This window comes from Odocoileus virginianus, chromosome 2, assembly GCF_023699985.2.
Source record: "Odocoileus virginianus isolate 20LAN1187 ecotype Illinois chromosome 2, Ovbor_1.2, whole genome shotgun sequence".
NCBI classification, from domain to species: Eukaryota; Metazoa; Chordata; class Mammalia; order Artiodactyla; family Cervidae; genus Odocoileus; species Odocoileus virginianus.
In genome coordinates this window covers 59,473,771-59,693,557 of record NC_069675.1, presented here as the reverse complement: position 1 = coordinate 59,693,557, position 219,787 = coordinate 59,473,771, and the positions used below count along the sequence as shown (strand labels likewise).

General features: G+C 43.8%; 1 protein-coding gene and 2 long non-coding RNA genes across 3 annotated transcripts; 2 read left to right on the top strand and 1 right to left on the bottom strand.

Moving 5' to 3' along the window:
- Positions 1–15,666: 15,666 nt before the first annotated feature.
- LOC139039427 (uncharacterized) lies at positions 15,667–34,077 on the top strand. The gene is made up of 3 exons (XR_011492693.1): positions 15,667–15,981; positions 26,987–27,187; positions 31,713–34,077. It is a non-coding gene; the product is annotated as an uncharacterized lncRNA (long non-coding RNA).
- A 7,517-nt stretch (positions 34,078–41,594) lies between these two features.
- Positions 41,595–50,072, bottom strand: LGALSL (galectin like). Its single transcript, XM_020916223.2, has 5 exons — positions 49,533–50,072; positions 48,712–48,783; positions 48,478–48,566; positions 47,082–47,259; positions 41,595–44,723 (listed from the first exon to the last, which is right to left on the bottom strand). Exons 1-5 carry the CDS (start codon positions 49,566–49,568, stop codon positions 44,580–44,582), a joined length of 519 nt encoding a protein of 172 aa, XP_020771882.1. The 5' UTR covers positions 49,569–50,072; the 3' UTR covers positions 41,595–44,579.
- Positions 49,254–209,445, top strand: LOC139039424 (uncharacterized). The gene is made up of 3 exons (XR_011492690.1): positions 49,254–49,422; positions 187,867–188,126; positions 208,668–209,445. It is a non-coding gene; the product is annotated as an uncharacterized lncRNA (long non-coding RNA).
- Positions 209,446–219,787: the final 10,342 nt, after the last annotated feature.

Genomic DNA, 219,787 nt, shown 5'->3' with positions numbered 1-219,787 from the left:
CCATTCCAGCATCTGTGTCCAAGGAGTAAGTATAAGAACACGCATTATAGCTCCGTTTGTAACAGTGGAATAGTGGAAGCAATCTGTCCTTCTGCAGGGGGATGGTAAACCAACTGTGGTTATTCACACTTAATGTGAATGAACTGGATCTACATGTATAAATTTCAAAAACAAGGTTGATTGGAAGAGAAAGCAAGTAGCTAAAGGACTTGTGTAATTTGAAATTATCTGTGTATATTTAAACATAGAATAGTATGCATGCTCTTTTACCATATTAAAACGTGCATGGGAAATACAACATACAAACTACAGGATAATGGAAAAAGAGCTCGGAAAGGGAGATATAAGGCAGGAGTTTGGGCTGATCTCTGGGAAGGAAAATGAGGGGAAGTTTGGGAGGGAGGCCTTCATTTTTCTTGCCATATTTTATTGTTAAAAAAGAGAAATGTCAGCGGCAATTAAGGCAAAATATTAACATCTGCATAATCTCAAAATGGGTAGGAGCCTGTAATGAGGAATCAGTCCTCCCATAATCAAAGACCTTCATGTCACACATTCTAAAAGTTAAAATTGAGTTCCTTAATGTGCTACTGAGTCTTATTCTTCAAACAAACGCTGGAACTCCTTTCATTTTCAAATGTATGTTTTCAATTTTTCCTTTCAAATAAATGTTTGAAGCTTGTTAGATGAGAGTCCTGGATGACATGCTGTCTACCAACGCGGAGCAGAGCTTTGGGCGGAGGAGTATCTCTCCTCCTACTTCCATCCTTCAGGTTGGGCATTTGCTAGAGATGGATAGTCTGCATTTTCCCAGCAGGTGCTTTGGACCCGTGTTCCATGTGTCACAGGCCTTTCCTCTCTTGTGGTTCAGAAAACAGTCCCTAGAGTAGCATGGGGACACATTGAATCTCAGGTTGTACTTGGGTGTAAAAGAGACCCTACAAAATCAAGGAACTGGGGAACTAAGGAACGGGGGTAGGTGGTTCCCAGCCCTTAGCTAGGAGTCCTCTCTTCCTTCCTTTTGGCAATGCAGTTCTAATAAATAGCAAAGGTGGGGTTTTTTTTATTGTTTAATTTTTACTTTTTGACCGTACCAAGTGGAATGCAGGATCTTAGTTCCCCAACCAAGGCTGGAACTCTTGTCTCCTGCATTGGCAGCACAAAGTCTTAACCACTGGACCACAAGGGAAGTCCTGCAAAGGCTTTTTTTTTTTTTTTAAACGGGTCTGTTAGGACTTCCCTGGTGGTCCAGTGACTAAGACTCTCTGTTTCCAATGCAGGAAGGCTGGGTTCAATCCCTGACCAGGGGACTAAGATCCCACATGCTGTACAGCATGATTGAAAAAACAAAATAGCATCTCAATACATCAAAAATTTTTTCTGTCTTCTGCTTTCTTATTGCTGACAAATTTCCTCTCCTTCCTTCTCTACCCAAGTAATCTTAAAAAAAATTGGGTCTGTCAATTTTTTTTACCCCTACAATGTATTTATAATTTTTGTACCTTTATGTTGCATAATTTTAAAAAATTATAAAAATGCAAAAAAAAATCCACAAATATTTTTTGTCAGATAATACAGTATATCTCCTCAGTGATAGCTAATGTTAGCATCTTGCTAATATATACATATCTGTGTGTGGGGGATATGTAGTTATAGGTTTTTTTGACCTATATAAACACACATAAACATTAAAAAGATAAAGGTAAGATAATATGAATCAGTGAAGAGATGGAACAAAAGCAACAACACCACCCAGTTGTGGAGGTGAAGTAAAGTGATGATGGAAGTAAAGTCCAATGCTGTAAAGAGCAATATTGCATAGGAACCTGGAATATTAGATCCATGAATCAAGGCAAATTGGAAGTGGTCAAACAGGAGATGGCAAGTGTGAACATCAACATTTTAGAAATCAGCGAACTAAAATGGACTGGAATGGGTGAATTTAATTCAGATGGCCATAATATCTACTACTGTGGGCAAGAATCCCTTAGAAGAAATGCAGTAGCCATTGTAGTCAACAAGAGAGTCTGAAATGCAGTGCTTGGATGCAACCTCAAAAACGACAGAATGGTCTCTGTTCGTTTCCAAGGCAAACCAGTCACTATCACAGTAATCCAAGTCTATGCCCCAACCAGTAATGCTGAAGAAGCTGAAGTTGAATGGTTCTGTGAAGATCTACAAGACCATCTAGAACTAACACCCAAAAAGATGTCCTTTTCATTATAGGGGACCACCTGGAGTAACAGGAAAATTTGGCCTTGGAGTACAGAATGAAGCAGGGCAAAGGCTAACTGAGTTTTGCCAAGAGAACACACTGGTCATAGCAAACACCTCTTCCAACAACACAAGAGAAAACTACACAGGGACGTTATCAGAGAGTCAACACCAAAATCAGATTGATTATATTCTTTTTTTTTTTTTTTTTTTTTTACTCCAAAGGGTTTATTGAGACAAGTTTCACGTACAAGTCAGGGCAGAGGGGATGGGGCTTATAAACAGGAACCTGGGAGGGGGGCCTGGGGGCACAGGCTGGAACCCAAAACAGAGTGAAATAAATAGAGGAAGAGAGTGAAGGGTCAGGAGTGGAAACGGACAGACTATCACACAGTGATAACAACATGGGGGAAGGGGGCTTCTCGGCCTTTTGGCTAAGATCAAGTGATTATATTCTTTACAGCCAAAGATAGAGAAGCTCTACACAGTGAGCAAAAACAAGACTGGGAGCTGACTGTGGCTCAGATCATGAACTCCTTATTGCCAAATTCAGACTTAAATTGAAGAAAGTAGGGAAAACTACTAAACCATTCAGGTATGACCTAAATCAAATCCCTTATGATTATACAGTGGAAGTGAGAAATAGATTTAAGGAACTAGATTTGATAGACAGAGTGCCTGATGAACTATGGACAGAGGTTCATGACATTGTACAGGAGACAGGGAGCAAGACCATCCCTAAGAAAAAGAAATGCAAAAAAGCAAAATGGTTGTCTGAGGAGGTCTTACAAATAGCTGTGAAAAGAAGAGAAGCAAAAGGCAAAGGAGAAAAGGAAAGATATACCCATTTGAATGCAGAGTTCCAAAGAATAGCAAGGAGAGATAAGAAAGCCTCCCTCAGTGATTGGTGCAAAAAATAGAGGAAAACAATAGAATGGGAAAGACTAGAAATCTCTTCAAGAAAATTAGAGATACCAAGGGAACATTTCTTTTTTTTTTTTTTTTTAACGGCACAGCACTTTTTATTTTCTTTAATCGGAAAAATATGTCCCATGTTTCTGGGAGGGAGACCAGGTATCTGCAGGGCCTGCTCTGGGTGTCAGGGTCTTCATGACCAAGCAGGGAGGAAGGCTTGGGCCTGGAAACTGGGGTGGGGCAGGATGTGAGGGGTGGGGTGTGTGTCTGTGGCCTCCAGGAACCAGGTCACTGCTAGAAGTGGCCATCACAGCCACGTGAGACGAGCGCACACAGCACTGAGCCCTGGTGGCCAATGCTGCTCTCCCACCTGTGCCAGGACTCCAGGGGCAAAGGGTGGATGACCCTTGAGTGCAGACTTGGGTCCCAAGGGAACATTTCATGAAAAGATGGGCTCAAAAAAGGACAGAAATGGTATGGACCTAACAGAAACAGAAGATATTAAGAAGAGGTGGCAAGAATACACAGAAGAACTATACAGAAAATATCTTCACAATCCAGATAATCACGATGCTATGATCACTCACCTAGAGCCAGACATCCTGGAGCATGAAGTCTAGTGGGCCTTAGGAAGCATCACTATGAACAAAGCTAGTGGAGGTGATGGAATCCCAGATGAGCTATTTCAGATCCTAAAAATGATGCTGTGAAAGTGCTGCACTCAATATGCCAGCAAATATGAAAAACTCAGCAGTAGCCACAGGACTAGAAAAGGTCAGTTTTCATTCCAGTCCCAAAGAAGGGCAATGCCAAAGAATGTTCAAACTACTGCACAAGTGCACTCATCTCACATGCTAGCAAAGCAATGCTCAAAATTCTCCAAGCCAGGCTTCAACAGTACGTGAACCATGACCTTCCATATGTTCAAACTGGATTTAGAAAAGGCAGAGGAACCAGAAATCAAATTGCCAACATCCATTGGATCATCAAAAAAGCAAGAGAGTTCCAGAAAAATTTCTATTTCTGCTTTATTGACTGTGCCAAAATCTTTGACTACGTGGATCACAACGAAATGTGGAAAATTCTGAAAGAGATGGGAACACCAGACCACCTGACCTGCCTCCTGAGAAATCTGTATACAGGTCAGTAAGCAAGAGTTAGAACTGGACATGGAACAACAGACTGGTTCCAAATAGGAAAAGGAGTATATCAAGGCTGTATATTGTTACCCTGCTTATTTAACTAATATTCAGAGTACATCATGAGAAATGCTGGGCTGGAAGAAGCACAAGCTGGAATCAAGATTGCCGGGAGAAATATTAATAACCTCAGATATGCAGATGACACCACCCTTATGGCAGAAAACGAAGAACTAAAGAGCCCCTCTTAATGAAAGTGAAAGGGAAGAGTGAAAAAGTTGGCTTAAAACTTAACATTTAGAAAACTAAGATCATGGCATCTGGTCCCATCACATCATGGCAAATAGATGGGGAAGCAATGGAAACAGTGAGAGGCTTTATTTTTGGGGGCTCCAAAATCACTGCAGATGGTGACTGCAGCCATGAAATTAAAAGATGCTCCTTGGAAGAAAAGTTATGACCAACCTAGACAGCATATTAAAAAGCAGAGACGTTACTTTGCCAACAAAGGTCCGTCTAGTCAAAGCTATGGTTTTTCCAGTAGTCATGTATGGATGTGAGAATTGGACTATAAAGAAAGCTGAGTGCCGAGAAAAGATGCTTTTGAACTGTGGTGTTGGAGAAGACTCTTGAGAGTCCCCTGGACTGCAAGGAGATCCAACCAGTCCATCCTAAAGGAAATCAGTCTTGAATACTCATTGGAAGGACTGATGCTGAAGCTGAAACTCCAATACCTGACCACCTGATATTACGAACTGACTCATTTGAAAAGACCCTGATGCTGGGAAAGATTGAAGGCAGGAGGAGAAGGGGACGATAGAGGATGAGATGACTGGATGGCATCACTGACTCAATGGACATGAGTTTGAGTGAACTCTGGGAGTTGGTGATAGACAGGGAGGCCTGGCATGCTGCAGTCCATGGAGTCACAAAGAGTCAGACATGACTGAGCAACTGAACTGAACTGAAAATAATATTATAAATACTTACTTTATGATTTTTTTTTCTCTGTGGAATCATGTTAGGTACCTATTTCCATTATCATTGTGGTATCCACTCAGTTGTGTCCAATTCTTTGCAACCCTTTGGACTATCGCCCCTCAGGTTCCTCTGTCCATGTGATTTTGGGGCAAAAATATTGGAGTGGGTTGCCATTTCCTCCTCCAGGGGATCTTCCCTACCCAGGGATCGAACCCACATCTCCTGTATTGCAGGCAGATTCTTAACCCGCTGAGCAATCAGGGAAGCCTACCTATTTCCATGCAAGTATACAAAAACCTATCCTAGCCTCTTTACCAGCTGTGGTATATTTCATTGAGTGGATATACTCAATTAATTTAACCAGTCCCCTGTTGAGGTATATTTATGTTTCAATTTTTAAAATATTAAAATAGCACTGAACCATTTCTACCTATGCACATTTGAAGACTTATCCTACCATTTCTCAGAATTAAAACTGTAAGATCAAAGGGTGAACACATTTTGGGATGATCTACTTTCTTAAAATTAGGTGAAATATAATTGTATGAGCGTCAAACTCTGAGTGTCACACTATCACACAGTTGCTGTTTGAGTGTCAAAACTATAAATTCAGTTGCTGTAGAGTGTCAAACACACTGTGGATCTCAGTAGGACTATAAGAAGTTCTTAAATTGTCATCATATGTATTAATATGATTGAAGGCACAAGCATACTACAGGATGTCACTCAGAAAAAGGTTGGCCAGCAATAGACACATGGGAAGTAGAGGAGAAACAAATGCAGCATTACTTTGTCCAGGACAGAGAAGCCTTGACTTTTGACCATGTGCTGATTCAATTGGGTTTATCCTGCAGTAGAGCATACAGCGATGAAGTGTCACAGTTTGATAACACTTTTGCAAACTTTTCCCACACACTAAATGAGCTTCTGAAGATAATTTGGTTTCTCAGAAAGGTTTGGCCCCAGACAGAGTATCTATGTACCAGTATCTGGTCCACCTGGTATTTATTCTTCTTATTATAAAGTAATTAACTGATACTCTAGTCAGTCTTTTGTAAGTGTGGTCAGCAGGCTTCAAGTTATTGGCACCTGACCATTCTTGCATATCCATGGAAAAAAGTAAGAATGTAAACCACCTCCCCTTTGAAAAAAAGGACATGAAACTAAAGTATCTACCAGATCTGCCACAATTATTTTATGTAGTGATAACATTTTAGAAGCATTGTCTTTAAAATCAGAAATAAAATGCCTGCTGCCACTGCTTTATTCTGCATTGTATTGGAGGTCTTAGACAACATGGTAAGATCATCATATGCAAGTAAAAAACATATAAATATTATTATATTGTATATAAGGGAAGAAAAAACAACATAGAAAATCTAAAATACTTTATAGACAAATTGTTGGAGCTAAAGTTTGCTGGATATAAGATTAATTTGAAAGAATCAACTGCAAAGCTATACATAAGAAACAGTGAGAAAAGTGTAACTTAAATATGTATGTCATTCATAATACTAACAACAAAAGAGAAAATTTAACAAAAGATGGGCAAGATTCTATAGAGGAAGATCATAAAAAAATGTACTAAAACCACCTAAGTAAAGAGGTACACTGTGTTCACAGAAAGGAAGCTGCAATATGGTAGACAGGTCAAGTTTTCATGAATAAATTTACAAATTTCATCAATTTCCAACACAAATTCAAACATGCCTTTTTGCATAAAATTTAATAAGTTGATTTAAACATTTGGAAGAGCAAAGGGCCAAGAAAAGTAAAAATTTGAAGAACACGATGGGGGTGATTACCTTATCAAGCCATAACGTAAAGTTATAGTTTTGAAAAAAGTTTGTGTTAGCTTAGCGATATACAGGTAAACCAATGGAATAGATTAGAGAGCCCAGAAATAGATCTACTCAAATGCAGCTTGATACATGACAGAACTGTCACTACAGACAGGAGATGAAAAAGGCATAATGGGATAAAAAGGGCTGGCAAAATACTTCATTTGAATTTTCTTTGTTAATTTATTTGTGGCCTTGCCATGCGGCATGCAGGATCTTAGTTCCCTGACCAGGGATCGAATCTGGACCGCCTGCATTGGAATTCAGAGTCTTAACCTGAATTTTCCATTTGGATGTAAAATTAGAACCATGCTTCAAAACAAATGAAAAATAAATTCTAGATAGACTAAAAGCCTGAAAATGAAAAATAAAATTTAAAAATTTTCAGGAAAATATACAAGAATACTTTATGACCTCATGATAAGGAAATAGTTCTTAAAATAACTTAAAATAACATTCCTTCCAATAAATATTCAGGACTGATTTCCTTTAGGATTGACTGGTTGGATCTCCTCGCAGTCCAAGGGATTCTCACGCCAGCAACTCTGCCTCAGAAGTACATCTCAGAGAAAACATTGCAAGCCAGCATAATAAGGTGAGAGTATGAATGTTTATGGCAACATTGGTTGTAATAGCAAAAATGTGAAAACCACTTGTCACCATTGAAAAGAATGTATGAATACATTATGATGTGGTTATACAGTATAGAACATCTAAAATGAATGAATGAAAAAATTAAAAAATAAAATGAATGAATGACATGGAGTTACATGTATAAACAGTCCAAGTTTCTTTTTTTAACTGAGGTATTTAGTTGATGTACAATGTTATATGTTTTAGGTGAACAACATAGTGTTTCACAATTTTTAAAGGTTAGTTATGACAAACCTACACAGTATATTAAAAAAGCAGAGACAAAAAAATCAAAAGCTTTTTTTTTTTTTTTTGCAGAGACTTTGCCAACAAAGGTCCATATACTCCTCCTTTCTCACTGTTCTCCAGGTTTTTCTTCAAGACCATACAGTGTAATGTCTGGTGTTTGAAGCAGCAAACGCCAATCCTGCTTAAAAATGAATAAATAAAAGTTCTTCTGCTAGTTTATAAACTTAAAACTCGGTGAGGAGTTTTGTTTTTCCACAGTGTGCAGAAAGATGTTCTGAACTGAGTAAGTGGCAATCACACCACGGGCCTAGATGACATGCAGAGTAACTGTCAGAACATCCGCTATGTAGTTCCTCTCCCTGTGGCAAGGCGTCTCTCCAGTCCTTCCTTTTCTCCTGCCCGGGGTGACTCATCTGGTGCCAATGTTATCTCAAAATGCATGTTGTGGGTGAGCGGCCTGGTGCCATTCTGAGTTTTGAGACATCTCCTTTCTATAACTAACAGCCTGCTAGTAGCTATTTAACATCCAGCTAAAGACTAGCAGAGGGGCACTCTTTCTGCCCCCTTCTGATGTCTATGTCAGAAGCTTTCTCTATCTCTTTTATACTTTAGTAAAACTTTATTACACAAAAGTTCTAAGTGATCAAGCCTCATCTCTGGCCCCGGATTGAATTCTTCTCCTCTGGAGACCAAAAATCCTAGCATCTTTTGTGGTTCAGCAACAACCTTTCACCATCAAGGTGAGTCTCAGGCTCTTGCCATGCAGACTACCTGCTGTTCCCCAAGCTTACTCCTGGGGTCTCAAGGCATCTATATATTCTTTGGTTTTATTCATTTTACAAAGATGGAATCATCTGACTTCTGACATAGTTTCAGACAAATTACTTTTTGAAAAATCTCAGCAATATATTATGGACATTTTCTCCTATCAATTTACACAGTGTGTTTCCCTTTTTATGGTTGCATAGCACTCCACAATATGCTGGCTATAATTTTTTAACCAATTCCCAAGATGATTGGCATAAAGTTGTCTCTATTGTATTTCACTGTGACAAATACTTCCGTGGTTTCTTTATGGATTTGTCTAACAAGTGGGGCAGAAAGTGGAAGGAAAGGGGTATAAGTAATTTGAAACATGTCAAAGAGCTGCCAGCCTAGTTTGAGATGTGATGGTAGCTTCAGCTAATCAGAAAGCGCCTCCAGAGTGTAACTGGATGTCCTGGAAAGGGGCTGAGAAGGAAGGAGGGATGAAGAGGGCAGCAGAGGGGGTGGGACAGTGCCTGGACCCATGGGAAAGCCTTGTGCTTCCACCTTCTCACTCCTTTATAGACAACCTGTCATTGCTATCAATTTCCAACGTGGTGTTAGGTCCAATGTTAATTCATCTTTTCCCAACCTAATGCATTACCCACTGGCTCTTCTATGCCTTATTTTGGAAAGGCAGGCTGAGACCAATCTGTGGAGGGTCTTTACTTCTGCACCAAGGGGTCTACAGCAATAGGGATGTGTGGGACCTATAGTTCTTCAGTTTCAGCTCAGAAGTTAACTTTGCAAGTACTCAAGTGTTCTTAAGAGATAAACAGCACAATTAAAAAACAGCCAACCTTGGGAAAGAACACAATATATCACCTGTCTGGTTATGCTTCAACTCAATTACTAACCTTCATCTCCCAAGGGGTAGCCCCACTCTATTCATTTAACTCCATATTCTTTGCACTCTCTTTTTTGTTGTTGTTGGCTGTGCTGGGTCTTCGTTGTGGCCTAGGGGCTTCGCTAGTTGCTGAGTGTGGGCTCTAGGGCATTTGGGCTCAGTAGTTGAGGTGCTTGGGTTTAGTTGCCCCGGGCATGTGGGATCTTTGTTCCCCGACCAGGGATTGAATCTGCATCCCCTGCATTGGAAGGCGGATTCTTACCCACTGGGCCACCAGGGATGTCCTTTGTACTCTTTAACTGCCCATAACTATGTACCCATAGCAGCCCCCATCCTCATAGCCCTGCTGGTTCCCATTTTTTTCTTTTTACCATTGGTGGATTCATAATAATTATAACAGATATGATTTGTTTATACTAAACTACAGGTCTCACTGCAATCTAACAGCTCCCAAATAACAAAATGCTGCAAATTCTAAATTTTGTAGAGTATTATTGTGCTCAGTCACTTCAGTCATGTCTGACTCTCTGCGACCCCATGGACTACGGCCCGCCAGGCTCCTCCATCCATGGGATCCTCCAGGCAAGAACACTGGAGCGGGTTGCCATTTCCTTCTCCAGCTATAAAGTATGAAGTGAGTGAAGTGAAGTCGCTGAGTCGTGTTCAACTCCTTGCAACCCCACGGACTGTAGCCCATCAGGCTCCTCCGTCCATGGGATTCCCCAGGCAAGAGCACTGGAGTGGGTTGCCATTTCCTTCTCCATGTAGAGTATTATTAGAGCCTCTTTATTTAATTAATTCAATTTTCTGTGCAGGAATGACCACACAGGAAGACTTTCATTCCCTTTCCTTTTATTGCTGCTCACCTTTTGGTCAAACCATGGCTCTGCTTCCCAAACCTCCTCCAACCTTTATTCTGTTTTGGGTTCCCCTTTGGGCAAACTGCCAAACTGGGCTTCTGGGTGACTTGGGACTTCCCAGGCTGTGTTACTCAGGACCATGTAAAAATAGCTCTCTTTTCTGCTTCACACTGCCATTTGCTGAAAGCCTGAGCCCATGGAGAAGCCATTTAGGGTTGAGAAGACGGTGCCATAATCATTCGGGTACCTTGCTTCTGGCATCAGTCCCTTACATTTTTCCCCCTGCCAACCTTTTGCTACCGCTCTCTGGAGAACTGTCTCCTTTCCTGACAGGGCTTTCAGCCTTCATTTCCCCAGGAAATGATTTTCTCAGTCTCTCCACAAAAGCCCAGGAGGAAAGGCCTTTCATTCATAATTGGCCACAGTGTGGTGTGGGAGTAAATGTTCTCCAGAGTTGACATAAATGCATCTTCCAACAAAATCCAGCTGCTGCTGTCACTGGAACTGGTAGAAAGCTTACTTTGTTTGGAATGATCAATGATGGGATTACCAAAAAGTCGGTGTGTCAAGCAGTGACTTAGAGTATCTTACTGGATGAGGAAATGAAGATCCATTTATTTTATTCATAGTGTCTATGAATGGGTGTGTGTGTGTTTGTGTGTGTGTGTGTGTGTGTGTGAGATTTCATTCCTTTGTAAAGGAGCTAGTTTCTGAAATTGAAAGGGCTGGGCTCCAAGGAGATAATTAGGATTTTAACAGCTTACTGTGAGTGGAACATTTCATTTCTCTAAGTATTGAGACGTGCATGCTAATAGCTATCCCAGCCATTAGCTAGTCTGCCAAAGATTTGTATCAGACTTAGACATTCAGATGGATGTTCCAACAAGCAGTACAATCAGCAGAGACCTGTAAAGACTTTTTTTCTGGAGGAAATCAATCTGTATCCAATGCATTATCCAGGCATGTTTGATTTTCAGATTCATATGTCATTTTGTTGAAGGAGTAGCCTTTTTATTCCTCTTGACTTTCTATTAAATTCTTCAAGACAGCTGTTCCAAATCCTTTTCTCGAAGAACTTCTGACCTTCCCCTTCCCCACAGATGGTCTCCATACCTAGTTTACTGAGGGGGTCAAAGCTTTAGCTCTCCTCCCTTCTGTCTCAACTTGATCTGAATTGTCATCCATCCTTTGCTTTTTTTTCCTTCAGTTTTTCTACTTAATTCCAGAGAAGCCTATTTTTGTTTCCCAAACTAATCTTTCCTGGAGTTCTTGATTTTATCAATAATTCCCCAACTCCTCCTCTGTTGACAGTTCTCTCTCTTTCTGGCATCTTCAAGGTCCTGTTCTCCTCCAGCTACTTGAAAACAGTCCGTAATGCCTTGACTGCAAAAACCTAGAGCATGACTATGCTTGTCTATCAGAATTCAGGCTCTAGTCAGTTTACGTGGAACTACAATTTCCCATATGGCACCAGTGGTAAAGAATCCACCTGCCAATGCAGGAGACACAAGAGACTCAGATTTGATCCCTGAGTTGGGAAGATCCCCCGGAGCAGGGAACAGCAACCCACTCCAGTATTCTTGCCAGGAGAATTCTATGGACAGAGGAGCCTGGTGTGCTACAGTCCATGGGGCTGCCACAAGTCAGACACAACTGAACACACAGCAGACATTGTCAGAACCAGAACAGCAGGTCCTGTCCATCCTGGTGGGCTTGGGTGCAGCACTGCTTAGGCAGAGGAATGACTGTATGGCTTTTGTTTGGGGGATTTGAACAGACACCCCAGAACCCATAGGGAGTTTTCCTCTTACTTGATGGACTTAGGCATATTGCTAAAGCTCACGCCAAGTGAGCTTTTTCTAATCTATAGAACCCAATTACTCTAAATGCATGACTTTATCCAGGAGTGAATGATAACTTGGCTGTTCTCTCTTTCTTCAGAAACTTAGCAGTTTCCGTAACACCGTGCTCTTCCTCCCTCTCACCTTTGTCTTCCACTGGCTCATTTGTTGCACCTGCTATAAAAGTCAAAGCACTTGAGGTTTCCAAAATTGAAAAGGCAGAGCCACAAGATGGAAATAACCTGGATCCTGGAGTCATTTCACAGAGGGCAGATGCTTGGAAGAATCACCCCACTCCTCCTGGATTTTGTGTGAACAGGAAATGAATCTTCTGATGTATTAAGCCACTGAGCTGCTGGGCTTTACCTAAGACCATAACCTGGCCTATGTAGCTACGAGAGCTTAAACGCCCGCAGGGACTTGACCAACTGAAATGAATGAAGAGGTGGAGAGCCAAGAGAGGTACTGGGGTGGGGAGGGGATTGCGCTGAGTTGGAGATGCTTGTTCCATTACAGGGGAAGAGCTGCTATTTAGATCTGGCTCATTCTCTTATGGGATAATTTGGGGCCAACATTGCCAGATCCTAACTGGATTTTTTTTTTCCAAGAAAAACTGGGAATCTAGATGTTGATGTGAAATCTTCCAATTTTTTAAATGTTGGCAGCTCATATAGATTAGAAAACCAAAAAACATTTTTGCTATTCCCTAAACATCATAGGTATGTTTCTGCCTCAAAGTTTTTGCACTTCTTCCTGGAATGTTCTTCCTCTAGATATCTGTAAGGCTTGTTTCTTCTTCTCCTCATGTCTTTGCTCAAATGTCATCTTCTCAGCCTTTCCCAACCACCCTCTTTAAACCACAACACCCTCTTCCTCCTGCCTTATATTTTCTCTCCCTTTCCTGTTTTTCTCTTCTCCATATTATTTATTGCCTTCTAAATAAATAATTGGAGAAGGGAATAGCAACCCACTCCAGTATTCTTGCCTGGAGAATCCCATGGATGGAGGAGTCTGGTGGGCCCCAATCCATGGGGTTGCAAAGAGTCGGACACAATTGAGCGACTAACACACACAAATAAATAATAATTTAAAAACCTAGTGATTGATATGCCCATTTCCTACCATTATAATCAAAGTATATGAAAGCAAGGATTTTTTTTTGTCTTGTTTTGTTCACTTTTGTGTGCCAAGTGCCTAGAATAGTATGTGGCACTTAGAGAGCTCAACAGTTATTTGTTAAGTAAATGAACTTTAAAAAACATCCTAACATGTGGGTCAGACAATGCACAGCTGGAGATCGGATTTAGTGCCTGGGTCATGAGTTTACAACTTCTGTTTTAGACCCTTACTGAGAAGTCCTTGGAGGAAAGTGCCATTTAGAGTTGCAAGCAATTTCCTGCCTCCCACAAAGTAGATGTTTGATTTATTTTGTTCTGGGAAATAGACCACAAGGAATTTTTAAGAAAAGTTTTATAAATTCCAGGGAGTCCCACGCCTGCCTGCCTGCCTGCCTGTCTCTTCACAGAAGACTGTGACAGAAGTCTATTTCTCATACTATCTCTGCTGTAAATTCTAGAATTGTTCACATCCAAATTTCTGTCTCAGTCCTGCTGTGGGACCAGTTGTGGTCCCCATAGTTACACCAGCCAATACATTTCCTTTTGTATATTGAATTGGCTTGAGCTGGGTTTCTGTCACTGTGAATGAAAAAGCCCTGACAAGTTTAATACGATTTGGGGCAAGCTGTTTCATGTTTCTGAGTCTCGGCCTCCTCTCTTATAAAAAGGGAAGGGGTCAGATTAGATAAGCAGCAAAGCCCCTTCTAGGATTTTAACATTTCAGAATTCCAGTACATGTAAGGCCACCAATCTATGGAGCCCAAACATTTTTGACTGTGGGCAAACTTGGTTCCCTGGAGCCACATGCCACTCTTGGCCTGATCACCACCTCCCCTCCAACATGACAGTGTCTATTGCTTCCACCTCTTTTTGGGGGTTGGTTGTTCTGATCACGTGTTCTGAACATGTGCTCCTGTTGGAAGAGCTGCCTGTATTTCCTTTCTGATATCTCCAGATATGTCCTCCAATATGATCTTTGTGGACACATTTTCTTTCTTCCTCACCCCAACTACTATTTGCTTTTTCCTCTCTTGTTCCATGTCTCACTAAAAAGTCATGATCACTTGTTCCACAGTATTTAGACATTCTTAGATGCCAGGACCCTAGTGTGTGAATCTTCCTCTTGCTTCAGCTCCTGCCCCATCCCTCCCCTAAACACAGCCCACTTCCAGAAGAATAGAAAATCCTCAATGAGATTAAAACTTTCATTTAGGCCTGGGAAAGAGCTTATCTTCTGAAAACACCAACTTTCCACTTAGCAAGTGCTCTTAAAGTTAAGAAATATAAGTATTAGCTTAACATTTTCTTGGAATGCGGAGACAGGATGTCCAGAAAACAAAGCAGAATTAGCTTTGAGTGTGAGTATGAGTGTGTGTGTAATGCAAGTGTGTTGGTAATGAACATGCCTTTTATACCCTGAGCTCCCTTTTCTACACCACTGCAAGATCCTCTCCTCCGCCTCTTTTAATTGCAGTCCCAAAGTCCAGCCAGGCTACAAATACCTGCTGAAGTCCCTCTGAATGGAACAGCCTTGTAAAAGCCCACCTCCCAAGACGGCTGGAGGGAGTAGAGCTCCCATCAAAATGTGAAAAAGGATTGTCCTCCTGTTACTAGATGATTTCCCTCAGTGCTTCCTCAGTAGTTAAAGCTGCAGCATTCAGTTAAAGCTTCTTGCGAAGATGACTCCTCCAAATCTGGGGAGAAGGACAGCTTTTCCTTTGTTTAAAGTCTCCTCCACTGCCCACCCTGCCCAGTGGGTACTGGGTGGAAAAGTGTATGTGGTGATGTTCTGAAACAAAGGAGCGCTGGACCTGTCACCAAGGCCATGCAAGTGGGGAGTGTCGGGGGATCCTCTGTGGCTGTGTGCAGAGCTTAGAAAGGGGCCGATTGCTTCTCCAGTCTTTGAGAGAAAGCTGCGTGTTCAAGGTATAATCTCCCCTTGGGGACCAAACCCCTCTGATTTTGTTAACAAATATACTCAGATGCCATTTTTTAAAAATTCTTTTTACACATAGCTCTTTATTAGATGCTATTCTCTTCTCTCCTCCACCCGCATCCCACCCACCCCCAGCTCCCCGGCTCCCCGGCCCTTCTAGAAAATCAGCCTGCATCTGAACACTGGGAGGAGAGGGAGGCAGTGCATCCCCTTCATCCCAGCCTGCCAGAAAGACCCAGGCGCTCATCTGCAAAGACAGCTGCGGCTGAACGGGATGTGTTTCCATCCTCCAGTGTTTCCTGTCTTTCTAGTGACTTCCTATTTCTCTGTGGTTGACAAATCGTTTTAAGATGCTGGAGACTGAGGAAAAACAAAACCAAATCCTGCTGTGATCCTTTCACAGCTGGGCCCTTTCTGTTCCATCTCTGAGTGGCAGGCAAGACTTAGTGTGATCAAAAAGGAGAAGTCGGAAAGAGCATCGCTCTGAAGAGAGGAAGGCAAGGCCAGGGGCTCTGTCTCAAAGCCCAGAGCTCTGAGCCGCCCTGGCACAAGCGTGGGAAAGCCAGACCCGCAGAGAGGAATGGGCAGAGCCCCCAAACCCAGGTAGGTCTGAGGAACCCCGGGAGGGTTACTTTTCCTGGCCTTCCTTTTCCTCTCGTGTAACTTGCGAGGTTTGGAGGAGAATTCCCTCACATCCTTGCACCTCACTTTTCTCGTTTGTAAACAGAAGGGCTCTGCAATAGGCACTTCTGAGATCCTTTGGTTCTGAGGTTGACGTGAGGCAGGAGGGGCCGCGTCTCATGTAGCGGGGCTGTCTAGTAGGGCCCCCAGAGCCGGCTACACTGCTCTTTCCAGACCAGTGGTTCTTAAACTTGAGGTGCATTAGGATCCCCTGGAGGGTTTGCAGAAGCGGGCTGCTGGCCCCACCCCGAGTTGCCTTTCAGCAGGACTGGGGTGGGGCCTGAGAATTTACACTTCTAACAAGTTCCCAGGTGCGCCCCTGCCGCTAGTCTGGGGATCGAGAGTTGAGCATCACGTGGAGCAACGCCCAGGGCGTGGGGGAGCCGCTGAGAAGAAGGTCACATGGGTGAGCAAGGGCCGCCTGGGCAGCAGCCCTCAGGATGCGTGCCTCTCCCTCCCACCTGCAGGGGGCAGCCTGGTTCTGCCTCAGCCTAGAGGAAGCACCGCGTTAAGTTATCTCATGATAAAAGAAATACTCCGGCTTCCTGAAAAATCCTAGGTAGATGTAAACCTACCTCTCGGGTCTGAGGAACACCTGTAGACTGAGTGTTCTCAGCCTGGATGGCTGGGGTTTTACTACTGAAAGAGACCAACTCTGCTAATGCTGGACTCCCGGGTAGGAAGCGTGTTCTTTCTCCTGAAGGCTCCCACTGCTGGCGAAGTGCGGGCTTAGCCTCAGGGCCCCGGAAATGTTCCACGGACGAGCAAATTAAGACCCTGAATATTTGTGCAAGAGCTGATGAAAGAGAAGGGCAGAGGGTGATGGAATGAGTTTTACAAATGGTCGATCTACCGGGGCACTGACCATTGTTTCAGAAAGCAAGAGTATCTTCTGGTGCTAGGTGATTCTCCCCTGTGAAACTGCACAGGCCTTCCCAAACGCTAACGTGTTCAGATGGGCAGAGGGCTGCAGGAGCAAAACTAGCCAGCAGGGGTCGCCTCCACATTTGCTCCTTGGGTGGGGGGCAGTCAGCCTTGTGCAAGGCTTGTTCTTAAAAATTTTAAAGCCCATTATACTGAGAAGCCTAACACTTTTATTTAAAACAAAGTGAGAATAAATAAGCAACACAAGACAAAAAAATCAAAGAAAACCTCCAAGCTGCCTTCTATGTGTGCAGCAGAGACAGCCTACAAAGTCCGAATTGCTCCAATAGAGAACAGCTCTCCCACCCAGGAGCCTGCTCGGCTCCCAGACTTGCCCAGTATGGAAAAGAAAGGCTTTATGGGGACGTGTGAGGAGCAGCAGAGGCTCTCAGATGAGGAGAAGGTGCTTTGGGAGTCAAGACAGAAGACTAGGCTTCTTGGAAAGAATTCCTCTTTCCCCTCCAGGCTTCCCTGGTAGCTCAGACAGTAAAGAATCCACCTTCTATCCCTGGGTCAGAAAGATCCACTGGCACAGGCAATGGTTACCTGCCCCAGTATTCTTGCCTGGGAAATCCCTTGGACAGAGGAGCCTGGCAAGCTACTGTCCACGGGGATGAAAAAATCAGAACTGACTGAGCGACTAAGTATACTTCATCCCTTAGGTTAGGAGGTCAAATTTGGGCAGAGATTCAAGGCAGAGCCTGAGGACGATCTTAACAGTCTGATTATCTACTCTGGTGTACTCAGTTTTCCCTACCTGTGGATTTCTGTCCAAACTCAAGATATTTAGGTGTGAAAGTGGTACACACCAGGCTCACTATCAGTAAAGATAGAGGCCTTTTGGGGGTCTCTAAGGGTGGTCCTAGGCTTGTACTGCCCCATTCCCACACTCTCACAGTTCCTTTAGTGGCCATAGTGGTCATGCCATGGGGCACAATCAGCATGTAAGACCAGCTGTGGATGTGAGACAGAGCAACCCAACGTGGTGCAGCTGTAGGTCAACCCACAATTGACCACTGGAACAACACATGACCCTCCTTAGCAACATTATCTGTCCCCTTCACTGGTAATGGGACACATCATTACATGGCACTTTTCACTAGGCAGTTCCTCATGCTTTTCATCTCCCCTTCTCCAAAATTCTCCTCCTCTGTATTGTCAGTCTTCTTTGGTAGTGTCATCATTCATAAAATCACCTAAACAAAAAACTTTCTAGTTAGTTTTTGCTATTTCTCCACCATCCACATTCTGGCCAAGCCAAGAAATTCTGATTATCCTCTCTCCTCCATAGCCACTAGTTAGGACTCATCTGGATGGCTACTGGCCTCTATTCTCATCCTCAGCACTGATTCTAGATGCTAGATGCTCTAAAAGTCTTATTTGATCACAGAGTTCCCCTGCTTAAAAACCATGCGTAGCTCCCCAAGCCTATAGAATATGTGGCTGCATTCCTTTCCAGAACCAGGAACCAGACAGGGTATAGATAAATGGTGAGTGAATGAAGAGAAACTAACAGATGGGGAAGAGGAATTTGTAAGAGAGTTTTATTGAATTCCTGTCATGAGGGAGACCACCCACTGTAATCCTGTAAGCCCTACTATGCCCTGGAGTTGAATTCCAGTGAGTACAAGGGAGTAAACATTATATTTAAAGTTTTTTCCATTATTCATGCCACAGGAGCCAGGCATGCTTCCCATTTCCTTTTCCACACTACTTATAGATTCCAAAAACACTTTGCACTGCTTCTCTGACATCCACACAAATGAGAAATGAAGTGCTGTATAGACCATCCCCCAGAGCATCTTTCTGTCGTCAGTTGGATGGGTGCACAGTTCTAACCTTCTAGTCCTGCCTGGCCTCTAGCTGGAAAAAATAATGTGGTCTTAGAAGGAGAGAAATATTTCCTCTTTTAACACAGGCCCTTATCATATACCCCCCTTAGAAAATGACCACTTTTTCTGAATACACCCACACAAACACATTGGCTTCTTATAAAAACTGCTGTTATTGTGTTTTTGTCCTTAATATCTGCATTTTGAGGGTGATCGGCTCTTGCTGCTGCACTTGACAGGAGCTGACAAGTAACCACATGTGGGTGTCACGGATGCGGTGACTGGACTGTCCCAGGGATGAGGCCATGAGAAGCTGGTTTGGTGTTTGTACACCCAGGCAACCGTCATGTTTACTTACTGTCTCTGGTCAGCTTCCAAACCAGCAGCACCGCACCCATTAACACTGGGCTCCACGCTGGTTACTGATGGGTTGAACTGCCAGTTGTGAGGAATTATTACTTTTCACTTGAGCAATTGATGGTTTCATTGGAGGAGAAGCTTTACAAACACACATCAGAGTTTCGCTTGACAAAAATCCTGAATACCCAACCAGGTCATGAAACCCAGAGATATGTCCTCCTCCCAGGCAGATCATCTGCTCTTCTGCTTTAGAGGCTGATGTGTGTTGTGCTTATCCACCTGTTTGGATTTGTCGGGATCCAAATTGTGTGTTTGGCATGGATCTAGACCTTAGGAACCCACCGATAAATAAGGTGTGGTTGGCCAAGAGTGATAACTAGGGGAATAGGTAAATGTAATGCAAATTTGTAGGACTAGAAAAGCAGGCAGGAATGAAGTGCTGTGGGGGGCACAGAGGAGGTGGACGGACAAGAGTGGGTGGTGTGTGGAATGGTTGATACTTGAGCTGGGTGTAAAAGGCAAGGAGGAGCCTTTGACAGTTGGGGATACTCACCACTATACTAACGAGGATGGCAAGGAGGAGCCTTTGAAGAACAGCGCATGCTAGTTACTGTGTTTGGTGCTTTACCTGCATGGACTCATATGTGGCACTCACAACAGCCCAGTGAGAAGGGAACTGTTATTATCCCCAGTTTACAGATGAGGACCCTTTAGAAGGAAATGGCAACCCACTCCAGTATTCATGCCCAGAAAACCCCATGGACTGAGGAGCCTGGGGGGCTACAGTCCATGGGGTTGCAAAGAGTTGGACATGACTGAGCGACTTCAGCTCTGCAGAGGTTGAGCTTATGGAGGGTAAGTCACCTGTCTAAGGTCACATACCTAGTAAGTCAAGAACTTGGGATGTGAGATATTGCCAGGTATGTAGTACTCACTCAGTAAACATTATATACTATTATTTTATTATTATCATCATTAAGCACAGGGCTACTGCCTCTATAAAGTCCACCTCCCTGAGACTGTGTTATCATGGCTCCAGCAGTCTATGAAATAAGATGTCTGATTCTTACTCTGGGTCACTAGAAGCATGAATCCTTTTTGGTGGCATTCTTAATGTTCTGAGTTGAAACCTGGAGCCTTGGTAAATTCTGGGGAAGGCAGACTTGGTCTTTGGCTCCCACAGGTCACAGGAGAGCCTCTGTGCCCCTTGTGTGTGCCTCTCCTTTCAGGCTGCTCTTCTATTCTTTCCCCACTTCTGAAAAATCTGTTTCTTGATAAAGGATCAGACCATTCAAGTCAAAATCTTAGAACTTGAAACACGGAATCATTTGGTTTAGCTCCTTGACTTTACAGATGCAAAAACCAAGGCCAACTTAACCAAGATTCTTTTTGTTTCAAGAGATGTAACCCAACTTAAATTATCTCAGGTGAAATGGGGAGATATATTCATTTTCAAGGGAAACTAGCTTCAGGGGTTAAAAACAAATGCCATTGGTTTGTTAGTGCTCTCTTTTTAATCTTAGATCTTTTGTCTTTACTTCAGAATGTGATGTCTTAAATTGTTCTTTGTAGAGTTGGAATTCTTTTTTATGATTAGTAGAGGATATGGCCATGGGAAACCCCAGGCTACATTTCATATTAGTGATTTCAGATGAAACAGAGAACTTCTGTCTCCTTGTTTTAGTACATATAAATCCCAGGGAAAGACTCTGATTGGCCCAGTTTGGGTCACGTGGCTACTTCTTGAACCAATCACTGTGGCTAACTGGATGTGCTATGATCAAAGATGACCTGGGTCTCATGTTATCCCATTGAGGGGTCCAGGAGAGATGGCAGGTATTCTGGAGGGTTGCTCTCACCAGAAGGGCAGTGAGGTTATCAGCCTTCTAAGACCTCAGTGATCATCATGTCTGATGATAATGACCTTTACATAATTCCTTCCCTTTAAGTGTGAGTTTGATCTAGTGATTCACTTCTAATGTATAGAATACAGTGAAGGTGATGGAATAGTCCTTCTAACATTATTGTACCAAAGTCTATGATCCCCCTTTTCCCTTGCTTACTCTGATGAAGCCAACTCCCATATTATAAGCTACCCTATGGAAAGGCTCATGTGGCAAGAAGTTGAGGATCAGCTCTGGCCAATAGACAGCAAGGAACTGAGACTCTCAATCCAATAGCCCACAAGGAGCTGAGTCCTGTCATTAACCACTCACTGAGTGACCTTAGGAGTGGATGCCTCCCCGTATGAGCCTTGAGTGAGGGCAGACCTGACTGACTCCTTGACTATAGCCTGTGAGAGACCCTGAGCTGGATGATCCAGCTAAGCTGTACTTACATTCCTGACCCATAGGAACTGTGATGTCAGCAGTGCACATGACTTTAAGCTGCTAAATTTTGGAGTAACTTGTTATACAACAAAAGAAAGTTAATACAAGAAGGAAGGACATTGCACAGACAGAAAAAACACACAGTTATCTGCTGCAGAACCTACTAGTACCCAAAATACCACTATTGTTCTGATTTCCAAATGTCCTGAGCTTTCCTCATCAGACTTCCTGCCAATTCTGTCTTCCTTGCTGCCTTTAATATCCCTGTCTTCTTCATAACTTTTATTTCTTTCCATTCTCCTTGCTTTTAGGAAAACCAGCAGGAAAGCAAAAGAACAAAGAAGAGACATATGTTGAGAAACTAGCAATAATGAGAGCCTACTATGTGTCAAGCACTTTGCAGCCCACTTTCCATGATTAGTCTCATCGAATCATTTCCCCAAACCCTAGGAGGCTAGTTTTATTAGATCTGTTCCACAGGTAAGAAAATTGAAGCATGGAGGGTTGACAAAACTTTCTCAAGATCACTTATCAGGGAAGTGGCAGTGATGGGACACAAACAAAGCATGTTGGTCCCGCTGCAGCATGCTGCCTGCTGGCATGCAGGTAATTGTTTTCATCCAATAATAGGCCCTTTGTTCATGCTGATGGGGGCATGGGGCTGACTCCAGCATCAGGCCTTCATTCAGAGAAGGCTGACCAGTTTGATTGTACAGTTTTGACAGAATTACTCTGCTCTTTTCTTTCTGTGCCAACAGATAAATTTCTAACCGGAACTACTGCCAGCTAAACAGATCCCTTGGGGAGGGAATCCCTTCATCACTCTCCAAGTCAAATTGCTTCTGTGTTAAACCAAAGCTGAACCTGCCAGGGAAGATGCAGTGCCACCTGCTCTCATGGGTACCTGCAATGGCCCACCTCAGTGGAGGCCAGCCAGGAATTTTGGGGCCCAGAGAGGATGTCCTAAGCTTCCTCACTATGAAGAGGAGCCCTTAGTCTCAGCTTCTGCCACACCTAATGGGACGTGTGATGGAGTGGAGTGTTCTATTTGCAGATATAACTCTGATTCCTTCACCTGGATAGCACTGTAAAGTCTTATCAGCTGAACAAGAGAAGCCAAGAACAGAGACTAGAGACAGAGACAAACAATTTTCCTGAAATGCTGTTTTGGGCCATGTGAGTCATAGCTGAACCACCAAGGGAAGCATTTTTAGAACATCACAGAGGGGATAGTCATAGGCCCAAGCCTTTAAAGGACTGCATTTTTTAGAAGGTCAACTGCTTTTTCCCTGGAGGGGGTCCTTCTAATAAGGGAGTGTAGAAATGGATAATTAATAATTGTGATACTCTGAAAGTGACCTGAAAAAGGAAAAAGCTTACACAGAACCAGCCTCTTATCCAAGATATGTCTCTTCCCCCCCGCTTCGCTCTGATCTAGGGAAGAAGTGATGATTAGCTCAAGTTTCCAGACTCCAGTTCTCACAGTCCTTACCAACCTAAAGTTGCATTTCATTATCAATCTGATTTATAGAGCTGAGAATCACATTTTATCAGGACACCACTACATGAGCAGAAATGTATCACAAATTCCTTTTCCTCCATTTGTATTTTCAATATTATGTATTAATTACCAAAATCTTTTCATCAGGACAAACATATGGTGTATTTGTGCATGTGCCAATATCAAGCACATACCTGGTGTGTACCCGTAGCTTAATTAGAACAAAATTGGGGGAAGGGGTTAGATGTATTGGGTCCTAAGGCAGAATTGCCTCCATATTTCTGAACAAGTCACTCATTCCTGGTTTCTCTCCTTTCTCTAAGGAGTTCTCCCAGACTCCTCTTCCGTCCCCACTGCCCTATTTTTTTCTATCCCTGCTTTGTGGGCTATTCATCACCTCCAATGAGATTCTCCAAGGCCCTCTGTCTGCTGAGACTGTGACCTGCTGAGGCCACATCTTCTCAGTACTGTAGCTGACCCCAGAACGTATGAGATACCTTTTGCTCAGTTCCTGCAACTGAGGGTATTCTTGTCAGGCTCACTCTCTGAGTTGCTAGTAATGAGAACACTGGTTGAGTGCTTAGTATATGCTGGGCTCATGCTAAGCTCTTTATGTGCTTTGTTTTCATTAATCCCCGCAAGAAGCTTGTCCCTCTTGTCATGCTCCTTTACAAATGCGGACAGTGTGGAGCAGAGAGGTTAAATAACATGCACAGGGTTGTCCATTTTGTAGTGGTGCTGGAAGTTGAATGCAGTCAAAGGGCTCTAAAACCTGTATTCTGCACCATGATGCTAGTGACTGATTCTAGATCTTAGCCCATTTCCTGCAGAGTCCTTTGGGTCCTAGTTGTTTGGGTCAGGTACAGCCGCATCATGAGAAAAGACAGGTATTCAATAAATTCTGTTGAAGAATCTTGTGTTGAACATCCACTGAGTGTGAAGCACTGTTAATTTGCAAACCTGGGATGTGAGATTTGGTATGGAGATGAAGCACACTGGTTTTTCATGTAATGATTGGGAAGGAAATCCTTTTGCTGGCAAGAATAGTAGATCTGACCTGAGACAACATTGTGAAGTCCCTGTGTGTCCCACTATCTGGCCCTTCTTGAACCTTTTCTGTTCTTTCTTTGACTTAGCTGGCTCCTCCTTCTCCTCCACTCTGTATCTTCTCTCTGTGCTCTGCACCCAGCGCTGCACTCAGAAATAGGTCACACGCACCCCAGTGCATCTTTGATGTAAGACTTATCTTCGGATTATCCAGGAGTGCCTACTTCGACATTTATTTAGTTACCTGGCTCCAGACATGCCATGACAGGTCATGGTATCTCCAACCTCACCGAGCTTATATTTTGGTAGGTGTAGGCTCACATGAGTTCTTGTAATAGGATAAAATGAAATGAGAACGCTAAAGGGAACTATATAAAGTGAGGCTGGACCCCAAGCTGATTAATACAAGGCATTGTTCTTTTCTGTGGTGATGAAAATATTATAAAACTTGATTGGAACACTGGTTGCATGGGTATGTGCAAGCTCAGTTGCTTCAGCTGTGTCTTACTCCCTGCGACGCTATGGACTGTAGCCTGCCAGGCTCCTCTATCCTTGGGATTCTCCAGGCAAAAATACTGGAGTGGGTTGCCATGCGCTTCTCCAGGGGATCTTCCGGACTCAGGGATCAAAACCATGTCTCTTATGTCCCATGCATTGGCAGGTGGATTCTTTACCACTAGTGCCACCTGGGAAGACCTTGGATGCATAGGGGTTATCTATTCTCAAAGTTCATCAGATTGTGCACTGAAAACCTATACATTTCTTTGTGTGTAAATATTACCTAATTAAAACCTGTTTTTGTTGTTATTGTTGTTGAAGAAATGAGAAAAGAAGTATCAGTAAGCAGACATAGAGTCATTCTCAAATGCCATTTGGTCAGTCATCTGTCATTCATTCACCAAATATTTCTTGAGAAGCTAATATGTATTAGGACTGTTCTAGAATCCATCAAGGAGATCCAACCAGTCCATCCTAAAGGAGATCAGTCCTGGGTGTTCATTGGAAGGACTGATGCTGAAGCTGAAACTCCAATACTTTGGCCACCTCATGCGAAGAGTTGACTTACTGGAAAAGACCCTGATGCTGGGAGGGATTGGGGGCAGGAGGAGAAGGGGACGACAGAAGATGAGATGGCTAGATGGCATCACCGACTCGATGGACATGAGTTTGAGTAAACTCCAGGAGTTGGTGATGGACGGGGAGGCCTGGCGTGCTGTGATTCATGGGGTCACAAAGAGTCGGACATGACTGAGCGACTGAACTGAACTGAACTGAGAATCCATCAATGAAGAGACAAAACTACCTGTCTTCATGGAGCTTACATTCTAGCAAGATCCTTTAGCGGGCAGAGGAGAGAGAGGTTCCCCCTGGTTTCAGCTGGAGCCCCTGGAATTTCTGTTTTCAAATGCCCCAATGATCAATGAAAAAGGGGGATTCATGAACAAGACTCACAAAGCAGAAAACAAAAATTCCTCGCAAGCTTCATAGCCTAGAATTTCTTTTTCAGGTGGGGCCCAGAGGAAGAGACTGCAAATCTTCCAGCCCCAACCCGAGTCTCCCTGTGACTTGGGGGAGGGGAACAACAACCACATCACCGCCCCACCAGACACTCCACAGGCAGAAAAGACAGTGCTTCTGCCAGAGGGTCTGGGCTCCTTCTGGCACATCTGCGAACAGGGCGTGTGCTCTGGCCAAAGCCCCAAACCAGAAGGTGGAAACTCTGAGCACTGGGAGAGGCAAGACGTGTCAGTGCTCTTAGAAACCAAACCTGTGTCCTTAGAAACACCACAGAAGGGCTTGGCAGAGTGACTGGGAGTTGATGGTATTGCAGTGAATCACAGAAACTCCAGGCAAGAAAAGGCCATTTGAGAGGGGAGGCAGGCTGTTTTGAAGTCTCAAAATCTTCATCAAATAAAGGATCCAAAAGGTCTCGATCATACAGCAAAGTATAATAACATCATACATAATGAGGGAAAATGAAGCAATGTCTAGTTATTGTTAATTTAAAATGACCTAAGTGACATATAATATTTTAATTTATAAAGATAGCACAACTTATGCAGTAAATCATATTTTGCAGTTAGGCATTTTTTCAGTAGCAACAATAAGAATTTTACAGGAGTAGAGTTAGGGTTGCAGTTTGTGAGGCTTATCATAACATTGCTCAACTCTCTTTCCAGTTTTTGCTCTTCCTATAATCTGTTTTTTGTTGTTGTTGTTCTTGAGTTGGCCACACTTACATTATCGGCTTTCTCTTCCATTAATTGAAAACATATAAAAGCTTCCAGATGATATGGGAACTTTATTTAGAGGTTGAATAACTGCAAAGAATTCAATTCAGAAAGAGTTTCCTTAAGCCTAAAAATAGGGTAAACTTCAGCAATGTGATGAAAATGACCAAAATGCCCCAATGACCCCAGAAAAAGTGAGCACCCGAGTTCTTCCCAACACAATGGAACCCTTCACCACGTGTGGTCTCATTCACTGGTTTGCCCAGGGCAGCAAACTGACCCACAAGATAAAGAAAAGACACAGTTCAGAGAGATCAACATACTTTTGGAATTTGGAATGCTTATGTATTTTTTGTAGAAGTTGTTAAATTTTTCTGTAAAGGTCCAGAGATTAAATGTTTCAGCCTTTGTGGTCTTTGTGGTCTTCATCAAAATTATTCAACACTGCCATTATCACAGGAATACAGCCAAAGACAAGAAATGAACAAATGGGCATGACTGTGTTCCAATAAAACTTTATTTATAAAAGCAGGCTGTAGGTGGGATCTAACCCACAGGCCGGTTGTTTGCCAGTCCCTGTATTACTGGCTGCATGACAGCAGGCCAGAGACAACTACAAACAGGAGTCAGGGAAGAAGGGCTAAATGATGGAGTCAGGGACTGCGATGCTCACAGCATTTCCTTTTCCTTGTGGACTTGTAGGTGGCCTACATTTTCCCAACCTCTCTCATAGTTAAGCGTGGCCATGTGACTGAACTCTGAATAATGGAATATGAGCAGAAATAAAGTCTTCCATCTTCAGGCCTGGCTCCTTAAAAACGTCCCAGGAGATCTCTGCATTCTCACTTGTCTGCTGGCTGGGTACAGAGGATCCATGGAGAACTCCGTGGCCCTGGAAGGAAGGTATGCCAAGTGGCAAAAGCTGAGAAGTAGAAGAAACCTAGGTTCCCAGATAACGGGTTTAAGCAGAGCTTCCTTGCCAACACCCTTGGGCTTGGACAGGAGGTGGGTGTTATCTTTTTATTTTGCAAATTGCTGAAGTTGGGAGTTTGTTGGTAGAGCAGTCAGGGTTACTGATTATAATATAGAATCCAAGGGTCATGTTGCCTTCAGTCACAGACACCTTCCCCGCTGCCTTCCCTTACCCAAAACCCAGAAATTGGATGCAACATGTACTTTTAAACTTGTGGCAAGGATAGGGTTGAAATCAGCAGAGTTTTTTTTTAGTTTGGGGCTAAAAAAACAGTCAGAGCCTGTGATCCTGCCCTAACTGCAAATTTAAGTCTGTTTTTTTTTAAAGGAGTTTTCAGATGTTTTGTGTAAAATGAGTCTATTTGATTTTCATACCAGCTTTGTGAGCAAGGGTATTAGTTAGAACCCTTTAGTTTTGAGAAGCTGAGACCATTTAAGCTAACTGTGAGCAAAACTGGGGAACTTATGATAAAAGATGAGGGCATTTCCTCAGACCTGAAGATAGAAGGAAAGCTCAGTCTCAGGCCAGGCCAGGGTTTGGCAACTTTCTGGAAAACAGTCAAGACCATCTCTCAGCTCTGCCTTTCCCACGAGCTGCTCTGTTCTTCTATAGCCCAACTTCTCTCAAAGATGGCCAAGCCCAGAGACTGAGGCTTTTCATTTCTTCCTTTCAAAAAATCAATTCAGACTGAGCCTGAACCTCTTGGTACTTATTCTAAAATCCCAGGAGGGACTCAGGATCGACATGTACACACTGCTATATTTAAAATAGATAACCTACAAGGACCTACTGTATAGCACAGGGAACTGGGCTCAATATTCTGTAACAATCTAATTAGGAGAAGAATTTAAAAAAGAATAGATCCATGTATATGTATAACTGAATCCCTTTGTGGTACATCTGAAGCTACCACGTTACTAATCAACTCTATTCCAAATAAAATAAAATGTTTGAGAAAATAAAATGTTTTTAAAAATAAAATATAATCCCAGGACAGGAAGTCTGATTAGACCTATGTGAGGGTGGTGTCCACTCCTGGTTCAACCTGCTGTGGCCACAGGTTGGGCCATCCTGGGGCACCTCCCCATGCAGGTAGACAGGACAGATATGTTTTCCTTCTTTTAATCCAATTAGACCTACAGGCAGGGCAAACATTCCCACAAGAAAAGTGTGGCACCGACATTACTGACTTTGTGAGAGCCATCTAGATGCCTCAGCAAGGCTGGTGTCACAGCCATCCTTGCTGTTTATCCCATTGCCCCATCTCTCACCACAGGTATCCAGCTTCCCACACAAATTAGTCTTCAGATACTTACCAAAAATGCAGCCTTCTCCAAAGGCAGCTCTGGATTTCCCTACTGCACTTCCAAAGCTTATGCTTGCTTTGCCATGACAAGCAGGAGTAAGATTTGGGAGAAATAGGAGGGCCATGGATTTCCGCAAAGCAGGTTGGTTTGTAAAGTGAAAGTGAAAGTCAAAATCACTTAGTCATGTCTGACTCTTTGTGACCCCATGGACTGTATAGTCCATGAAATTCTCCAGGCCAGAATACTGGAGTGGGTAGCCGTTCCCTTCTCCAGAGGATCTTCCCAACCTAGGATCGAACCCAGCTCTCTCGCATTGCAGGCAGATTCTTTACCAGCTGAGCCACTAAGGGAAACCCAAGAATACTGGAATGGGTAGCCTATCCCTTCTTTAGCAGATCTTCCTGGAATTGAACCAGGGTCTCCTGCATTGCAGGCAGATTCTTTACTAGCTGAGCTACCAGGGAATCATTTGGAGAGCTTCTGGTATAAATCACCCCTAGACTCTAGGCTGAAAATTACCTAAGCAGTATGATTACTACTATTGTTGTTGTTCAGTCACTAAGTCATGTCCAACTCTGCGATTACATTCATCACAGCATGCCAGGCTTCCCTGTCCTTCACTATCTCCCGGAATTTGCTCAAACTCATCCATTGAGTCAGTGATGCCATCCAACCATCTCATCCTCTGTCGTCCCCTTCTCTTCTTGCCCTCAATCTTTCCCAGCATCAGGGTCTTTTCCAATGAGTCGGCTCTTCACATCAGGTGGCCAAAGTATTGCAGCTTCAAGCTTCAGCACCAATCCTGCCAGTGAATATTTAGGGTTGGTTTCCTTTAGGACTGACTGGTTTGATCTCCTTGCTGTCCAAGTGACTCTCAAGAGTCTTCTACAGTACTAAATAATACAATTAATTAAAAAAAATTGTACAGGTAGCAATAGATCAGGAAGTTCTGGTGTACAGAAATCTTCTCTCAGTACTGGACTAGCATAGCTCTTGATACCTCGTAGTTACTCAATACATGTTTGTTGAAAGACTAAATGAATGTGTGTTTCCTGCAGAAAAATCAGAATGTATTGAACAGCAAAAGGAAGACAATAAAATTTACACATAATCCTATATTACCCCTTGAAATGTGTCCCTCATGCATTTTTACAAAAATAAGATTTTATTGTACCTACTGTCTTGTTTGTTTCCTTCCTTCCTCTCCCTCTCACTACTGTTTTTTCTTCCTTTCTTTCACTTTACAGTATTTTAGTAGTAACAGTCTAGGTAGGATTCATCTTATGATCACACTTATTTATTGAAGCTATTCTCCATTTAGGTTGTTTCCAGCTTTTCCCCTGTTCTAAATAGGCTGTAATGAATTCCCTGGCATCTCAGTCTTTAGGCATATCTTAGACTGTTTCCTTGGGTAAGTTCCTAGAAGTGGAATTCCCAACTGCACTTTCGATGGGAATTTCGAATGGCAGATGCACTTGTGATGCTTTTTGCTGAATGACTTGCCAACAAAGCTCTTCCAAGCATACTTCTCCCAGCACTGTTTGAGAGCGTCTGTTTCCAAAGGCCTGAATTTTAAAAAGTGTTCTCTTCTGCTTTATAAAATGCCTTTAGGAAGCCTGTCTCTTTTTCCTGTCCAGGTCAGACTCCTGACAGGAAAGGCTGGCCTGGGCATCTTGGTACTTCAGGAGGCTGTGTGCTGGGAGGTCCGTGGGAAGCCTGTTAGGAGGGCTTTAATCTGGAACAGCCTCTTGGCCCATCAGCTGCCCTTTGCACTTCAGAAAAGGAACAGAAAATAGGAAGTCTCAGCGTTCACACCCTCTGAAGCGTGCAAACTGTTGTTTGACAAGCAGAGAGATTTCTTTTTACAGTGTTTTCAGCAGAAATCGAACCCTTTGGAGGCCAGAGGCCACAGGATATGATGATTACAGGAACATGACATTGACCAAGTGAGTGTAGCCCAAGTCCAAGGACCACACAAGGCTGTCACTTGGCTCCTTCCCACCTGGGAATAGAGGTGAGCCCAAGTCTTGATTGGGCCAAGCCCTAGATGGCCAGGCTCATCACCAATGACCTGAGAGCCACATTATATTATTGGTCGTTATTGGAAGTGTGCTTAGACGTTCAGTCATGTCCAACTCTTTGTGACCCCTTGGACTATAGCCCACCAGGCTCCTCTGTCTATAGGGATTCTCTAGGCAAGAATACCGGAGTGGGTTGCCATGCCCTCCTCTAGGGGATCTTCCTAATCTAGGGATCGAACCCAGGTCTCCTGCATTGCAGGCGAATTCTTTACTGTCTGAGCCACCAGGGGAGCCCATTATTGGAAGGAGATTTATTAAAAGCTCATCATTTGGGGCATGTAGTGGTGAAGAGAAGTGCAGAAAGAGCGTGTGCCTGCTCTCTGTTCTCCTTATCCCGAGTGATGCTCCAGATGTTGCAGGCTTGACTCTGCAGTGCAGCCTTAGTTCAGCCTCCTGCCCACCAAGGGGTCAAACACACACTGTCCCTCCCCAACGTGGACTGCTCAGTGTCCCGCTTCAGGGTATGGAGTGGCTCCAATAGTTAGGGGAACTTGAGGCCCAGCATCCCCATCCTTCTCACTGTCCCCACCCATTCCTCTCAGGGTCTATATCCTCATCTGCCAGACTAACATGGAGGGTTCTTAGGGGCCCTTGCCCTTCCTCATTTTATAGGGATGAACAGCCCTCCACAAGGGGGAGAGTCCCATGGGCAAGCTCATCCCTGAGAGCCGGTGACTGATAGGAATGTGCGTGGCAGGCACACCTGGCAGAGTTGGCCTTTGGCACTTGTCTTTGGATAATTATGTCATTCTTAGGTACCATTGGGCTTTCCTGTTGGCTCAGATGGTAAAGAATCTGCCTGCAATGCAAGAGACACGGATTTGATCCCTGGGTCAGGAAGATCCCCTGGAGAAGGGAATGGCTACTGACTCCAGTATTCTTGCCTGGAGAAGCCCATGGATGGAGGAGCCTGGTGGGCTACAGTCCATGGGGTCGCAAAGAGTCGGACATGACTAACACTTTCACTGTCACTTTAGGTACCAAGGTGGCCGTGGTTTTAGTCGCTAAGTCGTGTCTGATTCTTGCGACCCCATGATGATCAGTTTACCCCTGTTCTCTTTCAACAGACTCTCTGCTGGAAGCATCTCCGTGGACCTGAGCTGAAGGCCATGCTTCCGGCAGACTACTGTATCTGCATGCAGCGTCCCAAATTCACTTGAGAGGGCTTCATCTCAGTCCTTCTCTTTTTGGGCCTCCAACTACATTGAATAGGCCCTCCTCTGTTTCCGCATCTTTTTTCCCTTACCCTTGAAGCAAAATTCAATTTCTTGGAGAGTTGCCTTCATTACTCACTAAGCTGGGATAATCCCTGGAAAACACGGGAAGTACGCGGAGTACCCGGCTCCCTGCCTTTCAGTGCCACTCAAGCAGCCTCGGAAACTCCCATCTCACCTCCACTTCTAACGCTGCCTCCTCCTGCTCCTGGCTTTTCTCCTGCCATACGTCCTAGCCTAGGAGGCAGGTCTATGGCAAACTGTGATTTTAAGCATTTGACTTCATCTCCCTGGAACTTAGTTCTAAAAAATGACAATATCAGATCACTGAATGATCTATGCCTCCTGTCAGTTCCCCCTCTCACCTTTGACCTAACCTTCCAGGTCCCACTCCTACAGGATCAATATGCTGTCTTCCAGACATTTTCTTTGAATTCTTCCCAAGTGTCTTCTAGAGGCGGTGCCGCACCTCCAGAGTATAACTCTCCTGCGGCGAACAGCACACCCTGGATTGGGGGTGAGTGGTGCTCTGGAGCCTGATTTTGTGGTGGCCACCACTCACTGCAAGCAAGCAGCCACCCAGAACTTGCTTGTCTCAGTGATTTTCTCCTGGCCCAGACACTCTGCTTATACAAATTCATGCAGAAGCAGGAATTTTCCCTCTGTTAAGTCATGGGTGAGATGAAGTGGACTTTGAGCCTATTGCACTGTGAACACAAACTAACTTTAAATTTCATTGTGGTGTCTCACATACAGAGGTGTTCATCAAAACCTGTGTAGGGTACTCCATCTGACCCTGCTGACCTAAAAAGTGTCTGATGTTTTTCTTTGCTTAACCAGGGAGTTACTTTTTTGGAAAAGAGAAAGTCTTGCCCTTTTCTCCGCTAGCGCCCTGAGTGGGCTGTCACAGGTTCTAGATTGGATTCAAGAAAGAAGTGTGTGCTCTTTGGGTGAAAGATGAAAGCCTTTCAGAACTGAAGGCAGTTAGAAAGCAGGCAGATGCAAACGCAGTCTCATAATCTCACCTCTGCAAATGGCTGAAAATCTACCCACAAAGGAGGGTGTGACAACCTGGCTGAGTAATCAAAGCAGGAGTCTGCTCAGTAAGGAAAATCTTAAACAAACTAACAAACACCCCCACCTCCAAACCCCTTAACAAACAAAAACCAAAATAAACCTGGAAAACCCAAACAACAACAGTAACTACAAGATTGGATGACTGCTAAGGCTCTTAGGACGCCCCAGAATCACCGCTGAGCAAGCTCATTAAGTCCTAAGTGGTCGTTTTCCATCTGCCTGTAGCTGTTGGAGGCACTCCGGTGGCTCATTGGGATAAGGATGCTCTGTCATTGCTGTTTCACCAGCCGCTAATCAATCCCTGTGACCCAGCGCCGGGAGGAGGGTCAGGCACAGGAACCTCCCCTGAAGACTCAGCCGAGAAGTTAACCAGAGTCCCAGCTCCCCCTCAAGGATGGCCTGGGGGAGCTGAGATGGAACACCGCTGTCTCGGGCCACTCGTCACCCTTCCTGAACTGGTGATCACTGAGTCTCCTCTGAGAGCCCTGCCCAGGATCCCGACAAGCAGTGAGGAGCAAAGTCACACTGTGGACAGCACTTAAGCACTCTGGATTTGTTTTTCTCATTGGCAATGTGAGAACCTCGCCAACTCTACCACTCAGGAGGTGCCAGAACTGCTAAGCTGAGGTCCAGAATATAAAGGATCAGGTGAGGGAGTCGTTACCCTAACAGCCACCACTTATCAAGCTCTTACTACACACCAGGCGCTATGCTCGGTGCCTTATGGACCTCCTTTTGCTTAAGCCTTACATTTGTCTTGCAAAGAAGAGTCGTGCAAGCCGCTATTACAGAAGAGAAAAGTGAGGAATGATTAAAAAAAAGAGTTCAGACTTGTCAAGACTTACACAAAGAGATCATGGAGCTGGTAAGCAGCAGGATTTGAATGCCAATCTCTTTCCTAATGCTTTTTCCCTTTGCACGGTACCTCTGAGTGGAGAGAAGCTGGTCCGCTAAAAAAACTGTTGCCAAATACAAAGAAGGCACACTTTATGGAGGACCAGTCGAACCTTCAGATGACTGCAGCACTGGAAGATAGTGTAACTGTCACATCATGAGAGACCCTGAGTTAGAATTACCCAGCAAAGCTGTTCCTAGATTCCTGTGTGAGATAATAAATGATCATTGTTGCTGTAAGCTTGTACATTTTGGGATAATTTGTTGCCCAGCAATAGATAATCAATACTGCATTTGTTGACAATTCATTCATCTGACAGACATCCATTTATTATTTATTGTGACACGCCCCATGCCACATGCTTAGGGTGTGGTAGTGAACATGGTCAGTATAGTACTTGCCCTGACGGAAATAATCATTTAGCAGGAGAGATAAACATTAAGCAAGCAGACAAACAGGTCAAAGAACATTGAGAGAGAGGAGGCACTTTCTTTAAAATTAAGTTGTTGGGAAAGTTGAAGAGGAGATATTAAACCTGAGGAAGCTAGAACCAGAAAGTTCTGGCATTTTCCTCTTAATGGCCTCATTTTTGGCTGCCTTGAGTTCTTCTGGAAATGACACAGGGTATTAAAGAAACTAGAAATCAAAATGATGGAGAATTCTTATTTTTCATAGGGAATGAATCTCCCCTATGAAGAAAGTGACCTTTTGCTAAAATGCCCCCTGGGAAAGCTGGTACAGGTCAAATAGCTCTGCATTAGGAAAGGAATTAGGGAGATTTAAGAAGCAACCAAGGAGAGGATTGGAGAAGGCTAGAAGCTAAAGAGGGACTTGGGGAGAAAAAAAATCTAGTGAGGATTTTTATCCTTTTGTTTCCCATGTAAAGAGTGGTAAAATGCTCTTTCTCCCACTGGCCATTCTTGGCCAGTATAATCTCTTGTCTTTGAGGATGTGACAAGAAGGACAGAGGAGAACATGCCTGCTTTCAAGAATGTCTTCAGGTGAACCCCAGACTGTTCACGTGAGACCAGCCACTTAGAGTAACATTGAATAAATATATAAACGCAGTGGTGTTAACCATAAAAAAAAAAATGCTTCAGCTCATCATGGCAATTCCCAGTGCTGTGGGGGCTGCGCTCTTGATGCTCATCAGAGGCATCGGTGCCCTGCTGACAACTGTACAGAGGTTGCTGAAGGCAGGGCCCAGGCAGGTGCTGCAGTAGCTGTCAGCCCTGGCGGCACCTGGCACCATGCTTGGCACTCAGGAGCAGCTCAGAAATGTTGGCTGCATGCTTCCTGCACCGCCACTTCCTTGTCCTTCAATGCTCGGGGGAGTGGGGCTTACAGGGAGCAGGGTGTGGGTTGCAACCCTTTGTTCCTAGATTCAGGAATGGCTCCATTGCGCTGGGCCTGGGACAGTGTGAGTGACAACACAGATTTGACCACATAGTTGCCACTTTCGTCTGAAGTTTGCCTGTCTTCCTGAAACAAACACCCTTGTGAACTCTTTTTTTGTTTCCGTTGGGGTAAGTTCTTTCCCGTAGGCATCTTGGTCTCTTCTATGAAAAGGCCTCCACTTCTCCACTAGCCTTCAAAATGTGCCTAGACTTTCCTGAATTTGAGAGTGAACATGGTTTAGGTTCAAATAGGAACTTCTACTACCTGTCATATGCAAATGAGTATTGAGACCAAACATAAGCCCATCAGGGTCTGATGTTCTAGACCTGCAATGTCCAATATGGTAGCCATGAGCTACCTTTAAATAGTTACTAACTTTAAAAGTTACTAGCTTTAAATAGTTAGGTTAATGAGGGACTTCCTTGGTGGTCCAGTGATTAAGAATCTGCCTTGCAATGCAGGGGATGTGGGTTCAATCCCTGGTCTGGGGAACTAAGATCCCCCATGCCGTGGAGCAACTAAGCCCATGTGTCACACATACATACACAAGGACACATACAAAAAGTTAAGTTAATGAAAATTCAACAAAATCTAAAATTTAGTTCCTCAGTGGCATTAGCCACATGTGAAGGGTTTAATAGACCCTGTGGCTAGTGGCAACCATATTGGACTGTGTAAATTATATTAGTAGATTGAGCTTCCCCAATACCACAGTTTTATTGAACAGCCTTGTGTATAGAGCCAGAACTCAAAAAATGGATTCTGCTATCAAAGAGCTGGCCATTATGTATACACAAGAAAACTATTCATTCAAGATAAACAGAAGTCTGTGTCACACATGGGTTAGGCGCAAAAGTCAGCATATAAGGCAAAAATAGCTTCATGTCAAATTTTCCCTTGAAAAGTCCCTTAGGAAGGGGTCACTTGGGAGATGAGCTCTCAGTGAATTCAAGACCACAATTTTTCATCCAGTGATAGAGCAGATCTTTGTTTCTTTGGCTGAGCACCAGAAAGATGTGATTTGCAGTTAGGAGCAAGCACGAGGAAGATCAAAGATCTCTCTGCACATTGGTGTGACACTGCAGGGAGCCAGAGAGCTCAACTGTGAGAGACGCAGGAGACAGAAGCACCTGAATCACATGTGCATCCTCGGGCCCTCTGCTCCTTCGACGGGAGGGCAGGTGGAATTGCCCAAAGTGGTTAAGGCTTCTTTTTCTCTATATGGTGTTTTTTGTTTTGTGTTGTGTTTTGGTACCAAATGTGTGGAGATGAATTTGAATACATGAAATGCATTTACAATACAATTTCCCCACACACATTCCATGAAGATGTCATTTTCTTTTTTTTTTTTTTTTGGTACTGTTGTGGGGCATGTGGGATCTTAGTTCCCCGACCAGGGATGAAACCCATGCCCTCTGCAATGGGAGTGTGAAGTTTGAACCCCTGGGCCACCAGGGAAGTCCAGGCCATCCTTTCTTTGCCGGGGGCGTCATTAGAGAAAGGGTCTGCTCGCCACCAGAGACTCATGTGTTTTGTAATTAAAGAATACCAGGTTTCTCCTTGAACTCCTCCTTTGGGAGGCCAGAATCTCAACTACAACACTGAGTCCCGGAAAACACAACACTAGCCCCTCAGATCGAACCTGAAGTTGGTCTATGTACCGGGGTGTTTGGGTGAAGCACAGAGAGCAAGGGGCATTCAGGCCATTGGAAGCCCAGCTAAGGCCCCTGAGACCCAGACGCCCTCCTGGGTCACCCCAGTGAACAGGTTGTGTTCCTGGGAACTCCGGTCACATGCACTTCTCTGCCCATTCAGTCTGGCTCTGTATATTGACAATCATCCTTATGCTTTATTTCATAGGTACCTGACCTGTCTTTCAGTAAGATCATAAATTCTTCAAGGGCAGATGGCATAGGTCTTTTATCTTTTTATAACCCACACTGTCTAACACAGTGTCTTCATATAAAAGTGCTCTGTTTCTACGCAGCTCCATCAGTTATGAGTGATTCTCTCAGGATGTGAACTAATTCTACACACGTGCTATAAGAGCACCAACTATATGAAAAGGCCAGGATTTGCCCTTTCAATTCAGCAAGCTGAATTTTTAAAATCATTTACTTAATTTTGAAGTTGAGGATTGCAAGGGGATTCCCAAGTCAGGAATTTACATTTGTAAAAGCAAAGATAATGTTAGTTGCCCTAAAAACCTCAAACTATAAGGTAATCCCAATATTTGATGTTAATCAAAGCCTTACCAAAAAAACAGCATCTATTTCTAACTTCCTAAAAGAGACATGTGTGCGTACATGTGTGCGTTTTTTTTTAAAATGAGGGATAAATGAATGGTTAATTAGAATCTTAGAATAACAGACCACAGGATGCTAGGAAGACTCTCATTTTAAAAAATTTTCTTTTAAGTCATATCTCATTATGTTGTATATTTCTTCCTTGTTCATCTTTCACAGCATTAAAAATAATTTTATGCTGAACTAAAGGTGATTTTTATTGCATTAGGAGAAAACCCATGCTTTCTAATGTTGGGACAGCTGTAATAATTCAAAGTAAAACAAAATCCCTGAGTACATTTTACAAACATTATTCTACACATTGCCTAATACACTGCTAATTTTGGCTAGATTTTAAATAAAACAGGCTTCAATGAAATGATATGAAAGGTATGTTCCAATGGATTAGATACAGTTTCAAGGATTAACACTTTTAGTACTGCTTCTTACAAAATCATGCAGGATTATTACAGAAATTACAAAAATTATTACAGAAATTATTTTAACTCTGGCCTTATCAGCTGTAAGAAATGCTTACACCACTGTCACTGCTGGCTCTCAAAACACACTGTCACAAGTGTCATTATTTCCATTTCCCATGGGAGGCAAATTAAGACTGGAGATTTAAAGTGCCCGTCTGAACACACACAATATACACAATATATCCCTGAGGTCCAGATTGTTCTTCCTGCTCACCCTCATCACAGCCTCACTGCTTCTCTTCCCGTTCCCAGACTAACTGTTCAGGTAAGCTTTGATCATTTGCACCTGTCTTTTCAGAACTAATGACAGAATACTGACAGAGAGGGAGGTGCTGGAGTTAATGGCAAATGTTTCTTATTGTTCTTACTCATGAAAGCTTGGAAGATCCATCATCCCCAAGGTCTGTAGCTGGCTTGCACTGCCAGAGCCTATTATTTAGAACTCTCTGTGTTGTCCTCTCAAACAACAAAGCCTGCTTCCCGTCTGTGTTTGCTCACCTCATCACCATCTTTCCCTGGGAGATGGAAGGGTGTATCAAAGCAAGAGAAAGCGTCAGTGGCTATTTCTTCCCCTTCTCTCTCTAAGTTGAGTATTGTTTCGGCACCTTGTATATACCTATGTAAATTCATGATGAAATATATGCTTTCCAAAGCAGTTCTTTGCCTTTTGCAAGAAACTTAAAAAATCATTGTGAAATTAACACAGTGATCAGGAAACAAGTTAGGCATGCATTACTGGGTACAAACTCAGCTGCTCTTTGTGAAAGGGAGACTTGAAATTTATTTCCAAAATGCTGTGAACAGCTCAGCTGGGGCATTACCACTTGCCCTCTACCCTCTTTACAAGTTACAAGATACCTTGTATATTTACATTATAGAAAAATTGGGCCCCACCCTGGCAATTCTGCAAATGAATAATTAATTGAAATGTTTACCAAGAAATGAGGTAAGCTTCCCCTAGAACCTTAATCTTTCTCAGAGCACCTGCTACTTAAAACAGGTGTCAGGGTCCTTTGGTGGTTCAGATGTTAAAGAGTCCGCCTGCAATGCAGGAGACCCAGGTTTTATCCCTGGGTCTGGAAGATTCCCTGCAGAAGGGAATGGCTAACCACTCCACTATTCTTGCCTGGAAAATTCCATGGACAGAGGAGCCTGGAGGGCTCATGGAGTCACAAAGAGTTGGACACGACTGAGGGACTAACACACCCAGAGGGCTCTAGTGAGGTCCTAAAGCCACCCCAATAAGGAGGTTTCTTACACAACTCTGTTGAAAGACACTTCCTTTTCCTACAGTGTTTATAGTGAGGGAGGGGTGGGAGTGAGGAAGGTTAAACCGGGGGCGAGGGGCATGGTGGGGGGTGGTGGGGAAAGACATAGTTGTAAAGTTACAATGAAAGTTGCGCGGTAGTTTTTTTGGCAAAGAAGGATGCCCCAGTGTTCCAGTTTTCACAGAAAGATACCCACAGATCAGAATCCCACAGCCTGGCACAACTCAACAGCTTGATTCAGTGAATGTTTATGGAATTCCCAAAGGCAGAGCTGCTTAGTTTGGGACCTGAGACCACTGACACCATCAAGGATGTTTTTTAAAAATACAAACCCCTGAGACCTACTCCAGACCCATTGAAACATAATTTCCCAGGGTGAGAATGGACTTTTACCCTCTAAGGAGGCTTCTTGGGTGATTCCTCAGCATATGGAAGTTTAAAAGCACCAGGGTCTGTTTTATTCATTGATGTGTTCAAGTATCTAGAACAGCAATTCAAATACCTGCTGAATGAATAAAGGTTCTTAAGTGTCTGTGGCACTCAAAGACTCCAGTTATAAATATCTTCTAGACTGTCTAATTCAAAATGCTGTCATAGAACAAGGATACTGTTGTATCCCACGGGGGCAGAGGAAGCTCTCCTATCTTTGCCCAGCAGCCTCAGCAAATTATTTCCACTTTGACAGGGCTTTCCCTGCCTATGTATGTGCATGCCAAGTCGCTTCAGTCGTGTCCGACTTTTTGTGACCTCATGGACTGTAGCCTACCAGGCTCCTCTGTCCATGGAATTTTCCTGGGAAGAATACTGGAGTGGGTTGCCATGTCCTTCTCCAAGGGATCTTCCTAACCTAGGGATCAAACTCAAAGTCTCTTTATATCTCCTGCATAGGCAGGCCGGTTCTTTACCACTAGCGACAACTGGGAAGCCCTTCCCTGCCTATACTTCACTGAAAAGACTGTGACAAAGACCAGCCTCACGGCTTTGCTTCCTTAAAAAATAAAAATAAAAATAAAATAATAATAAAGGAAGGAATTAGTAAAACCAACTAAGGAATAAGTGAAGTCACTGTTGTGTCCGACTCTTTGCAACCCCATGCACTGTAGTCTACTAGGCTCCTCTGTCCGTGGGATTTTCCAGGCAAGAATACTGGAGTGGGTTGCCATTTCCTTCTCCAGGAGATCTTCCCGACCCAGGGACTGAACCCAGGTCTCCCGCATTATAGGCAGATGCTTTACCGTCTGAGCCACAGAAAGTGAAGTCACTCAGTTGAAGGAATAAGTAGGTACCCTAAATCCAGCATATTGAGTAAATTTTCTTTCCTAAACCACCCATAACTAAAGCTAGGCAAACTTCTATAAGCCAGTTTTATTTGTAGTCATAATATTTGAGATCAAGTTTCCTTCTTAATCATTTAAACCACAGGAAAGACTGTATACACAATCTTGCTTTTGTATATACACTGTGCTAATAAGATTATATTAATAATTTATTAAGAACCCACTACATCCTTAACAGGTGAATTAATCAAGAACCTGATTCATCCACACAAAGGAATACTACTCAGCAATAAAAAGGAAAAACTTAATACACACAATATGAACCTCAAATGCATTATGCCAGAAACCAATCCCAAAGGATTATATGATTCTCTTTATATGACATTCAAGAAAAGGTAAAACTATAGGCATGTGGAATGGGTCAGTTGTTGCCTGATTAGGCCTGGGAGTGGAGGTCACATTTAACCATAAAGTGACAGCACAAGGGGGGTTTGGGGGGTGATGGGACAATTTTGTATCCTGTTTGAGGTGATTGTTATGTGAATCCATTCATGTACTAAAATTCACAAAACTGCACATCAAGAAAAAAATGTGAATTTACCATATGCAAATTGTATTTTAAAATAATCCATTGCACACACAACTCATTAGGTCTCTGAGGCGCCCCCCTCAGACACTTTCCTTCCCTTGATCAGTTTATTAATGAGGAACACAGAAACAAGTGGTCTTGGAGTGAGTGTGTGCAAGTGAGGGAGGGTTGCGCTACCAGATGGTCCATGCTAAGTACCTCACGTGCCTATGCGCTTAGTCCTGTCTGACTCTTCGCAACCCCATGGACTGTAGCCTGCCAAGCTCCACTGCCCATGTGATTTTTCAAGAATATTGGAGTAGGTTGCCAATTCCTTTTCCAGGGGATCTTCCCGACCCAGGGATTGAATCTGAGTCTCCTGTGTCTCCTGCATTGGCAGGAGGATTCTTTACCACTGAGCCACCCGGGAAGCCCAAGTACATCACATCTGGTACCAAACTTAGCATCTTATAAATGGGAAACCATTTTGTAGAAAATTCCTTTATTATAGTGCAAATACTTTCAGCAGTGACATCATAACGCTAAAACACATTTAGCAACATTTTACACCACGCAGTAAATAAGAAAGTGTTTCTTTGAAAATATGTCATCATAGGAACATTATTTCTACATTAATAATGTAGCTGGAAAATGCCAAGGGTGTTTCTCTCAAGGCAAAAGGGCTCCCTCCCTCTTTTTAGATATTTTCTTTTTAATACAAATGAAAGGAGTTGCCATTTTAATAAATCATCAACAATGCTAAGAATGATCTCTTTGGAGGTTTTGAACTAAGACTGGCATGATTTGAAATGGGGTTTCAAAATTTAAAAAAAATTAAGACAATTCTGGGATAGCCCAGAAAGTAGAAGTCACTTCTATTAACTTTTTAGAAGATACATACATTCACTCCAATTGTGATGCAGAAATGAACAGATTGTCTAAAGCCTGCCTATTATTCCCCCAGAGCCTGATTGTTATTTATGTTCCTTGGTTTTGGTCATATTGCAGAATTAGGGCTCTGGTCAGAAATAACACCTTACACACCCAAATGCTTTCCTGTGAAGCTTAAAATTGCACTTTTCATCCTGAATTCCCACCTTAGACCTCACATGCTGATGAGAGGATGTGAACAGTTTCCAGCTAATAATTAATACAGCTGGACTAGCCTCCCGTGAACTTAATTATACCTGAATCAAACCATCACATCATTCAGATAAATTTCAGTAAGTTTAACCAAGAGGTTCTCACTGACCTCACAGAACAATGAAGGGTTAACAGTGTATCTTTGCACTAAGCTGCCTAAGGGCTTGGCTGCTAACCAGTTAGCTGATAGGTAGAGAGAACACTGTTAGTTCCAACAGTTACACCCCCAACTCCTCTAGTTTCTGCTGAATTATGCAGTGGGTGGGAATGGATGCCCACTCAAAGAAAACCTCCCGTGTGTGGGGGGTCTTCTACCATAAGGAGAATCAAAACCCCTACCAATATATTTCAGGGTGCCCTCTAGGTCTCTCTACAAACACCTGACAAAATCTAATGGTTGCACAAGGTTAGTCACGGGCTCCAAAATACCCGGAGCCAGAGCACAGCCCTCCTGGATGAATATGGCTGGTTAAGTCAGCTGGGACATAAAGCTTTTCAATGTTCAGCCAGTCTTGTTGGATAAAGCATCTTCTTACATAACACAATGGAACTGTGCTAAACAGTTTCAAAGCTGAGGAGGATCCAAATATATCACCTATAAAAAAAATTCACGATTTTAGTTTGCTTTTTCTTAAACTTTGGTACTGAAACACTGTCTACATTCTTGACACGTGAAAATGACGTGGCCACTTCAGTGCCTCTGCATGTTGTGTAAAAAAACTCAAAAGCAAAGCAGGACAAGGACGTGTCATAACAAGACGCAGTATGCTGTACAAATAAAACCTAAATTATATATAAATACACCCCCACCCCAGCACCCCCTTACCCCCACAACTAGCTGACCAGAGCAATGCCAAGGGTCCTTCTCTCCAAGGTCAATGCAGTTTATGAAATCCAGCACCCAGGACTCCAACCATCCCTGGCCTTGTAGTGATGTGTGCATCACTGCAGGCTTTTTCTGGAGACTTCCTGCTGTCTAATCAGTTCCACAAGTACAGGGAAACTCCCAGAGCTTCACTGGAGCATTCACACTATTGGCTGGACTCAAAGACCTCGAGTCCTGGGAGTTAACTTTTCAGATAAACTAACTGGATCATTTCCTAGGTTGGATCTTGTCTTATCGTACTATCTCAGCAGAGCCCACACAGTAGGAAGCATCTTCTACTCTGAAGCTCCAAAGGCATTGCTTAGGGATTGGTGAGGGCCACATAATAAAAGTGATACAATGAGCTAACAGCTTAAGTTGATATAAATTATTTCCAAGTAAGTTATTTGGGGCCATTTGCTTCTGCTTTCCATTGCATTCCCAAATCATTTTCACACTATACCTTTAAAAATGTACATAATAGTCCATTTTTAAAACTATCAATGCAATCACCTCTTAATGTGTTTTCAATTAGCTTAACAACTTGATGAGCTAATATGTAGATCCAGTGAAAAGTAGTTAATTAGTCTTAAGGAAGCCAATACTGTGCCAATTTCACAGTATGGAGAAGAAGCAATGTAAGTAGAATTTTACATAATCATCAATAACTTGAAAAGCAGTCTTGCTGAACTGTTGCAAAGTTTTCCCAAAAGCACTTACAGCAATTTATATCAAGAGATCCTAAGTTTAGGGGTAGGAGGATAAGACTCAACTCTTTAAGGTAGAAACTCACCGTTCTCATGACTGTAATAGGTAATTTCCCCACTCAGACCTAAGATAATTAATTGTACATTCAAAAGTTCATAACAAGCTGTTCTGGAGACATTAATCATCTCTAACACATACACTGAGTAGAAATAAATAACTACAAGAAAGCTTAAAAAATCTGAGTTAACATTATGCTGTGCAAAAAGAAAAAAAAAACCTTGAACAACCTACATTCTATGTTAAATACCCTGACTAAAATGTTGGTTGTGCTACACAATTCCACTTCAGTGCAGAAAGGAGTTGATTTCTGTGTACCGTCTTTGTTGTTGTTGTTTTAAGTCTTTAGCACTTTTGTTCTAAATATCACCTTGCTTTGAAAAGATGAATAACTTACTACTGAATCACAAATCGTCACAAATCCATCTCAGTTTAGTCTGAATAAAATCCAGCATAAATGTATTACTTTGTTCTGGGAATAATGGCTCGGTGTCTTAGTTCCGATAGCTTCCTAAGGGCAAACCACCGCTGAAGTGGTTTATGAAGTCATTTTGGGTTTAAACTGCACAGAAAGAAGAGACAGTGAAGTCTGCCTTTTTGTTTTCAAGTCTTTAGACCTTGCTAGTACACTTCTTCCAGATCAACAGTCAGGCAGTTGTGGCACCTGAAGCTCTTTGAAACAGACATGGTTTAAACATCAGCCAAGCTTAGTGATCTGGAGGTCTCCGTTGATCTTTATGGTGTCGATTGCAGATAACGTTTGAATGCGGTGGTAAAAATCAAAAAGTTGGTGTCCATCCACAAAAACTCTAAAACGTGGGTGCTCACAAAGGATTTCCACCTGGAAGAAATAAAATAAATCCCTCAGTTCACAATTTCAATGAACAATGCTAGGAAAAATGAACAAATACCTCATTTTAGAGAAAGGCAACATCTTCAATAGTTCTCAAACTCTATAGAGTGCACTGGAATCAGACAGAAGGCTTTAGAACAGACTCTTGGGCTCCGCCCCCCCAAATTTTCCATTTAGTAGGTCAAGGGTAAGGTCTAAGAATGTGCTTTTCCACCAAGTTCCAAGATGATGCTGGTGTTGCTGGAATGAGGGGACACACTTTGGGAGGCATTGCTCTACACTATTCAATGTCCTTGAAGGATTTAAAATTGCTTTACTATTTCTCCCTTCTCATTGCATGCCAGAAAGAGATATAAAGTGGTACAGATTTATCTATATGGCACTTAATGCCTCCATCCTCATCCCCTGAACAATTCTATCCCAACTTCAGAGAAGCCCCTCACAAGGCAGAGCAGGTACCCATTAGGAGCATGTAATAACAGTCTGGACACTCAAACAAGATAAACACTAAGCAGAGAAGGATACACAGTAATTACCATTGGACCAAGGATGTGTAATTAACAAGGCTTTGTTAAGCCAAACAAAAATACTGATTCCATATGGTAAAAGCTTTTTCTTCCTCTTTTTTCTCACTTAAGGAATTCACCATAGAGTTTAATCACTGGGTTTGCACTATGTATTTATTAAAAGCATTTGCATTCATCATATAAGGAGAGACTCCATATGTGATATTAGTCACATTTAATGCATATTATTACTAAAATTATGTCACCAAGAAGGGCTGATTCCATCTCAGTTTTGTTGTGGGGGAGCATTATTCCACTGGGCAGAAGCTTTGGTTACTCACTCATGAGCTCTGCATTAAGAGTCACCATTAAGAAACTGTCACAGTTCAGGGGAGCCTCAGGGTCATTATCATTCTAGAGAAGGGTAGGGGTGCCTTCCCCAGGCTATGCTAGAAAGGCAATTAGTCTCTATTCTATCACTGATGTGAATGTCATAGATTCTTCTTTCTCCCCAAGACTGCAAGATGGGAAGAAAAATTATGACTTATTCATAAGGTCCTTGTACATTTCTAGATGAGGAGCAACAGGCTAAGGGTAGTTCTGGCTTGTTAGGTATACATGAAACAGGGAGTTTTTAACCAAGTTGTCATTATTATGATGTATGTTAACAAAGTGTAGGGTTTCCCTGGTAGCTTAGCAGTACAGAACTCATCTGCCCATGCAGGAGATGCAAGAGACATGGATTCGATCCCTGGGTGGGGAAGATCCCCTGGAGGAAGGCATGGCAATCCACTCCAGTATTCTTGTCTGGAAAATCCATGGACAGAGGAGCCTGGCGGGCTACGGTCTGTAGGGTTGCAAAGAATCGGACACAAATGAAGCGACTGCACAACAAAGTATAATGCAGACAGTTCATCACCAGGTCTGACATGTCAGTAAATTCTTTTCTAACACATTACTGACTTGCATCTTTTACTTGACATTGTCCTTCATAGAGGAAGGTGCGGCTTGTGCAATATGATGGGAATCAAAGTTTGGGCTGTGCTCATTGCCTGACAGATAGTGGGGAGCAAATCTATACTCATTCCGGCCCAAGGGAAGGAATCTATCAGCCACACAGCCTATGACAATGAAGTAGACTGAGGCTACTTAACCCAGCATTAGTCACTCAGTCATGTCTGACTCTTTATGACCCCATGGACTGTAGCCTGCCAGGCTCCTCTGTCCATGGAATTCTCCAGGCGAGAATACTGGAGTGGGTTGCCATGCCCTCCTCCAGAGGATCTTCCCCACCTAGGGAACCTGGGTCTTCTGCCTTGCAGGCAGAGTCTTTACTCTGGCAGAGCCACCAGGGAAGCCCAGGGGAGCAACGGCATGGCTAGTGCTCATCAGCAAAGGGAACAAGAGAAAATAAAATAATAATCACTCTATTCTTTAAAAAGGTATAACTGATATGGCCTGGTACTACTTAATGGTTGAGAAAAAATAAAGAAATTCTAGGTATTTATTAGTATTTATTAAATAGCTATCTTAGGACAATTATCTATTAAATGCCTAGTACTATATTGAATACTACACAGAGAAGCATTTATTAACAATCTAGAGATGTAAATATGGGTTTATTTACATGTATTGGCTAAACAGAACCAAGAGCTACTATTGACTGTTAATTCATATCGGCAAACAGAGCTCTTTTGATCGTTTTTCTTTTTTTCACCATCAGGTGACAAATTTCCTGGACATGAAAAAATTCTGGCTGCTTAAAGCACTCTTGGCACATCTTAGATGAGAATATCACCATCCTGCCAATGGCTGGAGCTGAAGCACTCGAGGTACTCACCCTGAATGGCTGGTCTGGGATGAATGGGAAGTAAGGGATCGCTGACTGTTCTTCACCCCTTTCCCCAGATATACAAGAATTTCTGAGTAGCTGCCGGTCTGTGAACACTGCTTTGAGTTCAATCGCCACGTCGGCGGGAGGATCTTCTGAATCACCACAGGTCAAGCTGATTGCAAAACTGAAAAGAAAATCATCTCATTTATTCACGGTTGAGCAAAATAACATTTAACAAAGACCCAGGCTCCCATTTCCTTCTTCCTCTCTGGATTTGTCAGTTTTTAATGGGCCACCACTCTCCACGGGGCAGGGGTGGGGGTGTGATAGACTATGGAGAAGAAGGATTACAATCTAGTTTATTTTGTTACCCACAGGAGGTGGCCCTGGAGAAAACCTTGACAGAGATGAAAATAACTAACTGTAGACATTTCAGATATCCCAAACTACCCACACATCTGTGTTTTAATCCATTTCCGAGGACTCAAAAACAGCCAGGGGAAATGGACTAAGGGAAACAATATCTTGTAGTTTGGTTCTCATTTATATTGATAGTTCTTACTCCAAGCACTATGTTTGAAAAACATTAAAAAAAAAAAAAGTCCTCTGGCCTCCCTAAGGGTCAAAGAGAAAATGATTGGGTCTATATTTATAATCTCTGATATAAATAGCTGTCTACAGAAATGACCACTGAGATTCATACACATTCTTTTCATGGGAACATAGTATTTTCTTGGCACTTGCAACCAGTAACACTGGCCACAGGGGTTGGAAGAGCAGCAGAAAGCTACAACAAGAGTGAGCAGCACCTCGTAACTGCTGGATAGGTGTAAGTGTTGTAGAGGAAAAAAAGAGGAAAAAGTTGTTTTGTTTTTTCTCTTGCCCTTTTCTGAGCTCTTTTTTTCACTTAACTGTTCCTGATCTGTAGTAGGTAATCAAGACTAACCTGATATGCTGATCACATTCTGTCTGGGGCTCACCTTTACAGCACTCTCTTTGCAGACGACCCCTCACAGTTCTTTTCCTGTCTTTTCGAATTACAGAAAGGAGGCCACAGTACAATTCATGCAAGACAATAGACCCAACTACTGGGCTACCTGATGGCCAGTCTTTGACTGTTTTTGAAATGATCCAAAAGGAAGAATAGAAGACCTTCACACCTTTGTTCCTCATCACCGACCCCCTCATCTATATAATCACCCCCCCCCACCCCTGATTCCTCATGGAAGGGGTGCACAGTTCTTGAGGCTCTAGCCTGCTGTGTCTCCCCTCCTCTGGCTGAGGATTAAAGCCACCCTTTTATTTCCTCCAAACTCTGTCTCCCTATTTTTCATTTGGCTTGGGTGGGCAGAGAAAGCTAAGATTTTTGACAGCATCATAGGAGACAAGGAATCTGCCTTACCTTTCTGGGTTGAGGTCTACAATGCCCATCACTAACACCTTCTTGCCTGGTCTCATGCCACCTTTAATATGCCCACAAAACGGCACAATCTATAGAGAATGAGAGCAGAAACAAAGTTCACAGTCTGTTAGGGAGGAGCCAAGCCCTCAGTTCCTTAGGACTTGACCCATTTGAAAATGCAATTAGAAACAAGAGGGTACAGGCAGACACCGAAGAGGGAACAAAATCATTTACCAATCGTGGGAAGTACACGTCGGCTTGAACTGGAGAGCCCAAGGAGTTGTTTAAATGCCCATCATCTAGTTTCTAAAAATAGAAGCACACAGATTGGCTTTCCAAAGGCTTTCGGAGGTGGGTGTTAGCGGGAGCGGGGAAAAACCTATACAAATTTGGAGGAATCCAGCAGCCCTCCCCACAACATAGGCTCAGTCCACCGAATACCCGCAGAAAACCCCGGAGCCAAACCCGTCCTTTCCATCAGGTAGCTAGGCGTCTGATGCTCCCCAGACCTTTCAGATCTAGATCAAAATGAAGGTCGAGGCCCACTGGGGAACCAGAGCCCCGCTCCGGAGGAGGGCAGGCTCCTCTCCAATTGCAAACGCCCCTAGAACCTGTCGCCCAGGCCTGTCCTCCAGGACGTGGCTGGAGTGCAGCAGCCGCGCTCAACTTCTCCCGCTAGCCCCTGGCTAGGACCCATTTCCAAGGGGGAATCCCCGGGATGTCGTGGGGGGGAGGGGGAGCGGAGGACACGGGGCGCGCGCGCCGGACACACTCACACCCGCGCACACACACCTGGCTGGTGGCTGCACGGCGCGGAGTGGGCTGTAGCTCACCCCCACCCGCAGGCCGCCCCCAACACCGCCACTCAGCCAGTGGTCCTGCCGCGGGGCACCCCTCCAGCCCTCCCCTTACTCCGGTCAGGCACAGCCGGCTCCCTCCAACCAGGTACTGGGGCGCCTTCTCCCGCCGGGGGCGCGGGGCTGGGCCTCCGCCAGGCGGGAGCCAGCGGCAGGGCCGTGCGGGCCGCGGGAAGGGGGCGCCTCGCCCGCACTCACCACCACTGCATCGCTGTCGGCCACCGACCCCGCCATCTTCTCGCGCAGCGCGGCGGGGTGCGCGGCTGGCGGCCGGGCGGCGGGGGACGTGGGACGCGGCGCGCGGGCGGGGATCCCGGGGCGGTCCTGCGCCGGGCGGGGGCGCGGGTCCGAGGCTGGCTGGGGCGCGCACACACGCGCGGGGACGCGCGCGCGCACGCCCGGGGGCCCGGCGCCGACCTGGCCGGCGGGGCCCGGGGGAGGGGGAGGCGGGGGAGGCGGGGGAGGCGGCGCGGGCCCCGAGGTCGGAGGTGGCCGCCGCGGCCGGGACGGAGCTGCAGAGTCTAAGCTGATTTCTTCCTCGGGGTGCCGCTGCCGCTGCCGCCGCCCGAGGAAAAAGGTGGCGAGGGCCGCGCCGTGTCGGCCTAGGGCGGCATTTAAAGGCCGCCGGGGCCCGGCTTGGGAACCGGGAACAGGGCGGAGACCCGGCTGGGCTGCCACGGCTTGCTCAGCTTGCCCTGCCCCTCGGCCATTGGACGGCGGCTGGAGGCTGGGGCGGGAGGGACTGGCCTGCCAGTGTCGGGGCGTGCGAGGGGGCGGGCGCCTGGTCGGTCCTCTTCTGCGGCAGGGTGGGTGGGGCCGGGGGTGAGGAAGTGAGGCCGGGGCCTGCCAGGTGACAGGTGCTTGTGACATCCCCGCCCCTCCCCTCCGGTCACCCCCTTCCTTCTCTGGCTGCGCCTGGGGGCAGGTGGGACAGTGGAGGCCGAGATCCAGGGAAGATTGGAGGTGGAGGTGGATTCCAGAGCTCGAGATTTCTTTCAAAGAATTTCAACGAAGTGCTAGAAGAGATTCGTTTCGAGCCTTCCAGGGTACAAAGATAATGAAAGGCCTCTGGGCTTGCATAAGTAAATATTTTGACCTAAAAGCTAGAGGCAGAGAGGACTCGGAGTAGGGACTTTTATATAACAGGAGACTGAATATAGACTAGACCTCCCGGCCCTGCGAAAAGATGGGGTCCCCAGAGACTGTTTTCAAGCCAGGGGTCTGGTTAAGTCTCATCAAATTGAACTGGACACTGCCTGCCCTCAGAAAGCCTTCATTGGGCTGTTTTGTTTGTTTGTTTTTTACAAGTCACCTGCTCAATCTAGGGGAGTGGGTTTCTCACTGAACATCTCCTGATACCCCTTGAGGAGTGATTCCCAGGGAGTGCACCAGTCTTCAGTCCAAGTCACAAATTCCTTTATGGTGTTTCCACATTAGGAAGATTATGTAACTTCTCAGATAAAGCTGTATCAACATACCCTGTATTCGGTGACATCTTGGCTTAAACATTCCATTGTGTGAATCACCCTGGTGTTTTATACTTAATAATCAGAGAACAAGTGTGACTTCAGAGGGGCCCTGAGAGACTCTTGTCCTGCCATGGTTGCTGACTGTGTAGCCTGGAACATCACTGAGGCTTTTGTGTCTTAGCTTTCCCTTTATGGACCAGAGCTAATCATGGTAATCTCAGTTGAGTAGGGAGAATTACCTGCACACGACTGTAAACCGCAGTCATACCCTTTGTGTTCTGAACTCGAGACTGAAGTGCAACACAGTTGTGACTCACACTTTTGCTCTTATTTACCAGTCTTAGCTCAAAATCACACCTTATTGATGATTTTAAAATGTTAGACAGTCGTAGGAAACAATTAATGTTTTTAAAGCGCACTTCAATACATTTCAACTTCTGAGAGTTTGGTAAACGGAAGACTCACTGACGTTTTTTTTTGTCATTAGCTAAGCTAAGAGGGACACAGTACATTGTGGTAGTTAAAGAGCCTGTGCCCTAGGTTCAAATCCTGGCTCTATGATTAACTAGCTGGGTGATCTTGGACAAGTTACTAAACTTCTCTGTGCCCCAATTTCTTCATCTGTGAATCCAAGATGACAGCAGTGATGATGATAGCATTCATCTTGTGTTATTGGGAAGATTAGGTAATTGGTTCCCATACCTTCATTAGATTAGTACCTGGCATATAGTAAACACTTTACAAATCCACAAACATCCTGAAGGCCTGCAGTGTATCAGGCACTGGGGAATTTGTCGGGATTCTTTTTGTAGTTCTATTTTATTATTATTTTAAAATCATTTTAAGAATGGAAATATAATTGATTATATTACATTGTGTTAGTTTCAAGTGTATGGCAAAGTGGTTCAGCTATCTATTCTTTTTCAGATTCTTTTCTCTTTTAGGTTATTACACATTATTGAATATAGTTCCCTGTGCTATAAGTAGGGCCTTGATGTTTATCTATTTTATATATAGTACTGTGTATCTGTTAAGTCAAACTACTAGTTTATCCTTCTCTACCCCTTCCTCCTTTGGTACCCATAAGTTCATTTTCTATGTCTGTTTCTGTTTTGTAAATACAAATGTTCGTTTGTATCTTTTGTTAGATTCCACATATAAGTGATAAGTGATATCACATGATATTTGTCTCTGTCTGACTTACTTCACTTACTATGATAATCTCTAGGTCCATCCATTTTGCTCCAAATGGCATTATTTCATTCTTTTTGTGGCCGAGTAATATTCCATTGTGGGCTTCCCAGGTGGTTCAGTGGTAAAGAATTCACCTGCCATTGTAGGAGATGCAGGAGACACAAGTTCAATCCCTGGGTCGGGACAATCCCCTGGAGGAGGAAAGCAACCCCCTCCAATATTCTTACCTGGGCAGTTCCATGGGACAGAGGAGCCTGGCGGGCTACCGTTCATGGGGTCAAAAAGAGTCAGACATGACTGAGTGACTGAGCAATATTCCATTGTATATACATAATGCATCTTCTTTATTCATTCATTTGTCAATGGATATTTAGGTTGCTTCCGTGTCTTGGCCATTGTAAATAGTGCGGCTATGAACATTGGGGTACACGTATCTTTTTGGAATATAGTTTTCCGTCTTTTCCAGGTACTTGTCCAGGAGTGGGATTGCTGGATCATATGGTAACTCTACTTTTAGCTTTTTAAGGAACCTCAGTGAGGACTTTTTTGTTGACCTAAGTAGAGTATAAGCAGGACTTAGGAGGCTTCTGCACCAATCCCAGCAAGGTATCGTGGTGGCTCAGACATGGTAGAAGTGCTGAAGATATGACAGGCTGTGGGCCCTTGATAAGTCCTAGCCATTGTTATTACATAGTTCGGAGAGTTCAAATTGACTTCTGAACCTCAATTACCTCACTGCAAAATTAAGAGGTTGGGCTCATTCACCATTCCTCCTTAACGCTTAAAAAGTTCTCCTGGTTCCTGAAAAGCTGTGTAAATACCATCTAAATGTAAATGGTTTGAGAGTAGGTGTTTTGAATGAAAATAATCTTAGGTTGAGTCTTTCAGTAAGTAGTTTGTAGGGTGAAGAATAACGCTTTGATTTACATTGTAAGTGAAGTTGAAGATACTTGGATTGTTTGAGATGAGGTCTTACATTTCTTATGTTTTAGGAATGTGAAGAACAGGAAGATACTGAGCCTGCCCAGAACATTTTATTCTGGAAAATTGCTTTTATTCCAAAAATGCTTTGTTCCTTCTCAATCTTTCTATAGAATAGTTTTGAACATGGAGAGCAGGCAGAAAGCCTAAATGAATTTTTTTGTTGTTATAATTAAAGCTGAGCAGAGTCAAACTATCCCTTACAGGGAAATTCATTAGCCAATAAATGAAAGATAGAGCTTGAGTTTTTAAAGAGTTGTACAGAGAAAGACAGGCAAACTTTGCTCTGGGCTTTGATTATGGGCATTTGTGTCTATAAAACATTAACCAAGACTATGACCCTTTTATGAAATGCAAGAGTGAACTGCATTACTGCTGGAAACTACTAAAAAGGCTAAGGTAGGTGGGGGAGGCAGTCAAACATGATTAGCATCAAAAAAGAAGTATGCACAGCTCTTTGAAGACAGACTTTGCTAAATGATCTTCCCAGATGGAAATAGTAGAAGGGAAGTGTCTTTCTTTCCTTCCTGTTTAATATGTTTTTTTTTTCTTTTTTTCAAATGCAGGCATGTAGAATTTCTAATACTGGGGGGAAAATATAGCATTGACTTCAGTTCAGCAACCGTATTATGAGCAAGGCTAGGTGCTGTGATAGTGTGCACCAAGAAGAGCTATTTGAAAATCCATGGATGCTGTCCTGCAGGAGCTCACAGGTCATTCTGGGAACCTATGTAGAATGCAGGAGATGAGATAATAAAGGCCTCAGATCTACAGCCCGAGCAAGTTGGGAGAGGCACTCCATTGAGAGGATTACTGCAGCTTTCTGGAGGGGCTGGCATATCTCTGACCACAGGTACAGCAGCCCCTTCCACTGTCCCCCCAAAGTGAGTCTGCAGAGACTGCGCTACAGCTGTATTCATGGTTCAGATTCTAAACCAGCTGAACCCCAGTTCTCAGAGGCTGATTTTGTCTCCTGCTGTGGTCCAGATAGATGCATGCCTTCCTATCTGTGTGTATGTATATACATCAGCAGCAGCAGGGTTCTCATCCTCAACCCTATTGACATTTTAGGCTGAGAAATTCTTTCCAGTGGGGGGTAGATGTCAGTAGTGCTACCCGCACCACCACCAAATGGTGACAACCAGAAATTCCTCCAGTGTTGACAAAGGTAAGATATCCCTGAGTGGGATGGGGCAAACTTGCCTCCAGTTGAGAACCAGTTATCTAAAAGATGCTTTCAGTTCAGTTCAGTTCAGTCCCTCAGTCATGTCCGACTCTTTGCGACCCCATGAACCGCAGCATGCCAGGCCTCCCTGTCCATCACCAACTCCTGGAGTCCACCCAAACCCATGTCCATTGAGTCGGTGATGCCATCCAGCCATCTCATCCTCTGTCGTCCCCTTCTCCTCCTGCCCTCAATCTTTCCCAGCATCAGGGTCTTTTCAAATGAGTCAGCTCTTTGCAGCGGGTGGCCAAAGTATTGTAGTTTCAGCTTCAACATGATTCCTTCCAATGAACATCCAGGACTGATCTCCTTTAGGATGGACTGGTTGGATATCCTTGGAGTCCAAGGGACTCTCAAGAGTCTTTTCCAACACCACAGTTCAAAAGCATCAGTTCTTCGGCGCTCAGCTTTCTTTATAGTCCAACTCTCACATTCATACATGACCACTGGAAAAACCATAGCTTTGACTAGATGGACCTTTGTTGGCAAAGTAATGTCTCTGCTTTTTAATATGCTATCTAGGTTGGTCATAACTTTCCTTTCAAGGAGTAAGCATCTTTTAATTTCATGGCTGCAATCACCATCTGCAGTGATTTAGGAGCCCAAAAATATAAAGTCAGCCACTGTTTCCACTGTTTCCCCGTCTGTTTGCCATGAAGTGATAGGACTGGATGCCATGATCTTAGTTTTCTGAATGTTGAGCTTTAAGCCAACTTTTTCACTCTCCTCTTTCACTTTCTGGAGAAGGCAATGGCAAAGTCCATGAGGTCACTAAGAGTCGGACACGACTGAGCGACTTCACTTTCACTTTTCACTTTCATGCATTGGAGAAGGAAATGGCAACCCACTCCAGTGTTCTTGCCTGGAGAATCCCAGGGACGGGAGAGCCTGGTCGACTATGGGGTCACACAGAGTCGGACACGACTAAAGCGACTTAGCAGCAGCAGCAGCTTTCACTTTCATCAAGAGGCTCTTTAATTCTTCTTCACTTTCTGCCACAAGGGTGGTGTCATCTGCATATCTGAGGTTATTGATACTTCTCCCAGCAATCCTGATTCCAGCTTGTGCTTCCTCCAGGCCAGCATTTCTCATGATGTACTCTGCATAGAAGTTAAATAAGCAGGGTGACAATATACAGCCTTGACGTACTCCTTTTCCTATCTGGAAACACTCTGTTATTCCATGTCCAGTTCTAACTGTTGCTTCCTGACCTGCATACAGGTTTCTCAAGAGGCAGGTCAGGTGGCCTGGTATTCCCATCTCTTTCAGAATTTTCCACAGTTTGTGGTGATCCACACAGTCAAAGGCTTTGGTATAGTCAATAAAGCAGAAATAGATGTTTTTCCTTTAAGATTCCTTTTACTCATATATGTGTGTGCAGTAAGTCACTTCAGTCGTGTCTGACTGAAGTGGGTTGCCATTTCCTTCTCCAGTATCTGTGTGTGTGGGGGGGGGTGTGTGTGTGTGTGTGTGTGTGGGCTTCCCCGGTGGTTCAGTGGTAAAGAATCTGCCTGCAATGCGGGAAACCTGGGTTTGATCCCTGGGTTGAGAAGATCCCCTGGAGAAGGACATGGCAACCCTCTCCAGTGTTCTTGCCTGGAGAATCCCATGGACAGAGAAGCCTGGCGGGCTACAGTCCACAGGGTCTCACAGTTGGACACAACTGAGACGACTAAGCAGTACATATATATATAATCTATCCAATCTGATCTAGAGTAGGAACTTGTACATCAGAAACATTTGCCTTTTTATTTGACAAGTCATTGCTTCCTGATATTGTGGGAGTACTTTAAATGATTCCACAAAGAACCTCTACAATGAACAGGACCTGTGAGGACCCCTATGAATGTAGCTGCCAGCTCAAAATGTCTGTAATATTGAGAAATTTGTGTGACTTTTGCATTCTGTTCCACAATATCACCATGTTTATTTTTTATATAAACATGATGTGCTCCCCACACCCATAAATACAGCAAAATTGAAGCATCTAAATGTTTACCCATTCTTCTTGTGGCCAGATTCCCTGCCTGTCCCAGACCCCAAAGGGTGGTTGCAGCCCATTTTGAGGAATAAGATAATGCACCGTTTTATAGGCTGGTCAGGCTTTCAACGCTCCATAATTGTTTTAGTCAGGCCAGTTTCTGCTCAGGATAAATAATCACTTAGGCAGAAAATATACAAACTCAGCATTCTTTTGTTTACCTAGTTAGGTAGGAGGGCAAACATTTATCAGCTCTTTTTCTGTATTTCAATACATGATTAAAGTTCTTAATTATTCTAGGAACTCTGGTCATGGTTATCAAATAATTATTTTGGACACACACACAAATTTGTGTTGTACCAGTGTAATTAGGGGACAGCCATAAAATTTGGCAATCAGTGCCAGTTTCCAACATTTCATTATTTTCAGTTTATTTATGAGGAAACTGGAACCAGACTCCTGCTTGCATTTTAGTTATTTAGCGCAGGAAGGATTGATTTCAGAAAAGCTTCAGGCTGAAAAGGGTAATAATGAGCCCATTTCCCAGGAGGAATTCAGGGCTTCAAAGCTGTGCACTGCTTCCTACTCCAGGGATGACACTGTGGGCCCTTTATCATGTCTGAGACACCTTGGGAGTACACAGCTCCCAAATGGGCTCACTCCTGTGAAAGGTAACAGGAGTCTTTGCTGATTGATGGGGAAGCAAAAAGCATTCTGCTGTGAAACAGAAAAGGACGCTACGTCCAGCCTGTGGATCTGGCACCATGAATGAAAGGTATTTTAAAACACAGGCTTTGTGTGAATATTGAGAGCCAAGACTGTGTTTGTGTGCCCCCCTCTCCAGCCTTCCCTCTAAGTAATTCCAAGAGTCAGATCTGTGTGCAGCCAGCCTTGTACCAATAAGGAATGTGACCGGACTATGTGATGGAGCCCCAGGCCTCATTTCATTCGTCTCCTTATGCATGAGGTTTCTGTTTTCATCTGTTGGTTTATAGTCCTCCTTTTTATTGCCTCTGTGATTTTATTTTCTAGTCATCAAGTGGCATAAAGAGTTTCTTGCTCTGGTAGTTTCATGGAAACTTGCTTGGCTTGGCTGCGTGGAAGCAGATGAAGGTTCAGATTTAGCAGTCCGCTGGAAATCCTGACTAATGGGCACAGGAAAACTCTGGAGACAGGCTGCCAGGTGGTCATTTGATTTTTAGAGGAAACATGTTTGGGTGACAAAGATTTCTAGACTTCTTTTGGTGAACTGCGCAGAGGAGGAATTAACACAGGCAGCTTCTCAACACCAGCCAGGAGGGACCTGAGAATTTAAACTTGGCATCCAAATTTGACTAACCAAAGAGATTCAGAGGAAACAGACTTCGTTTATTTGTTCAATAATCCTTTATTGAGCTGGGCTCTGTTTTAGTTGTAATTAGGATCACTTTTTACTTCCTTAAAAAAGCCCCAAACGACCATACACATACTCATACTGAAAATATTTGCCCTCCTTTTCCATATGAGTCTCTTTAGGGCATCTCTCTTTCCTCATACTGTAGACCCCTCCCTGCATACCGCCTATTCCATCTGACAGTATCCAGAATGGATCTAAGAGCTCCCTTGCCAACATGGCAGCATAGCCCAGAAAATAAAAATAAAGTGTTTTGAATTCAGAGGCTGGTTTCATTCCACTTCCAATCAGATAACACATTTTCTATCTAAATTTAGTTTAGCTGGTAACATGTTGATTTTTAGGCCTGAAATTGTTCAAATGATTAATTTATCCCATAGAGAAAGATTAATCGAAGAGTTGAAGAAAGTGTTTTAAATTGCAGGAGTTCAAATTGGTAATCTACAATATTTAAACTCATCACATTTCATTCATTCACAACCTTGGCCATGGCTGGCTCAGTGTTGCTCTTGAACATAAGAATTAATTGGAACTTGTAAATTTAGGGGTCTTCCCAGGTGATTCAGGAGTAAAGAATCTGCCTGCTAATGCTTGGAGATGCAGGAGACACGTGTTCAATCCCTGTGTTGGGAAGATCCACTGGAGAAGGAAATGGCAACCCACTCCACTATTCTCGCCTGAAAAATCCCATAGAAAGGAGCCTGGCGGGCTGCAGTCCATGGGGTTGCAAAGAGTAGGACACAACTGAGCGATTGAGCACATCACACATCACATAAATTCAGGAGACTTTGGAGTTAGGTGTGAATTTTCACGGTTGCTTGGTATGTGGGGTGTGTGTGTAACAAATGGGGCTTCCCTGGTGGCTTAGATGTAAAGAATCTGCCTGCAATGCAGGAGACCTGGGTTTGATCCTTAGGTCAGGAAGATCCCTGGAGAAAGGAATGGGAACTCACTCCAGTATCTTGCCTGGAGAATTCCATGGACAGAAGATCCTGGAAGGTTATAGTCCATGGGGTCTCAAAGAGTCGGACACAACTGAGTGACTAACACTTACTTACTTACTTGGTATGTGAGGTGTGTGTGTGTGTAAGGCCAGGTGGAGTGGGGAAGGAGGGAGAATTTCAGCCTTTCTTAAAAGCCAGTCCTCATTTTAATACCAGGAATAGATAGAAGTAACTTCAGGAGAGGAAGCAAACTAGCTGACTGGTTGTTTTTGAGTACACTGATTTTTTTAAGTAAAAACCCCATCAACAGACGAGAACCTCATACTTCTTTTTTTTCAGATGACTGAGGCAGAGGTACACATATTACATTTCTATCCTTTGATATTTTCTCTGCTAACAGATGTCCTCCTTGATACTGGTTTGGAATCTTCCTTCACAAAACTCTATTCCTGGCCAGTGATGCCCACTTTGCACATCAGTCTCTTGGGCACTTTCCCCAGCAATCCCAGCTCCGCCCCGCCAGACTCTTGCACGTCATTGCTGTTCCCAGGCTCCACCCCTCTCTTCCCATTGGATCTGGGCTCTCCTCCTGGGCAGGCCCCTCCTCCACAGCCTGTCTTCATTGAGTAGACTCTCACCCAGCCTGCAAGAGAAAATCAACACGTTGCATTTGCAAAATGCCCTTCTCTGGAAGGCAGTTTTTGTCTTTCAGAAGGTTTCTCTTTTAGTCACTGTTGACAGACTGATGCTGTAGCCAGGACCGGGCAGAAGAAATGTCATCCCATTTCATAAAGTGATACAGCTGACAGTTATTCTAGAGAAGCTATAACTAAGGGTTGCTTTAGATGATTTATATAAACTATCCAATGTCAGGTGATATTCTATAGTTAGAAATAACAAGGAATGAGCTCAGTGAGAAGAGAGGATGGGTAGACTTTCTGAGTATGGGCAGGATGCGTGTTTCCTCAGGTCTAGTGTTGGTTTTAATCTACAGTGTGGTTTTATTCTCAGTGCCCTGATAGCAGCTCATAAAACAGTCACAGTTCACCCCAGAGCCCTTAGAAATTACTGCACCGTGCTAAAATAGAGCATCATCCAAGAATCTGAGAGTAGCCACATCTTTTGTAAACTGTAATTCAGGTCTGTCTTCAGCGCTGAGTTCACGTTATCAGTATGGTCTTTTAAAAAACATAAATCATGTACCATTAACTCTCCTTAAAATCACGTGGTGAGTTCTCATGGTATTTAGGATGAAACCCTAATTCCTTTCCATGGCTTTTAAGGCCCTGTGGGAGCTGGCCCTCTCTCTCCACCTTTACCTGGAGGCTGTGTTCCACCCCCTGCTCACTGCTTTTCAGCCCAAACTGGCCTTCCTGAAGTTTTCCCAACAGTTGAGCACACTCATTCCTTAGGGTCTTTTCACTTGCTCTTGGGGGAGAGTGCTTCCCCAGGCACTCCTTTGGGTTTCCTATTTTTAAATTCTTCACTCAAATGTCACTTTCCATGAGAGACAGTTCCTAATATAGGCTCCAGCCAGGGCTCTTGCACTGCATCCACGTTGTCCCTTCATCTTTAATTGTCTTGTTTATTACCTGGTGTGGCTTTTCCACATCAGAGGATATGAGCCTTGAGAGCAGATTCTTGTCTTTCTTCTTCCTGAAGTGAAGGGAAACTGGGAGCAAAGATTTATTGACTGAATGTATGAGTAAATGAATGAATTACTGAATAACGCACAGCTGCGGATCTGCAGATGAAATAAAATCTCAGAACCGGACTTTGCTGGTGGTGCAGTGGATAATAATCCGCCTGCCAATGCAGAGGACATCACTTCAATCCCTGACCTGGGAAGACTCCACATGCCTCGGGCAGCTAAAGCCCATGTGCCACCACTACTGGGGCCTGCATACTCTAGGACTCATGAGCCCCTCTGCCACAACACACTGAAGCCTGTCCACCTACAGCCTGTTCTCCTCCAGAGAAGCCACTGCAATGAGTAGCCCCCACTCACCACAACTAGAAAAAGCAACAAATGTCCAGTGCAACCAAAACTAAATAAATAATTTTTAAAAAAAAAACCTCGCACTTGTCGGGACCCTTCCAGGGTCCCAAGGCCAGAGTCTACTCGTTTCCCTCTGTTGCACAGCCTGAGAACAATCCTCTTTGGACTGACATATAAGGACATGCCCTGAGAGATCCTTCCCATCCCTGAGAAGTCTTGATTCTAGACGCCATGGGTTACACATAAACTCAACCTAAACATGACGCAACCTAAAAATTAGGTTGTTGAGCCTAAATAAAAATTGTCAGAAAGTACACTTGTAAGCAATGAAAAGTTGGATTGGTGAGATCAAGGGCAGAAAAGATAATAGTGAAAAAAAATCCCAAAGCACAAGCACAACAATGTCAGCTTTATTAGCAGTATTATTGTTTCCTCATCCTGATGAGATAGGCTCTCAGGCTCTTTAAAGTAACCTGATATTGAACATTGATTATAACATCTTCTCTAAGAAGAATGAGCAATGAAGGTGCTGCTTTTCCCTATTACTTAATTAGTGCTTACAGAATGTTCCCAGGTGGTGCTAATGGTAAAGAACCTGCCTGCCAATGCAGGTGATGTAAGAGATGTGGGTTCAGTCCCTAGGTGGGGAAGATCCCCTGGAGGAGGACATGGCAACCCACTCCAGTATTCTTGCCTGGAGAATCCCATGGACAGAGGAGCTTGGGGGGCCTCAGTTCAGCTGAAGCTGAAACTCCAATACCTTGACTGCCTGATGTTACAAACTGCCTCATTGGAAAAGACCCTGATTCTGGGAAATACTGAAGGCAGGATGAGAAGGGGGTGACAGAGGATGAAATGCTTAAATAGCATCACTGACTCAATGGATGTAAATTTGAGTCAACTCTGAGAGATAGTGGAAGACAGAGGAGCCTGGAGTGCTAGAGTTCATTGGATCGAGAAGAGTCAGACATGACTTAGCGACTGAACGACAACGACAACAGATAATCTTTTAAAGATATTTAGAAATCATTTCCCACATTACATAATTAGATTTCTTAATTCTACAAACTGGCTTAGGGTAAGAAAGGAATCCAAGGCTGACTGTTTTATTTTGGATGATGTAGAATACACGTTTCTCCTTATTCTCTTTTTGTCTGTAAGAGCTCAAGCAATAGAAGTCATTATCTTTAAGACTTTTCACTCCAGTGGGATTAACCTTGTTTCATGTTCTTTTTCTGAAGTTTGGGGAAATCCCCTCTTTAAAAACAGTAGAGAAATTCTGTTTTAACCCCTCACTATCTTTATTTGTATATTAAAACACATCGCCAATGGCTGTAACAATGTCTTGATAAGTAAGGGCTCTTTGCAAAAATAGTCAGTGGGGATATGATTCACAACAGGTCATGTAAACTTCCCAGCAGACCAAATGTGTCCTCTGAGGGATTAAAGGATCTATGTGGGATTTGAATAAAGGTCAGTCTTGCTGCTGAACTGATTACGTTATTATTGATCCTTAATGTTCACAGGTTCTTTCCCATGTCACATATTCTAGCACATTCCCTTATGGGTATTTCAGCACAATTTGTCCATTTTTATAACACATAAAGCCATCTTAGAAACTTACTTTTCAGCCCACAGAATAACACTGCTCTAAATAATTCACAAAGCAAAGCACATACATAGATGTTAAATAATTTACAACCACAGGAGAACTCATGATGCCCAGTACGGATCTTACTTAGAGTAGACACTCAAACTCATCTATTATACTAAACCAAATTGCGAGGATGTGTGTCTGGAGCCTAGTATATTTCGAATGCCATTATCTTAAAAACGAGCATGTTTTCAGAGGAAAATAGCTGTCTCCTGGAGTACATGATTTGTATTTGGGCCAGGGGACAAGTAACTTATTTCTGAACTCCAGGATTTTATTGAAGAATATTTTTCCCAAACACGACAGGCTTTATGAAGACAGAAGCAGGAATAAGCATGGAAGATCACTGTTGAGCGGTAAGGATTGGGGTGACAGAAGGAAGAGATATTTTGGAGTTCTTCATGTTCTCTATTGAGCCGTTGACAATTCTGACTTGCCTTTCTGTGGCATTGTGCATGGGACCCACTGAAAATAAGCTTTGTTTTAGCGAGGACTGAAAAGGTGGGTTGCTTTAGGACACTGAGGTGCCTGTATTCAATCTTTGGACACTGCATTTGGAATCCATCTTTTCTAGGACGTTTATCCCTTCCAAGAGCTGAATTCAGTATCAAAAAGTGATCTGTTTCATAGAATGCTCCACTCACCATATAAATCAGGATACATTCTTGTGAAAAATCAAGGCATTTGACTACTTAGAAGTGAAATCGCTTGATTATAGGGTACACATCTAATAGTTTTATAGAGGCAGCTGGACCAACTAAACACATTATCTTCACTCATATGTGATATATCATCACTCTCTTGAACCAACCCTAAGACAAAGCTATTTTCTTCTGAAAGACAAGGACAAACATGCAGCATCCAAGTCACCAAAATTCAATCTCTACAAGATATTTGGTCACAGATAGCTCTAAAATAAATTCTATGGGGATCTGATATCGACCGTTGGCTCTGTGCCTCCCCTCTGTGATGCAAGCCACACACACACTTTTCAGCCTGCTGTGGTTCTAGAATTAACTGTACACCTCTTTCATAAGATGACATTCAAGCCACAAAAAGCAAGGTCAGTGAAGGCTGGAAGGGAAAGTGAGCGTGGTTCATAAAACCAAGAGGCACTTACGATTTAACAAGATTAACAAGTGCTGTGGAAAAGAGCTACCCGGCCTGAGTCACTGAGGGAGAAGGATGCCAGCTCAATTCTCTTGGCTTTGCTGTCACACGACACGAGTGCAAAGCTCCTGAAAGCCTTGCATGAAACTGCAATAAAGCAATCTGGAAAATGATTGTATTTTTAATGATTATTTCTTTTGGATCATTACAGAAGGAATGAGTTGTTCCTATTCACTGGCCCTGTTACTTGTTGTTAGTATTTCTTTTGTCTACTTTGTTGGGAAGGTTATGTCTGCAGCTTGCCCAAATTCTTAAATTCAAGGCATTTAATATATCATCAGCTCACACTGGACTCTTTTAAGCATTTTCTATTAAAAAAAAAACTATAGTGGTTTCAGTATCAGCAAGATAAGGCAGACAGTTCTTCCTCTCTGCATGCTGTGTGAAAATGCATGAATTAGTGGAATTCACTGAAAAATTTGTCACTCAAATATCTATCAGTCTTTTGGTCCCTGGGCAAAAGGAGTTCTTCCAGAGCAGCTTTGATAGCAATTTCAATTTTCAGAGCACACTATGCTTTTTTGTCTCATTTGCTGAAAGTTCATTTTAAATGCTTAGTGACTAGAAGATCTAAGGAATGCTCAGTCATCCTTATGTAGGTAATTTGCTAAATGTTATGTAGAGAGTGGACTTCCCTGGTGGGTCAGAGGTAAAGAATCTGCCTGCCAATGCAGGGGACAACAATTCCATCCCTGGGTCAGGAAGATTCCCTGGAGAAGGAAATAGAAACTCTCTCCAGTATTTTTGCCTGGGAAATCTCATGGACAGAGGAACCTGACAGGCTAAGTTCATGGGGTCACAAAGAGTTAGCCACATCTTTAGCGACTAAATAACAACATGTACAGAGAGAAGGAATTCTTGAAGGTATGCTGGGTGCATGTGCACATTGCAATACAGGAAGGTAATCAGAGTCAGACACTTATTTAGATGCTTTTTGGGGGTTACATCCATATAGAAATTACAAGGACTCTGCCAGGGCAGTTAGCTTGGTACTTCCTTTATGTCAGATACTTTCCGATGATTCCCCAGTATCCAGCTCCCCCCACCCCCAATGTTATCCTTTCCTTACAGAAAGAACCTATTCAAGGTGAGTAGCTACTTGCCAGCTAGAAAGCTCTGTTCCCCAGACTTCCTTGCTGTCAAGGTAGTCATGTAATGTCAGCATGATTTTAATAGAAGTTTAATTGAAGGGGCTTTCTGAAAAGCCACTGTTTTACCCATAACCAGCCCGTGCCGTTAGTTCTTTGTTCTTCCTCCTTCTTTCTTACTGGAACATGGACATAATGAGGGCAGAAGCTGCACGCTAACCATGGGGGAGCAGAAAGTTAGGCAGAACCTGGTCCTTGATGGTATCAAGGACCCTTAGGTGTCTAACCTGGAGTGCTATCCGCACAATTCTTAGGCAAGGGAAATAATCTACTTGCTTTAGGCACTGTAATTTGGTTTTTGTTTCATGCAATGGAAGCACTGATACACATTACCTAATTTCTGCATCATGGGTGCTTATCTTGGGACTTGGTTCTAAACAAGAGTAGGTCAACTATCCCAAAAAGTCACTGTACTTAGGGTTTGAGGATGATCAGTTTCAGATACCCTGAGGATTTGATTAACCACAGGAAAGAAAGACAACTCTGAAATTCCTCTTTTAATCCTTGTGGTGCTTTCAGTGGTCACTGTGACCCAAAAGTCAAGGAGTTTATTTGTCTGATGTACACAACTTTGCAGAGATTGAATGAAAGAAGATAACTTCATAGAGTCTGTTTGACTAACTCCTGGTCATATTTATGTCATTATTTCCCAATAAGCCAATAAGTTTCTCTGTGCATGCTTGCGTGCTAAGTCACTTCAGTTGTGTCTGACTCTTTGTGACCCCATGGACTGTAGCCCACCAGGCTTCTCAGTCCATGGGATTCTGCAGGCAAGAATACTGGAGTGGGTTGCCATTTCCTTCTCCAAATTTTTTCCAGTAAACAAATATATAAAGAACAAAAGTCAGTTTCATAGCCTGCGGTACCAAACAATCAAGACTTCCTTAGTGTGTATACATGCATCATGGATATCATTCTTTGATATAGGAGGGAAATCTGGGCTTTTATTTTTTCCTATTAAAAGTCTAGTTAAAATGCATAACTATACATTTTAGTTTGGTAAATAGAAATGGGCCTGTGGATTTAGAGGACAAGAATGCCGAGTGGTAGACTCCTATTTGACTATCATGATAAAACACTTTCTAGCTCAAGAGAGAAAGAAAAAGATGTATTGACACTGAGACATTTAAAATGGATAACCAACAGAGACCTACTTAATAGCACAGGGAATTCTGCTCGATATTATGTAACAACCTAAATCAGAAAATAACTTGAAAAAATAATAGATACATATATATTTGTAACTGAATAACTTTGCTGTACACCGGAAACTAACACAACATTGTTAATCAACTATACTCCAATACAAAATAAGATAACATGGAAAAAAGAGAAAGGTGAGAGAAAAGTGACCAGTTCAGTCTGGGAGGGGTATTTGGAAGCTGTGCATGATAAAGCTGGAAAGGCAGACTGGGATTTGTCCATGGACTGACTGGCCAGATACAGAAATTTGGAATTCATCCCATACTTTGCCAAAGACTTTCTTAGAACCCTAGGGTAATGAGATATTTCAGAAAAGAAAGATCCTACGGTCAGAAAGTGTTCCCAGGTGGAGCTAGTGGTAAAGAACCCATCTGCCAACGCAGGAGAATTAAGAGACGCGGATTTGATCCCTGGGTTGGGAAGATACCCTGGAGAAGGGCCTTGCAACCCACTCCAGTATTCTTGCCTGGAGAATCCCATGGATAGAGGAGCCTGGCAGGCTATAGTCCATAGGGTTGCACAGAATCGGACACGACTAAAGCGACTTAGCACATTGTCATATAAATTTGGGAACCATACATCCATCCCTCCATCTTGAAATTATACATTCATGATGTATAATTGATGACAAAAGGCTGAGAAGTTCTGTTTTAAAGGAACTGGTTAAACTTAATCCAGGATTCCCCTCACCATTCTCCCGCCATAATACCTGACAACAGGAAGGTGCTGGAGGGACAGTGGGGAGCCACTGGAATTCTTTGAAAAGAATGATGTAAACAGATGCTTTAGAAACATTTCTGAAAGCAATGTACAACCTGTATCATCAATATTTTGGAAAGAGTGTGCCTCAGTGAAGACTAGGGGCAAAGAATCAGTAAGTCAGGCTCTTTTCAACCTGGCTACCTGTCAGAATCCCTTGGAGATTTTTTAAAAGGTGCCAACTCTATATTGCACTTCTAAAGGTTCTGATTTAGTAGGTGTGCCTTTGGGCTTGGGAATGTGTGTGTGTGTGTGTGTGTTTGTGTGTACTTCTGATGCAGAAACTGGTGGTGAGAATTTATGAGCCCAAACTGATTGTGAAGACTATTGACAGTCCAGTTGAGAGCTTATGAGACCAGTACTTGGAAAGAGGCAGTGGGAGCAGAAAAGGTGGGGAAGGATGTAATAAACAAAGTGAGTCAAGAACTTACATGCCTTGACAAGTGAAGGAATGTCAGGATGGTATAGAACCAAAGGGAATTCAGAGAGGTTTTATGCCTGGGTCTCTGGGGGGAGAATGATGGTATCATAACAGGGGATGAAGGTTGTTGTTCAGTAGCTAAGTTGTGTCCAGCTGTTTGTGACCCCATTCTCTGTCCTTCACTATCTCCCTGAGTTTGCTCAAACTCATGTCCATTGAGTCGGTGATGCCATTCAACCATTTTATCCTCTGTCGTCCCCTTCTCTTGCCTTCGATCTTTCCCAGCATCAGTCTCTTTGAAGTTTAGGGGGCAAGAAAGTACTTCAAGGAAGAAGAGCTCTGGTTTTGGACATGATTAGGTCGAGATGCCAACCTATGTGAAGGCCTGCCAGACAGTTGGAAATGCAGGTTTCAAAGGCAGGAGGACAGAGGGGTCTGGATCTACAGAGAGAACCAGTTACAACCCTGGGGATAGCTCAGTGATCTAAAAGATGATGTCTAAAGAGGGGAAAGCCAAGAGTAGAACTGTGAAAATTCCTTCATTCCAGGCTCATACTCTTGGGATTCAGCAAGGATGGTCAGAGGAGCAGAACAGCCAACAGCTATGTTATGAAAGTGGAGGAGGTAAGCCTCTAGAAGAGTGCACTGGGTCAGGGGTCAGATCTTGGAGCAGATAGTGCTACTGCAAGCTTTCTGCCTGACTCTCTGCTCCACTTCTTGATTACATGGTGTTCTTGAGCAAGTTTACTTAACCTCTCAGAGCCTCAATTTCCTCATGGGTGAAATGAGGATTACACTACCTCCATGCTATAGGTAAGGGCCAAATGCAATACCATGTAGTATGAAATATAATGGTGTACAATAGAGCATATTATATTACTATAATACATACTATATTGTATATATATTATTATCTTAGTGAGGTATCCTTTGACCCTTTAAAAATCAGCTATATTACAAAACTGGTAAAAGAAAAAATACTCAACCATAATTCTGTTGTCTTAAAAATAAATTCTTTTGATTTTAATGATTCCATTTTAGTCCTTGATCACATCCATTTATTATTTTACATAATTATAGCATTACTATAGTTTCGAGGTGTGCTTTTGAACTTAGCATATATGCTAAGAATTTTATCTCATTGTTAATTTTCTTTTTAAAAAATTTATTACTATTTATTTATTTGGCTGTGCCACATCTTTTTTTTTTTTCCATTTATTTTTATTAGTTGGAGGCTAATTACTTTACAATATTGTAGTGGTTTTTGTCATACATTGACATGAATTAGCCATGGATTACATGTATTCCCCATCCCGGTCCCCCCTCCCACCTCCCTCTCCACCCGATCCCTTTGGCTCTTCTCAGTGCACCAGGTCCGAGCACTTGTCTCGTGCATCCAACCTGGGCTGGTGATCTGTTTCACCCTAGATAATATACATGTTTTGATGCTGTTCTCTTGAAACATCCCACCCTCGCCTTCTCCCACAGAGTCCAAAAGTCTGTTCTGTACATCTGTGTCTCTTTTTCTGTTTTGCATATAAGGTTATCGTTACCATCTTTCTAAATTCCATATATATGTGTTAGTATACTGTAATGGTCTTTATCTTTCTGGCTTACTTCACTCTGTATAATGGGCTCCAATTTCATCCATCTCATTAGAACTGATTCAAATGAATTCTTTTTAATGGCTGAGTAATATTCCATGGTGTATATGTACCACAGCTTCCCCATCCATTCGTCTGCTGATGGGCATCTAGGTTGCTTCCATGTCCTGGCTATTATAAACAGTGCTGCGATGAACATTGGGGTGCACGTGTCTCTTTCAGATCTGGTTTCCTCGGTGTGTATGCCCAGAAGTGGGATTGCTGGGTCATATGGCAGTTCTATTTCTAGTTTTTTAAGAAATCTCCACACTGTTTTCCATAGCGGCTGTACTAGTTTGCATTCCCACCAACAGTGTAAGAAGGTTCCCTTTTCTCCACACCCTCTCCAGCATTTATTGCTTGTAGACTTTTGGATAGCAGCCATTCTGACTGGCGTGTAATGGTACCTCATTGTGGTTTTGATTTGCATTTCTCTGATAATGAGTGATGTTGAGCATCTTTTCATGTGTTTGTTAGCCATCTGTATGTCTTCCTTGGAAGAAATGTCTGTTTAGTTCTTTGGCCCATTTTTTGATTGGGTCGTTTATTTTTCTGGAGTTGAGCTGGAGGAGTTGCTTGTATATTTTTGAGATTAATTCTTTGTCTGTTGCTTTATTTGCTATTATTTTCTCCCAATCTGAGGGCTGTCTTTTCACCTTGCTTATAGTTTCCTTTGTTGTGCAAAAGCTTTTAAGTTTCATTAGGTCCCATTTGTTTATTTTTGCTTTTGTTTCTAATATTCTGGGATGTGGGTCATAGAGGATCCTGCTGTGATTTATGTCGGAGAGTGTTTTGCCTATGTTCTCTTCTAGGAGTTTTATAGTTTCTGGTCTTACGTTTAGATCTTTAATCCATTTTGAGTTTATTTTTGTGTATGGTGTTAGAAAGTGTTCTAGTTTCATTCTTTTACAGGTGGTTGACCAGTTTTCCCAGCACCACTTGTTAAAGAGGTTGAATTTTTTCCATTGTATATCCTTGCCTCCTTTGTCGAAGATAAGGTGACCATAGGTTCGTGGATTTATCTCTGGGCTTTCTATTCTGTTCCATTGATCTATATTTCTGTCTTTGTGCCAGTACCATACTGTCTTGATGACTGTGGCTTTGTAGTATAGTCTGAAGTCAGGCAGGTTGATTCCTCCAGTTCCATGTGCCACATCTTAATTGCGGCATGCAGGATCTTTGATCTTTACTTGCTGCATGTGGGATCTTTAGTTGCAAAATGTAGGATCTAGTTTCCCTGGGAGTGAAGTGAAAGTTATTCAGTTGTGTTGATCTTTGCACCCCCATGGACCATACAGTCCACGGAATTCTCCAGGCCAGAATACTGGAGTGGGTAGCCGTTCCATTCTCCGGGGAATCTTCCGAACCCAGGGATCAAACCCAGGTCTCCTGTATTGCAGGCAGATTCTTTGCCGTAGTTCCCCAACCAGGGGTCAAACCCAAGCCCCCTGTATTGGGTGCATGGAGTCTTAGCCACTGGATCTTCAGGGAGGTTCCATTAATTTTCTTAATTATCATTTTCTTTACTCAACAGTTTACCAATCAGTAGACATCTAAATCATTTCCAATCTTGTTTTCTGCTTTATTTTAAATACTTATCTAATTAATGCAAACGTTAATATAGCCCCTTTAATTTTTATAAAGTATCTCCTCTTAGATGAACTTTCAGCATCAGAACTATTGTGTCAAAGGGGATGAACAGTGAATGATTTTCAAAATAGATTGCTCAGTGGCTTTATCAGGATTGTATCAATAACATCGCTTCCAGGGGTAATACCTGTTAACCAAGTTTGAGTGTACCTGTCATTGTATTCTTACCAGAACTAGTAATCTCACTGTTTTTTTACATTTTTGCCAGCATAATGGGAACTGACTGGCAGAAAACAAAGTTCATTGTTGTTTAATTTGTGTTTTGATAAACAGTTGGGCCTAAATAGTGAATATTTTCCCACATGCTTGTTTTACTAATTGTATCTCGTCTTGTAGAGAAGTCTTGATGACACTTGTATAAAGGTAAACTTGCTGATCACACATTTGTTCACTTTTTAAAATGAAAGGCTTATGGAGGTCATCCTTGGAATGATGTGATGAAAGAAAACAAAGAATTGGTTAGGATATTCTGTTAATCAAGGTCTTAGTCTTCAGCATGGTGAAGAGTGCTTAATGAAGGGGATATTTATAGAAGTGTGATGTGTTAAGGAAAGCTAACAGGGGCTGGTATAGTACTATAGAGCTAGCAACAATAATACCATTTCTGGGGCAGGGGGCAGATCATGGAACTCAGAGAGACAACTATAAGAAATGGCTGCCTGACATTTGTAGAGCTGTGACCTTCGAAAGGGAGACACAATCAATCCATGGTGACCCAGCAGAAGGTGAACAGGAAATAAATATCCTGACCTTGATGATTTCTACTTACCCTCTGATTTTCTGGGGTGTTTCTCACTGACCCAGCACAACTGCCAGGGGGTAGTTAGTGCAGTCCTAAAGGTTAGTCTCCTAAAGCCCTCAGCAGGATGAAAAAGAGAGCTGAGTGGATCTGGAAGGACAAATGGAAAATATTCAGCACAGATATCCTGGCAGTAAGATATTTTAGAGTGGTTGGTAATATGAACCTTCACAAATAGATCAAGATGATAGATCTGAGGTCCTATTTAATTCAATTTTTGAATGTTATTAAAAACTTAATAGTTAATTAAATAACTTAATAGTTACTAAAAACTATTTAATTTACATAATTAAGCCTTCAAATAGAAACAAAACAGAATGTTAATGCCATTACTTGATTTTTTAAAGGAATCTGGATAGGCGAATTTACTCCTTACTTGAAGGAAGTTTTATTAAGCCTGATTTTCAGAAACAAGTATGAAAGAAGCATTCCAGGGACTTTCCTGGTGGGCCAGAAGAAATAAAACAATTCCTGTTTGCAGATAACATGATTGACTATGTAGAATGTCCCAAGAAATCCACACAAGAAACCCCTCCCAGAAGCAATAAGTTCAGCAAGATCAAAGAGTACAAGAGGCACAGGATGCAAGATGCAAAATATATGCCAAATAATGTGCAAAAATAGATTATATTTCTATATAAAATATAGAACCATAGTCACTGAAATTAAAGATGCAAGATCATTTATAATTGCTCAAAAGAGAGAACTGCTTAAGTGTAAGCCTAATATGATGCATTTAGGACTTTACAGTGAAAACTACATAGCACTGATAAAAGATAGCAATATCTAAATTAATGGAAACATACCACCTTTCATGGACAAGAAGACTCAACAAAGATAAAAATTCTCCCCAAAATGATGTACAGGCTTGACAGAATCCCTATCAAATCTCAGAAAGAGCTTTTAAAGATATAGTAGGAGCATTCTAAATTTTACACCAGAAGATAAAGGAACTAGAATGGCTAAAATAATTTTTTAAAATAATTAAGTAGGAGAACTCAGTTTACCTTAGTTCAAGATTTATTATACGGCTGCAGTAATCAAGACTAAGTGATAATGGTGAAGGGACACACACAAAGGTCCATGGAACAGAACAGAGAACCCAAAAATAAGTTCACATAAACAGGTCCAACTTATTTTGGACAACAGTGCAAAAGCAGTTCAGTGATGGAAAGACAGGCTTTTCAATAAATGGTGCTGTAGCAATTGGACATCTATAGGCCCCCCCCCCAAAAAAATGAACCTTGACTTAAATTGCACATCTTATACAAAATTAACTTAGAATGATCATGGATTTAAAAGTAAAATGTAAACTATATAGAAAGAAGCATAGCAGAAAGGCTATCAACGATGGAAAAGTTGACCTCTCGGGGCCAGGACCTTGCTGAGCTCTCTCCGCAGATGGGCAGACTCCTTCAACAACAGCCTGGGGCACCTGTAAGCCCCTCCACAACAGAGTGTCCTTGGCCCCAGGAGGGGTGAGGATGACGTGGAAGGGAAGACGCAGCAGAGGAACTCAGGTGGGGCTGGACCAGGTAAGCCCTCCTGGTTGCAGCGCAGAAGATCCTCTTGGTGGGCAGAACTGCGTCTCAGCAGAAAATGATTAACCTCACTGTGAAGTCCCCTGAGCTCCTGGGAAACAAGACTGAGAGGAAATAGGTGTTTGTCTCTCATGGGGCCCAGGATTCAAAAGTTGACTTGGTATGTCTAAGCAGACTCAGGGAGGCCGGGAGGCACTGGTAATGAAATGGCCCGTGACCAGCAGGGCTCCTAAGTGGCCCCATCCACAGAGAGACCTGTGGTTTTACCTTCCTAAGGCATCCCTGGATGCGGTTAAGAGACCGCTAAGGATCCAGTGTGATGGTAAAGAATCTGCCTGCAATGCATGAGACCTGGGTTTGATCTCTGGGTCGGGAGAAGGGAATGGCTACCCACTCCAGTATTCTTGCCTAGAGAATCCCCATGGACAGAGGAGCCTGTGGGCTGCAGTCCACAGGGCTGCAAAGAGTCAGACACGAATAAGCGACTAACAACTAACTAACTAGCAAGGATCCAGTGAGAGGTTGGTGCCCTGGGTATGTGGTTCAGGGTCTCAGATGCTGTCTCATGGGCCCCAAAGTGAAGGGTGACCTCTGAGTGTGAGGAAAGGAGGACTTCTGGGTAACAAGAGACATATCCTTGTGGCCACCATTCTGTCGCTTTGCTCTGGGCCTCTGATACCACAGCAACTTTATCCTTGGAGTTTTCAGATTTGGATTTGGTGTTCAGATTGAAAAATGAATGACAAGATTGCATGTGTTGGGAGCTAGAGGAAGTCCATGGTTTTCTGCATGGGTAATGAAAGGAAGCAACACATTCCTTCCTTTCTTTTTTTTTTTTAAACTTAAGTCAAAACAACAGCCGCACAGATGAGTGTGTGTGACTGCTGCTGAAGCTGTCTCAGTTAGCGTGGCTCTTTCTAAAACTCCAGGAGAGACACAGTGAGGACTTCCCTAGCACTGAGACGGGAGGGAAAAGCTCCAGCCTGGAGATGGGAATGCAGGCTTCCACTTCTGGCTAAACCCCAGCTTCTCTGCCTACAAAATAGGTTGAAATTAAATGTTCCAATTCTAGGATTTGTCATTTCACTCAGGTTCTTACAAGTGTTTAAGTCAAACCCTACCTATCACAATGATTTTCTTCCTGCAGGTTAAATGGCAGTGTGTGTGTGTGTGTGTGTGTGTGTGTGTGTGTGTGTGTGTGTGTGTGTGTAATGTGTATTTGGTATAGGTGTAGTGTATATGTACATCGTGTATGTGTGTTGAGTGTATGTGGCACATGTGTGCAATATGTATATGTTGTGTGTGTAGTGTGTGTTTGGCATGTCATGCACTATTTATTCCTGCTATCCAGAGCGACCACCCACATGGCCCCATCAGTGCTGGATTTCCGGATCCTTCAGAAACCCTGTCTCCCACACCCAGACAAATAAGCAAGAACACATGTGAAAAGCCTTATTCCAGTGCCTCTTGAGATGCAGCCAAACAGCTGGAATTATATGCTTTGTAGAGAACCAGGGACGTGGCATGGCAGTAAAAAAAAAGTTCAGTTTGTATTTGGAAATCAAATTCCTTTTCCTAAACCTGAGAGGGCAAGGGAGGGCTGGGCTGCCCTCTCTAAGGGGTGTGTGTGTGTGTGTGTGTGTGTGTGTGTGTGTGTGTAGGGGGCATCTGTCATTAAAATCTCTGTCTTTTCTCGTGTTCCCCCATTTACACGTGCATTTGCATTTCAAGCTCCAATTTAAACGTCAGCCTCTTCTTCCCTTTGCATCTCTTTCTCCGGTTCTATTGTTCTTCATTCATCTGTCTAGCCCCAGCCTCCAGCACCGCCCCCCACCCCCTGCTTCCTGTTTTTCCTGGGAACAGCGTGTCAAGCTCCCTGTGACAGCAGCTCAGTGTTCATAATCTGCTGTGTGGAGGGGGCCCCACATTCAATCAGGAACGATTAGAATGCCGTATGATTGCTAGGATGCTGGATGTCAGAATCTTTAGCATTTATACCTTCCTCGCTACGGAGAGTTTCCTCTTGATTCTGGGGTTGTTCAGAGCTGCCAGGGCCCAGCTTGCCATTCCACATCTGTTCCAGTCCTATATTGCTCCTTAACAAGTCACCCCAAACTCAGTGGCTTCTAACAACGATCATCAGTGTTGCTCATTGATCTGTGATTTCAGCATGGCACTTGCTGGGGTGGCTCAAAGGTGAGGGGTGACGCCACGGCTGGGGGCTGGAGTCTTCCGAAACTCGTTCACTCGCAAGTCTGCTGTTTATTGCTGGCTGTTGGCTGGGACCTTAACTGGGACGGTCGGCTGGAACACCTTCATGTGGCTTTTCTGAAAAACCTGCGTTCTCACAGCCTGGTGGCTGGGTTCCAAGAGAGAGTGTATCAAGAGACAAGGTGGAAGAGGGTATTATTTTTATGACTTAGTCTCGAAAGTAATTTAACATCACTCTGTTATACTCTGCTGGCTGTGCGTGCTAAGTCGCTTCAGTCATGTCCGACTCTTTGTGACCCCATGGACTGTAGCCCACCAGGCTCTTCTGTCCAAGGAATTCTCCAGGCAAGAATACTGGAGTAGGTTGCCATTTCTTTCTCTAGGGGAATCTTCCCCAACTAGGGATCAAACTCACATCTCTTTACATCTCCTGCACTGGCAGGCAGGTTCTTTACCACTAGCACCATCTGGGAAGCCCATTCTATTATTAACAAAACTTAAATCAAACACTTTAAAGTATGCAAACATGTATGAAAACAGTCATAGAGTGAGAGGGAAAAAAGATTTGAACTAATTGTCATAGTGAACAAATAATACTGAACCTTTAAGAAACTAGAAATCCTTGGAAAATCTAGTGTTTACTGACAATATGCAATGCTTTAATGTTGTATCTCATTCTCCCTGAAGAAGGAACTGGAAAGGAGAATGAACTTGGAGTTAGGATCCTTCTAGGCTCTCTCACTACAAATCAGTTTTAGGAATCTAGATAACATTTTTTTTTAGCATTTCTTTAATTTTCTCATTTGCTAAATATTGAACTTATTTCATAGAGAGGTTGTAGCGCATAGCAGTGAAAAAAAATGTAAAACTGCTTATTTAATAATGACAGACTGTAAAGCATTTTGTGTATAGAAAATACCTGTTTAATGGTATTAACCATGGTAATATTTGGTAATATAATAATACCAATATTATAATTGTTGAGGCAGTCACAAAATTCTGTCCAGATTCAAGAGAGGGGTGTAGCATAGAACACACTACAGAATGGGTGGAGGGTTCAATGTCGCATGGTAAAAACAGCCTGTGTGGTGTGTATGTGTACATGTAATGCTCTATTTACTCTATTGTAGTAATGTAGTGTATACGTATTAAGTATAGTGAACACACACAATGTTGTGGCAGCTGTGTTTAGAAGAAAGTTCAATCTACTACCTCTCTTTTCACATTCACCATCCCTTTCTTTGCCTCTTATATTCTAGTGGTTTACACATATAGACAGAGATGGAATTTATAGTAAGGTTTGTGTAATGTATGGGTGTTAAACTTACACCTTTGCTTGAACCACATGGTAGGAAGAATGGCCTCAAAATGACACCAAGATTTCCACCTCCTGGTCTACATGTCCTGTATAATCCCCTCCCCTTGAGTTGGGGGGACGTGTGCCTATGATGGGGATTTCCTGGGATGATTAAGTTACATGAGATGCCAAAGGTAGAGGGATTTTGCAGATGTAATTAAGGTCCCTAATCAATTACTTTGAGTTAATAAAAGGGAGATTACACTGGTGGCCTGACATAATCAGATGAGTCCTTTAAAGCAACAGTCCACGACCTTTTTGGCACTAGGGACTGGTTTCTTGGAAAACGATTTTTCCATGGACACAGGGTGAGGTAGGGATGGCTTTGGAATGATTCAAGTGCATTACGTTTATTGTTCACTTTATTTTTATTATTATTAAATCAGTTCCACCTCAGCTCATCAGGTTAGATCCTGGAAGTGGGGACCCCCTGTCAGATTTTCCCTAAATTAGGGATTCTCCTCCTGGCTTTGAAAAGTAAACTGCCTCGTTGTGAGAAGGCCATGAGGCTACACTATAAAGGTGGCCTCTAAGAGCTGAAAGCAATGCCAAGCAACAGCCAGTAAGAAAAAGGAACCTCAGTCCTACAAGAAAATTCTGCCAACAACTGAGTGAAATCGGAAGAACTCCAGGTAAGAACACAGTCCAGCTAATATCTCCAGACTCTGAGCAGAGAACTTAGCTACTCCATGTCTCGGACCAACAGAAGCTATGAAATGACAAATGTGTGTTGTTTTAAGTCATCCAATTTGTGCTATGTGTTATGCAGCATAGAAAACTCACACAAGTCAAAACTATGAGATCCACTGGCAAGAAAACATTATTGAGTGGGTAACTGGAGAAACACTAGGCAGATCTAGTAGCAAGACTGTGCACACCTTCTAAAACTCAGCTCAGATGTCACCTCCTTTAAGATCTTCATGGAGTCTCTTCAGCTAGAAGTAATCTCTTGCATCTGAAATCCTATAGCTTGTTTGTCCCTCTTTTGTGGCACTTCTCACATTCTATTTGTGTTCACCAGGGCACATGTTTTAACTCCTCAACTGGACTGTAAGGTCCTCCTGATGGAAACTGTGTCCTGTTTTTTTGGGCACCAAGGTACTTAGCATAGTTCTTTGTGTATCAACAAATGTTCTTGATAATTTACCAGGTAAGTTTCTCAATGACTGAACTTCAACTTTTTTTTTTGTTGCGACAGTTCAAGAATACATTTTGAAATATGGAAATTCAAGAGATGGTAGTCCCTGTTGTTTTAAGGCTGCTTAAAATATAAAAACTCACCTAGTATTCTGGCCCTCATTTGCAGTCAGTGAGAATGTTCCTGTCATTTGAGATTCTGAAATTAAGCCTCTGAATGTTCATCTAATAGACTCTGGTTTTCAGACTCTGAAACTCTCTGCCAAGATAGAATCACAGATCTATGTGAGTAATCTTTATTTTTAATCCTGAAAACAGAGGAAAGGACTTCCTAAATCACTGAGATGAAGTACTATTTAGCTATGACCCTTAGAATCAGGACCACCATATTCATGAAGGTAGGGATGACATTTATTCATAGAACACTAACTAATAATACAAGTCTATTTAGAGAAACAGATAGACCTTGGATTTAGCTTTGGGACACTAATGCAGAGGAAGCAGAGAGGCCAAAGGACATTTAAAAAACAGTCATGCTTTTCATAGGCAAAACTTTCATAGCAAAAGAAGCCAGCGTCTCCTAGGGACAGGTTGGTTTGAGCTCTGGCGGTCTCTCACGTCTCAGGGGTGTGAGGACCTGAACACCAAAGGTACTGTTTTTGGCAAGCTTGATTATTAACAACAGAAAGCATTGCCATTAATAGTCTTCTTTGTAGCTCTTATAAAAGTAGAATTGTATTATCATGAGGGTTTCTTTTTGGGCCAAATTATTAGTCAGGTCCACACTTATGCGTTTTAGGGGAACGCAGCTGAGTACTCTGGGCTCGGGAACACCTTCCAAAAACTTCCAGATCAGGGCTTTTAAAAATAGTGAGTAGAAACACTGCATTTATATTGCTTCTGATAATTGGCAGAGTTTACATACATTATCCCATGAGGCAAAAGCTGTCTTCTCCTAACTTGGTCTACCAGGGGCAGGCAAAGTTCAGGGACTATGATTGCTAAGGCCTCAAATGGCATCCAGTTTGTTTAGAAATTGAAAGTGTGTGTCCTGTTCTGGTTGCCAGTCTCACGAGGCCCCAGATGTCTGGAGGGAGCAGATCAGATCACTACTAGTTAGCATCAAGATGGTGATAAAGGCCTGAGTCAGAAATTAATCACACCAGCTATTCTCTGGTTCACCCTATGGTTATCCCCATAGTCAATAATGAAACTGGATGTGACAGGTCCAGCTTTTACATTTCATATAGAGGACAGATAAGCATTTGTGAAATCTACCAGGAATTATTTTCTAAAACTCCTGGTATGGGATCTGTGGTCTATTTGCTGTTTAGACTCTAGACAGTCCTTGGACCTCACTGGGTATTTATCCTTATAAATGGCTTATACGCTAAATGTGTTAGGGGAACAGATCACAGTACCATGTGTGTGTGTGTGTTTATCTGGAGGGAGGTGGGACAGTAAGTAACTATGAAGAGACCAGGCCACTGCTTCTCCCTTCCTGGCTATATTGGGAGGTGGGGGACTAAGAGGAAGGAGAAGGTGGAGGATTTAAGAAATAAGAATGTTGGAATAAATGAACTAGGCGCATCCATCTCTGCCTTAGCTTCACTTAGAGAGGACATGTCAGGACATTGGATAAGCTTGCAGAGTGGTCTGTCAAGGCCATTCCTGCAGTGGGATGGCTCGCTGTCACTGATCTGCACGTGGAAAACACCACAGACATTCCCTAAATGCATGCACAGGTGTGTCTCTAATTTGAATTCTCCTCAGCCAGATTCCCCAGATGCCCATGAGCAGTCCAGGACTGACTGACTTGGGATGAATGCATGATGGAGGAGGAGGGAGAGTGAAAAGAGGCTGTGATTTTAAATTGTTGCTGATAGAAATACATATATTTACATATGTATATTTTATTATTTATACTGCAGATAGTATGATACATATTTCAAGTGGACCCTGTAACTTGTATATTATTTATATATTCATATATATATATGTATATATATATATATACACTATATATTCTGGAGAAGGAAATGGCAACCCACTCCAGTATTCTTGCCTGGAGAATCCCATGGACAGAGGAACCTGGTAGACTACAATCCATGGAGTTGCACAGAGTCAGGCACAGATGAAGTGACTGAGCAGCAGCAGCATACTGTATATATCAATGATATATATAATAGATATGCAGTCTATTATATGCTATGTATTATACACTTATAATAGTAAATATTCTACTGTATACATGTACCATATAAATTGATATACACATATATATATATTGCCAATTTAAAAAAAATATATGGCTATATGATCCCATTGCTAGGGTCCTTCGAAAGCCGGAGGAGTGAGTGCAAGAGGAGTCAGCAGATCTTAGAGCTTCATTGGCTTTACAGTAGATCCACCTCTGCTTTGATACTGAGACAGAGGCCAGGGTTGATTGTGGGAATCACAGGGCTGAGATTTTTCCCCTGAGAGTGCTGAGTGTTTTGAAAGTATTGGACCTGTGCAGGACCTGAGCTGATATTTCCCAGTTAGTTATCCTCATTGTCTCCTATCCCCAGTTATCCTCATTGTCTCCTATCCCCTGAAACAGGGTTAATCTTTCAAGAAGTGGGGAGAAAATTCTAAGATGAGTACATATCTTGAGAAAGCACTGAGAAACAGAAGCTCTTCCTTGGAGCCCATCTAAAGAGAGCACAGACAAAGCTGGATTGTCAGCAGAGAATCCAGCAGAGAGTATGACTGACTGAGTCGTGTTGGAAGCTGAGCAGGCAGGAGGCGTTAGGAAAGATATGAGGGAACTCTGCTGGGGGTGGAGGGGTGGGATGGGGCAGTGAAGGTGCTTGTCTGTGTGATTGACTTCAAGAGGCAGGAGATAACTGGAGACTTCTCAGAACCCTCAATACATGAACACCCAAGAGTATAGACACTACCCAGTAGAATGTGGACACAAAGACAGTAGAGAATGATACAATCCCCTTGAGATATGGTTGCTGCTCTGTTGGCCAGGTTCACTTACACTAGCTAAGTGACATTCTGGATCACCCAAGCTTCCAGAGAGAGATAGACACAAGTGAGCCTCATCCAAAGACACCTGCATCACGGGGATTCTGGGTTATGAAGGACTAGTCAGACCCTCCCATCACTTCCTGGCAAAGAAAGGGAAAATATGAAAGAGTGGCAGATTTTATTTTCTTGGGTGCCAAAATCACTATGGATGGTGACTGCAGCCACAAAATTAAAAGACGCTTGCTCCTTTGGAAGGAAAGCTACTACAAACCCAGTGTATTAAAAAGCAGGGATGTCACTTTGCCAAAAAAAGGTCTGGATAGTCAGAGCTATGGTTTTTCCAGTAGTCATATACAGATGTCAGAGTTGGACCATAAAGAAGGCTGAGAGTCCAAGAATTGATGCTTTTAAATTGTGGTGCTGGAGGAGACTCTTGAGAATCCCTTGGATTGCAAGGTGATCAAATAAGTCAATCCTAAAGGAAATCATCCCTGAATATTAACCAGAAGGACTGATGTTGAAGCTCCAATACTTTGGCCATCTGATGTGAAAAGCTGACTCATTGGAAAAGACCCTGATGCTGGGAAATATTGAAGGCAAAGAGAGAATGGGGCAGCAGAGGATGAGATGGTGAGATAGCATCACCAACTCAATAGACATGCATTTGTGCAAACTCTGGGTGATAGTGAAGGACAAGGAATTCTGGTGTGCTGCAGTCCTTGGGTTCGCAAAGATATGGACACGACTTAGCAACTGAACAACAACAATCAAACCGTCATTGTTAAATTAATGCCATGACCCTGCTTTAAAATTCTGCCCCAAATTCTGCAAGTGGCTTCCTTTTGTAAGTAGAGAAAAAGTGTAGGTCAGGGAAGTGGACCTCAGCTGAGGGAAGGCTAAGGAAATGTACTAGAACCCAAATTCTGGGAACCTCTCTTTGCTAGAGGCTTAACTGTGTGCAAGACTGGTGAACAGATCCTTTCTTCAGAAAGGATCCTTCTGAAGTCCTGCTCTCCTTTGGTTTTCTTCTTCTTTTAAAAAATTTCAAATCAAAGAATACAATATGTATAGTAAAGTGTTTAAAGTGTATTAATCTTATTATACAGCTCAATACATTTTTGCATACATGTAAATCCATGTCACCACTACTCAGATATATAGACATTTTCAGCACCCCAGAAAGTAACCCTTGCTCCTTCATACTTTATTATCCTTCCTTACTCTAGAGGTAACCAGTATTCTGATTTCTCTTACCATTGATTAGCTTTTCCTTTTCTTGAACTTCATAAAAGGAGTCATTCAATGTATTTTCTGTATTAGTTTTCTGCTATGGTATAACAGATTACCATAAACATTGCTTTAAAACAACAGATATTTATCATCTCACATTTTCTGAGGCAGAGCTTAGCTGTATCCTCTGCTCAGGATCTCCTGAGGCTGTAATCAAGGTTTTGGCTGGGCTGTGTTCTCTTCTGATGGTTTGATGGGGAAGAAACTGCTTGCAAATTCATTCAGGTTCTTGGCAGAATTCACTCCCTTCTGGTTGCATGACTGTTGACCAAAGGCCACTCTCAATTCTTAGGAAATACTTGTAGTTCCTTGCCACGTGGGCCTCTTATCACAGGCTCTCTCACAATATGATAGCTACTTCATGGAAAGTAAGGGAGAATCTCTCTCTCTCTAGTTTACAATGACAGCGTCTTGTATAAAGTGATATTACTGTGGAAGAAATGGTGTTCCATTACTTGTAACATATATCATGATCTAACCAAAGAAGCAATGTCCCATTACGTTTGCTTTATTCTATTCTTAGAAACAAGTCACAGACTCCCCCTGCAATCAGAAGGAGAGGATTGGATAAGGACATGATATGTTGGGGGGAGTCACCACAGAGTGTGTCTGCCACATTCTGTTTTGTGTTTGACTTCTTTGGTTCAGCCTAATGTCTATGAGATTTGTCTATTTTGATGAGTGCATACTTTGTTCATTCTTTTCCACCATGTAGTATTCATATGTATGAACAGACCACTGTTTTTTATTTCACTACTGAAGGATGTTTGGGATGTTTCTACTTTTTTGTTATTATGAATATAGCTGTTATAAATATTCTTATACATGTCTCTAGAGGACCACATGCATTCGTTTCTCTGGGATTATATTTAAGTGTGTTTAGCTTTTTTTCCCCCTGTAATTTAATTAATTCAATAGTTCTTTACCCTTGGCTCCTTTTGTTGCAGTTTTAAACATCATGACTTGAGATCAGGCTGGAGGATTAGAAAGGGGTTGACTTTTGACATGAAAATCATGATTCACCTCCTTCCGCCTTGCTAAGGGTAGTGGTGATTTGATCCCTATTTTATGAAAGCTTTCCTGATGATTCCTCTCCCCACCACCTTTTCTTTCAGCAACCAATGAAACATAAAACAGCAACCACCCACCCTAACCTTGAGACTGCACTGTGATTGCTAATCTGGTTTCAGTGGGATACACTTTTCCAATACTTACCACTTTGCTCCATGCGTGGTTTCAGCCCGAGAGTCCTGGACAACAGAGGAATGCCGCAGAAGCACGCGGCTTCCTCCAAGGGGCTGGAGTTTAACTCTGTAACTTGGGGAGGACTGCCAATACTCTCTGAGGAGCCTTACCCTCTGCAGTGCAAGGGAAATGGAAAGGTTCAGTCATGTAGTAAAGTCCAGGTAATGAATGAACCTTAGAAATACAGAAAAAGAGAAACACATCTGCCTTTCCTTATAGTTTGGAGTTGAGGAGGGAAGAAGTGAGGTCACTCCTACATCTCTAATACAATCAGGGTGAATGGTGGTGCTGTTTACTGAGAAGAAGAGGGCCAAGAAGGAGCATATCTGGGGAGAGAAAAAACAAAACAAAACAACTCTGATCTATTAAATTTGAGATGCTTATTAGACATCTGAGTGGAAATGTGGAGTGGGTAGGTGGTTATAACAAGTCTAAATATTAGAGGAAAGTAAGAGCTGGAGATATAAACTTGACACTTGTGCGTATCAGTGGTATTGAAAATCAGGTCACGAATGAGCTCACAGAGGGAGAAAGGCAGAGAAAAGAGTTGAGAACCTTGGAAAACACCACATTTGGATATCAGACAAAAGAGGAAGAGTCAGAAAAAGAGACTGGGAAGGAATAGCCAGCAGCGTAGGAGGAAAACCAGGAGGCTGTGGTGTCAGTCAAAAGAGAAGGTTTAAAGAATGAGGAAATGGTCAGCTGTGCCAAATGCTGTGAACAGCTGAGTGGGATGAAGATAGGCGAGTGCTCCATGGGTTTGCCTGAGTGGAAGCAGTGTTGCCCTTGGCAAGAGCACTAGAGCAGTGGTTTCTGAGGCTAAAATGAAGTGGATTAGGGGTGAATGGAAAGTGACTAAGTGGTGATAAGATGTGTAAATATTGCCTCCTAAAAATTTGGTTTTGGAGAGGAGTAAAGGATGAGGCAGTAGCCAGAGGGGTTGGACAGCAGAGAGTGAGGAAGAACTTGTTTCTGCAGGAGAGGAGAAGAGAACTGAAGGGGTGAAGATCTTCTTGGGGAGAAGTGGGTGAGACCCTGGGTGCCTCTGGAAAGATTGGGCTCCGGCAGGAGGAGGGACACTTCATCTCCCCCATATTGTGAGGAAAAAAGATGCTCGTGGATTTAGGCTCCATCTGATGATTTCTGTTGTCAGGCTTCAGGACATCACCTGTGCAGGGGAGGAAGAGAAGGGAGTTCTTGAGAAGAGAGGAGAAGGAGGAAAGAGCCAGTTTCAAGAGTGGTGTATCGACCCAGGTCTTGGCAGAAGCAGATGCCAAGATGGGAGTAAACATGCAAGGATTTTATTAGTAGAATCATGCGTAAGAAAAAAATGGGGAGGGAGCCAGAAGAGGCTGGGAAAGCTGTCAGATATAGTGATGCAGGTCTGACTCCAAGTGAAGGAGAGAGGAAAGGAAGGGCGGGTGGAAGCATACTAGACTGCCATGAAATCTAGAGACGTTTCAGCGAGGCCAATGGGGAACTGAAGCTGGCTGTCCGAGGAGTCCTCTGTTTCCTTGTTGTTCCTGCTGAGCCCAGTCATTGGGGAGCAGCAGCTGGGAAGGTGGTCTTAGCATCAACACAGACCTGAATGGATTTCAGAGCACAGCCGCTGGATCCTTAGGCTAATTATGTTCCCTATGATGCATTCTCAACTGCCACCATGGGGAAGACAAACTTACTAGAATGGATGTGATCATGCTCAGGCAGGGTTGGGCACCCATTTGAAGTCTGAGATGATAAATTTAAAGTGAAAGTCATCTTTCCTTGGAAACTGTAATGCCCAAATTTAAATGCTTCATGAATGCATGACTGAGTGGTATGGTCTAGTGGACAGTTGGTAACTCCCAGTGTGAACAGATTTTAGGCCAGCATCAGTGTGGCTAGTATTCCATGGGTGAAGGTTTGAGATTTTTGACTTCTCATTGGCTTGTGTTCTGGGGTGTGTGTGTGTGTGTGTGTGTGTGTGTATACTCAGTCACGACTGATTCTTTGTGACCCCATGGACTGTAGCCTGCCAGCCTCCTCTGTCCATGGAATTTTCCAGGCAAGAATACTGGAGTGGGTTGCCATTTCCTTCTCCAGGGGATCTTCCCAACCCAGGGATTGAATCCTCGTCTCCCGCATGGCAGGAGGCATCTTTTACCAAGTAAGCCACCAGGGAAGCTATGTTCTGGGTTGGTTCCAGCATATTTGATGAGACAAACTTCATTTTTTCTATTGTACTGGCCCCAGCCCACTTTTGGACAGAGAGGCAATTGTCATTGTTTAGGAGAATCATGGTCAGCTCTTCAATTCTCATAACCAACAGACAGCTTCTGACAATTTAATTTTTTAAAGTATTTTCCCAATAGCAAAAGTAATATACATAGAAAATTTGAAAACTATGTTGTCTGTCCATATTCCTCAATCTGTTCTGGAGGTCCCCTGCTGACAGGGGACCTTATCTGTCGGTAGTGTCCTTTTTTCAGCATCTCTGTCCTCTTTGTAAGGACTTTATCTTCTTGAGGCCACAGGGGCTTGTTTGGCCTCCACACAGGGCAGGTCGAAAGTACTGGGGAGTTAACACCCCAAGGGCAGCCCTCAACAGTGGGGGTGAGAGTGGTTGGGTAAGACCCCGGGCTATCTGGCCTTCTGCGCCACAGGTCTAAGATATGTCACACCTGCCTCTCAGAGAGTCCCTGGGGGATTTCATTCTAGTTGCCCACTTGCCCACATCAAGTGCCCCTCACCAAGGCACTCCTGGTTGGCTTTCTTCCCTGCTCTGTTCACTTTCCCACTCCCCTTCTAGTGCCTCCTGGATCATCTCCAAACATACCACCTGCACCCAAATCCTTGTCTTAGGAGTAAGGAGAACCTACACTATGTCAAGAGGAAGTGAAAGTGAGGGTGTTAGTTTCTCAGCTGTGTCCGACTATTTGTGACCCCAAGGCTGTAGCTTTGCCAGGTTCCTCTGTCCATGGGATTTCCTAGGCAAGAATGCTGGAGTGGGTTGTGGTTTCCTCCTCCAGGGGATCTTCCCGACCCATAGACGGAACCTGCATCTCCTACATTGGCAAGCGGATGCTTTGCCACTGAGCTACCAGGGCAGCCCATGTCAAGAGCAAAGTGGTAGGATTCTACCTCCTAGAAACAGTTAACATTTATATCCTTTCTTTCTCTCTTTCTCTCTCCCTGTATATGAGTACACACACACACACACATGCACACATTTTTCCACTTAGAATTGACCAATTAATATTTTATACCTTTCCTTTTCTTCCCCCAGTGCTTCAAGCTACACATCATATTTTGTTACTGATTTTTTGTTTAACTGTTGTATTATAGACATTTGTAGACTGTGAAAATGATGATATAGAAAATAATGGTTAATGACTTTCTAGTGTTTCTTTGGAATGTGTTAGATTGATTTTCAAGATTACTGATTTGCTTTTAATCAGTATTTTGATTAATAGAAATATTATTCTATTAGAAAATGATTCTAGCTGAGTCTTTTCAGATAGTATAACTTTTATGTACAACTCAACATTCAAGAAATGTTTATGGAAGAATGCTTGAAGGATATGCAGTCCACTCTTTAGAGAATGTAGATGTTATTTTTGGATCCACATTGGATTAAGTCTAATACTGTGGGTTGATATGTTTGGCCTTCCTCCTCTGTCACCTCAAAGAATTGCTGTCCTAAATTGAGCTTTGGAGTATCACCCACAGTGACCCTATGGAAAATGCCATAGAAAACTTAGTGTTGCTGGAGAGCTGTTGGGGGCACTGGGAGACTGCCCTGTATGAGGACGCGGAGGAAAATGTTCACTCAGGTCTCAGAACAAGGACAAGTAGAGCTAGTCCTGGGGAACTGGTTTTCTCAGGTCTTTTATTACAGTTCACAGGGTCGTAAAAGAGTCTTAACTAAACAACAACAACAATTTTATAACTCACATTTTCATTTTTGCTTTGTTTATAGGAAGTTCACAACCTAATTGATAGCCTACTTTTGAAAATATTATAAGATCAGTGCAAATCACTGAGTACTGCCTTTCTACATGAATCTCCTTTCTTATACGTCTGTTCCATTTTCTCCTTACACCTGATTTCTTTATCAAATTTTAAAAGATTTTACAGTGGGTAGATTTTGTAAGTTGTCTCAAAAATATTCTAATGATATGTGGCATATATATATTTATAGCTCCCCACCATTCCTTCCTCTCTTGTGTGGCCTCTCGGGACTACCCTTCGGGGGTATTTTTGGAGTGGGAGAGCTGGAGGGCTGCACTAAGCCCTCACCTCAGCCAGTTCAGACGATGGGGCTCAGCGATTTCAGGTGTGACCCCCACAATGCTCAGCCAGCTATTGATGTAGAACTTCCTCCCCTTCTGCCCAGGGGTGGAGATGAGTCAGGGCGAAGAAGCTGAAGGGGTGTGGGTGTGGGCATCACGGCAGTCTCTCAAGGGGACTCCTCCTCCCTAGGCTGTGTCTGCAGCCTTCCCCTGTGCCAGCTCCCAAGGGGGCCTTCTTGGGAGGGGTGTCATCTGCCCCTCCTCTCTCCCCTTCTTTTTCAATTCACTTCCCTAGAGCCTTGCTTATTGATTCTCAAGAGCATCATTTGGAAGAAAGTGGAAAAAAAAGCCCAACTGAATATTAATTGTGTTTTTCTCTTTATGTTTCTGCTAAGAGCATCGTAATTCTCCTGGGCAATGTTCAGGCCTCTGACTGACTGAGGGAGAGCGAACAGAGAAAGAAAAACATAAAAAATGATGTATCTAGATTTATAGGAGTAAAATATATGTATTTCAAATATAAATGTGTTTAGAATATTTAAATATTTTAGTATATTTTATAGATATCTATATGTGTGTACCTGTTTGTGTAATATATATATTATATATATATATGTATGTATATGCGAGCGTGTCTCTCGATCTGATCATGTCATGCTTTCAAAACCTTCCATAGTTCCTTCTTATTATAGAGTGAAGTCCAAACTCTCCTTGGCGAGTCCTCCATACACACCCTCTGGCCTCTCCACTCCCAAGTTCTCCTTGTCAGGCCACCTCCCCACCCCCACACTCAGGCTCCGACATGGGAACTACTCTTTAGCACGCTGTGAACCTTGCCCTTTTCCCCTTCTCAGCCTTTGCACAAGTCATTCACTGTGCCAGCTCCTGGCTCCTTCCCCGTCAGCAGCCTGCCTTCAAAGTTCTCTTCATTCATCTTGAATGAGCTCACCATCCATCCTAAGCTAAGCCCGCTGAGATCCCAATGCCTAGCACAGTGCAATCGATGCTGGCTGAAGGCTCAGATGCACCCCCAGGGAGTCAGGAGTGCCCTTCTATCTGCCCCGGACACTCGGCTCACTAATGTCTCCATGAAAGCATTTCTCAGGTGCCTGCCTCTCCCATCACAACCCTCAGGGCAGGACCCATACTTCTCCAAAATAGTATTCTCCGCATCCTGCACAGGGCCTGGCCCGTGGTTGCCACCCAGTGCATGTTCCTTGAATGAATGAATGTGTATTTATAGACCACTGTCCATGTGACAGATAAGCTGGACACAGAGAGACTGGAGGCCAAATGTTGAAGGCCTTGCTCAAGAAACAATCATCAGGAACAGAGATAAAGTCTCCCACACAGACGATGAGTTCACTGTGGAGAACTGAATTTGATTTGGAAAGACTTGGACCTCACTCCAGCTCTGGAGAGCAGCAGCGATTGTCTCTTGTTGGGTTCCCCGGCCAACCCCTGCCACCATGGGTGACCTGTGGGTATAACAGATTCGTTCCTGGTGGCTCAGACAGTAATGAATCCGCCTGCAATGTGGGAGACCTGGGTTTGATCCCTGGGGTGGGAAGATCCCCTGGAGAACGGAATGGCAACCCACTTCAGTGTTCTTGTCTGGAGAATCCCATGGACAGAGGAGCCTGATGGGCTGCAGTCCATGGGGTTGGCAAAGAGTCGGGCATAACTGAGCGACTGGGCACACCCACAGCTCCTGTAGCAGCCAGAAGAGCAGCACCAGGGAAGGAGGCCAGGGGCCCCTCCCCCAGCCTGGGGGGGATCCTCTAATTGCCAGCAGCTCTGCAGACTTGAGCAAAGGGTTCTGCAGCCGCTGCGGGCCAGGGCCCTCCCCTCTAAGCTTCCGATGATGGCTCACTTCCTTCCGTGTGTGTGTTGGGGGAAATTCAAAGCTACGTTTTCAATTTCCCACTCCCATTAGCCATTACATTCTTGGTGGGCTTTTCAGCCTTCCTAATTGCTAGATCTAGACTTCAGGGCCAGGTGAATCCTAGATGCACCGATAAGTTTGCAACAGGGTCAAAGGATAGTTTCCGATCTGGGGCTGAGCAGCCTCTAATTATTCTCTTTATTATCATTTTTCCAACGACTTCCTATTCCTTCCTTCCTATATATGTATTTTAATTTTTTATTTATTGGCTAAGCTGGGTCTTCGTCGCTACTTCGGCAGGGGCTACTAGTTGCAGCGAGTAGGGCTACTCTCTAGTTGTGGTGTGCAGGCTTCTTTTGTCATGGAGCGTGGGCTTCAGCAGTTGCAGCACATGGGCTTGGTAGTTTTGGCTCCCAGGCTCTAGAACACGGGCTCAGTAGTTATGGCATAGAGGCTTAGTTGCTTTGAGGCATGTGGGATCTTCCCAGACCAGGAATCGAACCCGAGTCTCCTCCACTGGCAGGCGGATTCTTTACCACCAAGCCACCAGGGAAGCCCCTTTCCTTCCTGTATTAAATCTCTAATATCCATCAATATCCATCAGTTGTACATAAGATCCACAATGGCGCAATACTGAAAGCAGCAGCTGGTACCTGTAGATTCCTTGTTGGGCCGAAAATGAATGAATGAATGGCTGTGTATTGGAATAAAATGAATGAAGGCTGTAGACACTCCTTTGGTTGTTTTTTCAGCTAGACTATCTCCCTGTCATCTGTGCTGGCTTAAGTCTGGCTCGGTCTGAGGGCTAGATGAACTGGTCTGATTCCTCTGGTCTGAGGACTCTAGGACAGCAAGGTGGGGGAGAAGAAAGTGAGGTGCCTGAGAGAAGAGGCAGCTGGTAGGTCTTTCAGGAGCCTCACTGCCCAGTGAGATTTCTTCTGGCAGCTTCCCCCATCACTGACCTGGAGCTGGAGCCTGCCTGCTCCACAGAAGCAGCTTGGCTGTGGTCACACTGTCTGGCTCCAAAGTCAAGAACAGTGAAGTGGGGAGTGGCCTGCTCTATGGGCCCAGGGGTTAGGGAAAGGGGTGGGACTTGAAGGGCAAGGAGCCCGGGCTCCATATGGCATCCGGATTTTAAACAACTCTACTTAGAAATAGAAGAAAATCTCTCCGGAAAATGGGAGGGCTCTGGCAGGCATCCCAGGCCTGAGGAACAGCAAGTTCCTGCCAACTTGTGACGGAAGTGGAGGTTTTGTGGGAAGGGTGGAGGGAAGAGGGCCCTGAAGGGAATGGACACAACCCAGCCGCGTTCTCCCTGGTTAAAAAGCCTGTCTGGGGGTAAACATGTTTCTGAAAATGAGGACGGTTTTTATTCTTCCAGACTGACCTACTTCCTGTGAATGTAGTTATTCTCAGGTGTGCGTGTTTGTGTTCAAAGAAGGGATATGATAAACTATTTGTGGTCCCAGCCTGAGAAGGCTTTGGAATCATGGAGTGCAAAACTCAGGCCCACATCAGAATGGATACATGTATATGTATGACTGAATCCCTTCACCGTTCACCTCAAAATATCACAACATTGTTATAGGCTATACCCCAATACAAAATATTTTTGGTGTTAAGAATATTTAAAAAATAATAATAAATAAGCCCCACCTCTTTGTGTTTCTGAGGCAGGATCATGCCTTCTAGATGTCATCTTCCAGGACAAGGCTGGGAATTCTCCTGGGAAGCTCCTTTCCATCCTGTGAGAGTCAGAGGCCCAGTTTTGGCCTCTTCAGGGCTTTTTTAGGCTGGGGAGGGTGAGGGATACAGATATGCAGACAACCTGCCTTGGCTGCTCCTGCAAGGTGCACTTGGGGAAGGAGAGCTCTGAGCAGGGAGCGGGAAGTGTGAATGAAGAGGGGGAAAGGAATTGCACATTCATAATTGCAGAGAGGTCTAAAATCAGCATGGTTCCCAAGAGATCCAAAGTGGATAAGCAGACCCTCAGTCTGCACTAACTCATTCTCCTGTCCAGAACCCCAGCCCACAGCTGTCTCTGATGGGGTGGGGGCATTTCATAATTTCCTTTGACTTCAGAGCCTCACTGTGAAGCTGTGCCCAGAGCCAAAGGAGCCCCTTTTTTTCTCAGGGAGTGGACTGTGACTCTGATTAATCTGGGAAGCCCCCCTGGAAAGCCCACGTGGGGCAGGGGATGGAAGAGGGGATGAGTGCGTGTGTGTGTGCATGCTAAGTCACTTGTCGTGTCTGACTCTTTGTGACCTATGAGCTGTAGCCCCCCCTCCCCCACGCTCCTCTGTCCATGGGGATTCTCCAAACAAGAATACTGGAATGGGTTGTCATGCCCTCCTCCAGGGGATCTTCCCAATTCAGGGATCCAACTTGTGTCTCTTCTGTCTCCTGCATTAGCAGGCGGGTTCCTTACCACTAGCGCCACTTGGGAAGCCCGAGGGGAGAAATGGATGCATTTAAAGCCACCCCTTTCACATGGCTTTCTGAGAAGGTGGGTCATCTGTACTGCTACGGGAACTCTGAGGTGTTCCTGGTGGGAGGGTGACTTGGTACAACCACTTGGGAGAACTTGTCACATTACATAGGAGAGTCCAAGATGTGCAAAACTAACCCAGCAATTCCATTCTTCGTTACGTGTCCTAGGACCGCAGCTCTCAAGGCTTTTGGTTTCAGGACCCCTTTTTACTATGAAATATTGTTTAGGGTGCCAAATAACTTTTGCTTAGGTGAGTTATATTGACTAATATTTACCACACTAGAAATTAAACCTAAGAATTTGATAACTTAATGCATTTACAAGTAAAAATAAAAATGCATTACATAACCAACAAAACATTTATGAAAAATAACTATTTTCTAAAACAAAACAATTTAGTGGGAAGAGTGCCATTGTTTTATAATCTTGCAAATCTGAATTAATAGAAGACAGCTGGAATTCTCATATCTGCTTCTGCATCTCTGCATTATCTCATGCAGTTGGTGGAAAACTTCACCATTTATTTATGAGAGTATGAAAGCAAAAAAGCTAAGAAGTCTTTATATTATTATGAAAACAGTTTTGACTTCTCAGATCCCCTCCTCCACCCCGGCCAAGATCATCTCAGGGTTGCCCAGAAAACATTTCTTACTCCCATCCCAGGAGAAAAGTACAAGCATGCTCAGAGTGGTCTTATTTGTAACAACAAAAAGAAACCTGACTTAAATGTTTATAAATAGTAGAAGTGATAAATTGTGATATATTCATAGTATTGCTGAATCTCACAAACAATACTTTACAAAAAACAATAAAGTATGATTTCATGTTATAGAGTTGAAAAACATAAAGTGTATTATTTATTGATATAAATATATGGCAAAACCTTAAAGAAAAGCAAGGATGATGGTTATCACTGGGGAAGAGGGAAAGAATACCACTGCCAAGAGATATATGTGGAATTTCAGAGATACTTCTGTTTCAGTTATGATGGGCTAATTATGCTTTGGGAACAAACTGCCCCTGAAATCTCAATGTCTTAAATACATTAAAGATTCATTACAGGCCAGCTAATATGGCCTCCACCAGTTGGTATGTCTTGAATAAGTGTGGTGAGGAGAGGGACCATGATAAGACACGCACTGGGTCTTAGAGGTCATCCAGAAGAGGCACTTGTTACTTCTGCTTACATCCTATTGGCCAGAGCAAGTCACATGGCCATGTGTATGTACAGGGAAGTGGGGAAATGTCATCTGATCAAGTGCCCACGAGGGAAATTGAGACATTCGGGTCATTTGGTATTGTTCTACTTCATTAGGATCATTTGGCTTTAAGTTGAGTGGTAGGTTCATAGAGTACTTGCTTAATTATTAATTTATACATATAAATTTATAAATACATTTATGCTTATCATATGCTATTTACGTATATGGGCTTCCCAGGTTGCTCAGTGGTAAAAAAATCCACCTACCAACCAGGAGACATGGGTCGGGAATATCCACTGGAGGAGGGCATGGCAACCCACCCCAGTATTTTTGCTGGGAAAATTCCATGGACAGGGGACCCTGGCGGGCTATAGTTCATAAGATTACAAAGAATCAGACACAACTTAGCAACTAAACTATGACAACAGCAACTATATATATATATGTGTGTGTGTGTGTGTGTGTCTTATTTAAGTATATATATGTATATATGTAGGGCCTTCCCTGGTGGCTCAGAGGTTAAAGCGCCTGTTTGCAATGTGGGAGACCTGGGTTGGATCCCTGGGTCGGGAAGATTCCCTGGAGAAGGAAATGGCAACCCACTCCAGTATTCTTGCCTGGAGAATCCCATGGACAGAGGAGCCTGGTGGGCTACAGTCCATGGGGTCGCAAAAGAGTCGAACATTACTGAGTGACTTCACTTTCACTTATGCATATATGTATATTAGGTATAAAATATTAGAAAGGAAGAAACAAAAAAAGAGAGACAAGAATAAATCTTTTAATTTAATATTTTTTATCCAAATACATAATTTGTATATTTAGATTTTTAAAAGGTGGAGGCTGAGAGAGGAGAAGGTGAGAGCTAAAATGAGAAACACTTGGAAGTCCTGGAACAATGGTCTTTAAGCTGGGGTAAACATATTCCCAGGGTCCATGAAGACATTCTAAAAGGTTGTAATACATATTCTATTAAAGAATCAGTTTCTAGATGCTCATTTCTAGATGACCTCTTGACTAACATTGGTCTTCCTGAGAATACTACTGTGTTTTAGCTGTTCTCCTTTCCCCTTTCCTCTTTTCTAAGTGGCCTTTTCCCATATTTTTCAAAAGAAATATGTGCTCCTTCTTGTCATTTTGTCCTTGGTAAAAATCTCCAGACGGGAATCAGAGACAATTCAAAGCATTGGTTCTAGCTGAGGAAGTGAATTACTCCAAAGATAGGACTACAGATCTGTTTGCAAATCAGATATTACCCCATCATTTTAACAAAGGTGAAGGAGAAACCAATGAACATTTAGTAATATCACGTGATAAATGATTAATAATGATCTTGTTATTATGCATGAATTCCAAAAGAGTTCAGAGAATCAAATAATAACTATAATAAATTTCCTCCATCCTGAGCATGTTTTCTTAGCACTTACATTTTTAAAAGTGAAAGATTAAAGCTAGAATTGATGCTGAACCCACTCTCATTCTGGAAAGAGTAATATTTATCCATGGATATGTGGAGGGGAAAGCACCAACCATCTCATTAAGAAAAGCATTTCCAAAATATTCTTTGGGATAATAATATTTTATTAGAATGTTAAATAAAGCTGTGATATATTTATGTTATTTTGATGAATTGTGTGTTACTATTAATTGTAATGATAACTCATTCTGTAAGAAAATCTTCATGCTGTAGACCAGCCCTGTTTAACAGAACTTTCTGTGATGATTGGATTTGCTCCATCCAGTACAGCCCCATATGTCATGTGTTGCTATTAAATACCTGGAATGTGGCTAGTGTGAATGAGAAGCTGAATTTCAAATTTTATTTATTTTAAAAAGTTTTAATAGTCACACGTGGCTAGTGGCTATAGTGTTGGACAGCACAGCTTTAGAACTTTATGGCCACGAAAAGGAAACTACTAAATTTGAATTTATATACATTTTTAAGAGAACTATGATAAAATGATTAATAAAGTATTTTAATCATAAATGTATATTATATTATGATAAAGTTTTACAGTGGAAGAGAAATGGAAATACAAATTCAAAGAGAAGAAGGAATAATGTAAAATTTCTTACTGTTAAGGAAGTGCACATTTGTGATATTTTTAAAAGGATGATGGAGGATATCAATTCCTTTAATATTTCAATTCTATTTGGATACATTTAAATGAGGGACAACAATGATTTTTAAATGTTTAAACTGTTAAAATATTTCAGATTTACAGTGGACTTTTAATTTTTTGCAGCTATTTAAACTTAAGATGAAAAATCTTAGACACCAATGTAAAAATGTTTGAGGGGAGTGTGTAATGACAGCCCCAAATGTAAAACTTCCCTTAAAAACAGGTGTCCTTAAAAAAAAAACCCCCAAATCCAAACAAATGAGCCAAAAATACAAAGTTGCCTGTCTCTAATGCACACACGTGTACACACAATAGACCCCCAACAGACGCCCAATTCCACACTGGCAATTACGGTGCAGCCGGCTAATGAACCACACTTGGTTAGCAACTTGGGGTAATCTGATTAGTTAGAACTCTTCAGAGGTGGGAAAGCCTCAAAGAAGATCCTTAAGGATCAAAAGTTCGTTTCAAAGTTGTTTGTATTTCTGCACCCTAAACCTGCTTGGCCTGAGCGGCCCTCGACGGACCACACACAGGTCTTTCGTGAGTGTTTGGTTTGGTTTTGGTGGAAACTGAGGCAGAGACCTGAGTTAGGTGCAGACCTAGGACAGTGCACACAGGTCCCAAAGTGACTCGAACTGAAAAAATCCAGAGGAAGCAGAATCTAGGAGGCAAAGGTGGCCCTCAGAACATAAGTCTGCCCTCCCCCGCTCCTCGAGGCCCTAGCCTCCCCGTGAACATGGGCCAGGGTTTGGGATTCATGTGCTTTTGTGTGTCGCAAGGCATGCTGAACCCAGCGTGGTTATCCTCATTCACCCATGGCCTCCCTGCAGTGTCACTCAACTCCAGGTGTCAGGAATGGTTCAGCCCATTCCCAGTGGCAGCAAGAAGACAGGAGGCCCAGAGGAGACCGAGAGACAGGGCACTGAATGACCCCAGTCACCACCACCACCAACCCACCCCGGGGCTGTAGGGGATGGGAAAATATTCCCGTGATCCTGTGAGTGCTTCCCACACAGGGGAGCACTGCCAGCCAGAGGGGTGGAGGTGGGGCCAGCCACAGGGGAGGGGGGCAGGGCTGGGTATCCTGGCAAGTGAGTGGCAGGAGAGTGTCTTCACATTGTGGGACCTGGGATTCCAGATCAGCAGCTCTGACTCAGCCTCCGATTGGCAAAGGTCAGGCCTCCCTTTCGCAAGGGCTTCCACTCTGGGCCCTGCCCGGGTTAGGCAGGCGGGAGACCTGGTGCTAAGCACTGACCTTGGGACCAGCTCCCAAGAAGCTGCAAGGGATCCAGGTGGCCTTGGCACCATTTCAAAGGCTGGCTTCAAGATGCTTTATCAGTGGGCTTTTGTACCAGGCCCAGGCTGAGGCTGCATAAGAACATAGAAGATGCCAGGGAAGTCAGAACAGCTTTTTAAAAATAAGGCTCAGATCACAGGCAGGTTCTTCCATACTTCTTGGACCTTAGTGAAGGAAAAAGTGAACATCAGCCCAGAGGTGGAGAACAAAACAGACACCTTCCTGTAGGAAGATGGGGGGATGACTCCAAGAGACATGAGGTGTCAAAGAAAGCCTGGGTCTGCACCTTTTTTTCTTTGACTGTCATGCCACTTGTCATCTCTGAATGCCTCAGAGCTTGATGTTGTATCACACGGTGAATGCCTGCATGCGTGCGTGCTAAGTTGCTTCAGTTGTATCTGACTTTTTGCCACCCAATGGACTGTAGCCCACCAGTCTCCTCTGTCCATGGGATTCTCCAGGCAAGAATACTGGAGTGGATTGCCATGTCCTCCTCCAGGGGATCTTCCTGCCATAGGGATCAAACCCACATCTTGCCTGAGACAAGCTAAAGAGAACTAATAGCCAACAGCAGTGTTGATGGCCACTAACATTGGCTCCTTGAAAAAAATCTGGAAAACCCAATCATCCTCAGCCTTTATTTTAATGTGACTTACATGACCTTTACCTGCATAATTCACCTCTGTAGACAGTGCCAGATTTTGACACAACTGTCAAATGTGTGCAATTCCTGGGCCCTCATTTCATCTCTTTTTCTCCAGCTTAGCAGCTCAGGAAGAATGCATGTAAGAGTATAGTCATTATAGGGTAACCTTGAATTGCTCTAAGTCATTAAAACAGTAAATTCTTTGCAAAACTGAGAATGAAATGAGGTTGCATCTCTTTAGTCAGTTCCATTACTTTGGCTCCAGCTTCATCCGCTCTTCCGTAAGGATGGCCTTCTATCTTTCCCCAGGTCACTTGTTCTGTGATGAACCCAGGAAGTCCAGGTTCCCAGGATGATGATCTGAAATGCAACAGTGACTCCTGGTCTCTTGGACCACTGGAGCCACTTCAGATGCATGCCTTCAGACTAGGAGCTCCTCAGTCACTGCCAAACCCAGGATTCTTGGTTGGTCGCCAAAGCCCGAGGGGCCAGAGCCCGCAGCAGCTTATGTGCTTGCTGCGGTTGCTGCCAGTTTGTAATTCCATGACCTTGTCTGAGCCCCCAAGCCTGTCCTGGTTGCTCCCACTTGCTTTAACCCTGAGTCTTGGACTTCTCTTGCTGCTGATCCTGGAGTCTGTGGCACAGCCAGAAGCCCTGGTGCAGGTCCCACTGGCAGTTGTCCTTTGAGCCCAAGACAAGATGGTCCCTGGCCCCTCTCACCACGCTCAGCTAAGGCTGCTCCTGGAGCCATGAGGAGCTGCTGCACCTGAGCAGCCTGGGCCAGGACAGCGTGTGGGAACAGGTTCCCCTGTCTGCCTGTGGCAGACTGAGGACCACAGCTCCCTTCTCCTCTGCATTGCTAGAGCCTAAGCCCACACCCAGTTCCTATCACTGAATGAGTTATGTGTCTTTCAAGGAGACAGACTCCTCAGTCATAAAGTCCTTGGAATCCATCTTGCAGCCAGGGGGTTGTGATTCAGTCTTTGAGAACTGCTGAACTTGGAGATGTGCCCTCAGCAAAAAGGTCTGCTCATCTCCAAACCAAGCCAAGCTCTGACGGCATCTTCTCTCTTGTTCTCAGAGGACCATGTTGCAGTGGTATCATGCTGTGACATCAGCCATGAGTACTGGCCGCAGGCTGTGTTAGGGTGCCACTAGCTGCTGTAACAAGCCCCAAGTTCAGTGATTTGACACATTGGAAGTCTACTTACCACTCACACAAGAGTCTAGTGCCTGGTTCCTAGTCAGCAAGTGGCTTTTTGTCATGAGGCTGTTGCCATCGTGTGGCTTTTTCCATTCAAGGACCTGGAAGTCCTCTGCGTCTAATGACAGATGTAGAGAAGTCATATCCTCTTCTTTTTTTATTGCAGTAAAATATACATTAAATTTACCATTTAATCTTTTTAAATTATATAATTCAGTGGCAAGTACATGCACATTGCTTTGTAGCCATCACTGCTGTCCATCTTCAGAACTTTTTATCTTTTTTTGGCTACACTACTGGCATGTGAGATCTTAGTTCCCTGACCAGGGATCAAACCCATGCCCCTCGCATTGACCATGCAGAGTCTTAAATATTGGACCACCAGGGAACTCCCTAGAACTTTTTCGTCTTCCTAAACTGAAACTCTTTTCCCGTTAAACACTAACTCCCCATTTCCTGCTACCCCCTAGCTCCAGGCAACTATCATTCTATTGTCTGTCTCTGTGAATTCGGTTACTTTAAATACCTCATATAAGTGGCCTCTTGTGATATGTGTCCTTTTGTGACTGGATTATTTTGTTTAGCATCATGTCTTCAAGTTTCACTCATGTTGTAGCACCTGTTAGAATTTCCTTCCCTTTGAAGGCTGAATAATATTGCATGGTATGTGTACACCACATTTTGTTTATTCATCCGTTAATGGACACTTGGGTTGTTTTAACCTCTTGGCTCTTCACACCCTCTTCTTAACCATCTTGACATGCAAGTGACATCTGTCATTTGATCCCATTCCTTAGGAGAACCTATTATATGGCCCCACCTACATGCATAGGAAGCTGGGAAATGTAATCCCTGGCTGGGCAGCCACTTCCAGAAATAATTCAGCCAGGAAGATGAGGCACTATTTGTTGGTGGACAATTAGCTGTCCCTGCCATCCCCTCACCTTTGTACTTCTAGAACCACCATTTACTCTGGTTCAGGAACAATGTCTCCCCCCACCTCCCAGCTTCAGTTCCTAATTGGATGAAGGTTTTGAAGTCTCAATGCACTTTCAGCAAAAGCTGTAGTAACATTTGTATAGTCTTTTGCATTTTTCCATGTCCTTTTCATATGGTGTCATTGTTCTGATTCTGTCTCTATTGTTTTCTCACCAGCTGATGTTTGTAGAGCTAATTCTGCTACCATAAATCCAATAAGTAGTAATTATTAATCTTCACAGCAACACCAGGTTTGATCATCTTCCCCTTGTGAACGTATTGAGATTTGTTCAAAGGTGTGTGTGCTTAGTCGCTCAGTCGTGTCCAACATTTTGCAAGCCCATGCACAAGTCAGGTAGTAAATTGTGACTCCATCTGTCTATCTGTACCTCTTGCTTAGGGAGCCATCCTCAGGGATTTGAGAAATAACCTTGATGTCCTTCAAAGGACACTCTGAGCCCCCAAACCAAACTCTGCCCCCAGAACACCCTCCTTACTCTAGAAATGATAGACTCTCTCCTCTAGCACGCAAGCTGAGCCCCCCTGGAGAACGTGATAAGAAAGGGAGGCGAGATCCTCTCACTCGGGGACCTGTCCTGTGCTCCTGGTCTCTAGGAGCTTCCCAGGACCCTTGGAGCAAAATAACAAAATGTCTTCTGATGCTGCGTCTCTCATGGCAGCAACAACATTCATGAAGCCACTTCTGTGTTCCAGGCCCTGGGGATGTACGCAGGAATAAGAAATGGCCCCTCCCCTCCAAAGAGTGCATTGTCCGACCAGTGAGACAGACATGGGAATGAATGCTCTCATATCGTATGACAAGCGATATAGACAAAGTGCTATGGAAATTTGGAAGAGGGAGTCATTAATTTTGCTTTGTTATGGCAACCTACAGCAAGGAGGTGACATCAGAGTTGGGTGTAGACAACAGAGAGAGGATTGGGGAGAGCTATTTTAGATAGAAGGGACTCAATGGTGTCAAAGAACATGGTGTGTTTGAGGATAAAGAGGAGGCACTGTGAGGGGAAAGCGTGAGTCGAGACAGGGTGGGGGAAGACTTGAGGAGATCGGGTGGAGCCAGGGGTAAAGGGCCATCATTCTACAGATGACGCAAGGAGATTATTAACTGGGGACAAATGCAGCCAGAGCCATCTGATGCACAGCTTCCTCTGGCTAGGATGAACAATGGGAAATGGAACCAATTACCTGTTTTATTCCAGTCCCATTCATTCCCACAGGGCAGGCCCACCCCAGTCATCCTGTGGTTATCCCATATGCCACGTAACTGGGTCATTCTTGGCAAAGGCCAGAAAAGAGACTGCCTGAGGACATCAGTACTCCCAAAATGACCCCTCCCCCTTGGCTTATAGGTGAAGAGGGACTCATGATAGGTTTTCTTCCTCCCTAGTTGTCTTAGAGGGGAGGATTAAGCTGAATCCCAAGTTGGTTATCTCAAAGCCAGGGTCTCAATCCATTACCTGCAAAGACAAGATTGAAGCCTGGGGGTGCCAGGAACACTGTGGCTTCTCTCCTGTCCCATGGCTGAGTGTGAAGGAGGTGGAGAGAAGAGAGAACAGTGTCAGAACCCAGTTCACCATCACGGCAGGTACTCACCGGCCCTCCCCGCCCCTTTACATCAGGATGGGATTCCCAGACGTGACATGTTTTTCTAAGTAATTTACAATTAGAAGTGGAAAAGCCAAGGGATTCTGGGTTAACTGTGAACCTGTGGTGAGAAATCAAACCCTGAAGGTGGCAGCTGCCCCGCCCAAGAAGCCAAAGCCCTTCTCTCATGGAGGCTGTGGGCCAGTGAGGCTTTACTGAGAACCCACCTGTGCCAACCTTGAGGGTACAGTGATGAAGGGGACATACTTCCTGCCTTCAAGGACTTTACAGTCTGGTGGCAAAGGCAGGCAGGTACACAGCTCCCAGCATCTTAGGTGCCATGCATTGTGTAAACTGTGATGAATTCTATCTAATCTCTTCAAATGAAACATCTAATCAAGATGCTGGGTAATCTGGCCTCTCCTTCTGCAAACTTGCCCTGAGTGGGATCCATTTCTAATATTATGAAAGACATACTATGTCATCATTTGCTAATCATAAATAATACCATGAAATTGATATAAAAATCTATTCAGAAAAACAATTCAGATTCTCTCATCAACATATGTCATTCTATGGCCAAGGCTCTAATTAATTATTTTATTTTCCTCTCCAATTTTGTTCTAGTCTTCCAATGACTTTGTACAACAAAGTTCTGGATTCCTTAATTCCTCTGAACCCTGCCAGGTCTGGGGCTGTTTTGGTGTTCAACGATGGGGCAGCTGAAACATTCAGAATTCAAGGCAGGGCCCACAATTGGTTTTTGTAAGAAACCATGAGTCTAAGCTGCTGGTTAACATACCTTTGCAGAGCAGATTTTTTAAAGATCCAGGAAGATCTTTTTTAAAGATCTATTTTGAAGGAGTGGAACTGAGGAGGTTAAGAAATTACTCTTGAGAGTCCTTTGGACAGCAAGGAGATCAAACTAGTTAATACTAAAGGAAATCAACCCTGAATATTCATTGGAGGGACTGATGCTGAAGCTGAAGCTCCAATAATTTGGCCACCTGACAGGAAGAGCCGACTTAGTGTGAAAGACCCGGTGCTGGGATAGGTTGAGGGCAGAAGGAGAAGGGGTTGACAGAGGATGAGATGGTTGGATGGATGGCATCATTGACTCAATGGACATGAACTTGAGCAAACTCCCGAGACAGTGAAAGACAGGGAAACCTGGCGTGCTGCAGTCCATGGGGTTGCAAAGAGTCGGACACGACTTAGTGATTAAACAAGAAATGACAATGATAAGCATAAAAGGATCTTTGGATGAAAGTTATAGGAATATGGGTTTGAGCTCAAAACAAGGAAAAATTTATCATAGTTGGAGCCATCCAAGACTGGTGGAGGTAGTGGGTGTTTGTTGACAGAGGCCAAGCAGAGGCATGATGACAGTCAGAGGGTCTTATACTGGGAGGGAGGTTGAATGAGATAAACTCTCCAGCCCTTTGTGTTGAACTTGAGTCTTCACTCTGCTTTCAGCTGATGGAACAAACCTGGCCTGGGTTCCATTTTATCATTTCTGAGTTGGATAGAGGGAGCAATGGTCAGAGCCCTCACTGACCACTGTGAGTGAACCCCAGACCATTAGCCCCAGGTCTCAAAGGTAAGTAAGCACAGTCTTGGGACCTCTGGATCCTCAGGTCCTTCTGATGACTCGGAAGTTCCTTTAATCTTCCACACTGGAGACCAGCCAGGCTGGTTTGTCTTGTTCTAATTATTATTTAGATGACTGTTTGGCTCATTCCTAGGCAAGGTTTAAATCAAGTCAGACCTGTTAATTGGATCAAAGTTATATAATCGTATTTGGGCATTTAAGTGCAAACCAATTATTTTGAGCCCAAGCATCTTATACACAAGGAGGGAGTTCTGTTAAGTGTCGGGAATGTATGCTAATACACGAAGCCTAACCCCTAAAGTGGAGGGTGGAGCACTCCAGGGCACTCCTGTTTCGATGAGGTTGTTGTAATAGTTATTGCTCTGGGCACATTCTGGGAGGATGCTGGAAATGTCTCAAACAAATATGACATTGACATTACCCCAGCTTGTCAAACCCATTACGTTTGGAACATGTCTTTCTGTGGCATTTGGCTTAGCTTATAAATGCATTTTCAAAATCTGTAAGAGGTGTTACCAGCAGCCTTCCCTTGGCCTTTCTGGTCATCAGCATTCCTTCCTCTCTTGACAAATATATGCCATAGGGCTCTGTTAGTCATTTCATTTTTTCACTTGGGCCTCTTTGTAGTTTCCAGTCTCAGTCCACAAGCCTCCAAACCCTGCAGTCCTCAGATGCTAGCCTCCTCTGCAAAGAGAGAGGAAAATAGGGAGGAGTAAGGAAGGAAGTAATTGATGAGTTGATGGGATGGACTAGTGACATAAACCAACCCATCAGGAAGAAGATGCCAGACTCGAGATTGAAGTGTTTGCCCCTAAATGCTCTAAGGTGGGAATATAAACTGATACAGCCACTATGGAGAACGATATGGAATTCCTTTAAAAAAACTAGGAATAAAACTACCATATGACCCAGCAATCCCCTTACTGGGCATACACCCTGCAAAAACCATAATTCAAAAAGACACATGTACCCCAATGTTCAGGCTTCCCCAGTGGCTCAGTGGTAAAGAACCTGCCTGCCAGTGCAGGAGATGCAGGAAACGTGGGTTCAATCCCTGGGTTGGGAAGATCCACTGGAAAAGGGCATGGCAACTCACTCCAGTATTCTTGCTGGGAAAAATCCCATGGACAGAAGAGCCTGACACGCTACAATGCACAGGGTCACCAAGAGTCAGACATGACTGAAGTGACAGCACCAGCACACCCCATTGTTCACTGTAGCACTGTTTACAAGAGCCAGGACATGAAAGCAACCTAGATATCCGTTGACAGATATGGTACATACATACAATGGGATGTTACTCGCCATAAAAAGGAGCAAATTTGAGTCAGTTGAAGTGAAGTGGCTGAACCTAGATCCTGTTATACAGAGTGAAATGAGTCAGAAGGAAAAACAAATTTTGTAATATTAATGCATATATATGGAAGCTAGATATATGGTACTGAAGAACCTGTTTGTAAGGCAGGAAATAGAGAACGGACATAGAGAACAGTCTCCTGGACACAGTGGGGGAAGGAGAGGGCGGGATGAATTGAGAAAGTAGCACTGAAAACGTATACATTACCATATGTAAAACGGATAGCTGGTGGGAAGTGGTGTATAACCCAGGGACCTCAACCCCGTGCTCTGTGGCAACCTAGAGGGCTGGGATGGGGTGGGAGTTGGGAGGGAGGTTCAAGACAGGGGACGTATGTGTACTGACATCTGATTCACATTGTTGTAAGGCAGAAACTAACAACATTGTAAAGCAATTATCCTCCAGTTAAAAATAAATAATCTTTAAAGAAAAGCACTCATCCAGGCCTCACAACCTCAAGGGGGCCTCTAACCCAGAGGCTCCCTGAACATTCTTCACTCCGCACTTGGAGAGCGAGGTACCAGGTGCCCATCTCCTGCCTGGTGTTAAGAACTGAGCTGGCAGGCTTTGCCAAGATAGCTCAGCCTGAGAAACAATCAGATGTCATTGCTGGAGATGGTGTGCTTGCAGAGGAAGAGGCATTTTCTGCCCTCACATTTTGTCTGTGTCTCTAACACAAAAGCATCAGGTGCCTCTGAAGAGAAGCATTCTGGGGAGAGTTTCATCTTCACCACCGTCCTAATTAGGGGGCCCTTCAGCCTAGGGATTGCAGAAGCCAAGGAAGTACTGCTCACTAGAGGTGGGGACCTTGCTGCAGGTTTCATTGTAAACACACGGCTGAAGTGTGTCACACGTGGGCAGGCATGCTGGTGTGTCCGAAATCAGCCACCAGCCAGAGGACACGGACTTTCAGCAAGACCAAATGGAACAGCAAGCTGATTTTTTTCAAATAGGCTTCATTAGACCCACAGAGGACTAACCCTCACCCTGACTTTGGATTACACTCTTCTTGCCAGGAATTATATTAAATGATTCTATTTGGAACAGAAGGCCTTGATAGACTTTGGCGTGGCTTTGGAGTCTTTTGAGAGTCAGCTGTCAGGACTCAGTCATTCAGACCATCCACAGGTCCCAGGGCATCTGTGACACAGGCAAGCCCATGACATCTGGCAAGACTATTAACTTTAGGCAGGAAGGTAGGTGTTAGCATGTCAGAGAAGATCTGAGCGAACATTCCAAGCCAACCCTTCCACATAGGGAGCTCAGTCCCTAAGAAAGAGTCAAGATAAGGGCGACCATCTCGCCTCTAAGAGGGCAGAGCAGGGTAAAGGCCACACCCGCCGTGTGCTGGGCTCAGGGAAGAAGAGGCTCAACTGGGCCTTGCTCAGACCCTTGAGGGACTTTCAAAGTGAAACAGGTAAGAACACCATCCCTGCTCTGAGCTCTGGGATGGTGACTGTGAGCCCTCAAGATTCTGCAGAGCTGAAAGGTGGCCTACATGTTGCTTGTTGTTCAGTTGCTATTTCGTGTCTGACTCTTTGTGACCCCATGGACTGTAGCACAGGCTTCCTCGTCTTTCACCATCTCCGGAGTTTGCTCAAACTCATGTCCACCCAGCCATCTCATCCTCTATGTTGCTTGGCTGAAGGATAATGGATTCAGGCCCAGGTTTAACTGCATCACTCACCCAGAGGGCTCTGATCAGGAGTTATTTTCAGATGACATAGATCCCCACGAGGCACTTGCCTGCTGCCTGTGACACTTTCAAGAGTGACTCTTGCCACATGACTGTAGTGACAGAGAGCTTTTTTCCAGTGATGTCACTGAGAATTCCAAACTTCTCTGAAAGGAAGAGGGGTGACTACAAATACAGACTTCCCAGTATATCTCACTTCTTAAACTCCTGTATCTGTGGGCATAAAAAGAAAACTTAGAACGATGAGTACCAGGGAACTGAAGCGAAAAACACTTTTGAAGTTATGAAATCTGGTTGTTGTTATTACTAGTTCAGAATATATTGTGCTGCTTGAGTTTCTAAAACAGGAGGTGACCAGATTGAAAATTCAAAGTATTTAAGTGGTGGTTTGGGAGCAGGTGTTTTAAGGAAGCTTAGAGGAAGGAATTGGGGCCATAGGTTGCTGGTCACTTTAATGAAACCTATTTGAAGTGCACTCAGCTGTGTTCTGAGGTCTTGGGTTTCATAAAAGATAATCATAATTTCTCCTCTTAAGGAAAACTGAGTCTAGTTGGAGTTTTCCCTTCCTTCTACTCCTTATTTCTTAATCCTATCCATCCTTCAAGACCCAGCTCAAATGCCACCTCCCTCCATAAGCCTTCCATGATTGAGCTCAGTTGGAATTTCCCTTTCCCTCCACTCTCACGGTACTTTATCCTCACCTCTCTGATGACTACTTTCCATTTTCTATAAAGCAAGTTACATACTTGTTTATATTCACACATTTCAAAAGACTGAAATCTTACAGAGTATGTTCTTTGACCACAATGGAATGAAATTAAAACTGAATAAAATACCTAGGTAATTATAAATATTTGAATATTAAACAATATGTAATACTTCTAAATAACTATGGATTAAAGAAGAATTTTAAGAGAAATTAGAAAATATTTAAATGGAATGATAAAAAGTCAATATTACATTTCCATTTATAAAATTTATAGGGTATAGCACTTAGAGAGAAATCAATAGCACCAACCTGATCATACCACCTCATGCGAAGAGTTGACTCATTGGAAAAGACCCTGATGCTGGGAGGGATTGGGGGCAGGAGGAGAAGTGGACGACAGAGGATGAGATGGCTGGATGGCATCACCGACTCGATGGGCATGGGTTTGGGTAGACTCCGGGAGCTGGTGATGGACAGGGAGGCCTGGCGTGCTGCGATTCATGGGGTCGCAAAGAGTCAGACATGATTGAGCAACTGAACTGAACTGAACTGATCATATTAGAAAAGAAGAAAGGTTTAAAATTAACTATCCAAATTTCCACTTTAAAAAGAAAAATAAGGAAATTAAACCCAAGGAAAGAAAAAACAATAAGTATAAAATAGAAATCAGTATATCAGAAAACAAACTGTAGGGATTTTTAACAAACTTGAAAACTGGTTCTTTGAAAAGTTTCATAAAATTTATAAACCCATAGTAAGACTGATCAGTTAAAAAAAGAGAGAAAATTCAAGTTACCAATATATGGGATGGAAGAAGGGCTGACATTACCAATCCTATAGGCATTATAATGGTAATAGCGGAATACTATGAACAACTTTATGCTAGTAGGTTGATAACTCAGTGAAATGAACTTTCTTTGAAAAATAAAACTTACCAAAATTGACCCAGAAGGAACAGAAGATCTAAATAATCTATATTTTATAAAGAAATTTAATTCATTATCAGAAGCTTGCCACTAAGAAAAGTGAAGTTGCTCAGTCGTGTCTGACTCTTTGAGACCCCATGGACTGTAGCCTATGAGGCTCCTCCATCCATGGAATTTTCCAGGCAAGAGGACTGGAGTGGGTTGCCATTTCCTTCTCCAGGGGAACTTCCCAACTCAGGGACAGAACCCGGGTCTCCCGCACTGCAAGCAGAATCTTTTACTATCTGAGCCACCAGGAAAGCTCCCTACGCCTAGATGATTCCACTTGTGAATTAGATTCATTTAAGGAGAAAAATAGTGTAAATCATGCACAAACTGTTTCAAAAAGGAGAAGAAGGGAAAGTTTTAAAATTCATTTTAGGCGATCTGCATAACCCTGATATTAAGGCCTGACAAGACATCTAAGGAAATGAAGTGACAGGCCAATATACCTGTGAATATAGACACAGAAATCCTTAACAAATATAAGCAAATGAAGTTCAGCAATGCATAAAAATAATAATGTGTTGTGGCCAAATGGAATTTATCCCTAAATATATATAAAATGCACAAAACCCCTCTTTTGTAAGTTTTATTTGAACTTTTAAATGTTATGGACATATTTTGTTATATTGGTTTCTAGCATCTGTTAAGAATAAATCACAGGAGTACATAAAGCCTCTTTTACTATTTTTATACTTTCTAATCTATAGTTATTTAAGAGGGCTTCTCTGATAGCTCAGAGTAAAACACCAAACTAATGAAAAATAAGTTCAAGAACAATCAAGTTCAGGAACACCATAACAAATCTTTATTGCGAAACTGTACTTGAATGAAGTATCACATTTCTTGTGAAATCAACTCTATTCCAAAATTTAGAAACTATTTAAATATGGATTTGAAACATACATACTGAACAATACTTATACATGTATGAAATAGAATTGTTCTCCCAAAACATGTTCTTTTTCATTATTTCCCACATCTAATCCTAGTTTTTAAATGCCTTTTAGTTTCAAGTGTTCTATCTTTATAAAATAAAATCTGAAATTTTAATATTTTATTTCTCGTTGAGAAAAAAAATAGAAAAATAATTTTCTAGCCATGACTCAGAGAGGGGAAACTGAATGCAGGTCCAGCCTGCTGACTTCCATAAAACAGGCTCCAAGACAGCAATCTCCCACCCCATATTCCCCTCTGAACTGGTCGCCTGAAGAGGTGAGAGTAGTTTGTGGAGGCATCTCTGTGATCTGGTGTTGGTAGAGTTGGGGGAGACAGGAATGGGCCCTGTATTTGTGGTTAAGGAGTTGGATGTCATACTCCAGGCAAAAGAGAGTCACTAAGATTTTTAATAGGGAGAAACAAGCGTAGCAAGGTACCATATTTCATCCAGTCTAAGGTACCTGATTGTGTAAACCACCATTATTATAAGTACCTCTAAGAGGGACTTCCCTGGTTGGGTTAGTGGTTAAGAATCTGCCTTGCAATGCAGGGGGTGTGGTCAGGGAACTAAGATCCCACATTCCACATGCCACAAGGCAACTGAGCCTCTTGCTGCTGAACCCTCATGCCACAACGAGTCTGGGCGCCACAACGAAAGGTCCTGCATGGTGCAACTAAGACCTAATGCAACCAAATAAATGAATGAGTTTTTTTTTAAGTACCTCTAAGAAAGAGAAAAATGCAGCTCAGAGAAATTAAGTCACTTGCTCAAGGTCACACAGGTGGAAGCTGGACTTTGAATTCAGATAGTCTGTCTCCTGAGACAGCACTCTTTACTGCCACACTATTATTCACACTCAAAAAAGGAGAAGGGGGGTGCCAATGCAGTAGGGATGTCAAATAAGATTAGGTCATCCAAGCTTGGCACAGGAACAATTTGTAAAGGGAGCGGTGTGGTGGGCAGAAACCAGAGAGCAGCAGGTTGCAGAGAGACTGGGTGTGAAGAAGTAGAAACACCACTGTGGACCTCTTTCATGAGGTGGTTGACTTTTTAAATGTTTTTTAGGTTGGGAGGGAGTTGGGCAGTCTTACTGGTTGAGGAGAAGGAGCCAGGGTGGAGAGAAAGTAATCGGGTCTGGGAAGTCTGCAGAGGTGACAGGAATGGGATCCGGAGTGAAGGCAGAGCCTGGAGGAGATGGGACACATCCTCTTAGGCTGAGCAAAGGAACCTGGGTTCCTATGTTTGGAGATGCTGGTACATTTATGGGAGCAGGAACCTGAGGGGCTCAGATGCTCTCTTCTTGGTGGAACAGGTGGTGAGGCCGTCAGCGGATAGTGAGGGAAATAGGACATTGAGGATGAGGTGCTTTGGTATGGTAACTATAGAAAAGGAGAGGAAAGGGACATGGAAAGGAGCTAGACCCCACCTTCCCCCAGGAATGTTCTCCAAGACTTTAGCTGTATTACGTATATACAGCTAATTCAACAAAACAGCCTCTGCCCCCAAATGCCTGACTACTCTTGGCCCATCTCATCCTGAGAGGAATAGTTCACATCTCACTATTAGGAATAGGTTGGAGACATGCTCGGCTGGTGCTATGGCATTAGTGGAAAGCAGGTTTGGTTCCTTTCCTTACATGGGGTGATTAGAAAAGAGTGTAGGTTCTAGATTCCTGGATTGAATCCTGGTCCCACTATGCCCCAGCTGTGTGACTTTTAGTAAGTTACTTAACCTCTCTTCTTCAACTGCTCATCTGTACAGCAGGGATAAAAATAGTGCCTATTTCATAGGATTTTTGTGAAGATTAAATGAGTTTATATATATGAAACATTTTAGAACTCTACCAGACACATAATAAGTGCTCAAAAATGTTAGCTGCTATTATGAGATCCTATTCTGATCTCTTACCCTGGTTGGCTTTGAAAGATGCCAAGAAAAGTCTGGCTGAGGCTCTAATGAGCCAATAACTCATTGGAAGTCTCTAGAAGTTACTTATTTCTTTAACCAAACAATGTAGATTTTTCTCCAGCAAGTGTCCCATCAATTATCTTCCAGAGATAAAGAAGGAGAGGCTTAAACTCACTTCTAAGGACTGATTGTATTGCTTTGGTAACCCTTAAGATGCCATTCACCAAGGTTTCAGAAAATTAGTTCTGAGAAGCATTAAGAGCAGTTGACTAGAGGGGTGGAATGGGGTGGGATATGGGAAGGAGGTTTAAGAGGGAGGGGACATATGTATAGTTATGGCTGATTCATGTTAATATATGGCAGAAACCAACACAATATTGTAAAGCAGCTATCCTCCAATTTTAAAAATAATTTTTTTTTTTTTTAAGAGCAGTTGACATTTTTCTTGTTCCTTCAACCAGGACTTGCCTGGAAATCTTACTGTTTGCAAGTTCATATCTTATATTTGCAAAAACTCTTCCAGATATAAGTGACAGAAAAAAAATTGCTTTAGCAAATCGTATTCATCTTAATACACATGACCGAAAAGTCAGGAGTGTATTTGGTTGGTACTCAGGCATCGCTAGACCCAGTAGTTCATGTGATGTCATCAGCCCTCGGTCACTTCACAACCTTTGGCTCTTTTCTTTTTTTTCTGTTGCTATTCTTCAGGCAGTTTCCTTTTATACAGTGGCCTCCATAGCTCCAGGCTTACAGATTAGCAGTTTCATGTCTTGCAGAAAGAGAGAATATTTTCCTTGTTATTCCAGCAAACATTCTAGAATTAATTCTGAATTTTACTAATGTTGGTCTTAAGTTCATCCCTGAACCAGTTGCTAGGACTCGGGCCGTGAAATACACTGGTCTGCCACACTGCATGGAAAGAAACCAACAAATATGCCCATACATGAACACCCTGTCTAGGGTCATTGCCCCCGGAAGCATAGCCCAGCACTCCAGGTGCTGGGAAACTAACAGATTTTCAGGTAAAGCTCTGTATTTATCCATTTCCCAAGAGCTATTCTGACCTGAGCCTCACTTTCATGTGTGCTGAGAGGGGACACAAGTTTCTTGTTCTTCTGACATTATATATAAAGATATAGGGCCTCCCAGAGTTGTCTCTGCCCCTGAAATGGAAGCATGTGTGAAGCAGACACTGTCAACACCCCAACAATATTTCCCAGGGCCTCTACCACTGTGTGAATGCTGGCCAGACCTCCCAGTGCACTGGGCTTTCTCTGGCACCCAGAGCCTGTTAGACAGGAGGCCATGTGGCTGATGACAGGCCAGAAGTTTCAGAGAACTGGGACTTCTCCAAGCTCCAGAGCAGCCCTCCAGCAATGGATGATGCAAATTGGTGTAGAAGCAGCTACTCAGGTGCGATAAGTCAGGTGACTTTGCTGCGTGGACTCCAGAATTTCCAGTGGGCTTAAGCTCCAGTTAGCTTTGTTGCTATTTGGTTTTAAGAATGTCCCCTTCATGGGACTTCCCTGGTGGTCCAGTGGGTAAATAAATCAGTTTGTTGTTTAGTCACTAAGTCTGTTGACTCTTTGCAATGCCATGGACTGTAGCCCGCCAGACTCCTCTGTCCATGGGATTCTCCAGGCAAGTATACTGTAGTGGGTTGCCATTTCCTTCTCCAGGGGATCTTCCCGACCCAGAGATAGAACCCATGTCTCCTGCACTGGCAGGTGGATTACTTACCACTGAGCCTCTTGGGAAGCCTCTAAATAAATCAGTGTGCTGTACTTAGTTGCTCAGTCATGTCCGACTCTTTTCGAGTCCATGGACTGTAGATCATCAGGCTCCTCTGTCCATGGAATTCTCCAGGCAAGACTACTGAAGTGGATTGCCATGCCCTCCTTCAGGGAATCTTTCCAACCCAGGGATCGAACCCAGGTCTCCTGCATTGCAGGCAGATTCTTTACCAGCTGAGCTACCAGGGAAGCCCTAAATAAACCAATAAATATTGTAAAAAATGTACCCTTCATGGATGTTTTCCCTCCCTCACTTCTAGTCTTGTTGTTTGACTAGGATCACCTCCCCACAAAAACTGTGCTCAAATCTTTGTGTCAGGGTCTTTTGGGGGAAGAATTGAAGCTAAGACAGCATCTGCCTTCACATGTGTACATGCATGCACACATGTGAGCTCACTGTGTCATAAAGGTCATGTATTGTTTGGTCTGTTCAACACCTCCTTTCCCACCAGGAGAAATGCTCTCCTCCACTGGGGATGACTCTCCTTCTTATCCTCCTTCCCAAGAACTATTAGGAAGAAAGCAGACATTGTCAGAAAGCAGAGATCGCCGTGCTGGCTGCACACCATTGTAACGCTCATCCTAGCACACAGCACAGTACCAGGCCTGGGTAGACATGTAGTGTTCATGGAATGCATGAGTGTGAATGATGACGCATTTGAGATGAATAATCACCTCGAGTTCAGGGGAAGTAACATCATTTTTAGGGAAATGACTTAAGAGTAGCCAGGCTGGTGTCCTCAAGAGTGGTCTTTTTTCCTGGTCTACAAACTAGCAAGAACTAATAGTGTGTGAAAATCCCTTGGATGCTGTGACTGGGTACCCCCAACTTAAGAAAACTCAGTGGGCATATGAATAAAGCGTTGTAAAGATGGGATCTCACTCTTAGAAGTTCATTTAAGAGAAAAAGATACACACACACATAAAGGAGTTTATCACAATGATGTGAATGAGAAAAGAATTTGGAGGGAAGAAATTCATCACCATGACACGTAAGAGCAGACTTCAAACTTCTCCTGGGACCCTTAGAGTTGGAAAAATTGTTCTGCCTGAGAAAGGGGGGAAAATGTGTTTGGACACTAGAGAAGAGGGGAGTGGGGTTGGCACATTCAGGGCAAGCCAGGCATCCTGCATTGGAATCTGCTCCTGTGGCAGCTCAGACCCCCCACTTTGTAAATTAACTTTTTTCTTTTGTTGAAATATAATTGATTTACAATGTTGTATTAGTTTCAGGGGTACAGCAAAGTGACTCAATTATACAGATGTATGTATATATCTGTATTCTTTCTTACTTCTTTTCCATGATTATTTATTATGAGATATTGAATATGGTTCCCTGTGCTATACAGTAAATCCTGTTGATTATTTTATATATGGTAGTGTACACCTGTTAATTCAATACTCTCAATTTTTCCTTCCCCCTGCCCCACAAATTAACTTTTTAATTGAAGTAGAACATAAATAAACTACACAAATCAAGAGTGAACTGGGTGATGTATTTTTACAAAGTAAACACGTTTGTGTAACTATCTTGCAGATCGAGATATTGGACATTATTTAAACCCCTGCCTTGTTCCACCCTCCCCATCATCTTCCCCCTAAAGTAACTACTACTGTGATATCTGTCATCATAGCTCAGTTTTGCCTGTTTTGGAAATTTGTATGAGGGGACCACAGAGTCTATGTCATTTTGTATCTAAATGTCTTCCAGCCAACATTACAACCATGAGTATTGCTGCCTGTAACAATGCTGCCTGTAACAATGATCTATCTGTTCTTTTTTATTGCTGTCTATCATTCTATCAACCAACTGTTGATTTATGTATCCAAGCTTTTATATGCTACTCCTTTGCTGTTTGATGCGAACAGATAAGAAATAGCTTATAAGCATGGAGATAGAAGCTTGAGGAAGTTCACTGTCAGAAATTTACAAAATTGAAGGAGATGTTTTGAACTCTCAGTGCCCTTGAACTGGATTCTGGGGGAAACTTTAACTCTTTAGGAAGAACGATGCCTCTGGGTTACACTGACTGTGGCAGGCCCTCTGCTAAGTGTTTGACCCTCTTTACTTCAGTTAATCCTCAATAACAATCCCATTTTTATGGAGTATTATTATAGGTATTATTAACCCCATTTTAAAGACAGGAAAATTGAGGCTCTGTGAGTTAAGTGACTTTCCCAACAACAGCAATGGGTGTGTAGAAATATGGGGAAGTATAATTAGAAATTTTAAAGTTGAATTAACCTGTAGATAAGATTGATAATAACCAGTACAAAAACTAGAAGGTATGTTTATGTCAAAGATTCCTTTTAAAGTTCTGTTAAAAACTAGTGAAATCACAGAAGCTTAAAACATTCTTTCACTATTATAGTGATTTTTCAATGAAAAAAGAGATTTGAAAAAACACTTTGAATCCTTCTGTGCACCTCCCAAACCAGCCCCTTGTGACTCAGCTCAGCCTCTTTCACCTCACTCTCCTTTTCTCTCTCCCAGCCTTCAGATCAGATTAGATTGCCTATCTAGTTTCTCCTATGATCTTACATCCTCCAAATATATACACACCCTGTTTTTGTGAGATGAGGCCTCTTTTTTGGAGTGTCAGCTCTTGGCTTAGGAAGCATTGCTCTGGTTTGATAATTTTCTGCTTTACACTCGTAAAAACTACTGGGACATTTATGGTTCTACATAAATAAAAGCATCAGCACCTTGCTGCAGAGATGAGCTCCTCCCACCTCTGTTGTGTGAGTCTGGCTTGTGTAGCCTGGTGTAGAGGTCTTCAGAAATCTCTAGCCTCACACGGAGATGAACATGACGCCTTGGCACGTCAGTTTCTGAGATGAGGACGGTGGCCATGCCACTGGCAAACCTCTGTTTTCCAGGTTGACTTTGCCCACTTGTCATTACAGATACTAATTCAGTTGTTGTCATGAAGACCTGATATAACAGGGGCTTAAACCAGGCAGAAGTTGATTTCTTTCTCCCCTAATCAATCCAGGATGGATAAAAGGGCTCCATCCTGTCAGGGACCTAAGGTTCTTCTATTTTGTTACTTGGTTAAATTTCAGTTTCCTTATCTATGAAGTGATAGTGGTGATGATGATGATAATAGTACTTTCTCCTCAGCATTGTTGAAGCTTAAGTGGGCTATTCTGTGAAAATTTGAGGCTTTATATTTATATGTGACTTAAATGTATATAAATTATATATGAATTTACATATTAAATGTGATGCTTAAATGAGTTGTTATGTGGAAAGTGCTAAGAATGTGCTGTGTGCTAAGTCGCTTCAGTCATGTCAGACTCTTTGAGACCCTATGGACTGTAGCCCACCAGGCTCCTCTGTCCATGGGATTCTCCAGGCAAGAATACTGGAGTGGGTTGCCATTTCCTTCTCCAAGGGATCTTCTTGAACCAGAGATCAAACTCTCGTCTGTCTTGTTTCCTGAATTGGCAGACGGGTTCTTAACCACTAGCACCACCTGGGAAGTGCTAAGAACAATGTCTGCCATACAAATAGGAGCTTATACATAGATATATATGTATATATTAACTATATGTGTATTAATGTGTGTATATTAACTAGTATAATTATTACAGAGGCTTTTTTTTTTTTTGGTGTGTGCATGAAGTGGTAGTGACGGTGATATTGATGGGAGTGATGATGAGGTGATGATGGTGGAGTGGTGCTGATGATCATTAATGGTGATGGTGGTGGTGACGATAGTTATAGCAGTGGTAGGAGAGAAGGAATCAGGTCATATAGGTCCTCATATGTTGTGGTAAATAACTCATATGTTATTCTGAGTATAATTGGAAATTGATGAAGCCTTTTGAGCAAGAGAGTGGAATAAACCAATTTCTAATTTCAAACGCTCTCTCTGGCTGCTGTGTGCGGAATAGACTGAAGAGGGCCAAGAGCAGAAGCAGGGGGCTTAGTCAGGAGGCCCCTGCAGGGGTGTGAGGTGGCTCAGACCCGAATGCTAGTGAAGGGGTTGGTGACGGCAGCCAAATTTCACCCAGAATGGGTCAAGCTCTCTGGGTCATCACATGGCCTTTGCATGGCTGTTCCCGAAGCCTGGAAAATTCTTCCCCCAGAACATCCTCTGGCTCACCTCCATCCGGTTATTCATATCTTTGTTCAAATATCGGCCCCTCCCAGAGGCCTCCTCTGACTGTCCTAGCTAAAACACAGTTTCTTTATAGAACTTATCTGAAATCATGTGTTTTTTTTCCCCTTTTTTGGCTCAGTTATTTATCTCTGCCAACCACCCCCCCGCCCCCAACAGGGGGAGATTCCACAGGACCAGGGACCTACTTATTTCACCTGGCCACTGGCATATATTAGGTGTTCAGTAGATACTTGTTGAATGAATAAATAGTAAAAGTTCAAAGTACTGGTAAGAAGGTTGGAAAGCATCACCTCCAGAGGCAGCTGCACTCAACCGGAAGGAGTCACTGTGTCAGCCACCCTGCTGGGTAGGAGTAGAGAGGAAATGTAGATGGATTCAGCTAAGCTCTGAGGTCAGGCTTTCTGACTTATTTATTCATACCCCATCTCATTCCACAAAGGATTCAACATGGTTTATAGGTAATGCACAGTGTGTTAGTGAAATGTAAATGCAAAATGAAATTAGCATGAGGGAAAGGACCAATCAGAATAGGTTGACGGATTTCCCTGGCAGTCCAGTGGCTAAGCACAGTCACAATGCAGGGGGCCTGGGTTCAATCCCTAGTCAGGGAACTAAATCCCATATGCAGCAACTAAGAGCCAGCGCAGCCAAAAAAATAAATAAATAAATAAAAATTTTTAAAGAAAAAGAATAGATTGTCTAGATGAGAAGGTATTATACACCTGAGATATTTGGGTGGCAAAAGTATCTCTGAGTTTGCTGGTGGCCGAAAGCAGAAAGCACAAAACTTCCTGTGAAACTGGGTAAGGACACAGAAAAGGAAGTTGGCTGTGGCTGGTGGGAGAGTGTCAGTGGTTCACTGTGGGTTCCTTTAGAGGAGCTGTGTTGGTGGAGCCAGCATTACATTTCCTCTTGCTGCAGTATTTTGTGGGGTGGAGAGGAGAAGAGGACTGGGAGGCAGGAGTCATTTTGAAAATCTAGCTCTGTTCATGGACACACCTCCTGTTTTGTCCAATTCTCCAAGTTGGGCCTCAGCAAGTCCAGTTGATGGACCCTCTTTGAGAACCCAGGCCTTGTCAGCCACCTCACTGTCCTCCTGTGAGAGACACATCATCCATATTCCACTTTCTGGATGAATGATAAGGTGGAGACACTCTAGATGGTTATGCTGTATCCCATTGTATTGATTTAGATGTCTGTATTGATATGTCTGACCTAAACTCCAGCAGAAGCTGAGACTCCCATTGGCCTTCAGTTGGTTCATTGCTTTGGAATTTGGCAAACAGTAGGAGTCTACTTCCTTTTGTGAATTTCGTTCATTACGCAGGAGTCATTGTTCCAAGAGCAGAGTTACTCACCAGAGTGAGCTGCATGGCGTATCTGGACAGGTCTACTTGGCAGTCAGTCATCAGGCAGCTGTGACTGCCCTGGTTTACTGGTTTCTGACTTAATCTCAGTTGTCTCTCCCTTAGCACTGATGCTGCACCAAGGCAAAGAAGCCAAGGGACTCTCAGCTCTTAGAAAGCTAATCGACTCTTTCCCAGGGAGCTGTAACATGGAGGCTTTGATTTCCACTCTAGCAGCTAATCCTGGGTGGACCCTGCATATCTCTGAGGTGCCTCAGAACATGGTTCTAAATCACAGGTGATGGAAACAGCTCCAAGTCCATCAGTAGGAAAATAAGCCATGCTTGTCCATACAACAGAATACAAAAGAATAAACAGAATCATCTCAGCAATAATAATAAAAAAAAAAGAACTGCTGAAATACAGGCATACCTCACTTCATCGTACTTTGCAGATATTATGTTTTCCACAGACTGAAAGTTTGCAGCAACTCTGTGTTGAACAAGTCAACAAGCACCATTTTTACAAGAGTGATTGCTCATTTTCTCTGTGCCACATTTTGATAATTCTTGTCATATTTCAAACTCATTATTATAATGCCTTTGGTTATTATTATCTGTGATCAGTTTGAAGTTACTATAACAGTTTTGGGGTGCTGAAAACTACACCTATGTAAGAGAAAACTTAATAAATACTCTGTGCATTCTGACTGCTCTACCAGCCGTCTCCCCCATTTTGTTCACTCTCCTCGGCCTCCCTATTCCCTGAGACACAACAATATTGAAACTAGGTCAGTTAATAACCCTACCATGGCCTCTAAGTGTTCAAGTGAAAGGAAGAGTCACACATGTCTCACTTTAAATCAAAAAGTATGAGTGATTAAACACAGAGAGGAAGGCATGTCAAAAGTTGAGATAGGCCAAAATCTAGGCCTCTTGCAGCAAACAGTTAGCCAGGTTGTGAATGCAAGGGAAAAGTTCTCAAAGGGATTAGAAGTGCCTCTCCAGCAGAACCTGTGGGCTTTCCCTCTCCTTCCAGCTAACCCTGGCTGTGGTCCCTCCCTCTATTCAGTCATCCCACTGCCAGGACCAGAGCAGATGCCAGGACTGCAGCTGCTCTTGACACAGGGAGACAGTGTTTTCCTGCCCCCCTTAGACCCAGACGAGTGAGGCTCTGATCCTCCATACCCCTGCTCCTCTGCTTTGGAGTCTGTTTTTCTAAAGTGGGGATGGTTCCTGGGACCTGTGGAGCCCTGGAACCAGGAGGCCTGGTGAATGACTTGCTTTTGCTGGGTCAGTGCAATATTGCTTTCAGGGATCACAAAAGATCGGGCCACCAGAATGGGGTGAACACCTTGGTTTGGGGAGATTCTCACTCTTGTAGGGCTAAGGACAAGGTTGCGGTTTGGGGGTACCTGTGGCCAGACTTGGGCTTGAGCTACGCTCTGACTCTCACCCACATGTGTTCCCACTGTGGAGTCACTCCCAGTGTAAACACCCAAGGGCGGCCGGGGCGTCAGAGGGAAGTCCTGAACCCTATGGCACCTTCCTCCCCTCATCACTGTTATCCCACCTCTATCACAGGCTCCAGGCCATGTGTCAGACCGTCCCTTGGGGTGGCCTTGCCTGTCTCCTCCAGGGGTTTAGGAACAGTTGCTCTGCAGTGCTAATGAGCCTTTCTGACTGGTTTCAAACTCGTCCAGTTGGTCTTCAGCCTTGCCGGACCAGGACCAGGACTGACTGCTTTGTGCAAATGGGCTGGATCTTCTGGCTCCATCACTGGTCCCTCAATTATCGTCTCTACTAGGGGAGTGTTTAGTAGTCAGGGATGCTTTCTTTTTTTTTTTTTTAATTAAAAAATTTCTTTTTCTTTTCCATTATGTTTTATTATAGGATATTGAATATAGTTCCCTGTGCTATATGACAAGACCTTGTTGTGTATCCATTCTATTTATAATAGTTTGCATCTGCTAGTCCCAAACTCCCAGTTCATCCCTTCCAAGGCCCCCTCCCTTTTGGCAACCACGAATCTGTTCTCTATGTCTGTGAGTCTGTTTCTGTTTGGTAGATAAGTTCGTTTGTGTCATGTTTGAGATTCCACATATAAGTGATATCATATGGTATTTGTTTTCCTCTTTCTGACTTACTTCACTTAGTGTGATAATCTCTAAGTCCATCCATGTTGCTGCAAACAACATTATTTCATTCTTGTTTTGAGTAGTATTCCATTTCCGTACATCTTTATCCATTTATCTGTCAGTGGACATTAAGGTTGCTTCCCTGTCTTGGCTATTGTGAATAGTGCTGCTATGAACATAGGGTGCATGTATCTTTTCAAATTATAATTTTGCCTGGGCATATGCCCAGGAGTGGGATTGCTGCATCATATGGCAACTCTATTTTTAGTTTTTTGAGAAATCTCCATACTGTTTTCCAAAATGGCTGCACCAATTCACATTCCCACCAACAGTGTGTGTGTATATATGTGTGTATATACACAGTATATGTGTGTATATGTGTGTATATACACAGTATAGTAGGGATCCCTTTCCTCCACACCCTCTGCAGCATTTGTTATTTGTAGACTTTTTAATTATGGCCATTCTGACTGTTGTGAAGTGGTACCTCATTGTAATTATTACTTGAATTTCTCTAATAATTAACAATGTTAAGCATCTTTTCATGCACCTATTGGCCATCTGTATGTTTTCTTTGGAGAAATGTCTGTTTAGGTCTTCTGCCCATTTTTTGATTGGGTTGTTTGGTTTTTTGTTACTGAATAGTATGAGCTGTTTGTGTATTTTGGAAATGAAGCTCTGTCAGTTATATATGTGCAAATACTTTTTCCCAGTCTGTAGGTTGCCTTTTCATTTTGCTTATGGTTTCCTTTGCTGTTAAAGTTTTAGTTTGATTAGGTCTCATTTGTTTATTTTTGCTTTTATTTCTATTGCCCTTGTACACTGATCCAAAAAAATGTTGGTACGATTTATGTCAGGGAATGTTTTGCCTATGTTTTATGGAGTTCTTCATAAAACTTCTAGGAGTTTTATGATGTCATGCTTTATATTTACATCTGTAGGCCATTTTGAGTTTACTTTTGTGTATGGTGTGAAGGTGTCTTCTAACTTCATTGATTTACATGTGGCTATAAACTTTCCCAACATCCCTTGCTGAAGAGGCTGTCTTTAGGCATGCCTTCTCTTGAGAGAGATTACATTCTAGGAATGCAGTGACTTTGACTAATGAGTTTAAGAGAAGACAAGATCAGAAAATATGTTTCTATGCTTTCACTAATAAAACTCTTATAAATGTTAATAATTCAGCATGACTAGAAAAGACTCAGTAGTAAAGAATATGCCTGCCCATGCAGGAGACATGGGTTAGATCCCTGAGTCAGGAAGATCCCCTGGAGAAGGAAATGGCAACCCACTCCAGTATTCTTGCCTGGGAAATGCCATGGACAGAGGAGTCAGGAGGGCTATAGTCCATGGGGCCACAAAACAGACACGACTGAGTGACTGAACAACAACAAAAAGACAAATAACTGTTTATATTTATCTGCATACTCTGAATAACACTCCCAGTTTTGGTCATCATCAAGGAAGCACAGAACAGCCTTCGAGAGAGAGTGGCAGATGGTGACATGATGGATGATGCAGCATCATGAATAAAGATATAACCAGTATTAACAGTTTCAGGGAACTGCAGAGGCAAGAAACCTACACTGTTTAATTGCAAAGGGTTCTAAAGTGCCATGGGGCTGTGTTGCCACCTTTTTGGGTGCTCAGACTTTACAAAGAATCTTCAGGCGCACAGCTTTACTGATTGAAGAATAAACAGAAACAGAAGTACTTTTTTCCTACCATCTTCATGGATAAATGGATATATGAAATATAGACCTGTTAATTCAGTGATACGTGTTTAAGCCATATGTTTTCTATAGACAGAGACTGTGAAGGATGCCCTGGTGCCTCCTCTTATCTGTGCCAAGCTGGTTTCCTTGGTTCAAGAAGCAGCTGCCCTCAGCCAAGTCCCCAAGTCTCTCAGGAAACCATTCCCCTCAATTCTTGCAAGTGCTTCTCAGCACCAGAAAGCCCATTCTGGTGGTGATAGTCCCCAAACCAAGGACTGTGTGTGTGCACTTTGTTATCAGTTGTGTCCAACTCTTTGCAACCCCATGGACTGTATGGCCCACCAGTCTCCTCTGTCCATGGGATTCTCAAGGCAAGAATACTGGAGTGAGTTGCCATGCCTTACTCTTCACTAATGTTGAAAAGAAGTACCCACCTCCAGAGACTAAAAACCCCCTGGCACCTTTAAGGGAACAGTCATTTTTCAGGCTCTTAGCCCCATCATTAACCCACCCTGCTTCCATTCCCATCATTCCAGTTTAAAAAAATTTTAAGGTCGAGCCTCAGCCTTACTGTTCTAAGTATGATAAGTGTGTTTTCAACAACCTTTGAAGTCAATAACATTTGTCTCAAAACTAATCACCAGTCTTGCAGGTATGTAACCTCAGGAACACTACTTCACTGAAGCTTCACTTTCCTTCTATGTCATATAAGGACACTTCTCTTTATTTTGGCTTGAGAATTAAATTTAACCTTGAACTACCTAGTACAGTGACTGGCATAGAAAGCTAAATGTGCGATTAACCTCAGTCCTCTAATCTTTCTTCTCTTTTTTTTCAGTCACTCAGTCATGTCTGATTCTTTGCAGCCCCATGGACTGCAGCACTCCAGGCTTCCCTGTCCTTCACCATCTCCTGGAGTTTGCTCAAACTCATGTCCATTGAGTCGGTGATGTCATCCAACCATCTTATCCTCTGTCACCCGCTTCTCCTCCTGCCCTCAATCTTTCCCAGCATCAGGGTATTTTCCAGTGAGTCAGTTCTTCACATTAGGTGGCCAAAGTATTGGATCTTCAGCTTTAGAATTAGTCCTTCCAACAAATATTAAGGACTGATTTCCTTTAGGATTGATTGGTTTGATCTTGCAGTCCAAGGGACTCTCAAGAGTCTTCTTTTTAGCAACAGCAACTTAAATTGTTTCTCAGCAGGTGAAGTTTGCCTATTTGAATTGTAAGAAACACACTTTCCCAAAGGTGTTTTACATCCTCTGGGTTCCACGAGTCCACGTTTTACAGCACGTGCTGGGTTGCAGGATCAGGGCTGTAGTTACAAAGGCAGAGGGAGAACAAACCCAGACTTATCGTTTTTGCTGAAGCCTCCTGAGACAGAAGTGGAAAAGCCACTGCTAATTTAGAAGGTCCAGAGCTGTAAAACATTCCCACAACTGCTAATAAACGTCTAAAGAGGAGAAAGCAATTATGTCCTGGGAGATAGATTTTTCTACCAATATAGAGGTTCCCCAGGTTCAATATTCTCTCTGTGAAGGGTCAGGATGGAAGGCAGAAGGATTAGATTACAGCAATAATGACTTGCATTAGTTCAGCACTTGGGGGCTTACTAAAGGTCATGTATTATCTTCATCCCCAAAGAAGACTTGAGCCCTGGTGTCAAAATGCCACTCTTTCTGCTCTACCCTCTGCCCAGCATAAAGTTCTTGTATTCATTTCTTAGGAGAAACTGTTCTTTCTTTGCATGTACTCCAAGGTCAAGAAGACACATAGATAAAATGTGCCTGAAGCCCTCAGTAGAGAGGAGGTTTAGTAGGATATGACTACAGAGATTCCCTGATGGCTCAGTGGTGAAGAATCCACCTTTCAAGGCAGGAGATGCATGAGACTCACATTCTATCACTGGGTCAAGAAGATGCCCTGGAGAAGGAAATGGCAACCCACTCTAGTATTTTTGCCTGGGAAATCCCATGGACAGAGGAGCCTGGTGGGCTACAGTCCACGGAGACATGAAGAGTCTGATAGGACTGAGGACATGCACAGAGCCACATAGTAAGTGCTCTGACTTCTTCGGAACCACGATGCTCTCTTTCACTAAGGTGTTATTGAGAACAAGGTGGTGACAAGGCAGTGAGGAATCAGTCCACTTCTTCCTGAGCCTGGCTTCTAACTGAACCTGAAATAGAAGTGTGCCTCTGGCACATCAGACAGACAGAAGCTGGTGAGGGCAGTGTATGTGGCAGACACTTTCCATGATTTTGTTTGAGCGCCTCTCCATTGCTGGGCACTGCCCTCAGATGCAGTGTTTAGTTCCAGCTCACAGCCTAGCAGCAGAAGACCTGACAAGGGGATGTAAATATTAATAGGGGATCAAAAGGGGACTGGAGCCAGGCTGGTCACAAGCTCCACTTACTATGTGTTAAGGCTGCAGCAGGGGCAGTGGGCTTTTTTTCAGAGTCATCTTTGTTCACCTTCCCAGGAGAAAGCCTTGTAAGAAATGATCTTACTGGAAATGTGGAAGGAAGAGATGGAAGACCAAGCCGAGTGGATGGGCAAGCTGGTACTGACAGTTCTGTCCAGAGAGGCTGGAGCTGCTGTTCATTGAGAATGAAGACTCTGATAAGGCATGTAGGCATACTTTCTCAATGATAGGCATAGACTGTTAGCCCCTGAATCTATTAGACCTTCAGACTTTATTTTTTGGGGCTCCAAAATCACTGCAGATGGTGATTGCAGCCATGAAATTAAAAGACGCTTACTCCTTGGAAGTAAAGTTATGACCAACCTAGACAGCATAAAAAGCAGAGACATTACTTTGCCAACAAAGGTCCGTCTAGTCAAGGCTATGGTTTTTCCAGTGGTCATGTATGGATGTGAGAGTTGGACTGTGGAGAAAGCTGAGCACTGAAGAATTGATGCTTTTGAACTATGGTGTTGGAGAAGACTCTTGAGAGTCCCTTGGACTGCAAGGAGATCCAGCCAGTCCCTCCTAAAGGAGATCAGTCCTTGGTGTTCACTGGAGGGACTGATGCTGAAGCTGAAACTCCAATACTTTGGCCACCTCATGTGAAGAGTTGACTCATTGGAAAAGACCCTGATGCTGGCAGGGATTGGAGGCAGGAGGAGAAGGGGATGACAGAGGATGAGATGGCTGGATGGCACCACCGACTTGATGGACATAAGTTTGATTAAACTCCGGGAGTTGGTGATGGACAGGGAGGCCTGGCGTGCTGCGATTCATGGGGTCTCAAAGAGTCGGACAAGACTGAGCGACTGAACTGAACTGAACTGAAGACAGAAGGGGAAGAGATGAAAAGGGAAAAGATGTTGTCTTTTGAAACTGCAGAGCTGAGAATATTTCTAGGCAGAACATGAGGGAAGCAAGTTTGGCAGGTCAGAAGCTAGATAATCGGGAGCCTTTGTGTGAATTAAGAAGTGAAGTGAAGTGAAGTCGCTCAGTTGTGTCCGACTCTTTGTGACCCTATGCTAGTAGTATGGAGTAGCCTACCAGGCTCCTCCATCCATGGGATTTTCCAGGCAAGAATACTGGAGTGGATTGCCATTTGGGTGCTCCTTCTAGGTACACAGCCCAGTGAGCAAAAATGGATGCAGTCCCATACCAGAGTACATGACTTGGCAAATAAAACTCTGGCTGAGTTTCAGCCTCCACTCATGCCTTCAGCAGGGCAAATTTGTGCAGTATGTAACCTACACAACTGTCCACAATGGTCCTAAGGGTCAGTTGGGTTGTTTCTGAGAGAATCTGAAGTTGCTGCTTTTCCTGAATGGAGGGAAATATACCACTGGGAGCTCTACATTTCCTGCTGAAGATTTTCTCAGCCTACTTCAAGGCTTTAGTTTGGCTGTGGGAAGGATCAGTGGAAGTTCTGACAAAGGAGGAGGAATGGTGTACTACCTTAGGACCTTCCCAGAGGGGAGGAAGCGCATTCCTGGTTCATGATGGATAAACACCCACGAGTGGAGGATAGACTCCAATGAAGACCACACCTAGCATCACCCAAGAAGGAAGAACTACCACAACTTCAGAAATGAGGAAGAGGGCGGGACTCAGCATCCCTTTGGGGCCAAGGAAGAGACTCCTTCTCCCCAGAGGTGGAACAGCTGTCCTCCTTTGCGAGGCTGTGGAGGGAGGCACCTACATTCCGCAAGCAGCAGGTCACACTCTCTGAGCAGGTGTGGAGGGCGAGAGTCAAGATGACTTAAGCAGGGGAGGGGCCCGTCACTCTCAGCTAGGTCTCAAGGCCCTACAGCGCTTCACTTTCTTTCTTCCATCGCCACCACCTTTTCTGTGACCTGAGCTGGTGGTTATCTGGGTTAGGCTGCCAGCTAGGGCTTACTTAAGCACGAAAATGCAGGCACCCCAGAGTCTGGCTTTACTGCAGGCCTCAAGGCCGGGTCACCTGCATCGACCCAGCTGGCCTTGACTGAGGTCAATGGGTGGATGAGAGATTACAAGTGGTGTGTGTGTGTGTGTGTGTGTGTGTGTGTGTGTGTTCATGGGTGTGTATGTGCAGGAGGTAATGTGGAGTCTCCACAGAGGGAGTCCTAATCACTGGGTGTCTTCCCATCAGAATATTTGCATCTGAAACTCAGGAAACATGGCTCCTCGGGTGAGGTAACTCCTGTGGAAATCACCACCCACTCTCACCTTAGTGCACTATGGCTTGGAGGAGTAGGAGTTACTGAAGGAAGAAAAGGCTCATATTCAGTGGCTCTCCCAAGCACGGGCTGAGGACTCCACAGGTGGCCTAGAGGGGTCTGACCTTCAGTGAGCTAGCTGCAGGGCTGTGGCCCCAGGTCTAGCTCCACTAAAGAGTGGGAGACCCAAGAGGACTTCCTCCTCAGTGTTCATCTTGTTTCTCCCCCAAGAATGTTTTCCCTCACCCTCCTACCTATCCTTTGGGAGGGGTGAATGCCAGCCTGTGTCCTTGCCCCGCTCTCTGAAAGCTCTCGCTCTTCCTTTAGGGGTTCGTTAACCCACAAAGGTTCCCAGAGTCTAATTCTTGGCATGGTATCCTGTCAGCTCAGGTTAACTCGGTCTCCCCAGAGGTGTTGCTGGAACTTCACAGCCATATTGTCTTAAGTCTGGTTCCTGGGAGCGGCCCTGAGGTGAGGTTCCTGCACACGTGATTGGGAAGGTGGTGCTCCCACGAGAAATCGCAGGGAGTGGGGAAGTAGGCAGGGTGGCCGGGCAGTGGATGTGACCTCGGGGGAAGCCCGGCCCCAGCCCGCCCGAAGAGCTCTGGGGTGGAAATCACACCTCAGTGTCGGTACCACCTGGAGAGAAGGTTGCTGAGCTTTCATTCTCCAGTCAGCCTTGGTTACAGGCGACTCCGGAGGGCTTACATATTCCCAGGGCTTCCTACTTCTCAAGGAGAAAGTGGTTCCATTAGCCCACGGGCAGGCCTTTAAGGAAGCCACAGGTACGGGTTGTTCAAAACCAAGCCCACACAGGGGAGGAGGGATCTGGGAGGATGAGGTGGAGCACTGGAGCATCAACAGAACGATGAGTCCCCAGAATCAACTGAAATGAGAGGGGTCTGGGAGCAGACAAGGGGCTCCCACACTGGTGGCCAGATGGTCCGTCAGAGTGGAGAGATTAGACACAGCTTTCAAGATTACCACAGGCATCCTTTCATTATCAAGCTTGGAGTGGAACTAATGGATTTCCACGGCAGAGGCAAGGCTCTCTTTTCCAGAATTTTGTTTCTCGTTCCCTCTCCACTCCTTCCTTTCCTTTTATCACCTGAATTGCCATATCACCTACTGTTTGCACCACTCCCAGTGCTGCCTACTGTGAGACCTAGGGCAAGTTACTTAACTTCTCTGAGCTTTAGTTTCCTCTAAACTCTCATAACAGCGGTACCTGCTTCAGGTGTACTATGGGGATTAAAAGGGGTCATCCACATGACGTGCTTAGCAGTGTATCTGCTGTGGCCCATACTTCATAAATGCCAGCTACTGTTTTGAAACAATAGTCGTTATTCTTGTGTGCACATAACAGGTTCCACACTACCCTGCAGTCTCCTTGAGGGCAGGTGCCAGCTACAGTAGCTTCTGTATCGAAGTAGGTGCTCATATATGCGAACAGTTTAAACATAGAAAATTCTGGGCAGTGAGAGAAGACTATGGGTTCAGGCCCACAGTTAGTTTCATAACAAGGACCAGGATTTCCACGTTTCTGACATGAGACCTGCTTCCCTAAATTCACGGCCCAGCATCTGCCAAAAAAAGTGTCTTCTGGCGCCATGCCACCTTTTCACTACCCTAGCACCAGCGGCCAGAGGCTGCTGCCAGCCCTCTGGAATACAAGGTATGTGGAAAGAGGACCTGGAAAAGTCTGGCGACCCCTCTCCTGCCCTGCCCCTGGAGGGTGGTGAGGGAGGCCTTGGGCATTGGGCTCTCTCCAGGGCAGCTGAGCCCAGCACAGAAAGTGAGTAGGCCTGGCATTTCCAGCCTAGGGTGCTGTCACCCAGCACCTCCAAGTCGGGTGCCCTCCCTGCCTCAGTCCTCACTTGTCACGGTTTCCCCTGCCAAGGAGATGGAGCGAGGGCTGGGCTGGGGGTGGAGCTCTCATGTGGGAACAAGGCTTCCTTTTAGGAGCAGCCTCTGCCCATGGAGGGGGAGCAGGCGCACAGCTTGCTGAAAATAAACCCAACCAGGCCTGGAGAATGGGGCGATATTGGGTGGGTGTAGGAGTTCAAGGTGGGCAGAGGTGGGGGTGTTGGAGGCAGGAGGGTCATCTCGGAGGAATTTCCAGTCATTCTGAGTAGGCCTCACAGAGCCAGGGCGTACTAAGGCTGTCAACAGGGAAAGGCAGGGACATGAGACACAGTCGCTGTCGCGAGTGACACACACTCAGTGTGAGGAGGGCTGCAGTTGTCTCACATACACACACACTCTCACACACACTCAACACTCTCCCGTACATTCTCACACTCACACACTCACACCCATACACTGTCACATGCACACTTACACCTTTTTACACTCTCACATAATTCTTTCACATACATTCTCACACATCCACACACTCACACACTCTCACATACACACTAACCCTTTCCCATACTCACACAATTCTCATACACAACACTCTCACATACATTCTCTCACACACACTCACACGCCCTCACACGCCCACACACCCATACAGTCCCACACACATATTCTCATTCATTCAAACACACATTCTCAGAGACCTATTTTCTCACATACTCATACGCTGACTCACACATTCCCTCATGTACCCATACACTCACATGCACACTTTCACCCACTCTCTCACGTACACTCTCATACACACTCACGCACTTTTACACACTCTCTCACGTGCAGTCATACACACATATTCTCACACACTCACACTCTCACGCTCGCTCATTCACATACACACACACATCAGTGTTCAAGATGGAGGATGACAAATGGCCACTAATATGCTCCTCTATTTTCCAAGGTCTCAGAAAACCAAGTAATCCCTGGTCTCTTTCTATATCCACAGAGGCTGACCTAACCCGGACAACCTCATTCCACATCTTGTGCCAGAAGGATGTAGAACTCACCCTCTCAGGACCTTCTAGAAACAGCAGAAAGTTAAAATTGTAAGGAAGACAGTGGCAGTCAAAGGGCCAAAACCTTTGCAGTTTCATGGACAGCTTTAACTATCTGAAGAAAATTAGGGGGCTCTCTCTTTAGAGAAGAGCTTCACTGGTGGCTCAGTCAGTAAAGAATCTGTCTGCAATGCAGGAGACCTGAGTTCGATCCCTGGGTTGGGAAGATCCCCTGGAGTAGGAAATGACAACCCACTCCAGTATTCTTGCCTGGAGAATTCCATGGACAGAAGAGCCTGGTGGGGTACAGTCCGTGCGTTCACAAAGAGTTGGGCATGATCGAGCAACTTAGCACAGCACAGCTCTTTAGAGAAATGTGCTTAAGCATACAGATGCAACACCCCACGTATAATCTCAGGGAGTCACGGTCCCTCCTCACCAAGACCCATCTGTCAGCCCTGGGTTAAGACACCCTACTGTGAAGCACTCAGTCCCAAGGAACCCAGCTGCCTAAAACCAAACACAAAGATTACCAGCACCACCACCACCCACCACACCCGGAGTCTTGAGCCGTATGAAGTCATCCTGAGACTCAGAGAAAGACAAGTGACAATGTCAGATCAGTGACACATCCCAGAGAGAAACCATTCCTTATGGAACACTTACTTCCACGGCCACAAGGACCTTTCTCAGAACCACCCATTCGGTTCCAGACCTTCCAGCGTTCAGGAAACTGCATTCCTGGGCCAGAAGGAGAGTAGGTGATGAAACATTCTGGGCTGACAGTCCTCAGCTGCAGCAAGTAGGGAACTAACATATTGTGGTGAGTTTTCCCCACTGTGGAGGAGGGAGCAGCATTACAATTCCACACAGAGTACCTGCCAGGCATGGGAGCCTGGGGACCTGAGTTTGAAATGTACTGTGATGCAAAGTACACATCCAGTGTGCACCAGATGGTGCAGGGTCTCTGAAGGTGAGTTTGAATGCCAGAGCATGGGATGCGGGGGCAACCATCCGCTTCACCTTGTCTGGGAGAGGCACCTATGCACTGAGCTAACATTTACTGAGCTCCAAAGTGTACTGGACAGAAAGAAGCAGATGCCATGACACAGCCCCAGTCCTCAAAGAACTCACAGTCTATTGGGAAAGAGAAATCTACGCTGAACATTACAGGATGGTGTGATGTGATAGATGCAAGCCTGAGGTTCACTGGAGCAGAAATCCTACCGCTGGAAATCATCTGTGGTGAAGAGAAACGTGAAGCTGGTGTCAGAATGGCCCAGAGTTGAGCTCTCAACCTTGGCTGTGCATCTGATACACCTGGGAAACTTTGAAAACCCAGCCACACCCAGACCGTATAAATCAGCATCTCTGGGGAAGGTTCCAGCCCTCAGCACTTTTTAAAGCTCCCCTGTGGTTCAGATGGTAAAAAAAAATCTGCTTGCAATGCAGGAGATCTGGGTTTGATCTCTGAGTTGGGAAGATCCACTGGAGGAGAGCATAGCAACCCACTCCAGTATTCTTGCCTGGAGAATCCCATGGATAGAGGAGCCTGGTGGGCTACAGTCCATGGGGTCAAAAAGAGTCGGACACGACTGAGTGACTAAGCACAGCACAGTAATTCCAGAGAAGAAGGATGGGAAGCCACAGACCAGAGCTTCACGGCCCCTCTTGTGTGGTCTTGCTCATATGAGAATCTCTCTTGTTGAAAGCTTCATGATTGATGAGTTAGGACCTTAGGGGACACCTAGGACAGGAGATGGACTAGTGAGTAAGCTGACACAAAAAAAGCTTTCAAATGTTTTATGTCAATGTAAGGAACCTGCCCACTACTGGCATTTTCAGTGCCCCCAGGCCTTGAATCCAGAGTGATTATGGTTTCCTTCACTTACATCTAAGGCTCAGAACCAACCCTTCTGTGACTGAACAGCAGTGAGAACATCTTTTTTCTTCAGGGGAAACCCTCCTCCAGTCTTACCTGAAAGGGTATGGCCTGGCTCTGTGGTCCCAGCAAGGCAGTCACCATAGTTTACGAAACATTTCTCAACATTTCAGGAAATATGTGGGGTGTGGACTTTTGTTGGTTTTGGGGTGTGGGAGGCCATGATTCAAAATATCATGAGAGTAGCAGGAAAAGTCCAAATAGTCCAGTAGAAGTAAACTCAGGGAAAATGACATATAGCTGCCTATCAGGGTAGTGTACACACGGAGAGGGAGGGTAGAATTCTAGGTCACACACACTCACATACACCCAAATCACACTTCACACACACACTCAGAGATTTTAGCATCACGCATCATCACCCAGGATGAGGACAAGAAGAAATTTCTTTAGTTCTCAGATGCTCAGAAATGCAGATGAGCACTTGTTTGGAATTGGTTGGCTGTGGGACATCCATGAAATAGAAAGACCAGAGAGAAGTCATATCAGCAGGTAGTTTGGTGAGTCAGCCTTGTGTTGGCTGGGTCTGGGTTGGTGACAGAAATTTGGGAGTCAACAGCATAAAGGGGAAACTTCAATCCCTGGGCAATGGTGAGATGACCCAGGGAGAGTGTAGATGGAGGAGGAAAGAGGCTAAGATGAAACCCTCAAGCGGCCCTAAGTTTTTAAAAATTTTCCATTTGTTTTTTATTTATATATTTGGGGCTGTGCTGGATCTTCATTGCTGTGTGGACTTTAGCTGTAGCCTGTAGGGGCTACTCTCTCGTTGCAGTGCACAGACCTCTCATTGTGGTGATTTCTCTTGTTGTGGAGTGCAGGCTCCAGAGTGCGCGGGCTTCAGTAGTTGCTGCATCTGGGTCCAGTAGTTGAGGCACATGGGCTTAGTTACTCCATGACATGTGGGCTCCTCCTGGATCGGGGATCGAACCTGTGTCTCCTGCATTGGCAGGCAGCCTTTTTACCACTGAGCCACCAGGGAAGCCCTGCCCCAACTTTTGAAGTTGGATAGAAGAGGCTAAGCAGATGGGGGCAGGGAGGGAAGAAGGAATCCAGCAGATGAGTTGATCCAGAAGCCAAGTCCTAGAGGAGGGAATGGTCAGATCAAAAAAGCTTAGGACAAAAGCATGAGTCTTGGACTTGGGTAGCAGGGCAGTCCCTGGGGGGCCTGAGAGAGGTCATTTCAGTGGTAGCATGAAGACAGAGTTTTCAGCAGTGGGCAGAGAAGTCATTTGGGTATGATGGGAACAGGGAGGTGGGGCTGTGGCTGGAGGGCGTGAGAGAAGGGGATGTTTTCATGTGTGTTTTCTCTGCGAATGGGAATGATTCGGGAAAGAGAGAGAGAGGTATCAAGGCAGCAGAGAAAGAGAGGCCACTCCAAGGAGTGAAGTTATTGGGTAGATCAGAGGAATCATCCTATAGGAGGGAGGAGCTGGCACTTGGTAAGATGAGAACTATCTAGCAGTTCACCTGTGAAGGAAGGAAGTTGAAGTTTATTCAACTTTGTGGTGAGAGAACATATTTCTTGATTCTTTCCCACCCCGCAGGTGGTTAGAGTTTGTGGGATGAACCTGGGAGAGATCTCCTAACAGCAAGTGGGAAGTAAAGTAAGCAATTCAAACTCTTCTGCCCTGAGCTAATCCGAATTTCAAAGGCATGCTTAGATGTCCTATATCACATCAGAACGGTATGGGTGAAGTGTGAGCCTTTCACCACTATGTAGGTCGAACTTATTAAACTATAGAAATCTGAGATCTCTTTAATCCATAAGATGACAACAGACATTTCCAGACAGCAGCAGGAGTACAAAGGAGCATTCCATCAGCGTGACCTCAAAATCACAGAGTTTGAGAAAAACTATGCAAGTGTCAGAGTCAAACAGTCAAGAAAATCAGCAACATTCAGACACTCTGTTTTGGTTTAACTGTGAGATAATGATCTACTCGTTACCCCACTCACTGACAGAAGGATAGCCAATAACCCTTGGGAATGCACGTGACAATTACTTATGAAAATATGTTAAAGTGTTCCTGAGACATAGCACACAAGATAAGTCCTATGCTCAGTCGCTCAGTCATGTCTGACTCGTTGCGACCCCATGGATGGTCAGCCGCCAGGCTCCTGTCCACAGGATTTCCCAGGCAACAATCTTGGAGTGGGGTGCCATTTCCTGCTCCAGGCCAGAATACTGGAGTGGGTAACCTTTCCCTTCTCCAGGGGATCTTCCCAGGGGATCTTCCCAACCCAGGGATTGAACCCAGGTCTCCTACACTGCAGGCAGATTCTTTACCAGCTGAGCCACAAGGGAAGCCCCAGGCTACAGTATATTTCTGGAAATGGACTACTGCTGATGAAACAACAAAAAGTTGTTTCTTTGATGTTTCTTCTCAAAAATGGAGGAAGACCTATCCAAGGAGATAGGAAAAAATACACAGAGAAATACATTATTTGAGTTGATCGTTGAGTGCCCATAGTGAAGTAGGCACAAACAGCATTGCACAAATGGAAGAAGGGAGAGGCTTGCATGGGTTTGAGGAAAATAGGGACAGTGCTCAGGGATCTTGCTTCACCTACAAACCTCCCTTCAGACCCACCCTGCAGCTTCTCTTTTCTTCACGTGGATTTCCTTCAGCACTTAGGCATTTGACACTTGTCCCAATTTCACAGCCTGTCTTTCCAGAGCTGTCTAGACATTTCCTGATCTCTGAATATAGGCTACCACTTCTAGCCCCTCCTCCTCAACAGAGGATTCCTACACTCAAAGTTGCCTTCCAAAGCCATCATCACTTTCTTGAAAGCATTAATTAACATTAGTTGAACTGAACCAAAAATGTGTCTGCTGTAGGCTAGGGAATGCTGCCCTAGGGTGGAACCACAAACTCTGTTCTCTTTTTCTTGACCCTGTAGTCTCCATGTCCTCCTAAATTCCAATTAGACCGAGGGCCCAGAGTGAGCAAAGAGGGTTCACTCTGCTTATGAACTACCTGGGAGTTCACACACCACTCAAGTTTTCAACAAAGTTTCCAAGGCCTTGTGAAGGGTCGGAATGAGTGAAGTCTGGGAGCGGCCCCTTGGCTGAAAACCAGGGGAGTTGAAAGTTTGCCAGCAAGCCCTAGAGGGTGACTCAGTGGGAAGCAACTTTATAGAGAAGAGTGGTGAGTAGGATGTGGTCAAAAGAGGCGTGAGGAGAGGACGCCTTTCGCACGTTGTAAAGCCAATGTGGCTTGGTGGTTCAATCAGCATTTCTCCCCAGTTGGTACTGAGATCTCAACCAGCCCAGCCTCCAGCTCTGGGCCCTGTGGGACCCTGGCTATAAGGGTATTCCTCCCTTCTACTTTTCCAGTGACCTCCCAACCATGACCAAGAGAGCAGAGGAAATCGGTCACCTTGAGAGCAACTGATATCTTGAGGGGACATGGTGACCACAAAAACAAAGAGTTGTGTTTGTGGTTTGGAATGTCATTCCGATTGCGAGGATGCGTGTCATCCTGAGTATGCAGAAGCTTGCTCGCGGCTCAGGAGGGATGGATCACAAACCCCGTCATGTGTTTCTAGGAAATGCTGATACCTGATTATTATTAGACCAAGATGCCAGCCATGCCAGTGGCCTCAGACCCGTTCCCTGTTGGCCTGGCTCCGGGGTATCCGGTAGCACCGACACTAGACTGTGTGCCAGTCTGGTGCCCACATGCCTGTGGACTCCAGTGGCCCCAGGCACGCCCCTGGCTCCGTGCTGCCGGGGTCAGCCACATACACAAAATGTGACCACTCTGCTCAGTATTCCGTGCCGGCTAGCTAGTCTCATCCCGGAGGAGCTGGGTGGGTCCCAGCCTAACTCGTAAAACCTATTTAAATACTGTTTTTCAAGAAGCCGCAATTGCCAAGAAATGACTATAAGTTATAGCCTATTTGTACGTGAGGAGAGGAGTGTGCAACAAGGTTGGCAGGATGGCGTCTCAATGCTTACCTTTTTACATCTTTTTGTATTTGAGCCATGGGAGCATATTATATATTTCAAAAGAAAATAAGGGAAAAACCCTCATTATCTCAGAAAGTTTCTTCTAGCCAAGAAACTTCCCAATGGTGTTTCTTAAAGTTGCTTGCTGTGTAGAAGTACTAGTCATAGGTTCTCTATCAGGGATGTGCTATGTGCCCTTGGACTCAAGTTGACCCCTCCCCAAAGGTCAGAGACTCCTACTCATCAAGCAGTGAGGATGGGGTGATGTCACAGCTCGCAATAATCTCGTGGCCTCTAGAACAGTGTGAAATGTGATGAGATGACTTCCTGAATCCCTACTCCCAAAGGGTAGCCCCAGAGAGGAAAGGGTCTTTTGTAGGCTGGGGGGAGGTATCATCAGCAAGATTCCCCACACTTGACCAAGACATACCCCATTTCCACCTGGAGACCATCGGATGTGGTTTATTTACTACCCAAGCCATGGGGGCTGTGTTGGAGTCTGAGGCAGAAGGAAAGTTGTGCACCCCCATATGCACTTGTTTTTTTCCAGCACATTAAAGTAGTGGAAAACATACTGAAAGATCAAAAAGTAGGTATGTTACAACTCACATTAAGTTCAAATATTTAATTTATACCCCAGTGGAATTTACCATGATTTTAAATAATTAAATAATATATTATAATTAATTATTAACAATTAATTAATGGTTAAAATATTAATATAATTAATTAAAATTATTTAAGATTGTCGCTTAGTCAAGAAAAATCAAACAAGGCAATTCTCTCAATTAAAAATGAGGGGAGAGAAGTAAGTTCGGAAAATAGGATTGATGAGTTTGCTTCCACTAAAGCCAGGAGCTCACATTTTTCTTTTTGCCTCAGGCTCCAATATGGCTCGGCCCCTTTGTTTGAAAGACTATTCAAATAGTCTTTATTTGAAATTTTGATCCTTTGTTCATCATGAAATTTTTACGTTAATTTTTATTTTTTAAAAATAGGGCATTAAAATATTATTTTTCTTGATAACTGAATTTTTTGGTGTCCCTTTAAACTTTGCACTGGAGGTGAGAGCTTCACTCTAGTCCTGGCCTGGTGAACCCCAGTGGCCCAAGGGCGGCCCTGAGGATCGCCTCCTAGATCGCTGTTGTCAGACTTGTACCTTCACGCACACATCCCCCACCAACCACCCACAGTCTTCTCAGGGCCCATGACTGAGGAGCCACTTGCCCTCAGACAACTTGTCTCTGCATCACATCACATCCTCATGATTCAAAGCATTAAGCCTGGAACCAGCTGCAGTTATTCTTACTGTTTGCGTGTAAAGCTATTCAGAGGCTTGCCTGCTGTTGTCCAGGAGCCTTTGGCTAGAAGGAGTATACAAATGTAATTCCCTTAATCTCCTGCAAGGCCCTTAATCATTCCTAACACACTTGGCCTGATCCAGTGTGCTAATGGAGCCGCATCCTGACGAAGTAGATAATAGGAAGAAGGGTGACTCCAGCAATGCAAGAGCAACTGACACCCAGCTCCTTCCCAGCCCCAAGCCCCTGACACTGTCCTCATTCCTCCGCCTGCTGCTGCTTCGGGAGAAGGGGCATTGTAGTGACTCCCCTTCATTTCCCCAGCTGACACCCTTCCCCACAGCCAGCCAAATGTTTTACAGCTGGAAAAGAGGGTGAGCAGTAGCTTCCTTTGTAAAGAGCTGCAATATGAGTATATTTTCCACATGCTGACTCACAAAGCTCTTGGTGCCCTTGACCCCAGTACTTGGGTCCAGCTCCTTGGCTGACTTGGGGTTGGGGGTGGAGGAGTGACTTTGATCTAGTAGTTTAAGTCACTCCTTGCCTCGGTTTTCCCATAAGGAGAACACTGACGCCCTTCTGCAGGTGGGGGGGGTGGGGGGCGGGCTCACTGACCTCTCACAGTCTCTTCCAACCACAGGACTCCATCGGGCTATTATTAGAATCATCTGGACAGAGCTTCAGTGTGACAGGAGGCTTCTGGAGTGCGTAGAACCAAATGAAAATGTTTATGGGTGTTTGGGGGCACCAGACCATCTCTGACTGTCTTTCTGAGGTCATTCAGCTTTACTAAGGTTATTTCTCTGAGTGTTTCTTTAGGCTAAATGTCTGTTTATTTTTCTCAGTCTGTTCACCCCTTTAGGCTTTCTCTCATGTTTCCCGTCTCAACTAGGTTCCACTTATATAAAGGCAGGGCGGCCTCATTCCTTCTGGTACCCACCACTGTGGCCCACATCCAATCAGGGAGAGTTGGCTGGATGTCAGCCTGCTGTTTGCTAGCTAGATGCGCCATTGGGCAGATGACCTAACCAGTCTTTGGGCCCCAAATTTCTCTCTTATAGAATGGGATGATAGTATGTGACTCATGAAATAGTGTGAGGATTATAGCAGATCAAATACAGAGCACAGTGTTCAGCATAGAGTGAGGAATAAAAATAATAGCTGTTGAATGCATAAATGAGTCTTTGCATGATATAAAAAAACAGCTATACAAGAAATACATGAGTTTGTCCCTGTTGCCTAAATTAATATAATACAGAAGTATACAGTAAAAAATGAAAGAGTCCTTTTATCAACTACCCCCCTTCTCTCCCCTCCTTTCTCAGCATTAATAATAGTTCTTTTTTTGGTTCTCTTCTTTCGGGGGGAAGGAGTTAATTATCTGATATGTGAATATAGTCTTACTTTATAAAGATCCAAATGTTTAAAAGCATACCACTTCCCCAGATTTGAAGATGTTCCCCTTCATATCTCTTTCATTCTTACCTCTGCCTCTGGAGGTAACCACTTAAAAAAAAAAAATCTTTTGGCCACACAGCATGTGGGATCTTAGTTCCCCAACCAGGGATCAAACCCATGCCTCCTGCATGAGTCTTAACCACTGGACTACCAGGGAAGTCCCTGGAGGTAATCAGTTTTGACAGAGATTCTTCCCACATCTATTCTATTAATTTGTTTTTGTTGTTCATTCGATAAGTTGTGTTTGACTATGCAACCTCATGGACTGCAAAATACATATACTATGTATGTACAGTATACTATGTATATACACACATATATACACATATTTATACAACTTTAAAAAAATACATTTAAAAGAAGTATTTTACCAGGAATGGTAAGTCACTTCCAGTTTCATCTAGAAAAGTGAAACATGCAGTTTACTCAAGAAAGCCCTGAATTAATGTCCCTGGTTCTTTCCTGCAAAGGGGTGAGGCTGGTTTTCCCAAGTACCAAGGAACAAAGAAAACAGAAAGATATCAAAACCTTTGAAAACAAGTTTGGCTTCACCCTTTGAGGTGAACCACTGGAAGTATCAGAGAGGTGGGTATTTGGGGCTTAGGGATAGAAGGAGACCTTGCTTCTCTTTAAGATCAAAGTTTTACCAAGCAGAAAGATGAAGCAGGCCACCAAGTCCAGGAAGACATATTTTTATTAAGGGAATGGTGAGCAGAATTTTAACTATAAGCCATAAGAGAGAATGGAATAAAAAGTATACTAAAGATTTGTTATCAGCCAGTAGACCAGTGGTTCTCAACATATACTGTGACGTCCATTCATAGTTTTGCCATCAAATGTTTGTTAATACATAGAACTTATTTTTTGCTAAAACACAGGATGAATATTACTACAGCACTATTTGGCAGATAAAACACTTTGTCAAAGAAATTTTCTAATGTCACATCAAGTGGAGTACAATTCATTGCATGTAAGAGGCATGAGGCATGATATAATAATTTAGAACAAAATGAAATTTGTGAATTCACTGAAACAGGGGAGAACAACATAAGTTAGAATAACATAGTGGTTAAACGTTCAGACTCTGGAGCCAGCACCCTGGGTTCAAATTCTGCCTCTTATTATTTATGGGCTCATGAGTGAATTTTCTCATGTGTAAAGTAGGGGTAATACTACCCACCCCATAGACTGTTAGGAAGATCATAATATTTCTAACATGTTCAGAACTTTCCTGGCACATAAATATTAGTATTACCTACTAGGTTATACTTAACCCATCATTCACCATTCATTCAATAAATATTGAGTATCTATTATGCTTCAGCCATTATGCTAAGCTCTGAGGACAAGTGGTAAGAAAACAAAAGATACCACGTGAACTCATGGACTGGGAGAGAAAACATTAATTAATAGTTGCACAAACAATATAAAATTGCACCTGTGTGTGATGAGTACTTGAGCCAAGAGCTGGTAATGACTACCTGGGAGCAGGTCTTCTTGAGGAAGTGACATTTACATGCTATTTGATGCACTCACCAGGTAGAGTTTCACTAAATAAAGATGAGAGGCCAAAGATGAAACATATATTTCTTATTATAAATCATAATATATCAGACAGGTAAAGGCTAGGGTCAGAGACATCCTTGAAAAGGCTGTAGATTCTGGGGGAAAAGGTGACAGGTGGCCTGGGTAAGGAGTATGGTGAAAACAAGGGACTTCCCTGGTGGTCCAGTGGCTAAGACTCCATGCTCCTAATGCACAGGGCCCAGGTTTTATCCCTGGTCAGGAAACTAGACCCCACATGCCACAACTAAAGATCCTGCATGCTGCAACTACAGATCCCCCGTGCTGCAACCAAGACCCAGCGCAGCCAACTAAATACTTTTTAAAAAGAAAAAAAAAAAAAAAAAAAACAATAAATGGGGCACATTGTTTCCATACCCCACTGCCTCTGCCAGCCACATCCACAGAGATGCATCTCAGGCCAGAGCAAACCCATCAGCAACAACTTCTCAGCAGCCATGGTTCTGAGCAGGCATCAGAGAAAATGCAAAAGAGAAGCATGTGTTCTTTGGCTCTTCTGTTTTCTCTCTCGGAGCGTCTCACCAGGAACAGGCATGCTCTTCATGGTGCTGTAGGCAGCAGGCATGAGGGTGCAGGCCAGGCACACAACCCTTCCTCCTCCTCTAGCCATGAGCAGCTGTGAGTTAAAAGCCTCTAAAATCAAGACTAGCGCCTGTTCTTACATCTGATTCATTTAGTTTGCTTCAAACTCCAGCCCAGCCTACACAGAGCAGGGTGTGGCAGCCAGGAGAGAGATTTCAGGTTGGAGATAAACAGGGCTAGAATTAATAAGGAAATTGATAATGGGGGAGGGGGGCTGCATACAGCAATTCCACCCCATCCCATCACCAGATGAAAACCTGCTCTGAGAGAGGGAGGTGTGTGGGGGTTGGTTATGTAACTGAACGTAAACAGTGGGTGCAGTGTCTGGCATTTAATAGATGCTACTTATGATTATCATTGTCTTCTCCTATGCATAGAACTGAATCATTCTGCTTCATTTAAGATATTGGGTAAATGCTTCAGGTGTCAGCTTTGTGGAGGGCAGGGATGAAGCGGTCACTTCTTACCTAGTAGCTGGTTCTTTTCACATGAATGCTAGGGTCCCCTTGCCTTAGAGAAATCAGACAGAGGCTCCCCAAACCATCATTCTCTCCCATACCGTCTGGCTTGTACCTTGGAGGACAGGTTGGTCTCTCTCTCTCTTATCTCCAAGGTGTTTAAGGCAGGAAAACTGGGAGAAATTGAGGGACTATAAACAACCAGCCAGAGAGGGCATTGCTCACCTCTGAGGTGAGTACTGTTATTACCTCCATTTGACTAATGAATAAACAGACTTAAAGAGGTTAAGTACCTGGTAAGTGAACAGAGTAGGAATCTGACCTAAGCCATCAGAATCCAGGGCTCATGCTGTCAACACTGTTTATCCTGCTTTTCCAAGAAACCACATGGCCAGCTGTCCCCAGCTCTCCTTTTCCTGTTTTTAAGCAGCTAAGTGCGTCTTCATAGCTGGGGACTGCAGGGTACTAAACAGGAGACTGCACGCATCTCATCACTAGTGTGCCCAGGCACACACAAGCTCTCCCCACCCCGGCTGTTTCTCAACACCAGGGCTGTGCTCCTAGTAACCAATTGCATCCTTTGTCTGCTTTGACTGAACTCTTGGCTGTTGGTGGGAGGTGGGTAAAGAAGTATCCACTCATTCTTTCAGCCACCAATAGTGATAGAGCCAGGCTCAGTGCCAGAGGCTGGAGATAAAGACAGGAACAAAGCCCTCTCTTCTTGGAACTGACAGCCCGCTCAGGGGTGAAAGATGAACAAATTTCACGGAAATTCTCACGGGGGTCGCACCTGTTGATTGGAGACAGAGCAGGGTGGTTCAAGAAGGCTACCTGAGTCCCTGAGCCAAATCCTGATGGGAAAATAATTGGAGGACCTTCCCAGAGATGGATCAGCATGTATAAACACACAGTGATGAAATAAATAAGAAGAAACAAGAAGTTATGGGGAAAAAAAGAGCAACATGGAATGACTAGATCAGTCATTCTCAAGAGGGGTGATTTTGTCACCCAGAGGATGTATGGCAAATCTAGAAACTTCTTCTTTTCTTTCCTTTTTTGTATATTACAAGTATGTATGTGTGTGTGTGTGTGTGTGTGTGTACATGCATGCACCTGTGCATGCACGCATGTTCCTGCTATTGACATCTAATGGGTAAAGAAAGGCCAGAGATACTGTTCAATATCTTACATTGCACAGGACAACCCTCCACAACAAAGAATGACATCTGGCCCAAGATGTCAATAGTGTTGAGGTTGAGAAATCCTGTACTAGATAAACTATATATATATATATATATATATATATATATATATATATATATTTATACATGTTTGGAAGAATATAAATACGTTTAGCATACGATAAAGGTGACATTCCAAATCCAGTGACTCATTCAATAAATGGTGTTGAGATTCCTGGGTAACCGTCTAGAGAAAGATTAAGTAGAAGCCATGGGTGCGTTTGTACTTAATCGCTCAGTCGTGTCTGATATTTTGCAACTTCATGGACTGTGATCCACCAGGCTCCTCTGTCCATGGGGATTCTCCAGGCGAGAATACTAGAGTGAGTTGCCATTTCTTTCTCCAGGGGATCTTTACTAACCCAGAGATCAAACCCACATTGCCTTCACTGTTAGGTGGATGCTTTACCACTGAGCCACCTGGGAAGCCACATCATACTATATACCAGAATAAATTCCAAATGGATTCAACATTTAAATTTTGATAATAAAACCACACAAGTACCAAGAGAAAACATGGGAGAATTCTTTTATAATCTTAGAGTGGGAAAATTATTCCTCATTATGACTCAAAAACCATAAGCTAATAAAGTAACAAGTTGATAAATTCACCTAATAAAAGTTTAAAAAAAAATTTAGAGCTTGTGCACACCAAACAAGCAAACTTGTATAAGCAAAGTAACAAACAAATGAAAACCTGCAAAGAATATATGCAACTTGGCAGACAGAGGTCTAATCGCCTTAAATTATGAAAATAAAACAAATCTCTACAAAAAAGATTCATTAAAATACAAGCAAAGGTAATGAAAAGACAACTCACAGAAACAAAAAGAAATCCAAATGGCTATGTGCTGAGATACCTCTTGTGTTTTTTAACCTATTAGCTTGACAAAAACACAAGTTTGAAAATACACGGTCATCTGTGAGGACTCAGACATTTCCATCCATTGCTGGTGAGCATGTCCACTAGGACAGACCCAAAGGGCAATTTAACAATCTTTATCACAATAAACCTGGGCTTTCCAAGTGTCGCTAGTAGTAAAGAACCTGCCTGCCAATGCAGCAGAGACAAGAGACGCAGGTTTGATCCCTGGTTGGGAAGATCCCCTGGAGGAGGGCATGGCAACCCATTCCAGTATTCTTGCCTGGAGAATCCCATGGACAGAGGAGCCTGGTGGGCTATAGTCTAAAGGGTCTCACAAAGTTGGACACAATTGAAGTGACTTAACATACACACACATACATCAAAATAAATGCATACACCTTCTGACCCAGCAACCCTCCTTCTTAGAGCTGACCCTACAGAGAAATCTATTTGTTGCATATAAAGTGACATGTGTACACGATTATAAATTGCAGGAAAAAATCAGAAATTATTTAAATGCTCATTAATTGAGAACTGGTTGACTAGGTTAGGGGTCAGTGAACTCTCATTAAACTGGCCCTCTGCCAGCTATTGTAGGGCCTGAGGCTATGAATCATTTAAAAATTTTTTAATGGTTGAAAAAAATCAAAAGAATAATTCAATTTCATGATGCGTGAACATCATATAAAATTCTAACATCAGTGTCCATAAGTAGAAGTATATGGAACACAGCCAGGCCTCTTTGTCTACACAACACAACACCCAGGGCTCCATTTGCACCACAGCAGAGAGGGGAGTGGTTTCATGGAGACCGGATGGCCCCAGAAACCTCAGATATTGACTATCTGGTCCTTTACAAAAAAAGTTTGCCAGATTAGAGTGTATCCAAGCAATTGGATACCACAGAGCTACGGAAAACAATGAGAAAGCTCTTTATGAATTGCTGCAGAGAAGTTTCTAGGATATTATGACTAAATGTTTAAAACGCAGATATAGAAAGTGTGACTTACATGTTATCATTTGAGTAAAAAAAGGAAGAAGGCTATGCATAAAAATGACCTGGAAGGAAATACAAGACATTAATAAATGGTGGTTAGGAGCGTAGATTATTATGTATGTGTGTATTGGTGTTATCTATTCAAAAAAGTAAATTAAAAATTATTATTATTTTTTAAAAGTATTTTTAAATATACACTCTGACAGAGAAGAACGTGGATTTAGGCCACTGCAAATGTGTGGGCCAGGCAGGAGCACAGCTTGTGAGGGGCTGGGGGTGGTATGTGGGGTGCAGAGAAGGTCAGAGAAGTCTACAGGGACTGGTGGCTGGGCCAAGGAGTTGGCATTTTCACCCATCCAAGATCAAGGGCAAACAGGATCAATCTGTGCTTTAAAGAACGAGATTCTAGAAAGCAGAGAAGGGTGGTTGAACAAGGCTTGGGCTGGTCCCAAGCGAGAAAAAGGGGTGGACTGCTTTGTGGGGAGGACCTGGGAGGCTGCGGCCCTAGAGTGAAAGGGTAGCTTACTTTTACTATAAATGCTTTTGTTAGACTTATGCATGCATACTCATTTCCATGTGCATTTATTTCCTATAGAAATCATTTTACTTTTAAAAGCCCTTCAGACCAGTAAGATGAGGCCTGAAATGTGTCAGTGGTGGTGGGTGGGGGTGGGGAGGAAGGAGAAAGTCCAGAGCAGAGTTGCCAGGACTGACCAGAAGTGGGGGTGATGGGCCTGGAACTGTGCCCACACCTCCAAGGACCTGGGGAACAGAACCTTGTAGGGAGGAGGGCAGGAGAATATAAAGTTCAAGAGTAGAAAGTTCACCTGCCCCAGGTGACTTCCTCTGACTTCCTAGGCCACAGCACAGGTATCCTGTAGGTACAGTATACCACCCAGGCCCTCTGCACCTTTGATTCCACTTTGATCCAAGCAGGACGTCTACATCCTGGACATGACCTGGGCACAAGCCCCACATTATGCAGACTCTAAGGTCCAGCCCAGGCCACCAGCAATCCCAACTGGCCCCTTCCTCCCATCTCCTTCTAGCACCGCCAACCCCTCCCCTCCTCCTTGCTTCAAAGGGAAGCACCACAGAACCAAGCCAGGATATTCTCTAGGACTCCTCTGAGTCATTAACTTTCTTTTTATCTGCACATGCTATACTTGCCCCATTGACAGTGCACCACCAGCTCTTTGGAGGCAGACTTAAAGGCTCTGAGACCTCACAGAGCCACAGTATTTCTTTTCTATATGGTAGGTACCCATGAATGTGCTGACTGGCTGGTTGATGGGGACTCCCCCTGTTGTCTTGTCAACAGCACTGCCAACACACCTGCCTCCCAACACATCCCCCCTCCAACTCTGCAGAGCCCACCCCCCATGAAGGAAACTCTTGCCCTGCCAAGAAGTCAAGGGTCTGCTCAGTGTTCACCCCACTTCGTTGGCTCTCCACATTCAGCTCTCCTTTGCCTAGATACGAGTGTGCTAAGTCACTTCAGCCATGTCTCCCTCTTTGTGACCCTATGGACTATAGCCTGCCAGTTTCCTCTGTCCATTGGGATTCTCCAGGCAAGAATATTGAAGTGGGTTGCCATGCCCTCCTCCAGGGGATCTTCCTGACCCAGGGATTGAACCCATCTCTCTTATGTCTCCTGCATTGGCAGGCAGGAGGTTCTTTTTAACCACTAACACCAGCTGGGAAGCCCCTTTGCCTAGATGGTATCAGCCAAATAGAAACTCAGTAGCCAAAAGCTGTCTTTAGGCAAGTTTTCTGTTTGGCCTCCTACACAAAAGGGAACAAACAGTGAAAATGATAGTAAGCAACAAGGATCATCACTGTTTCAAAGAGACATCAGTGCCAGCAGCTCCAGTGAGACCCTGGAGTGTCAGTCACTTTATCTGCAATCAGAAAATGAAATTCACCTGCCTCTGTAGGTAGAGTGCTCATAAACACTTAGAAAACTGGAAATGACTTTCTAACTGCCACTTACTGCTGCTGAACTTCGTGATCACAGCCCTCAGGATCCCAATATGCCACCAATCCACGTGAGGGTGTACTCTTAGTGAAGTCACTCAATCGTGTCTGACTCTTTGCGACCTCGTGGACTGTAGCCCACCAGGCTCCTCCGTCCATGGGATTCTCCAGGCAAGAATACTGGAGTGGGTTGCCATTTCCTTTTCCAGGGGATCTTCCCAGTCCAGGAATCGAACCCAGGTCTCCCGCACTGCAGGCAGACGCTTTAACCTCTGAGCCACCAGATAAGAGTGCAATGAAATTAAGCGGGTGCTTAATGGCAAACTCAGCTCAGATCCCTCGACGGAAAATAAACCGACAACTCAGCTCCCCAGGGGCACTAAGGATGGCTGGTCCCCGCCAGACGGGGTGGGGCCTGGAATGAAATGGCCTGGGGTCAGGGTTGGAAGTCCTCGGCTCCCTTCCTTCCGGGCAGGGCAGATGCCGGGCAGTTCAGGGAGGAGCCTGGGCATTTGCCTCTTCCCCGCCCCCCACCTCTTCCTAAGGGAGAAAGTTCTTTTCCTTCCTGCCCCTTTGGGCAGAGCAGAAATTGAAAAGAGCTACTTGTTCCTAACAAGTTATATATAGCTCAGCAACTGGCTGCTGGGTTTCCAGCCTCAGCTCTGGGAACGGCCTTCCGCAGCCACACCCGGACAATTGTCCCAGTTAGCAGAAAAGCCGGGGGCAGTCTTCTAGTGGCCCTTTATGCTTGTGGCATAAACTGAAATAGCCCCCTTCTCGGAGAAGAGGACGTCGCTGCAGCCACGATTTTCCAGAAAGGGAAGCGGCGTCAAGTTGCCTGAATAACGTGGGGTCCGGCGCCACCTAGTGTCCACTGTAGGGCTTGGCGCTCATCCTGCTCCCTTGAGAGGGTGTTTCGGCAACTGACTCCCACCGCCTGAGGGGTTGAGACAAGGAAACAGGACCAGACCTCAGGGCGGTCCTCAAGCCCACGACGAGGGACTATGATTTTGGTGGGAGAAACTGAGACGTTATGATCCTAATGCGTCATAGATGGGGGTGTTGGGTGAAGGGACGGGGGTGTCTTTCTCTTGGAAGGAAGCTGAGGTGATTCACAAGTAAATTTAGTCTTGTTCCCAGAAGATTGGCTTGGCTTTGTCAGCTTGAATATTTTTGCTCACACTAAGGGAAAAAAACAATAATACCAGTGCTATTTTATGACTTTTGTGCTTTTCAAACTAGTTTCTCAGTGTTCCCCCAGAGCCAGCATATGGCCTATTTGCAAAAGTCCTTGCAAGCTGTCTCATCACTGAACCCACTCCTGCCCTCTTGCTAATGTCTTTGTGGGACAAGCAGTCTCCTTTTATTATCCTCCCACTTCCTGGCTGCCTCAAATCCTCTACTAATCAAAGCCACCTTTTGCTCTTTGCTTTACATCATTCATTTAAACCTCAGAACAGCCCAGAGAGTGGATGTTAATATTCTCATTCAATATATGAGAAAACTGATTCTTGGGGAAGTTAAGTGACTTACCCAGATCTGTCAGCTAACAAGTGGAGGTGGGATCTGAGCCCAGGTATTTAGCTTAAAAACATTTCACCAAAGTATTTTATCTGACACAACTGAAGTGACTTCACACACAGAGACACACACACACACATTCTATCTGCACCATGAGGGGGTAGCCAGCTAGAGCAGAGGAAGCTACAGAATACAGGAGGTTCTGGAGGACACAAACGCCCCTCCAGCTCAGAGGACACTTCCTACTTTGGACCAGCCCCTGTGACCCCAAGGCTTGGCTGGACTCTTGGTGTAAACACCCTCCTTCCTGCCAGCATCAATCTCCCTGCAACCTCCACAACCCCCCCACCCCCCACCCCGGCCACACAACCCCAACACAAACACTCTAGCAGACTACACTCCTCCACACTTGGAACCAGCCCAGAGGAATAGTGAGAGCAAAGAGCAGGGACCTGGCAAACATTCAGAATGCCAGGAGAATCGTGGATTTGTCTGATTCCCCGGGCCTTGGCTTCCTCCAGTGGAAAACTGGGAAAATTCGCTGCTGGCTGCTCCCTTCCGCTCCCCCCTCCACCCTCTTCTCTACTCCCCACCAAAGAAACATACCTCCAGAGGAAGGTTAAGTAAGGCTACTCTCTGGAGTCCTCTGAAACAAAACTGCTGCTGAAATACACAGATTCAGAAATGAAGTTTAAATGGATATCACACTGCAGTAAGATACAAATGCTGACCTCTACAAATCGGGTAGATGTGCGGTCTGCCAGCAGCCTGTGAGAAGGGGTGGGGTATTGGAAGGAGCACAGGATTCAGAGACTTGGACTGAAATCCTCAGTCTGCCTAAGCTGAGTGGCTTTGGGCAAGTCGCTTAACCTCTCTGAGCCTCAGTTTCCCCATTTGCAGGATGAGGGCATTTTTTTTTTTAAAGCTATAAGATAATAAACAAGTGCTTTATAAAGCCCTGCAGAGTAGGAGGTGGCATATGAAGGGAAGAACTGCAGGTATTAGGATTTAGATAAGAGATTTTTATTCACTTTATCCTTTCCTTACTCCTCTCACCCCGCCCCCAAAAAGAGACCTTCTCTTACAAAATGGATCTTAACACACACACACACAAAGTCTCAAAGTCCCTGTGGGTTCATCAGTTTTTTAGAGCTAAATGATCTTGGAAAACAGCTTTTCCAATAAAGACCCAGTGGCCAGGGACCACTGGACGCACTTTCTTCAGAGGAAGCAGAAAAAACAGAAGCAGGAAGGTCTATGGCAGCATATCCATTATTCTCAAGAGGAAGGTACAGAAAGGCCATTTTCTCTGTTGCCAGCTAATAAAAGCGGACGTCTGTGGCTGGCACGGGAGCAGACGTGTCCATAGCAGCCCAGCAGAGCTAATGCATGCGAAGGGAATTTAAAAACCCAGTGAAGAGCAGTTAAGAGAGCTGGAGGAGGGGTGTGGCGTCCTCTCTCCCCGGTGGTGAAGCCAGCTTGAAAAACTCTTGATTTCTTCACACGCTCCATTTCTAATTTAAGGCGTCTCCACCCCGTTTGGAAAACTCTGTGCCTCTCCACAGAGGGAGGAAAGAGCTTCAGAAGAGAGACTGAGGAAGAACAAAGACCTCATTAGGACCCATCACTTATTCTGACGACGCATTCCCAAGAATCTCCCCAGTACAAATGAAGTGGTGATTAAGGATATAATGCAAATAATCTGCAGTTTAGTAACTCCCCTTGTAATTGAAATTTACTAAATTAAGCCTGAGATTTTTTTAAACTGGGTATCTTTTTTTTTTTTTCAGTTCATCCAATTATAACTCGCCACCCACCCCTCTGTAATGTAATTAGTTAAAAATAAGCTCCACCATGCCTATTGCTGCCTATTGCTGTTCAAGCTGGCCCTTGCTCTCTGAAATGCTGGTCTCTAATAAACAATCTCCAGGAAGCAAATGAGGAGGGGGGTCATGCATCAGCCAAATGAGGAGGGGGTCATGCATCAGTCAGGCTGCTGTTGCATTGTCACACACAGACTCAGAAACTGGACATGGGGCTGGTGGCACTGGTGATGCTGAAATCAGAGATTTCTCAGTTTCTCTCTCCTGGCCCTTTCCTCTGATTTGGAGCTAGCTGAGGACCGCTCAGAGGAAGGAGTGGATGATTGCTTTGTTGGAGTAGCAGAGGGTATAGACTCGGGAGACAGGGTTTAGATGAGATCAGAAACCTGTCTCTTTTCTTACAGGCCAGAGAGAAACTCAGCCTGGAACAGCTCCAGGACACGTCTGATTCCTGTCCTCTGCCACTTGGTGCAACCACCACTCGCCTTAGTAGGTTTCTCCCCAGGGGAGGGCCAGGCCCACCAACCTTAGCATGCCAGATGGGAACATGGAGGAGCCTCGTGGCCACAGACAGGGACCCCCCCATCCTCACCCCCAGTTTGGCCAGACAGTAAAGGCTTCCCTGGTGGCTCAGATGGTAAGGAATCTGCCTGCCGTGCAGGAGACCCAGGTTCGAACCCTTGGTTGGGAAGATCCCTTGGAGAAGGGAATGGCCACCCTCTCCAGTATTCTTGCCTGGAGAATCCAATGCACAGAGGAGCCTGGTGGGCTACCATCCATAGGGTCGCAAACATTTGGACACCACTGAAGTGATTTAGCGTGCATGCCAGGGTAAACAGTAAAAAGGCTTGAAAGTTGTCCTAAGGACATGTACCCTTCCAGACGAGAACCTTGGTTGTTTCATTGGACTCGGATGAAAGGACGTGTTCGCCTTTGAAATCAAGCTCCAGTTTCCTTGAGCAGCAGGGCAGGACTGATGTCTGAGAACAGGAGTGAGCCTCCCACACTTGACTCCTTCCTTCTCCTCCCCTTCTCTCCCCTCCCACCCTCCAAAACTGTTAGATAAACATTGAAACACTTGGAGCTAATTGGCCCTCACCTTCCAAAGTCCAAAGCTGCAGGTCCCTCTGAGAACTCTGTAAAAGGTAGCTCTCTGACAGGCAGCATGGACAGGAGAAAAATGCTTCCTTCCCACCCCTTTAATTTTTTTTTTAAACTGTGATATGATTGATACATAACAGTGTATTTGTTTTAGGTGTGCAGCATAGTGATTTGATACCTGTACACCCTGTAAAATGGTCACAAGAAGCCTAGGTATTTTCCTTCATCTCACATGGTTACAGATTTTTTTTTTTGCTTGTGATGAGAACTTTTAAGATCTATCCTCTTGGCAACTTTCAGATATCTAACACAGCATTACTAACTATGGTCACTGCATGGTACATGACATTCCCAGGACTCATTTATTTTACATCTGGAAGTTTGTTCCTTTGACCCTCCCATCACCCCTTTCCATTGTGTGTGTGTGTGTGTACACGTGTGTACATGTGTGTGTGCCCCTGTTTTCCCTTCATCAGTTCCCATGCCTAGTGTTTGAAACTTTAGTAAACGTTTAGCTGAATAACTTCTGTTGGCACTGGCAAGCAGCAGAGTTGTTTCTGGAGAGCATAAGAGGTGTTCTTTTCCATCTGCAAATCAGACTTTTTAAAAAAAGACAGACAATGGCAATCTTGTCTCCAGATAAGTTTGTTCTTAAAACGCTGGCCTGAATTCACACTGGTGTATTTTCTCCCATGCCCAGTGTGGGGCCTGGCACATGGTAGGTGCACAATAAACATTAGCTGAGTGAACGAGTGAAAACATGACTCATGCTCAGAAACTTTTCGCAGCTTCTCAGTGGTACAGGGAAAATGCCCTGTGCCTGTGCTGTGTGCTCTGCTTAGTCGCTCAGTTGTGTCTGACCCTTTGTGACCCCATGGACTGTAGCCCGCCAGGCTCCTCTGTCCATGGGGATTCTCCAGGCAAGAATGTTAGAGTGGGTTGCCATGCCCTCCTCCAGGGGATCTTCCCAACTTAGGAATTGGACCAGGGTCTCCCGCTTTGCAGGTGGATTCTTTATCAGTTGAGCTACCAGGGAAACCCTAAGTGTAGAATCTGGCCTTCAGGATCCTGCAGTCAGATGCCAGCCCACCTTGCCTGCCTAGCCCCCATAGACATTCTCTGAATGTGGACTGCACGAGGCCAGACATCAGAATCATCTGGAAGGCTTGTTAAACACAACCAGCAGGGTCGCACCCCTAAAGTTTCTGAATTAGCAGGTCTAGGGTAGGTGGAGGATTTGCCTTTACTCACCAGCTCCTGGATGCTGCTGTCAAGAACAACTCTGCCCACACCTCTGCATTGCCACCGAAGGCAGCTGTCCCCCAGCATCCCACCAGTCAGTCAAGGTCAAGTGCTACCCGATCAACAGATTTGAAATGTGTGAGCAGAAATCTGTCCACCACCCTGCCACACATCCTATCTACTACAAACCCCCATGCCCACCAGGACAGTTCTCATTTTATCTGTTCAGCTATATCTTCCTGACCCCTTGCAGGTCTAAAGCTCCTGCTTCCCTTAACCCACAGCTGCCTGATCTTCCACTTCACTCTTCAGACTCAGAATCCTAGTCACCACTTCCCCCTCCTTCCCCACCGGAGGCCAATGGAAACCCCACTCCCCGGCCTTTCCAACCTCTCAAGAGAGAGCTCCACCCTGTGGATGTGGAATCATAGCTCCATGATATGCTGAATTCCCCCAGTACAGCGATTTCATCACCTCCCTCTCTCTGGTGGAGCTCCCTGAAGGCAGGAGGCAGGTCTCAAGCCTTTTCAACTCCCCCTGTAAGGGCCTCGTCCCACACGGCCTTATAACCCGAGTGAACTTGCCTCCTCAGATTCCTTCCACTCGCTGAGACCTTCACAGAGACCTCAGTGAAGCACCTGATACTGCACTCCCCCCCGGGGAATCCAAAGGTGAATGAAACACAGAAAGTGCCCTGGGATTAGTGCCTGTTTTCCAGTTTAAATTTCACTGCTCATTACGCCCACCTTGCTTTCCTTCCAGCCCCTCGCCTCGTCTAAACAAATGAGAGGTCCCCATCACTAAGACCCGGTTCCATTTCTCAGCCTACTTTTTGTCTCTGGGACTCGGAAGGGAAGGGGACATTTGGGGGTGAGCCATATGATGTAACTCATCCAGGACAGGTGAGAGGAAGATGAAAGGAGATGTTCTGCTGCCGGTTGAAACATCAGTGACTAAGACCTGGGGAATGGACCAAGAACATTCTCACCTTTCAGTTGTGGGCTCATGAAAGGGCACTGTCTCATCCCATCCTCCTGTCGTACAGGCTTCCAGCTTCACATTCTCACGTCCTCAAAATCCCAACAGTATGTTATAGAAACCCAGCTCAAGTCACTTAAGCAAAAGAGGAGCTTTTGGCTCACCTTTGTGACTCCGCTCAGAGCAGCTGACAGAACTACATAAGGAGCTATTAAATAGGAATCTGGATTTAGGGACCAAAGTTGGCCCCAAGTGTGCCAGGATTGTCTCTCTGTCCACCCGGCTTTCATTTCTGCACATTTTTGCATGTTGACCTAACTCTTGTCTGCCGCAGATAAGGGACAGGGTACCATGATCAGCCCAATCTGGGTTCCATACCTACCAAGCCATGTGAAATGGGAGGACTGTTCCCCAAGGGAGAGATGGGTGCCAGGCAGACCAACACCAGACATCCACTACAAATAGTTGTAGCTTATAACATGCCAGGCACTGTGCTGTTTTACATACATGATCTCATTTGATTACTAAGCTGATTCTACAAGATTCCTATGTAAGACATTTGCCTTTTATACAAATGAAAAGTCACAACACAATTTGTAACTATGTCCTTTCTGCCAGCTCCAGTGCTGGGTTTGGGACACTCAGAAAATATGATCTGGAAATGAGAACACAGTTTCTTTGGAAATAAACACTTCCCTTAGTAAGAGGACATGTAAACCAATATTTTTAGCTCTGGTTATCTCTGTATCAGTAGCTAAGAGGAGGCCAAGACCATAAATGTTGTTTAGTCTCTTGTAAATGTTGTTTTATGTTTCCAGTAGTTAATTTTGGATAATTTAAATTTCTCTATTAAGCTACCATCTCTGTGAATCTACACTGAAGGGAGGTAAGTCTCATCATGGAAGATCAAAGGGACTCCCTTCCTAGTTCCATCCAGCCAAGAACACACGTCCCTGGGGACAGCATTGTAAAGGCTGGTCAGATTACATCAGGATGCGGCATGGGGTTCTCTCTGCAGGCAGAGGGTATCTACCATCAGGAGATGTTTTCATGGATCCTTGGACTCTACTCCTCTCTGTTTTGTTTCCATGACCATTTCTTACCTGTATTTCCTCCAAGCAGAAATGGGCTTTGAGACTTGTTCAAAACTTTACCACTAAGAGAAAATGGACTATAACAGACCCTGAGTAACATTGACCTATGTACAGTACCATGTGTAAAATAGGTTGCTGATGAGAAGTTGCTATATAACACAGGGAACCCAGCTTGGCGCTGTGTGATGACCTAGAGGGATGGGATGGGGGAGGCTCAAGAGAGAGGTGAAAGTGAAGTTGCTCAGTCATGTCTGACTCTTTGCGACCCCTTGGACTATAGCCTAGCGGGCTCCTCTGTCCATGGGATTTTCCAGGCAAGAATACTGGAGTGGGTTGCCATTTCCTTCTCCAGGAGACCTTCCCAACCTAGGGATTGAACCCGGCATTGGAGGCAGACGCTTTACCATGTGAGCCACCAGAAAGGAGGGAGGGATTATGTATAATTTGGCTGATTTGAGTTGTTGTATGGCAGAAACCAACACAGCATTGTAAAGCAATTTTCCTCCATTAAAAAATAAATTTAAAAAAAGATTAAAAATAATAGACACTGGTCGCCATCTGCCCAAGTGATCCTATGTTCCACCAGGGGTGTGGCTCTTCAGGTGCCAAGATTCTCTGAAGCTAAGAATAGCCTCTCCAGTGTTCCTACTAGTTCACAACTTCATGCAGTTGCAGACACAGCCTCTTAGGCTTGCCATCACATCCCGACTCCTATCACAGTGGCTGGTACAATAGGTGCCCAATAAATGATGGTTGAATAGATGAATTCCATTCTCAAGTGATGCCTCAGGTAATGATTGAAATTAGTTGGTGACAATGAGCTGGGGTCAATGTGCTGGCCACTGTAGTTATAAGCAGAGGGGACCATCTTTCTTACTTTCAAGGACCCAGGTTTGTCAAAGACACACACCCCTGTTCGGTACTGAGGGTCCTACTACTTTGGTTTCCATCAATGCAAATGCTAACTCTTTGGGTAAGTATTTTCATAAAGTCTCTAATATTCTGCTATGTATTTGCTTAGTATAAACATACTGGTCACATACTTCAAATCTAGGGCAAAGAACATTCAACTGAAGCCAAATGACCAGAATTCATCAGTTTTATTTCCACTAGCAAAAACCAGTATTTACTGAGCACTTACTATGTGCCTGATGCTTTTATGCATCATCTCATTTAACTTCAAGAAAATACTATGTAAATGGTGCTATAGACACCTCCATTTTACCTATGAGTAATGTGAATACACAAAAGAACTGTACAAAAAAGATCTTCACAAACTGGATAATCACAATGGTGTGATCACTCACCTAGAGCCAGACATCCTGGAATGTGAAGTCAAGTGGGCCTTAGAAAGCATCACTATGAACAAAGCTAGTGGATGTGATGGAATTCCAGTTGAGCTATTTCAAATCCTGAAAGATGATGCTGTGAAAGTGCTAGACTCAATATGCCAGCAAATTTGAAAACTCAACAGTGGCCACAGGACTGGAAAAGATCAGTTTTCATTCTTATCCCTAAGAAAGGCAATCCCAAAGAATGCTCAAACTACCACACAATGGCACTCATCTCACACGCTAGTAAAGTAATGCTCAAAATTCTCCAAGCCAGGCTTCAGCGATATGTGAATCGAGAAATTCCAGATGTTCAAGCTGGATTTAGAAAAGGCAGAGGAACCAGAGATCAAATTGCCAATATCCCCTGGATCATCGAAAAAGCAAGAGAGTTCCAGAAAAACATCTATTTCTGCTTTTTGACTACACCAAAGCCTTCAACTGTGTGGATCACAATAAACTGTGGAAAATTCTGAAAGAGATGGGAACACCAGACCACCTGACCTGCCTCTTGAGAAACCTGTATGCAGGTCAGGAAGCAACACTTAGAACTGGACATGAAACAACAGACTGGTTCCAAATAGGAAAAGGAGGACGCCAAGGCTGTATATTGTCACCCTGCTTATTTAACTTATATGCAGAGTACATCATGAGAAATGCTGGGGTGGAAGAAGCACAAGCTGGAATCAAGATTGGCCGGGAGAAATATCAATAACCTCAGATATGCAGATGACACCACCCTTATGGCTGAGAGTGAAGAGGAACTGAAAAGCCTCTTGATGAAAGTGAAAGAGGAGAGTGAAAAGGTTGGCTTAAAGCTTAACATTCAGAAAACTAAGATCATGGCATCTGGTCCCATCACCTCATGGGAAATAAATGGGGAGACAGTGGAAACAGTGTCAGACTTTATTTTTGGGGGCTCCAAAATCACTGTGAATGGTGACTGCAGCCATGAAATTACAAGACGCTTACTCCTTGGAAGGAAAGTTATGACCAACCTAGACAGCATATTAAAAAGCAGAGACATTACTTTGCCAACAAAGGTCCGTCTGGTCAAGGCTATGGTTTTTCCAGTGGTCATGTATGGATGTGAGAGTTGGACTGTGAAGAAAGCTGAGTGCTGAAGAATTGATGCTTTTGAACTGTGGTATTGGAGAAGACTCTTGAGAGTCCCTTGGACTGCAAGGAGATCCAACCAGTCCATCCTAAAGGAGATAAGTCCTGGGTGTTCATTGGAAGGACTGATGCTGAAGCTGAAACTTCAGTACTTTGGCCACCTCATGCGAAGAGTTGACTCATTGGAAAAGACCCTGATGCTGGGAGGGATTGGGGGCAGGAGGAGAAGGGACGACAGAGGATGAGATGGCTGAATGGCATCACTGACTCGATGGGCATGAGTTTGATTAAACTCCGGGAATTGGTGATGGACAGGGAGGCCTGGTGTGCTGCGATTCATGGGGTCACAAAGAGTCGGACACGACTAAGTGACTGAACTGAACAGAACTGAATGTGAGGATTGAAAACCCATGGACAGAGGAGCCTGATGGGCTATAAGGTCTCAAACATAAGGTCACAAAGAGTTGGACACAACTGAGTGACTGAACACACAAACACACAATGTGGAGATTCCAGGGTTTGAGTACCCAGTTCAGTGCCACATAATCACATGATAAGTATTGTGAACAAAGCTGTAATCCGTCCATCTGACTTCCATGCTGGTGTTATCTGCAGCAAATCACTCTGCAGCCTTGCAAGTCATTGAGCCTCACCTTTGTCTTCCTTCTAATAGGTATAAAAATCATCTCATGGGATAAATATTATGTTGTGCCATTGTGTAAACTGTGTCAATGCTTCATTCATCAACAAACTTTACCTGACACCTGCTCTGTGCCATTCACACAATGATGAATGAGTATGTCCTTGCCCTCAGGAGGCTCACAATCTTATGAGTATCTCCACTGCTTAACGAGACTCAAGGTTGTATCTATATTCACTTGAAGAGTCACCACTGCCTTATGACACCCCTGTTCCTCTGGAAGAAAGGCGAAGGTAAAATTTAAGACTAATGGTCAGACGCCTCCTACATGTAATGGTATAACAGAGTGGTTAATCAGTTCAAATAGCTCCTTGCTTTCCTGACCACATGACCCTCAGTAAATTACCTGACCTCTTCATGGCTCAGTTTCATTGTCTTTAATGAGGGTGATGGGGTAACTTTTAATAATAAGTGTAAAGAGTTAAGTTCAATGCAAACAGGCAGGGGGAACAGCAATGCTGGCCGCAGTGGGGACGAGTGTATGAGCACGGGAAAGGGGACTCTGTGGCCATTGCCTAGAGGCAGGACAGACCCTTAGGAAAGGGGGAGGGAGACCACCCCTTCCTGAGAGAATAGGGAGGGTGCCTTTGGAACCAAGCATCAATGCCTTTAGACAGCTTTCACTTACAAAAGGTAACCAGAGAAGAAAGGGCCAAAGCACCAACCGAGCAATAAAATCTGAATGCCTTATCCACACTGAAAACTATAGTTTGTTTGCAGGTAAAGAATATCAGGTATTTGTGTTAAACTTTCAAATTCAGCATCTCATTAGATCCTCAAAACACCCTCCATGACCGCCCCCTGCCCCCGCAGGCACACAGGAAGAAAATAAATATGATGCCCATTTTACAGATGGTGACGTCGAGGTTCATAACGTGAAGCCATTTGTTTGAGGCCACACTGTTAGGAGTAGTGGAACTGAACTAACACCCAGTGCTCAGTCCAAGGTTCAACACCATCTTCCCAATCAAATCTTTGTGGAGAAAATGGAAAAAAATGTGGACACACATCTGAGTCTCCTGTAGAAGCTTAATAAGAATTGATATGTATAGGAGTGGACTTCCCTGGTGGCTCAGTTGGTAAAGAGACCGCCTGCAATGCAGGAGACCCAGGTTCAATTCCTGTTTTGGGAAGATGCCCTGGAGAATGAAATGGCTACCCACTCCAGTATCCTTGCCTAGAGAATTCCATGGACAATGGAACCTGGCCGGCTAGAATTCATGGACTCACAAAAAGTCGGACACAACTGAGCAACTAACACTTTCAAGGAACCTACCTCAGGGAAACTGATTCTGTTGGGCTGGCAGGGTGGACTAGGGTCTGGAAGCCAGTCTCAGAAACAGTAATGCTGTGTTTGTGGCTGTAAGAGGCTTTGGAGGCACATGCCAGCCCCAGGCATGTCCAGCTGCTTTGGCCAGGACAGTTGCAGTAGACTACAAGCTGGGGTTATACCCATCAATAATGCAGCCGCTACTCTTGCCCTGCCCTACCCACCCTCCAGCTGTGACCAGCATCAGCATGCCTCCCCTCCACCAGGCACCCCCTACTGATCCACATGCTTAAATCCAGCTTAAACCCTCCTGAGTTTTTCCAGACCCCTAGACTGACTGACAAATGTTGCCTGATTCCACTGCATTATCCACCGTTCTCTGTTCCCTGCAAGCCTTCCTAGAACTGCAGAGATCCCCTCCTACCACAGGGTTTTTGCACATGTTGTCCCCACCATCTGCAACGCCCAGGGCTCCCACCTCACTGCCCCATCCCTTCTGATCTCATCAGCATCTCGTCAGGGAAGTTGTCTTCAATCCCATCTAGGGCAGAGTCCTCTGTTACCCATTCTCTTAGGACCAGTTTCCTTTTCTCAGGAGTTCTCATCACTGATTACAATTGTGCATGAGGAGTGTGGCCAATTTTCTTTTGGTCTATCTCCCTTCAGACCAGCCGTGGAAAGAGGCGATCTGTCTCTTTTGTCTGCCCTGCTCATCAATGTCTTAGAGCTTGGCACTCAGTGAGCACATATGGAATTGTGAAATTGTGTGGAATTGTGTTGCATGATACACAGAACAAACAGGCCAGGAGCCTGAAGCCTCCACCTGTCCATTCCCAGGAGGCAGGACATCTGAAAGAGGCCCTTGTGACTGTGACGATGGAGCCGTCTTGTCGTTAGTGCCCTGTCCGAGTGCAAGGTCACGAGCTTTTATTGCCAAGTAACATGCATAGCAGACACTCCCGGCTTTGTGTTGCTCCCGACCCCGAGGGGGCTCCTGTAGTCCACTTCATCTCTGTTTGGCTTGAATTTTTATGAAGTGAATTATTTTTATAATCAGAAAAGGCCATAAAGAGAAGTTTTAAGTCTGTCAGAACTGGAGAAGACTTTAGGGCTACATTAGTTTTGTCTCTAAAAAAATCATAATTTGGGAGGCACCGTGATGCATTTAATGTGTGTCTTTAATCAAAAGTATTTAGAGAAGCCCTAGAAATTTAATTGATGGTTTTTCTGGGCATGTTGAAGTAAGAAAAAGAGTTTATGTTATGGTTCAAATGTCCTCAGTGAACCCCACACAACAACTTGTTGTTAATTTTAAGGGATGGAGCAGAGACTGTGAGAGGCGGACTAGTAAATTCTGAGCAAACTCTCAGAGAAGGGCAGTTGCTGTCTGTCTGACTGATGGCACCTCCTGAGATGAGCACATGGAGCAAAAACAGGAACCTGGCTCTGTGCCAGGTGGTACCAGCCCTTCACCCCACAAGGCCCTCCTTCCGGGGGGGGGGTCCCTCCACGTCATCCTTTCCTGTCCTTTGCCTTACCCCAAACTCTGCTCCGCAGGAAGGGAGGCCAGGGATTGAGTGAGATTATTTGATTCTGCAAATCCCTAGTTACTTTTTGAAGCCTTAAAATTTAGTAGGTGTTTCTGTTTGACTCTGTTAAGGGATGAAATGACTGCATTTGAATTTCACTCACCAGAAATGATACCTCCCCTATCCCTGCAGTGACCCTGGGTTCTGGCTCCTGGCTTCTTACTGGTAAGAATTTCTTTGATTACTCGATTAGTATAAAGAAATATCAGAAAACCATTAAAGAATCCATGCTTAGGGTTGGGTCTAGAGGTCACGGCAAAGGCTCCTTTGATAGAAGCAGAGCAGTTAAAAATGGCAAAACGGTCAGGAGATCCAGCCCAACTTGGGTAGGTCATTTTATCTCTTTTAGTGTCAATGACACTTACCAAGTGACTTTTCTCCCTTTATCTCTTATAGGCCAGATCCACGGGGACTCCATCTGCTGACCTGTCATTGAGTTTTGAGTATTGGAGTGGGAGTGGGGGGTGGAAGGAAGTTTTAAGCACCACAGATTTTTTTTGGAGAATCAGAGTAAACAATACTTCCTAGATTTAATGATCAAAGTGGGCTAGGAGACTAGCCGGCAGATAAAGAGAAATATGGTGGACAGGTGTACCCTCCTGGTTCTTTTCTGCAAAGCCACTGTACAGAAATCTGTAAGCGTTTATGTAACCAGCCCTTAATCTGAATTGTATATATCTGCCACTTGATCAAGGGCTTTCCAGGTGGCTCAGTGATTAAGAATCCACCTGCCAATGCAGGAGATGAAGGAGACGTGGGTTTGATCACTGAGTGGGGAAGATCCCTTGGAGGGGGAAATGGCACCCCACTCTTGTATTCTAGTATTCTTGCCTGGAAAATCCCATGGAGAGAGAAGTCTGGAGGGCTATACTCCATGGGGTCGCAAAGAGTCAGATAGGACTTAGCGACTGAGCACACACATCACTTGCTCATGATTCTATTGGATGGGTGGATGGATGACTGTGTTACTCTCAGTATTCATCCACTGCAGCAGACACTGTTAGTGCCCTGCGCATATGAACTCTTTATGCCAAAGGGTGCTTATTTCCCATACCTGCCTCTCTGTCTCTGAGAGCTTTTATCTGGCCAGGGGAGCACATTAGGCCTGGTAGCCAGAAGGGGAGAGTTAATAATATCCTAGAAGTCCACCATAGACTATGGATGGAACTTGGTGGATAAACAGCCAGCTTTCTTGCATCTCAGGGTGACCGAAGCATGTCTGCATGGTTGCATGGCAACTCAGTTGCCCTCAGTGGTAACTGCTTGATAACAGATCCTCTCTACCCTTTCTTTTCTTCCCTTCTCCCTTCTCCATTGTCTTTCCAATGTTTACTAGCATCACCTTCCAATGAACTACTTGCCCTATTAATATAATCCTTGTTTTAGAGCATGCTTCTGTGGGAACCTGAAGTAAGACCTCCAACTTACTGATTGCTCTGATATATGACTGACCAGTCTCCAGGGGTCACCCTTAACCTTCTGTCTGCTTCCTAAAAACAAGAATAATCTAGTTGGAAGAAAAGTGACATTTAACCTCATTGGAATAGTATTAAACCGTAACGAAGTGCAAAATCACCAGATTTTATTGCCAAGTAACCTGCACAGCCAACCTTCCCCACCTTCGAGCACAGCCACTCCCTTCCTGACCAGAGGGACTCCCACCGCCTACTTGATCTCTGTTTGGTTTGAATTTTTATGCTGTGCATTATTTAACCCACACCTAATTGGAATAGTATTAAACTCATTCTTGATTAATTCTCTCTGGAAACTCTCATTAAGTATTTAACAGAACTTCAGTTTTTGTTACCAAAGCTGATCAAAATCTGTTGTTTAAGGACTGAAAGGAGGACAAACGTACCCACAGCCCATTTTCCTGGTCAATCTTCTTGGGCAACACGATTTTTCTCTCTCTAAGGCAGTCATGTTTGTTAATGAAACAGTCCTTTTAGCTTTTCTCTGATTATTAACTTTCTAAATTCTCTACAGCTCCTCAGAAAACCTATGATAGTTTCAACAACACTGAGAGTGATGATTCTCTACCCTAGGTGGGCGCTGGAATCACCCAGGGAGTGTTTATTTCCAGGGATCTTGGAATCCATTCCAGACCAGTCAAAGAGCAGTGTCTGGGCAGCAGTGATTTTAATGTTCTCCGGGGGCCGTCATGTACAGCCAGGGCTGAGAACCACTGACTGAATGGGCAGAGCTTCCAAAGCTATGAACACCAGCTGCCTCAGGAAATGCAACCTTGGGCAAAGCAGGAAGAGCTCGAAGTGTCATAGATGGCAGCCTCAGCGGACAGCACAGGTTGTAACGATCCAGTCTCTGCCTGTGTGGCCCCTCCTCGCTTCACTCCACCCTCCACTCACACTTCAATCCCTGCACTTGAGCCAAGAGGCCTCAGGAAGCCTCTCATCAAACCGCCCACACGCTAATGAGAAAACATCCGCCATCCACCAAGGCAATAACCTTTTGTTCCCATTATAGAGCAAAGAAGAACCTCCCCAAGGAGACTTCAAATCAGGAATTTTATTTTCTTGTTTGAAAGTTGTGCAGTTGAGCCTCATGCATTTTCATTTCTCATGCATTTTCATTTCCCTATCTTCCAATTTGGGTAATTTGTGCTCCTGGCTGAACCTTCGGGTATTTTCTCAGCCTGGTGGATGTGGCTGACTTTATCCCTGGAGTGTCATTCTAGAGAAGGAGTTCCTCATATTCCCAGAAACAAAGAAATCCAAAAAAGGGGGGCAGGGGAAAGAAGGAAAATGGAGCCTACAAACTGTGACATCAGTCTACAACTGACCTCTATGAAGCCTGGCCCTTAATGAGCTTGGAATCCTAGGGGACTTCTTCAAGCCTGATAATGCCCTCTCATAAAACTTTTAGAAGCCACAGCAATCATCTGGGACTCCAAGTCAAATGGTAACACAATTTAATTAAATAGGTGCATGAACTTTCTAAGATGTTTGCAGATTTTGGTGTGTACATGCATTTTTCTGAGGAGACAATCTCAAACTCTCAGACAGGCAAGTGACCCCACGAAATTTAAGAATTAGCGATTTCATGCTTCCTCCCTCTTTCCAAAGAACCCAAATGCAGATGTTGACTTGAGGGATCAATGCTGAAAGTTTTCCACACCCTTGGCTTCCTCCTTCATTCCGTTAGCCTCCAGCAGCTCTGGACAGTATCTCTCAGCATGTGAATTCCTGATCTAAAGAAAGGAAATCTAAGGTCACAGACCTCCCAGAAGCAAAAGGTCAAGGGGACAAAGTGACCCAGCTCTAAGGTTCCAGCAGTCCTTCTGAATAAAGAACTGGCATGGGTTCTCAGGTGGCCCAGAATGTTCCCAGCAAGTATTGTCCGGGACAAATGTGCCTGCTGAGGCCTGGGTTAGTTAGAGAGAATAACCTCCCTCTCTTTCACAGGTATATGTGATTATTTTTTCCATGAATTCTTAAAAAAGCTGGAGAATGTGGTCATCTGTCACTGTCAGGCTTTCCCCTGCATCGAAGGGGACATTAATAAGCAGAGCAAGAGCGAGCTGGAGCCCCTACCCTGGTGGACACTTTGCTCCCTTCCCTTGGCCAAGTCTCAAATCCTCTTTTGTGATATTGTTCAGTTGCTAAGTCTCGTCCAACTCTTTGCCACCCCCTGGGCTGCAGCACACCAGGCTTCTCTGTCCTTCACCACTTCCTGGAGTTTGCTCAAACTCATGTCCATTGAGTCAGTGATGCCATCTCATCCTCTGTTGCCCCCTTCTCCTCCTGCCCTCAATCTTTGCCAGCATCAGGGTCTTTTCCAAACAGTCAGCTCTTCGCATCAGGTGGCCAAAGTACTGGCGCTTCAGTGTCAGTCCTTCCAATGAATATTTAGGACTGATTTCCTTTTTATGACTGACTAGTTTAATCTTCTTATTGTCCAAGGGACTCTCAACAGTCTTCTCCAGCACAACAATTAGAAAGCATCAGTTTTTCAGCACTCAGCCTTCTTTATGGTCCAACTCTCACATCCAGACATGACTGATGGAAAAACCATAGCTTTAACTATATGGACCTTTGTCAGCAAAGTGATATCTCTGCTTTTTAATACATTGTCTAGGTTTGTCATAGCTTTTCTTTCAAGGAGCAAGCATCTTTTAATTTCATGACTGTAGTCACCGTCCGCAGTGATTTTGGAGCCCAAGAAAAATTCAGCTTCTGTGATAGGGATGGGGTTCTATGATGGGGGAGTGATTAATGATGCCTGTCCCTCAGGGAGGCAGTGTAGGGCTCTGGAAATAAGTTCTGTACGGGGGAGGGACACCATGAGTATGGATGAGGGCTTGGTGGGTAGGGGACACATAGGGAACTGACATCTAGTGACTGCCTACTATGTGCCAGGCCTGTGTTAGATCCTGTTTGGTGAACAGCTGCAGGGCATGCTCAAACGAGTGAGCAACCAGAGCACAGAGCGGCACTGGACAAAGTCCTCAGCCCGAAGGCACCTCCTCGTGAGAGGGGCAAAGTAAATCTTTATATTGCTGGTGACAGTGACTACGAGTCCTGCCCCAGTGTCTCACTCTTTCTGCTCCAGCAGCACTGTCCAGTAGAACCTGCTGTGATGATGAAAATGTTCTATATCCACACCAGGCAATGAGCCACGGCACTTGACTCGTGGTTGCTGGGCACTTGAAATGCGGCTAGGCTGACTGAAGAACTGAATTTGAATTTTTAACTAATTTAGATTTATTTTCATTAATTTTCTTAAAAATATTTATTGGAGTATAGTTGCTTTACAATGTTGTGCTTATGTTATACGGTAAAGTGAACAAGCTATACGTATACATATGTCCCCTCTTTTTTGGATTTCCTCCCCATTTAGGTCACCACAGAGCACTGTGTATAGTCCCCTGTGCTATAGAGTAGGTTCTCATTAGTTATCCATTTTATACACAGTGTCAATAGTGTATATATGTCAATCCCAATCTCCCAGTTCATCTGACCCCGCCATTATCCCTTGGGTATCCCTATATTTGCTCTATGTCTGTGTCTCTATTTCTGTTTTGTAAACAAGATTATCTATGCCAGTTTTTTCAGATTCCACATATATGTATTAGTATACAGAATTTTTTTTCTTTTTGACTATTTCATTCTCCAGGTCCATCCATGTCTCTACAAATGACCTGATTTCATTCCTTTTCTATGGCTGAGGAGTGCTCCATTTTGTGTATGTACCACATCTTCTTTATCCATTCCCCTGGTGTCAGACACTTAGGTTGTTTCTGCAGCCGCTAGGAATCAGTGGCTGCCAGTACTAAGGGCAAAGTTCTGGAGTAGCCCTGATTTTTAGCTGGGCACATGGTCACCTAAAATAAAGACTTTGCTTCGTAGCCTCTCTTGCAGGCATGGGATTACATTTTGGCCAATAGGTATGAAGGACAATAATATAGGTGACTTTCAGGTTATGCCTGAGGGAAGCAGCCCTTCCTTGGCTCTCTGCTCCTTTTTGCTAAGTTGACTGGAATGTAGCCGTGCACCATCTGGAACTGGGCGATGAAGAGAACACCTTAGGGCTAGAAGAGCAACCAGATGCAAGGACTCAGCAGTGCCCCAGCTCCAGATCAGACATCTCTGTGTGGAGAAGCTAAAATTCTGTTTCTTTCAGCCACTGTTGTTGTGGATCTCTGACATCGAGCTACACTGGTACCCTATCCTATCCACTGTACTGTCCTCCTCTCTCTTACAGAGATTGTGGGGAACCGATGTCCAAGTTATAACTTTGATCTTGTGTTTGCAAAGCTTCTCTCGGATCATTATGCAGCTTAAGGGCAGAACCCCAAAGGCAGAGGCCCCACTTAGCAAAACACCTTGGGGGAGCTGGCAGACATGCAAAGGTAGATATGAGTTTAGTAGGGAGCAAGCGATGGAGAGCTAGTGCTGCGCATGAGAAAGAAATTTGAATCTGGAGAAGACTGGCCCCTGCAAAGGGAGGAAAGGCCTGCAGAGGGGAGAAGGGAGGACCTGGGAAATGGCACCTAGAGAGTACAGGGAATTCTACTCGGTGCCCTGTGGTGACCTAAATGGGAAGGAAGTCTAAAAAGAGGGGATGTATGTAAACACACAGCTGATTTACTTTGCTAGGCAGCAGAAACTAACACAACACTGTAAAGCAACTATACTCCAATAACTTAAAAAAAAAAAAAAAGATGGGTCTAAGGCCAGCAGGAAATTCCCCCGGGTGACAATAATTGATGGGCTTTCACATCGTGAGGTTTATTGTTCCTGTTGTTCTTGTCACCTCTCCATTGCTCCAAATGCTGCTACATACCACAGCCTCCTGTTGGTGGTGCTTTGGTGAAAATGTAGGAATTAGGGCCAGAATGGGACTGAACAGTGGGGAGAATGGAGGACTTCTAGGAAGCAAGATATGCAGTAGCTTAAGAGTGCAGTGGAAGCAAGAAATCTGGAAAAGAGGTGACTGGGAGGCAAGTAAGCTCCTTGAGAGTCCCCTGAGATATTGTAGGGAGGGGCATGCTGGCTTTCACCACCTGTGGGGTGGGGGTCCTTGTCACGCTGCTTGAGTGCCAGAGAAAAGTGAAAACCCCAGGAGTCTGTATAGCCTGTGATAGCCAGGCAGCTGACCCTGGTTTTGCGGTTCCCCAAAGTGCCATCCTCTGTCCTTGGCCAGCTCCCAAAGACCAGACAGTCAGGCAAAGAAGAGAAACAAGTGTCTCCTTCATGCTTGCTCTGCACTGGCCTAGAGGAAAGGAGATCTGCTCCTCCTAAATCTAGAGCACACAACCACTGGGAGGAGTGAGAAAATCTGTAATTGGTCAGAAGGCCAAGATGAATGGTGAGCCTGGTGTCTGGAGACACAGGGAGCAGGAGCTTGGGGTTTCTGGGTTTGAGCTTGGGCAGAGCCCTGTTTCTTAACCGACTTCTGAGGCTGAGGATTTAACGCTTGCAGAAAAGTGTTTGCAGTTGTTTCTGCTAATAGTAACACTTGTGTTCAACGTCCAAATATACTCTGTTGATACTTGCTCAAATGATGGAAATTTTAGGAGCTGTCCCTGGGGCAATAAAAAGGTGATAGGTGTTTCTATGGTAACCCTCCCAAATATGGTCCTATCGTTATATTTAGTCAGGTCAAAGCATAGACTGAAGGTTGGGATGCATTGGGAGAAAAACATTTGGGAATAGTAATCACTGATGTTTATGGCCTATGTTTATTGTTCTATGTGCCAATATTATGCTAAACACTCTATATTCTACATATTCTTCACAAGTCTATGATGCACGTTAACAGATAAGGGAACTGAGTCTAAATCAGAATAATAACTGGCACAAAGTCACACAACAGTTAAATGGTCTGGCAGGGCTTTGAACCCAGGCCAGCTGCCAGCTGCCATCCACACACTCAGTCACAGCAATTTCCTGCTTCTTTGCTCTGAGGGTGTTGTCCTTGGGCCTTGGGCACACACAACCCTTCAGAACCATTCAGGGCCCTCCCATGGGCACAGAACCAAGAGCAGAGGACTAGAACCTCAGATGGCAGATATCCTGGGGTGAAAGCTTAGTTACTAGTCACATCACAAAAACTATAAAAGCAGAATATTTCCAAAGCATTTTTTTTGACATCTCAAGCAATTTGGATTCTGGGCAAATAAGAATTTATTGTAATTTGAACAACAAATGCTCATTTTCAACTTTAAATTTACTGAACATGTAGCTCCCTCATCTTGTTATTCATTGCCTGCCAAAATAACGACACACATTTCCACTAAATTTTTCATTTAGTGGGAAAATTATATTTCATTTAAATATACATAGATAGTAGTTCTATTGAGTACAAACCTTAATGAAGCTCATGTTGAAGCAAAGCAGAGTATCTGATTGGAGATTGTCTACATGTTATATTTCTCTTTGTCTTCTCAGGTTAATAAATACCTAGAGACCAGCTTTTCTATCAGTTTAATGCTTTTATTGCATATCTATACAAGCATCTAATGATTCTGGAAGAAGACAGTTTGTTCCATTTTGAGACAGCATCTCTTACCCTAGAATTAGAATTCAAGGTTTACCTGATACTGACTTTGCATGGTCAAAAAATACTTTGGAGATGATGACATTAATTTTTAAAGAGGGAGGTCCAGGATGGTCATCTTGTTATATAAAAATCTGTATTTTAAATTTGTAATGCATTTTCAGTTCTTCATTTTGGTGTATGTTCTTGTGCTTTGTTGCTCAGTCATGTCTGACTCTTTGTGACCCCATGGATTTTAGCCCACCAGGTTCCACTGTCCATGGGGATTCTCCAGGCAAGAATACTGAAATGGGTTGCCATGCCCTCCCTCCAGGGGAATCTTCCCAACTCAGGGATCAAACCCCGGTCTCCTACATTGTAGGCAGATTCTTTACCATCTGAGCTGCCAGGGAAGCCCAAGAATACTGAAGTGGGTAGCCTATCCCTTCTCCAAGGGATCTTCCTGACCCAGGAATCGAACTGGGGTTTCCTGCATTGCAGGCTGATTCTTTACCAGCTGAGCTACCAGGGAAGCCCCATTTTGGTGTATATCGAACCCATATTACTTCATTGGTAGAAAGCAAGGAGAAGGTTTTAATATTTTCTATTACATTGGCGGTTACATCAGATGTTGTAAAGGAGAAAGTGGACTTGAGCGGTTTGTAAAAGTAATGTGTTTGATTTTCACTTTGTCAGATTTGTAGAGTGATTTGTGGACTTAACCTCATCCTAAAAAGGTTTGAAAGTGAGAAGCACACCAGTTGTATTGAAAGGGGCCTTAAAAGATCTTCTGCCTGCAAGGTTCAGAACTTGTACGACATCATCAGCTAGTGTCAGTGTCGCTGCTGAAATCTGGTTCCTCAGATAAAGCAGGCGCCCGAAAAATGACATTTACAGAGTGTGTGTCTAGCCAGTTTGGAGCAAGAATTCGCATATTCACACTGCAGTCTTCACTGCTGGCATAGACCAAATTGTGAACATTTTTAGCACGAAGAGCTGGCACTTGGCTGTAACCCCCATGGATAGAGCCTGTGAAGAAACAGATAAGGGGTTGTACCATTTGCTGCTAATAACCATGTTCTCTCGACACTGGATTTTTGCACCAAATCACCCAGAAGGCATACAAAATACTCCTTACTTCAGTGAAACCCCCTGCCAGTGAAAAATACATAGTGATCACTGAAGAAGTGAAGTTTCCTTTTCTCAAGTTTCTGATGTGGACTCTTCAGTTTGTTCCCACCCATGGAAAAATTGCTATAACACTTGTGGTTGGGAGGTGGGGGGAGGTAAAATTTGTTTGTTTTCATTGCGAGCTGTGACAAACTGAGGGATTAGAAATTTAGGAAGAGGAAAATTTATCTGAGTGAAGATAGCAGCCAAGAAACTCAGAACAACATTGAATAAAATATCCTTTTCAGACGTGTATCTGGTGCTGTTGGAATATTCTACATCCAGTTACCCACCCCTTGTGCTACCCGATGCCTCAGAGGCTGACACCAGTCTCCTTCTGGAAGGCACAGCTCCACAGTCAAGTACAATAAAATGCTATCTGGAAGAAGGGATATGTTAATTCAACATTGTTAATTTTCAAACTCTCAGAATCCCTAAGGGAGAGACTAAGGATGGGTAAGTTTGGAATATAAGGACTGAGTGACCAATGTTAAGGTAAATCAACCCTGAATATTCACTGGAAGGACTGATGTTGAAGCTTAAGCTCCAATACTTCACCCACATGATGAGAAGAGCCAACTCATTGGAAAAGACTCTGATACTGGGAAAGACTGAAGGCAGGTGGAGAAGGGGACGACAGAGGATGAGATGGTTGGATGACATCACCAACTCAATGGACATGAGTGTGAGCAAACCCTGGGAGATAGTGAAGGACAGGGAAACCTGGCACGCTGCCATCCATGGGGCTACAAAGGGTCGGACACGACTTAGCGACTCAACAACAACTGAGTAGAAGGGAAACAGGACTCAGAAATGGATTCAGAGGATGAGACAGGCGGTGTCAGGCATGAAGCTGGGCCCTGGATAGCCCAGGAAGCCTAGGAGCCTATGTTTTGGAAATAGGAGGTGAACAGAAGCAGGTCATCGCTGACTGCAGCTCCACTATGCCCTTATTGACTCTGACACAGGCCCTGTAAAACCAGTTTTTCACAGGCTGTTGTTATGCAACGCTTATCTTCATCAGTCACAAAGCCTCAGACCTTGCTGCAACACACATGGTGTGACTCTCTGCGTCATGTCTACGCATCTCTGGTTTCACTATCTCTGCCAATCACAGGCATTTCTGGATTTTTTTTCTTCCAAAGTGCTCTGAGAATAGGGGCCTGAAATCCACAGAGACAGAAACTCATTGCAACCATCAGCCCTCACCTGCTCACATGGATTTTCCTACCAGAGTTGCCCTTCATACCTAAATAAGCAGGGAGCATTTCCCCCTCTGGCCCCACTCCGCCGCCTCCTGGCCTCTAATAGAGGCAGGAGGTGAGAGGCAAGAGGCCAATGAGTCTGAATTATCCTCAAACAAGACAATAAGCCCTGAAATAATCAGGAAACATTGGGGTTCCCCTAGATACTTGTTGAGCATCCTCCCTTCATGCTCTGCTTTGCAGACACATCACTCATCAGATGCTGAGTCATGGATAATTTACCAGCTATTTTACTGGTTGCATTACTTCACAGTGGGTAGAAGCTTCCAGTTGGCCTGGAGCCCTCCAAGGCTAAAAAACAAGCTTATTATTATTATTATTATTTTTACCAAGTTGAACTTTTAGGCTCTAAGATTTAATCTATCTGAGTCCCAAAGGGTACCCTTAATATAGAGGAGCTCTAGATAGCGGCCCTGACCCACAGACCCATCTGTTGCTTGCCTAAATTTTAAAAGTCCAAGTCTATTTTCCCTGCTTTTTCTGGGAAGCTTACCTAAACAAGTAAAGATGAGCTATAAATGTCTTTCAAGACTTGACTTGTAGGTTCTAATTATAATAAAGTGATAATAATATTACTTTTTATTTTCCCTGTGCCCTTCTTCCAAAGTGCCTCGAGTACTCTCAGTTGTGTGAGAGCAGGTGTGACCTGTCTGTCTGTGTCTACATGCAGATTCTAATTACACATTCTTTGGATTGGGGCTCTAAACTCATTTTCTTTACCAGAGCCTGGGGCGGAAGAGTGCATCACCTGGGTTCACTTTCCCGGGTGTTATCAGATGGAGGTGCTTTTCATCTGGGCGGGCCCCTGGGGGCTGGACCTGACCCTAGGGTGGTTCAGAAGGCTTCGAGCGGCTCTGCCCCATCCCTCCCCACCAGGATCTGGGAGCCTCTCCACCAGCACCCACACTTTCCAGACTCTTTGGTGCCAGGGTGAGCTCGGCATCCTGCTTTGCCCCAGGGATAGGCCTCTCTGAACGGGCTGGAATCCCAAGCCTGAGCCGGTGGACTCTGTACTCCCGCCGTCCCTGCTTCAGGGCAGGGATGGGCCTGCTTGTGTACCCGCTCGCTACTTTTGTGCCTTGCAACTGGGGGCAGGCATCACCCAGAAGCTTGGTTGCATCTTCCAGGATCCCTTAAACCTTGTATTATGGGCTCTTCCCCCTGGTTCTGAAAGGAAACCTAGGCAGACCCTCCGATCTCTCAGGTCCATCTTAGCTGAAAAAGAGGCCTGTAGTCATTGAAGTAAAAAAAAAATAAGAGTCTCAATCCAGAGATAAAAATGTCTATTCCTATGTCCTAATAAAAACAATGAACCAGATTTAAAGCTGAGGCCTCTCCTGGCTTCCAGCTCAGGCCAGCCATGGGAGGGAGGGCAGCTGTGGGTCACTTTCCTTCCCTTCTTCTCCTCCTGTAACTGCTGACTGCAGTTGCTGACCCCGCCACCCTCCCAAACATGCAGGCATGCACACACATACACACATACCAGGAAGTTGGAGGAAAAGGGAGATCTGAAGAGGGAGCTGGAAATTTCTAGCTTTCTTAAGACTTGGTCATGATTACAGTTTAGTCTTTCAGAGACACCACACCCCATCCTCCACCTCAGCATTCCTGGGCCAGCACCTGTGAGCTGTAGGACAGCAAAGGTCAACACATCTAGATTCCAGAGTGTGCTTACTCTCCCTCTGTTCCTGGAAATCCAGTGATGTCTCTGCTTCTCCCAGCCGAGATCCCTTTACCCCATCCCGAGATGACTCTAGGGGCAGCAGCAAAGTCTCCATGCTGGTAACCTCAGCATGGTCTGCTCTCTGCATTCTTTGTCCTACACTCACTCGCCCAGCCCTCTCTCCTCACTCAGCCATCAAGGCCACTAGCCAGTCCGTGTAGGTTTTCCGGGCAGTTCCAACCTTCTGCGTCTCCTAAACTAAAAGCGACACATTTTAAGTTCTCCGTAAGCCCCGCTATGGTGAGAGGAAGGGCATGCATCTCTTTCATTTGTGTGCAGGGATGAAGGAAGCCCTCGACATACCACTGGTTTTCTCCAAAATTCTCACTGAAAGTCTTGTCTCTAAAGTTCCATTCTCAACTCTACTTTTAAATTGGATGTTGAGAGGGCATTAAGAATTATCTCACTGGATTTTTTTTTTTAATAGGCCTTTGTACCTAATTTTGAACCTTGTACCTCCTTTTGAATTGTGGTGTCTTTGGATGTAGCCCAAATCTGGAAGGAGAGGGATGCACCAGCAGAAATCCTACCTAGCTTCTCTTGGGGATTTTAACATCACATGCTCCCAGAGTGCAGGTTTTATTTGAACACAGATTTCCCCCATTTCCAAGTTGGAGCTTTTACGAACCCAAGGAGTTAAATCTCTGAGGGGAAATGGAGCTAGGGTTTCTGTGTGTGTTTCCTTGTGAAAATCAGTGTAGCTGGTCCCCTTGGCCTTCACCGAAATGCACTTAGGCTTTTCAACAAGGGGAAGAGAGCCATAGTGTTTGAGTACATATTACAAATGCATCTTGTGAATGCCTGATATCCACAAGGAGTTTATCCCATTCAATCTCAATTCACTTCTTTCATTAAGATAGCTCTGGTATGTCTTGAAATACCTAACCCTTCTGGTAGTATCATCTAGATGTTTAAAAAGAACAACTTGGAGAAGCATCTAGACATAAAAATGATGGTCAAAGACAGTACCCAGGATATTAGTAATGTGCCTTCCTTATCAAGGTAACTATATTAGAATACCTACTAAAATTCAGTATCCGAAAATATTTTTTATCCATACTCAAACTTGTAAGCTTCCTTTTATTTGCTAACGACGAACTGTATAACTTGGTGTTTTTCATTTTGCTTTGCTTACCAGGAAGCTCAGAACTAAACTGAATGTTCCATTGCGGTAACTAATTCATTCCAGGAAGCTGATATGTCCATCTCATTCTACTTTTATTTGGTTTCCACCATTTCTTTCTCTCTTTAAATGTTTACTTGTATTTTTTTATATATTTTAATATTATAAGCGTCCTTCGTTCCTTTCCTTGAAGTCATCAGGATACAAATCCTAAATAAATATGAACAAGACTTTCATTTGTTCATCCCTTCAAAATATTTACTGATCACCTTCTACATGCCCAGAATTTTGCAAGTCTCTCCCCAGAGGTGGAGAGGAGCTGGTACTACCAGCTGTCCTCTGTCCTCTTGGGACTTGAGCCAAACTATATAGAGAGAAACAATGGTGAGCAAACAGATCTTCTCTTCCCTCAGAGCTCACAGGGCACCAGGTTTGCATGCAGGGGGAGGGGCAATAAAAACTCAGGGCCCAGGGCAAGAACCTGAGAATAAAGGTCAGGAGACAGTGGAGTTATGGAAACCAAGGGAAGCGAGTTTCCAAAGAAAGGGTAGCTCTGCTGCAAAGAGATCAAGAAGACAAGAGATGTGCCCACCAAGCAACAATATCACAGTGGGTGTAGCTAGTATTGTCCTCAAGTACCCAGGATCCCAGGAGCACCTAAGGACTCTGTTCTCAATGCCAGCATCAGGTGCACTTGGCTACCAATCCACAGGTGGCCTGCATCCCAGCCTTCCAAAATCTGCACAATCAGCTCCTCCACCCAGCAGAGGAAGAGGGCTGCCAACAAGGCCCATGAGCACAGGAAATGTTATCGCACTTTTGCAAGCTGAGTTCAAGTCTCACCTAGCTCTGCACTGTTTGCTTTCTCCATTTACCTGAGTTAGCTTGATTCATCTTCCTGATGGCTCTGTTGACAGGAAAGCCGCCTAAATTGTGGTTTTAATGTTGTGACCCTAAGAAAGGAGCCAGTGGGGCCACGTGAAGCTTTTCCAAATTTACTTTCCCAACTCATGAAAGAAAGATGGTAACTTTCTCCAAAATCACAGTGACTCCATATGTTAAGGACATGACATTTCACCTACCCTTCTTTTTCTATGCACTTAACTTATATATCATAACAACATTCTATCAACTCTCTCCTAGTTTACAATGAGATTTTTGCAGTTACTTGTATTCCTTTCTTTGTCTTGGCTGCCAGGAGGATCATATTTTGGTTTTATTTTCAGATACAGGAAACTTCTTGACTTTTTTGGTTGGCATATTCACTTAACCACTTGCTTAGGCTCTTTTTACTTTGCTCATATTTTATTTAGTTTCTCAGTTCAGTTCAGTCACTTAGTCGTGTCTGACTCTCTTCAACTCCATGGACTGCAGCATGCCAGGCTTCCCTGTCCATCACCAATTCCTGGAGTTTGCTCAAACTCATGTCCATTGAGTCAGTGATACCATTCAACCGTCCCATCCTCTGTTGTCCCCTTCTCCTTCTGCCTTCAACCTTTCCCAGCATCAGGGTCTTTTCTACTGAGTCAGTTCTTTGCATCGGGTGGCCAAAGTATTGGAACCTCAGCTTCATCATCAGTCCTTCCAATGAATATTCAGGACTGATTTCCTTTAGGATGGACTGGTTTGATCTCTTTGCAATCCAAGGGACTCTCAAGAGTCTTCTCCAACACCACAGTTCAAAAGCGTCTATTCTTCTGCCCTCAGCATTCTTTATGGTCCAACTCTCACATCCATACATGACTACTATAAAAACCATGGCTTTGACTAGACATACCTTTGTTGGCAAAGGTCTGTTTTTTAATAGGCTGTCGAGGTTCGTCAAAGCTTTTCTTCTAAGGAGAAAGCGTCTTTTAATTTCATGGTTGCAGTCATCATCTGCAGTGATTCTGGAGCTGAAGAAAAGAAAGCCTGTCACTGTTTCCATTATTTTCCAATCTATTTGGAAGGACTGACGCTGAAGCTGCAGTACCAATACTTTGGCCATCTGATGCGAAGAACTGGCTCATTGGAAAAGACCCTGATGCTGGGAAAGATTGACGGCAAAAGCAGAAGGGGGTGACAGAGGATAAGATGGTTAGCATAACTGACTCAATGGACATGAATCTGAGCAAACTCGGGGAGTTGTGGAGGGCAGAGGAGCCTGGCATAATGCAGCCCATGGGGTCACAAAAAGTCAGACATAACTTAGCAGCTCAACAACAAAGTTAACCTGTGATCAGAGATAAACTTGCTATTTCACAAGACTTCAGACATTGAGGCAGGGGTGTGTGTGTGTGTAACAAGACACAGCATGGCATAATCATTGAGAATGTGAGCCTTGAAGACAGACCAGGTGCTGCCTACTCAGTCGCTCGGTAGAGTCTGACTGTTTGCAGTGCCATGGACTATACAGTATGCCAGGCTCCTCTGTCTATGGGATTTTACCAGCAAGAATACTGGAATGGGTTGCCATCTCCTTCTCCAGAGGATATTCCTGGCCCAGGGATCAAACCCATGTCTCCTGTGGCTCCAGCATTGGCCTGCAAATTCTTTGCCACTGAGCCTCCTGGGAAGATAGGCTGCCAGGGTTCAAATCCTGAATCTACTACTTATCAGATGAATGACTTTAAGCAAGTTCCTTCACTCTGTGCCCCTCACTTTTAATTATGAGAGTCAAAATACTTACCTTATAATGTGATTGTGAGGGTAAAGTGGTAATAATTAGTATGTGTAAAGTGCTTAGAACAGGTGCTCAGTTAATGTTAATTATTATTGTTAATGTGAGGCAGTTAGGGAGGTGATGCCAAAAATCTAGGTCTTTCATCCTGGAACTTAAGCCAAACTGTAGAGCAGAGAGAGGGGGCTGGGCAGAGTGCTAAATGATTTAGAAATCACCCTGCCCTGCTCAGCAAGTCTGTTTCCTGGTGAAGACATACTCTTTTCCTAATCTCTCTGCTTTTATTGGTTGGACCAAGAAACTCCAGAGGGAGCTGTGTCTATTCCTCAGTTCAATCCATCTTTTGAGCTTTTAATTCCTGTGGTTTAATTTTTTAATTCTTAGACTTTCAACTTGGTTCTTTGTGATTATTTATTAGTGGAGTCAGTTTTTATTATTATAAAGATATATGTGCTCATTGTTAAAAGAGGCAAATAGGGACCCTCTGTTCTCTTCCCCAGAGAAGTCATTTTCAGCTCTTTCAGTTGATTGATTGAGGTTTACTGCTCCATCTCTAAGTAACACGTTTGTGTTATTGTTTCTTGTCTGCTTATTTGTTTTAGTGGTCAGAATCATAGTGCGATCCCACTACGGAAAATAAAGGTTTAGTTCTCTTGCACCATTTATCCATTCATCCATTGATGGCCCTTTAGGTTGTTTCCATATGTTGGCTACTGTAAATAATGCACATAGGGGTGCATACATCTTTTCTAATTCATGTTTTTATTCTCTTTGGATAAATATCCAGGAGTGGACTTGCTGGATCATATTTTTAATTTTTTGAGGAATCTCTGTACTGTTTTCCATAATGCCTGCACCAAATTACATTCCTACCAACAGTGCCTGAGGGTTCTCTTTCTCCACATTCTCACCAATACTTGTGATTTGTTGTCTTTTTGACAATAACCATTTTGATGGGTGCTAGGTGGTATCTCATTGTGGTTTTGATTTGTGTTTTCCTTATGATTAGTGTTATTGAGCATCTTCTCATGTATCTTCTGGCCATCTGAGTGTCTTCTTTAGAAAATGTCTATTCAGGTCCTCTGCTCATTTTTTAATTGGGTTGTTTAGGTGGCTCAGTTGATAAAGAGTCTGACTGCAATGCAGGAGATCTGGGTTCGATCCCCGGGTCAGGAAGATCTGCTGGAGAAGGAAATGGCAACCCACTCCAGTATTCTTGCCTGGGAAATCCCACGGACAGAGAAGTCCATGAGGTCACAAAGAGTCAGACATAACTGAGTGACTAACTTTCAAATTGCATAATTTCTTTGTATATTTTCGATATTAGCTCTGTCAGATACATTGTTTGTAAATATTCTCTCCTATTCAGTAGAGTGTCTTTTCATTTTGTTGATAGTTTCCTTCACTGTGTAAAAAGCTTTTTAATTTGATGTAGTCACATTTGTTTCTTTTTGCTTTTGTTTTCCTCGCCTGAGGAAATAGATCCAAAAAGAGCATTGCTAAGACCAATGTCAAAGAGCATACCTATGTTTTCTTTTGGAAGTTTTATAGTTTCAGGTCTTACATTTAAGTCTTTATAATCTATTTTGAATTTATGTGTCCTGACTTCTTTTTGACCATCCCATTCCTTTCTTTTTTAATTTTTTTTAAATTAATTAATTGATTTTACTTTACAACATAGTATTGGTTTTGCCATACATTGACTTCAATCCGCCATGGGTGTACATGGGTTCCCCATCCTGAACCCCCCTCCCCGCTCCCTCCCCATCCCATCACTCTGGGTCATCCCAGTGCATCAGCCCCGAGCATCCTGTATCATGCATGGAACCTGGACTGGCGATTCGTTTCACATATGATAATTTACATGTTTCAATGCCATTCTCCCATATCATCCCACCCTCACCCTCTCCCACAGAGTCCAAAAGACTGTTCAATACATCTGTGTCTCTTTTGCTGTCTTGCACACAGGGTCATCGTTATCATCTTTCTAAATTCCATATATATGCATTAGTATACTGTATTGGTGTTTTTCTTTCTGGCTTACTTCACTCTGTATAATAGGCTCCAGTTTCATCCACCTCATTAGAACTGATTCAAATGTATTCTTTTTAATGGCTGAGTAATATGCCATTGTGTATATGTACCACAGCTTTCTTTTCCATTCATCTGCTGATGGACATGTTTCCTCTCTTTACTTACCTGTAATACTTGCTCTGTTATGAATCAAGTTGTTCTCGTGTAGTGAGTTTATTTCTAAGCTCCTTTCCATTCTAGAAATGGCTTCTTTGTTTATTCCATCCCCATAAATTCTCCCCTCCCCCAAGTCTTCATTGCTAGAGTTTTACAGTCAGTTTTTGTCACCTGATGGGGCAAGCCCTCTTCCTCCTTCTATTTCTCCCTCTTCAGAATTTCCTCTCCTCTTTCTGGCCCTTTGCCCTTCCATGTACATTTTATAAGCAGCTGGGATTTTTCTGCAGAATATCCACAAAATATTCCCAAGTTTACAGATAAATCTGGCCAAATTGATCTTCTTGATAGTGAATCTTCTTGTCCTTGAACCTGATTTATTTTTCATCTTGAAGACTTTTAAATCTAACTTTTCATGAACTCATATTTTTACATCAAGGTCAGACAGGTTTTTAATGTTAGTATCAAAGTTTGGGTTTCCACATTCTGTAGATAGTATGAGATTAGATCTCACTTTATACACAGTACAACTCCCATTCACCTCTGACCTTGAGTTCTCTTTTTCCTTCTGCAACTTGGTGATTTTCCTTTCTGACTTCATGTCTACTCATATATTACAAGCACTTTGATTATATTGTGTCCAGAAGTTCTCAAGTGCTTGGATTGAGTCAAGAGCTTCCCTTTGTGTGTTTATCATCTTTAGCTAAAGTCCTCCCTAACTCTTTCCCAATTTCACAAATGAAGCAGGGCTTTGGAAAGTCTGTGATAAGATTTTATGACTTTCTATCATTGGCCATGTCTGTCTGGACTAATTCTCATCCTTCTCCTTCGGGTCCTCCTCATTTGCATGAATTACCAACAAGGGAACATCTACTTCTTCAACATTCTGATGACTTTGAAAAGCACTATATAATAGTAGAAATAGATTTATTAAGAGCTAAGTGTGCACATATTTTATTAGTCATTTCCTTCATGGATGGAAAAATTCAGAAACATCTATGGTAATAGTTTTCTGGACTGCTGATCACAGGTCTTTATCCTCTCCTATCTTTCCCCTTCTCAAAGTAAACAAAAATGCTCATTAACCCCAGAAGCTATCAGACAAATACCCACAGAGCTGACCTTGCTTGACTCCTGTTAGAAACACTGCATACCATTAGAAATAATTTGCAGCATTATGACCCCAGCCAGCAACTACAATGTCAGTTTTCAACAAACTCTTGCTGAGTAAGAAAACAGAAGATTCAACCACATTGGTAAGAAAGTCAGATGTTCTATTTATAGGCTATGGGCTTGTGTTGCCGGCTGCCTTCGGCAGAAAAATCCCAGAAAAACATACTTCCTCCTTTGAGATGATCACACTCTACAGACACACACTGTCTTCCCAGTACAGTCAAGTGAAATAGCTCATAGAATTGGGGAAGTTCTGTAACAAAGAAAGGTAAGCAGAGGATATTTCACAAAGAATTTAAAGCACTGTGCTATCTTGAAAGGAACAGGAAACAAAGAATTGAAAGAGATCTCTGTTTTTCAATGGACCTGAGCTAATTTCTGCTCTATAGGTCTAGATCTTCATTTGGTACCAGAATGAATGGGATTTTGAGAGTGTTCGTAGCTCTTAGAATAAAAAATATGGCATAAGAGTCCTACGTGCTAAGTGTTAGTCACTCAGTCATGTCCTACTCTTTGCAACCTCAGCCTGCCAGGCTCCTCTCTCCATGTAATCCTCCAGGCAAGAAAACTGAAGTGGGTAGCCATTCCCTTCTCCAGGGGATCTTCCTGATCCAGGGATTGAACTCAGATCTGTTGCCTTGCAGGCAGATTCTTTACCATCTTAGTCACCAGGGATTTCCCCAAAGAGTCCTAAATCCCCCGTGATAAGATGACAAATCCTGTTCAAAAATAGTGAAGATAATGGAGTAAAAATGTGAATTAAGAGCGAAATGGCCTCTTTAGATGGCGATTGCCCAGTGTTTAGAAAAGTAGATGCTGAAGCAGCCCTGTCTGGCACCCTCTCCCTTCTGGGAAAGAAGATAATCTCTGAGTCCGAGAAGAGAAGGGTGGTTTAGGCTCCAGGAGTCTTAGGAGCATCCAGGTAATGGAGCCCCTGCTTCTTGCAGTCACTCAGAGAGATGTCTCAGTGGAGAATAGCTAGGAGGTAAACTGGAGGGCTGGGGAGGTGGGGGGACCGGGTAATAGGGGCTGGGACTTTTAGTTCCTTCCAACCCTGTGAACCTAAGCACAGGGTGGAGACAGCAGCAAGGCCCCCTCTGAGCGCTCCGACCGTGAGCACAGCAGTGAGTGACCAATGGGGGTTGAAGGCCAGAGAGCCTTCTGGACACTTCTGCACCATGTGAGTTTCCTCAGACTTCTCATGACTTGAGGAGAATATTCCAGCCCCAATAATGAATAGGATGTAGAAAGTGGAGGCTCAGGATAAGGTGCAATTTGATTTAGAAAGTAATCGAATAATTCTGTGCCTACGTGTGGTGTTTGAAAACACATACCTCCCAACAAAGCCACTTTTTTTCCTTTGTGCTTAGATGCCAGGCATGGAGAGAAATACTCACATGCCTAACTCTTACAAAAATCATTTCAATTTACATATTACTGTCAATTTAGACATGGCTTTGAAGAGGAGCAATATCTGACACCCCACGTCCTAGAAGACAAAAACATTTAAACTTGAAAACAAGGCAGTGTGTGAATTTTGTTCTGTAAGTAACATACCATAGGTAATATAAATCACATTTCTATTTGGTCTTTGTGCAAAAACTGCCAGCTTTCCATTAAGATAAAATATAAAAATGAAGAAAATCAATGAGTATTCTCTTAGGAGAGGATGAACAAGAGTCAGAATCCTGGGTTTTGGAATGACTGACCTGCTCAGAAAATGAGTGTTTAGATCCATGACCATGCACTGGCGGCCAATTCCCACTCCCCACCAAAATAAAACAGTCCTGTCCTGGATTCTCCCCACTTAACAGATGAAGGAAATGAGTTACAGAGAGGTTAAATAGCTGCTGAAAGTCACACTGCTGATAATGAAAGAGATAGGAACTGAACTCAAATTCATCTGATTTCAAAGTCTGTGATATTTTATAGTTGAAGTCAATCCTTCCCTTTCCTGACCTCTCCATGATGTTTTGATAACCTTCCTTAAGATCTGACCACTTTAGGGACTTCCCTGGTGGTCCAGTGGTTAAGACTCTGTGCTTCCAATGCAGTAGGCATGGGTTCAACCCCTGGTCAGGGAACTAAGATCCCACATGCCTCGTAGCCAAAAAAAAAAAAAAAGAGAGAGAGAGAGATTTGACCACTTTCTTTAAGATTATTCATTCTCCATCAGGAAAAAGAACTGCATCTTGGCCCCCTGCAGCGACATTCCAGACTGGAAGCAAGAGAAACAATCACAGAAGCAGCACTGATATCTCGTTTTCTTTCTTTCTGGAAGGAAGGTGGTGTTGGAGGCACACAGAACTGCACTGTCTTTAGCTTACCACTCCAAAAATGCAATTTCAGAGCCACTTCCATCCCCCCTCCTCCCCCAAGAACCAGCCAGACGTCCTCCCGCCCACCCGCCATGTGCCGGCCATGTGCAGTCAAGCTGCCTGGCCCTAGCACCTCTGCAGGGTGGCAACAGCTCGGGCCTATGAGTAATCAGCTGCAGAAACCTCACTGTTCACCAGCATCCCCTTCATCTCGAGCTAGAAATAGCCCTGGAGTTTCCATGCACCATAAAGAGCAGAATAAGGGTAGGTGTGGGTAATCTTTTTTTTTTCTTTAAAGCTATTTGGTACCAAACTGCTTTTCTTTTAAGCTGTATACATGAGTTCTCTGCAGTGTCATAGAGTCTATCCACATTTGGGGAAAGGATGCCTTATGCCGCCAGCCAGACCTGGGTCAGCAACTTAGCAGCCCCTCTGTCGGCCCTCCCAGCCCCCTGCATCTACCTTCAGGGAAGCAGGTGGCTCATCTCCTCTTGCTGACATCTTTGGTTTTAAAACGTCCTGTCACAAATCTTCCTGCTCTTACTAGGAGACAACCCGTATCACCGTGAGGATTGGGTGTGCTGGAGTGGGGATAGGGGGTGGGCGGGAGGGAATCAGTGGTTCAGAGTGAGGCCATCAGAGTGGGCAAGGCTCTACTCTCTGCTTTCTGATGGAAAATAAATGCAGGTTCCTTCCATGCCCTCTTTCATTACTTTCATTCTTCCTAAGAAAATGAGGACTCCTCCGTGGGCTACCACCTCCTTGGGACTCCTTTGAAACAGCCTCTCACCGATGTTCATTGTCAGGAAGAAGAGCTTGGCTTGGTTTCAGCCCCTCCTTACCCCTTGTCTGGGTGCCTTATGGGGTGCGCAACCTGCCCAACTCTCTGAGGCATCCCTCATCCTCTCTGCTCACCGCCTCTTATCAGTCTAGGGATGGGCATTTCCCACATCCACTTCTGCTTTCCACAGTCCATTTCCTCAAGGTCAAAGAATCAGCTGCATTCTGTGAACCCACTCTTATGACCAGTTTTAATCTGAGAGCTACCAAGAAAGGAAGAGTTCCTAGCTGCCAAGGATCCACATTACAAGGCAGGATTTTTGTTACCAAGTTGTTAGCTCAGGCACCTGTCACAGACTTTGTAATTTTCAAACACTGTGGGACATTAGTCACCTAGCTTTCAAAATATATTGTTGCCTGATCCTCCTATAAAATCTCCTTTTATGTAGTAGGACGTAATAAGGGCTAAATAAAAACTAAGGAAAGACAATTCTAAGTCTTGAATAGACTGAAAGCCCTTTGTTCACCAAATATGTATCAAGTGCCCATTGTGTGCCAGGAACTCTGCCAGGTGCTAGGTTACAACAGTGAACAAGATGACATGATTCCTGTCCTTATAAAACTGACATAATGGGGAAGAGAGAGATTAAACAAAGAATCCTACAAATACACATCATTATAAGCTCTAAAAGGTCTATGAATGAACAGTACTCACTGCCCTTGAGAACAGAGAGTATGTCTTATTTGTCTTGGTATTTCCAAAGCCTGTTACTTAGTAGGTGCTAAATGAATAGTAGTAGAATCAATAGATGAATGGGTGACTATAGGAAAGAAAGAATGATTACATAGCATCAGTTCAGTTCAGTTCAGTCGCTCAGTCATGTCCAACTCTTTGCGACCCCATGAATTGCAGCACGCCAGGCCTCCCTGTCCATCACCAACTCCCAGAGTTTACTCAAACTCATGTCCATCGAGTTGGTGATGCCATCCAGCCATCTCATCCTCTGTTGTCCCCTTCTCCTCCTGCCCTCAATCCCTCCCAGCATCAGGGTCTTTTCCAATGAGTCAACTCTTTGCATCAGGTGGCCAAAGTATTGGAGTTTCAGCTTCAGCATCAGTCCTTCCAATGAAGGACTGATCTCCTTTAAGATGGACTGGTTGGATCTCCTTGCAGTCCAAGGCACTCTCAAGAGTCTTCGCCAACTCCACAGTTCAAAAGCATCAATTCTTCGGTGCTCAACTTTCTTCACAGTCCAACTCTCACATCTGTACCTGACTATTGGAAAAACCATAGCCTTGACCAGACGGACCTTTGTTGGCAAAGTAGTGCCTCTGCTTTTTTTTTTTTATTTTTATTTTTCCAGTTTTTTTTTTTTTTATTAGTTGGAGGCTAATTACTTTACATCATTACAGTAGTTTTTGTTATACATTGAAATGAATTAGCCATGGATTTACATGTATTCCCCATCCCAGTCCCCCCTCCCACCTCCCTCTCCACCCGATCCCTCTGGGTCTTCCCAGTGCACCAGGCCCTAGCACTTGTCTCATGTACCCAACCTGGGCTGGTTATCTGTTTCACCCTAGATAATATACATGTTTCAATGCTGTTCTCTTGAAACATCCCACCCTCGCCTTCTCCCAGAGTCCACAAGTCTGTTCTATACATCTGAGTCTCTTTTTCTGTTTTGCATATAGGGTTATCATTACCATATTTCTAAAGTCCATATATATGTGTTAGTATACTGTAATGGTCTTTATATTTCTGGCTTACTTCACTCTGTATAATGGGCTCCAGTTTCATCCATCTCATTAGAACTGATTCAAATGAATTCTTTTTAATGGTTGAGTAATATTCCATGGTGTATATGTACCACAGCTTCCTCATCCATTCGTCTGCTGATGGGCATCTGGGTTGCTTCCATGTCCTGGCTAGCACCCCAATGTTCATCGCAGCACTGTTTATAATAGTGCCTCTGCTTTTTAATATGCTATCTAGGTTGGTCATAACTTTCCTTCCAAGGAGTAAGCATCTTTTAATTTCATGGCTGCAATCACTATCTGCGGTGATTTTGGAGACCCCCAAAAATAAAGTCTGACACTAAGAATCATGAAAAAGTACAGCATTAATAACAGGTTGTGAGGATTGAGAGCCATTACTACAGGGCAATTTTCTTACCTAGGTAATTAAACTTTCATTGTAATCTGAGATGATCAAATCTCTCTGCAGGTCAGCTGTCAATTAGAATGGTACACAGAGTCCCAGGCACACAGACCTCACCAGACCTTGTTTGTTACTCTCTGAAATTCTTTTACTAAATGTACATTTTTGGAAACTAAATAATTTATATGGCCTTTCTGTAAGGACAGACAAAATTTGCTGTAGGCAAAACCTGCTGCTTTTCCATTCTCTCTGTAGGCTACCTTTCTCTACAAGGCTCTTGTTAGTATTACATTGAATCTATAGATCAAATTGGGAAGTACTGACATAGTGACAATATTGAGTCTTCCTATTCATGAACATGAAAGTGAAAGTTGCTTAGTCATGTCGGACTCTTTGTGACCCCATGGATTATACTGTTCATGGCAGTCCATGGAATTCTCCAGCCAGAATACTGGAGTGGGTAACTTTTCCCTTCTCCAGGGGATCTTCTCAACCCAGGGATCAAACCCAGGTCTCCCACATTGCAGGCAGATTCTTTACCAGCTGAGCCACAAGGGAAGCCCAAGAATACTGGAGCGGGTAGCCTATCCCTTCTCCAGAGGACCTTCCTGGCCCAGGAATCAAACCACAGTCTCTTGCATTGCAGGCGGATCCTTTACCAACTAGCTATAACTATTCAGGAACATAGAATATCTATTTATTTAGTTCTTCTTTGATATCATTCATCAGAGTTTTTGTGTATAGATTTTGTTTCTTGTGAGGTTTATACTTAAGTATGGGCTTCCCTGATGGCTCAGATGGTAGAGAATCTGCTTTCAATGAAGGAGACCCAGGTTCAGTCCCCTAAATCTGGAAGATCCCACTCCAGTATCCTTGCCCAGAGAATCCTATGGACAGAGGAGCTGGCGGGGTTGCAAAGTCAGACACGACTGAGTGACTAAGCATGTACATGCACACACATTTAAGTATATCTTTTGAGGGTGCTAACATAAATGTAAATGGTTTTTAATTTCAAATTCTACTTGATCATTGCTAATATACAGGAAAAGGATTGACTTGTGCATATGAACTTTGTATCCTGCCAGCTTGCTATAATCACTTATTAGTTCCAGGAATTTTTTAGATTTTCTACATAAATGCTTATGTTATCTGTGAACAGAGATAGTTTTATATCTTCTTTCCTAATCGTTATACCTTTTATTTCCTTTTCTTGCATTATTGTATTTGCAAGGACTTCTGGTATGATTTTAAAAGTTTTGGTATGAGAGGACATCCTTGCCTTGTACCTGATCTTAGTGGAAGGCTTCTATTTCTCATCATTTAAGCATGAGGTTAACTGTAGAGTTTTTGTACTAATAGATAGTATTTATCAAGTTGAGGAAGTTACAGCCTTTTTAACACACCTTTTTTTTTCTACCTTTAATTATAGTTATTTATGTTAGCATCTTCCTCCCCTTGGCTTCAGGTATTCTCATTGGGTCTAGTGCAAGGGCTGGTTCATCCCTATTTTTGGCATTTAAAGACCTGAGTACATTCTTGGGGAGTGCACCCCATAGATAAGAAGTTCTGGAGTTTCCTGCTGAATCATGGAGTCCTTTGGGACAGTCCCTTCTTCCCTGTGATTAGTCACCTTTTCCTAGAACACTCTATTGTAAATGAGGATTCAAAGGGAAGTCTGTTGTTTTTCTCCAGGGGCTGGAGGAGATGGGGCTGGCCTCCAGAAGCTAAGATGTGTGGGAACACTTCAATTGCTGAGGATGTGGGGGACAACTGAATGGGATAGAGGAGTTCCTCCCAGACTTCCAGCCCCTATGGACAGCATATGAATTGGAAGATACACAACTTGAATTTAAAATAAAGGATTGCTTTGAACATCCTGTGCCTGGCCAACTAAAATAAACCATGGTACCCATCTCTTTCTGTTATAGTCTGTAGTCAGATTTGTCCTATTTCCCTAGAAAAGGGGTGAAAGCCCCAGGGATAGGGGATAGGAAGAGGGAAGAGAAACATTCAGTTTTGCTATTCACAGTCAGGGCTGACAACCGCTGCACAAAGTGTGGCCCACTAGAGCCAGTTACCAAATGACTGCTACATCAGGGTGGGTGGCTGCTGTGTGCTGAACCTTGGCCAGAGAGTGGGTGCCATATAGGTTATAGAAGGTCAGAAGCCACTTCACACATCTCTCTCCTTCTGCAGCAGCCACCCAGGCCTTCCGTCCCCCAATATGACATGTTCTGTCCCACAGCTCAGACTTTGCACATGACACCCTTTCCTCCTCCATCTCCCTCTCCTCTTTACCTAGATAACACCCACTGCTATCTTAGATTCTAGCTTAAATATTGCTCCTTGGGCAAGGCTCCCCTCTTATGACATCCACAGTACTGTGCCCTCTCCTCCCCAGCACATAATACTTTACACATTTTACATTTGTTTCATCACTGTTTCCCACACCAGAAAGTGAAGTTCTCCAAGGGCAGTGACAGGTCTGTTTTGGTTCACAAGGCAGTTGCTGTCCAGCACAGTGCCAGGCACCTCAGAGACCCATAGTAAATATTTGCAGAGAGTCTACATACTTGACCTGGTGGCTGGGAGGCTAAGCAGGCAGCCAGTACTGGATGGCGGGGAAGCTGATGCCAAGAGGGGAGTGAAAGAACTGTTTGTCATTCAGTAGTGTCCAACTCTGCGAACCCAGGGACCATAGCCTGCCAGGTTCCTCTGTCCATGGAATTCTCCAGGCAAGAATACTGGTGTGGGTTGCCATTTCCTTCTCCAGGGGATCTTCCCAACCGAGAGACTGTACCCGGGTCTCCTGCACTGAAGGCAGATTCTTTACCTTCTGAACTTCCAGGGAAGCCCAAGAGGGGGGTGAGTGTTCAGAGCCAAAATCCGAGTCAGAGTGTGGGAGACTGTGGAGCAGGGTCAGAACCCAGAGATGAGGGGCTTTTGTTTAGTTAAACATGGAGGAGTCCCAAGGCATCTCTGGGGAGGCAAAGAACAAATGAAGAGGATCAAACTGACAACGATCAAAGTGGGGAAGAGCAGGTTAAGCAGGCAAGTGGGAGGGGTCAGCCACCAGAGGCTGCTGCCCAGGGTAGGTTTCTGCACGCCTGGGTGGGCAGACCACATTTAATGGGCAAATGTTATAGAGCAGGTAGAATATAATCAGAGACTATCTAGAGCAGTTCTCAATCCTGGCTGTACACTTGAATCTCTGAGGGTGTTTTCTAAGATAAAGACCCAGGTCCCATGTCCAGAAATTCTGACTTTTGTTTTTATCTAAAGGAAAGAGAAGCTATTGAAAATTTTAAAGGTCTGTGAATGTGTGTGTGTATTTATGTTTATTTGGAAAACATGTGATCATGTTTGTTTATTGGGCAGACCAGCTAGGAAGTTATTAGGCATGTAACTCAAGAATAGGTATTTTCCAAAAAAACCCAAAACAACACAAATATAATGTGGTTTCCCAGATGGGATTCTAGAATAGAAAAATGATGTTATGTTAAAACTAAATAAATCTAAAAAATGCATGGATTTCAGTTAGTAATAACATATCAGTATTAGTTATGACAGGCTTCCCAGGTAGTTCAGTGGTAAAGAATCCATTTGCCAATGCAGGGGATGTGGGTTCCATTCCTGGTTGGGAAGATCCCCTGGAGAAGAAATGGCAACCCACTTCAGTATTCTCACCTGGGAATCCCTATGGACAGACGAGCCTGGTGGGCTACAGTCCCTGGGGTCGCAAAAGATCTGGACGTGACTGAGCGAATAAACAATAGGAATTAGCTGTGACATCTGTTGTGACAAATGTACCACACTCATGTAAGATCTTAACAACAGGGGAAACTGAGTGCTGTGTACAGGGGAACTTTCTGGACTATCTTTGCAACTTTTCTGTAAATCGAAAACTACCCTAAAATAAAAAGCTTATTTTAAAAACAAAATTAAAAAAATAAAGCATAAGAGGAAAAAAAAGAATAGGTATTTTGCAAAAGCATCTCATACATTTAAAATATGCAGTAGGGTTGGGAACCACTGTTCTAAAACAATAGTCTTTAATCTTGGCTGCACAATTACATTCATCTGGGGAGTTTTTAAAACTGTTGATGTCTGGACCTCCCTCCCAGAAATTCTGATTTCCCTGGATGAGTGTGGCCTGTGCATGGGGATTTTTCAAGACCCCACCAGATGTTTCTAATATGTAGCCAGGGTTGAGAACCACTGCTTTAGAGATTTGTGACTCAAACTGTGGTCTGAAAATCAGCAGTATAGACATTATCTGAGAACTTGCTAGAAATGCAGACTCTCATCCCGGACCTACTGACCCAGAATCTGCCTTTGAAGGAGAGTCTCCAGAGGATTCTTATATATATATTAAAGTTTAAGAAACAGTAATCTAAAAAAGTGATTCTCAAAGTGTGTTCCCTGGAGCAGCAGTGGCAACATTTGGGAATTTGTTAAATATACAAATTCATGAGCCATTGAATGAGAAATTCTGGGAAGCAGGATGCGGGATTCCGTTTTAACAAGCCATCCAGGTGATTCTGGCACCTGCTAACAGTTCATGAACCATAAATCTAGAAGGACAAGGCAATATTTCATACTGAAAAGCCACTAGGGAACCTGGCCATCTGAATATTTTAGAGGCTTGGGGGTTAGCTCACTTCCGTAAACTCTATGTGTAACTTTAGGTTCTAAATCCAAAAGACTGAGATGAATAACAGTTTCTCTTCTGTGAGACCCACCTTCCTCCCATCTTGGGACACATCCGGTCAGAGCAGAGCTTGACATTTTTCTCACGGTCTCTCTGATCTCCCATTCAGGATCCCTGCCAGAGGCTCCAGTGACTCCTGCCCCGAGACTGACTTGCTGATGAGTTTCATGTGAAACAAAGGGAAGAAGGGGCAGCGCGAGCGGGAAAGGGAAACAGCACAGCCATGGAGACTCGAAGGCCCAGCTCTACAAACTAAAGAAGCAAACGCTTGTCTGCTCACAGGAAGAGGGTCTTCTTTGTGACCCAGTGCACTGGGGAAGTGAGAGAGACCACTGCAGTCAACTTCAGGGAGGAGAATGCTCCCCACAGGTGCAGTTCTCGGGCTGCTCTCCTCTGTGTAACCCTGCAGCCACAGGCGTGATTTGTCACAATATGTTCAACTCTTTTCTTGTGACTTAGCCAGGCCTCGGGCAGGCAGCAAGCTGTAGTTAGAGTGCAGGTTTTGATAATGGGACAGGTGGGCTAACATCTCACACTCATGAGATCCAGGGTGAGTTTGCCCTCTGTTCTCTGTTTTTGTGGATTTTCAAGCAATGTTCAGAAGGATCTGTAAATGTGCTTCAGGGACACAACAGAGGCTGAATCTCCACTGGAGAGTTTAATTTGGTATAAAAAGAGGTTTATTAAACTCTCCAGTATGATTTGGTATAGAAAGAGGTTAATATCCTATTCATCCTCCTCCCTTTGTAGGAAGTGGGGGGCTCCTTCGGTGAGACAAAGACAAAAATACTTTGCTAGCATAAGAATGGGATTTCCCTAGTCATCCAGTAGTTAAGAGCCTGAGCTTTGATCCCTGGATCCCACATGCCATGCAGTGTAGCGAAAAGAAAAAAAAAAAAAAAAAGTGTTAAAAAAAAGAACAAGGTCATATCAAGGAGAGTCATATGCTTCTGTGATGGGATCATTGAGATATTATTTTGAGGTCCTTGCTATTTTTTTAGCGAAAATTTTACACTCCTTCAAAAACGATTTATATTACAGACAATCTCTCTTTCTAGCTTTTGTTTTTCAAAAACCTGAGTTTCTTCTGAGTTTATGAAAAGTGGGAAGGAAAAGAAGGCAGAAGCAGGGTGACAGAGGAGGGAGAATCCCCAAGGCTGAGAAGGTGATGGGCCCACAGGCCCTAAAGATTATGTTGACCCCTGGCCCACTCTCCAGAAAAGCAGCAGGATTTCTGGAAGGAAATGCTGAACAGGGCACCTAGCAGGTAGAGCCGAAGCATGGTGTTCCCAGCCTCCAAAAATCCAAGTACAGAGCAACAGTTCTGACTAAAGTCACTGGGTAGCAGGGGCCTTGAAAGGGGACTAGCATGAGCTAAATATCTGAGGGTCTCTGGGGATCTTTGCACCACCCTAAAGAGGTTTTAAGCTCCCTAGTAATGACTGAACTCAAATTTTCTGCTAGCCCAGTGGACCAGAGACTTAAAATCAGATGTAAATAAAGCAAGTTAATGTGACATTTCTCAGGTCCCTGGATAATGGAATAAGATTCCTGCCTGCTCCATTAGCCGGAGAAAAATTTGTCCTATGACTTAAACGTGTCTGAAAGACCCCAGAACCCTCCCACAAAGGGGTTAACAGAGCGGCTAGTAAGGAGATATCCCCAGTTCCTGGAAGAACCCGATCAGCCACTTCAAATCCATCACCAATGCTTGAAAAATAGCACTCACCTTCCTGGGGGGCAGCTGCTGGTATGCTAGAAGGTAGGATCAACCAAGCATGCCGTCACAGTGATAGTTCTAGGCTGACTTGAGAGAATGCTCAGGAGGGTCCCATGAGCAGGAATACCAGCCTCAGCATCTAAACTTCTTCAGTAGAATACTTATTACTTCAAGTCTTCAGACTTGAGTACATGTATTTCTGGGAAACCATAAACCTAACTGTTTGTAATTAGTGTTTTCAGGTGTGTTCAATGAAAATAGTTGGATCAGAATCCCCTGGGGAACTTGATCAAAATCGTGCATTCCTGCACCCTGCCCCAGACCTATTGAATCTGGTCTTCTGGGAATGAGGAAAGGGGCAGAGTGTCTGTGTTTTTAACAGGTATCCCAGGTGACTTGGTCCTCTCAGTTCTGAGACCATCTGGGGCAGAGTTAGAGGAAGGGCAACAACTTGACGGTAATCCTATGTGCTGCAGGGTCACTGTCCTTTGGGGCTGAAGCCCAAAGAATAGCCTCCAGTGTCTGTGTGACTCTCCGCTGGTGTGAAAGGTCTGTGCATATGAGCTGATATGTGTTTCTGTGGAAGAGGCCCACCAGGGCTCTCAAGCCTTGCTATGAATTCAAGGCCCTGACAGAGCAGCATCAGTGTCAGCATCACCCTGGAACTTGTTAGAGATGCCTACTCTCAGGACTTTCCTGGTGGTCCAGCGGTTAAGAATCCGCCCTGCAATGCAGGGACATGAGTTCAATCCCTGGTCGGGGAACTAACATTCCACATGCCATGGAGCAACTAAGCCTGGATGGTCCAAAGCCGGTGGGCCACAGCTCGAGAATCTGTGGGCCCCAAAGGAAGATTCCATGTGACCAAGGGAAGACCCCGCCCCCCGTGCCACACTAAGACCCAAAGCAACCAAATAAATAAGGACATATTTGAAAGAAAAAAAGAAAAAAAGGAATGCCTACTCTCAGGCCCCACCCCAGTTCTGTGGCCTCAGAATTTGCCTTTAACACAACCCCCTGGCCATTCTCCTGCACATTAAAATCTGAAAAGCACTGGTCTAAGGCACTCAGGGACATGGAATGGTTTTGTGTATTGCAGCAGACACCCTCCCCAGGCTCTTGCAGTGCGAAGAGCCCAGGTCTGCTCCTCTGTGTGAGTCTGGGGCTCAGCCAGCCTGGGCCTCCCACTGGGCGGCCAGGAGCCTCTCCCATCTGTGAGCTTCAGACTCCCCACCAAGAAGGTGAGGTCTGCACGGGGCAGCCAGCGCAGTGCCCATCTGGCCCTGGGGCTGCAGGGTCTGACCCCCTGGAGCGGCAGAGCTGAGAGGTGGTAAGAGAAAGGAGTGAAATTGCACCCCCTCTCCTTTGGGCTGCAGGCTGTGTGGGTGAGAGGAACAAAGGGGGCACGGGGGTGGCATCTCAGCTGCAGGCTCCCTCTGAAGCCTGTCTTACTGCCCTCCTGCTGCTCAGAGCTCACCCACACCGCCCTTCCTCTTTGATGACGCCTGCCAGAAAACTCATGACTCTGCTCCCAACATGTGGCTGGCCGGGGGCCAGGGTCTGGCTGCCGACAGACTGACTAACCTCTTAGCCAGCGATGGCGTCCCCCTCCTAGCAGCAGCTGGCACTGCCTCAGGCGATGGGCACAGCTGGGGCAGCTCTGGCCGTGGCCTTCAAAGGCTTCTTGGCTCCATCCTCTGTGTCACCACTTTCCTACCTGCTCTGTCCCTTCCTCTTCTTTCTTCATTCATCTCTAATTCCTTCTGCTGTTATTTCTCCCCACTCCCCTTAAACCCATTGTCCTCATCTGCACAGGAATACACTTCAGTATTGCCCAAAGCTACCCTCCTTTAACCCCACATATCCTTCTAGCCACTGTTCTAGTTTTCTCTCCCCCAACAGTAAAACTTCTTGGAACAATGGTCTTCATGTATTATTTATCATTCCTCTTTTCCATTCATTCCTTTACTCACTGCAACTTGCCTTCTATTCACACAGCTCCATCCAAACAGCTCTTTCAAAGCCCCCCATGCTCACCATGGTGTAAATCCAACAGGCACTTCAGTCTCTCCACTGGGCTTGACTTCTCAGCAGAATTGGACACAGTGACACTCCCTCAGTCCCTGTCTCCCCTCACATCCCAGACTTTGTATTCTTTCTAGTTCCTTCTTGGCAGCTGCTTTTGTCAGCTTCCTCTTCTATTCCACCTATGAATGTGTCCGTCTATCTTCACTCAGCTCTGGGCCCTTCTTTATTTTCTTCCTGCCTTCTCTTTTTTCTAAAATTTAGGATCTAGAAGATTTCATTATAGAAAAATAGTCATTTTTTTCCTAGAGCATCTCAATGCAGGCTGAGATTCATCCATAAGGAGCGAGCGATCATGAACCTTAGTTTCTAACCGATAAGGACTTTGAAAAAAGTGAAACAGAGAGAGATCCTAGTAGAGCCCCTCATTTATACTGATGTTTATTGGGGGAGGGGGAGGGGAGACCTCACGAGAAAGCAACATTTAAGCTGACACCTGAAAGATGAATGGAAATTGGGCAGGTGCAAAACAAAACAATACAAAAAACAGCAAAGGCTAATTCTGATGACATCCACATTCGTAGCCACAACCCAGACTTCTTCTCTGTGCTCTGTTTATACCTTCTGGACATTTCCACAGGATTGCCACTCAGGCATCTCAGACTTACTACAATCACAGCAGAAATTTGTGTTTCCCCACATGTACTCGTTTTCTTTCAGACTTTTCCTCCTTTAGTTAATGGCTTCATTTTCTACTTGTTGCTTAAACAGAAACCTGAGAGTCCTTATTGAACCTTTACTTTCCTCACTCCACAAGTACACCCCAATGACAAGACCTGTTATTTCCACCACTAAAACATATCAATAATCCATGCCCTTACTTTACTACCATCAACCTGGTTTAAACTTCCATCTTTTGTCACTATCTTTTGTCTGGATGACTGCTATAGCCTCTCAGGCTGCTCTCCTAACCTACACGCAGGCCACACCCCTTCCATTCTCCATGCAATAGCCAATGTCACCTTTAAAAGTTGCGGCATTCTTGAAATCTTTCAACAGCTTCCCCTGTCACTCACAATACTTGCTCTCTGCAGGCGTGTGTGATCTGGCCCCTGCCTATCCTCCCAGCTTGGACTACCTTCTGCTCGCTCACTGCACTGCACACTCATGGCCACCTTTCAGCTCCCCAAAGCCATCCCACTCTTATATGCTGCTTGTCATAATCCAGGTGACTAGACATATCTTTTTCTCTAAACCATTGAGTTCCCATTCTCCAGAGTGGTAGAAACTTATCTAAGCCAAGTTGGAGTTTCTCTGGTGGTGTCTAATTTCCTGGAAGTTGAAGTTGTATCAGGTCACTGGGTTGGTGAAGGCCCATTGGTCCTACATCATCCAACCACAAGGGTGTCCACGGAGGCATCCTTTGTTCTCCTAATTACAGGCCATGGAAACGTTAGTCATCACTGGGATGGGTTCCTGGTCACTTTGCCTCTTCGCAAGTGGTCTAGGCTTTCATTGTGGCTTTCGTGTCTCATTTGGAAACCAGGACTCTGCCTGGCTGTGTAAGAACTGTTAGTCCAGACTTGCTGCACAGTCATTCCGTAGCTAGGGTCTTCCTTCCTCTTGGCCTTCCCACCTCACCTCCACTGGAACTTCAGGACTAACAATGTCTCTGGCCTCTTATGTCCCTTTCACTTCTCCTTCCAAGGTCTGGGGTAACTTGTCTAGTCCAGAGGAAACACTGCTCTTCTGAAACCCCATGTCTCCCGTATATTTTGGCTCTAGATAGAGTCAGTACAGTCCCCTAAGGGCCATAGGGCTTTTGGAAACCAAAGCAAGAAAGACTTGTTTCTGTTACATCTGCTGTGAAGCAATGAGTACCTTAGCTTGAGGGACAGGCAAAGGGGAGAAGTAATAGGAACATAAAACACCAGTAAACTTTTAGGGATATTATTCCATCCCATTTCTTCAGTGACCACCTCTGAAGAAATGCCACTGTATTTGTTAGGGCTCTCCAGAGAAACAGCACCAGTAGTGAATGGATAGGTAGTAGTAGTAGATGATAGATGGAATAAGAGAGAGACAGAAAGGGAGTTTCAGGAATCAGTTCACACAATCGTGGGGCTAGAAAGTCCAAAGTCTGTATGGCAGACTAGAGACCCAGGGAAGAGCTGATGCTGCTGTCAGAGTCCAAAGACAGATTTCTTGCTTCTTAGGGGATCTCAATCTTTTAAGGCCTTCAACTGATTAGATAGATGGGCAGAGAGAAGGAGGGATTGGCCTTTGCTTTGCTGGTGGCTGAAGCATAGGCTTATTCTGCTTTGGGGGTGATCCTATTTGCCTCACTCCATGGTGGTGTGGAGTTAATGGAAAATCAGGCAGACCTGTTGCCCACCTGATTGTGGCAGCTATCATAGCTGTGGAGGTCCTGGCTTAGTCAGCTGCCAAGTGCCAACCATGTTCTTGAACCTGCCAGACCCCGATGCTCCACTGTCTTGTCCACAGCAAGACAGTCTGCATCTTCTAACTATGTCTTTCAGCAACAACTGTGTAAGTACAACTCATATCCCCAGATCCCTTCTACATGAAGAGGAGTACTGCTTGTGTGGCAGTCAAAAGGTTGAAGCAGGAGCTGGGGGCCAGTGATTTAATCATCTCTGAAAGCAAAAATGGTAATTGAAGTAGTTAATAAGAGCAAAGGCTGCTGAGATCCATTTACAACCATATGACTCTCCGTCTATGGGGTCGCACAGCGTCCGACACGACTGAAGTGATTTAGCAGCAGCAGCAGACTCTCTTCAAGATCCACTCTGCTTTGAGTTCTTTAACTTCTATCCTACAAGGCAACACTCATTCTGTTTATGTTATACTTCATGTAACCAAATAACAAGAATCAGGCAATTCTGGTTTCAGACATCAATCCGGGTCTCCCTTACCCTGCTCAACTGACAGTGAAATAAATGTACAGACAAAACTAGTCTTACACCCTGATGTCTAAAACACAACTATGATAGGAATGGAAGATTGTAAGTATTCTGTGAGTTCTTAGGGAAACCGAAGATCTGATCAGATGATTATCAATACTCTTACTCCTCCTCTGAGGAACTGAGTTGAAACCTGTTTTTAAAGTGCATTTTTAAATTAATTTTACATTCCTAAATGTTCCAGGCATTGAAAAGAGCTGAACTAGACAGATTTTAAACATTCACAGGTTGGGGGATCAATGTGGTTTCACATTTGACCGTTTAAGGGCAGCAAGTATATTTGTGTTCTGTCTCACTAAAAACTAAGTCAGTCATTTTTCGCCTGCCACTTTCTCCTTCCAAAATTCTGAAGACTAAATCTAGGTTCTATGAAATAGTGTAGCTATAATATTGAGATTAAAAAGTAAGTTAAGTTTTATTTCCTGGGTGTAGGTTAGATACTGATCTACTGAATCATTCAATAGTCAATCTATAAAGTCATTTTAATCACCAATAGTACGTTCCAAGTTACAAGAACAACAATAATAAATAAGAAATGACATAACCAGCTGAAATCTATTGGCTAAGATAATTATAAAACTAGTCTAGAAAATAAAATATGACAAAATTATATAATTTCTATAAATGGCATTTTATTTTGTTCAAGTGATGAGGCAAACAGCTGATAAATTAATTAGATCTTTAATATAGATTGGGGTTTTCCATTTGTCTCCCTAAGTTGGTGACAAACAGGTTATTCCTATTTGATATCTTTATATTCACAAATGGAGAATATATGATAATATATCACATCACATATTTTCTGGGACTACTTTCAATAATGGGTATGATTAATTCTTTAAAACCATTCTGTTTGGAAGTTCTAGAGTTAGAAAGAATTGTTTACTGTCTCAAACCACTTAACAGAAGTTAACGAGCAAATAAGAGTTGTAGGATGAAATTTGTTGTGATAGGTAACCATTTAGTGCTGACAACTGCAAGGGTCCCTGTAATCTGTTACACAATAAAAGAAATGTAAAATTGAGTTACAGTTTACTACTTGAAAATATTTTATTTTGGACATTGGGTGACTTTTCCTACACTCCTGCATCAACATATGAAAAATTGGGGCAAAATAATATTTTCTCATGCCAGCAAGTTGAGTTTTCTAGAAAAACATCAGTTAAATTCCTAATCGGTTAATAATCCCAACCCCAATTAAAATGTAATGGCCACAGTTTTCAGTTCTTATCCACTTAGGGAAACAGTGGATAATGAAAACCAATTTCAAAGGGAAAAAGAACAATAAGAAAGCCCCATTCAAAATGGAGCCAAGTCATCTGGAATTGGGTTGGGTTTGTTTTTGGTGGGCAGCTCTCTCAAATGCTTTCCTGCCATCTCCTTCTGCATTCTGTAACTCCACTGGGAGCTGGAAAGTGACGGAAAGTGAGGGAGAGTGGGGGTTCCACCCACAGGATAAACCCTGGAATAATCTGTACCACCAAATTAGGAAACCCCTCAGTATTCATGCTGAGGAAACTACGAGGTGAGCTACTACTGCTGATCTTCTAGCAAAAGAGTTCAAGTGCTATTTCCCAAGGCTATTTCTCATATATTTTATGTATATGTGAATGAATATATACATATATGAATGAACATGTGTGTGTGTGTGTGTGTGTGTGTGTGTGTGGGTATGCCACCTACTCACTGTGTCCTCACATGGCAGAAAGGGCAAGGGGACTCTTTGGGGTCTCTTTTTATAAGAGTATAACTGCATTCCTGAGGGCTCCACTCTCAAGACCTAATCACCTCCCAAAGGCCATCACTTCCAAATATCATCATGTTGAGGATTTGGTTCCAACACATGAACTTTACAGGGACACAAACAGTCCATATATGACAGGCAGGCACCTAATACCCAAGGTGTGTTAATGTTCCTTCCTAACCATTCTGTAAAATTATTAAGGTCAGCTTCCCATAATCTGTGTGTCCTTCCTATTCATCAATAGATGCTCAATTAATGGTTCTTTCACGGGGAAAGGACATCTCACAGCTCAGCCTCACTGGTTTTCAGAACCCTGAGAGGGGTGGCTCTAGGGATGACCCCAGAACTCAGAATTGCCCTGAGGACACCCTAAGGCCAGTTTACTGAAGCCCCAGAGCTCACCTGGACTGCTTCTTTCTGTCCCAGATGGCAATCCCAGGTTGGTGAGCCATGGGCTGCCTTCCAGAGCTGGAGAATGAGGGAAAACACAGATCTCATGACTCAGTGATCATCCACATCGGCCATAGATGAGCGTTTCTGTCCCTGGCTTGGTAGGAGCTGGTGGGAAGATGCAGTTAGTCACTCCGGGTCACAAAGTCCTAAAAGATAGAACCAGCCTGAGGCTACGAGAAAACAGAAGCAGCGTTGGGCCCATCTCAGAGAAACACCTTTCACCTTACAATCCTTTTCCCTTTGGGTACGTGGCTTCAGCTGGCAAAATGCCTCATTTCTTTCCCCTCTGCTAGAACTCTTTGATTTTAGGCCTTTGTCTTCTTAAGCCATTGTCAAACGGATCTCTGATTGCACAGTATGACTGAGACTAGTGAACCCTATTAAGCACAGTGGTGGTGATAGATTCAGATACCATGTAAAGAAGTAATCCCTGAGTTGTCTCCATAACTTCCTTTAGACTGTTATTAATATTTTAAAAAGTCATCTATATGTCATCCTGGTTCTCACGTATCTAGGACTTTTTAACTTGTTTTTACATAATGAGATGGCTTCAATGTGAGGACTTCCGGGACTGGGTTTTGCTGTTCATCTCATCGTTCGTGTTTGTTACCCCTTTGGTACTTACCAGGAGAGCCAAGAACTGAAGAGAGAAAAACCCTGATCTATAGAACCAAAGCCTTATTGATTTACAAAGGAAAGCACAACACTTGAGATTGTGTGTATGTGTGTGTGCATCTGTGATGTGTAAGGGCAGAAGGGAAGAAGATGAGAGAGCCTTGTGTGGCAAATAGAGGTGTGACATTAAATATCTGTGACCAGACACACACTTGGCAGATTTGAAGCTTGAGAGTAATACACATGCTCCCTGTTACCCATCTCATGGTATTTCCTCGAGGGTGAGCTGTAATAGCTTCTGCTGCTGCTGCTGCTGCCAAGTCGTGTCTGACTCTGTGCGACCCCATAGACGGTAGCCCACCAGGCTCCCCCATCCCTGGGATTCTCCAGGCAAGAATACTGGAGTGGGTTGCCATTTCCTTCTCCAATGCATGAAAGTGAAAAGTGAAAGTGAAGTCGCTCAGTCATGTTTTGACTCCTAGCGACTCCATGGACTGCAGCCTACCAGGCTCCTCCGTCCATGGGATTTTCCAGGCAAGAGTACTGGAGTGGGTTGCCATTGCCTTCTCCGTAGTAGTAGCTTCTGGCTTCCCACATTTCTTTCTGTGTCCCCTCCTAACCTAACTAGTAAAAGATTAAGATCTTCTGAGTAAGTGGCAGAATCTCTTCAGGTGCAGTCTCTTTAGGCTAGAGCCAAATATATAACATTACAGAGAGTAGTACAAATCCAGTAATTAAAAACAAGTCAATATTCAAGATATATGCAAAAGTTCCTACAGCTGTAGGCCACACTCCAAACGCAGCTTAAATGGCTTCAGGTGAGCTTCGGGCCCTGCTCCCTCCCAGATTAGCAGAAGGACATTTCCTCAGCCAATAAGCATTAATTGAGCACCTAAGGATGAATAGGAAGGATACATGGATTATGACAAGCTGACCTTAATTTACACATTACTATTGCTTTATGCACGTTGCTAAAAACCTGGCCCAGGCTTGTCACTTTTCATCTGGAGGAGAACCGAAAGCAGTTTTCATCTCATAGGCCAATTCCAACTACTTGATGATGGCTGTGCGTGTGTGCTAAGCCTCTTCAGTCACATCCATCTCTGTGACTCCATTGTAGTCTGCCAGGCTCCTCTGTCCATCAGGATTCTCCAGGCAAGAATAGTGGAGTGGGTTGCCATGCCCTCCTCCAGGGAATTTTCCCAACCCAGGGGTTGAATCTGGGTCTAATGCATTGAAGGTGGATTTTTTACCCACTGAATCACCTGGGAAGCCCCCTCTTTCATCACACCCACCCCTTATTCTTTCTGCTCCATCGTCCCCTTTCTCCTAGGTCACCTGCTGCTCATCTCTACTCTTTTCTCCTAGCCCATCACTGACAACACAGCTGGACCCCAAGACGTAACTCTTCTGTCATTCTTGCAACAAACCTCAAACTCCTTGCCCCCTTCCTTTTGCTGTCAGTCCCACAAATCCTTTTCTGTGGATCACCCCAACCATTTTCCTACTTACTACCTATGTGAGGGGCACTGAGTGTAGCATAGGAATTCATAACCTTATGGTTTGGGCTTGACAAGCCATGTCCTCTGGCCTCAACTGGGTTCTCAGCACAGCTACCCTTTCCAGTTCATTGATCAAGCTTCCTTTCTTCCCGTGATGCTCCCAGTTGCTATTTAAACCATCACCACTACATCCAGCCATAGCCACCTTTCTCTCAGCAGACCACCAAGTCTTCTTTTTTAGGCAGTTTGGGCTGCTATAACAAAATATCATATACTTATGGGTGGCTTAAAATCAGACATTTACTTCTCATGGTTATGGAGGCTGGTGATTTCAAGATCAAGATGTTCACAGATGCTGTGTCTAGTGAGATCCCCTTTCCTAGTTTGCAAAGGGTTGCCTTCTTGCTGTTTCCTCACATGGCAGGGTAAGAGAGGCTCTGATCTCTTCCTCTTCTTATAAGGACGTTAATCCCATCATAGGGGCTCCACGCACATGACCTCATCTAAACCAAATTATCCCCCCAAAATCCCACCTCCAAATGTCACCACACTGGGGATTAGGACTTCAATATACAAATTGGAGGGACATAAACATTTGGTCCACTGTTGTTGTTGAGTCACTAAGTCACATTTGATTCTTTTTCGACCCCATGGACTGTAGCCCACCAGGATCCTCTGTCCATGGGATTTCTCAGGCAAGAATACTGGAGTGGGTTGCCATTTCCTCCTCTAGAGGATTACAATTTCTATATCATGAATTACTTCAGCTCACATCCTTGGAACTTCAGCCAATTCTGCAGTCACTTTCCAGCTTTCACAAAGGAAAAGCTGGATCCTCTCCTGCCCAGAGACTCCTCTGGGGCTCTGGATCTCTTCTAGGGGCTCAGTCTCTTCTAGGCCTTGCTCTCTCCTTTTTACTTTTTCTCTCCAGCCTAGAAACATGGTCAGGTCTCTCGCTTCTTAAAACCTCTCTCCCTAGCTTGCCTGCCACTGTCCCTCTCCTCCACAACCAAGTTCTGGAAAAGTCCATTCTTTCATGACCCTGGCCACGTACCTGTCTTACCTTGAAGTAGATTCTGTCACTTTTCTTGGCTTCCCAGATACCAGACCTTCCTGTTTCTCCTCTTTTCCTTGAGTGAGTCTCCTCGAGCCCTGTCCTTTAAGTGAGCGGCCTGGAGATTTGAAAGTTGGTCTGTTCTAACATGGAAGGCTGATCCTGTAAGCGCCATGCCATGCTCTAGTCCCTTCTGAGCTGTCACCAGGTGAAGAGTGAGCGTTGTCATATCAGAGGACAAAGAGGATGGAGAAGGTACCATGGTTTCCAACAAAGAGTGAAACATGAAGAACAGTCACATTCCACAGATTCTTGACCTGCTGCTGCTGCTTCTGTAGCATCTTCTTCAACTCTGGCTAAAGAATGTGAAAAATGTGAATTTCCTGTTTGACTAAGATGCCTGTATTTAACCACAAGTATTGTCACAAAAGGGCTTCCCAATGGCTTGGTGGTAAAGAATCCACCTGCCAATGAGGGAGATACAGGAGACACAGGTTTGATTCCTGGATCAGGAAGACCCCCTGGAGAAGGAGATGGCAGCCCACTCCAGTATTCTTGCCTGGAGAACCCCATGGACAGAAGAGCCTGGTGGACTACAGTCCGGGGAGTTGCAAAGAGTTGGACTTGACTGAACAACTGAGCACACACACATTGTCACAAAAAGGGCATCTAAATACCTGTTTACAGGGAGGGCAGCAGCCAAAACTAGCCTGCCTGCCTGCTTCAGGGACCTGGAACATCCAAGTGACCACCAGGTTTTTGCTCTAAAGAGGATCTCAAGGAGAAGGAAGACCTTTCTCTAAATTTGGGATTAGACACTCATATAAAGGAGAAGAAGAAAGAAGAGACGCTCCCCGCCACCCAACTCCTTTATGAGATGGAGCACTTTCCCTGAATGGGAGAGGTTGGGCTCAGGGTAGCAAAAAAAGGGTGAAAATCAGTTCTGGCCCCTTTCCAACTGGCCTCCAGCCCACCAGACGGACATCTGGTACTAGACAGCCTGTGTTTTCTGAGGCCTGTGGGAGGCCTCCTCTCTACGGGGTCATTAAGTTCAAACCTGGGGCAGGAATAGCCCAAGCAGCTTCTTTGAGCTCTGGCAAATGTTGACATCCTGGGAAACCAGGTGGTGCCTGCAATCAAGCACCTCTTTGTAACTCAGATCCTTGATTTCTCTCCCTGTGGCTGGTGAGGCCTTAGGAAATAAGCTCTCCCTGGACCTGAAGCCCAGAGATAAACAACTGAGAGGCTCACCAACCGGCTGGAGAAGTTCCACTTCCTCAGCAGAGGGTGGGTTTTGGAATAATAATGTTCTATTTCATAAGCTACATTCCAGTTTCGAGTACAGTGGGTTACAGCCCACTGACTGTAACCATTCATCTCCATAGACAATTAGCCTCTCAAAGTTCTTTTCAAGCCCTGGGGGCTCCTGTGTCTGCCCCCACACCCTCTCTGGGGAGATTTTGAATGAAGCTGTGCCAGTGTGAGGCGGGTCCCAAGATGTGAAACTATAATCAGACTCAACATTTGAGAAACCAGAATGCTGATTTCCTAAAGTGCTTAGTCACTTTTAGTCACTGCTTCTCCTCTGTGGTTGGGCCCAGTGTGAATTTGAGTGAGTCATCTATTGGGACAGGGCATACCCAGGAGAGAACAGCAGGACTTTTCATCAATCTCAGATTTACTGGCTAATGAATTTGGCATCTGAGCAGTGTTCCTTTTACCTCATTGTTGCTTTACTCATATATATGCATATTCACGCACACACCCATACACAGACTCATACATGTAAGAAGTGGGTTCTTGCCAGAAGTCAAATGTGCTGGTGCCTTGCTCTTGGACTTTTAAGCCTCCAAACAGTGAGAAATAAGTTTCTGTTGCTTATAAGCTACCCAGTCTATGGTATAGTGTTGTAGTGGCCTTAACTGACCAAAACAGCACCTCTGTGAATCCATCCACAAGTTTCAAAGAGCATGCCAGATGATATATTAGAAGAAAATACATGAGGTTCAGAGAACGATGGAAAGTTTTTTTGAGGAGGTGAGCCATGAACTGATTCTAAATACAAAGCAAGAACTGTTTTTGTTTTTAAAATAATTTTGGAATTTTTAATTATGAAACTAATAGCTGTTTATATTAGGAAATACAGGTGAGAAAAACAAGTTTAAACTCCCAACTACTGCACCACCAAGAAGTATCTGTTGGGCATCACAGTGTAGCCCAGGCTCCATCTTTTTCTACCCTCTCTTTCTATTAATACCATTCTGGTCTGATCTACTTCATACCTACAAAGCATCCCCATTAGATGTCATTTCACAAAAATGTTTCCAATGTTAAAGCAAGTTTAAAAACTACTGCTAAACACCAGGACCAGGTAAGTCTCCCCGAATCCCAATTTCCTTGCATCACTTTCCTCCTGATTAGCCTCCAAAGGCAATATCTTTAGCTTGGTCATTCAGGGCCGCTGCTGCTGGCCACAATCTATCTTTGCACCCTGGTTTCCCATCAACCCCCTACAAGACCCTGTTTCTAGAATGTGATGTGCACGGTCCTACTCCTGATCTTTTGCTCACATCTTTCTGCTACATTATGCACCCAACTCTTCAAATATTTGCAAACTGTATAAGCTGAGTCCATCTAGCTTTATTGGCCTATGAGTCACAGCAATAGAACCTCCCTACATCACCCCATCTGAGTGATGCGAGATCTCTGAGGCCCCTCAGAGTCACACCCAGAAATTTCACCCCACGCATTGTTTGGTGTATACTCACTATGTGCCACAAATATATGGCCTCTGCTGTGTTCTTCCTTTCCCATGCCAGCTACCCTTATGCCCCCACGTGTATGCTTCCAGCCAAGGCCGCCACTCCTGTATATATCCTCCATGAATGCTGTAATATCTTTTCTCCTGATGAGCCCAAGAGTTGACCCTCAAGGTGCAGCACTGAGTCTCGTGGAGTCCTTAGGACATAGGTAGTAGGCCAGCCTCCACCCCCTAGACACCAGGGGACCCTACCCACAGCTCTGTGACTCAGACACTTCCTGATGGCAGCTCCCTGGGCATCTGCCCTCTTTCCACAGGCTCAGACAAGAGTCCTTCCCGGTCTTCTGTCCCTGACCCCCCACAGAGGCACTCTTGACAATTTACTCATGCAAGCACACATCTGAGAGTTGTTTGCCTGGCTGTACTCAGAGGAACTTGGATGCATTCTAGTCTTGCTGGTGGAAAGAGTTTAGGTTTAAATCAGGAGTCCCACTAAATTCCCTTTAAGACTCTCAGACTTAGCACCAACCTTTATCAAGTCTCTGATTGTCTCAGGCTAAACATATAGGCCTCTGAAGCAATCATGATTGCACAGTTAATTTGGTAATTAATCATGTTTTTGTTTGTGACAAATCTTCTGTTCTTTCCTCAAATCAGTGTTAATTATTTTTATTGAACTAGAAAAAAATATATTTAATGGATTATCTTTCTGGTTCTGAGGATATAGAGCAGAGAAAGATAGTCTCCTCTATCAATCCTTAAGAACGTAGGCATAGCTTGAATTATTAAAAAGCATCAATGTTTCATGTCTGTATCTTGCTTTATCACTGATGTAAGGACCATGGCTTTCACTACTTTGTATTTGTAACCATGCCTGGTATTCAGTGGGCACTCATACCAGGTGGTTCTCTCATTTTAGAGATGTTTAAAGTTATTATTTTTACCTTAAGATAGCAGAGAATAAGAGACAAGACAAAGTAAAACAGTACAGAAGAAGTTATACAAAACAAAAAATTCCAGAAAGAATAACCATGGAAAAAATTTCAGTTAAGGATTTTAGTGATAGGGTAAAAGATTTCTGAAGTAATCTCCCTTCCTTCAGGCATTGCTTTAAATGCATATATTGATTATCTCATTCACTCATTCCACAAACACATATTAAGCACCTCCTGTGTATCAAACAGATAACACCCCTGCCCTCCAGAAACTTCCAGTTTAGTATAGAAAAGCAGAGACTAAACCAGATCCCTTCAGACTGTGGTAAGTACAATGAAGGAAATAAACAGAGTAGGGTGTAAGGGTGCAGCTCCTTATGATTAAATGGTCAAGAAAGCTTTTCTGAGATGGTATTTAGGTAATAGCAGGTGGATGACAAAGGTAGAGCCAGGGAAAGAATGTTCCCAGGGCCACCACATGCAGTTTTACAGGTTGTGCACTGCCCATGAATTCCGTTTACACAGACAACGAGAGTACCCCTTAGAGTTGTGCTGTAGAACAGCTCACAGTGTTCCAGGCACATGTAAGTCAATTCATTTGTCTAGTCAATTTCCTTCGCTCAGGTTGACTTGCACACCTACTGACAGGCACTTAGTCTTCTAGACACAATGGCAATCAAATTAACCATGTGTTGGTTCAGACGAGTCAAGGAAACGACCCTCAGCAAATTGCAGGCTGATGTTGATTGATCAGCTTATGTTCTCCCCATCTGGAGACACGGGAGATGAGCCTAGAAATTGACACAGTTTACATGGGAAAAGCATCAGTTCTTTGGCGATGTTAGCCTTCTTTAGGGACCAAGTCTTATGCCAATGTGAAAGTTGGTCCATGAAAAAGGGTAAACACTGAAGAATTGATGCTTTAGAAATGTGGTGCTGGAGAAGACTCTTGAGAGTCACTTGGACAGCAAGGAGATCAAACCAGTCAATCCTAAAGGAAGTCAGTCATAAATACTCATTGGAAGGACTGTTGCTAAAGCTGAAAGTCCAATACTTTGGCCACCTGATGCAAAGAGCTGACTCACTGAAAAAGACCCTGATGCTGGGAAAGAGTGAAGGCAAAAGGAGAAGGGGATGGCAGAGGATGAGATAGTTATAAAACATCACTGACAAAACGGACATGAATTTGAGCAAACTCAGGAGATAGTGGAGGACAGAGGAGCCTGGTATTCTACAATCCATGGGGTCACAAAGAATCAGACATAACTTAGCAACTGAACAACAAAGCAAGTGGAAAAATCTTGAGGTCATTTTGGGAACCAATCTATTGTCTTCCCCTATAGTTCTAATGCCAGGGGAAAAAAAGATGTGTAATTGCTATCCAAGCCTAAAGCTGGTTTTCATGATGAGAAATCCTCTCTCTTTAAGAATGATCAAATGTGAAGTTTGGAAAATAGCCTTGATAATTACAGACTAATCTATTAAATGCATGGAAAATTAATCATTTGACTTCATGGCATGGGGGTATCCCATAAAGACAGGTTAATGCATGCCATGATTAATAAAAATGAGACCATTAGACTTCTAGGGAAGTCAAAACTGTAGCTCGTTGCTGGCCACATCCCTGTTAAACCGGCCTCAAAAGCAAACGTCTAGAGAAACTTTGAGGTTCTCAACTGGTTTAATGGGTTTCACAGAAGGGTTTCAGAGGTCGATGCCTTGTCAATTTAGAATTAGGCAACGGAAGCTTTAGTAGAGCTCATATGTTGACCTCAGATTGCTCTGGAAATGAGACGTCTAGAAACTGACTCCCTGTTCCCTGCATCTCTCAGCTGATTCTACTTCCTCTCAACTGTGCTCATCCCTGTTTGAATCTGTCCAGGTCAGTTCTGAAGACGAAGTTCCAGTCTCTCCTCCCACATGTCTGTGTGTAGAACCACAGGAGTGGTCCAGGGGGCAGTGAGCAGGCAGGATAACAGGGCAGGATGGGCAGAAGTAGTGCTCCTGGGCAGGCACTGAGAATAAAGTCACCCGCAACCAGGGGAACAAAAACTGCAGGCCAGCTCTGCAGCTGGGATTATTCAAAGGCTTCCTATTGTGGGAAGTAAGATGGAGGTGTCCATTCACCAGTGCCAGGTAAAGTAGTGTTGTTCTGGAATATCTGATTCAAAACAGGTGGAAAGATGGGTCAGGATTCAAGACCTAAACAATGAGGTTTGAAGGATCGTGGCTCCACAGAACTCCCCAGAGCATGCTTGCAAATCTTTACTGTGTGTATGAGTCTCCTGGAACCTGACAAAAAACTGCAGATTCTGATTCAGTAGGTCTGGTGCCCTGCATCTCTGATGAGCTCTCTGATGATGCCAGTGCTTGTGGTTTGTGCATCACACACGGAATAAAGGGGCTACAGCACAAGGCAAGGTCCCTCCTGCCCTTCCTCCTCCATCATGGGCCCGAGAGGAATGAGGAAGCCTGGAGATTGGGCAATAACACCGCTCTTGCTCAACAGCACTGTTGACAGGATGCGGCAGCCCAGAGGCTGGGAGAAGTCTGAGCCCTGTCATTAATTCCAGGGCAGGGGCTGAACAACTGTCTGCTGGATGAGGCTCAGAGCAGAAAAAGCCTGAATCTTTCAGGCATAAGAAAATTATCAAATTTCAAACAAAGATGGGTTGTATTTGATGAATCAAAGGGAAAGTTTGACAACCTATGTCCCTTTTTTTATAATTAAATTTATTTTTAATTGAAGGATAATTGTTCTACAATTTTGTGTTGGTTTCTGCCAAACATCAGCATGAATCAGCCATAGGTATACCTATGTCTCCCCCTTCTTGAACCTCCCTCCAACCTCCTTCTCCAGCCCACCCCTCTGCTGCTGCTAAGCTGCTTCAGTCTTGTCCAACTCTGTATGACCCCACAGACGTCTGCCCACCAGGCTCCTCTGTCCTTGGGATCCTCCAGGCAAGAATACTGGAGTGGGTTGCCATTTTCTTATCCAAGGCATGCATGCGTGCTAAGTTGCTTCAGTCGTGCCTGACTTTGTGCAACCCTATGGACAGCAGCCCACCAGGCTCCTCTGTCCACGGGATTCTCTAGGCAAGAATTCTGGAGTGGTTTGCCATTTCCTTCTCCAGCCCACCCCTCTATGTTGTTACAGAGCCCCAGTTTGAGTTCCCTGAGTCACACAACAAATTCCCACTGGCTATTTATACCTCTGGTCCCTTTTTAACACTTCAGATAAAAGATCCTCATCATTTCCACCTACTGTGCTCAGTGCTCTGACAGAGTGAGGTTCCTTTGTAGACTGGAAGTTGTCAAAGTACATGGAACAAACCCTGACCCAGGAAGAGGGTGGGGTTTATGGGTTGTTGCTTTCTCATACGAGCCTTCTAGGAAAATGCAAAGGGAAGATCTCCAGGGCCACTATCCTGGACTCTAAATTGCGTGCTGTGATGGTTAATTTAACGTGTGAACTTGGCTAGATGATAGCACCCAATTGTTTGATTAAACACTAGTTAAGATGTTGCTGTGAAGTTATTTTGTAGATGCTGTTGACATATACAATCAGCTAACATTAAGTAAAGATCTTCATAGTCTGAGGACTTCATCCACTCTCTTGAAAGGCCTTAAGAGCAAAACTGAAGTTTCCCTGATGTAGAAATTCCACCTGTTAAAATGTGCAGCTTCAGCTCTTGCCAGAGAGTTTCCAGCCTTGCAAGTCCCCACAATCATGAAGGCTGATTGCTTTAAATAAATCTTGTTCGGTATACATTTGATCCTCATTATTCACAGATTCTGTATTTGTGGATTTGCCTACTTGCTAAAATTTATTATTACCCCCAAATTAACACTTGTGGTGCTTCCACAGTCATTCCTGGATACATGTAGAGTGGTAAAGAATTTGTCACCTAATCCATTCGTTTCTATCTGAGGTTGAACAAGAAACCCTCTGCCTTCTTGTTCAGCTCTCAGAATGTAAACAAGTGTTCTTTACACGGTGTATGTAGCACCATGATTTTCATATTTTTACCTTTTTGTTGGTGAATTTACTGTTTGCAAAGGCTCCTAAGCATCATGCTGAAGTGTTTGTCTAGTGTTCCTAATGCCAGAAGGCTGTGATTGTGCCCCGTGAGGAAACAGAATTCCTTTAGGCGTCGGTTACAGAGCTGCTGGCCGTGAGTTCAATGTTAATGAATCAAGAGTATATATTAAGTAAGGTGTCTTTAAACAGAAATACAGATAAAACAAGTTTATATTTTGATCAGTTGATGGGAATGTGACCAGAGGCTCATAGGAACCACACTGTATTTCCCCTAGGAATGATGACTCTGTACTTCCTAATTCAATGTTTGTAGACTTTATGAAACATAACTACCATAAATAGTGAGAACTGACTCTGTGTGTGTGTGTGTTGGCATGCATGTGCGTGTGCCCTGCTGGTTCTGTTTCTCTGGAGGCACCCTGACTCATGCAGGTACCACCCTTTCCTCCAGGGCTGGCTGTGTACAGCACAGATGATGAGGATCTTTTGCCCTTTCTGCATTCAGATCTCCAACAATATCCTGCAGAAGGACGAAGGAGGTCCATCTATAAACCATCCAGTGAATATTAGCAGTCCCCTTTTAAAAACAGTTTTTCTCTTAATAGCTCATACTTAGGGACACAAAATATACATAAGCCCTATAATTTGAATGTTATTCCATCTCCCTGATAAAAAAGAAGTAGGCTAGATTAGGTAATAACTGGAATGCATTTCAGCATTTTTAATGTAATTTGGATGATGAGCCCCAAATTACTTTTCCAATATAAACCAATCAAGTCTATTCCAGTTTTAGTGACTTTACCAAAAATAAACTTCTTTATGAATGTATAAAAAGATAATTAGACTGTATCCAAGGCATCAGGCCTACTTCCAAGTGGAGAGAAGCCAGCATGTCTCAAACTGACATGAAGGCACCAATTTAACAACCCACTGTCCTTCCTTTCCCCAGTCCAGTGGTCAGCAGTAGTCTTCTTAAGAGGCTGAGATGATGATTCTAGCTTGCCTGGTCCATAACTGCAGGCTCTATTGCTAATTTTAAATTTGTCTTCTTCCATGTTTGCACTGTCTGACTCAGGAGGAACTGGCAACAAGGAGTCACATCTTAGTCATACCACACCGCGCACCTGGAAGACCACTGAAGCCACTCAAGACCACTCAAGCTCACACCCTCCATGGTGCGGGTCAGCCATGCCAGTTCTGTGGATATCATGCACTTTCCCCCACATGCCCATGAACACCTGAATGAGGCTTGAAAAAACTTACAGATAATTCTCTTTTTCCTTCAAGAATATGTCATAGCTAAGACTAACAGCCATGCATCAGCTTTCATTGATCCTGAAATAAAACCCTGTTTGGAAAAAAACTTCTTTTATGCATAGCTTCAAGAAAATCAGAACGCCAGTTTGATTTTCTTGAATCAGACCATCTATAACATAATTCAAGCATCAAAAAATGTTCAGTGCAAACAGAGGAAGGGGAGAGAGAGCATAATACAATTTGAATTTTTTTTGTATGCAAAAATGTTTCCCTTTTAATGTTTATCAATTTTCATGATGTGAATAGTATCATGAGCTGTTCAGTGGCAGAATGGGAGCTGCCTTTTCCTGTGACTGCTCAGATGATAGAGAATCTGCCTGCAATGTTGGAGACCTGGGTTCGATCCCTGCGTTGGGAAGATCCCTTGAAAAAGGGGATGGCTACCCACTCCAATATTCTGGCCTAGAGAATTCTATGAACAGAAGAGCCTGGCAGGCTAGAGTCTGTGGGGTCGCAAAGAGTCAGACAAGTCAGAGCAACTTTCACTATCACTTTCAAATAAGAATGATATACTAAACACAATTAAAATGAGTGTCACCCTTCCACCAAATAAAATATTGTAGAAATACATGTAGTAAGCAAACTGATTGAGTCAAATTATTTCAACTAGAAAAAAAAGTCTGAAAGGCTAAACAGTACTAACTCTTACAAAGTTTGCCCTGTGGGTCCCATCTCTCCCTGTGGCTCTTTGTTCCACATTTTCATACTCTGCTGGTCACCTCCCTTCCCCTAAACCAGGTGTCAGGTGCTCCTTCCCCTGCTCTCAGCTGGTTGCTCCTTTCGAAAGGATTCAGTTAAGTCAGGGGTTGGAAACATCAGCCCACAGGCCAGTTAGAGCCCACCTCCTGTTTTTGTAAATGAAATTTTACAGAAACTCAGCCATGCTTATTCGATTGCTGCTTCCATCCTACTATGTCAGAGCTGAGCAGCTTCAACAGAGATCTGATGACTCACAAAGCTTAAAATACTTACTGTCTGATCCTTTTCAGAAAAAGTTGTCTACTGGCCCTTGAATCAAGTCCTTCACACTAAGGCATTACAGTTTGAATATGTCACTTCTCCAGGAGAAAAAAAAATCCATTACTTAGACTTTAATAAGAGGCAACATCTTTCATTTAGAGTGAGTGATGGCTAATAGCAGGATTTCAGTTACTGGCAATGAGATACTCAGGAGGTATTTTGAGGTGGAGGAATATCTTAAGTTCAATGAATACCTATTCCACCTGCCCATCAACCCAGTTGTGGGGCCAAAACTGGAGGATTTTGATAGTTAACAATGGTTTGGTGAAAGACTTGAAAGAGAGGTCAGTCTGAAAGCAGCTTGGGACTGCCACAGCTGGCATTTTGGAGTGGAAAACACACAATCCGGAGACTGTAATTTGTCTCCGTCTGACTCAAATATTTATTCTTATCACTTATAAACTAACAAAAACATTCGGAAGTCCATTAAAGAGAGTCAGATTCCTGACTTTGGTTGTCCCCTAATCCTTTGCCTTTTTACTTTTCACAGATAGCTAAGTTCCCAGAGATAAATCTTTTTTATGGCCCATGGAAGATTTTCTCTCTGAAATTCCCTTGAGCAGTGTTATTTATCTCTAGAGAAGTCTCCTCCAAGTAAGCAGCGACAGAAAGCTCTGGAGCCTTGCTTCCAGAGCACAGGGGCTCGGTTCTCACCAACATCATGCAAGACTATACAAGAGTTTGAAGTGGATGCTGTACAGACTGGAAACAGAACATCTGGTTTCCATCTCAAGATGATACAGGAGAATGATGGTCACTCCTGACTTTCCTTTGTTCAGAATATTACATCCCCAAATATTCTCCAAAACATTATCTTGTTTAATCCTCAGAAGAATCCTTTGATGTGAAAATTGTCAATTCCTTTTTTACAGGCAAGGAAACAGAGGATCTGAAGAGTTAAATGACTCCTTTTAGATCAAACAGTTGTTGGAGGTAGATTCAGATGAAAAATTCATGTCTTCAGAGTCCTCTCAGGATAGGGGTTTATCCTCATGTTAGAAGGAACTTGGGGCTTCACAAGAGCAGTTAGACCAATGCAGCCATTTGTGGAAGTCTTGAAGATCAAGGTTTTGTCACTGTTCAGGTACAAGAGTGGTAAGTGGCACCCTGAAGAGGTGTAGGCTTCATGCAAGTGTGCCTAAGAGCTACCCAGGGTGAGTACCAGGATGTCATCACACATGGCGCCTGGACCCTCCTGGGATGGTGCTCATATAGTACTAGCACTTTAGGGGGGCTTGTGTAAACTAGAAAAATGCAGGCCAATTATACAAAGGTGTTCCTTCCCTCAGCTGACTCCACTGTGGGCCAGAAGCTCAGCAAGTTGAGCAACTAGATCCAGCCCCTCCTCTCATCCTTCACCCAGAAAAGACACCATTGTCAGCTTGTACAACTGAATCATCCTGTTCAGAGAGCTCCCTTCGGGAAGAGGGGATGTTTCTCAAAAGAAAGATAAGCTTACTGAGAAGAACTGAATCCATACGGGACCATAAACACAGCATAGCTTACCAAGAAGGTGACGGGTACAGTATAGACTTAGTATGCTTTGGGGAGTGATCACAGTCTTTCTTAGCTGGAGAACTAAAGCTGGTCACAGTCCAGCTTGTCTCCCTTTTACCTGGCCCTCCCTCTTAGCTAAGCCCCTCTCTGTATCCCATTCAAATCCATTTCTCCCATCAATTCAAGTGCTACCACACTGAGTGGAAACTTTCTTGAACTGGAGGGAACACATAGCTAGCAGAAGGGTGGGTTTATTCTTTGTGAGTGGATGGGTGCCCACCCGCTTCAGCTTGTCTCTGTCACTCCATGACAGGCAACCCTGCTGGATTGAGACATCTCTTTCAAGACTACACATTTCCAAGAGACCAACTGCCCTCAGAACATGCTGGGTCTCTTCCTGTTCTTCCTCTAAATGTTCTTGGGAGCCCATATCATCCTCTAGGCTCCTGGGCAAAGTCCAGTTGAGCTCATTAATCATATTACAGTCACCTTTCCTGCTCAGGGATCAAAGGCAACAAGAGCTCACAATCCTCTTTTGAATTGTGTTTTTATAGGATTTGAAAGGAGAATGGATCCAAGAGCCAAAAGGCAACCCCAGCTAACCCTGGGAAGGACCAGTAAGGCCAGCTCAGGGTGCAGCTACCAAGAAAACAGGAGGAGAGTGAAGTGGGAGTTGCTCCTCTTCACAAAGAAATGGATCCTCATACTAAAAGGTTCAATTTACACTGAGTGTATTCAATTTTTTAAGTTAATTTTTATTGGAGTATAGTTGCTTTGCAGTGTTGTATTGGTTTATTCTGTACAGCAAATTGAATCAGGCATATTTTTGCATACATCCACTCTTTTCTCGATTTCCTTCCCATGTAGGTCATCACTGAGTGCTGAGTACAGTTCCCTGTGCTATTTTATACATGTATTAGTCCCAATCTCCCAATTCATCCCACCCCCATTTACCTCTACATCTGTGACTCTATTTCTTTTTTGCAAGTAGCTTCATCTTTACCACTTTTCTAGATTCCACATGTAAGCAATATTTGTTTTTCTCTTTCTGACTTACTTCACTCTGTTTGACAGTCACTAGGTTCATCCACATCTCTGCAAATGGTGCTATTTCATTCCTATTTTATGGCTGATTAATATTCCATCATATATATGTACCACACGAGCACATTCCATTTAAAGGTGCCCAGGCTTGCATTTATATTGTGTGCCAAAAGGGACACTGAAATCACTTCCAGTCTTGTTCTGATAACTATTAGTACTACCACTGTGGTTCGCAAAAAATGGTTGAGCAAGTGAATATGTTTCACCAACTTTCTATCACCGTTCTATCACCTTTCTTCACCCCTTCCTTTAAAGCTCTGTTTTATCCCATAATCAGATTTGGATTTTCATCATTTTGTTATAGGGTTTGGAGTATAGTTACCATTTTTATAACTTAATATTATATGGTGCAAACAGTGGCCCTGGATCCCTTAGCATCCTCTTTTGACAAGCCCTGAGATATATAGAGAATTTTGACATTCTACTTTTACAGTATAACAAGAGTATATCCCACTCCAGGTTGGATTATCTTTGTGATATTTACCTGCATCAGTTCAGTCAAGATTATATAGAAGTTTTCTTAAACAATTAATAAGAGGGTTATGGTTTTTGAAAATGATTTTACAAAAAACAACCTCAATATCATGTATAAACAGAGTGGGGCTTCCCTGGTGGCTCAGTGGTAAAGAATCTGCCTGCAATTCAGGAGCCTCATGAGACACAGATTTGATCCCTGGGATAGAAAGACCCCCTGGTGGAGGGCACGGCAACCTCCTCCGGTATTCTTGCCTGGAGAATCCCATGAACAAAGGATCCTGGCAGGCTACAGTCCATAGTGTCACAAAGAGTCAGACATGACTGAAGCAACTTAGCATCCACACACATAGACAGAGGACAGTCACCAATGGGAGACTAAAGTCTAATTCCCTTCCTGTGGTAATAGAAGCTGCCACAATAATTGTGCTAAAACTATAAGATAGATGAGCTAGTAGTGTTCAACTAATCTAGCAGCACACACTAAATTGAAGACAGTATTAGAAAACAAGCATTACTAGAAAGCCACTAACTGGCGTAAGGTCAAAATGCAGAACAGAGAATTTTGGCAAGGTTGCTGCTTTATAACCAACCAAAGTTAAACTAGAATTTGTTGATGTGTACTGTTTCACATCACAAAATCCTAGGTAGGACAATAGATAAATATGTGGTTCTGGAAAATACTAACAGAGGGTGTATTAGTGTCAGACTGCTATAATAAAGTCCATAGACTGAGGTGCTTATAAACAGTAGAAATTTATTTCTCTTAGTTCTGAAGCCTGAAAGTCTGAGATCAGGGTGCTAGCATGGTCGTATCCTGGTGAGGTTCCTCTTCTGGGTTGCAGACTCTCGGCTTTTCCCTGTAACTTCACATGGTCTTGAGTAGAGAGGGGAGGCCAGTTCTTTCATGACTTATATAAAGATACTAATCCCATTCATGAGGGTTCCATCCATATGACCTAATTTAATCCTAATTATTCCCCAAAAGCCCCACCTTCTAATACTATCATATTGTGGGGGTAGGGTTTCAACATCAGAACAATGGGTATATAAACACTCAGTCCATAGGTGGAGAGGATTCAGGAATATTAAAATACAGCAAGAAAGGCCTGATCACTTCATCCCTAACACACTACTGGATAAAGAATAGATGCTCAGAGAATGGCTGTTAAGGTAAACCAAGTTACTCTTTTCTGTAAATGGTGTGGTTACTCATTTACAAATTGAGTAATTTGTGTGATTTAGAGGATGAATCACAAGCTGGAATCAAGATTGCCAGGAGAAAAATCAATAACTTCAGATATGCAGATTTCAGTTTCAGTTTCAGATGTGTGGATAATACCACTCTAAGGGCAGAAAGTGAAGAGGAAATAAAGAACCACTTGATGAGAGTGAAAGAGGAGAGTGAAAAGCTGGCTTAGAACTCAACATTCAAAAACCTAAGATCATGGCATCTGGTCCCATCACTTCACGGCAAATAGACGGGGGAAAAGTGGAAACAGTGGCAGATTTTATTTCTTGAGCTCCAAAATCACTCTGAGGACAGTAACTGCAGTCATGAAATTAAAAGATGCTTGCTCCTTTGAAGAAAAACTATGACAAACCTAGACAGCATATTAAAAAGCAGAGACATTACTTTGCCGACAAAGATCCGTCTAGTCAAAGCTATGGTGTTTCCAGTAGTCATGTACGGATGTGAGAGACCATAAAGAAGGCTGAGTGCCGAAGAATCGATGGTTTTGAATTGTGATACTAGAGAAGACTCTTGAGAGTCCCTTGGACAGCAAGAAGTTCAAACCAGTCAGTCCTAAAGGAAATCAACCCTGAATATTCACTGGAAGGACTGATGCTAAAGCTGAAACTCTAATACTTTGGCCACCTGATGTGAAGAACTGACTCATTGGAAAAGACCCTGATGCTGGGAAAGATTGAAGGTGGGAAGAGAAGGGGATAACAGATGAGAGGGTTGGATGGCATCACTGACTCAATGGACATGAGTTTGAGCAAACTGCTGAAGATAGTGAAGGACAGGGAAGCCTGGCATGCTGCAGTCCATGGGGTTGCAGAGTCAGACACAACAAGAGGCAGATCATATTTTGCTGTCACTTTCCTTCAAAGTATGTTAATAAATATTCTTGGTCAGTAGGCTATTTCCAGCAGAAAGGATATAAATCACGAAAAAGGCACCAAGGGTTCAAAATTACCAAATTTTTACCATCACCAAGTAAGAGCCTTTTAATTTCCCACAGTGGAAATACTAAGAAAAAATCCTCTTTCAAGGCATTTTTGGTGTGGGGAGAATTTCAAGAAATTGTCAAACAGGGCAAAGGTTGGAGATGTCCTGCCTAAGACTCACTTCCTGTAATTCATGCAGTTCTCAGACTTTTCTCTCCTGTAGACACCTGCAGGGCAGCTGTTTGCATTCGAGGCCTGCGGGCTTCCAGGAAATGCTCCTGACTGTGCTCTGTGGCCAGGTGTCCCACGCTGACAGGTCAGTGTTACAAAAGCCGTGAGCAAAAACAAGGGGCCTCTGCTTTTGCTTTCAAGCTGTCTGGGGGAAAATGCTGACGTCTCGCTACCCCTCTTCCTGCCTCTGTCTTCCTGTTGATGTGCCTGTGCCTCTATGACCTCCTCACTTATGAGTCATTCTATTTCATCCCTAAAGAACAGTGGAAAGGACTAACACATTAAGACAACCTGTTAGTACCAGTTCAGGTGAACCCTTCTTAAGTAAGACAGCCCAGAGTCAAAATTCTGGATTTAAAAAGATGATGGACAAATTATGAGGTGATTTGGTTAAAACAGCTTTGGAACTCAGAAGGATAAAACTGGGATGAAGTATTAGAAACTGTTCATTGCACTCTGATTCTGTCGATGAGAAAACCAAAAGCCCACAGGGGGAAAATGACCAGGCCCATGAGCTTTTCATTCCTTACTCATACTTTTCAGAAAGGAAAGTTTTGCCACAGGCACTTTCTTTTTTGTAGCGCAATCAAAATATGATTTTATTTGAAAATATTTATCTTGTACACATATTCATGGGAAAATACCTGTGTATAGTGAAGAACAACGGCTCATGGAAGGGAGGGTGAATTTGTGTGGTACCACATTTATATATGCTGTTCTAAACCTTAGAGCAGCAGACACTATTCCACAGCCAGAGCAGTTTTCCTACTTCCTACTAACAACTTGTGTTTGGAATAGATACATATTATGAACACAGCCACCCAAGTAGGCAGTTAATGAACATTCTTGGATTATATATGGACATGAATATATTTTTAAGAGTTTTCCTGGTGTCTCAGATGGTTAAAAAAAAAAAAAATCCGCCTGCAATGCTGGAGACCTGTTTTCGATCCCTGGGTCGGGAAGATCCCGGGAAGATCCCCTGGAGAACGAACGGCTACCCATTCCAGGATTCTTGCCTGGAGAAACCCATGGACAGAGGAGTCTGTCGGGCTACAGTCCATGGGGTTGTATAGAGTCAGACACGACTGAGTGACTAAAACACACACACACACACACACACACACACACACACACACACACATATTTTTAAACACTGAGAGGAAGACGAAGTATTAACAAAATCAAGGTCACTTCACTTGCTCTTGATAACCTTGGTGGGCATCCTCTCAGCTGCCTTCTTAACACTTTCTAGCGTCCTCTCTACAACTTGCCTGTGTGAGTTTTCAGGTAGGCGCCTCTCTGAATAACCGGTCATCTGCAAGTTCACAGATGTGTGCACACACACACAAACAATGCTTCTAGGAACAAAAGCTGGCACAGAACAATAATTTGGTTCAATAGAAATACTTTCCTTCCTTTATTATTATTTTTTTAAACCTTGGTGCACGCACCCTTCTTAGAGGCATGCTGTCAGTCTGGGCTTTTGTCCTGGCTGGCTCCTGATATTTTATTGCATTCTGAAAGTGCCACTCCTACCAACGCACTCCACGGAGGCCACTTTGGCTGGCTGCCACCTGCCCTCACTGGATTAAGAAGCGTGGATCCATTGCTATTATGCAGCCTAAAGCACAGCCAAGAGGAAATCTCAAAGGGCCCTCTCCCCAGACATAATATGCAAAGTAGAATAAAAATGAGACACAAGTGATGGCACGAGGCCTCCACAGCTCTTGTGGCAAAGTCAGGGGCTGTGCTGTGGGATACGAGGATGTTCTGGCTCTTGGAAGAGAAATAGAATTAAAACATATTATTCCTTACACATGAAGTTTTTTCAGACTTATCAACAGGGTGGGCCTTTTTCTATTGCTTATCCTCAGAGAGGGAATTGGAAGACCTTAAAGCAAATGTACATATTCAAGGCTGAGCTGGGCTGAGTTGAGAAGTGTCTCCATGACTTTCTAGTTACCCAGGGTCCACATCCTGCTGATCAGGTGACAGAAGAAGCAATCAAATACATTCATTTATACTAAAGTGTTAGAGACTGGATATGTTACTTCTCTGGAGAAGGAAATGGCAACCCACTCCAGTACTCTTGCCTGGAAAATCCCACGGACAGAAGAGCCTGGTAGGCTGCAGTCCATGGGGTCGCTAAGAGTCGGACACAACTGAGCGACTTTGCTTTCACTTTTCCCTTTCATGCATTGAGAAGGAAATGGCAACCCACTCCAGTGCTCTTGCCTGGAGAATCCCAGGGATAGGGGAGCCTGGTGGGCTGCCGTCTATGGGGTTGCACAAAGTTGGACATGACTGAAGCGACTTAGCAGCAGCAGCAGCATGCTACTTTTCCCACGGGTACTTATACTCCAGAGGTAGCTGCTTTCCAGAGGCCTGTGGAGAGCAAATATTTAAGCTAAAGGAATATAGAGAGCTCATGGAAGAAGTTCAGACACCAGTGCTTTTAAATCACCCTACCAAGGAAACTATCTATTAATACAAGGTGGATCTAAATATATCTGTCTGATGCGGTGAAAGGAAAAAAAAAGGGGTGTCATATACAGCAAACCTTGAAGGGTAAGTCGTGACTTCTGCTGTTTATTTTTTCCTCCTTCCCTTACGAATCATTCTAGCCCTCATAATTGTCCCTGCAGCTTCAGACATCCAATGCCTTTGCTCCATGACTCAACCAGTTCTGAAGACTCAGCAAAGCATGTCACATGTTTTACTAGTAAAGATAAGCTTGGGGTTGATTTCAGTGCAGAATTAAATTAGGGCTTAAAAACAATGCCCCAGAACAGAAAATAAAATAGCAGGAAGTTTAGGAGAAAATGTCAGGCCACAGAAGAGCTACATAGAAAGCACGCAAAGCTGCAGGAATCACCAGTGTTTTTACGAGAAAGAAGGATGCTTAAGCTAATAATGTTTGAGGAAAAAAAAATCCATTTGGTTTTATCAGGGTCAGAGGATTTACCAGATATCTGCTGACTAACAGCCTCTCAGTGCCTGTCATTCTGTCAATCCCCTGCATCATCACCTTTTGCTATGCTGTGTCTCCAGCAAGATACAGTCAGTGCTTCTACTCCAGTGCAGAGCTGGGGGCAAGACGAGTGGTCCCTCCCAGAGGCGGGCCATCCAGAGGTACATGGCCTGAAGGAGACTTAAAAACAGTGATAAAATCAGCTAAAAAGCAAGTCTGCTTTCTATTATCAGGATGGCAAGCAGTTCTAAACAATGTCAATGATAAGCTGCTCTGTCCTCACCAAAAAAATGTCTTTCGTTGGTCTAGGTTCCAAACAATTACTACAATTGATATTGAGGTTTAACAACATAAACGTAAGCTTCAATTTAGCATATTTTTATTGCTTCTCCTTTAGTAAATATATTCTATGTGGAAGCTGACTCAGAGAATTAACTCTGTGCCTTTATTTTAAGAGTAAGTGCATGAGGAAGCTTGCTTTGGGCACATGTGTCCAATCTCTTTGGTCCTTCAAATTCCTGTGTTCAAACAATTAATTCAAAATAAATGACTGTACAGTGACTGTAAGGACAAACAGAAGAGTTACTTCAATTCTGTCATGCTGTGTGATCACTTGGAGTTTTTATTGTGTTTAAAGTTTCTGATATTATTGTGTAATGGGATTTTTATGCATCTCTGCCAAAAGTATCCTTAGGTTGAAGACTTTCTATTTATTTAAACTGTTGCTTCATGTGAAAGAAACCTTCTAAAATTAAAATGAATGAAAAGTGTTCTTTGATCAAAGGTGGATCAAAATCATGATTATGGGAAGAAAAACAAGTTTGACAAATTCACTGACAAATTTGCAGAAGGTAATTGCAAAAACAGAAACTATAAAGTTGCTATTCATTACTGTATAAAACCAATAGGTCGGTCTATGTTTTCATTTCTTTCTTCAAAAATACATTAGTGAAATTAAAAATATTACCTTGTAACTCTTTTCCTTTTTTAGATTGTGATATATATTTTTTATTTTTTAAATTAATGTGGTACAAAGTTTCATAAAAGAAGATTTCTTTTTTCTTATTTTTGATTTCATTGTGTGATTATTACCAAAGATAAGTTTGTCATATAGGAAAAGGGCATTAGCAATGATCCCCTCTAGGTGTCAAATATTAGCCCTAGCACCCTAATCTGTTACCTATTCCACTTGGGGGTTCCCTGGCTCTCCCACACAGTTTCATTGCCATCCCTGCCCCTATCCCCCCACCTATCACTCCAAACAAGACCTGTTAGTCAAGTGTTGGACAAAGGTAGACCAGATGTACTTAAAATAATTCATCCTTCTGAGGTTCTTCTAGCTTTCTCCTACTTTTTCTTATAGAGAAGCATGTTATAAAATCAGAGAGGTTTAAATGCATTCC

Coding starts and splice junctions, on each gene's coding strand:
- LGALSL (XM_020916223.2), bottom strand. CDS start 49,568: ATGGCGGGGTCGGTGGCCGACAGCGATGCAGTGGTG. Junction 48,567..48,711: donor ACGTGTACTTCCCACGATTG/GTAAATGATTTT, acceptor CATTCTCTATAG/ATTGTGCCGTTTTGTGGGCA. Junction 47,260..48,477: donor GTAGACCTCAACCCAGAAAG/GTAAGGCAGATT, acceptor TTTTCTTTTCAG/TTTTGCAATCAGCTTGACCT.